Source organism: Bos mutus, chromosome 15, assembly GCF_027580195.1.
Source record: "Bos mutus isolate GX-2022 chromosome 15, NWIPB_WYAK_1.1, whole genome shotgun sequence".
Lineage (NCBI taxonomy): Eukaryota > Metazoa > Chordata > Mammalia > Artiodactyla > Bovidae > Bos > Bos mutus.
Genome location: NC_091631.1, coordinates 15,918,047 through 16,200,192, shown reverse-complemented (window position 1 = coordinate 16,200,192; position 282,146 = coordinate 15,918,047). Strand labels below are relative to the sequence as shown.

At 43.3% G+C, this 282,146-nt stretch overlaps 2 protein-coding genes, 1 long non-coding RNA gene and 1 other non-coding gene across 7 annotated transcripts; 3 read left to right on the top strand and 1 right to left on the bottom strand.

Moving 5' to 3' along the window:
• The first annotated feature begins 12,875 nt into the window (after nt 1-12,875).
• On the top strand, nt 12,876-13,001 carry LOC138991027 (U6atac minor spliceosomal RNA). The gene has a single exon (XR_011467075.1). It is a non-coding gene; the product is annotated as a U6atac minor spliceosomal RNA (small nuclear RNA).
• Nucleotides 13,002-34,534: 21,533 nt separating this feature from the next.
• LOC138990987 (uncharacterized) lies at nt 34,535-46,812 on the bottom strand. Its single transcript, XR_011467010.1, has 3 exons — nt 46,701-46,812; nt 35,874-36,609; nt 34,535-35,519 (listed from the first exon to the last, which is right to left on the bottom strand). It is a non-coding gene; the product is annotated as an uncharacterized lncRNA (long non-coding RNA).
• Nucleotides 46,813-95,659: 48,847 nt separating this feature from the next.
• Nucleotides 95,660-98,091, top strand: FJX1 (four-jointed box kinase 1). The gene has a single exon (XM_005890922.3). The coding sequence runs from the start codon at nt 95,856-95,858 to the stop codon at nt 97,167-97,169; it is 1,314 nt and encodes a 437-aa protein (XP_005890984.2). The 5' UTR covers nt 95,660-95,855; the 3' UTR covers nt 97,170-98,091.
• A 55,204-nt stretch (nt 98,092-153,295) lies between these two features.
• TRIM44 (tripartite motif containing 44) lies at nt 153,296-267,273 on the top strand. 4 transcript variants are annotated; one of them, XM_070383546.1, is made up of 7 exons: nt 153,296-154,302; nt 172,830-172,907; nt 197,939-198,178; nt 209,247-209,266; nt 219,651-219,735; nt 234,791-234,857; nt 262,331-267,273. In XM_070383546.1, the coding sequence occupies exons 1-7, from the start codon at nt 153,643-153,645 to the stop codon at nt 262,642-262,644; spliced, it is 1,464 nt and encodes a 487-aa protein (XP_070239647.1). In that variant the 5' UTR covers nt 153,296-153,642; the 3' UTR covers nt 262,645-267,273. The 4 variants fall into 4 exon arrangements, with proteins under 4 accessions (XP_070239647.1, XP_070239648.1, XP_070239650.1 ...); XM_070383547.1 differs by lacking the exon at nt 197,939-198,178; XM_070383549.1 differs by lacking the exon at nt 219,651-219,735 and having other exon boundaries at nt 153,297-154,302; nt 262,331-262,469.
• The last annotated feature ends 14,873 nt before the right edge of the window (nt 267,274-282,146 follow it).

The window sequence follows — 282,146 nt, the reverse complement described above, 5'->3', positions numbered from 1 at the left end:
AAGCTCATTCTAAATGCTCAATAAATATACATCATTGTCTGTATTATCGGTCTGAGACTGACCCCATGGAAATCCCATGGTATGGGCCTTCTTCCTCACCCTCAATTTCTCTATTAAAGTGAAATTTGTTAAAACAGGCACCAAAAACAACCTTAAAGGGGAGGGTGGGGGAAGTGCCAAAGGGCAGCTGGGTAGGAGGTTAGAAGAGGAGAGTTTTACTTTCTTGCTGGTCACTCAGCCCTAGTCCTTTGGTGATGGAAATAGGGAGGAGTTGACATGGTTCCCAAGTAACCATAGGATACGATCTCGGGTGGCCTCAGCCTGCAATGGTTTGGAGCAGGGCATGGGTTCCCAGCCAGAGATTGAGGCCAGGGTGTGGCGGTGAAAGTACCAGATCCTAGCTCCTAGATCAGCGGTCAGTGACAAGGGCCCTGGCCCTTTGGCTTTGCAGAAAATAATTTCCTCAAAGATAGAAAGTGGTGAGATAAGTAAAGTGTTTATTAAGAGGGAAAAAGAGTACAGTAGGTGTGGATAGACACACGAGGGGACTCTGAGAGTCACTGAGTCGTGCCCTTGTGGCAGTTTGAATGACTTTTATGGGGTATTTCTTCCAGGGTTTTCTTTAGCCAATCATTTTGATTTGTCTGGTTCACAGTCCATATTTGGTATATCTCAGGATCCTCCCACGTGTGTGCATGCCTGCATCTCTTAGCCTAGATGGATTTTACCAAAAAGGCATACGGGTAGCTTGGCATTAGTTAGCATCACTCCCCTCTGACCTCCAAGGAGCTATCCTGCACATGTGTGATCGGGGAGGTCTTCGGACTTTGAGAGCAAGAAATACGTGGACTGGGCAGGGCCCAGCCTCCTCCCTTATTTGTTCTGCTCATCTCTTCTTGGAGTTCCAGTGCTTAGGGATGAATCTCCAATCACGTTACCCTGGGGGGGTGGGGGGTGTGAGGGAGGCTTCTACCTCCTGCCTCAGTATTACAGCCTCTTAGGAATCTGTTTCTCCCATTAGCTGACAATGCCACTTCCTTCTTCCCTTGTCTCCCCTCACCTACACACACACACACACACCTTCCGAGTCTACCCAGCAGCTTCACCCCTACAGCAATTTAGCCCACGAGGGCGGGGCCCCAGGTAATGCATGTGACTCTCTAAAGAAGTCTCTACTGAAAGGTCTTTGCTGCTCCAGGCTTAGGGGACTGGAAACAGGCCTTCACATCTATTAATGGAATGCCCACAGGAATAATGTCACTAATTTGGGTTTGCAAATTTCCTAGGACTAGGGAACCTGGAAAGGAATTCTCAAAAAGGAGTGGGGCACATTCCTCTGGGGAACTGAAAGCAGCGATCAGATATTACCTTGTTGAACTTGACAATTAGCTTGAACTGGGAGAGGAAGAGGGAAGCAATAACTATGATACAAAAAAGGTGGGTAGTTTGTCTGAGGTCATACAACCCTACATAAATTTCAGTTTTCCTACGAAAGTTTAGCTTCCTCTCTTTCCATTAACTCAGTTTTTCATATCGATAGAGTTTAGTGTTGTTCTAAATCAGGATTCTTGACCCAGGTTCCATGGGGTCTACCTGGAGGACTTTTCGCAGGGCCTTTGAACCTCTGGAATTGATATGCAAGTTTTTCTGGCAGTTTTTGGAGCAAGAGGAAGTCACTGCCTTCTTCAAAATTTCATCAGTCAGTTTAGTTCAGTTCAGTCACTCAGTTGTGTCCGACTCTTTGCGACCCCCATGAATTGCAGCATGCCAGGCCTCCCTGTCCATCACCAACTCCCGGAGTTCACTCAAACAATAGGGATCTGCAAACATCCAGGTTTTTTAGAATCACTGATCTTCACAAGTTAACATCGAAAAATTCACCACATATTTGTTGGGTTTGGGGAAAGTGGTTTGGTACATACAGTGATTGAGTCTAGGCTATAAACTGCACGACGGATATTTTTAGGACCCTCCCTCCCACTCCCTTTTTTTTTCCTATTTTTGTCTAAGAGCACTTGCTCTGGCTCACACTGCCTAGTGCTGAATCCAGGTGGACCACTACTACTTGTGTACACTTGGGTAGGTTATTTCACCTGTGATGGCTGTAGTTTTCTCATCTGCTAAGTGAGGAGAATAATGGTACCTGCCCCTATGGGGTTGGAGTAAAGAGCTCAGAACAGTGTCTAAAATACACTAAGGGAACGGGAAGTCGCTCAGTCGTGTCCGACCCTTAGCGACCCCATGGACTATAGCCTACCTAAGTACTCAGAAAACACTATTTTTATTATGATTCCCTCCCCCTCCTGCCCTCACTTTCTACACCCACTTCTGGGAGGAATAAATCACTGGAAAGGCTGAATGTAAAAGAGGCAAAGTGCCATGCTGGGGAACACGGAACGATACCTGGAATTAAAAATTATCTTCTTATAATGAGCACTCAGAAATCAACAGTTGGCTGTAGTAGATGGAGTCGGGCCACCCATTTAATTACAAGTCACAATCCCCACTAATTTTCACATGAAAGGATGAGGCACTCTAAAAAACCTGGACCTTTTTCACTGCCATGGGAGGCTGATTGCATGTGAATACACGGAAAGAAACCGCAGTGGAGGCTGTCTTGTGAATGACAACAGCTCCCCAGTCTCCAAGCTGTAACTTTTTTAGATCAGCAGCTTAAGCAGAGACCATTGAGGGCAAGCCAGAGGGAATAGCTAGGGTGAGACCCATCTGTAAGCCTACGAGAGGCATCCCAGACTGCTTGCTGGTCATTATGTTTGGTTTTTATCAGCTGTACGAAACACAAAGTTCAAGTCACCCAGGGCCAGAGATGGAGAAGGGTAGGTCTGGGGGAAAGACAAAGGGCCCTTCCACCAGAGCCTGCTCTAACTGGCCCCGCCATGGAAGTCTCCAGCCCTAATGAATCCCGGCTGTTCACCTACACAACAAGCAATGATGTTGTGCCTCCAGGGCTGGCTCAGCTCCACTCCCTTTCCACCGGGAGCTGGGCAAGCGGGTAGGTGAGTCTGTGGTTCTTTCTTTGGCCACATTCTTCTTGCTCTATGTCATTCTTTATGGAACTTGCTGAAAGAGGGCGTGCTTCCTTCCTTCATGGTCATTGCACTCTTGAATCTCTTGGGGAAACCAGTTCTTGATTTTCATATGTGTTTTTGTAAACTTCAATTTAAATAAAAATTTCTGCTATGCCATGAGCTGCAAAGCTTTATAAAGAACTCTGGCAAAAACCGGGACCCCAATCCAAGTGACTAACTCAAGAGTTACATGTAGTTGTGCCGTTTTGACATATAGTTGAGCCATTTTGGGTGGGGAAAGGACCAAAACATGGAAAAATTCCGAGGGAAGGCAGTAGGGTATGGTGGCATGAAAAAGACACCAGGTCCCAGGGGGAACCAAGGCTCTACTACCTACCGGCTGGGTGAACTTGGACAAATCCATCGGCTCCTCTGAGTCTCACTTTGAAAGAAAGTGAAAAGTGTCAGTCACTCAGTCGTGTCTGACTCTTTGCAACCCCATGAACTGTAGCCCACTAGGCTCCTCTGTCTATGGGATTCTCCAACCAAGAATACTGGAGTGGGTTGCCATTTCCTCCTCCAGGGGATCTTCTGGACCAAGGATTGAAACTGCGTCTCCTGTGGCTCCTGCATTGCAGGCAGATTCTTTATCATATGAGCCACCAGGAAAGCAGCAGTCTCACTTTCCTCATCAGTAAAAGGGAGGTGAGAGCTGCCTTATCATTCTGATGAGATTAAAATGAGGCCAGCCTGCATAATAGTAGTTCAATCAAGGCTGATTGTTATGAACATCTAATCTTAGAGTTTCATTTTGAAATAGGTACCATTTCCCACAGCTCTGGTGATGGAAGTCAGGTTATGTTCCTATATTGATTTGAAGCCAATGTGTGTCTGAAAAATATATTGCCTTGTACAGTTATGCTCCCAGTTGGAGGTCTAGGGGCAGAGTGTGCACTTTTTCAAAGACAAATTGAGAGGTCTGACCTGAGTGGACCCAGTCCAGGTGCTAAAGAAAAAAGTATTCTGACATTTGTTAAAGACTGTAGGGAAGGGGACTTCCTTGGTAGTCCAGTGGTTAAGAATCCACCTTGCAATGCAGGGGACATGGGTTCAATCCCTGGTCAGGGGAACTAAGATCCCACATGCCACAGGCAGTGAAGTCTGCATTGCAACTACTGAGCCCATGCGACACAGCTAGAGAGTCTGTGCACCACAGCAAAAGATCCCGCCAAAAGATGGAACGTCCCAGAGGCAGGTAACCAGGGGATCCAATCTGGTCTGAAGGTCAGAAAAGTTAACCTGAGAAGGTGACATTGAACTTTAGAGCTGAAGAAACGCAGAGGGAAGGGATAGTAGAGGACAAGAGATGAGAAAGACCGTGTACTGGGAGGCTACAGGTGCAGGCAGGCCTTGAGAACCATGAACTTGGTTCTGCGGGGGTCATGGGAAAACAGCCTGGGGGTCAGTGACTGGATGGTTGGTGCCCCAGGTTCCCCTCTCTGCAACAACATCCAGTATGCAACGGGACCGAGAGAAGCGGCTTGAGAGGCACTGAGGAGGTAAAAAGGATGGGATCAGTGATCATGGTATAGATTGAGGAGAAAAATACGGGAGCAAAGTTAGGGTTATCCCTGTTGCTAACCACATAGGAGTGGACAGATGCATGGTGGTGAGCTGTGCAGGACTGCTCTCCTCTCTCAGCCTCTCTTTCTGTCACTCTCTCTGTCAGATCACTCACTCTGGGAGAAGTCAACTATGCAAAGCTCACATGGAAAGGAGCCAACGCTTCCTGACAACAGTCCCCCAAAGGAGCTTGGGAGCACATCCTCCCTTCTGGGGCCCTTCTGGTGGCTGCAGCCCTCAGCAGCGACTTGCCTGCAACCTAGCAAGAGTCCCCTTAGCCAGAACCACCCAGATAAGCTGCTCCCAGATCCCCAACCTTCAGAAACTAGGCAAGATAACAAATCGTGTTGCTTGGCACTGCTAAATTTGTTCCACAGCAAGAAATGACTAATACAAAAGATCTGTGAATTGGATGATCTTTAGAAGAAACTAAAAGTGTCTATACAGTCGGTAAATCTGCAGCCAAATGAAAACTGCTAGAGTTTAAGGACCCAAAGGCGAGAAATTTAATAGAGTGAGACTCTCCCAGGAAAGAGGCTTTCAGCAGCGCATAACAGCAAACCCAACTTACCTGGCTTAAACAATAAGGAATCGTTTGTCCAGTATAGCAATAAGTCCACAGTTAGAATGACTCCAGAGCTCAGTCTGTGCCCCAACAATAGTGTTAAATATCTAAATAGCTCTAAATAACCAGCAGATATATATGGTATGCACATGTTTATATAGAATCTTGGGACATATAAATATAGCATATGTTGTATGGATGGCTAACAGGCGCATGGAAAGTGCTCATCATCGTTAGTTATTAGGGAAATGCAAATCAAAACCATAATAATGTATCACTCCACACCTCTCAGGATGGCCGTCATCAAAAAGTCTACAGATAATAAATGCTAGAGAGGGTGTGGAGAAAAGAGAAACTTCCTGCACTGCAGGTGGGAATGTAAATCGGTATAGTCACTGTGGAAAGCAGTGTGGAGGGTCCTCAAAAACCTAAAAATAGAGGCCATGTGACCCAGCTGAAAAGAGGAGTGTGGTGAGCTTCAGTAACCGTGGGGTCATGAAGAGTTGGACACAATGGAGCGACTAGCACATGCAGTCACTTTGGCATGTTCAACTCTTTGCAATCCCATGGACTGTAGCCAGCCAGGCTTCTCTGTCCATGGGGTTCTCCAGGCAAGAATACTGGAATGGGTTACAGTTTCCTCCTCCAGGGATCTTCCCAACCCAGAGACTGAACCAGCATTTCTTAATGTCTCCTGCATTGGCAGCCAGGTTCTTTAACACTGGCACCACCTGGGATGAGTAATATTCCATCATATATATATATATATATATATATATAAAAAAAACTCAGCCATAAAAAATAATGAAATAATGCCACTTGCAGCAACATAGATGGGCCTAGAGGTGATCAGACTAAGTGAAGTAAGTCAGAAAGAAAAAGACAAATATTTTATCACTTATATGTGGAATCTAAAAAATGGTAAAAATGAACTTATTTACAGAACAGAAACAGACTCATGGACATAGAAAACAAACTTATAGTCACCAAAGGGGAAGGCAGGGAGGGATAAATTAGGGGTATGGAATTAACAGATACGTACTACCATGCGTAAAATAGATAATAAAAATGTACTGTATAACATAGGGAACGATATTCACTATTTTGTAATAACCTATAATGGAAAATAATTTTTATAAAGTACATATATACACACAGATATGCAAATCACACTGCTGTACCTGAAACTAACACAGTTTTCTAAATCAACTACACTTCAGTTAAAAACAGCATATGTTACTTGTGAATACAAACTTATCATTAAACTATTAATAATAGGTAGAATTGACATGGTGGTGGTGGTTTAGTTGCTAAGTCGTGTCCGACTCTTGCGACCCCATGGAAATGACATACAGTACCTTAAAGGCAGTAGTTACCACTGAAAAGAAGGGGTATCAGGATTCCCTAGTGGTCCAGCGGTTAAGAATCCACCTTACAATGCAGGGTACAATGGTTCCATCCCTGGTCCGGGATCCCACGTGCCGTGGAGCAACTAGGGCCATGCGCCATGACTACTGAGCCCTCACGCTAGAGCCCATGGCTCGCAGGCTGCAACACTGAAGCCTGCGGACGTCAGAGCCTGTGCTCTGCCGCAAGAGAAGCTACCGCAGTGAGAAGCAAGCACACTGCAGCTGGAGAGTGGCCCCCACCCAAGCAACTAGAGAAAGTTCACACACAGCAGTGAAGAACCCAAAAACCCAGCACAGCCAAAAAAAGAGAAAAAAAAGGAAGGGTGTCACAAAACGTGATATATGAAAGTTTAGCTTCAATATTAAACAAGTAAAAGAGAAATTGAAGCATTGAAGCCAAATGTTAACATCTGTCTCTCTTTGAGGCTAGTACATAGGGTTCTGTTATAGTCTGGAATTTTTTTGGATGTCTGGATTATTAATAATTATACCTATATTTTATAAAGTTGCTACAAAAATGTAAGAAAAGGACGCATGGGAAAATATTTTAATGGATAGAGAAGACAAGCGTTTACTCTTTAAGAAAACATTTTGAAAGAATAAAATAATGCCATTTGCAGCAACATGGATGAACCTACAGATTATCATAAAAGTGAAAGAAACAGAAAGACAAATGCCATATGATATCACTTATATGTGGGATCTAAAATATGACACAAAAGAACTTTTCTACAGAACAGAAACAGACTCAGAGATACAGAGAACAGACTTATGATGCCAAGGGGCTGGGGGTGGGGGAGGGATGCACTGGGAGCTGGGGATTGGCAGCTGCAAACTGGTGCATATAGAATGAAGCAACAACAAAGTTCTACTGTATAGCACAGGGGACTATATTCAATATCCTGTGAAAAAGCATAATGGAAAAGAATATGAAAAAAAGTATGTACACAGATAACTGAGTTACTTTGCTAGGCAGGAGATATTCACACAACATTATAAATCAAGTATACTTCAACTTAAAAAAAAGAAAACATTTTGAGTGTCTCCTATGTGTCAGCCACATTCTAGGCTATGGGGACAGCATGACAGAGTGATTCCTGTCTTCATGGAGCTTACATCCTACTGGGCAAAGATATATAACAAACAAAGAAGAGCAGATCAGAGGGGAGAGTGCTATGCTACAAATAAAGCAGAGAAATATTCTAGAAGTGATGGAGGAAGGTACTTTACTTCGTGGAATCAGAGCAGACCTCTCTGAGAAGAGAGAAGGTGACACTGAAGTTGAAACCCAGAGTAAAACATCATGAGAGCCTCCGAGAAAAGGGCATCCCAGGCACAGGGAGGAGAAGGCAATGGCACCCCACTCCAGTACTCTTGCCTGGAAAATTCCATGGACAGGAGAGCCTGGTGGGCTGCCATCTGTGGGGTCACACAGAGTCGGACACGACTGAAGCGACTTAGCAGGCACAGGGAACAGCTAATGTAAAGGCTGCGAGCTAGGAATGAGCTTAGAGCACACAAGGAGCACAAAGAAGTCCAGTGTGGCCAGCACACAAGTACATGACCCACGCTCTAGAAAAGAGGGCATATGGCAGGCTCCAGGAGAACATGCTCGGATGATCAAGTGAATCCACACCAATGTCTCATTACCTTTGGGGCATCGGGGAATTCTTTGAAAATTTAGTGGAAAACTATGGATCCTAGAAAAATACACACATACTGATTTTTGCTTATAATTTCGGAATATGCATGGACCCTCTGAAGCCCACCCAGAAATGATCTAATTGCAGCATTCAAATTCAAGCCACATTATTCCAAGTTGGTGAGGATAGGGGGGCCTGACCATTTTTACTCAAATGCAGGCCATTTCTACTCTGTGTTCCCTACCACGTCGACCGATGCTGTACCAGTCTGAAGGTCTCCTACCCCACCCTCCTATGTTTCCCCTTGCTTTGCACCAGGTCAGACCTACATAGCAGTCGGAAGGCTCTCCCTGCCTAATCCTGCTTCTCTCCCTTTTATGTTTCATAGGCTTTACCACCAAGAATTCTTTTTCTTTTTCAACGTGCCTCTTTTCGGCTGTGCTGGGTCCTCATGCTGTGCATGGGCTTTGTCTAGTTGCGGCAAGCAGCAGTACTCTCCAGTCGCTGTGTGCAGGCTTCTCACTGCGGTGGCTCCTCTTACTGAGGTGAGGACTCCATGGCAGGGGTTTAGTAGTTGTGGCACATGGGCCCAGCTGCCCCAGGGCCTGTGGAATCCTCCTGGACCAGGAATTGAACCTGGGTCCCCTGCACTGGCAGGCAGATTCCCAACCACTGGACCACAAGGGAGGGGCTACCACCAAGAATTCTATCTGGCACTTCTAACTTTGCTTGGTGTCTGTTTCTTAGACACCAACACAACCAATATTGTATTGGGACCAACCAATACAATCAGTACCGGGAATAATAAAAAACAAGAGGTGGTAAGAGGGGGTTGTGGTTCTAGATCACAGAGCTGGCAAGGAAAGCCCCATTCCCCAGTGGTATTTGAGGTATAGATAATCCTGGCACAACGTGGCAACCCAACTGCTAAAGATTTCCCAGCTGGCTACTTAGAAGTACTTCCTAGTGGAGGAGAATGCTTGGGCTGGGATGAAGATTCAGGCTTTTATTCATTATGGAGGAACAGCACATTTAAGGACAATGGAATCAGCTGGTTACTAAGTTGATCTGATGCCCTGCAGAGGGATAATGAGAAACTAAGTATAATTAACAAATTTAAATACTAAGTGTGAAAGCCAGTGGTCCTCTTTGGTAGTTCCTGCAGTAGGAGAGTGGATTAAACTGAGAAACAAACCCAGGTTCTGATATTTATAGGCTTCAAAGAGAGTGGAATGCTTAGTCATGGCTGGTCTACTACGCTATATCAGCATCCTGCCCAGAGAACCTTGAACTCTTGAACCTGAGATTGACTCATCTGTACAGATACTCCCAAAGTATGTGGTTCCACTGAATTCCCTGAATCCCTGAGCCTTCAGAGATGGCTCATCTGTTCCTGTTAAGAACCGGAGCTCTGTCCTTGGGAAGAAATAGTATGGGTGTTTTCCCACTGCAAGAAGACAAGGGTCCTCCTCAGGACTTGCGCTCAGGCCTGTCCTGGCTACCAGGCCAGAAAACAGGGTTAAGTGCCATCCTAATCCCAGTTTAGAACATGATGAGGAAAGAAAGAGACAAATGCCAATGGAGCTGCAAGAATTAAGTAGCATGTACCAGCAGGAGCCAGGGGAGTACCCATGGGATTGGATTTGGAGGGTGCTTGATCAAGGAGTAGGGCTTCCCTGGTAGCTCAGATGGTAAAGTGTCTGCCTACAATGTGGGAGACCTGGGTTCAATCCCCGGATCGAGAAGATCCCCTGGAGAAGGAAATGGCAACCCACTCCAGTACTCTTGCCTGGAAAATTCCATGGATGGAGGAGCCTGGTAGGCTACAGTCCATGGGGTCGCAAAGAGTCAGACACAACTGAGCAACTTCACTGGCACTGACGGGATCAAGGAGTACAGAAGAGAAGAATAGATAAGCAACAGTTCATTTAATTGGGAGTACTCTTTAGGAACATGGATTTAATGCGTTGGCAACAACCCTAGGGTATGCGCAAATTTGCTAGTAGGTAACTCTAAAAAGGGCTTTCCAGGTGGCTCAGTGGTAAAGAATCCTCCTGCCAATGCAGCCGATATGGGTTTGATCCCAGGGTTGGGAAGATCCCCTGGAGAAGGAAATGGCAACCCACTCCAGTATTCTTGTCTGGGAAATCTCATGGACAGAGCAGCCTGGAGGGCTACAGTCCATGAGGTGGCAGAGCCAGACATAACTTAGTGACTAGAAACAAAAACAAAAGAAAACTCTTAAAAATATGGAGAAAACACTAGCCCATGCTGACCAAGTAGTAATGCCTGAGGTACTGTGGAAACCAGTGGGATTAAATGGCTCAAGGAAACAGGCAGTTTGAATTGGATATATTACATGAGGACAGAAGATGCATCAGAAATTTATTTCCATGGAAGGACCTAGAGAAGGTGCTATTCACAATGGCCATCAACAACATGCTGATGGGATAAATATTAGCATCACTAAGACATTCAGTGGTGAGTTTCTTCTATAGGCTAAGGTTGATTATAAGAAATATGTCACAAAACTTGGCTTACTAATAGCAGTGGGAATGATAAGGCCTCAAAGCAATAAAGCCCAGATAATAGTTATTAATCACCAGAAATGAGGGGACCCCACAATTACCACCACAATCAATAAGATTGGAGGGGCAACCAAGGGGGCTCGACCCTCAAGGAGTTGTGGATATAGTTAATAGGACATGGTATTCCTTAGAGACAAAAGAACAGGCAGAAATGTAGGGTACTGCTTAATATATACAATCAAAAGAGGCAAGAATAGATGAGCAAGAGGCTGAGGGTGACTACCTCAACAGAAGTTGTGAATCTAACTCAATGCTTGAACATGAGCCAGTTTTCATACTCAAAACCGGTTGGCTACAGAGGTGGATGGGTCCCCAAAAGGAAATAAAGAGCAACACTATGGCAAGCATATGTTATAATGATTCCTTTGATACTTTCCTAAGAATACCTATCACCTCTTACTCAGATGACTGTGGACTGGGGAAGGAAAACACTCATACATTTTGAGGGTTACTGGACACAGAGTCTAAGATCGGGAGGCCTGAAATAACATCAGAGCCACCTGTTTGAGGTATATATTAGTAGGTTAATAAGCTGACTCTTGGCCAAAGGCCAACTTTACTGTGGGTCTATGGATCACCCATCCAGTGATCATTTTTCTGGGCTCCAAATATTTGATTGGGATTGACATACTCAGCTATTGAATTCTTAACATGAAATCCTTGTTTTATCATAATATTGATAATCATGATAATAGAAAGACTGAGTAAAAGCCCCTAAAATTGTCCTCCTCTCTGAAACTTCAGTTCCCCAAGATAATGAATCAAAAACAAGATCACATTCATGGATAATGGTGATGTTTAATATACCTCTAAGGATCTTAATGATGCGGTCATGGTGGTCTGTCTCAATTTAATTCACCAGTCAGGCCCCTAAAGAAGTCAGACAGATACTCTAGCATGACTGTCATCTATCACATACTCAAACGAGTAGTTTCAATAGTGGTTGTCTTGGTACTTTTGCTAGAGCAGATTAACATGGACTTGGGTAAATGGTATGCAGCCAATGAGTTCTTTCCTATCTCCATCAGAGAAGAGAAATACAAACAATTTACTTTCACATGGAATGGTCAGCAATACACTTTCACAGTATTGTCCTAGGACTATGTTAATTCTCATGTTGTCATGATATAGTCAAAAGAAATCTGGACCATCTAGATATTGTGCAGAATATCACATTGATCCATTCCATCAATGACAGAGCAAGGATTATAAAAGCTGGCTAGCACGCTTGAGGCATTGGTGAAACAACTCACTGCAGATGATGAGAGATAAACCGTAGGAAGATGCAGGGGTATGGCACATTGGTAAAGTTTTCTGGGTCCAAAGATCAGGGACAGGCTGAGAAATACTGTGCAAGGTAAAAGACAAATTGCTGCATTCTTCATCCCTTAGAATGAAGAAGTATAATGTCTCTTGGGCTCTTTGGGATGGGTTTTGGAGGCAGCACACTCCACATCTAGCAATACTACTCCAGCCTGTATCCCAGGAAATCTGAAAGATAGCCTGCTTTGTGTGGGGCCTGGAGCAAGAAAGGAATCTATAGTCCATTAGGCTCTGGACTCAGAACCCAAGTAGCTCTGCCACGTGGAGGATATGATCTGGGAGACTATCTGGTGTCGGAAGTGTCAGTGGTGGGAAAAGATGCAGTAAGGGTCTTAGAGCAAACTCCAGTGGGGGAAACACAACACAAGCTTCTGTGGTCTGGACCAAGGCCATGTCAGTTGCAGCATTTGCTTTCTGAGGAACATATAGATTATTACTGAGCCCTGGGGGACAGGGACATTTGACCCTGGAATATCAAGTAATCTTGAGCTGAGTTCTATCACCAGGGGCTTCTCTGGTGGCTCAGATGGTAAAGAATCTGCCTGCAATGCAGGAGATCCAGTTTTGATCCCTGGGTTGGGAAGATCCCCTGGAGAAAAAAATGGCAACCCACTCCAGTATTCTAGCCTGGGAAATCCCATGGACAGAGGAGCCTGGTGGGTTATAGTCCATGGGGTCACAAAGAATCGGATACAGTGTTGTATGAAAGGAGAGAAGGTTAGCACTCCCCTTGACAAGGATGGAAGAGGCTCTCGGGCCTGACAACACGCATACGGTTAAGGCATTGCCACCTACTTCGTGGCATCTAACCACTGTTTTTTAGAAAACCCGAAAGACTCCACCAGAAAATTACTAGAACTAATCAATGATTATAGTAAAGTTGCAGGATATAAAATCAACACACAGAAATCCCTTGCATTCCTATACACTAATAATGAGAAAACAGAAAGAGAAATTAAGGAAACAATTCCATTCACCATTGCAACGAAAAGAATAAAATACTTAGGAATATATCTACCTAAAGAAACTAAAGACCTATATATAGAAAACTATAAAACACTGGTGAAAGAAATCAAAGAGGACACTAATAGATGGAGAAATATACCATGTTCATGGATTGGAAGAATCAATATAGTGAAAATGAGTATACTACCCAAAGCAATTTATAGATTCAATGCAATCCCTATCAAGCTACCAACAGTATTCTTCACAGAGCTAGAACAAATAATTTCACAATTTGTATGGAAATACAAAAAAACTTGAATAGCCAAAGCGATCTTGAGAAAGAAAAATGGAACTGGAGGAATCAACCTACCTGACTTCAGGCTCTACTACAAAGCCACAGTTATCAAGACAGTATGGTACTGGCACAAAGACAGAAATATAGATCAATGGAACAAAATAGAAAGCCCAGAGATAAATCCACGCACATATGGACACCTTATCTTTGACAAAGGAGGCAAGAATATACAATGGATTAAAGACAATCTCTTTAACAAGAGGTGCTGGGAAATCTGGTCAACCACTTGTAAAAGAATGAAACTAGAACACTTTCTAACCCCATATACAAAAATAAACTCAAAATGGATTAAAGATCTCAACGTAAGACCAGAAACTATAAAACTCCTAGAGGAGAACATAGGCAAAACACTCTCTGACATACATCACAGCAGGATCCTCTATGACCCACCTCCCAGAATATTGGAAATAAAAGCAAAAATAAACAAATGGGACCTAATTAAACTTAAAAGCTTCTGCACATCAAAGGAAACTATTAGCAAGGTGAAAAGACAGCCTTCAGAATGGGAGAAAATAATAGCAAATGAAGCAAACGACAAACAACTAATCTCAAAATATACAAGCAACTCCTACAGCTCAACTCCAGAAAAATAAATGACCCAATCAAAAAATGGGCCAAAGAACTAAATAGACATTTCTCCAAAGAAGACATACAGATGGCTAACAAACACATGAAAAGATGCTCAACATCACTCATTATCAGAGAAATGCAAATCAAAACCACTATGAGGTACCATTTCACACCAGTCAGAATGGCTGCGATCCAAAAGTCTACAAATAATAAATGCTGGAGAGGGTGTGGAGAAAAGGGAACCCTCTTACACTGTTGGTGGGAATGCAAACTAGTACAGCCACTATGGAGAACAGTGTGGAGATTCCTTAAAAACTGGAAATAGAACTGCCTTATGATCCAGCAATCCCACTGCTGGGCATACACACTGAGGAAACCAGAAGGGAAAGAGACACGTGTACCCCAATGTTCATCGCAGCACTGTTTATAATAGCCAGGACATGGAAACAACCTAGATGTCCATCAGCAGATGAATGGATAAGAAAGCTGTGGTACATATACACAATGGAGTATTATTCAGCCATTAAAAAGAATACATTTGAATCAGTTCTAATGAGGTGGATGAAACTGGAGCCTATTATACAGAGTGAAGTAAGCCAGAAGGAAAAACACCAATACAGTATACTAACGCATATATATGGAATTTAGAAAGATGGTAATGATAACCCTGTATACGAGACAGCAAAAGAGACACTGATGTATAGAACAGTCTTATGGACTCTGTGGGAGAGGGAGAGGGTGGGAAGATTTGGGAGAATGGCATTGAATCATGTGAAATGTCATGTATGAAACGAGATGCCAGTCCAGGTTCAATGCACGATGCTGGATGCTTGGGGCTGGTGCACTGGGACGACCCAGCGGGATGGTATGGGGAGGGAGGAGGGAGGAGGGTTCAGGATGGGGAACACATGTATACTAATTAAATAAAAATTTAAAAAAAAGAAAAAGCCTTTAACATGAAAGAAAAACACTAAAACAAGGAATAAAAAGGACTTGACCCAAGTGACTTTTTAGCTGTGACAAATGTACTGTACAAGTGTAAGCTGTTTAATAATAGGGGAACTGGTTGTGAGTTATGTATGCCTTTTACTACCTTCACATTTTTTTCCTGTAAATCTAAAACTATTGTAAAAAAAAATAAAATAAAATAAAATGAAGCTCTGATAAAAAAAAAAAGAATCGGATACAACTGAGCGACTAACACTTTCACTTCACTTTTTTCTCCAAGTCACAAAATTACACAGGGCCATAGCAGGTCATTCTAAGATGGAAAGGGCACATCCCAAATGGATCTCAAGCAGGCCCAGAGGGCACAATCAAGCTTCATGGACATAAACTCCAGATTCCCATGCCATCTTCCATGACTGCCCAGTACCTGTTTCTCAGCATGCACCTATGACAGACATTCAGGGAGAATTCCCAATACAACTACCTGAAGGAGAAAAGTCCCATGCTTGGGTTACAAATGGGATGTTTAGGAATATGCGTTCGAGCTGAAAAATGGATGGTGGGCATCTTGTAGGCATCATGGAATGGAGCTGAATGACAGAGCTGAGGGAAAATGTTTGCAATGGGTGGAGCTTTGGGTGGTGCACCTAATCCTCTGCTCTGTGAGGAAGAAGTGACCTGGGGTGAGAATATATCAAGATTATGGACCATGGCAAGTGACCTCACTGGCTGATCAGGAGCCTGAAATGAAAAGGACTGAATGACTGGAGGCATGTGAGTGGGCATATAGGAGTGGGCACCAAGGATTACTAGAAAATGTGATCATGCTGGATAAGAAAGCATCTACCATTGGATAGGCATCAAATATCCAAGAAGACAGAAATGACTCAGCCAGTTTACATTAGCTGGTATTTGCGTGATGGGCACATGAACAGAAAGGTCAAAGTAGTAGAGACAAAAGTTAGAAGTTACGCACTGCAACAGCCTGGACTGCTGCATACCAAAGCCAGTCTAACTACTGCCACCTCTGCATATCCGACCTGCAGGCAACCAGACCCAGTGCTGAGCCCCAGCATGCTCTATTTTGATCCAGGAGGAATGGGACAGGGACCTAAGATTTAGCATTTCCAATAAGGACCCAAATGATGCCACTTATCCCAGTGATGACAGTGGTGCTGGTCTATGTACAACAAATTAGAGGAGTAAGAGCAGAAGTTACTTCCTCTAAGATCATAGGCAAGACTACTGTTAGGGGAAAAGTTCTCCCAACAGGCTCTAACAGAGATTCATGAAGGGTAACCTCAAATATGCAGATGACACCCCCCTATGGCAGAAAGCGAAGAGGAACTAAAGAGCCTCTTGATGAATGTGAAAGAGGAGAGTGAAAAAGCTGGCTTAAAAATCAACATTCAAAAAACTAAGATCATGGCATTCGGTCCCATCACTTCATTGCAAATAGATGGGGAAACAATGGAAACAGTGACAGACTTTCTTTTCTTTGGCTCCAAAATCATTGCAAATGGTGACTGCAGCCATGAAATTAAAAGACGCTTGCTCCTTGAAAGAAAAGCTATGACCAACCTAGACAGCATATTAAAAAGCAGAGACATTACTCTGCCGACACAGGTCCATCTAGTCAAAGCTATGGTTTTTCCAGTAGTCATGTATGGATGTGAGAGTTGGACCATAAAGAAAGCTAAGTGCTGAAGAATTGATGCTTTTGAATTGTGGTGTTGGAGAAGACTCTTGAGAGTCCCTTGGACTGCAAGAAGATCAAACCAATCAATCCTAAAGAAAATCAATTCTGAATATTCATTGGAAGGACTGATGCTGAAGCTTTAATACTTTGGCCACTTGATGCAAAGAACTGACTCATTGGAAAAGACCGTGATGCTGGGAAAGATTGTCGGCAGGAGGAGAAGGGGACGACAGAGAATCAGATGGTTGGATGGCATCACCAACTCAATGGACATGAGTTTGAGCAAGCTCCAGGAGTTGGTATGGACAGGGAAGCCTGGCGTGCTGCAATCTATGGGGTTGCAATGAATCAGATACGACTGAGCAACTGACCTGAACTTCCACTAAAGCAGCAATAACAGCAGGGAGCTGCTGACCCATGAAAACTGGCACCAGGGACTTAGCCTGACTGGACTGAGAGAGTTTTCAAACGAAGCTTCCTAGGAATGAAGGGGTTACTCTCTGCTAAGCAGCTTGGTGATGAGCAGCATGAATTGTGGTGCATTTGGAGGAGTTTGGGCCTTGTAACAAAGTCTTCCATTCCTTCTGCACTGCTGACTTGACCGTGGGCCTTTAACTTTCAGTCTTAAGTTTCCATGAGCTGCAACAGAACTGTCATCAGGGAAAGTATGCTACTCTCCAAAGGACTTAGAGGTTGGGAGGAATCTCCACCCCCCCACCCATAAATCCAAATCTGTGCATGCCTCTCTTAGGCTCTGCAAACCTACTTTACCCCGTCTCCTTCACAGCGGGGCTCCCAGAGCCTCAGGACAGCCGTAAGTCAGGCTGGACCAGAGCTGCACAGACATCAGGATCCTCCTGAATGTCCCTCTGGTGGACTGGGCCCACTTACCTGTGATTTCGCTCTGGACCCTTTCCTTCTTATCATATTTCATTGGAAAATCTGATCTTATTTAAGGTTTGTGTTTCCAATAATGTTTCTGGGCAGGTGACCAGCGGAATGCAGCCAGGGAAATGTAAACAGTTAATGAAACCTAACAAGGTGCACACTTTCAGCTCTATTTCATGCCTCCAACGACTCTGTCTCTCATATTTCCTCGGCTGTGTTCTTCCTCTTGGGTACAGTCTGGGTCTGTTCTCCATCACCATGGCAAGAGCCTCAGGGAAACGCAGGTGTCTGCAGTCATTAGAAATTCAAATCCACCTGCTGGACCATGCGCAAGAAGAAGGGCAACTCGCGGTCAGCAGAGATGAGATGGGTGAGGGGTGGCTGTCTGGCCGCAAGCCCAGAGGGGCCCATACATCATGCCGGTTTCCAGAGGCAAGGAGCTCTAATGGGAGTCAGGTGAGAGGCCCTCCTGTGGCCAGACGGCTGGATGCTATTAAACAGTGGCCACAGAAGGTCTTGAAAGTGGGTGTCTGTGGTTCCTTACACCCTGGAAGCAATTTATGGCCCATGCCTGCTCTTTCTCTGGGTCTCAGGACATCTCCCCTCCTCTGCTCTCCTCCTCTATTCCTTCTTTTTTTCATGTTGTTTTCCTCTCTCCTATTCTCTTCCCTGTCTCTCTTTACAGCAAAGCAAGGCTTAAGAATCTAAGCACGAGGTCAGACTAGGACACCACTTAACTGGGGCAAGGGGATTTTCTGGCACATGGCTGATGCTCAGTGGGCCACTTGAAACCCTCCTGGAGGGAGCCTGGGAAATGGGCTTGGGGCCCGGTGAAAATGGGAAGCGATCCATTTTGTCATTGTCCTTCGTTTCCACCTCTTCCCCGTTTTAGCATCTCTTGCCTCTCTATGGACCTCCCCTCCAAGGCCTCATCCAGGCTTGCCATCTCTGCTAATCCCTTCTTCAACCCCTCCCATGCTTACTCATGGGGTCTAACTCTTCCAATAAAGCATCTTTGCTAAGCACAAGCTTATAAGCCAAAGGAATGACCTTGAAGGAAGGCATCTGTGAATTCAGGGTGTGCCACTAGGGGAGACATTTCAGGCATGCTGGCTCTCTTCTGTCCTTCCAGCCACATGATGTGGAGCCACCCAACCTAGAGGCCTGCTTGTCTCTTAGCATCAGTCCATCCTCCCCCCAAGTCTTAGGGAAGTATCTTAGGGAAGTAGCAGAGATCTGCCTAAGTACTCCAAACTCCTTTAGGTACCAGGAGACAGCAAGGCCAGAACTCAGATCTCTGTCCTAGCTGTCTGCCCTTGGAAAACTTGCCTTCCTCTCTGGGTTCTCCTTCCCCCGCACTATAGTGAAAGGTTGATCTATATGACCTAAGCTCTCTCTTAACCTCCAACTTCAGTGGATTATTGTATACAAATCAGAGCTTCTCAGCCTCTCTGGTGTGTAACTAGATGAAGCTCACTATTACTGCCCTTCCCACACATCCCTGGCTCTTTCTTCCGTAGGATCTTAGCCCCCATGAGATCTCAGCCTCTTGTCCCAGTGACCCCGGGGGTGTCTCCCAGGTGGTCATAAATCAATCGACTACCACAGATACAATGCATCCAGTTGCAGCCACTGGGTTTCCCTTTTCCCCACCCACCCACACACCCATGCCACCTGCCTCTAGAGCTCCTTAGAACTCACCACGTGGCCTCTGAGCTGCTGCTGACACTAGTTTGATGCCAATGTCCACACATGTGGGCTACCTGCCACTACTCCCAAGCTGCTGGCTTCCAAGTTCAGTCCACTCCAAAGTGAGACGATGGCCTCCCTCCCCCATTCAGAGTAACACAGAGTCACCCTGACCTCCAAAAGGACCTGCTTGTGCCCTCAAGGGTCATGGAGTCTGTTGTACAAACAGTTCTCATCCTTCCCCTTAGGAGCCTCATTTCCACAGAACTAAGGCACAGCCTGTGTCTGACTTCATGGGGTCCTCTTATCCCCCTTCCCTCCCAGTGAGGAGTGGGAGAGCCTTCTACAGACATATTTAAATTCCATTTTAGGCTCCGCTCAGACATCCCTACTGGCCTTAAGCATACGCACGCACACACACAGACACGCACACACACGTGCTCATATGATTCTGTAATTTCCATTTACATCATCCTAGCAAATAAATCAAAGGAGTGTGTGTGTGTGTGTGTGTGTACGCATGTGTGTGAGTGAAAAAAAGAGCAGGGGACTAAGAGTTCTGCTCCAAGTAGCCCATCCAGTATGCCAAACCTCAATGCCCGGGAAAAGTAGACAATTCTCTTTTCTAACTCTTCCCCTCAATGGATTCCAGCAGCAGGGCTTGATCTCCAAAGAAAACGTGTGACAAATAGTGTTGCTGGTAACTTTTAAAACTCTGTACTTGCTGGCTAATAAGAATCAAATGGTAAAGGAATAAAATAGCGAACTCTAATGAAAGTGCTTTCTTGTGGTTAATGCAGGGGGCCTGGAAGCAAAAATATAGGCTAGATGCTCAGTCTGGAAAATCAGCATGATTCTATTTTTAACTAATGAAAAGAGCCTTGTATAAGGACAAGGTACAATAACAGCCATTTTTCTCCCCCTAGGAATAGGGATTTAAAAGCAATTATGAAGAGTATGAACCCAGGATTCTGCGTGAAGAAACCTGGAATCTGGGTCTGACTTTGTGAAATGAGCTCCCCCGCTGGTGACCCAGAGAGCACAAGTCAGACCATAAACTCCTGTAAGTTTAATGAACGATGGATTAATTAATTGACAGCTCAATCATTACTAATGAGGTACATGGGACCAGAAGACCAGACCTTGTCTAGGGGATTTGGGGAGCCTTCCTGGGGGAGGTGTTGTCGGAGCTGAGCTTAAAAGGATGAAGAGGAAGTGATGAAGCAAAGGGATACATTGGCGTTCCAGGCCAGGGAGCAACATCGTGCGAAGGCAGACTGGGACAGAAGGCAGACGCGGTGCATGCGAGGAACTAAAAAAAGACCAGTGTAAAAAGGAGCCCAGAGAGCAAAAAGCAGTGGAAGCTGGGGAGGCAAGCTGGTCCCTGTGGATCGTGTTAAGGGCTTCTGTCCTTAAGGCTTACATAGCAGCCAGTCTTAAGTGGTATCCAGTTTCCCAGACGGTGTTCAATGACCCACATCTGCTGGCAGGGGCGCCTTTGTGCAGTCCAATGATAATATCATCCTTCCATTCTTCTGAACATTATGAAAAAGTTGGCATGGTTTAGAAATAACTGCTACAAAAGGAAAGAAGAAATTACTTGTTCTTCTGTCACCACCTTGATTAGATTTCTCCCCCACTCCCATCAGCATCCTCTAGAAAGTCATCCCAGACAGATACTGCTCTCAAAAAGGCCCTATCCACCTCCTGGGGACAGGCTTCCCAGGTGGCGCTAGTGGTAAAGAACCTGCCTCCCAATACAGGAGACCTAAGAGACATGCGTTCGGTCCCTGGGTGGGGAAGATCCCCTGGAGGAGGGCATGGCAACCTCCTCCAGTATTCTTGCTGGAGGATCTCATGTACAGAGGAGCCTGGTAGGCTACAGGCCATAGGGTCACAGAGTCGGACACGACTGGAGCAAGTTACACGCACGCACCTTCTGGGCACAAATTTCAAATTTGCAACCCGTAGACCTAGAAGCTTGGGGGTGACGGCCATAAATGCTGGTGGGATTTTGGGATTTGGTGGTGGTGGTGGAGGCTAAACAGCAGCCACGTGAGTGCCTTCTACATCATTCATTTTATGACAGCCCTGAAAATACAGCCACTCAAGTTTCTCCAGGCTCAGTGGAATTTGGTGGCCTTTGTTCCTATGTGTGGAAACACATCAACCTGCCATGTCTGGTAATAGGGTCCATGATGATGTTCTTGGCTTTCACCACTGGTTTTGGCACAAGCACCATGGAAGGCTTCTTTATTTTTTTAGTTTTTAAATATCATTTTTCAGAAAAGATAAATCAACTGTAAAAGTATGTTATGAAAATCAACTTGGCAAGCAAGGTCTCCTGGAGAGGGCAGGGATTGCTTTATTTTCCATTATCTCAGTAAAATAAATAGATTTATCCTTTTAAGATGTTCATGTAGGGTCATCAGGATCACAGTGATTTAAACCATGGCCCTTGGCCGACTCAAGTCCAGAGCATGACCTAATCAGGCCTGGAATTTCAAAGAAGGAAAAAAAAAAAAAAAAAAACTGGTCTAGAAATGAGAATTTCAAAGTTATCTAAGTATAAGGAAGTTTTCCCTTTTTGCTGAAGCCTCCTGGGAATCCTCCAAATGCAGCCTGGTCCTCGGCATCTTTTAAAGGTTCTTTTGTTCTGTTAAGAGTGAGTGAGGTTAAGTCTGGACAGACTTTCCACTTTCTTTTCCTCATCCCTCTGCCAACAGGCTCGGACCTTTCTTGCTGGATGGTTTTGCCCTGGAATATTAGTAGCTGAGTGACCTTGAACGAAGCACTGAACTCATCTGAGCCCCTGTTTCTTGATCTGTACAGCTGCAAGCAGAACCCATACTGAGACAGGATTCTGAAAACTAAGAGTTAATTGATACAAAGTGATTAGCACATTTCCGGACACATCCCATCTGAGTCATGTAACAGAAAAGGAGTATAGTGATTGAGGTTGTCAGTGCCATGGTTGAAGATGCTGCATTGGCTATAGGCTTGCTGGTTAAGGGTGAATTATTTGATCTTTCTGACCTGTAGTTTTCTCATCTGCAAATGGGGATGAGAACAGTGTATATTCACTCCCTCATAGAATTGATGAGGGTGCAGTAAGACAATGCTTTTTTTTTTTTTTTGGAAAGAAAATGCTTTATTTATTCAGATAAAGTCTTAGAGTGATGTTTTTTCATTTCTTTTTTTTTTTTAGTATAGACTTTAAAGTATTTATTAAGCCACTTTCTCAAATGTTTTATTCTTCCTTGCCTATTTTCTTTAGAACACCAACTCTGTGTTAAAGTCCCATTATTTGAGGTGCTGGTACTCTGTATGATTGATGAGCTGAATAGAAGGTGATTATAGTTGTATAAGTCTACAAAATTTAGAACAATAAGGCTGCTGTTCATACTTTTTTAATTTTAAAATAATTTTATTTTTTAAATTTTTATTTATTTTTATTTATTTTTACTTTACAAAATTGTATTGGTTTTGCCATACATCAACATGCATCCGCCACGGGTGTACACGTGTTCCCCATCAAAATAGTGCCCAGAACATAATGCATAGCAGGTAAACAGTAGCTATTGCTACTATGACTTTGAAAAAAATAATAATGACAATCAAAACTTCTATTACTAGTATTATCTTATTATCAGGGCTTCCCTGGTGGCTCAGAGTGTAAAGCATCTGCCTGCAATGTGGGAGACCTGGGTTCAATCCCTGGGTCAGGAAGGTCCCCTGGAGAAGGAAATGGCAACCCACTTGTGGCAATCCACAAGTACTCTTGCCTGGAAAATTCTTATTATTTAGGGATTTTTGATTACCAAGCAAAGCAAATCACTTTGCTAACTTATGAAAAAGAAAATATATTGAGTAGCTCTGAGATAGACAGTTGACAAAAATCAAAGGATAAGGCTGAATGCCCAGGCTTTGGATGGAAGCAGGAGATAGGAGAGTCCCCAGTTAAGTCACAGGTATCATTGCATGGTATCTTCAGGGTGTTGCTGTAAGGATGAATCAGTCCCACTATCTTTGGGTCACCTTCCAAAAGAGGGTGTACAATTTGACATCTGAACCAAGACCAAAGCCAATTGAGAGGGATATTTATCCAAAGGATAATCTAGATATTTCCAATACCAGGGGGCTAGGACACTGAGGAAGCAGAAATAAATGATGCCAACTACAATTATGACCACCATTACTACTTGGAGTTTCAATCTATTATTTAGAATAGTAATAGTTGCAGTTATCGTTGATGTGCTCAAGTCACTCAGTCGTGTCTGACTCTTTGTGGCTTCATGGACTGTACCCTGCCAGGCTCCTCTGTCCATGTGATTCTCCAGGCAAGAATACTGGAGCAGGTTGCCATTTCCTACTCGAGGAAATATTCCCGAACCAGGGATCAAAACTGCGTCTCTTTCATCTCCTGCACTGGCAGGCCGATTCTTGACTACCAGTGCCACTTGGGAAGCCGATAACTGCAGTAGTTGCTGTTAATACTATTAGTCATTTGAGAAAGGGCAAACCAATCAAAATGTCAGTGTCAGTGAACATCTAGACCTGAGCTTCATGGATACTGAGATTTCTAAATCATCAGCCCAGTCATTTCCAAAATGTCTTTATCTTTTGAAAAAATTGAACTCTTCCCTTGATAAAATGAGAACCATCATTTCTTGACAGCTTATTTTAATGTCAGGCATAGCTAAGCACTTGACATATTTTACCTCATTAATTGTACTGCCAGGGTGACTCAGCAGAAGTGATTAACCATTGTTAAAATAAGTCTAATGAAAACAATAAAAATTAATGTTGGTGTCATAATATATGTATATAAATAAATATTATTGAATCAACATTAGTTTTTTTATAATCATTAATAATTAATACCAAGCTATGGGAATTAATAGCTTGGTATTAATCCAGTTTGTAATTTTGCAATAAAGTTTCTCTGTAGAGTGAATTGATCATTCAGTTTACAGGACACACAATTAAATTTGTGCAGCTGTTCACCCTGGATCACGCTATGTAGAGTTGCCTGTGTGAGAAGTAGCCTCATCACCAGTCAATGTCTGCAATTTGGAAGATCTGCCCCTATGATGTATTTGTGGTAAAGCAGAAGAAACAGATGCTCATTGGGACAGCAAATTCTTATTGAATTATGAAGTGAGTCAGTGTCTAGGACATCCAGGTGCTGTCATTGCATTGAAAAATTCTTTGGGATAATATACTGCTTCTTAAAATAGCTTGACTTTCAGAAACTGAACTGCCGTTAGACTTTTTAGATTAATCCATTTAGGGCTCAGATTTGAAAGCACTGTTTGTTTTCCATCTTAATGGAGAGCCAGTCCCTCTGGAAAGACAAGGCAACACTCTTTGAGTTACAGTTCTATCACGACCACTGCGAAGGCATGGGCTCCTCCCATCAGCTGTCACTTAGATTTCTGAGCATCTTTTTGGAACTCAGTTTCAGCTGTTCCAGAGCACCACTGCCAATCTCTGAGTCTCAAATCTTCGGAGAGAGACACATCTCTTCTTATTACGAAGAACCTGTTGTGAACTATTTTTCCTGGAGCGGTGATGCATTTGCACTGAACCTTCTCTCTTCCACCGACATTTCTGCTGTGTGCAGCAAAGCACGGCTGTGACAATGGCAGCCAGGCTCCAGGGTTCTTTGCTGAACTGTGCCTGGGAGGACTCACTCTTGCCCCAGCCACGCTATGTAGCATTACCCTCCTTCATCACAGCAAAAGGAAGATAGAATGGGTGGCGTCTCTGAGAGTCTACCCATAGGAAAAGACCACACAGGCTACATCTAGAGACCAACGGAACATACTTTGGCAGGAAAGCTATGGAAAGTCTTACTTTGTAATGGTGGTGAAACCACTTATGAAAGGAAAATTTTACAGAAGAATCCTTTCTCCATCCTCTTTGGGGATGGTGCTTGGGACTGAGGCCTCCAGGGGCCTCAAATCCTGTCCAAAAAGCCTTAGGGACCAGGGAGAAGAAATGGGGGTGGGCACCCTGGAGACAAACTTATTTTATGCAATCATTTTGCAAAAATGTTAACCCTATACCTTACTCCTTCATTAGTACATCTGCTGTCACAGTTGAATGTTAGAAATCTGGTCATCCAACTCACACTAAGATCCCTGGACACAAAAAAAGAGAAAGGACAGGGCAGCACCTAACTTGAAGACATCATAAAAAGAGAAATAACCCATCAGTGCTGCAGCCAGGCACTAACTATGTTACAGGTAATGCAAATGATTGACAAACTTATTTTAACCCCTGTCAGAGGAGGGAATTGAGGCTCAAAGGCTATGACTAACAGAGCTGACACTCCACCTAAGTGTCAGCTTATCTCTGAAATGGGATGCTAAGAGAGCTGTGATTTCCATCCTGCCTCCACGTTAGAATCAGCCCAGCAGCTTTTAAAACTAAAGATGCCTGGATTTATCCCATGACAATTAAATCAGAATCTCTGAGGAATCAGGCAGTTTTGTTTTTTTTTTAAGTCCCCAGAAAGCGATTCTAGACTGCAGTCTGGGTTGAGAACCATGAGACTGGGCATCACGCTACTGATGGAAGGGACCAGAATCTGTTCCTCTTTCTGTCTTGGAATCACAGAAAGACCTTCTGGCAATCCGAGCTCATTCCCTGCCCCTCTGCCCGGTCCCAGACTAGAGTGAAGGGGCTGCCTCTGCCCCGCTGAGCTAGGGAATGTGTCAGGCCAGAGCTGGGAAAGAGACTGAACTCTCCTGCCAAGAATCCAACAGGTTTATCTCTGTGTCTGCCCCAGGGAGGTCAAGAGAAGATCAGAGGAGAGTCAGAGGTGAAACTGAAGGGCATAGGAAGAAATACACGTGATCAGTCTGGAGGCTGCAGGAATGCTGGGAGGAAAGATTCTTGGAAGGGGAAGGAATGGGGGCACTTTGGAGCACTCCTGCTATACAGGGGGAGCCTGGAGGACTGAGGCTCTCACTGGCCTCCAAGATCCTAGAGATTCCAAAGATTCCAAAGGTAGCTCCTCTAGGGTGGAAGGAGAAAGGCTTTTTTTCTAATGGGCACAGTTAGACTTGGGCTTTTAGGTTTCCTTAAATAATCCCACATCTGAATAGCCTTCTAACAAATCTCCCCTTGTGCAGTCTCTGTCCCACTCTCCATGCCTTCTGCATCAGGCCAAAGCAATCTTTCTCAACTTCAGAGCGTGTTAATCCTTATTCAAATTCCTTCCTGCCCCCCGGTGCCCCACAGTAAAGTCCAAAAGCGTGAACGTAGCAAAACAGACAAGCCAACCCTGTGGGGTCTTTTGTTTCCCAATCTTTCTGTTCCTCAAACCACCTGGCTTTGCTGGTTTTGCTCTGGATCTTCGCACAGACTGTGCCGGGCACCTGGAACTTGCTTCCCATTCAACCTTTTACTCATCCTTTGAGACTCAGCTTAGATATTACTTCCTCCAGGAAGTCTTCTCTGTTTCCTCCAGTGTTCTAGTGCCTATTTTAGCTCTTATTAGGATTATAAACACTTGTTAGTCTGTCTCCCTTTAAATGTAAATAAACTCCCTTGAGGTAGGAATTATTGTGACATTTCCAGCACCCCGAACAGTGTGTGTGTGTGTGTGTGTGTGTGTGTGTGTGTGTGTGTGTGTGTGTGATAGGGGAGTCCCCAGTTTCAGAGGGAAGGAATACCTGCCGAGTATCTTGAGAACAGCCCATCCAAACACACATCTCCTTCACTGGCAGAAAAATCCTGGGTGCTTGAGAGCAACATTCTCCCCTGGCCCACCACCGAACTCCCCGCAGCTTTACCTAGATGGGCACGGGTGCTCAGTCGCTCAGTTGTGTCTGACTCTTTGTGACCCCGTGGACTACAGCCCATCAGGCTCCTCTGTCCATGGGATTTCCCAGGCAAGAATACAGGAGTGGATTGCCATTTCCTTCTCCAGGGGATCTTCCCGATCCAGGGATCAAATCCTGGTCTCCAGTATTAGCAGGTAGATTCTTTACCACTGAGCCACCAGGGAAGCCCATGTAATGGGCAAAATTGGAAGATATTTAAAGTGTGCCACCTGATGATTTGCTATACACATACATTGTCAAAGGATTCCCACCCTAGAGTTAATCAGTACACCCAGCACCTCACATATTTATCATTTGTGTGTGTGAGAGAGAATATCTAAGCACATTTCAATCATGCAGTGGTGTTATCAACTCTAGTCATTGTCTTATACATTAGATCCTCAGACCTTATTCATCCTATAGCTGAAAGCTGTACCCTTTAACCAACCCCTCCCTATTTCTCCAACCCCCAGCCCTTCTCTATTCTAAAGTTTGGAAAATTTTTTTTTAAAGATTCCACGTATCAGTGATACTGTGAGTTATTTGTCTTTCCTTGTCTGACTTACTTCACTTAGCTTAATGCCCTCCAGAGTCATTTATGCTGTTTCAAATGACAAAATTCCTCTTCTTCTAAAGGCTGAACAGTAAACATTCAGATATATATGTTATATATATATATTCATTGGAAGGACTGATGTTGAAGTTTTGGCTACCTGATGCGAAGAGCTGACTCATTTGAAAAGACCCTGATGCTGGGAAAGATTGAGGGCAGGAGGAGAAGGGGATGACAGAGGATGAGATGGTTGGATGGCATCACCGACTCAATGGACATGGGTTTGGGTGGACTCCGGGAGTTGGTGATGGACAGGGAGGCGTGGTGTGCTGCAATTTATGGGGCCACAAAGAGTCAGACACGACTGAGCGACTGAACTGAACTGAACTGAATATATATACACGAATATCATATTTATATACACTTTATTTGGCTTTTCTGGTAGCTCAGCTGGTAAAGAATCTGCCTGCAATGCAGGAGACTCTGGTTCAATTCCTGGGTTTGGGAAGATCCCCTGGAGAAGGGATAGGCTACCCTCTCCAGCATTCTTGGGCTTCCCTGGTGGCTTAGCTAGTAAAAAAATCCACCTGCAATGTGAGAGACCTGGGTTTGATCCCTTGATTCAGAAGATCCCCTGGAGAAGCGAACAGCTACCCATTCCAGTATTCTGGCCTGGAGAATTCCATGCACTGCATAGTCCATGGGGTCACAAAGAATCAGACACGACTGAGCAACTTTCACTTTCACTTCACTTTTCATACCCTTTACTTTCTTATTTTTATATATCTTACATTCTCTTTTTCCATTCAGCAGTCAACAGGTCCTGAAGTTGCTTCCATATCCTGGCTGTCGTGAATAATGCTACCATGAACATGGGAGGGTAGACTTCATTCTGAGATAATAATTTCATAAAACATTCAAAAATCAGAGGTCCTTTTTTGACCTTGGGACATAGGTGTATCTTCAGGGAGATCATAAGCTCAGTTTCCAAAGGACTAGAAAAAATCATAGAGGAATAAAGGAGGAGATGAGAACACCAAGGCTCTGAGAGGTTGGCTCATAAGTGCGAGAGGGCAAGCCCAGTGTGACTTTCTCTGGGGTCCTCATAGTAACCTCACTACCCAGAAGACTGTCCCTCTCCACTGAGCCACTGGCTAGATCTCTTGGTCCTTGGTTGAGCATGTGCTACTCTGTACCTACAGGTAAATATATTTCCTAATCCCTTGTGCAGTGGAAGCCGTATGGGCCCTGAAACCTGCAGCCTATTCCAAGAGCTCAGGACAGCTTCAAGCATTCACATTCCGCAGTGCTATGCTCACTGGTGATGTCTCCCCAGACTCCGGTTTCAGCCTGTCTGGAACTTCGTCTCCTCTGGAGTTCCGATGGGGGACCACATCCATCACTCACCGGGGAGGCAGCTACATCAAAGCAGGAGGATCGGCTCAGCAGTAGTTGTCAAACTTGGCAGATTCTGCCCAGTGATTCCTGAATCTCTTTTGCTTCCCTACATGGAAGGGACTCCATCACACTGCTTTATGCTTGCCAGACTGTGGATCTGATGCCAAAGGACTCCCATTTGAATGCTGGATCTTTGTACCTTAAGATCATGTTGCCTTGAAATGTTGCAACTCTGAACCTTGGTCTCTTCATCTGTCCAGCAGAAATGTGTATGCCCCATAGGACTGTTGTGGAGAAGAAGATTCAATGACATGGCTTTGAGGAAATACATGCCATATTCCCAGGGGTACGGCACACACTCGGGCAGTTTGTGTACTGCACACAGGCGCCAGGGTAGGGAACAAGCAGAGGCCAGAATCCAGCCCGGCTTCTACTCACCAAGCCATGTGCCCACTGCTGTAGCCACCCAGGGAGCATCTTTCAGTAATGTACACAAATGTCCTTTAAATATGTTCCTGGCAGGGCCTGGCACATGTGAGGTCTCAGTAAGCATTAACTGAATTTTAAATTCTTTGTTATCCACACACAGAGAAAATAAAAGCTACTGTTGCTGAAATAGTAATAATCTAAGCGTGCTTTCCCAAGGGTGGTGATGAAAGAGTGGTTAAAAGTAAAAACTTTGGAGTTCGCCCAGGGTTTCAGCCCCAGTTCTGCCACAAACGATGCTGAATGATCATAAGCAAGATGCAAAACCTCTCTGAGTTTCAGTTTTATCATCTGTAAAAGGGGAATAATTTGGGAGGATTAATGGTGACTCTTGTAATTACTGCCTCCTGAACACCTCATGTTTTAAGTGTTCTGGGACCAAGCTTTATGAAGAAGGAGACCCCAGATCACCAGAGGTGATTAAACATTCATTATTGTAATTGGTATTTATTAAAGTCCTAATGTGTTCTAGGCTCTGGAGGGCTTATACCATCTACTGAGAATTTTCTGCTTGCCAGATAATGTGCTAAGCACTTCATAACACATAATTTCATCTATACCCAAAAGCACCTAACAAGTAGAGACTGTGATTATCTGCTCAAAAGGAATTTACACACTAGTTAAGAAAGCAATGACTGTGATTGAAACCATTCAAGTAAACACTTAACAACTAAAGTCAGATGGCGTTTTGGAAGAAGACAAGTACGAAGACATACTGTGAGCCTGGGGGTGGCTGGGAGTTGATTAGTCGCCAGAGGCAACCTAAATATCCATCCCTAGAGAGTTTGGTATAAATATGTAATGAAATATTACACAGCAGTCAGAAACCATAATCTACATCTAGGACTCAGGCTAGATTTTAAACACCATGTTCAGTGCAAATAGTAAGAAATGGGGTAAGATTTAGAAAACAACAAAATAGGACAGTATGTGCCAAATTGTGGGGCAAGTGCTGTGGGGCTTTACTTACAAAGAGGGCATCTCAGCCCCAGGAGCATTCATCATGGACACTGGGGAGGCAGCCCTGGATTCACCTGTTCATTCCCTATGCTGCCACCCAGGGTGCGCCAGAAATGATGCTAAGACATGGACCCTGCTCTCATCAGATCAGTTCAGTTCAGTCGCTCAGTCGTGTCTGACTCTTTGTGACCCCATGGACTGCAGCACTGCCAGGCTTCCCTGTCTGTCACCAACTCCTGGAGCTTACTCAAACTCATGTCCATTGAGTTGGTGATGCCATCCAACCATCTCATCCTCTGTTGTCCCCTTCTCCTCCTGCCCTCAATCTTTCCCAGCATCAGGGTCTTTTCAAGTGAGTCAGCTCTTCACACAAGGTGGCCAAAGTATTGAAGTTTCAGCATCAACATCAGTCCTTCCAATGAATATTCAGGACTGATTTCCTCTAGGATGGACTGGCTGGATCTCCTTGCAGTCCAAGGGATTCTCAAGAGTCTTCTCCAACACCACAGTTCAAAAGCATCAATTCTTCAGCGCTCAGCTTTCTTTATAGTTCAACTCTCACATCCATACATGACCACTGGAAAAACCATAGACTTGACTAGACGGACATTTGTTGGCAAAGTAATGTCTCTGCCTTTTAATATGCTGTCTAGGTTGATAACTTTTCTTCCAAAGAGTAAGCATCTTTTCATTTCATGGCTGCAGTCACCATCTGCAGTGATTTTGGAGCCCATCTGCATATCTGAGGTTATTGATATTTCTCCTGGCAATCTTGATTCCAGCTTGTGCTTCATCCAGCCATAGCCCAGGATAGGTTTCCTAGACAAGAAAGTTCTAGAAAATTCTCTCTAGCCACATGGGAGCTTCTCTCCCACAGTTGTCTCTCTGGGTTGGTAGATTCATTTTTCTTTTCCAAATGTGCCCCTACAAAGTGGAGGAAATTAAGGTCTGGTCAGAGCAGAGACTAGTATCAGCATATGCCAGCCATGCTGCAGAAGTTAATTAACCAATACCACACTTCCCTCTACAAAAGTATCCTTTCCTGATTGTTGACTTAGAAGGGGCTGGGTGGCAGAAGGAAAAATAGGCTCAGTATTCTGTCAATCATCACGATTATTCCCAGCCCCATATAAGGCCCCAAATAGTGCATCTTGATTTTTTTTTTTTTTTGTAATGATAGGAATATCCTAGACCTGAAAATACTGATTATTTTTGAGACTTTCCTGTGGTCCCATGGTTAAGATACTGCACTTCCACTGCAGGGAGCATGGGTTCAATCCCTGGTCAAGGAACTAAGATTCCACATGCTGTGCACAGCACAGCCAAAAAATAATAAATAAATAAATTTAAAAACCAACTTCAAAGAATAGTAGATCAAGGCTGGACCAAAACATCAGCTAGGATCTCTTCCTGTCTGGTTTCAAGATCCTGTTGTCTACTACCCATGTATATCTGATTGTCAAGCTCCTCTCATCTTAGTAAAATATGTGGTAAATGAATTCTCCAAGGTAGCCTCAGGACCTACAATGTACATGTTCTACTTCTACTAAATCCCTAGCCAATGGAAAGGCCATTAACTCACATCACCTTCTCACAGACCTGATTCTTGGCCTCTCAGAGCTAAACTTTATTTGACCATCATCTGCCACCCTCTGAAGTTTGGTCAAACAGAAAAATCAGGACAAGTGCTGTGATATACAACAACTGTCTGATTTCTCTCTCCGTGGGGACACCTGGGATTCCAAGTCTTCGCAAGACTAGTGAGGACTTATCCATGACCTTCAGTGTATTGTTTCAGAGAGAATGGGAGACCCCGTGAGAAGAAGCCAAAATTTAAAGCCAGGGCACCATCAACATGGGTTTATTTGAAAGGATGACTCAAACAGGGAGAGGCCACAAGAAAGAAATCAGTGATGTGCTAGGATTGGGAGGTGGAGGGGTAGCAGGCAGTGAGGCCTCTTGAACAGAGCACAAAGCATCCCCCTGGGACAGCTTTGTCTTCCAGTGTGAGTGATGAGGAAGACTTTAAAGCCCTTGAGCAGTCCAGGGCATCACAGACTACGGGGTTATATGTGAACTCATCAATGGGAAGACCACGCTGATCACTTTGGGACAGAACCTCTTTTCCTGCAAACTCTGGTATTTACTTCCTGTATTTAGCTTCTAAGAAAGTCAGAGCTAGAAGAGAAATCACCCCCACAGACTCTACCCCATTTTTTCAGATGGTAAAACAGTCCCAGGGAGAGAATGCAACTTGCCCAAGGTCAGGAACATTATTGGAACCTGAGGAGTTTGGGGAAAAGTTGCTGTCTTCTTTTGATTGGTCCTGGAACTAACTACCCCTTATTAAAAAAAAAAAAAACAGGCTATGACTCTTGCTGGCCTCAACAGCACATCTAATGGAATGGGATCATTGGTCATGAAGCCAGAGGGCATTAACTCTCATTCTAGTTATGAATGTCCACATAGCACTTCTCCAACTAGCCAAGTGTCTTCAGAGCCAGAGCACCAAATAGCACCCCAGGATAACCCCTGAAGGTGGTCCAGGTGGTGAAGCACTGCTTCCTAATGACATAAAGGCTTGGGTTTAGAGAATATCACAACGGCCAAGGTGTGCAAGGGCTGTCCTGGGCTCAAGGCTGCTGAAGATGATAAAATGTTTTGTCTGGAATTCCTGCTGTCACTGTTGGGGAACAATTCTGAATACTGCTTCCATCACCAGTCTTAGCATTTGCCTCTCCTTCCTATTTCAAACCTGGATCAGAAATCCATGCTCCAGACTGTTCTTGCCTTCTCCTCCCCCTGCCCTAATCTGTTATTAAGGTCACCCCTTAGAAAAGTTGCATTCCCAAAGCTCACCACTCAGCAACCCTTACACTGATTCCCCCAACCTGGAAACGTATTTATTTCAATTCCACCCCAGCTCTAGCTTACCTTGTGAGCTCTCAGCCAACTGCCCCCCTGCGTCCACTGGACATGCCTGTTCCCAGCCCTTGCTCCAATCCCCCAGCTCAATGCCTCTGAGTCTGAGAAGGGAAATCTCCAGAAATGTTTTAGGATTGAGAGAGAGAGAATTGTTTTTCCTCATAAAAGAATTCATAAGACTCCATATCCCCTTTGAAGAAGACTTCAAATTGTATTTCATAAGGAAGAGATGTAAGATGTCACCGGACTCATGATGCTTGACATTCAGACAGCACTCTGTGTGTTGAAAACTGTTTGGTAAGGATCACCCTATGCTCTCCTTTCAAGAGTCACTAGACTTCTTTCAGTAACACAATGAGTTGTGAAGAAGTGTATTTGCTGAGATGTTGGTCTGCTCCATTTACTGCAGCAGAGACTTCCGCAGGCTCAGACCTAGACCTCATTTCTAGTCTTCTTCATAATATGATTATGCTCTGGCCAAAGGAATAAGGGAGGAAGTGATGCATAGGCCAGGCACTTCCAAGCCTGGCCTACAAAACATCCCGTGAAATTCTCTGCTCTTTCCTTCCCCGTCTGCCAGCTGAAATGGAGAAGACTTCAAGAATTTAGAGCAGAACCCAAAGTAGAAGGATCCTGGATCCATGAGTCACTTGGAAAAGAGCTGATCCGGAACACCCATGCTGGGGTGTTGCAAAACTGAAAAATAAACTTTCATTGAATGAAGCTACAGAAATTTGGGGATAATTTGTTATAGTAAATTTGTTGACTAATATATAATTCATTACTCTGTTTTTTTGGAGTTACTAACTCAAGTCAACAAAAAGGAATCCTTTGGCCTCAAGAATCTGTCTATTTATGATTAAAGCATCTTGAGAATAACAGAGAAAAAATATTTGCAACATGTGTTAAGGTCAAGCAGTTATGACTGAAACAGAGAATTCTAAACATTAAAAAAGTCATCTAGGGACTTCCCTAGTGGCTCAGTGGTTAAGACTTTGCCTTCCAATTCAAGGGGTATGGGTTCAATCCCTATTAAGGCAGCTAAGATGCCACATGCCTCAGGACGGAAAAACCAAAAATATAAAGCAGAAGCAATATCGTAACAAGTTCAATAAAGACTTTTAAAAAATTATTTTAAAAAGTAATCAGAAGATACAAACATAATTCACAGAAGTACAAATGGCTAGTAAGTATATACAAGGCATTCATCTTCATTAGTGATTTGGGAAAACCAAATTAAAATAGCAAAGAGATAGAATTTGTCACTGATTAGATTAGAGTGACACTATTCAGTGTAGGCAAGGGTTTAGGGAAAGATACTTTAGTAAGAGTATAAATTGCTGAAGCTTTTTGAAGGATAATTTGACTCCACCAATTAAACAAAATGTGCTTCCTATCAAAATGTAAAATCTGTGGACCCTGTAGATTAGCAATCACACTTCTAAGAATATTTATAAAAGGGTGCAGGATATATATTAAAGGATTATTCATTGCAGTTTTTCTTGCTATATAAAAAAACCTACCTAAATAACTGTCAATATGAGAATGGTTAAATAAATTATGGTACAGACACATGCACCACACGAAATGCTATGTAGCTGTTAAAAGAACGTATAAATGACCATCCAAGTGAAAAAGGCAAGTTTAGGGCTCAATAAATAATTAACAAATGAGTAGATGTGCATGTGTAAAAGATTACCAGGTGGGGCTTTTCCCATTGTCTCTGTATTCTGCTAAAGCCCAAGGTTTATGCTTGGGTAATGAAGACATACCCGTTCTAAGAGAAGCTCTAGACACACCCACACAGGTCTTCCCAGGAGGTGCCCTTCCCTATGGATCCTGTTCACCCACCTCCAGGTCATATAAGAAAAGGCTGAGGTTCAGTAGAGAATATCTTCGGAAGGGAATCCACGGGAGTAGAGAGCAGAGTCGTGTTTTTCCTCCTTTCCCCTTCAGCCTGAGGGAGACGCTCCCCGGGAGAACCATTCGGAGTCTGGGTGCGTCTGTCTGCCAGAAGAGGCTGCTACCTCTCATCCTTCAGCCTCAGGTACATTGGCTGTACACAAGCTCACCACCAGGTATTGCTACCTAAAACAGAGGGCGAAAGGGTTCTGGGACAATTTGAAAGGCAGCGCTCAGAGTTTGGGGGTATGGACAGGGAGAGAGACACTAGCCTGAAGAGGCAGAAAGATGGGAGGCTGGCTGAGGCTGGCTGTGAGGCTGGAGAAAGGAGGGAAGGCGTCAGCAGAACCCGTCTGTACTCCCAAGGTTGAGCATGTCATGGAGGCATGAGTTTCCTATGGGCTGATCCATGACCACCCCTAATATTTCCAGGTCCCAGACCAAGAGTACAAAGGGAGGCCCACATATCCTATGTCTAAATACTTTTAAAGCATGAATCAAGCTATTTAAAAATAAAGAAAACATGTTCTATCATCCTACCTTGAAAAATACACTTTCATAATGCCTGGGGAAGGAAGGCACACAAGCTAGGGTGTGAGTTGCTGTTGTTGTTGCTCAGTCATTCAGCCATGTCTGACTTTTTGGAACCCCATGGACTGCAGCACTGCCAGGCTTCCCTCTCCTTCACCATCTCCTGGAGCTTGCTCAAACTCATGTCCATTGAGTCAGTGATGCCATCCGATCATCTTGTCCTCTGTCGTCCCCTTCTTCTCCTGCTTTCAATCTTTCCCAGCATCAGGGTCTTTCTGATGAGTCAGCTCTTTGCATCAGGTGGCCAAAGTATTGGAGCTTCAGCTTCAGCATCAGTCCTTCCAATGAATATTCAGGGTTTATTTCCTTTAGGATTGAGTGGTTTGATCTTGCAGCCCAAGGGACTTTCAAGAGTCTTCTCCACACCACAGTTTGAAAGCATGAATTATTATGGTGCAAGTTTAGGGAGCTATAACTCATCAAATGGCATAAAAGAGATTGATTTCTCTATAGAGTAAAGGGCCTGGGGTCTCTGAAGAGCTGACATTTGGGCCTCAACCACACAGGTTACAACAGTGCCAGTCAAGTAAGACCCCTCTCTTTTTTTTTTCCAATCCCCTCTTCCCCATACTGGAGGAGACGAGGCCACAACGGACATGGTGATGCAGGAAGGCTCAAAGACCGGGTCACATCACAGCCGCTCCTCCCGCCTCATCGGGTCAGCACCGAGCTGGGGCCAGGCATCCTAGGGGGGTGGTGGGGAACGAAACTTTGAATTCGATGAGAGATGATAAAGTTTCAGTTTATACTGGCCTGGGCTGGTGAATACTTACCAGTCGTCAGAAATCTATGAAACCATCTGAGATGCTGACAAGGGAAATCATTTGAGTTTGTTCAAAGCAAGAAATGGGAGGGGGGAATTATACTAATTGCTGACCGTACCCTACCAAGTTTCACCCACTTAATTAACAAACAAACCAAAAAACCCAAACCAGTTAGTAATATACTTGTACATGTAGAGAAAATTTACAACAATCCCTAGTGCAGTGGTTACCCCAAAAGAGGAAGAATGAGAAGGGGGAGGGGAAATTTTGACTTTTCAATTCATACATTCTGAGTTTCTTTTGTTTAAAAAATTTTCTAGAAAGACATATGAGTTTTGAATGACGTATAACATCCTCCATTTGCCCAATAAAGCACTTTGCAAATATCTTCAACCCGGGGGAAAAAATCTGGCCAAACACAAGATGTAACTTGGGTATAACTTATTTCCCTTCCTAGAGTTGCCACAAGGCCAAACTCTATGATTTTCCTAGGGGAAAAAAATGTTGTTTATTATTCCAACTGTTGCCATAGCAGTCAGTGTTTCCGTGTTATCGTCTTTTTCTCCCCAGACATTACTCCACTAATACATGTTCCAGACCTGCAATCTGAGGCATTTCAGCCAGAAGGAAACATACTTGCAGTGATGTAAAATCAACTGAGAAGGCCGGCTCTGCCTTGGAGTCTGAGTCCTAGAGTTTTCAATCACTGCATCAGGAGAGGACAGTGGAGGTGGTCTCTGGATCAGAAGGATTGGATCCTGCAGAATTTTACTCAATCCCACAATGACCCATTTTCTTCCCCCTACACCTTTGGTCCCAGCTACCAGAACTGAGAATTTGCCTGCCAATGCAGGAGACACAAGAGATGCGGGTTTGATCCCTGGGTTGGGAAGATCCCCTGGAATAGGAAATGGCAACCCACTCCAGTATTCTTGCCTGGGAAATCCCACGGACAGAGGAGCCTGGAGCGCTACAGTCCATGGGGTTGCAAAGAGTCTGACGTGACTGAGCAACTAAGCACACCAGAACTGAGATCATCTCATAAAAGCAATAGAAAAAAGAAGAAAATTAAAGCCTGGAGAACAGTTATTAGAGAGCGTATCCCTGGTTATACTTACATCAGCCAAATAAAATGAAGAATCAGAGCAATTCTTCAACTTTTCATTAAGACAACTGCTGTCTAGATATCAGCAAGGCTTCCAGCCTTAGTGGGACGGGGGCCCTTTCAGTTTTCACTCAACTAGTGTAGTATATGAACAGGCAATAACAATATACACTATTATTCTAATGACTCCAAGGATTCTTTGGGACCAGATGTTTCTTCTGGTCATTCTTACTGAGTTGGCATTTCTGTGGAATTATTTCTCTTCATTCCCTGGCTGACATCGTTTTTCTCTCGTCTTCTCTCCATCCTACCTGCTATTCTCCGAACACCCCGTTACTTCAGTCCTTCCAAGTACTGTTAAAATTGTATGTAGCAGACTTTTACTGAAGTATATAAGCAACAGAATTACAGCATAGTAAAATACAAGAACTGCCTTAATTTATTGGGCTGGCCAAAATATTCATTTAGGTTTTCCATAAGATGTTATGCAAAAGCCCAGACAAATTTTTGGTCAACCCAATATAATTATTTGCATCTATATGCCTAGACCATCCCTGGAAGCATATACTGCAGAAGGACCTGGAGTCAGAGGCAGTAGGGAGACTCTCATTTATTCAACAGCTTCTGACTGAGCACCTAATATATGCCATGCACCATTCTAGGGAGGAGATACCCAGGTGGCTCAGTGGTAAAGAAACCACCTGCCAGTGCAGGAGATGTGGGTTTGATCCCTGGGTCGGGAAGATCCTCCAGTATTCTTGCCCGGAGAATCTCATGGACAGAGGAGCCAGTTCATGGGGTTGCAAAGAGTCAGACACAACTGAGCATATGAGTGCACACGGTTCTAGGGACTTGGGATCCAGCAGCAAACAGAACAGACAGACATTAACTGTCTTCATGGACCTCTTATGCTGTCAGTGGGTGACCAAATAAAAAACTGTCCACTGAAAAACAAATGCACAGCCTAAAAGTTGAGAATTATGTTTTAACCAGCAGACTTACTGAGGACTTAAGGAAGGGATGAGTGAGTGAGCACCAAGCTGCTCAGTCGTGTCCAACTCTGAGACCCTACGGACTGTAGCCCACCAGGCTCCTCTGTCCATGGGATTCTCCAGGCAAGAATACTAGAGTGGGTTGTTGTGCCCTCCTCCAGGGGATCTTCCTGACCCAGGGATAGAACTCACATCTCTTAACGTCTCCTACAATGGCAGGTGGGTTCTTTACCACTAGCACCACCTGAGATAACCTAAGCAAGGGTTACAGCTTCTCAGATGGCTCAGAGGGACTGTTCCAAAGAGTTGAGGAAGAAGCCAAGATATACTGAAGTTTCTGCAAACAAAACAAAGCAGGAAGTCAAACATCAAAGGATTACTGCTAATTAAAGAAAAAGTCAGACATCTCAAATGAATGAATTTACTGCTTTTCCATGTAGAGGAAAATGCAAGAGTCTGGGCTTACTGAAATTATTCCTTTGATATGCACCTTAGCTATCTAGGGCCAGTATCCTTTTTTTCTCCATCCTGAATCCCCTCAGGGTGCACACTCGGGAGGGGAGAGGGGCTACAGTGGCTGATGGCTTGATGGCCACAACATCTTTTGTTGAATGAAATGGCAGGTGACATTCTTCGCCCACACAGCAAATTAAAAAGTAAACAATACAGTATACTAAATAATGATGAGCTATGAAAAAAAAAAGAGCTGGTAAAAGAGCTCAGAATGCAGGGGGTGGAAGCACTACAGCTGTACATAAGCAGACAGTAAAGTCCCATTGAAAAGGCAACACTTGAGCAGAGGCTTGCAGAGTGAGGGAGGGAGTCCCGAGGATCCTGGAAGAAGAGGCCTTCAGGGGAACAGCTGGTACAAAGGCCACGAGGCAGGAGCCTGGTGTGTCTGAGGAACAGCGTGGAAGCCAGTATGACTGGAGCACAGTGAACAAGATAGGAGAAGGAAGGGGGTTAGAAAGGGAGGCCTAGAAAGCCACCATCAGGAGTTCGGGTTTTTCTCTGAGTCAGATGGCACCCATTGGAAGGTGTTGAGCAAAAGAGTAACATGATCTGACCTGTGTTCTAGCAAGAACCCTCAGGCCACTAGGCAAAGCATAGACTCTAGTGAGACAAGGCCTTCAGGGAGCCCAGTTGGAAGGTGATTATTGTCATTCAGGAGACAGACTAAAATGGTGGCTCTCACCAAACTGGTAGCAGATTCTGAATTTTTTAATATACTTTTCTAGAGCAGTTTTAGGTTCACAGCAAAATTAAGCAGAAAACACAGAGAATTCCCATTTATTCCCTGCTCCCTTCCCAACATAGATAGCCTCTCTCTCTCTGTCAATGTCCTGCACCCCATGGGTACAGTTTGTTATAACCATGAACTTGCACTGATGCCTCAGTTCAGTTCAGTTGCTCAGTCATGTCTGACTTTGCGACCCCATGGACTGCAGCACGCCAGGCCTCCCTGTCCATCACCAACTCCCAGAGTTTACTCAAACTCATATCCATTGAGTCGGTGATGCCATCCAACCATCTCATCCTCTGTCATCCCCTTCTCCTCCTGCCTTCAATCTTTCCCAGCATCAGGGTCTTTTCCAATGAGTCAGTTCTTCACATCAGGTGGCCAAAGTATTGGAGTTTCAGCTTCAACATCAGTCATTACCACCCAAAGTCCATAGTTTACATTAGAGTTTACTCTTGGTATTGTACGCTTCATGGGTTTTGACAAATATGTAATGACATACACCTACCATTGCAGTGTCATCCTTGACACTGCCCTAAAAATCCTCTGTGCTCTGCCAATCCATCCTTCTCTCTCCCGAACCCCTGGCAAGCAGTGATCTTTTCACTGTCTCCATAATTTTCCCTTTCCCTGAATATCATACAGTGGGAATCACTGTATTTAGATTGGCTTATCTCACTTAGTGTTAGGTAGTTAGAATAGGAAAAAGGGGTCCAGAATGGCGGTGGCTAAAAGACAAAGACGGGGAAAGCCCACAAAAACAGAACAAAGGACAGTGGGAACCACAGTCTGTAGCCTTTTCAGATGGGCTTCTCTCACATAAGTAATATCCTTTTATGCTTCCTCCATAACTTTTTATGGTTTAATAGCTCATTTACTTTTAGTGCTAAATAATGTTCCATTGTCTGGATGTACCACAGTTTACTTATCCATTCACCTCCTGAAGGACATCTTGGTTGCTTCCAGGTTTTGGCAGTTACAAATAAAGCTGCTGTAAGCACCCGCATGCTGGTTTTTGTGTGGATGTGGGTTTATTTCAGTTCATTTGGGTAAATACCAAGGAGCATTCTGGGTTTATTTTGGTATCAGAATTTTCTAATGGATTGGTGGAGTGTGAGAAAAATAGAGAAGATCTTGTATAGAGCAGTTTGAAGAAAGAATTTCAAAAGTTAAATCTTGGATATATTAGTAGGGGGAGGTCCATCAAACACCGGAGTAGAGGGATCAAGTAAGATGTTATTCTATGAGCCTAGAGTCCTGGAGAGACGTTTGGTGGAGACACAAAGTAAGAAATCATGAACTTAAAGCCAGGATGTTCGATGAGATCTCACGGGGAGTGAGTATAGTTAAGGAAAAGGACCAAGGACTAAGCCCTGGGGTCCTCCAGCATTAAGAGGGAGGCAAGAAGAGAGAAACTGGCAAGGAACTGAGAAGGAGCAACCATGACTAGGAGAAAAACCAAGAGAGTGGGGTGTGCCAGAAGCCAGTGAAGAAGAAAGTATATCAAGGAAGAGGGAGTGAGCAATCACGGCAAATGCTGGCAGGACGTCTAGTAAGACAAGGACTGAGAATTGACCACAGATTAGCAACATGGGGGCTTCCCTGGTGGCTCAGACAGTAAAGATTCTGTCTGCAATGCAGGAGACTGTTGCAGTGAAAAGGAAAAAAGAGGAATGAGTTTTTCTCTTTCCTTTTCCTGAGAACACAGACGATAAAGAGAACAGTGAGCAGGGCCTGAACATTCCTAGTTGTTTTACTTTAACTGCTCCTAACTCTACATGTCTCTAACCAAGTTTGTTTTTCTACCCACTAACTCTGCAGGAGCTACAATTCACATTGTTTTCCTTTGACTCTTTGCTAAATACATCCCCTATCTGGTGTTTATCCTTACAACACCCTTCCCCTTGTAGTTACACATCGGAAAGAAGGCCACAGAGCACAAAACTGCCGGACTCGATTACTGGGTTACTGATGCCCGTTTATGATTGTCTTTGAAACAATGCAAGAGGAGGCAATCAAGATCCTATCACCTTTAAGCCCTTGCCCTATAGAAGCCTCTAGACTCCTCATGGAGGGGGGCACAGTTCTTGAGGCAGGAGCCTACTGGGTTCCCCTCTCTGCCGGCTGAGAATAAAAGCCACATTTCTATTTTCTCCAAACTGTGTCTCTGTATTTTTCTTTCAGCTGTGGTGGGCAGAGAAGGTCAAGATTTTGGCCAGCAACAAGACCTGGGTTCGATCCCTGGGTCAGGAAGATCCCCTGGAGAAGGGCATGGCAACCCTCTCCAGTATTCTTGCCTGGAGAATCCCATGGACAGAGGAGCCTGGCGGGATACAGTCTATGGGGTCGCAAAGAGCTGGACACCACTGAGTGACTGACACACTTCAGCAACATGGAGCTCAGGAACCTGACCTTGTACAGGAACTATTGCGTAGTGGGGGAGAAGAAAGGCTGGGGCAGATTCAAGACATGTGTTTTCAGTGGCGATGACAGCTCTCTCAAGGGAGGGGAAACGAATTCTTGGTGTATGAAAAAATATTTTTGTTTAAAAAAATTCTATGTATAAAGTATAGATAAACATATAGGACATAAACAACTCTATAGAACATCTGCAGTATTAAATGTCATGGGTGCTTAGTAAGTAAGTTGTGTCTAACTCTTTGGGCTGTAACCCTGCAGGCTCCTCTGTCCATGGGATTTTTCAGATGTCATGGGTAGGAGAAAGCAATTAAAAAAAAAAAAAAAAGAAAGTTTCCTTAGGGGGACAAAAATGGAAAAAGAAAACTTGAGAAACATTGGTTCAAGAGACAGTGTGAGGAAAAGAATTAGAGACAGAAGATAAATAATGCTTAAAAAATGTTGCTGCAAAGGAATCAAAGAAATGGAGCAGTAGCTGGTAGAAAACGTGGCGTTAAGAGAAGTGCCTTTGACGTACTTAATAACTATAAGTGTGGTCTTCACAGGTGGTGCTAGTGGTAAAGAATCTGCTTGCAAATGCAGGAGATGCAAGAGACGTGGGTTCGATCCCTGGGTGGGGAAGATGCCCTGCAGTAGGAAGTGGCAACTCACTCCAGTGTTCTTGCCTAGAAAATCCCATGGACAGAGGAGTCTGGTGGGCTACTGTCCACGGGGTCACAAAGAGTTGGACACGACTGCATGTGCATGCACACACACACAGTTGGACACGACTGCATGTGCATGCACACACACACAGTTGGACACGACTGCATGTGCATGCACACACACACAGAATGTGTATATGTATATATTTCCAGTTGTGGCAGCACCACAGCATGTGGGATCTTAGTTCCCTAACCAGAGATTGAACCTGCGTCCTCTGTGTCCCCTGCACTGTAAGGTGGCTTCTTAACCACTGGACCATCAGGAAAGACCAATAGGATGCCTATAAAGTGTTTCAGTTCAGTTCAGTTCAGTCGCTCAGTCACGTCCGACTCTTTCTGACCCCACAGACTGCAGCACGCCAGGCCTCCCTGTCGATCACCAACTCCCAGAGCTTGCTCAGACTCATGTCCATTGAGTCAGTGATGCCATCCAACCATCTCATCCTCTGTCGTCCCCTTCTCCTCCTGCCCTCAATCTTTCCCAGCATCAGGGTCTTTTCCAATGAGTCAGTTCTTCACATCAGGTGGCCAAAGTATTGGAGTTTCAGGTTCAGCATCAGTCCTTCCAGTGAATATTCAGGAATGATCTCCTTCAGAATGGACTGGTTGGATCTCCTTGCAGTCCAAGGGACTCTCAAGAGTCTTCTCCAACACCACAGTTCAAAAGCATCAATTCTTTGGTGCTCAGCTTTCTTTATAATCCAACTCTCACATCCATACATGACTACTGGAGGAAAAAAAGTGCTTATTAAAGGTCAAATAAAGTTCTTAACCATTCGCAGATGTGACCTCAGTTTCTTTTCTCATCAACTCTGTCAAGTGAGCACCATCACTGGTCTACATCTGTAGTTAGGAAAATGGAAGCACAGAAAGGTTAAGCAACTCACCTGCCCAAGACCATGCTGCTAAGAAGTATTGGCCCCAAATCAACATTTTAAGATTTGTCCTAGATCCTTTCATATTGTTTGACTTTGTTCTCTTTCATAGATGAAAATATTATACATACAATCACACATTGTCAAAAGTTAACACTGGGCATTTCTCCCCTAAAAGTGGCCATTCTCTGTGGCAGGGAATTCCTCTAGGATGGATGCCTGTCTCCTCCACCCTTGGGTCCTCCTCTCCCAGGAGATCTTCTCCTCTCTGCTCCAGTTATCAGCGTCCCAAACCCTAACTCTGATGACTTTATCTCCAGAACAATTTTCAACTGCCCATCCAGATTCAGACACAGGCAGTTGTGGCGGGTGTTACCCCTCTCAATTCAAAAGATCCACCAATGCTTATCAAGCTGATTTCCTCCACAAAAGAATTGCCTGCTTCTACGGTGAAATTAATTATCAATATAGTGAAAATAAAAACAAAGGCAATCAGCTCGTGCCCTGGAATACAGACATGCAGCCAGTCATTATATTTGTTAAACTGTAATTTTTCCTGCTACACAGGAATCTTGATCACCCATTCCCACTTCTCCCCGCCCCCCAGCAGTACTTCCTCCTACAGACAGGAGTTTTATTAACATAACGCAAAAGCAATGTGAGGAAAATTCAAGTAAAAAAAACCTTCGCTCTAATTAGGTGAATTTTTCAGGGAAAAGTATATTTGAAGACTAAATTATTTGTATAGTTATCTTCATTCTTCACTTACTTGAACAGGTTTAAACCAGAGGCAAAATGGCTTATTCTGGTTGATAAGCCCTAACCAGCAGTTAAGACGTATCTATCCATGACAAATTATTTTAATTAAGGCCAGATTTGGGAGCCAGGGCATTTTTTTTCTGATCTACAAGGGCCAAATGTAACGGATTCAAGAGAAAACAAATCATTCCCTGAAATGGCCTGTCTCTAAGGCTTTCAGGGTGTGGCCCATGAGCACACCACTATTCCCAGGCTTGCTTTCTGGTGTTCAGGTTTATCAAGCACTTCCTGCTAGTCTCTCCCATAAATTTCTCCAACAACCTTTGGCATGACCCTACCCTCATCCAAAGAAACTGGTCTTGTTCCAGGATCCTTGTTCTGGAGCATCCATTGGCCAGCAGTCAATATCCCCAAGGTGAGCTCATTTAGGGTGGGTGGGAGCTTGGGGGAGCTCCAGTGAAACCCACCCCTGCCCTTTGCCACCCTACAGCCCACAGATTATTACAGAATGTCTCTGCCATCTTCTGACAGTTGTCTACAAACGTAAGTGAGAAATATACCTCATGATTCTCCTTACCATCTAGCTCTTAACTGTAGACATCAAACACAGCTACTCACATTGCCAAAAACAAACAGCAATTTCAGAGTCAGTGCAGTCATCTTACCAGGAGCAGGAGGAATATTTTATTTTCCCCATAATCCTCTATGTACAAGGGAATCTCAGAAAGAAGGTACTCTTTCTGCTATTATGCAGAGGTGTCCCTTCCTTTTCCCCAGCTCCTAACTCTCACTCTTCCACATTTTGTCCCTCAGGTAGCCTCTAAATTACTTCCTGTTGGCTCCAGTCTAAACGTAGAGGGGTGTGTTTGTGTGTGCATGTGTGTGTGTGCTCAGTAGCGAACGACTCTTTGTGAGCCCATGGACTATAGCCAACCAGGCTCCCCTGTTCATGGGATTCTCCAGGCAAGAATACTGGAGTGGGTTGCTATGCCCTCCTCCAGGGAATCTTCCCAACCCAGGGCCCAGGGATCAACCTGTGTCGCTTGTATCTCCTGCATTGGCGGGCAGATTCTTTACCACTAGGCCACCTGGGTAGGCCACCACAGGTAAACTGCTGCTGCTGCTAAGTCGCTTCAGTCGTGTCCGACTCTGTGAGACCCCAGAGACGGCAGACCACCAGGCTCCCCCATCCCTGGGATTCTCCAGGCAAGAACACTGGAGTGGGTTGCCATTTCCTTCTCCAATGCATGAAAGTGAAAAGTGGAAGTGAAGTTGCTCAGTCATGTCCAACTCCTAGGGACCCCATGGACTGCAGCCTACCTGGCTCCTTTGTCCATGGGATTTTCCAGGCAAGAGTACTGGAGTGGGTTGCCATTGCCTTCCCGACCACAGGTAAAGGGAGTGCTCAATTCTTGTCCAATGGTCACTTTCATCCCAGAAGATGCTATTTTCATCTGGATTATGGCATTTCTTTCTCTAACACTAGCTTTTCCCCTTTGTCCCTACTCAAGAATCATATATGAATAGAGATGCATTGGAGCAGTATTACTTTATAGATTACCCCCAATCCATTGTAGTGTCTCACTGTAAACTGAGTCACTAATATCAGCATTTGTTACGGATGATAAATTACTCATAATATATCTGGCAACTGATTGTAGGGACATGGAAATTCTTTGGTTGTAATCTACCAGAACAGAGACTAGAAAGAGGGGAAATATACAGGGAAGGTAAACTGGTTCAGTAAGTTAAAGTTATGAACACTGGGCATGAGGCAGAAAGCACCATGGTTAAGAACTCAAGACATGGAGCCAAACTGATGAGGCCTGAAACTTGTTCTGCCTTCAGTAACTTTAAGACTTTAGGCAAATTATTTAAGACGTTTCTTGATCCTGAATGTCATAATAATGCATACATACCTCAGAGCACTGTTGTGAGAATTACAAGGGACAATATTAGTAAAACAGCAAGCACCAGGTGAATCCACAAAGTGCTGGTTCCATTCAGTGGTGTGCAATCCACGGTCAGAACCCTCTGGGAAGGAAAGAGGGGGCAGGGCTGAAAGTTTTGCAAAAAACGTTTCCATACTATTGATAAAGAAAACATTTCAATCCATTTCTGCATGGCACAGATGTTTTAATTAAAAAAATATGCAGCTGATTTTGCAATACTGTGAAGTTACTGCTGGGGCTATTTATACGATGGGAAACCAATGTTTTGAGACAATAAAACGGTCCATATATTGTTGCATGTTATCTAGATGAGCCATTTTGAAAGTACACAGCTTCAAAGTCTGTCTCGGATCCAGACTATTTTGACTAAATGTTTTGACGTTAAACAGTGTGAAACTTATCCAGAAATCTTGGTACTCAGATAAATAGATTTCTAAAGAGTTTTAAATTGTTTGGATTAAAAATTCTTTAATTTTTAAATAGTATTAAAATGTTACAAAAATATTTTGCCTTAGTGATCTGGTTTCAAAAAATGGTTTGAAACCAAACAGGCTTACACTGTCTTAGAAAACCACTTACATGTTATGAAAACCACATGAAATAGAGTTCAAATCAAATAATTTTAAGAAAACCATTCCAAAACCAGTATTTTGAAAAATTTTCCAAATGTAACTGTTGGTGGCAAAGACTCTCTTGAAATTGCAAAGAAACCAGATGTAAATTTCATAGCTTCAAACCTTACAAAATGTCATTCTCTTTCATTCCTACTTTATTTTAGCTGTTAGCCCAGGAGATTCAAGCAGTGAATGCAAGTATAGTTTAACACCTGAAAACATTCAGAGATGGAGGAAAAAAGGACTTGCTTTTTATTTTTTATTTATTTATTTTTTTAAATTTTATTTTTAAACTTTACATAATTGTATTAGTTTTGCCAAATATCAAAATGAATCCGCCACAGGTATACATGTGTTCCCCATCCTGAACCCTCCTCCCTCCTCCCTCCCCATACCATCCCTCTGGGTCTTCCCAGTGCACTAGCCCCAAGCATCCAGTATCGTGTATCGAACCTGGACTGGCAACTCGTTTCTTACATGATATTTTACATGTTTCAATGTCATTCTCCCAAATCTTCCCACCCTCTCCCTCTCCCACAGAGTCCATAAAACTGTTCTATACATCAGTGTCTCTTTTGCTGTCTCGTACACTGGGTTATTGTTACCATCTTCCTAAATTCCATATGTATGCGTTAGTATACTGTATTTATGTTTTTCCTTCTGGCTTACTTCACTCTGTATAATAGGCTCCAGTTTCATCCACCTCATTAGAACTGATTCAAATGTATTCTTTTTAATGGCTGAGTAATACTCCATTGTGTATATGTACCCCAGCTTTCTTATCCATTCATCTGCTGATGGACATCTAGGTTGCTTCCATGTCCTGGCTATTATAAACAGTGCTGCGATGAACATTGGGGTACACGTGTCTCCTTCCCTTCTGGTTTCCTCAGTGTGTATGCCCAGCAGTGGGATTGCTGGATCATAAGGCAGTTCTATTTCCAGTTTTTTAAGGAATCTCCACACTGTTCTCCATAGTGGCTGTACTAGTTTGCATTCCCACCAACAGTGTAAGAGGCTTCCCTTTTCTCCACACCCTCTCCAGCATTTATTATTTGTAGACTTTTGGATCGCAGCCATTCTGACTGGCCGGACTTGCTTTTTAGTGAAGCCTAGGTTTGAATTCCTTTTCTACCACATATTATCTGTGACATCTTGGCAACATCACTACCCTTTTTGATCTGCACTTTCTATCTTAAATTGGGTTCCCCCAGAAAGCAGAGCCTGGCCAGGGGCTTTTATGCAAGGGTTTTTGAGAAACGACCTAAGAAAAAGATTGGGAAGTAACATTAGTACAACAGGAAAAGAAATAAAGCCATTCCAAGGGGGTCTTCTAGAGTTAGCCAGCACTGTGAGCAACCAGGCCCAGTGGTAGAGGGAACTTCTGAGGGCTGCGCGGAATGCCCAAGGGACAAAAGAGGAGCCAGTCCTCGACGGGCTCCATTCACACCCAGGTCATGCACTCGTGAGTGCCAGATGGTTTCTGACTTCCCATGCCACTGTCAGAGGGTCCTGAGACAGTGGAGGAGATTAGAATCTGCCACCCTAAAATAGGCCACTCTGGTGTAAGGATTATTTTGAGTTAAAGGCAACTGAGAATCAACAAATGCAGGAAGAAGCCTTCTCAAAGTTTCCCTCATGTGACTTCAGTCCACAATTCCCAAGTACTGAGGCTGCCATAAATTCCCTCTCTGGGGAGTTTCATGGCCATAAAAAAAGATGAAAAGACCACCCACACCTGCATAAACAAACATTGTCACAAACTTTCCTATGTCCCATTCATTTCTCTTAAAAACACATGTGTCTTTCCTAAAGCAGTCTATTTGTTCTTCCCTTTTCTCCTCCCGCCCTCTCCCTTACCAAGTTAGGTCTATAAGCCTTGAATTTTAAACATTTAACAAGCGACTACTTCTTTGGTTAGCTTCCACAGGCCAGTAAACTTGTCCTCTTATTAATCTGCCTTTGTTGCTTTAATTTGCAGGCCCCCAGACACCTTCATAAGGGTACAGTGGAATAGTTTTTCCTCCTCAGTAGTAGAAAGTGAGAGACGTGCAATGCACCCAGATGAGATGTGGTCAGGTAGGTGATACCTTATGTCAAGCTGGTTGCTGCGGCAATGGCTGGAATAAACAGTGGGCCCGAGAGCACAATAGATACCCGGAGGAGGTTCCCCACCCATACCATGGAGGCAAAAATACCAACATTATGGGGGCTTTATTGACAGAGCCTATGTTTTACCATATGGCATTCGTTCCTTGAACTAAAATCCCCTCTTTCCTATTTTCCTGGTGAACAATTTCTTATCAAATTCCTTATCCCTGTACTTTTTCCAGATCTAAAGTAAAAGAGGCACTCTTCCCTCCTTGCCTTCCTTCCTAAATCAGGAATATCTGATCTGTCCACCCCACACCCCCACCCCCAAGCCCTACACTCTCTCCTAGTGAGAAGGAGTAGCTCATCTGAATTCCGAGATGAGGAAAAATCCTCTCTTTCAGGCTAAGCTGATCTTCCTCCATCCCTGCAGAAAGCACATACGCTCAGGGCCATGGCCTCCTTTCTTAGGGCTGTAACCGAGGCTGTGCAGGATGACGCAGGTCTAGTCTCCCCTGAAGATGGTGGCAAGGAAGGGAACTTAGGCAGAAACAAGGAGCAACTGACCTCAGCCATAAGCCCAGAGCACAATTTCCCAGAGTGTTTTACCAGCTACTAAATCTGAAATGCCAGTGCCTATCTGATACACCAATCTATTCAATCCCTCTGTTACAACACAAGCTCGATAAAAACAGGAGTCTTTGTTTTGTTCACTGATGTTTCCCAAATCCTGAGAGCAGAGCTTGGTGCATAGAAGGAGCTCAGTATTTATTTGTTCAATGAATTGCTGAATCCACGGGGGAAGAAGCATGATTAGCACTCTAGGAAACCCTCAACCACCTCCTTCGAGACAGAAATGGACTTTCTTTTGTGCTCTCTTGGACCTCCCATTATGACCCTAACATAATATAATTACTGGGTATGAAGTCTAGCTGTCCTGTTTAACTCGAAGCGTCCCTTGGGCACAGTAGCATGGAGACCCACTCCTAGAAGATGCTCAAAAATAACAGCTGAATGAATGAAAAAGATAAGGAATTCGATGATATTACACTTTAATTGTCTTCTTTTATTTCTAATGCCAGAGATTTTTTTGTTTTAAAGTTAGAACACTTGACTAATGAATCACTCCCAAGCTTGTTCCAGAAGTCTGAAGAGAAGAAACAGAAAAAATATCAAGATAAACCCAAAGGGCAAATGTAGATAAGGACACTTGGCTCTTCAGCATCGGTTTTTGAAATCCAAGGAGCATAAGTGAATCAAGGGGAAGGATGTCAAGTTCTTTGAGGGTTTGCTAACATTGTTGTTAAGACTACAATGTCAGGAATGAAGAAAAGAGGACTCAAGGAAATAACAGATGCTGTTAAAGCTTTAAAGAATTAGAGGATGACAAATACATGGAGAGGAGGGCAACAGAGGATGAGATGGTTGGATGGCATCACCGATTCAATGGACATGGACTTGAGCAAATTCTCGGAGATGGTGAAGGACAGGGAGGCCTGGCATGCTACAGTCCATGGGGTTACAAAGAGTCGGACATGACTTAGTGACTGAAAAACAACAAAACAAAATGCATGGCATTTGTGGCAAAAAAACTTTCCCCAGCCCCCTCACTCCACACCACCACCTTGCCATCCTTGGTGACCATCACTATTAAATGAGACAGGGCTTACTTCCTTTGAGGGTTCAAAGTTCTTCCCAGCCAGCATGGCAGAAGAACCCTCCCTATTATCCCTGGTCTAGATCTGCAATCTTCATCACCTCAGGCCGCCACAACAAAATACCATAGACTGATGGGCTTAAACAACAGATATTTATTTCTTCACAATTCTGGAGGCTGGGAAGTCCAAGGTCAAGGTGCCAGCAAGATGGGTTTCATTCTGCAGCTTCTCCATTTAGGTCTTGGAGGGTCGTTATCTTGCAAGCTCTGTGGTGTCCCTTCTTATAAGGGCACTAATCCCATCATGAGGACCTCACCCTCATGCCCTCATCTAAACCTCATTCCCACCCAGTGGCCCATCTCCATATACTATCACACTGGGGAGCAGATGAAGGTTGGATTGTTGGGCGGATATAATTCACTCCATAAGGGCTCCCTGGTGACTTGGGGGTAAAGAATCTGCCTGCCAATGCAGAAGAAGTGGGTTTGATCCTCGGGTCAGGAAGATCTCCTGGAGAAGGAAATGGCAACCAACTCCAGTATTCTTGCCTGGGAAATCCCATGGACAGAGAAGACTGGCAGGCTGCAATCCACGAGGTGGCAAAAGAGTCAGACACAAGTTAGTGACTAAACAACAATAGCAATTCACTTCACAGCATCTGGGCAGCTCCTTAAACATTCAAAGGCTTGAGCCACCCACCTAGAGATCCTGATTTAGAGGACCAGATGGGGACATGGGAATCTGGGTACTTAAAAGCCTTCCAGTGAGGAATCTTTCATCACTGACATGGTTTAGAATTGCAGGCTCATGGTGATAATAAAGAAGACCATGGGGACTTCCCTGGAAGTCCAGGGCTTAAGACACTGTGTGTCCATGGCAGGAGTCACGAGTTCGATCCCTGGTCAGGGAACTAAGATTCCACATACTGTAGAGCCAAAAACAAAACAACAAAGAAAAACAGACCAACTTTCCATCTGTTTTATTACTGTTCTTAAATTCTCTACAGACAGCACACTCCTCATTGCCTGCGCCTGTCCCACCCTTAGCTCATGCCACCAAGCACTCAGCTCCCTTGTAATTAACCTGTCAATTGTGTAGACTGGAGCCACAGGCAACCCAGTTGGCTTTGACTGTCACCATTTGTTATGCATCTAGCAGGGCTTAGTATGTAGATTCTCAAGGATATCTGCTCAGCAAAGAGAAGAGTCAACACAGGTTGGAGCATGGCTGTCCCAGACACCACTGTGCAACTCAACCCACCTTAAATGTCTAATTGGGAAACAGCACCTATGAACTGGCAAGGTTTGCCAAGACATTCACAATGAAGGCAGAGGAAAACAAGGGCAGCTAATTCATTCTTTCTTCACTTAAATTTCATTAAAAAAATTCAGAGATAATGATTTTGTGTGTGTCGGTGCCCTTTCTTTTACTAAATGATATTAATAGTATAGAACTGCACATGTGGCTACTGAGCACTTGAAATTTGGCCTTTGCAAACTGAGATGTACTATGAGTACAAAATGCACACTGATTTCAGACTTAGTATATTAAAAAGTAAGGGATCACATTAATATTTTTCTATTGATTATATGTTGAAATTATAAGTTTGGATATGTGGAGTTAATTAAAATACATTTTAAAAAATTGTATGTTTTCCTATGGCACTGATGATCTGCTAAGTCCAGATACAACTCCCATTGAGTGCCAGTGTTAGTCACTCAGCTCTGTCCGACTCTTTACGACCCCATGGACTGTAGCTGCCAGGCTCCTCTGTCCATGGAATTTGCCAGGCAAGAATACTGGAGGGGGGTTGCCGGTCCCTTCTCCAGGGGATCTTCCCAACCCAGGTCTCTAGCATTGCAGGCAGATTCTTTACCATCTGAGCCACCAGGGACCCATGGAGTACTAGATAAAGACTGAATTCAGGAAAGAACCTCAGGCGCCATTTGACAATCTGAATCAAGAAGCCTGAGTTGCCAAAAAGCGTTTTATAGACACCATCTGCCCCGTTTGTTGAAACTGGAGCTTCTGGACCTCCAGGTATGTCACTAGTACGTTGTTTCTAAATAATTACAAGTAAGTTTGAATATACAAAAGTATACTTGCATATAGCCTGTACCCATCCTCCTGAATACTTGAGGTTGCCTCAGGAACACCTAAGAATACCTAAGGTCACTTATAATACCTAACACAATGTAAATGCTACATAAATAGTTGTCAGAGTGTGGCAACTAAAGATTTGCTTTGGAAATGTCTGGAATTTTTCTTGAATATTTTTGATCCATGGTTAATTGAATCTATGAATGTGAAATCTGTGGATATAGTAGGTCAATTATACACACAATGGAGTATTATCCAGCTTTTAAAAAGAAAGGAAATTTTGACATATGATACAATAAGGATGAACTTTGAGGACGTTATACTAAGTGAAATAAGCCAGAACAAAAAGACAAATATGAGCATGAATACGCTTAAATGAGGTACTGAGACGAGTCAAAATCAAGAGTCAGAAAGAACGGTGGTTGCCAGGAGCTCAAGGAGGAAGAAATGGAGGGTAACTCTTTAATGGGCATAGAGTTTCAGTTTTACAAGAGGAAACGAGTTCTGGAGATGGATGGTGGTGATGGTTGCACAACATTCTGAATGTATTTAATACCATTGAAATGTACACTTAAAAATGAATACGATGACAAATTTTGTTATGGATATTTTAACCACAATAAAAATTTACTTTGAGAATTAGTTCCCTTATAATAAAGTAAAGCATATTCAAGGACACCTCCTTGTTACTGCCATTGTTATTTTCTCATTTACCAATATCCTCTCTTTTTTCCTTTATTACATAAACTGTTTAAAATTCAGAATAGTTTCAGATTTGCAGGAAATTGCAAAGAGCATGTAAAGAGTTCCCATATGCCCCACACCCAATTTCTCATTATCAACAGCTTACATCAGTATGGTATCTTTGTTACAGTTAATGACTTAATATGGATATGTTATTATTAATTAAAGTCCATACTTTATTCAGACTTCCTGAATTTTCCCCTAATGTCCTTTTTTTTTTTTCCCTTTAAATTCTAGGATCCCATCCAGGGATGTTATTTTTAGCCATCATTTCTCCTTAGGCTCCTCTTGGCTGAGAAAGTTTCTCATAGTTTCCTTGTTTTTGGTGACCTTAAAATTAATCTGGTATTCTGTAGATCAATACTGAGATTTTTCTGGTACTTTTATCATGACTAAATTGGGGTTATGGGTTTGCAGAAAGAAACCACAGAGGTCAAAGGCCTTTCTCAAACAACATTGAAAGAGTTCCTTTCTCAACCTGGCTTATCTCTAATGATGGTGACCTTGATCACCTGGATGAGACAGTGTCAAGTGTCTACAAAATTCCTCTTTTTCCCATTTTCATACTGAAGCTTTGGATGCAAGTGACTATGCACAGCACACATTGAAACAGTGGGAAAAAAATACTTCAGTCCCATTCACAGGAAAAAAAAAAAAAGGTGAAAGGTTAAATCACTTCCCTAAAATGTCAAAATTAGTAGTCTGCAAAGAAAGGATTAAAAAACCCAGGCCTGATCAACAGATTTTTCTCATGGCCTTTGGAGAAGTCAACAGAAATTCACATATAACAGAACTCACTGTAGGAAGTCACCACATTCCTTCAAAATACAGAATCTCATTGTCTTAGAAAAGAGCACAGGCTGGGAATTCAACAGATACGGTCCCAAGTCTATGTCCGCCCCAAATGGTCATGTGGCCTTGGACACCAAATACTTCCAGCCTTGAGCTGAGACCTCTGGAAGAAAAAACAATCCATGTTTAGGAACCAGGACTCTGGTGTTTGAATCCCAGCCAAGTCACTCAGCTGTTAATCCTTGGGTGAATGTCTTGCTGTCTCAAAGTTTCAGCTTCCTTATCAATAAAATGGTGATAACAAAGACAAATATCTGTCCAGAAATTCATAAAATGGAGAAATATAATTATACTTTCTATCACCCAGGTTAATTTTTATCTTGAGCTCTGTTTAGATCTGAATGGCAGATACTTACCTCCATTGTCCCCATCTCTTCTGCCCTTTTCCCAGTGGTTGTGACCTAGCTCTGAGAAGGTTAAAAAGAGCTAAACTGTGGAGGGCTCATCCATCCCTATCATCTAACCATCACAAAGCCTACAAAAATATCCATCTTTGATCTTTTTCATAGACCAAGCCGGTAGTCACAGTTGTCAGCAACACAGATCCCCACTGAATAGGACCTTGCCCCTTGTCTGGGGCTCTTGCCACAACTTACTTGACACATTTGGGTGCCTGGAATCATCCTCCTGCTCCCAGGCCCACTGGAGCAAACAAAACTGGAAGGCTATCTAAGGTGCCATGTGCTGAAACACATCACACACAGCCTCCCTCTCCTTCTTTCTCTCTCAGTGAGTCTGGAGGACTCTCTCAATGGTCCCAGAGAATGAAGCTTGGTGCCTTTGGTGTGTACAACCACTCCTTCCCATCCCTGGGCTTAGCTCTTGTCTCAGTTCAGTTCAGTTCAGTTCAGTCGCTCAGTCGTGTCCGACTCTTTGCGACCCCATGAATCGCAGCACGCCAGGCCTCCTTGTCCATCACCAACTCCCGGAATTCACTCAGACTCATGTCCATTGAGTCAGTGATGCCATCCAGCCATCTCATCCTCTGTCGTCCCCTTCTCCTCTTGCCCCCAATCCCTCCCAGCATCAGAGTCTTTTCCAATGAGTCAACTCTTCGCATGAGGTGGCCAAAGTACTGGAGGCTCCACAAACACCAACAATCTTTCCATTTCCTAAGCTTAGGTCAACAGTTCCTGGAGAAGAACTTCTCCTGAAGGAGAAAAGATGCTTTGCACTCATGACATTTTCTCCCAAATCTTTTACCTCTGCTTTAAGATATTGAAGTTCCTCCAAAGATCCAGGCTTTTAAAATGTAAGATCCAGGAAAATTACATGCTATTTAGTTAACATGTAATAGGTCTGTGGCTATTTTTAAGTGAATTAATAAAATTTTTAGTAGATTTTATTATTTAGCTGGGCTTCCCCAGTGGCCCAGCATAAAGAATCCACCTGCAATGCAGGAGCTGCCAGGAGACGCAGGTTGGACCCCTGGGTTGGGAAGATCCCCTAGAGGAGGGCATGGCAACCCACTCCAGTAGCCTTGGCTGGAGAATCTCATGGACAAGGAGGGTGGCAGGCTGAAGTCCAAAGAGTCTCAAAGAGTCGAACACAACTGAAGCAACTTACAATTATTTAGTTATAGTTTCTAATTTGGTAAGTATCAAAAGATATAATCCATATAAACAAAAGCTCTTCAGAGATCTCAATAAATTTTAAGAGTATAAAAAGATGTTCATTGGAAGGACTAATGCTGAAGCTGAAACTCCAATACTTTGGCCACCTCATGCGAAGAGTTGACTCATTGGAAAAGACCCTGATGCTGGGGGGGATTGGGGGCAGGAGGAAAAGGGGACGACAGAGGATGAGATGGCTGGTTGGCATCACCGACTCGATGGACATGAGTTTGAGTGAACTCCGGGAGTTGGTGATGAACAGGGAGGCCTGGCGTGCTGCGATTCATGGGGTCACAAAGAGTCGGACATGACTGAGTGACTGAACTGAAAGAGATGTTAAAAGACTAAAAAGTTTGAGAACCATTGAGTTAGTCTACAGCCATTTTTTAAAAACATTTACTATATGTCAAACATTCTTAAAAAGATGGGAGTACCAGACCACTTTATCTGCTTCCTGAGAAAACTGTATGCGAGTCAAGAAGCAATGGTTAAAATCAGACATGGAAGAACTGACTGGTTCAAATTGGGAAAGGAATTTATCTCTGCTTTAAGATATTGAAGTTCCTCCAAAGATCCAGGCTTCTAAAATGTAAGATCCAGGAAAATTACATGCTATTTAGTTAACATGTAATAGATCTGTGGCTATTTTTAAGTGAATTAATAAAATTTTTAGGCTGTATTTTGTTATCTTGCTTATTTAACTGATATACAGAGTATATCATGTGAAATACCAAGCTGGATGAATCACAAGCTGGAATCAAGATTGCCAGGAGAAATATCAACAACTTCAGACATACAGATGATACCACTCTAATGGTAGAGTGAAGAGGAACTAAAGAGTCTCTTGATGAAGGTGAATGAGGAGAGTGAAAAAGCTGGTTTAAAACTCAACATTCAAAAAACTAAGATCCTGGCATCCACTCCCATCACTTCATGGCAAAGAGAAGGGAAAAAGTGGAAACAGTGGCAGATTTTATCTTCTTGGGCTCCAAAATCACTGCTGACAGCAATTGCAGCCATGAAATTAAAAGACACTTGCTCCTTGGAAGAAAAGCTATGACAAACCAAGACAGTGTATGAAAAAGTAGAGAAATCACTCTGCCAACAAAGGTCTGTATAGCCAAAGCTCTGGTTTTTCCAGTAGTCATGTACAGATGTGAGAGTTGGTCCATAAAGGAGGCTAGGCACCAAAGAATTGATTTGAATTGTGGTGCTGAAGAAGACTCTTGTGAGTCTCTTGGACTGCAGGAAGGTCAAACCTGTCAATCCTAAATAAAACAACCCTGAACATTCATTGGAAGGACTGTTGAAGAAGCTGAAGCTCCAGTACTTTGGCCACCTGATGTGAGGAGCCAATCCATTGGGAAAGACCCTGATGCTGGGAAAGATTGAAGGCAAAAGTAGCAGTAGGTGGCAGAGAATGAGATGGTCAGATAGCATTAGTGACTCAATGGGCATAAATTTGAGCAAACTCTGGAAGATATCGAAGGACAGAGGACCCTGACATGCCACAGTCCATGGGGTTGCAAAGAGCTGGACATGACTTAGTGACTGAACAACAACATATGTCAAACAATGGATACTTTATACCAACAGCTGAGATGTAAAGCAGAAAAGTCAGAGTCTGTCCTTAAGCAGCTCACACCAAGAAGAGGAAATGTCCAATATTATTAATAGATAGACACTGTAGATTTATTTGTCAGAATACTCAAATGAGGGAGCACAAAGACGGCTCCAGAAATGCAGGGTCGGTATAGCCTTTAACTCAGATGAAATGTCACTGTTTCTCCAAGACTAACCCTGACTCCTGAGGGGAATATAAAAGCATAAGGAGGAATCACAAAGGGAGACAAGGCAGGGAAAGAGTTCAGGCTGAGAGAATTGTAAGTCCGCATAACCCAAGGTGAGAAAGAGCTGCTATGCGCAAGGAAGAGCAAGTGGGTATTAACATGGCTGGTGTGTAGGCCACACAAGGGTTAGCAAGAAAAGGCTGGATGCCTAACAAAACAGAAAATAAACAGACATTGCAAAATCGCTCATGTTTTTCCTATCAGCAGATGATAGTCATTAATTTCTTCCTGTCACGGAGGACATGGACCTCTATGACTCAGCAGAGATGACCCATGGAAAAGGAATTGGTGCTATGAGCTCTTAATAAGGCTCTTCAAACTAAATCCGCATGGTGCCTCACCTTGGAAAATCAATTGTGCTCCATGTTACGTAGCTTTTATACTTTTATATTCAAACAAACCTCTATATTATAGTCTATATGTGAAAGTGGCTCAGTCATGTCCAACTCTTTGCAACCCCATGGACTATATACAGTCCATGGCATTCTCCAGGCCAGAATACTGGAGTGGGTAGCCATTCCCTTCTCCAGGGGTTCTTCCCAACCCAGGGATCAAACCCAGGTCTCCTGCATTTCAGGCAGATTCTTTACCAGCTGAGCCACCAGGGAAGCCCTATATTATAGCCTAGAACACACAATTCATGTGAACTTTTGCAACAAAGCATAAAAATTAAGAGGGCTTCCCAAGTGGTTCAGTGGTAAAGAATACACCTGCAATGCTCATACCCTTTCTCTGAACTTCTCACTTGCTCACTCTGATGGGCTTCAATGGCACACTTTGTGAGTGGGCCCATGGAGAGGCTCACCCATCAAGGAACTCAGGACAGGTGTCCTCCAGCCAACCGCCATTGAGAAACCAAGACTCTCAAAGCAGCAGCCCACAAGGAACTGAATCTTGGCAACAACCATACAGAAGTGGATCCTCCCCCAGTCAAGTTTCAAAATGGTAGCAGTCCAATTGTTGTTCAGTTGCTAAGTCATGTCCGAATCTTTGCGACCCCATGGATTGCAGCACACCAGGCTTCCTGTCCTTCACCAACTCTTGGAGCTTGTTCAGACTCAAGTCCATTGAGTCGGTGATGCCATCCAACCATCTCATCCTCTGTCATCTCCTTCTCCTCCTGCCTTCAATCTTTCCCAGCATCAGGGTCTTTTCTAATGAGTTGGCTCTTTGCATCAGTTGGCCAAAGTATTGGAGCTTCAGCTTCAGCATCAGTCCTTCAATGAATATTAGAGATTGATATCCTTTAGGATTGAGTGGTTTGATCTCCTTGCAGTCAAAGGGACCTCAAGAGTCTTCTCCAACACCACAGTTCAAAAGCATCAATTCTTTGGCACTCAGCCTTCTTAATGGTCCAGCTCTATATCCATACACGACTACTGGAAAAACATACCTTTGACTATACAGACCTTTGTTTACAAAGTAATGTCTCTGCTTTTTAACACACAGTCTAGGTTTGTCACAGCTTTTCTTCCAAGGAGCAAGTGTCTTTTAATTTCATGGTTGTAGTCACCATCAACAGTGATTTTGGAGCCCAAGAAAATAAAGTCTGTCACTGTTTCCATTGCTTCCCATTTATTTGCCATGAAGTGATGGCACCAGATGCCATGATCTTAGTTTTCTGAATGTTGAGTTTTAAGCCAGCTTTTACACTCTCCTCTTTCACTTTCATCAAGAGGCTCTTAAGTTCCTCTTCGGTTTCTGCCATAAAGGGTTGTGTCACCTGCGTATCTGAGGTTATTGATATCTCTCCCAGCAATCTTGATTCTAGATTGTGATTCATGCAGCCCAGCATTTCGCATGATGTACTCTGCATATAAGTTAAATAAGTAGGGTGACAATATACAGCCTTGATGTTCTCGTTTTACAATTTTGAACCAGCCTAGATGATACCTTGATTACAGACTATAATCAGCCTTGAGTCAAAGTACTGGCTAAGTTTTGCCAGATTCCTGACCACAGAAACTAGGAAATAAAAACCGTTGTTAAATTACTAGATTTGAGGATCATTTGTTATGCAGCCATAGATAATAATAAACGTACTGTCCTTTGTTATGTTACAAATTGATAAAAATTGTCTTCACCTTTAGCAAAAGAGAGAAAAATTCAGTGCCTTTCCAGGCCAAGAGTATTCCAGAGAATGTGGCAGGTCAGAACTGGAAAATCCATTCCTCAGGAACAAATGTTCACATTTACTGTCTTTCTCCAAGGCATGCTATGAAATTTAGTGTTTAACATGCCTGTCCAATTTCCTCCCACTTCTGCAATTACACAAAGTCAACAGGTATGTATGTTTAAGTGTCTTCATTCCAAGAGCTGCTACTCTCATTTAAACTGTCCAGTCTCTTCTTTTGCCTCCAGAAATTCAATAAACATGCTACTGCTTGTCAGAGTTGACATCGTCCCCATGGTAAAGAAGGATCTGAACTCAAGAGAGATTTTTACGTCTTTGGTTTTCCCTGTTAAACTTCTCAGCCTTTTTCTGATATTCACGCTTCATGTCGGTGCCTGTATCTAGAGTGTGGACTAATAAATAGTGTTTGCCTTATAGCTTTGCTTTTCCATTAGTGTTTCCAAATTTAAGCTGGGTCTGGCTGTGGCAGGCAAAATTGGACAGTGGCTGTACGAGAGTGGGCTTCGAATTTAAAATTGGATGGTGCCTGGTGGTTAGGCAGCCTTCCCACCACCTGAGGCCCCAGAACTGTTCTCAGAGCCTGTGTTAGCCCAAGGCCTGTAACAATCAGACTCAACATGAGATTACATACACAGGGGTTTTTTGGGGGAACACAGGGGTCAGAAAAGGCTGGGAGAGCCATCAGCTGCAATGTGAGTCTGGCCCTGAGTGAACACGAGAGAAGGAAAGTTGGGTTAGAACATCTTAGACCACCATGCAGTCCAAAGAAGATTCTTCAAAGCTGTCAGGGATGGGACTTCCCTGGTGGTCCAGTGGTTAAGACTGCACGCTTCCAAAGCAAGGGGTATGGATTCAATTTCTGGTCAGGGAGCTCCACATGCTTTGGGGTCTGAAAACTAAAACATAAAATAGAAGCAATATTGTAACAAATTCAATAAAGACTTTTAAAAAATATTTTTAAAATTAAAAATTTATATAAAAAAGAATGCAGATGGAGCTGCCTAAAAAAAAAAAAAAAAAAAGCTGTCAGGAGGTCTCTAAGCCAAAGCTGGTTGTCAGTGGAGTCCTGGGTCTCCTGGAAACGTGTCTACCTGAGTATCCCTGCCCTGCCAGTGGCTGGCTGGTGGTGGGAAGTGTGGCATTAGCCACTCTACCTCCCTGTAGCAGAAGACTGCAAGCAGCATTCTCATGATCACCACAGGGGCATTTAACAATGAAAATTCTGAGGTCAGTAAGGCAGGAAGGTTACTCTGGAATAATAGCACTTCTCTCAGAGGTAACACTCGATTGGTCTTTATTGAAAAACTGTGATCGCTATACTGTCACCAAAGAAACAGACCTGTGTGTGTTTCATGATTTACGTAGCTCATTTTCTGTGTTGCCATATTTCCTATTCATTCACTCATTTATTCATTCACTTCTTTCATTGACTCAGCTGTGCTTTTGAGAGCCCAACTGTCCTGGTTACTAGAGAATCAACGGTGAATAAGTCAGCCATGGAAATACAGTGTTTCAAAAAAGATGGACCATAAAAGTATGAACAAGGAAATGAAGATGAAAGTTTCTGATCATGGTCATACCTTAAGGAAAACAAAGCAGGATGTTGAAATAAACAAGGATTTTTAAGGGGAGGGAGAAGAGAAGCTGTTGTGTTTGAGCAAGTTTTCTGCTCCTTTTCTCATCACTCAGACTTTTCTGAAACACTCATAGAAACTGACTGCCATTTGTTTTCTTCCCCGGCATAAATAGCCACTAGGTCTATTCACTCCAGCTTTTGCCTTCCCGTAACAATATTATTGCTGGAAAGTTACATCCCTGGAATACTGTGAGCTTCCCTGTATATCCCTCTGTACACAGGGGACAGGGTTGGTCCTGCAGTGATGAATACACATTTCTTCTGGGTTAGTAACTCTGCTAATTTGTTTTGGACGATTCTTATTTTTCGCTTTAAAAAAATAAACCCCAAACAAACAAAAGTCAAACCAGCCACATGAGAATAAAGCCTACCAGGTCACACACAGTTCTGGGAACACTAAGCCCTCCCCTAATTAATCACAATGACTGGAGCATTAGCCACAGAACTGGACAAGGAGGAAGCATGAAATGGCAAGATTTCTGGGCTGAAAGGCAGAAGACCTGCATTTTGCCCCAGCTCTACCACTAACTAAATACACAATCTCAAATAAATCCCTTCCTCTCTAATTCCTGGCACATAATAATACATAACACACATTGCTGAATGAATGAAACAGGATCTTAAGCTATCACTTTCTGTATCAGCCAGAGTATAGATTCAGAGACTATAGCAGAGAGACTCCAAAATACAGTGGCATAAACAACAAAGATGTTTATGTCTCTCTGATATGGCAGAATAGTAGTAAGCAGGAAGGACTGTCAACTGTGCTCTAGGAGGTTATCCTGGGACCCAAGTTCCTTCTACTTTCTTCTTCTGGATCCTCTTAGGGTGATGCTGCATAGTTGGTGCTAATTCCGCAGCATCACATCCTGCCAGAGTGAAGAAGTAGAGTGGAAAGCAAGCAATTTCCTTGGAAAGGAGTGATGTGGAAGTTGCACCTCTCAGTTCCCATTTCTGTTAGCAAGAGTCTGATCGCATGACCACGAGGAACTTCAAGGAAGGCTGGGACATGTGGCCTCCAGCTGATTATCCAAGTTCCCTGAGATCACCTGAGGAATGGGGTCAAGGGAGAGCCTGTTACTAAAAGGGGAAAGGAGGGATTTCCCTGGTGGTCCAGTGGCTAAGACTCTGTGCTCCTGATGCAGGGAGCCTGGATTCAACCCCTGGTCAGGGAACTAGAGCCCACATACGGCAACTAAGAGTTCACATGCTGCAACTGAAGAGTTCTCACGCCACAACTAAGAGCGAAGACTCTGTGTGCTGCCACTGGGACCTGGTACAGTCAAATAAAAAAAAATTAATAAATAAAATAAAAGTAGCCTCTAAATAAATAAAGAGAAAAGAAGACAATAGACGCACACTTGGACATTGAGTAGTCTCCGTCATGACTATGACAAGATTCCTTACTCAAGTCCGTGATTCTGATTAGGGATGAATTTTATTGTCATGATGTCTTTTGATCACCTTTTGCTTTTTTCCCAGAATTTTTTTTGTTGATTCTAGCTTTAAACCCAATATTGGCCTAAACCTATTGACTTTGGACATACGCATTTTAACCCAGGATCCATGGCTCACACAAACCCCTAGGAGAGTCTTGAAAAAGTTGCATGAGGATTTTTAAACTGGGGGCTTTCCTTTTGATCATAGTATTAAAATTTAGTGTTACCATTTTCTGCATCATTCTAAAGACATGACATAGTCACTCATGCCATAGGGTCCTAAAGGGTTTGTTTGTTCCAGTGACACATACGTAGACTTAACACAGAAATGTTATGCTCACCCCAAATTAAGGCCAAATAAATTAATAGTGTGCTGCACAGAGGGAGTTTCCATTGCAGTTCAAATAGAGAGAAATGGTGGAAAACTGGGTCATCGCACAGCACCCTGTAGGACAATTATATGAAACTTGAAAGAACTAATGAGGCAGTAGTCAATATCATGTTCTCATTTGAGAGGTAATTTGGTTTCAGCAAAACAACATCATCCTTCCCATTAAATTAATGTCGTTAAATTGAATCACATTGGCTTTTTGGTTTTAGCTTGTATTGAATTGAATTGTACTGAACTGAATTTAACTCACTTGACTATAACTTGGTTTTTTGCTTTCCACATATATCAAAGCTATAACAATATGCTTGAAAGCATTATAATTGTAGAAAGCCCTGGGAGGAAAGTGGAAATTTTCTTCTTTCAAAGGGGCCCATACATTACTAAGTTTTAAAGAGCAGAGTTATCATGAATAGTTCTAAAGTCTTGTGAGTAAATAATCCTCCCTGAGAGTGATTCTCTCCTAGATTAAGATTCTGCTGCTGCTAAGTCGCTTCAGTCGTGTCCGCCTCTGTGTGACCCCATAGACGGCAGCCCACCAGGCTCTGCCATCCCTGGGATTCTCCAGGCAAGAACACTGGAGTGGGTTGCCATTTCCTTCTCCAATGCACGAAAGTGAAAAGTGAAAGGGAAGTCGCTCAGTCGTGTCTGACTTAGCGACCCCATGGACTGCAGCCTACCAGGCTCCTCCGTCCATGGGATTTTCCAGGCAAGAGCACTGGAGTGGGGTGCCATTGCCCTCTCCAAGATTAAAATTCTAGCAGATCCTAAAACATTTTTACCCTGGTAACACACACACACACATATATATATGTTTTTAAGTAATGGTTGGAAGGCATCACTGACTCAATGGACATGAGTCTGAGTAAACTCCAGGAGTTGGTGATAGACAGGGAGGCCTGGCGTGCTGCAGTCCATGGAGTCGCAAAGAGTTGGACACAACTGAATGAATCTTGTTTACAACAGATGAATCAGCTATATGTGTACATATAGCCTCCTTCTTGGACCTCCTTCCCACTGCACCCCAGGAGGTCATCACGGAATACAGAGCTGAGCTCCCCGTGCTATACAGCTTAGTTTAGCTCTTGTCCCAGTTCATCCCTCAATCTCAATGCCTGCTCTTCTAAAGTTGGCAACTTTAGAAATATTGGCAGCACTTCAGGAACCAAAAAAATGTTGCCCCAAAGGGAAGGTATATACATTACTCTCTGCTGCTGAGCTCCTGGTGAGTAGTTGGTTTCTACTCCCTGAAAGGACAAGGAAGTGAAAAGTTCCTTTCTTTACCTCCCATCTAAACCATGACTGCAGTTTTGAGAGTAACTGTATGACAAGGGCAATAAACCTCCCCTGCCCCCCTGAGGCATTGGAGCAGAAAATGACATATGTAGAGGCTGGGCAGTGGCGCATTCATCAGTCTATCTGGTGCTTGGAGATCCTCTGGGATGAGAGGTGCTCTATAACTGTAAGTTATGGAGACGCTTAATCAACTATTCTCCCACCAATTGGTGTTCTGTCCATGATTTACTGGTACCTCTGTTTACCTACAGGATAATGGTCCTGGTGGATGAGAGTATGAGGAAATAAATGACTCAGTGGGTGATTAATCGTCCTGGTGCAGCACAGGGTCCAGTACCAAGATCATTATTTCTATTGTATGACAAGAAAGAAAGAAGGAACAGTGAAGCATTGTGCATAAATAACAGGACATAGATTTCCTCTCTGCTCAGGAAAGTTCTGCTGTCCCTTCTTTTCAGACTACTCAAAGAGACCCAAACCAGAGTCTAAATTCTCATCTCTTTCCTGAGCCTTCAGAATTGATCCTGGCTAACCCATCTGGTGTGGAGCTAGGGACGTCTGAGAGACGGTTTCCATTCCATTCACTGCCAAGTACAAGGGGAGCGTGGCATCGCAACTTTGCCCTTTTTGGAGCTTGACATTACGTGCTGTCTCTGAGGAGGCAGCTCTGGGCTGTGAGGATAAGAGGCAGTGGGGAAGAAGATAAATTTGGATTGAATGAAAACTATGAGAAAGGCCAGTGCAATACTGCAGAAAGCTCAGGGCGCACAGAGCATCAGCTTTTGGCATTTTGACTAAGTTGACTATTTAACCCAGTTGTTCTAAATCCCATCGTATATTAGAAACATTTCACTTGGGAACCCTAAAGAAAATACCAGTGCCCAGGTCTCCTCCAGACCAATTAAATCAGAAGCTCTAAGAGAGAGGTCTGGGCATCAGCACCTTCCTCAAACACTAGTCAAATGGAAACAGGATTCCTGAGCTGTGGGGTAACCCTCTGGGAGCCTAGGGGCATTGATTTCATTAGGAATCCCTCAACAGCCTAAAGAGAACATCAGAGGAGAACAAAACACAGGAAGATTGTTCTAGCTCCAACATTATTGCTTCCGATGGGGAAATAAATCACCGAGAGAGGATGGTGCCTCATTTTAACTAGTCTGGGCTTTAATAACCCATCCGCTATGGCTTAAATGCTTTTTGATAGCCCTGAGCATTTGACCTTAAGCAAAGCGCTCGGATTTGACCTTGACATTTACCATAATTAAACAAAGAAGATTTTCCTCATTAAATATTATTTTTGTTTCTTGGACCATGAACTGAACTGTGAATGAGATTCCATTTCAGGCAACACAGTGGCATAACCCTCAGTACCTCACAGCTGTTGGCAGCTTCAAGCCCTCACATGCCCTCAAAGGCAGGAGGGAGGCTGGTGTTTGCCACAGGACCTCTTTGCTACCGTCAGCTACTGAGAAATGTCACAGAGGCCAGCATCCTTCACAGGGAGGGTGGGCAGTGTGCCAGAGAGAGGGAGCCCCACCCCTGTTCTCATGGATACAATATTCCACTCCCTGGAATCCTCACCCACTGAGAGAGGGGAAGTAGATTATTTGGGGCAATATCTACCATGTTCAGGTTGAAACTCTCAACTCTTTCCTCTTCCACCAGAGCACATAAAAACCTGGAACATTCTCCAGGGCCAGTGAGAGGAATGGTGAAGGGAGCTGAGAATTAAGAACTGAGAAGCCTGCCCACAAAAGCTCACCAAGACACAAGTGAGGAGCTCCTGTAACAGTGGCCACAGACGGATCTGGCCAGGTCTGGGGGCCTGATGGTGGATGCGACCCAGTCATAGCACCAGCAGATCCAGTGACATCCCAGGAGGGTTGGGGACAGCAGAGGGGAGATGGCTGAGCTTGCATCCTGAGGGCTAAGAGAACATTCCCCAGATACACCAGGCTTGGCTTTGGAGCTTAAGGTTGTGAGACCAGAGGCTCAGTGGACCACACACAGACAAAGGGCTCCTCCCCTCTCCCCTGAGGATGGATATGGCTTCTCTTCCCTCCATCTCACACGTCCTCTTGGGAAAGAGCAAAGAACAACTTCTCGAAAAGAGAAAAACAGACCTGAAAGGAAATAGAACATCAGAATATTTACCCACCAGGGATGATTTTGAACCGGAAGGGACTGAGATCTCTTTCACTGGCACATCTGTTTTTGTGTTTTTCTCCCGACTCTTACAGGGGCTTCAGAGTGGAAAGAGATCAGTTACTAAAATCAAGGAAGTTCCCTTCTGGTTCAGCACACCTGAGCTCTAGTGTGTAGTCTGATCTTGTAAAGTCTGATCTCACCACTGCTGCAACAGAGGAACAGGAGGAGAGAACCTCCATGCCTTGGAAGGAGAGGTGGTCTTCCCTTCCTGTTGGGAGAGAGAAATTCAGGGACGGTCCCAAAGACTGCAATTACTTTTAGCATACAAGTCACTAGACCCAAGGAGCCATCACTATGATATAACAAAGCAGTCAGAAATATGAAGGTTGATTTCTAGAAAGATCATTTGAATCTCTCCCTCCTTTTGCTTCTATAGCAGGTTGCTCAAAGAAGAGCTGGGAAAGGCCCCAGGAATCCAGTTTATGGGGGAACCAGCTAAGCCAGGAAGTGGTTTTTCCCAGCTGTTGAGAGATTAGCTGAGGGGCTCAACTGGGAGAGTGTTTGCCAGTTTCCTTTTACCTGTTACACTGGAACAGTCCAAGAGCTGTTAGAGCTGAGGTTTACAGAACAGGAACCAGCCTTGCCAAGTCAATGAGAAGAAAGATTGGGGGCATAGCCAGTGGGAACCAAAACTGTGCCTCTGCCATGGACAAAGCACAGCTCAAAACCAGCCTAGAGAACTGACTATCTGAGAGTGCTCGGCTCTGTTCAGTCTGCTGTTGTCTTACTCTACATCAGCCTTTTATCTGCTTAGCCCAGTCACTCTTGTCCATGCTTTTCAGGTCAGATCCATTAGTTGAGAATCCTCTGAAAGTGATATGTTAGTTCTAATATTGTCTCTTGCTATGTAGTTGCTATCGATGAAAATGCATTTCATAAAACCTGGAATCCTTTAAGTTTTCTTCAAGCACATCTCTACCACCTCAGCGATCCCTGTTCCCACTAGCTACTGCACAGATTCATGCCAGGGCTTGACTCATGACTCCTTCTACCAATCTTGCAAATTTGGTTCTCAAGTGGCCATCACTGTGGCACACCTACAATGCCCTACGCACAAGGACAGACATTATAAATGCATTTTATTTAATCCTTACCAGAGTCATGTGAATTTGAGTATCATGAGCCCCTTTTTATAGAAGAAATGGAGATGGAAGAAGGTGAAATTACCTCTCCAAAGTTTCAGAGTGAGTGATATGTAAATCCAAGAGTAAGAACACCCAGGCTCATCTTGAATCAAAACCCATGCTCATTTCAACACGATGCACTGCTTCTTTGTGTGCTAAGTCGCTTCAGTCATGCCCGACTCTGCGATCCCGTGGACGGTAGCCCACCAGGCTTCTCTGTCCATGGAATTTTCCAGGCAAGAATACTGGAGTGGGTTGCCATGCCCTCCTCGGAGGATCTTCCCGACCCAGGGATTGAACCCCACATCTCTTACGTCTCCTGCGTTGGCAGTTGGGTTCTTTACCACTAGTGCCACATGGTGGGCTGCCGTCTATGGGGTTGCACAGAGTCAGACATGACTGAAGTGACTTAGCAGCAGCAGCAGCTCCACACTTAATGGCTCCTTTGAGTACACTGGACCCACCTGGATAATTTGGGATACTCTCCCTGTTTTGAAATCAGCTGATTAGCAATCTTCTATCTGCAACTTTAACTTCCCTTTACCATGAAATGTAACATATTTACAAGTTCCAGGAATTAGGACACGAACATTTTTGTGCGCAGTGGGGCAGAGAGGGCATTATTCTGTCTACCACAGATAATGATGTCAGAAAGAGCAGCATCACACTCATCAGCAACAATCAACACTCAGCTCTTTGCCTGCATCTCTCCTAACAGTTTCAAAGTACCCTAAAAGGAGGGATAAGAAGAAGCCATATTTTTATGACATGTTGATCATGTAGGACAGAAAGGAAACTTTGTGGAAAACAAAATACATTTTATCTCCTGCTTCACTTTAATACTCCTGTGAAGGTCAAGTTGACAAGCCATCGCGCTTCCCTCTCAATCATGTTGCCAATAACAACACTGAAATGGTGCTTGGGGCCTTCAGGCTGGACCGTGTCAACAAAACAGGCCTCCCTGAGTAAGAGGCCATCTGTCTCAGTCTGTCAGATGCTACAGGATTTCTGGTGGCAATGACAAAAAGAGGACATGACTTCCCGTGTTTCTACCAGTCTGCTGAGTGGTGGGAAAGAAGTATTATAGCAGGCTCCCTTTCCAGAAGCCAGAGAAGGAGATGGATGGATTAAAGAATGCAGGGCTTTTCTGCCCACTTGGCCATATTCTGCTTGTAATTGATTGCCAAAAGGTTGATTAAAAAGAGAACAATTTGTGTCAAGTAGGTACATGGACTCCTCTCATCTGTTCAAAGGTGTGAGATGCAAAGGGTTGTCACTGCAAATGTGATGCGGTATTCATTCTCCCCAGGTCTCACGAACAAAGGAAGTGAAAGTGGGAAGTACAATGTAGTACCTTGAAGGGAATATACAAAGGGAGAACATGACACTTATACGGTGCTTTTGAGTGCACACATATGTTTGTATGTGTCGGGGTGTGTGTGTGTATTCTGGGAGGACCTTCAAGGGCAAACACACAAGAGACCAGCAGCAGACCTGAGACTAGACGACTTACCATCATGACAATCAGATAATCAGACAATGGACTATGCAAAAGAAGTCAATGTCAGGGTAGGGAACTGGAGACACTACAATGGTTAAGGTGTGGGCTTTGGAGTCAGAAAGAGTTTCTTGCCAGACATAAGAGAGGACCTTGGGGAAGTTATCTAGCTTGGTTTCTTCATCTATAAAATAAGGATAATAATAAATGTAAGCTTCAAAGCACTCTGATTGTTACACTGAATGTCCCCAACGAATCTCTTCTCCCAGAATCCATGCCCCTGCATATCTTCCTTCCATACTGACACTGTGCCTGGTCACTCAGTCGTGTCCAACTCTTTGAGACCACCAGGCTCCTCTGTCCATGGGGATTCTCCAGGCAAGAATACTGGAGTGGGTTGCCATGCCCCCATCCAGAGGAACTTCCCAACCCAGGGATCGAACCCAGGTCTCCCACATTGCAGGTGGATTCTTTACCATCTGAACCACTTTGCTGTATAATTTGCTTTGACCAACTGGACATCATCAAATGGGTCACCGCCGGAACCTCAGTATTTGCACATTGAGGCTCGCCCTTTTGTAGTTCTGGTACAACCATTGAAGAAACCTAAGATATCTTGCTGGAAGGTCACATGGAGGAGACTGGAGACACCCCAGTCAGCAGCCCCAGCTAATCACTCATATATGTTGTCACCACAAGGCAATCAGTATCTCAGACCATTCTATCCTGATTGAGGGCTTCCCTTGTGGCTCAGCTGGTAAAGAATGAGCCTGCAACGAGAGAGCCCTGGGTTCGATCCCTGGGTTGGGAAGATCCCCTGGAGAAGGGAAAGGCTACCCACTCCAGTATTCTGGCCCAGAGAATTCCATGGACTGCATAGTCCATGGGGTCACAAAGAGTCGGACATGACTGAACCATTTTCACTTCATTATCCTGGTTGAGCCACACAGGCAGATGATGGCAGTCACACAGATGACCCCAAGCAAAACCAAAGAATAAGTGCCCAGCTCAAAATGTAGAATGCCAATCACATTTGTAGAGATGACGCTTTGTATCTTGTACCACCGATAGATGAGTTTATGCACCTAGTTGGTGCAAATTGTCCTCTCTTATACCGTCCTTTTAGGATTCAGTTATAGGATGGAAAGGGCCAAGCAGGCAGAAAAGTTTTGTGTTCTTTAATCCTTCCATCTCTTTCTCTGGCTTCTGGCAAGGGAGCCTATGGCATTACTATTTATTGCAAAATAAACAGTATTGTTTTAAACCACTAAGTTTTGGGGTGGTTTGTTGTGTTAACAATAGTTAACTGAGAAAGGCTCTTGTCCGGATTTAATCAGGTAATGACATGTGCCAACACAGTTCCTGACATAGAAACTGGCTTTCTATGTGGTGACGATTACCTTGGCTCAAGTCTAGACCTACCTACTATCTCCTTTCAACTGTTACCCAGCCCAACTGCAGTGACCTAAGGCCTTTTCTCAAAGGCTGCTCACTCCAAAACAAAAACAAAAAATTACAAACAGAAACCCCACACCAGCATCAAGTCATGGAAAGTTACAGGTTTGAATTTTAGTTTGGGTTTTTTTAGTATTTAAAAAATTGATTTGCACATAATGTGCTTCTGTCCTGTGCTTAGTTGCTGGGTCATGTCCGACTCTTTGTGACCCCATGGACTGTACCCTGCCAGGCTCTTCCGTCCACAGGGATTCTCCAGGCAAGAGTATTGGAGTGGGTTGCCATGCCCCCCTCCAGGGGAACTTCCCAACCCAGGGATCGTACCCAAGTCTCCCACATTGGAGGCAGATTTTTTACTGTCTGACCCAGGGAAGCCCATGAACACTGGAGTGGGTAGAGAAGATTCCCCTCCTCCAGAAGAATCTTCCTAACCCAGGAACTGAACGAGGGTCTCTGGCATTGCAAGTGGATTCTTTATCAGCTGAGCTACCAGGGAAACCCTTTCATACACTGCTGCTGCTGCTGCTAAGTCGCTTCAGTCGTGTCCGACTCTGTGCGACCCCATAGACGGCAGCCCACCAGGCTCCTCTGTCCATGGGATTTTCCAGGCAAGAGTACTGGAGTGGGTTGCCATTGCCTTCTCTGTTTCATACACTAGGGGAAAATAATTAAAAATCAGATAGTGCTAAAAGTTTTATAATGAAAAATAGTAGTTCCTTGTTTTTTCACTTCCATTCTTAAGTCAATCTCTCCTCATTTTAGGAGACTATTTTATTTTATATATATATATATATATATATATTATAAATTGGAGAAGGAAATGGCAACCCACTCCAGTATTCTTGCCTGGAGAATCCCAGGATGGAGGAGCCTGGTGGGCTGCTATCTATGGGGTCACACAGAGTTGGACATGACTGAAGTGACTTAGCAGCAGCAGCATAATTATAAATATAATATATAATAATAAAAATACAAATACAATTTAACACATCATGAGCAAGCGGGTTTTACCTCAGGAATGCAAAGTTAGTTCAACACTAGAAGATTAATTTAATTCACCACATCAAAACACACAATAAAAACTCTTCAAAAAACTTCCTGTACACAAATCTTCACCTCAGAGTCTGCTTCTGGGAAAGTTTGCAACTTGAGCAAATATGCTGAGTACTATCATCTTAAGCAAGGTCATGGAATGCAGTGATTTATGTCATTCAGACAAACTGAATCACAGAGGTGGATGGGAAAGCAGGAACCAGACGACACTGAGGTTCTGAGCCCAGACAATCCTGTGAATGGTGATGTTCTTACCAAGATGGAAAACACCACACAGGCAGCAGGTTTGCGGGGGAAGCCAGGATGCCTAAACTCAGCCCTCTGGACTGTGTTTTCTAGCTCCACCGACTTCGCTGACATTTTGACTCCTCCTCTGAAAGTGATTCCCCCAGGGCACATACCTAATGCATAGCCCGTGGCCCTTTGTCACCTGGCACGGGCCTGCTCCCACCCTCCTCCTTCCCTCGCCCACCTCCCCTATACCCATCCACTCTGACATTCCTTCTGATCTTAAACCTGGCAGTATCTGTTCCCATCTTAGGGCCTTTGCCCCTCACGATCCTTCTATTTGGAAATCTTCCCCTCAAGGGCTGTGCACAGTGGCCTGTGTCTGTTCATTGTCACTGAGGCCATCTCTGACCTTCCAACCTAGAACAGCCCCCTCCCCCACCATATAGTCAACCTAGGTAGCAGTACCTGGCTTATCTCTTTAGACATGCCTTGCATGTGTGTGTGTGTGCAAAGTCACGTCAGTTGTATTCAACTCTGTGGGATACTATGGACTGTAGCCTGCCAGGCTCCTCATGGGGATTCTCCAGGCAAGAATACTGGGGCAGGTGGCCATGCCCTCCTCCAGGGGATCTTCTCAGCCCAGGGATTGCACCTGTATCCCCTGTGACTCCTGCACTGCAGGCAGAATCTTTACTGCTGAGCCACCAGGGAAGCCCATAGACATGCCTTATATTATCTTATCTGCTCTTGCTTGTATTATTTACTGGCACTGCAAGGGTGTACCTTGAGCACGAACTTGACTTTACTCACAGTTGTTCTCATAGCAATGGAATGCTGTCGGTCATGTAATGGGCCTTCAAAAATATACCCTAACGGACTAGGAGATGGCAGAACTGGCACTCTAACTAGGGCAAACAACCATATGCAGACACTGAAGGGTCTCTAGGATGCAGGACTTTCAGTGCTAAAACTATGAAAGTTCCAGGCAAACCAGGAGAGTTGGTCATCCTAACTCAAACCCAGATCTACCAATTCTCTGTCCAGTCAGTGCTCCTTCCTCTGTCCTACACTTGGGATTCCAGGACTATCTTACGTTAAGTCAAAGACCCCATGCTTTACATCAGTGCCTGATGCAAGGGAGACACACAACACGTATATGTGGAATGAATGCATGAATAAAGTGGCATGGCTCCCTTCAACTGAAGCTGAATAAAGTGTCCTTGTATTAGGTCCTTGGCTTGAACCATGTGGCTTGGTTGCTCAGCAACATCATGCCATGGGTCCTACCAGGCATCTCAGATCCTAAGCTGTGAGCTGCACTGAAGTCCCCAAGAAGTTGGCTGTTCATGTCTTACGTTCCCTCCACTAGGGCTGCTGGGTGTCAGCTATAAGCCAAAGACCCCCACTGAAGGAGCTCAGATAGGTTCACGATGTAGGGCAGGGGCAAACTCTAATAGAGAATCTAGAAAAGTGGCTCAGATGCACTTTTAAAAAAAACTTATTTTCTCCTAGAGAATTCTGTTCCTTCTCCTCCGAATGTGATGACAAACCCCGCAGTCCTGCACATAGGGATGGAAACAGGAGGGATGGAACCAAAGGCAGGTCAAGACGGCCTCCGATCACATCACTGCAAGTGCGGGGAAGGCCATTGTGCATGACCATGCAAAGGTGTGTAAGTCTGAGGGACTTAAATCGTCAAAGAGAGTAGGTGGGATGCAAAACTGACTGCTCCAGCAATCAGGGTCTGAGCCAAGAGGCAAGGGACTAAACCCTCTGCTGACACAAAAACACATGTTCAAGCCCCTCAGAGTCTCTGCAGCAAGAGAGGATGGGCATTAGAACCCAAAATATCTGAGTCTGAATCCCCAAACTCTGGAGCTAATTAACAAAAGTAACTCTGCTAATTAGCTCTTCCAGTTAACAACCGTGTGACCTTGGGCAGATTATTTAACCCCTCCAGGCATCAATATCCTCATGCGTAAATCGGGATTGCTGTGCGAACTGGAGATGATGGATCGAAAGCACTTGGCATACGACAGGCCCTGCTAAGTGGTAGCCGTCATTATCATTACATTACAGCTTTACATCCCAGGGAAAACTTCTTGGGCTAAGGGTGGTGGGTGGTTCTGTCCCTGGATAAGGAAGGATTATTATTCCAGCCGTGCTTTATGAGCTGGCTTTGGCAACCTCACAGCGAGATGCAAGTAACGAAGCGGGTGGTTTGGGATGCTCTCAACACAGGCTGACTGAACCGCTCCCCACCCTCCGGTACAAATCCCTGACTTTCATTTAGATTTAACAGACTTGAGTTTAACAAGATAGCTATTATGCTTTAAATAAATACTGACTGGCCAGAAATGCAACACTCACTGTGAATTAGGAAGGAGGGAGGCCACCGCGGTTCCATCTCTGGTCTATCTCAAGTACAGCTCTGAATAATTAATTTACCATTTTGATAATACACAATGACCAGCCTATTAAACCAAGAATCCTGCATTTATTAAATGCGAACTTAATGGCAGACAAACAAAACCTGAGTCAATAGTTGCCTCGCCAGTTATTAAAAGCTCCTCTCCCTGAGGATTTGTGTGGGAGGCAGACCACATGGTCCGGGTGGAGGAACCGAGGAGGAGCAAGCTGCGGAGAAGGTGAAGGAATAGGAGGCTATTGAAAGCCAGACCCTGCTCAGGTGGGAGGTATTACTCTGACGGTCTGAGGTCAGTGCCAAAGAAACCATGTGAATTCCCCACCAATGCTGTACCACCCCTGTAGCAGCTAACTGGAAAATCTGCTTTTTGTTTGGGCTTTCTGGAAGTTATTTACTGCCCAATGATGGGACTCAGAGACAGGAGAGATATGTAGAAAGTGGAGGATATCCTAACATTAAGACCTCTCACCCCAAGAATAATGGAGAATTGATGAATACAGCCCTGTGTTATAGGTGACTACATGACTACACAGTAGAGATGTTAACAGTATGGGTTTTGAAGAGGAAACAATTACGAAGCTATTGATTGCAACCCCCACTCCAAACAGTTTAGACTTTAAGGAAATTAATTCTCACCCAGCAGGAAATTTAGAAAGACACAGTCTGAGCAGCTGAGATTAGACTCAGCTGCATATAACAGAAAACACCAAAAACAGTGGCTTCTATAAAACAGAAGTTTTATGTATACATACAAGAAGCCTGGATATAAACAGTCAAAAGCTGGCATCCCAGCTCCACAGTCAGCAGGGACCCACACTTTTTTGCTGCCATCTTTAGCACATGGCTTCCATCCTCAAGTTAGCTTCATGATCACATAATGGCTACTATACGCTAGCCATTGTGTTCACATCCCAGAAAACAGGAAGATAAAAAGGGGCAGGGCAAAGGGGCACTTAACATCTTATCAGCTACTTGCATTGACAGGGGAGTCTGGAAAATGTGTTTTGTATCAGGTACACTGCTACATCCATCAATATAGATTTTTATGTGACTAAGGAAGAAGACCAGAACGGACACCAGGAAGTCAACTAGAAGTATCTGGAGGTTTCTGTGATGGGCTGTTTAGTGACTCACCCTACCATCAGGGACCCAGATTCTCTCCATCTTGACTCTGCCATCTTCAGTGCTGGCCTAGTTCTCAGACTGGTAGCACGCGGCTATGCAGCACTTCCAAATGTCTCATCCAGATGTACTAATATCTGGAGGCAGAAGAGGGATGCCATTCCTGTAGCTCTCCCCTAGAAGTGAGAAGCGTTGCTGTTGTTCAGTCGCTCAGTCGTGTCCAACTCTTTGCAACCTCACGGACTGCTGCTGCAAGCCAGGCTTCCCTGTCCTTCACCATCTCCCAGAGTTTGCTCAAACTCATGTCCACTGAGTCAATGGTGCCATCCAACCATCTCATCCTCCTGTCTTCAATCTTTCCCAGCATCATGGTCTTTTCCAGTGAGTCGGCTCATCACATCAGGTGGCCAAAGTATTGAAAGCCACCTCCAAGCTGGGCTTTCCTCCCCTCTCAGACAGTGACAAGAATGACTGCCTTGCAGGATGTTGTGAGCTTAAATGTGGTCATGTACATGAAGTGCGTGTGCATGTGCTTTTACAGTTCTGTCTGTATGAACAGCTTCACGCTCATGCTACACAAGTTATGTCATAAGTCTTTATTTCTCAGACATATCAGATCCTGCTTATGCTCCTGTACAGCAGATTGGAAGGAATCCCAGCCACCACACTCCCCAGCCCTAGGGTGAGAGAGTTCAACAAGGAGGTTCTCATAATTAGAACATGCTTGCTTAGTCACTCAGTCGTGTCCAACTCTTTGAGATCCCATGGGCCGTAATCTGCCTGGCTCCTCTGGCCATGGGATTCTCCAGGCAAGAATACTGGAGTGGGTTTCCATTTCCTACTCTAGGGAATTAGAACATAAAAAACCTAAATGACTCCATGAGGCATCCAGAAATGGTCCAGATCTCAGAGAAGCCTTCAGCCTCCCTGGTTTGGGGAAGGATAACTGAGGTCAGGGGAAGAGTATGAGAAATTACTACCTAACATCAGGATCTAAGTAGGCTTTTAAAGATGTTTGGTCTAAACCTGAAAGTGAGGAGTTCCTATGAAGGAACACATTCATTTGTCCAGCCATCTACCCATCCACCCAGGCACTCAGAATTCTAGCACCCTTAGGTCCCTCCATAGCTCAGCACCAATATCTAGGCTCCACCCTCATCCAAAAAGTACCACATTGTAAGCTTTTAGCCAATTCAGGTAGCACCCTTGTGTATTAGGGTTCTCCAGAGAAACACATAGATAGATATAACTAATACATATTAAATTTGTAAATTTTTATATAAATTTCTTAATTTTATATAAATACAAATTTTATATGTGTATATAAATGTATATATATATAATTATTGTAGGAATATATAATTAATATAGGAATTAGTTCACATAGTTATGCAGGTCAAGAGGCCTCGTGATCTGTCTTTTGCCAACTGGAGAAGCAGGAAATCCAGTGGTGTAACTCAATCTGACTCCAAAGGCCTGAGATTCAGGGTGGGTAATGATGTAAGTCCTCATCTGAGTCCAAAGGCCCAAGAACCAAGAGCACCAATGTCCCAGGGCAGGAGAAGAAAGATGCACCAGCTCAAGCAAGTAAGTTCCCCCACCTGCCTTGGTGGTGGTGATCTTGTTGACTCAGTCTACCGATTAAAATGCTAATCCCTTCCAGAAACAGCCTCATAGATACACCCGGGAATAATATTTCACCAGCCATCTGGGGCATGCTTTAGCCCAGTCTCATCAACACATAAAACCAACCATCACACCCTGCCTTCTGGCTTCTCAAGTCCTTCTCCCTTCCTTTCCATCTCTATGGCTACCATCCAATCCCAGCCCATTCCCGTATTAACTCCTGGCCCATTTGGACCAATTTCTTAATGGTCCCCTATCTGCCTTTTGATAACCTGGTGCCATGAAGCATGAATCATTCACTGTAAAGCAATTCTTTGATCATTCTAGTCTGTTCAAAATATTTGTGCTGAGTATCGGATGGTAAAAACTCTGCCTGCAATACAGGAGACCCAGGTTCAATCCCTGGGTTGGAAAGATCCCTTGGAGAAGGGAATGGCAACTTCCTCCAGTATTCTTGCCTGGGAATCCTATGGACAGAGGAGCCTGGCGGGCTACAGTCCATGGAGTCACAAAGACTTGGACACAACTGAGCGACTAATACTTCTCACTTTCACTTTCATAATGAATTTAAACACACCAGAAATATATAGACTTTTTTTTTAAAGAAAAAGAAGAAAGTCCTTTCTCTTCAAATTTCCTTTAACATATTGCTAACAGTTAGCTGTGATCTCCTGGATGCTTTCCTAGTTATAGATATATTTTATACTTTTTTCCCCCAACAAAACACGCTACTGTTTTATCAAAGTTACTACCCTACAAGAGATGGAATACCCGGAAACCACATGAAAAACCATCCCTACAAGATTCCTCAGGGCCACATTCATTCAAAACAATGGAAATTTAAATTCAGCTGCCTGCTAGGGGAGTACTCTGAAGCCCACAACTCCCATTTTTGTTGCTGATGTATTTCTGTTGTTTCATTCTCCACTGGCTTAATTAGTGCACAGTATTGTCTAAAGCAATGCCATTTTTATTTCTGTTATGGCCAGCTGCAGTTAGCCCAAAATTCACAATATTTTTAATTTCAATAAAACTATGAAGTCTAATGATTCTGTTCCCAGGAACTTTAGAGGTTAGGATACCCAGCGTCTGAAGCAGAAGAGAGAAGAAAAGCTTTCCCTGGGCATCTCAGAAAGAGCAGTCCTCAGAGGGTTCTCCAGCTGCGTATGAAGTCCTGGTAAGTCATGGGGCCTTGGTCTCCCAACCATGCCCCAAAGAGCAGACTCAGAGCCTCGGCTTAAAATTACATCATTACATTGCTGGCTTTGGGAGTTATATTATCTCATAATTCCCAAATTCGTTGTAGTTAAGACTGAGACTGCCGAACTTCCCTCGTGGTCCAGTAGTTAAGAGTCCTCACTCCCAGTGTAGGGGGTGTGGATTTGATCCCTGATCAGGAAACTAACATCCCACATGCCGTGCAGTGCAGCCAAAAAAATTAAATAAATAAATAAACAAGTGAAATACAATGGAATAAACTAATAAAAATTTTTTTTTTAAAAGCTGTGACTGCTCAAGAGTTCTGTGATTGGTCCCAGAGTTATCAGTGATGGCTGACAAAGCTACCGGGTCTTGGGCACTCCTGAGCTGGCTTTCCCATACAGAGGAGGCATCAGGACCAGGTGACCTTGAAGACACACTGGCCAGATTTGCATCTAGCTCTACTATTTAAGTTGTCGTTGTTGTTGTTCAGGTGCTAAGTAGTGTCTGACTCTTTGTGATCCCATGAAATGCAGCACACCAGGCTTCCTTGTCCTTCACTATCTCCTGGAGTTTGCTCAAACTCATGTCCATTGAGTTGGTGATGCTATCCAACCATCTCATCCTCTGCTGCCCACTTCTCCCTTTGCCTTCAATCTTTCCCAGCATCAGGGTCTTTTCCAATGAGTGGGCTCTTTGCATCAGGTGGCCAAAGTATTAGAGTTTCAGCTTCAGCAACTATCCTTCCAATGAATATTCAAGTTTGATTTCCTTTAGGATTGACTGGTTTGACCTTGTTGTCCAAGGGACTCTTAAGAGTCTTCTCCAGCACCACAATATGAAAGCATTAATTCTTTTAAGAGCTGTGCCAAACTGAGCAACATACTCAAACCCTCTGAACTGTGGTTTCGTCATCTGTAGAGGAGTCTATAAAAACCCACCCGAAAGGGTTAGTGAGGATATGTGAGCTGCCTGGCTTGTTAGCAAGACTTGGTAAATGGTATCCGTTATCAATCCATCCCCGTTAGAGATGAGGTTTCTGCCTTCAGTTAAGTAGTTTCTGCTGATCTCCCCCAGCAACACCCTGAGAAAAGAAAAAACTCAGAAAGAAGGGATGGATGGCCAAAGACAAGATTTACTGACACTGGGAAGGATGCTTATGGGGCTGCCAGGAGGGGAGAGAGCCAAACCAGCCACTGTGGTGCTGGTGTTGCCAGGAGGCACTGCAAGGACACAAAGCATTCCCCCAGATCCTTCCGGACTGGCCACACTCCCTGCTTCTCACTTTTTCCTCAGCCCCTTGGGACCCAGGACTGGGCTCCTCTTTCCTGGGAAACACAGAAGGTCAGCATTGAAAATGCAATCTGGATTGGAGCTTGCCTCATACAAGACAGAACAGGCTAAATCATTGTGCCCCAGAGCAATGAAATGCTGCCTCCCTCCTTCTCTCTCTCTTTCTCACATGCACACACACACGGAATACACCCTGCATACCTTTGTATCCACGCTGCATGCCTCCTAAACACCATAAAATAACAGCTAGTTATAGAAAATTCAGAAATCCCCTATTACTTTTCTTTACCCTAATAAAGGTCTCAAACTCGCTTCCTAATTCGAGAGGCAGTGCTAGACAAAGTTATGGAAATTTTGGATCTGCTAACAGTCGGAGTCAAAAAGACAGGCATTGTTTCTGTTGTGTGGGTGTGTTTGCCATCATGATCAGCATTTATGCAGACCCAGAGCTGATGTGTCGCTCTGTGATGTATCACTAGGCATGTAATGCTGCTTGGTTGTGATTTGTACTGGCTCCTTATAAGAGGTGCACAAAATACATTGTTAAGATCTTACAGCTTAATAAGATGTACATCTTGTAATAAGATCGTACAGCTCTACTTATTTTATGCATGGTTAAGAGTTTTCTCAATATTATTTTAAAAATAACACAAGATTATAATTTTTCAAAAATCAAACAGTACAGACTATTAGAGTAGGTATCTATAGCCTCATGGTCCAGCTCAGAACTGACCCTTTATTTATTTTTTTATTTTATTTATGTATTTATTTTTGGCTGTGCTGGGTCTTTGCTGCGGAGTGTGGACTCTCTCCAGTTGTGGCAAGCGGGGCCTGCTCTCTAGTTACGGTGCGTGGGCTTCTCATGGCAGTGGTTTCTCTGGTTGCTGAGCCCGGGCTCTAAGGCGCAGGCTTCGGTAGTTGCAGCTTGCTGGCCCTGGAGTATGACATTTCAGTAGTTGTGCGTATAGGCTTAGTTGCTCTGTGGCATGTGGCATCTTCCCCCACCAGGATCGAACCCATGTCCCCTATGCTGGCAGGCGCATTCTTATCCATTGCACCATCAGGGAAGTCCCAGCTGCTCCCTTTTATGCTTTCTTATATACTACCTTCCCTGTCACAGTGCAAAGGCCAGGTGAACCAAAATGGTGGAAACAGCTGTCCTCAAATGGACCAGTTAGATTTCCTCTCCCTGGAACATAAACACTTGAATGGGAGGTGACTGGAGCTGAGACATGGTATACCTGCACGTTTGAGGGAAGGGCCTCCTGCTTGCCTACCTGGCGCTGTGGAGTTCTGGTGCTTTCCAATACCCAATTTTCAGGTCCTTCACTGATGCTGGGAACTACTTCAGCATCCTTCTATCAAATCCCATTTTTGCTTCTTGACTTAGCCAGTCCATTCCTATCACTTGCCATCAAAGGCACCGCAACTGACTCAAGAGTAGTGAGTACAAATTTTGCAATCACACAAAGATGGGGGTATCAAAATATCACGTTCTTCATTACTCTATATCTGATTTTAACTTTTAACTTGAGCCTCCACACACACCCATTAATACATACAGAATGCTTTCTCAAATGCATCAGGAAGGATAAAGACAAAAAGGTATATGATAAAAAGTAAAAGTGTGGCCCACACACAGATTTTTTTCTTAAAGAGCAATGCTATTAATCACTCAGTATGTTCTCTCAGGTATGTTTCCATGCAGCTGAGTGTGTGGTTTTTAATACTTATTGAATACCTACTATATGCCAGAAACTGTATTGGAATATCTTGCCTGCTATATTTATTAAATCCCATACCCTTATTCAATTCTCATAATACTCCTGTGAGGCAAGCATTAACATCCCATCTTCAAAGAAAGAAAATCATGGCGGGAAGACTTCTATGAAGTCTAGCCACCCTCTCTGAGCCTAAACAGCCATACAGATCTGTCATCGTCCCCAACTAAGTGACCCTCTCCATGGAGAAAGGCAACAAGGTCAAGCACCCTACCTTGATCTCTTGGCTTGGTTTTGCCCTGTGTGAGCAAGGGTATCATGTATAGGAGCAGAGAAGTAAGAGAAAACTTCTTGTTTTTCACCATTTCTTCTCTGCCATCTCAGAGGTGTTTTATGATAACTATCCCCTCTCCCATAATCCAATGATCAGTAATGACCCCCTGTTTCTGTCTCTGACTTTCATTGATTAAATCCTCTATTTCTTAACAGAATCAGGCTGGCAAAGAAAATGATTTCGAGATAATCTCTGTCTTTTTTCCACAACCCTCTGGTTTTACTTTCCCTCCTCCTTTCTGTCACACTTGGTAATGAGAGAAACAGAAAGCACCATTTAAGGGAAGAGGGGCTTTTAACTATTACAGGTTTGGGGGAACTGTCCCTGGGCTCCTTTTCCTGCCATCCTTACTGGAGTTTTAGTGGTCACTGTAACATACATTCAACAGGGATTTGCAACCTTGTGGAAAACCAGACGTGGTGACAAAGTCTGCAGATGTGGACTAAACTGAACAAAGTATGAATGCCATGGGAATGAAATGCCATGGAAAAGCTCTGACGTGGAAGCCAGATAAAGCGTGTTCAAGTTCCAGGTCTGCCAGGAACTAGCTGTACATCCTTGGACTCATCACACAAACCTCCAAGGCTCAGTTTTCTCCATCATAAAATAGCAACAGTCACTAACACCTGCCCTACTACCCATCTCTGTGCTTAGTCCTCAGTCCTGTCTGACTCTTTGTGACTGCATGGACAGTAACCCACCCGGCTCCTCTGTGCATGTGGATTCTCCAGGCAAGAATACTGGAGTGGGTTGCCATGCCCTCCTCCAGGGGATCTTCCCAACCCAGGGATCGAACCCAGGTCTCCCGCATTGTAGGCGGATTCTTTATCAGCTGAGCTACAAGGGAAGCCCCAACCCCCTCCCTAGCAGATTATTGTAAAAATTCAACAAGACTGTCACAGGAAAGAACTCAGCAAAATTGCAAGGAGCTCTAGAAATATATCACCATCATTATTCCTCAGCCCTCCTCCTGCTATTCCTCAGGCCCACATTGTCCCTAAAAGGCTCTCGTTCTTTAAACTCAAGCAGGCAAAAACGGCCTCTGCCTTTTTTTTCCCTTCCTGTTTTCTTCTGGGGAAATGAAAAGGAACCAGACAGATTCAGGAGCCGGGAGTCTCAGTGCCCGGTGCATAACAAACATGCCCAGACCCATGGAGGCAATTTGCTGCTTCTGTGTGGCAGTCTCAGAGTCGGTTCTCAGGAGGGGTGAAATCAGAGGAGAAATTACAGCAGGTGATGGCCATCCCTGCACTGCTGACCTTAATCTTAATCTTGTCCTGAGATGGAGAGAGTGCTGTCCTCAGGACCATTGGGTCAGGCAGCCAGTCCAGCCCACTTCTTTTCCAATCCCCCTTATCCACCCCCATATGCTATTAACCACAGGGAGCCCTCTGTGCTACAACAGGCCTCTCAGGAGATGGGCTGGGCTCGATCACCTAGCAGAGAGAAAGAGAGATGTAAATACCCATTTCCAACATGCCTGGAGTAAGACAACATGCCAGGACCAAGGAAGAGACGAGTCCCTTGTAGGAGGCCCCTTGCTTAACTGGCCAGGGTGTTCCCCAGCTCCAGGAGGTCACACGGCACTGCAGTAAAGCTAACTTCTGTCTTTGAGATGACCAGATTTGAAATTCTTCTGTTACTTAGCAAAAGTGTCCCAGGCCAATTAGAAGTCTTACTTCTCATGATACTCTGGTTTTCCCATCAGTGAAATGGAGGAATACCTCCAAGGGGTGGAGAGGGGGAAAGTCGTAAAGACTGAGTTCATGAAAAGCTCTCACCCATCACACCACCTGTAGAAATGACCCCCAGAATCTTTCAGATTCTGTTCCCAACCTGATCACAAGGTAAACCTGGACCTGAGGTGGAAGAAGCTGAGATCCTGCTGAGGCCTGAATGGGAGCAGGCCATGAGAGAAGACGGAAATTTTGCCTGTTTCTCCACAAAGGGAAAGGGAAAGGAGAGCTGAAGGAAAGAAGGCTTTACATAATGAGGGGACCCCAGCCCCACCCCAGAAGCCCCCGTAGATCTTCAGCAAAGCTACTAAACTCATCTCTTGGCCCAAGTGGATTTGGGGTAGGGTCTGTGGATAAGGTAGTGAGCCTCACATCCACATTACTGTGTGTTGGAGTCAAAGCAACAAGCATAGAAGCAGGAGGCGGACACAGAGAGACAAGCTTGAGGGACAGAGGCCCAGGCGCTCTCAGAAAGGGAGGGAATGTTTCTGGACCCTCCCAGGCCATAGAATAGGAATTTGGGTCAAGATTAACTGGACCTCAAAAGAACAGGTTAAGTTCAACTAGCAAAGGGGTTAAATCATTGTCATCCTCATCAACATCACCATCATCAGATATTGTTGACTGTCTTCCATCGAAGGCCGAGAACTGATTTCAGAAAATGAAACCCCAGAGGCCAGGAAGCTCGCACATTCTTAACAAGGGCTGCATGACTGCAGAACTTCTACCTGTTCGCTCACCCACCTTCCTGTTGAAATACAATGCCACCTCTCCATTCACCATCCCCTACCAGGGAGTGTCCCTAAGTTACCCCTTGTTTTTGCATATTCCTCCAGCCCCTCTTCAGGCCAACAGCGATGACTCGGGCCAGGCCTGGAAAGCCCTCGGTCTCCCACTTAGGCTGCTCGCTATTCCAACGACACCCGCCACTCTGCAGTGAGCCCCCAGTTATAAATTACTTACCTACTGGCCATCACTTTAATGTAAATGGATTTTAAAAAGCAGCAAGGGAATATATTTTCATTTGGAGTTAAAGCATCATTTTTTACTTGAATTTGAGCCTGGTCTAGAAGAGATGGCAGAAGAATGGCTCTGAGGCTAATATAGCTAATGATTATGATGGAGATCCTAGGAGCTGCCGATATGTCACTCGCAGCCACCTCTGGTCCAGCTTCGCTGCCTCCAGTACTTTTTTTTTCAGTCACTTCCATTAACACCCACCACCTATGATGGAACCATTATGATAATATCTCTGCTCTCGGCAGCCTCAATTGGTCTTGACACATTATCACCCTAAGAGCTCAGCCACGTGGCACTCAGTCCTATTTATAATAACCTTTGGCAGGAGCCACCAAAATAAAACCTGGTACTTATGGGCCACCTTTCATCTAAGGAAATCAGAAAGCTTTACAAGCTTAATTAAGCTTCAGCATCTATCTGACTGATGAGATGCATGGGGCCTGGGGAAGCTGAAGAAGCACAGTATTGCTAATTGCACAGCAGATAAGGCTCTGGGCTGCAATGAACAAAGAAATCAACAAAGCCAGTGAGCGTCACCTTCTTCAGTGGCAAATGTTTGTTGAATTTCCCCAGGGTGGGTTGAAAAATGATAGGTGAGTGATAAAGGGGCCACGAAGAATCTCCCATCTGTAGCTTCTCAGTTTAGGGAAGGGACCTGAGATTTGTTTCTTTCATGAAAAGAGGATTAAGCTAATCCAATACACTCAAGTGCTTTTAAGGATGAGGACACTGAGCTCCTGAAATGTAGGAATGAACTCAAGCACAGCTCCTTCTGCTCACCCCCAACGTTCTTCCTCCCCAAACCCTGACCTGCAAATCCCCAGTTACCCTTCAAGACCTAGATTCACATCTGTCTCCTTGGTGAAGCCTTCCTCCTAATTCTTCTCTAGTAGAATTAGTTGCTCCCTCCTCTGGGCTCTTGTGTGGTTTCTATTAATATTTCCATAATAGCTAGAGCAATTGATCACAGTTATTGAGCACTTAGTAAGTCTTATTGTGCATTTCATCCACACAATAACATAACGAAGCAGGTGAGGTTTTCACCTCCCTTTATCAGATGAGTTAATAGGTTAAGTGACTTTCCCAAGACAACACAGCTAGTAAGTGCAAGACTCAGCCTGGCTGCAAGCACATGCATCACAAGACCACAGCACACTGCTTTCCCAGCAGCACAAGTGCGGTGGAAGAGTTCTGTTTATATGTCTGCCCTCTTTCTGGTTTGCAAATTCCCATGTGAGAGGTATATCATTTAGGAATCTTTTGGCTGCGAAGAACAAAACTCCCAACACAGAGTGGGTTAAACCTCCAGGGAACTCCAGAGGCAGGATGGCTCCAGAGTGGATTAATCCAGGAGCTTGGTGACATCACCAAGGACATGAGGACATCACCGGGGATTTCCTCCCCTCTTTCTGCTCTGCCCCCCTCAGTGTGTCCACTTAGTTCCCCTTGCAGTTACATGATGATGGCCACAATTCCAGGCCTCAAATCTAGACCTGGGCCATGGAGGAAAATGCCGTATCTTTTCTGTGTCTTTTTGTCATGGCACAGACACTTTTTCCAGAAACCTTGCTGTGGACTTCCCTTCTGGGGTCACTGGCCAGAATGGCTGCCATTTGTCTATGCCTAAATCCAACACTGGCAAGGCAATGGAAGGGACTTGATTGATTTAGCCCAATCAGGATTCAGCCTCCCCTCCAGCACCAGGCACAGAGAGGAGGATGGAGACCTGCCAAGAAGCAGGAAGGGAAGGGAGAAGGGTGAAGACAACCAGTGTTTCCTGAAGCAGGTGTTAAAGACAAGAGAAAACCCAATGCCATCACTTTTTGCTCAGTTCTTGGCCTTTAGCACATGAGCAAGAAATGTCAGTTGAACTAAGTTATAGTAGAGAAGGAAATTCATGTCCCCAAATGCCCAGTCCAGAATTTTTACCATCATACCCTATAACTAGGGTGTGATGATACATGACTGAGATATGCATCAGCAATTGCTTTGAAATTTACTAAATTAATTCACCAAGGCTCCAACTCTAGATTCTAGTCTCTAACACCAGTGGCTACAGGAACCTTTTCCAAAAGCAGGTCAAAAAGAGAGCTACATGAAATAAAGAGAATCCTATAACTATTAGTCTCAACATAAATTAAGGGTTCGTGTCAACCTTGACTTTCTTTCCAGAAACACAGTGTGTTCTTAAATCTGGGACTCAGACTTGCCTGGTGGTCCAGCAGTTAAGACTCAGCACTTCCATCACAGAGATCATGGGTTTGATCTCTGGTCAGAGAACTAAGATCCCAAATGCTCCAGGATACTACCAAAACAACAACTGGGACTCACTCATGTAGACAGGTTGATTGTAAAGACTATGTTCCCAGACCTCTTTCTAGCTATCCAGCAGGATTTACCTAGAGTCAGGTGTGTATAATACCTGTCCCTAACAGCCAGATATATAAAGATGAAATCAGTTAAGCATTTCTTGGGAGATCCAGATCAAGGTCAAATAGATACCAAGAAAAGGAAAATGATCCCCAAGCAGAAAAATAATGTACCCTAGGGGGAGACAGAGTAGAGAAGGAAACACAAATAATGAAACTGTGGCCCAGCGAGACTCGAAAGCTACCTGCAGTCACACAGCTCGTAACAGCTAAAACAGGAGTCATACCCAGTTTCAAGGAATATTGTACTTATCTCTGACATGGTCTTTCCCTCTCTTCTGTTTTGAAGAAACATCCAGAAGGGTGCATGTTGGCATCTTTCCCCCGGAAAGGCTTGCTACTCAGAACACCCAGAAAAGATCAGGACTGAATGAGGCAGAGCAGTGCGAGAAAGCCAGCTGTTCAAGGCTGGTTGGAGGCTCTGGGATGTCAACAAGAGTTACACTGGGAACTTTGGACCAAATGGACTGACTCTATAGGGAAGGAAGAGAGTAAATTTCTTCAGGGAAGATGCTCATCTGGGGCTTAAAGAGGGTGCATTGGGCAGGGTTGCCATCTGCATTATGTTTCTCAAGACCCAAGTGAGGCTTGGTGCAGGACAGCAACAAGAAAAGGAGAAGAGTAGAGAAACAGAAAGAAAAGGGAATAATAAAAACTAGGAGTTTGGGATTAACAGATACACACCACTATATATAAAACAGGTCAACAACAAGGACCTATTGTATAGCACAGAGAACTATATCAAATATCTTGTAATAACCTATAATGGAAAGAAATTTGAAAAAGAATAAATATATACATATATATATATGTATAACAGAATCACTTTGTTGTACACTTGAAACTAACACACTGCAAATTAACAATGAGTTGTGTGAAAGCCTTCTTCAGCGATCAATGCAAAGAAATAGAGGAAAACAACAGAATGGGAGAGACTAGGGATCTCTTCAAGAAAATCAGAGATACCAAAGGAACATTTCATGCAAAGATGGGCTCAATAAAGGACAGAAATGGTATGGACCTAACAGAAGCAGAAGATATTAAGAAGAGATGGCAAGAATACACAGAAGAACTGTACAAAAAAGATCTTCACGACCCAGATAATCACGACGGTGTGATCACTGACCTAGAGCCAGACATCCTGGAATGTGAAGTCAAGTGGGCCTTAGAAAGCATCACTACGAACAAAGCTAGTGGAGGTGATGGATTCCAGTTGAGCTATTCCAAATCCTGAAAGATGATGCTGTGAAAGTGCTGCACTCAACATGCCAGCAAATTTGGAAAACTCAGCAGGGGCCACAGGACTGGAAAAGGTCAGTTTTCATTCCAATCCCAAAGAAAGGCAATGCCAAAGAATGCTCAAACTACTGCACAATTGCACTCATCTCACACGCTAATAAAGTAATGCTCAAAATTCTCCAAGCCAGGCTTCAGCAATACGTGAACCGTGAACTTCCAGATGTTCAAGCTGGTTTTAGAAAAGGCAGAGGAACCAGAGACCAAATTGCCAACATCCGCTGGATCATGGAAAAAGCAAGAGAGTTCCAGAAAAACATCTATTTCTGCTTTATTGACTATGCCAAAGCCTTTGACTGTGTGGATCACAATAAACTGTGGAAAATTCTGAAAGAGATGGGCATACCAGACCACCTGATCTGCCTCTTGAGAAATTTGTATGCAGGTCAGGAAGCAACAGTTAGAACTGGACATGGAACAACATACTGGTTCCAAATAGGAAAAGGAGTTCGTCAAGGCTGTATATTATCACTGTTTATTTAACTTACACGCAGAGTACATCATGAGAAACGCTGGACTGGAAGAAACACAAGCTGGAATCAAGATTGCCAGGAGAAATATCAATAACCTCAGATATGCAGATGACACCACCCTTATGGCAGAAAGTGAAGAGGAACTCAAAAGCCTCTTGATGAAGGTGAAAGTGGAGAGTGAAAAAGTTGGCTTAAAGCTCAACATTCAGAAAATGAAGATCATGGCATCCGGTCCCACCACTTCACGGGAAATAGATGGGGAAACAGTGGAAACCGTGTCAGACTTAATTTTTCTGGGCTCCAAAATCACTGCAGATGGTGACTGCAGCCATGAAATTAAAAGATGCTTACTCCTTGGAAGGAAAGTTATGACCAACCTAGATAGCATATTCAAAAGCAGAGACATTACTTTGCCAACAAAGGTCCGTCTAGTCAAGGCTATGGTTTTTCCTGTGGTCATGTATGGATGTGAGAGTTGGACTGTGAAGAAGGCTGAGTGCCGAAGAATTGATGCTTTTGAACTGTGGTGTTGGAGAAGACTGTTGAGAGTCCCTTGGACTGCAAGGAGATCCAACCAGTCCATTCTGAAGGAGATCAGCCCTGGGATTTCTTTGGAAGGAATGATGCTAAAGCTGAAACTCCAGTACTTTGGCCACCTCATGCAAAGAGTTGACTCATTGGAAAAGACTCTGATGCTGGGAGGGATTGGGGGCAAGAGGAGAAGGGGACAACAGAGGGTGAGATGGCTGGATGGCATCACTGACTCGATGGACGTGAGTCTGAGTGAACTCCGGGAGTTGGTGATGGACAGGGAGGCCTGGTGTGCTGCGATTCATGGGGTCACAAAGAGTCGGACACGACTGAGCGACTGATTTGATCTGATCTGATCTGTGTGTATGCTCAGTCAATTCATTCGTGCTCCACTCTTTGCAACCCTCTGGACACCAGAAAGCCCGCCAGGCTCCTCTGTCCATGGGATTCTCCAGGCAAGAATACTGGAGTGGGTTGCCAAGCCCTCCTCCAGGGGATCTTCCCAACCCAGGGATGGAAACTGCATCTCCTATGTCTTCTGCATTGCAGGCAGATTCTTTACCTGCTAAGCCATCAAGGAAAAACTATATATGTGTGTATACACATGTATATTGGACTTTGTCTTCTAAGAGCTTTACACACAGGTGCTAATTTAAACTGTAAGGTTATCACTATTAATTAATTCCTATTACTCACCTGTGTAGAAGGTAATGGCAACCCACTCCAGAATTCTTACCTGGAGAATTCCATGGACAGAGGAGCCTGGTGGGCTGCAGTCCATGGGGTCGCACAGTCAGACACGACTGAGCGACTAATATACACACATATTACTCATCAGATAGTATACTGTTGTTGTAACTAGTAATACCAATAACACTTGTATTACTGTATTTTAAAGATGAGGACACAGAGGCACAGAGAGGTCAAGTAACTTACTCAAAATCACACTGTTGATAAGTTTTAAATCTGAACAGTTTGGTTTGAGGATTCATGCTTTTCAGCATTTTACTTAAGAGCCACCCCTGAGAACATTTCAGAGCAAAATCTGAGTTGAGTTTCAGTTCAGTTCAGTCACTCAGTCATGTCTGACTCTTTTTGACCCCATGGACTGCAGCACGCCAGGCCTCCCTGTCCATCACCAAGTCCCCGAGTTTACTCAAACTCACGTCCATTGAGTCGGTGATGCCATCCAACCATCTCATCCTCTGTTGTCCCCTTCTCCTCCCACCTTCAATCTTTCCCAGCATCAGGGTCTTTTCCAGTGAGTCAGTTCTTCACATTAGGTGGCAAAGTATTGGAGTTTCAGGTTCAGCATCAGTCTTTCCTATTCAGAACTGATTTCCTTTAGGATGGACTGATTGCATCTCCTTGCAGTCCAAGGGACTCTCAAGAGTCTTCTCCAACACCACAGTTCAAAAGCATCAATTCTTTGGCACTCAGCTTTCTTTATAGTCCAACTCTCACATCCATACATTACTACTAGAAAAACCGTAGCTTTGACTAGATGGACCTTTGTTGGCAAAGTAATGTCTCTGCTTTCCAATATGCTATTTAGGTTTTTCCAAGGAGCAAACATAGTTAATTTCATGGCTGCAGTCACCATCTGCAGTGATTTTGGAGCCCCAAAAAACGAAGTCTATCACTGTTTCCACTGTTTCCCCATCTAGTTGCCATGAAGTGATGGGACCAGATGCCATGATCTTCGTTTTCTGAATGTTGAGCTTTAAGTCAACTTCTTCACTCTCTTCTTTCACTTTCATCAAGAGGCTCTTTGGTTCTTCGCTTTCTGCCATAATGGTGGTATTATCTGCATATCTGAGGTTATTGATATGTCTCGTGGCAATCTTGATTCCAGCTTGTGCTTCATCCAGTCCAGCATTTCTCATGACGTACTCTGTATGTAAGTTAAATAAGCAGGGTGACAACATACAGCCTTGACGTACTCCTTTTCCTATTTGGAACCAGTCTGTTGTTCCATGTCCAGTTCTAACTGTTGCTTCTTGACCTGCATACAGTTGAGTTTACTTTAATTAAAAATTTTTTTTATATCTGTCATTTTCTTAGTAGTTTATAATTTCCCAAGAGTTTGGCCTCATCATTACTTGCTATGTGGACTTCCCTGGTGGCTCAGATGGTAAAGTGTCTGTCTACAATGTGGGAAACCCAGGTTCGATTCCTGGGTTGGGAGGATCCCCTGGAGAAGGAAATGGCAACCCATTCCAGTACTCTTGCCTGGAAAATCCCATGGACAGAGGATCCTGGTAGGCTACAGTCCATGGGGTCGCAAAGAGTTGGACACGACTGAGCGATTTAACTTCAACTTTACATGCTGTGTAACTTCAGGCCAGTTACTGGCTAAGCTTTGGTTTCCCCATCTGTACAGTGGGAACAAGACTAGTTGTCGGGATGGTGAAAGGAGAACACATGTGCAGAGCTCAGACCTGTGCCTAGCCCATAATAAGTGCTCGATAAGCATTTGCTGTTAATGTTGTTATGGTTATTAGTAACATCTCACATGAACTTCACAACAACCATATGAGGTAGGTAGGGTTTATCATCCTCATTTCTCAGATGTGGAAACTGGTACTCATGGACATAGGAAATAATTAGCCACTAAGAGGAAATGCTGGACTTAGAAAACCTCCCAACCCCCAGCCTGCTGCCCTGCACCCACCCCTCAACTCCACCTCTTCTCTCTTCTCCAGCAGGCACTCTTTTATGAGACAAATCATTCTTCTAACAGGACTGTGGACAAGTGTGAAGCAGTTGGAAGCTGAGGCTCAGGGAGAAGCTCTGAGGATTGTTAGGAAAGTTCTCCAAGTGAAAATAGGTTTTTGTGTAGGAACAGATGAACAGCACCTCCCCTCATCCCTAAGAAACTGCCAGAAGGGCCAGCCTGCGGTCACACATTGTAGTGGACAGTGCCTTGTGCTGTCCCAGGGAGACCCAGGGGGACGGCAGTCAGGGGTGTCCTCATGCCAGAAAGTAGAGGAGAATGGGAGTGTCTTCCTCTTACAAGCAGAGAAGTGTTTTTAAACACTGTCTAAAACAATAACTTACAAAATGCACTTAAACTGCCTTCTACTTTGGGTTTGTTGTTTCTCTTTTATTCCTACAGCTTTCTGTAATTCTGCATTTCAATGCATTTGTTCAAGTTTCTATTAGTGCTTCCTGTTCGGGAACCCAGTGCATTCAGTCCGATGTCTCTGAGCCACTGGCTGTGATAGGGTCAGTCCGTGTTTTGAGGTGCAAGGTCTTAGCTGACTGCTTCAAGTCTTCAGTTTCTTTATCAATACCAGTAATGTGATCGGAAGATTCTGGGACTGGGTTGAAGTCAGCCCTCCTAGCCTGAAAATCATGTGCTTCTTCTTTTCATGAAGTGGATCCTTCACCAATTTTTTTCCCCTTTTATGAATGAAAACTCTTATTTTGTATCTTTTAATGGTAAGCAGTTTTTTTTTAATGACTTGTTACATGCTACTTGCAGAGCTTTATCTCATTAACATTCCAATGATTTATTAAGCGTTACTGAACACCAACTAAGTGCCAAGTATTGTGCCAGACAGCCATAAAAGATAAGACAGACTCCTCATAGAGTTTATAGTGAACTATCCCTTATAGTTATAGTTTCTGTTAACAGCTAAAAAGACAGTGACACTAACTGCTTTGGATATCCCCATAGCCCCCAGGACATGGCATGGGCCAGGGTAGTCAAGTAATATTCTCAGATTTAAGCCATTAACCGGCCTGTTGAAAATGTATGCTTTTCTAATTAGATGATATTCTACTTATGCCCACAAGGTGGAGATCTTGCTTATAGTTTACAACCAAGCTGAAAGCAAGGCATTCCAAAAAAAAATTCTCAGAAGTTAAACCAAAAGACAAAAAATTAAATGCTACTGAGCAACTTTTTAGTGCAATATACTATGCTACTTGGTAAGACAAATAGAAAGTTGTTAAGATATAGTCCTCTGCCTTCTAGGGAAAGATGAGGGTAAGGACCTTGCACAGAACAGGAAGATGGTACCTTTGAATGAAGTAAGATAGTACAGCAATAGTAATCTCATCATCAGATAAGATCTATATAAAGGCATGATATAGAGATTCAACCAAAACCCCGCATTTCAGTCAATATGGAAACACTTGAAGGTATACTGGGGCAACTCTGGAATTCTTAGATGTGGTCTTCAGATGCCTCTACTTAGTCACAAACCTTAGGGTGCCTGCCCTATAACTAGAACGTTCATTTTTTGGCAAATACAGTATAATCAGTACCAGGTGATGCACTGATTCAGTTGAAAACCCCCATGTGCATCTGATGCGGGGGATAAAGGCAAGAGAAACATGTGAAAGGAAACAGATATCAAACCCTTGCTTTCCGAGGTGGAATCCAGCCCCACCCCTCATCTTGTGTCTTACCTGAGAATCTTGGTTTGGATCTGGGACAGAGTCTAATGCACAGAGCTGAGAGGGAGAGCCAGTTCTTATCCAATAACTTTCCTAGTGGACTGAACCCAAAAAGTGTCTGGAAGGCAATGTGGTTTGCTGGTTTTGTTTTTCATTTTATTATTATTATTTTTTTGCTCCTCCACCCTCTTCCCTAAACACTTCTTCCCTTAAAACCATTAAACCAGTAAGTCAAATGCGGTATGGTTGTTGTTTTTTCATTTGTTGAATTGAAAATCACACGTGGGGCATAAAGTGACTAACTAAATGACAGTGAGCCTTTAAAAAGAATGCTGGCCACTTGACTAAAAATGGTGAACTTTCCTGATAGAGGGAAAATCAAGCGGCAGGCTACTTGGAGACCCCCGTTTGAATTTGTTTCTTCACTTACTACCTCTGTGGTCCTGTGCAAGCCCGATCCCTTCTGTGTCCCCAGGAGCCGAATCGTGTCATTCTTAAGAGAAACCGTCTCTAAGGCCCGGTCCCCTGGACTAGGTCGGATCTTGAGTTGTAAGCCTGTCATGGCAACCTAAACATCCCCCTAGACTGTGAGCTCGGTGAGCAGGGTACCGCATCTGTGGATTTTACTGCTCCGTGTCCAGAAGCGAGGACAGACGCTTTGTTGAATGAAACCTGCCTAGGTGTTCTTGCACAGTGAGGTCGAATTCCCAGAGAGTCCCTCGGGAAAGGGCGAGCGACCAATCTCAAATCACACAGGACCAGGGTAGTGAGCGCGCTCGGGAAAGGCGGTGTCGGTTCAAAGTTGTTTGCTACAGATGGTTCTTCTAACCCGGCTGGAGTCACATCCTCCGTGGCTCGGAGAGCTCCCGGGATTTACATAAGGCAGGGTGAATCACACCGTTGGAAACGGACAAGGCAAGAAGACCCGCCCCCGTTCACGCCGGGCGGCGCCCGGAGCTCGATTGGGGGTTACTCTGAACTTTGCAGGAGGGACTCCGCGCCCACTGCAACCCCGATGAGAGCCAGCGGCGCGTCGTTCCCACCCCGCGCGACTCCAGCTCCGTGCCGCCTGCTCCCACGCCCCCGCGCGGGCGCCTGCAGCCGGGCTTCCAGCTTCCGGCCCCTAAGTCCCCGACTGAGTGTGGGGCCGCTGCTCCCGCTTGGAAGGAGCCATCGCCGCTTTAAGGGGAAGAGGAGGGAAAGCGGGCGGAGGAGTGGGGGGCGGGGAGCGGCGGCGGAGGAGGGGGAGGGGGATTCCCCCCGCCCTCGCTCCCACGTGGTCCGGGCGCCTGTGAATCGCGCCCGCCGGAGGGTCTCACAGCGAAATACAAAAGCAGCTGGGAAGCGGCAGCCAGGCGAGTTCTCAGTGCCGGGCGGAGCGCTAGGCAGAGCCCCGCAGCCGCGATGGAGCTGAGGCGCCCGGAGCCCCGGAGCCAACGAGCTGACGGGCCCGCCTCGCCACCGGGACCCGGGTGCCGGGGCTCGGCTTGAAGCAGCGGCGGCACCGGCGCGGCCGCGGAGCATGGGCAGGAGGATGCGGGGCGCCGCCGCCACCGCCGGGCTCTGGCTGCTGGCGCTGGGCTCGCTGTTGACGCTGTGGGGCGGACTCCTGCCGCCGAGGACCGGGCTACCCACCTCCCGGCCGCCCGAAGACGGACTCCCGCGGCACCTGGCCCGGAGCGGCGTCCGGGAGCCCGCGCCTCGCTTTCCTCTGCCTCCGCCCCTGGCGCGGGACGCCCGCGGCGGCTCCCTGAAAACTTTCCGGGCGCTGCTCACCTTGGCGGCAGGCGCGGACGGCCCGCCCGGGCAGCCCCCGGGTGAGCGCAGGCGGCACGTGCCAACCGGGCGGCCCGGGCCGGAGGAACGCGCCGCGGTGCACGGGGGCGTCTTCTGGAGCCGCGGCCTGGAGGAGCAGGTGCCCCGGGGCTTCTCGGAGGCCCAGGCGGCGGCGTGGCTGGAGGCGGCGCGCCGCGCCCGGGTGGTGGCCCTGGAGCGCGGGGGCTGCGGGCGCAGCTCCAACCGGCTGGCCCGCTTCGCCGACGGCACCCGCGCCTGCGTGCGCTACGGCATCAACCCGGAGCAGATCCAGGGCGAGGCCCTGTCCTACTACCTGGCGCGCTTGCTGGGCCTCCAGCGCCACGTGCCGCCGCTGGCACTGGCCCGGGTGGAGGCTCGGGGCGCCCAGTGGGCTCAGGTGCGGGAGGAGCTTCGTGCCGCTCACTGGACCGAAGGCAGCGTGGTAAGCCTGACTCGCTGGCTGCCTAACCTCACCGACGTGGTGGTGCCCGCGCCCTGGCGCTCCGAGGACGGCCGTCTGCGGCCCCTGCGCGCCGCCGGGGGTGAGCTGGCCAACCGGAGCCGGGCGGAGCTGGTGGACCTGGTGCAATGGACCGACTTAATCCTCTTCGACTACCTGACGGCCAACTTCGACCGGCTAGTCAGCAACCTCTTCAGCCTGCAGTGGGACCCGCGGGTCATGCACCGAGCCACCAGCAACCTGCACCGCGGCCCGGGCGGGGCGTTGGTCTTTCTGGACAACGAGGCGGGCTTGGTGCACGGTTACCGGGTGGCGGGCATGTGGGACAAATATAACGAGCCGCTGCTGCAGTCTGTGTGCGTGTTCCGAGAGCGGACGGCGCGGCGCGTCCTGGAGCTACACCGAGGCCAGGACGCGGCCGCCCGGCTACTGCGCCTCTACCAGCACCACGAGCCTCGCTTCCCGGAGCTGGCCGCGCTCGCCGACCCCCACGCTCAGCTGCTGCAGCGCCGCCTCGACTTCCTTGCCAAGCACATTTTGCACTGTAAGGCTAAGTACGGCCGCCGACCCGGGACTTAGCATTACCCGGTGGAAGAGAGAGTGTGAGACCCCTGGCTGGGGGATGGATGATGGGGGGAAGGGCCGTCGTCTCTGCCACCTCCTGCGGACCAGCCGGCCAACGCCCAGCCGGAGACCCGAGCGCGAAGGCGACCAAAAACTTCCGCTTCACCCACCTGCCCTTTTCTCGCAGTCCCAAGCAGTTTCCTTTCAAAGTTCTGGGAGGATGAGCTCACCCAGCCTATAAAAGGATTCTTCCCTGTGCCAGCACGGAGTTTGCATCCAAAGAAACTGGCTGCTGCCGGAGTTTGGCCCCCGGGTGGCAGTCTCAGTAGAAGATACAGCCCCTTCCTTGGCAACCCCTCCACCCGCCCCTTCCCTTCCCGAAAAAGGAAAACTTCTATTGGAGCCATTGAGCTAATTCTGCAATTTCCTACCGATCGCCGCGCTGGTGGCCCGGCAGCAGGGCTCTGATACTGGCTGGTGGAGCCCCCTTCCCGTGTTCTCCCTTTGTTCCGGCTCCGTGATGGTGAGGTCACTGTTAAGAGCTGGGGAACCGCTCCGATAGGACAAAGGGAGCAGGACCTACAGAATGGGGGGAGTCCTGCAGTCCCTGGCAGTTTGTCTGACCTGTTCCTTAACAGCTTGTCGCCTTGGCCTGAAGGCTACAAATGCAGGACTGCCTGTGTGCACGGAGTCAAAGGATGAATTTCTAATCCCTCCCCCTTCCCAACCGGCCAACATTTTGACAATGAGGATGTTCACCGGAAGGAAAAGAAATCCGTTTTATGCACTTTACTTTGTTTTTATTTTAATTTTTTATTAAGAAAAACTTTTTTTTTATTTGACAGAATTTGCCTTCTATGTATATATGTGCATAAAGTGTGGTGTAAATATACTAAACAAACTTATATTTCAATAAAAGGGAGTTTAAAATTTAGAATTTAATTCCTGTGGTTTTAACTATTGGAGGTATCTGACATCCTACCTGGTTTTTGAATAAGCTTTAGGATTTCTCCCTTGTGGATGTGCTTTAACAACAAAGGACGCATGTATATCCCAGTTGTGACCACAGAACTTAAGAGAGCTGAACAAAGGCAAGAGCAGATTCCCTGTCCTGCTCACTCAAATGAATCCTAGTGCTAGAAATTTCAGAGTTCAGCAGAGAATGTGGGGGATGGTGGAAAAAGACATGGAAGGAAAGTATTCTATTTCCTGGCAAATAAAACTTTGATATAAAAGGATTTCACTGTAATAAAGTCCTATATTAATCATTTGGCAAATATGATAGAACCAGATGTGCAGACTAAAATATGACAAATGCCCGTCCCCCTTAAGCTTAACTACCGTGGTCCTGTGTTGCACCTGATTTTCAGCAGTGTAATTACTGTGCAACTCAATGTGTACCGATAATAAGTTGAGCACATGTTGCAAACAGGTAGAGAGAGTCATAAATTAATTCTTCTCGTTAATCTCCCAGCATAAATTCCATTGCATCCAGGAGATCATACTCTCCAACATCTGGACTCATCCAGCTCTCTTAAGAGATTGTACTGGTCAATACCCCCCACCAGCCCTCCTCCCTGTCCTGTCCCCCCAGGTACTAACTGCATGGTCCCCTCAGAGAAGCCATTGTCAGACCAGGAAAGGGTGTAGTACTTTGTATATGGCATGTGGACCCTTAACTTCTTGGAGATTTCAAACTTAGAAAACATCTTTGTATTTTCTTAAGCTTCGTTTTGACCCATAGGAGAGAGGGGAGGGAGGCAGTTTATTAATGTATTTTTGCAATGGCCCTTTGGTGTTTTATCTTGGCATTTTATTTGACATGTGGGTCCAAATAATCTTGCCTGTTATCTTCTTTTTATTTAACGACCTCTTAACTCAAAGCAACTTTTGGCTACTTTAATAGATTTTTATTTGACTTGCATTTGTAAACCTGGGGTTTTATAGACTCATGATGGTATTAAATCTCTGGGTTTCCCATCTCACTGTGCATTACAACACAGTGTGTAGTTTAACCATTTAATGCCATCCTTATGTTTCAGTGCCTCTGCTAAGACAACTCAAAAAAAAGAGTCCATAAACTTTGTGGTGTAAGCCAAATATTTTCATAATACAGCCGCAGACGGTAGTGATAATGGGAAATCTTTTTCAAGACATTAATGTGAAACCTCTGATAGTTACATCTTTCAAAAAGAAACATTTTCCATTTCTGATGATTAATAACTATGTGAGATTTGCTGCCCAAATCAATAGAGGCTGCTCCAAGAAAAGGATAAATATTCAGCAATCTACATGTTTACCCGACATGTTCAAGGAGAAAAACCATGGGCAGAGCGAAGTTAGAAGTTTCACAGATGTACAGGAAATACACCCTGACTCCCATTTAACTTCAGTACTGGTACACTCTGGGCCAGCAGCATTCTCTACATTCCTCCTGAACTCCAGTTCCAAGCCCAGACTTGACCATGGTTAACTCAGGGCAAGAAACTAAGCGTAATTTAAACAGTTCTTCTCAGATTCTTTAGTGAACCATTTCTGCCTGTTTGAGAAATAAGTTTAATTACATGGTGGAGTTGTTAAGGGAACCAAAAAATTACAGAGAAGAGGTTTTAACTGTTGCTATTCCTTGTGGATAATCCGTAGGCTGTGACATGAAAAGATCAATTAACATTTTGGCATGGTCAGTGAATGCTGCTAGGACCAAATCATTTTTCAGATGAAGAAAAAAAAAAAGAAAAACTTTCAGGCTGTAGCATGATGTAAAAGAGTAATGAGTTCTGCAGGCAGACTATATTCTGAATTCTCTCCCTCACCTATTTACTTTCAGCAAGTCATTTAATTTAGTTCTCTCATCTATGAAATGGAGATTCAATCAGAGTATTGTGGGATTTAAATGTTAACATAGAAAACATAAGGATACATAGAGGTACTTTTAAAAAAAACAACTCACTTCCTATTGCTCTTTAAAAAAACAAAAACTCTTGCCTTTCTTACAGTTCAGTAAATTTCTACTAATTTTCATTATCAAAGTCAAATTTAGAAGTTTCTGAATACAGGTCCAGTTTTTGAAATTAATGATAAGCTAATTTTTAAATGATTGAGAACCCTCTTCTAGCATACGATCCTGAACAAAGCACTGGATCCTATGGCCAGGGGCACAGGTTAGATTTCTGTATGAGCTTGAGTGGGTGGTTTCAGGACCCAAGCAGACCCTCTGCACCAAAGGCAGCCGCACTGCAAATATATGAGGGTGCTTTTTTTCAAGAGTAGATGGCTCATTGAAAATCCATCACCACTTCTGGAAAGCATCAAAAAGTGATGAATCTTTGCAAGAAGAACAATCCTCCTCCCAATTCCTTCTGCCAAGAGAAAGTAGGCAATTGACCTTTACTCTCTGGATTTGACTGTTGATTAATGCACTTTGTCAATGACATAGTTCTAAACTCTATTAAGAGTGCTTGCCCTCCTGTCTTCGGATCCTGAAGAAAAACAAATTATTTTAACACCTCTCAACACTTCTCCACCTTCTGCCTAGGACTGCAGCTAGGAGAGTCCTCTTAAGGCCTAGATGTTGATTATTTGGATTAAATGAGTAAATATTTGTAATATTCTCAGAACAGTGCCTGGCACAGAGTAAATGTAATATAAATGTTTGCTCATTCATGGGGTAGATCGTTTTCTTCTCTAAGTCAAAACCATAGGCATTTTGAGTCCCAGACAGGATCCTCTTTCATAATCCCGCTGTATCTCTGCAGTCACAGAACACTTTCTACAGGCTTCTATTTTGGCTCAGGAAGACCAGCCAGAGTGCAAGAGTCTGGCAGGAGTTACCTAAAGCCCACAGTTGTCAGCTGGTTGCCTTCTTTCTGAGAATGCCCTTGTATGAGTTGTCCCAAGCAACCCCCTCTTTTTCACAGGGAGGCTGTGCTTCTATTTCTCAAATGGCTCATCAGCCCCAGGGAACAGTAAGCTGTGGAACTGTGCACCTTCTGAGCTACCCTATTGCCATGGATCATCCAAGCCTGGGCACAGATTATTTATCCCTCCACACACCTGCCCCATCCTACAGAACCACTGATCCTGGGTGGTGCAAGCTTGGCAGGAGTATGAAAGGAGAGGCGAGTCCAGCTGATCCAAAAGCACAGGAATTGCTCCAGGAAGGAATAGAATGTCAGCTGCCAAAGTGGCATGGAAACCACAGGGCAAGAATTGACACCCACCTCCAAGCATGCTTTGATCATTAAAGTCAAATGGAAAGGATACTGTAAGCCCAGAGAGGAGGGCTGTTTATGAGTCATGGACTTGGGAAAGTCATTTCCCCTCTCTGACTCCAGGTATCTTACCTGGAACAAGGGGTGTTAGATTAGATTGGCAACTTCACAATGTTTTTCACCAGAACCAAGTGGCAACCCACTCCAGTATTCTTGCCTGGAAAATCCCATGGACAGAGGAGCATGGCGGGCTACAGTCCAGGGGTCACAAAGAGTCGGACACAACTGAGCGACTAACAGCGTAACATGTCCTTGTATGTGTTGTCACATGCAACCCCCTCTTTTTCACAGGGAGGCTGTGATTCTGTTTCTCAAATGGCTCGTCAGCCCCAGGGAGCAGTAAGCTGTGGAACTGTGCACCTTCTGAGCTACCCAATTGCCATGGATCATGCCAAGTAAGACACAATTTATGTTGTAACCCAGGATGCACGCACATGCACACCAACACACAATTGAAACAGAACTTTCACAAAACAGGCTATAAACGCACTTTTATATTCCACTCCATTTTATTCTATTCCTCCTCTTCCTTTACTCCCAATGCTAGTCCTGACCCTCTAAACTGATTTAATAACTCATCAGTGCAGCATAGTCTACCCTAGGCAAAACACTGGATTAGGTGGTTGGTAAGCTCCTTTCCAGCTTCCCTGGTAGCTCAGACAGTAAAGAGTCTTCCTGCAATGCAGGAGACCTGGGTTCAATCCCTGGGTCAGGAAGATCCCCTGGATAAGGGAATGGCAACCCACTCCAGTATTCTTGCCTGGAGAATCCCTTGGACAGAGGAGCCTATCGGGCTACAGTCCATTGGGTCACAAAGAGTCAGACACAACTGAGCAACTAATACTTTTCACTTTTCAAGCTCCTTTCCACCTCCAAGGTTCTAGGGAAGTTCCATTTATAACCACTTCACCACCTACTATAATTTTTCCCCAAAGGGAATCCAGGCAGATTTCAATTTTGTATATTTTCTAAAAACAAAAGACTGAAGTATATTGCAAAACATAACTGGAAGAACTGCTCAAAATCTCACCTAGGGTCTTTTCATAAACACCTTTAAAATCCCCTAAATGTGGATGGAATATAGCTTTCAGTTTGTTCCTACCATGTGTGCAAATGTTGTGAGGCTTTGGAAGGGAAAAAAATTCTTTGCATCTCTGCCTCAACATGGCCCAAGGACGACTCAAGAGGACGGTTTCTTTTCTGTGTATTCATAAAGATCGGATGTAAGAGTCATAATTTTTTAATGTGACTGTTTTACCAATTTCTCTTTCTGTGTCCTGCTGTGGGGGAAACTGCATTAATAAACTGTGTCTCAATGCTGCCTAGCTGGAATTTTTTTCTCTGCAGGACTCCTCCAAATATAGCTAAAGGAATGCTCATTTTATTTATCTTTTCAACTTTCTTTCCATTCTGGCTATGTCTTCTTGATATTTTTGATTTTTTTCTCTTAATGGCACCTTAATTTGGGGGGAGAATAGAGAACTAATTGTTCATTGAATAACAGCGACAACAAAAAAGTTTTTTTTTTTCTCCCTTCCTTGATGCCATATGGTATCCTTTATGGCTTTAACAGTTATTTTACACTGTATCCAGAAAAAATTAAATAGCTTATGAAACTGGTCTTTTTCCAGTATCAGTTCACAGATTTTACTTTGCTGAAAAATTGTGGGTTAATAATAGAGAAGTGTCACTTTTAATTTGATGGCCCTACATCATACATTTATCTCTGCCTGTTTACACCTTCCCCTTAATAATTGTTTTCAATGCTTGTTAAAGTCTTTGTCGCCATCCTATAACTGGCCTAGAGAAGCAGGGAGAGTGGGGGCTGACTGTAGCCATGATCCTCTTTCTCTTTTTCTTTTTAGTTTTGATAAATTACACACATCATAAAATTTTCCATTTTTAAGTGTGTACAGTCAGTGATATACCATCAACGTGGTACAACCATACCACTATCTATTTCAAAAACTTTTTTATCGGCACAAACAAAAGCTCTGTCATCATTAAGCCATATATCCTCATTCCTCCTTTTTACCAGCCTCTGGTAACTTCTAATCTACTTTCTATCTCTGCAAACTTGCTTATTCTTGGTATTTCATGTAACTGGAATCCTACATGTTTGTTCTTTTTGTCTGGCCTCTTTCACTTACCTGGCCATGGTCCTCAAGGCAGCATGACAGAAGGTAAGCAGTATCAGCTGGGAACTGGCAGAACGGCACTGGGGTCTGATTTCCGTAATTTTCACACCAATTGATGAACTCATTTTCCTCATCTTGAAAAACAATGGGAAGGCTAGATGTTCTCTAGCATCCCTTTCAATTCTAGAAAATGCTGTTTTTATGTACTAATGAATTTGACCCCTAACTTCCAGTTTCTTCTCTCTACCTGAAGACTCCTTAAAAGTCTCAGGTCATGTGCTAAGTTCTGTGGCATCAATGATGAGCAAGATAGGTAAGGTACCTGCCTCTAAGGAGCTTAGAGTTTAGTGGGGAGGATGGAAAACAATCCAGCAGAAACAATGTGATCAATGGTTTTGCTCAGTTGCGTCCAACCCTTTGCGACCCCATGGACTGCAGCACACCAGGTTTCCCTGTCCTTCACCATCTCCTGGAGCTTGCTCAGACTCATGTCCATTGAGTCAGTGATGCCATCCAACCATTTCATCCTCTGTTGTCCCCTTCTCCTCCTGCCTTCAGTCTTTCCAGAGAGAAGTCCTGTGGGACCAGGTAAACTAGTCTGGGGTAGGGGAGCCAAAGAAGTCTTACAAGTTGCCCTTGTGTTTGTCTTTGATTTTAAGGAAGTCTTGAAGAAAAGGAAGCTACAAAAAGAGGGATTTTCATTGTATTTCTAAAGATGTCTTGCTGACCAGACTTCAGGGAGGCTTGATCTTTATAGTTTGTCTTGGAGGGTTGAGGGAGTCCCATGATAGTGGTTTAAGCTTTTGTTACAGCAGAGATGCCCTCTTTTTTCTGCAGTATGACATATGCTTAAATATTAGTCATCCTGAGATTGGATCCATGGGAAGGTAGAAATTCATATTTTGTATTGTAAAAATTCATATCATAGAGAAATTATTAATACTTGTGTCAGTAGTATTAATAACTCCTTTTTGCTGAACAAGTGCTAACAGGCAAGACTTTCTGTTATGCATTTTGCCAGGTTGTTATGGAATTAGCAATGACAACCATGGATTAAATATTTACAGATGTGGAAGCGAAGACTCAAAAAAGTAAATTTCCCACTTGACTTGAAGGGGTGGAACTGTGGCTTGAAGTTAGATCTGTCAACTTCCAAAGAGCAGGTTAAACTTTTTCCTTTTGTCTTCTTTCCTTTTTTTCCCCCTCTTTTTAAAATATTAGTTTTTTCTAACTGGTTTCTTTTAAGATCTTCTCTTTGTCCTTGATATCCTGTAATTTGATTATGATGTACTTGGATATAGAGCTTTTGTTCCTGATAGGAGCATGCTGTGTTTTTTTAAGTCTAATGAATCCTTTTTATCAATCTTAAAAAATTTTCAGTCATTATCTCTCAATATTTACTCTGAAATATTTTATCTTTTTTATTTTTTCTGTTCCTTCCTTCTAGAAATATTATTGGGCATGTGTAGGACCCTTTTCCATGGCCCAAGTTCTCTTACATATGTTTTATCTCTTAATCTTTCTATGCTGCCCTCTAAGTAATTCCCTCAGATCTCTCTTCCAGTTCACTAGTTCTCTCTCCAATAGTGTCTAAGCAACTATTTTATTCATCCCTGGAGTTTTGTTGTATTTGTCTTGAGTTTATTTTTATTTCCAAAAGTTCTATTTGTTTTTTTTTTTTTAAAAAAAAACAAACCAAAACTTTCTTCTTTAGAGGAATTTTAAGTTTGTAGCAAAATTGAGGAAATGGTACAGACATTTCCCATATACCCCCTGCCCTACCTATACATAGCCTCCTCCATCATCAACATTTCCAAGTGAGAGTTTCCAACCAGAGTGATTCATTTGTTATAATTGATGAACTTACATTAACACATCATCATCACACAAAATCCATATTTACATTAAGGTTCACTCTTGGTGTTATACATTCTATAGATTTGGACAAATGTATAATGAAATATATCCACTATTATGGTATCATACAGAGTAGTACCAATATCATCATTAGTATCATTTAGGGCAGTATCCTAAAACTTCTCTGTATTTTTCCTATTCATTCCGTCTTCCTCCTAATCCCTGGCAACTACTGACCACTTTATTGTTGCTATAGTTTTGCCCATTCCAGAATATCTTACAGTTGGAATCACATAGTATGTAGTCTTTTCATTTTGACATCCAGTTAACTTTAAATTTTAGATAAACAATGATTAATATTATAGTTTTAGTATGTTGCATGCAATATTTGAGGTACGTTTATATTAAAATTATTTGTGGGGCTCCCATAGTAGTCCAATGGTAAAGAATTGGCAGGAAATCTGCCTGCAAATGCAGGGGACATGGGTTCAAACCCTGGTCCTGGAAGGCCCCACATGCCGCAGGGCAGCTATGCCCATTAGCCGCAGCTACTGAAGCCCGCCTGCCTGGAGTCCATGCTCTGCAACAAGAGAATCCACTGCAATGAGAAGCCCGGGCACCACAACGAAGAATAGCCCCCTCTCCCCACGACTAGGGAAAGCCCGTGCACAACAGTTAAGTTATATCTGTTTAAGCACAGGCATAAACAAAGAAATAAAAATTTTTCTTTGTTTTTCTCAAATTCAAAGTTACTTAGATTTCTTGTTTTCTTTTCTTTTCCTAAATCCGCAATCTGAGTCACAGAAGCTTTGTATTTCGTCATTCTGGATTTGAAGCTTATGTTTGTGTGTGCATGCTAAGTCATGTCTGACTCTGCGACAGTAGGGAATACAGTCCGCCAGGCTGTATTCCTCTATTCATGGGATTCTCCAGACAAAAGTACTGGAGTGGGTTACCATGCCCGCCTCCAGGGGATCTTCCCAAACCTGGGGATCAAACCCTCATCTCATATGTCTCTTGCACTGGCAGGCAGCTTCTTTACCACTAGTGCCACCTGGGAATCCCAGGAAGGTTATGTTCATCCAGGCTTTTATCTGTTCCCATTTTGTTCAGGTTGAAGATGTGTCCTCCCCAAGATGTTTTTATTCCCTAGTGTCAGGCATTCCAGGGTTAAAGGCAAAACTGGCTCACTTTTATATTAATTATTCTGCCTGGAAGTTGAAGTCCTAAAAGATAGTGTAAATTTAAGTACTAAACATATATGATGACAGGAAGAGTCTTCCCAGAGAGTTTTATTTTTCCCAACCAGAGTTCAGGCTAAAACAAGCAGTCCGGTCTCACATCTCCCTTTGCTGGAAGGATATACTTACCCTTTAAGGGACTTAGCTTTGTTAAGGCCTTGGAAAGATCCAAATCCACCCCCATCATCCCCAAGACAGGGCACATTAAACCCAGATCATCTGATTACAAAGATCACACACACATACACTCCTACACATCCGAGCAGCCCCAATTTCATTTCACACCTATCACTCTGATTTTTATTCTCTCTTTGTTTTCGAACCCGCTGGGAATTTTCCTTACATTTTTATGAGTTCAGCTATGCATTTAAAAAGATGTTTGTTATATTTTATAAAACATTTATAGGTGTTTTACCAAGGGGAGGTTTTTAGGTCATGTAGTTTGCCTTATTGCTGGAATCAAAGTCCACCTGAGCTCTTTGTAAACCCTGCTATCAAATCCTGCTTGCAATAAGCTGGCCCTTCCTTGAGGATTAGATGCCCTATTTGGTTATTCAGAGAGATTTCCCCACAGTGGAGACATTTACTTTAATAGGATTTGACCTGAAATAATCCATGAAACAAGTGACCCAGGAGTCAGTAGCAAATTCTGTTCTGTTTGCCACTAGCAAGTTTGAGACGTAAGGCAGGAAAATTATTACAAGGGGAGAAGAAAGGAAAAGATGGGGAGTAAAAGAAAAGATGAGTCAGCAGGGGTTGTTTAAAAGAATCGCATGTGGTACAGTGTCAAAGGGGCAGCCCTTGCCTCTGGAACATCTAGCCCTCAGACTAACCTTCTATCTGCATCAGAGCCAGCAAAAGTGATGCCACAATGCAGGCAAAAGAGCTTGTACCTCCGCAGGTTACACTTAGGGTTAAAGAAAGCTCAAGGATCTTCAGATAAAATTACTTTCCATCTGCAGGCAGCTTCCTGCCTCCACCACACCTCTCAAATATGCAAAATTCAGCCATGCCATTTGGTCTCAGACCCCTTGACACTGAAGATTAGACTCTACCAGCCTTGTGAAGAAAACAAAGCCTTTGCCATCACACATGACTCTCAACCTTGCATTTCCAGGCTCAGCGCATTTGGCTTCACCATTTAGTAAGCCCATTTCTAGTGATCGATTTGCAACACCACAAATGCTAATGAAGGGACTCCCTGGTAGTCCAGTGGTTAAGACTCCACGCTCCCAGTGCCAGGGGGCATGGGTTCCGGTCAGGGAACCTACTGCAGGCCACAGGGCACAGTCAAAAAAACGCTGATGAAGGAAGAAGTTAAGCATCTTTGACTTCTTAAGGCATCAAGCTAGTAAAATAAGATGTTCAAAAAAAGTTGCTGTGCAGCTCGTTTCTCATCCATCTCTTTACAGTTGAGCCCCACCCAGAGTCTCCTTATAAAACAACAGTCATGACCCAACTCCACATTAAATGTGTATCTTTTCCAATGCTGTGATCCTGGGTGCATGACTCATACCATACAAATTATTGTCATGCCTCTAGATATAGCAACTCAGAAGTTGGTGCTTCATATGCAATCCCTGTTGGGTTATTTTCAAGTGATTACTCATGGCCCAGATATGTGAAGTTATATCAGTACAGTTACGTTGGTTGTTAGACTACTGAAATACTTCTAGCAAGGTTGATAAATGCTTATTACTGCCAGGAGTTCCCAGACTGCCTCTCCCACTTTCCCAAGCACCCCAGGCCTTCTCTGAGTAATCCCCACACTACATTATGAACCAGTCACTAATAGGTTAACACCCAGAACAGCAGGAGGTCTCTTGGACCAGTGTTCCAGCACTAAGACCAACAGTAAGTTCTGATCGCTCCGTGTGTGATATGAATATCATCCCCTGCATATAAGGTATAATAGTATAAACTCCTGAAACAGTGGAGTTGTCATCCTAAGCCTTATCCATGGTTCCCCTGCTTTCTTCAAAGCTTTCATCTATTTGGCAAACAGACAATGGGCATCTACTTAGTCCACAAATATTTCCTGGCTGCTTACTTTGGGTCAGGCAGTATTAGATGGTGGGGACAGGTCAGTAACTAGAGAGACATGGTTTCTAATCTTTTGGAGTGTAGAGACTGGTAGAAGAGACAGACATTTAGGAAATCATTACTGTAATAAATGGGCTGACAGGAAAGTACATGACCCTATGAGAGTGTTAATTGAAGACAACCTCATATTGGAGGTTGAGGGATGTAGCACTCCCTGAGCAATGAGTGGAAGTCAGCCAGTGTTAGAGAGGAAAAGAAGGAATGGAGAGCATTTCAATCAGGAGGAAGTGCATGTTTGAGGCCCTGAGAAAAGGAGCTTGAAATATAAGAAGATCATGATTGAAGAGAGTGGCCCCAGAAAGAGAATTGCAGGATTTGAGGCTGCAGAAGTATCTGCTAAGTGCCAGATACTAAGGGCAGGAGATGCATAACATGACCCTTGTTCCTTAGCCATATATTCTAGTATGGTGGTAAAAGACTGGATTCTAGAGGGAGATGCTCTCATTTCAATCCAGGGCCCCCCTTTGTTTTTGCTCTATCACCTTGGGCAGAGTTACTGATACTCTCTTATCTTCAGTTTCCTCATCTGAAAACTGGGATAATAAGGCCTAACTTTTGTTACTGACAAAATAATAATGGACAAAATAATAGTGGACTCAAACTTCAGTCCACTTTCCCGCATGCAGTAAAGCCAATCTGTTGACAGGCGGTCACAGGAAAGGCTAGTACAGCGTTTATTGCAGGGCACCAAGCAAGGAGTCCCGGTAGTTAGTGTTTAAAAGGTACTCCCTGGAGGCTTTCAGAGAAAGGTTTTTAAAGACAAGGTGAGAGAGGAGGGTAGGGAAGTATGTGGTCAGCTCGTGGACATTTTTCTGCTTGGTTGGTAGTGAGGTAATTGGAAGTCAATATCATCAACCTTCTGGTTCCCACCAGTCTGGGGTCTACATGCCCATGGGCATCATATAGTTAATTTCTTCTACCTGGTGGGGGTTTCAGTATCTGCAAAACAGCTCAAAGGATAAAGCTCAGAATATTACCTGTAGCATTTGAGGAGGAAATAAATGTCCTTGATTTCATTTAATGGCTACACTATTATTATTTTGTCTTGTTTGAATGTTTTCCTTTCTTTTTTCATTTCCTCACACCTCTGGTTAAATGTATTCTTTGGAACTCAAGGAAAGTCTAGGAGGCTAACGTTTTCCACCGATAGGAGGCAGATGAAGGACGTGATGGGTTCTGTTGCCAGAAGGCCCCATAAAGTCCTGCTTAGTTACACTTCCATGAGCTAACATACGTAAAGCACTTGTAAAAATACCTAGCACATAGTAAGGAAACAGGAACTATTAGGACTGACCAGTAGGGCACAAGAAAGAAGTAAAGCACAGACAGATTAAGCGGCTCCTTTTCTATCCATTTCTATGCAATTCAAAGGTTGTTACATGGTTAACTCCTCTGTGTTTAATAATCCCTCTAAAGATATCCAGTGCTGTCTGTGTTATTATCACATCGATCATTACAAGAAGCTTGCTTGTTGACCCCATTCCCATGACCCAGTCTATCAAAAGCAGGTTCCATATGTCTTTAGAGATTCATTTCCATTCTTTCTGAAACAAATCTCTCCGCATATTCCTCAAAAGAAAAGCCACAGAAACTTAGTGATAGAAGATCATCCAAACAGAGTCAAAGAAATGAGGTCATCATCTAGTGTTGTTGCTGCTGCTGTTGTTTTTAAAGAAAGAACCAAAGAGGATAAAAGCCACCTGGAATCGATCACCATGAGAAATTCAAACTCGAATAGGCCCAGCAAGGCCCAGCAGTACTTCTGACAGATTTACCGAAAGCTTTCCTGGGTGCTTAGTTGGTGCCTGTAGAAATGCACGGGGGCCTGGGAGAAAACAAATCATCCCAGGATGCCATCACAAGATTACAGATCCCTGGGGATTCTGTGGGGCTGTCATCAAAGCCATCATCACATTTGTCACCCTGGGCAGGAACAGGAGAAATTGGAGGTGAAAAGGACCCATTAAATTCTTAAGTCTTTCCCCAGAGAATGCCACATGGAGCTCACCCTGTGAATTGCACTCCTATGAACTCAATAAACTTTGGGATTATCCAAGCTAAAGGCAGGGAGTGCTTCCCTTGAAGTTATTATTTTCTGCAGTCTAGTTGGCCTGGGTTTTTTTTTCACTCATCTCTGCTGCCCCCATATCCTGTGAAAGAGCTTGCACATGAAGTTCAGTGGGCCTGACCCTCCCCTTTGCAAAAAGGGACTGCAAAACATATCCCACCAGGAGGACTAAAAAGACAGAGTGAACATTGGTCAAGGTTGTGGCCACACAGCATGCATTTCTTCAAGAGCATCTGGTTTATTCTGGGAAATTACCCAGTTGTGGATAATTTTGCTGAGTCCTAAAGTTAGATGCCCCCATTCAGCCAACAAGTGGATATGTGATCTAAGCTCAGTCCACTGAATTCTCCCTCTTAAAACTTTGCTCTTTAAGCAAGAAAAAAATAAAAAGCTTAAAGCCTATTTATTCAAGCTTGTAGGAAAGTTGAGGGATTCCTGCTACCAGAGTTTTCTGCAGCTGCCTAAGTCACATCTGTTCCAAGCCAATGACTTCTTCATTCTTCCTTTCAAGCCTGTCAGTGCACCATTTCCTACCATGAAAGTCCTCTTTATCTTAGGTTTAGCAGAGCTTGTTTCTGTTGCTTACTATGAATGATCCCAAGAATATTCAAAAAGGAGGAGAAGTAGAAATGATTCCTGGAAAGATTCTCTGACAATAGATATTGCATCTAAAGCATTGTCACAGAGGTAGATGGGTGTGAAGACTGCAGGGTCAGGGGAGGAAAAATATCTGCTTCTTCCCACCAGCTTAATGGGTAGTAACCTTTGACCTGCTTGGTCTCCTTGTTCTCACCTGGCCCTGGAGCTGTGGAAAGGCAGACTTAGTGGCATCTTGGGTTCCCTGTTAACCAGCAGCATATTGGTAAATGTTTAACATTTGAGTTGGTGTAGAGCAAGGGGAGAGAGGTTGATTTGTAATGTTTGTTAATTTCCGTGCTGTAAATAATCCCACTGCTGCCAAATTCAAGCTACCAGTGTACTGTCGTTGAAAACAGAGTTGGGAAGAGATGTATGTGTACCACGAATTCTCGTAAGCCAGTGTGGGCCAGCTCCACCTCCACCCACCTTCTAACTACGGCAGCTGCATAGGAAGGCTTCTGGGTAATAATAATGGCTGCTGCTGCTGCTGCTAAGTCGCTTCAGTCGTGTCCGACTCTGTGCGACCCCATAGACAGCAGCCCATCAGGCTCCCCGTCCCTGGGATTCTCCAGGCAAAAACACTGGAGTGGGTTGCCATTTCCTTCTCCAATGCATGAAAGTGAAAAGTGAAAGTGAAGTCGCTCAGTCGTGTCTGACTCTTAGCGACTCCATGGACTGTAGCCCACCAGGCTCCTCCATCCATGGGATTTTCTTGGCAAGAGTACTGGAGTGGGGTGCCATTGCCTTCTCCGAATAATAATGGCTAAAATTTATTAAACACTTACCTTGTACAGGGTACCACTCCAGGCATTTCACAGGTATTATCTCATTTACTCTAATCATGACCTCTAAGGTAGGCAAGTCTCATGCCCACTATACAGATTAGGAATGGAAATACAAAGAGAATAAGAAATTATTCAAAATCATAAGGCTTAGAAGTTGATGTGCCATGGCTTGATCCTTGATAATTTAGCCAGAAGTGTCCCACTTAAGCCGGACTGTCTGCTGACAGAGGGAATCAGATTATGAAAAGCTTCTGTCTTCTAGAGTATGGGAGGTTGCATCAGACTCAATATCCCAGCAGAGATAGCAGTAACAAACTCAACAGAGTTTTTTTCTCCTTGAATCCAGATTTTACTTTCTGTATGTACATTCTGATTATTTATCCCCATTTCCCTAGACAGCATATTAAAAAGCAGAGACATCACTTTGCCAACAAATGTCCATCTAGTCAAAGCTATAGTTTTTCCAGTAGTATGGCATGAATGTGAGAGTTGGACCATGAAGGCTGAGCACCAAAGAATTAAAATTTTCAAACTGTGGTGCTGGAGAAGACTCTTGAGAATCCTTGGATGGCAAAGAGATCAAATCAGTCAATCTTAAAGGAAATCAACCCTAAATATTCCTTGAGAGGACTGATGCTGAAGCTGAATCTCCAATGCTTTGGCCATCTGATGTGACGAGCTGACTTATTGGAAAAGATCCTGATGCTGGGAAAGACTGAAGGCAGGAGGAGAAGCAGGCAACAGAGAATGAGATGGTTGAATGTCATCACTGACTTGGTGGACATGAGATTGAGTAAGCTCCAGAAGGTGGTAAAGAAAAGGGGAGCCTGGAGTGCTACAGTCCATGGTGTTGCAAAGAGACAGACATGACTTAGCAACTGAACAAAAACAACCCATCAAAAAGATGGATGGCATCTTGAAATATTAATAGTTACGCTGTTCTGTGCTTAGTCATTCAGTCGTGTCTGACACTTTGCGACCCCATGGACTGAGGCTGCCAGGTTCCTCAGGGGATTCTCCAGGCAAGAATACTGGAGTGGGTTGCCATGCCCTCCTCCAGGGAATCTTTCCAACCCAGGGATCCAACCCAGGTTTCCCAGCCCAGGGATCAAACCCAGGTCTCCTGCATTGCAAGCAGATTCTTTACAGACTGAGTCACCAGGGAAACCCAAGAATACTAGACTGAATAGCCTATCCCTTGTCTAGGGGATCTTTCTGACCCAGGAATCAAACTGGGGCCTCCTGCATTGCAGGTGGATTCTTTACCTGCTGAGGTATCAGGAAAGCCCATTAACAGTTATAGCTAACAGTTATGAGGACCTACCACAGACCGTTTACTTATGCTATATTCTATCTCATCTTCACAATACTCTTTTGGAGACAGGAGTTATTCTACCCAGTTTGCATATAAGGAAACTTAAAGGTCAATTAAAGCTGATCTACCAAAGCCCATATCACTAATAAGGGGCCAAAGCAAAGAGGATTTAAAAAAAAATCCTCTTCATTTCATTGATGAGAACATAGGCACAGGGAGGTGAGGTAACTTTCTCCATGTGACATGATTCATCCAAATGCAACCCCCAGTCCACAGCTGCCAAAGCCTATGATTGTCACACCATTCCAGTGACTTCTTCCATTGAGCAGGTCCCCTGACAATGCAGCAAGAAGTGATTTTTCCTAGAAAGCCCTGTCCGGGTGACTTAGGAAGGCAGCTCTGCCAGGGCTGCCCCCCAGCCTCCTGCCATTTACACTAAGTTTTTCCCTCTGAAAAGCTCATCTCTCTGCTAAGATCAGTAACAGGTTAAAAAGCCACATCAAAAGAATAATGAGTTTGGTTTCTGGCAACTTCTGATCTTCTCTTGGAACCTGCCTTTGGGCACTGGACTGGACTGGAGGGGGTGGGGCATGGCCAGAGGGCAGGATTCTCCTTGTGTGTGATGCCAGAGCTGGCTTTTCAGGACACGTGGAGGGCCCCTGACTGCCGTGACAGGTGGGGTGTGGATGAGGTGCTCCCGTTATGGGTGATAATGAGACTTTTCAGTGTCTGTCAGTTATGGAACAATTGAAGTCATCGAGTGACTGGCAGCTCCACAGCTAGCTCACTGCTCCGAGGCAGGGCTGCTGAAATGTGCACTGCTTTGAGGAAGTCATTGATGCTGGCACGGGAAGGGTTAACATACCCCAGTGTGCTTGCCTGAGCTCTTCCAGCAGAGGGAGGAGGGGGCGGTGTGGGGGCGGGATCTGTGTCACATGCACCCATAGCAAAACAGTAGGGAAACAGTTCTAAACCATATTGTTCCCCGTTCTGGTTTGCATACTAATGTCTTTCGTATTACTCTCTCTCCTGCTCTGGTAACCTGTCACCTGTAAGTGGGGGCCCGGGGAAGAGAGGGAATGGTGGGGGCAGGCAGGCAGCAGAGAGCCTAAATGACCCAGCAGCCTGCCCTTGGTTTTATGGAGTTGCTTTGTGGGTCCTTGAACTAATTTAGGGACTGATGGTGGGACAGTCATGCTGGAGCACCTGAGAACTCCCCCGAGGGTACCTCTCAACACCTCTTCTGCTCCAAATAATAAATACAAAGGACACCCAACCTCAAAAAATTAAACATGAAATTACCATGTGACCCAGCAATCGCACTTCTGGGTACATGTGCTAAGTCCCTTCAGTCGTGTCCAACTCTGTGAGACACTACAGACAGGCTCCTCTGTTCATGGAATTCTCCAGGCAAGAATACTGGAGTGGGTGGCCATGCCTTCCTCCCGGGGATCTCCCCGACCCAGGGATCAAACCTGTGTCTCTTAGGTCTCCTGCATAGGCAGGCAAGTTTTTTACCACTAGCACCACCGGGGAAGCCCAACCCCCCAAATTAGAAGCAGGGTCTTAGATATTTGTACACCTATTGACGGATGACTGGATAAACTAAATGTGACATATACATACAACAGAATATGTTTTAGCCTTAAAAAGGCAGGAAGTTCTGACACATGCTGCAACATGGATGAAGCTTGAAGACATTATGCTAAGTCTGTGAGAGAAGCCAGACACAAAAATGCAATTATTTGTGATTCTTCTTCTATGAGGTACCTAAAATAATCAAATTCATGGAGGCAGAAAGTCGAACGGTGGTTTCCGAGGGCTGGAAGAATAGAGAAATGGGGAGTTTTTGTTTCATGGGTAAAGGAGTTTCAGTTGGGAAAGATGAAAACATCTATGTATTTATTGTACAACAATGTAAATGTACTTAATGCCTCTGTAGTATACATTTAATATGGTTAACATGGTAAATTTTATGTTGTGTCTATTTTACCACATAGTTTTAAAGAAACACACTCATAATTAAAGCACGTACAGAGCTTGGAATTCATTTCCATAATCCATAAAGTGTCATACAAATATCAGCTAAATGTGCACACTTGCCTTACTGTCTTCTTCAAGGAAGCATCATTAACTTCTTTTGACAGAGAAAGAAATTGAAGTTCAGAGGGGTAAACTCAGTTGCCCTGGTTCCACTACAGTGATGGAGGGTTTAAACCTTGATCTCCCTGTCATCAAATGCAGCACAATTTACATACTCCAAAATGCCTGAAAAAAATCCTGCTCTTTCAGGGTGCTCATATGCCAGCCAGATGAAGCTGAACTCACCTGCTCTCTGAAACATGGGCGACTCAAACTAAGAAATACTTTAGAAATCATCAGTAGGACAAGTCTAACTTATAATTCATAGAACCGAAATATACGGGTACTCTGATAATAGCTAGGTGGAGAGGAACCTGAAGAATGTCCCTAATAAAGATGCAACCATCTGTCACGTGTGGCTTTGGTTGGCTTGAGGAAATAGTTTCACAGGATTCAAAGCATTCCCCTGTAATCAAAAGAGTCATGCCTGAACTGCATTGGTAATAACTACAAACCACTGGTTATTTTTCTAAGCCCAGTTGGAATAACTTGCTTATGCCTGACCAGTTCTCTATCTTGGTTTGAAATGGTTATGACGTGTCATTCTCAGTATGTTTTGTCATTCTCAGTATCTCATTCTCTTATAGTTTTGAAAATACTTTTTCCAGGTCTTTATGCCCCCAAAATATTTATATTAGAAACATATAGTCTAAACCAGACAGCATAGCACAGTGATTAAGACAATAGGCTCTGGGGTCCCGCTGTCAGTGTGCAAATCCTGGCTTTCCCACTTACTGGTTGTAAGACCTTGACCTTGGGAAAATTATTTTGCTTCTCTGTGCAAAAGTTTCTTCCTCCTCAGTTTCTTCATCTGCAATATGGGGATAATAACAGCACATACTGCATTTGATTCTTTTGAGGTTTAATTTCTTTGAATACATTGATGCCTCTCCTTTCCCAAATCCCAATGATACAGGAAAAGGAATAAGACCATTTATCTTCAGAAGTGCCCCATGACTATTTCAGGAGAGGGAGAGGCAGGGACTGGGAGGTGAGGAAAGGTGGCTTTGAACCAAGTATAAGCATCATACAGTCTCCTCTGGTACCAATTACTGTGATAAATTGAAGGTGACAAGTTATTTTATGACATAAATGCAAATCAGCATTCAGTTCACTGTTATTTTCCAATGCCCTGGCACTTTAATGGTCCCCATAAGTTTGCTTCACTTGCAGCAAGTATCGGTATGTTCACAGTCAGCCAGAGAATTTATTTTTAGGTGGGGTGTGCAATGAACTGAACCCACCGGCTGACTTAGAAAAATGATCACATTCCCATCCACAAATTATTCACAAAGCTAGTTAGCATTTGAGCCTCTGACGGTGAAATAACACAATAAATAGAGAGTTGTCAAAAAGGCTCATTTCCACCTGCCAGGCTTGACTTTCTAAATATTAGGCATTCACACACTTGTGGGTGTGTGTATGTTTAGAAAAACAAAAACCTGCGCCCATATGCAACATTGCCTTTGAGACCTCCTACTCCTGATTCACATGGTGCGGAGGGAGGAGAAAGGCTTCCTGTCTGTTGAGCCAGTAAAGCTTATGCACCTGAAGCTCTCTTTCAACATGATGTTCACCGTCAAAAGTGATTTCTTGTCCAGTCAGTTCCACCCTTCTCTTATGATGTTGTTGGGGGTAGGGGGAACAAAGAGTCAAAAGAAAGAAAGAAAACAAAACCAAAGAGATAAGCCTCCTCCTCACTGTAAACAGGACTGCCCCTCCCCACCTGTCACTCTCCTGTGTTGGCATTAACAGACAGTGGAAGCTGTTAAATACACTGCCTAATTAATTTAAAATACAACTTCAGAGCAACAATCCCTAATTGTTCAAAAGCGCTTTTATTAGGGCATAAAGATAATCACAGACTTAAGTCATTAAGAGTCATAATAGAGAAACTAGTATACAAAGTGAAATGTGACTACCAATGTCACCCTTCATTTGAAGAGCTCCTGGCTGCATTCATTCATTTATTTATTAGCCAAATATTTAGTGAGTACCCATTGTACTGCTCTGCCAGTAAGCCACCAAAAGGTCCTACGTTCTGAAGATCAGTGACTTTTCTTTTTCTAATTTTTCTGTTTCATCCAAGAATTGATGTTTGACAGTGTGTGTGTGTTTGTGTGTGTGTGTGTGTGTGTGTGTACAGTTTACATTCTGTAATGCAATCAGCATGCAAGGGCAGGGAAGGCTGAGGGAACTGGGCAGTGAGAGGCATTTCGTATGCCTGACACAAAGCAAGGAGTCTTTCTATGCACACCTTTCTTTAAGTGCATTGTATTAGGCATTCTGTCTGACAAGTTGCCACTTGGAGACACAGTCTTCCCCCCTCCCCCACACTCCAACCTGCCACATGACATTGCTTCACATCAAGTGTTTAATTTCCCGTTGTCTGAAATAAAATGGTATGTAAAGCATGCGTTGCCATGGATGCAAAATCCAACAAGGCATATAGAGGTTCCCTGAAGCTGGTAACTTGGATCTGCCCAGGTAACAAGGTGCTGAATTAAGGCAAAGGAAGAACTGACCCTCCTCAAAGACACTTCCTGTAGAAAGTTCTCCAGGTGCAGCCGCACACTCGTATATTCACCAGCACCAAACTCTTTCTTTTGCCTGCAGAGAATGTGCCTATTCCATCCTTTTCTCATCTGCTGTCAAGAAAGTCACTTTCTTCTCCATAGAATGCTTCCAAGGTTCAAGTCCTTGGCTGGAAGCTTCTCTGAAAAAGTTCTCAAGCAGGGCTGTTGTGAGCTTTGAGGGATGAAATCAAAGAAGCTTCAGTTGCATGCAACACTTAAAGCCGGGCCCACTCTACTGAAGCCGGATTCTCCTTCAATTCCACACCTAAGTACATACCCAAGAGAAATGCACACACAGCTTCACAAAAGGCTCTCACTAGCATGTTGACAGTAATGCTATATTTTTAAAATTGGAGTACAGTTGCTCCCCCAGTGACTCAGCGGTAAGGAATCTGCCTGCAATGCAGGAGTTGCAGAAGGCACAGGTTTGATCCCTGGGTTGGGAAGATTCCTTGAGGAGGGCACAGTAACCCATGCCAGTATTCATGCCTAGAGAATCCCATGGGCAGAGGAACCTGGTGGGCTACAGTTCATAGGGTTGCACAGAGTTGGACACAACTGAAGCGACTTAGCACGCACGCAAGGTTGTTTTACAATTTTGTGAAAGTTTCTACTGTACAGCAAAGTGAATCAACTGTACATATACATACATCCCCTCTTTTATGGGTTCCCCACTGAGGGCACCACAGAGCACTGAGTAGAGTTCCCTGTGCCTTACAGTAAGTTCTCATTAATTATCTATTTTATGCATAGTATCAGTAGCGTATATATGTCAATCCCAATCTTCCAGTTCGCCTCACCACTCCTTTCCTGCATGGTATCCATACATTCGTTCTCTACATCTGTGTTTCTATTTCTGCTTTGCAAACATGATCATCTAAACCATTTTTTTCAGATTCCACATACATGCGTTAATATATGATATCTGTTTTTCTCTTTCCGCCTTACTTTACTTTATGTGGCAGTCTCTAGGTCCATCCACATCTCTACAAATGACCCAATTTTGTTCCTTTTTCTGGCTGAGTAACATTCCATTGTATGCATGCACCACATCTTCTTTACCCATTCCTCTGCTGATGAACATTTAGGTTGTTTCCATGTCCTGACTGTTGGAAATAGGACAGCAGCATGAGTCACAATAGTCCCCAAATGGAAATCGCCCAGTGCTCAACGTTACATTCTAACGCCCAAATACCAGAAAACGGAACACTAAAAAGCAATGAGGACAACTGGACCATAGCTACACACAACAGATGAATCTCACAAGTGACGTTGGGGGAGAGGAGCGAGACCCAAAAGAGGATGTACTGTGTGTGACTCTGTTTATATACAACTTCATAATAGATGAATATAGGTAGATGAATAATAGCTACTAGTCAGAATAGGGCTGTCTTTTAGGCAGGAAAGGACTTCCCTGGTAACTCAGCTGGTAAAGAATCTGCCTGCAATGTAGGAGACCCCAGTTTGATTCCTTGGGTTGGAAGATCCACTGGAGAAAGGAGAGGCTACCTACTCCAGTATTCTTGGGCTTCCCTGGTGGTTCAGCTGGTAAAGAATCTGCCTGCAAGGCAGGAGACCTGAGTTTGATCCCTGGGTTGGGAAGATCCCCTGGAGAAGGGAACAGCTACCCACCCCAATATTCTGGCCTAGAGAAGTCCATGGACTGTTTAGTCCATTGGGTCGCAAAGAATCTGAGCAACTTTCACTTTCAACTTTCTTTTAGGGAGAAAAGGCTTCCCTGGTGGCTTAGATGGTAATCTGCCTGCAATGCAGGAGATGGGGGTTCAGTCCCTGGATTGGGAAGATGCTCTGGAGAAGGGCATGGCAACCCACTTTGGTATTCTTGCCTGGAGAATTACATGGACAGAGGAGCCTGGTGGGCTGCAGTCCCTGGGTCTGGAAAGAGTGGGACACAACTAAATGACTAACAACTTAGGGAAAAAGGAAAGTCTAGACTGGCATGGAAAGCAAGGGGATTCTGGGGATGCTAGCAGCTATCCATTTTATGACTAGGTAGTGGTTTTGCCTACTTTTGTTTGTGTGATGTATTTCACAAAAAGTAAAAAGTTTTTTTAAAAAACTCTTCAGTTTGGCCTTGAAGCAAGAAAGGGCAGTTAGCTGTCTGGGTCCGTTGGCATCTATGGTTTCCTCACAGTCACTCTGAGGGGGACTGAGAGGCAGATCCAGGAGATCAGCACATGGCAGGAACCAGGCGACCCTTTCTGCTGCCACCCAGACAGCATCTTCAGTCCTGTTGGTGAGACGGCTGTAGTACTGCCTCAGTGTCCCTAAGGCTCACAGTAGGAAATTGAGTCCACAACAGTCAGTGATTATTACCTTTTCCTTAAATCATTAAAAAAAATCAATTGTAAAAGATACTTCCCAGCCCCAAACACACAAGCACATTTTTACCTCTTTGAAATGGGCTGTGCCAAACTGTTGATGACAAGACAGCACTGGGTCCTTGTAATTGGCAGCTATTTTCCTTTTTCAGTGGTGCGTAAATCTTAGATTTGCTCAAGCGCAGTACATCTCTCTTACAATGAGATGTTTTGCTGATGCTCTCTGCACCTCAGAGAGGAGAAACCAGACCCCCTTTCCTGCTTGGTTTCAGGTTCAGGATGGCCAGGGAAAAGCCCTTAAGGAGGTATTAGGAATGCAGAAGAGAAGTCATTTTTTTCCCCCGAGATCGTGGATAGACTGGTATCTGCGGGCAGACCTTTGAACATCCCCTGCTCTGAGGCAGCAGGACCAGATGGTCAGAGACTGTGTAGAGGAGGAAAAGGTTTTTCTAAACCCTCTTAGGGTCCCTGGCTGGGTCTGAAAATTAAACTGACAAAGACAGATCCTCAGGAGAAAAGCACACAAAGCGTATTGAATTTTTACATGAACGTGGAGCCTTCACGAGAGAATGAGCCTTGAAGGAGTGACAAGAGCAGAAAGTTTTTATATCTTTTAGACAAAGAAATAATACACTGGTGAAGAATTGATAAGGCAGAGGGGTTTGGGATAGGGCTGGTAAATGGTGACGAAGTAACTAGGAAGATAAGGTGAGTTTATTAGGGTTTGCTTGTAAGGATTTCTTGGCCCCTCAACTCCCCATCCTTGCAGATAAGACCTCCTAGTACAGGGAAGGTAGCTTCCACCTGGAGTTTTAGGATCTGTTTCCAGGAAGAAGAGTGGGGGAAGTCAGATGCCTCTCCTGCTTTGCTGTGTTCCCAAATTCCTTCAGTTTAGATTTTCAATACGCCAAGCTGCCATATTTTGGCAGTGATGTATCTGGAATCTCATCAGTTGTTTCTCTGACCTTCGCTCCCCTCTCCCTTCTCCCTTCACCTCAGTTTTGTGAAACTCTGATTCCTTATAACTCTTGAATCTTGGAATATATTGAGTAGCCTTTGTTTTCCCTGACCAAACCCTGACAGGGTAGAATTATACAAACAGGCACACACATATGCACACATGGAGAAGTCTACCACTGGGGTCTACTGTCTAGACTTTTAACAGTGCGATGAAAGTGAAAGTGAAAGCTGCTCAGTCGTGTCCAACTCTTTGTGACCCCATAGACTGTTCAGTCCATGGAATTCTCCAGGCCAGGATACTGGAGTGGGTAGCCTTTCCCATCTCCAGGGGATCTTCCCAACCCAGGGATCGAATCCAGGTCTCCCGCATTGCAGGTGGATTCTTTACCAGCTGAGCCTCAGTGAAAGCCCAAGAATACTGGAGTGGGTAGTCTATCCCTTCTCCAAGGGATCTTCCCAACCCAGAAATCAAACCGGGATCTCCTGCATTGCAGGCAGATTCTTTACCAACTGAGCTATCAGGGAAGGCTGCTGCCTATCTCTGGGCCTCACCTGAGCTGGCTTCCACAACAGGACTATATAAACTCTGTAATCCCCTCTCTGGCTCTGACCTCACCTAACATCTACCATTCTATGCTCTCTGAGTTCCAACCAAACTGGACCCTGCTGGCTGTCAACTCTTGGAATCCCTCCTTCTAACTGGCTCTGAGATGTCACCCCAGCTCTTCCGCTTGCCTGGGGACCTCTAATTCCCTCCCCCTAATCAACTAACATTCCTCCTTAAGGCATGAATTGTCCCTTTCTCAGGGAGGCTTGACAGAATGGTGGGAAGTAGGATTGCACATAAAATAAGCAAAAACGGAGGCAGTAGAGGATGTTCTGGGAATGTGGCAGGAGCCCTAATGTATTCTGGGAATCAAATACTTCTCTGGGACTTCCCTGACCGTCCAGTGGTTAAGACTCTGTGCTTCCACCGCTGGGGGAATGAGTTCAGTCCCTGGTTAGGGAACTAAGATCCCACATGATGTGCAGCACAACCAAAAAAAAAAAAAAGGAAGAAAATGCTTACTGAGTTTTTGCAAAAACCAAGCCCAAAGGGAGCACTATGGTATCTCTAGCACCAGCACCCACTCTGGGACCAGAAGGACACTCAACACATATTTGTCGGTATTCAAATTCCCCTCTTCATGGGTAAATGATGCACCTCCCTCAAGACAGATGGGCCTCAGTTTTACAGCAGGTGGAATTGACAGAAGAGCACAAGGGAGAATTCACATGTTTTCGGCACTTTCCGTGCGCTGTGCGTGGTGCCAAGTGATTTGCCTATATTATCATCTCTTAACTCTTGCAAGAATGCTAAGAGGTACAGGTTATTAATATCTCCCTTTTACAAACGAGTGGACTGGAGCTCAGAGAGGTTAAGTAACCTGGCCAAGGTCATACAATCGCCCCCAAGTCTCAATTCCTCATCCTTTTATCAGTAACTGTTCATGATGTCATATGTCCCTCACATGGCTGGCAAAAATGTCTCAGAAATAGCAACAGTTGATTTCCATAATAATTACAGGAGGTTGTTTTGAATGTGCCCTGATATTCTATTTTGTCACTTTGGCAATGACAGGCTTGTATTTCTCCATTGCTTAGCTACGGTGGCTTAGTCTTGACCTTTAACCTCCGCCAACTCTTTGAAATTGCTCTATTTCTCTCCCTTTAAAGGGACTTATGGGGGCATCGGTTAGGAGGCCCCATCACAATTTCCTTCCAAATCCCTCTTTTCTCAGTCTGTGTTGAGGTTATTGGTTCTATGAGAGGCTCCCCCACCCCTATGCCTAACTAGCCTCCAGGGTGCATCAGATCAGATCAGATCAGTCGCTCACTCGTGTCCGACTCTTTGTGACCCCATGAATCCCAGCACGCCAGGCCTCCCTGTCCATCACCAACTCCCGGAGTTCACTCAGACTCATGTCCATTGAGTCAGTGATGCCATCCAGCCATCTCATCCTCTGTCATCCCCTTCTCCTCTTGCCCCCAATCCCTCCCAGCATCAGAGTCTTTTCCAATGAGTCAACTCTTTGCATGAGGTGGCCAAAGTACTGGAGTTTCAGCTTTAGCATCATTCCTTCCAAAGAAATCCCAGGACTGATCTCCTTTAGAATGGACTGGTTGGATCTCCTTGCAGACCAAGGGACTCTCAAGAGTCTTCTCCAACACCACAGTTCAAAAGCATCAATTCTTTGGCACTCAGCCTTCTTCACAGTCCAACTCTCACATCCATACATGACCACAGGAAAAACCATAGCCTTGACTAGAAGAACCTTTGTTGGCAAAGTAATGTCTCTACTTTTGAATATGCTATCTAGGTTGGTCATAACTTCCCTTCCAAGGAGTAAGCGTCTTTTAATTTCATGGCTGCAGTCACCATCTGTAGTGATTTTGGAGCCCAGAAAAATTAAGTCTGACTCTGTTTCCACTGTTTCCCCATCTATTTCCCATGAAGTGACGGGACCAGATGCCATGATCTTCGTTGTCTGAATGTTGAGCTTTAAGCCAACTTTTTCACTCTCCACTTTCACCTTCATCAAGAGGCTTTTGAGTTCCTCTTCACTTTCTGCCATAAGGGTGGTGTCATCTGCATATCTGAGGTTATTGATATTTCTCCTGGCAATCTTGATTCCAGCTTGTGTTTCTTCCAGTCCAGCGTTTCTCATGATGTACTCTGCATATAAGTTAAATAAACAGGGTGACAATATACAGCCTTGACGTACGCCTTTTCCTATTTGGAACCAGTCTGTTGTTCCATGTCCAGTTCTAACTGTTACTTCCTAACCTGCATACAAATTTCTCAAGAGGCAGATCAGGTGGTCTGGTATTCCCATCTCTTGAAGAATTTTCCACAGTTTATTGTGATCCACACAGTCAAAGGCTTTGGCATAGTCAATAAAGCAGAAATAGATGTTTTTCTGGAACTCTCTTGCTTTTTCATGATCCAGTGGATGTTGGCAATTTGGTCTCTGGTTCCTCTGCCTTTTCTAAAGCAGCTTGAACATCAGGAAGTTCACGGTTCATATATTGCTGAAGCCTGGCTTGGAGAATTTTGAGCATTACTTTACTAGCATGTGAGATGAGTGCAATTGTGCAGTAGTTTGAGCATTCTTTGGCATTGCCTTTCTTTGGGATTGGAATGAAAACTGACCTTTTCCAGTCCTGTGGCCACTGCTGAGTTTTCCAAATTTGCTGCCATATTGAGTGCAGCCCTTTCACAGCATCATCTTTCAGGATTTGGAATAGCTCAACTGGAATTCTATCACCTCCACTAGCTTTGTTCATAGTGATGCTTTCTAAGGCCCACTTGACTTCACATTCCAGGATGTCTGGCTCTAGGTCAGTGATCACACCATCGTGATTATCTGGGTTGTGAAGATCTTTTTTGTACAGTTCTTCTGTGTATTCTTGCCATCTCCTCTTAATATCTTCTGCTTCTGTTAGGTCCATACCATTTCTGTCCTTTATCGAGCCCATCTTTGCATGAAATGTTCCTTTGGTATCTCTGATTTTCTTGAAGAGATCTCTAGTCTTTCCCATTCTGTTGTTTTCCTCTATTTCTTTGCATTGATCGCTGAAGAAGGCTTTCTTATCTCGTCTTGCTAGTCTTTGGAACTCTGCATTCAGATGTTTATATCTTTCTCCTTTGCTTTTCACTTCTCTTCTTTTCACAGCTATTTGTAAGGCCTCCTCAGACAGCCATTTTGCTTTTTTGCATTTCTTTTCCATGGAGATGGTCTTGAACCCTGTCTCCTGTACAATGTCACGAACCTCATTCCATAGCTCATCAGGCACTCTATCTATCAGATCTAGGCCCTTAAATCTATTTCTCACTTCCACTGTATAATCATAAGGGATTTGATTTAGGTCATACCCGAATGGTCTAGTGGTTTTCCCTACTTTCTTCAATTTCAGTCTGAATTTGGCAATAAGCAGTTCATGGTCTGAGCCACAGTCAGCTCCTGGTCTTGTTTTTGCTGCCTGTATAGAGCTTCTCCATCTTTGGCTGCAAAGAATATAATCAATCTGATTTCAGTGTTGACATCTGGTGATGTCCATGTATAGTCTTCTCTTGTGTTGTTGGAAGAGAGTGTTTGCTATGACCAGTGCATTTCTTGGCAAAACTCTATTAGTCTTTGCCCTGCTTCATTCCATATTCCAAGGCCAAATTTGCCTGTTACTCCAGGTGTTTCTTGACTTCCTACTTTTGCATTCCAGTCCCCTAGAATGAAAAGGACATCTTTTTTGGGTGTTAGTTCTAAAAGGTCTTGTAGGTCTTCATAGAACCGTTCAACTTCAGCTTCTTCAGCGTTACTGGTTGGGGCATAGACTTGGATTACTGTGATATTGAATGGTTTGCCTTGGAAACGAACAGAGATCATTCTGTCATTTTTGAGATTGCATCTAAGTACTGTATTTCGGACTGTTTTGTTGACCATAATGGCTACTCCATTTTTTCTGAGGAATTCCTGCCCGCAGTAGTAGATATAATGGTCATCTGAGTTAAATTCACCCATTCCAGTCCATTTCAGTTCACTGATTCCTAGAATGTCGACATTCACTCTTGCCATCTCTTGTTTGACCACTTCCAATTTGCCTTGATTCATGGACCTGACATTCCAGGTTCCTATGCAATATTGCTCTTTACAGCATCAGACCTTCTATCACCAGTCACATCCACAGCTGGGTATTGTTTTTGCTTTGGCTCCATCCCTTCATTCTTTCTAGAGTTATTTCTCCACTGATCTCCAGTAGCATATTTGGCACCTACTGACCTGGGGAGTTTCTCTTTCAGTGTCCTATCATTTTGCCTTTTCATACTGTTCATGGGGTTCTCAGGGCAAGAATACTGAAGTGGTTTGCCATTCCCTTCTCCAGTGGACCACATTCTGTCAGATCTCTCCACCATGACCTGCCCATCTTGGGTTGCCCGACAGGCATGGCTTAGTTTCATTGAGTTAGACAAGGCTGTGGTCCTAGTGTGATTAGATTGACTAGTTTTCTGTGGGTATGGTTTCAGTGTGTCTGCCTTCTGATGCCTTCTTGCAACACCTACCGTCTTACTTGGGTTTCTCTTACCTTGGGCGTGGAGTATCTCTTCACTGCTGCTCCAGCAAAGTGCAGCCAATGCTCCTTACCTTGGACGAGGGGTATCTCCTCACCGCTGCCCCTCCTGACCTTCAACGTGGGATAGCTCCTCTAGGCCCTCCTGTGCCCGCGCAGCCACGGCGTGGGGTTGGTCCTCCCAGCCACCGCCCCTGGCATCGGGCATGGGGTATCTCCTCCCGGCTGCCGCCCCTGACCTCGGACGCGGGGTAACTCCTCTCGTCGCCGCCCCTGACCTCGGACGCTGGGTATCTCCTCTAGGCCGCCCCCCCTGACCTCGGACGTGGGTTAGCTCCTCTCAGCTGTTCCTGCGCCGTCGCAGTCTGGCACTCTCGGCCGCTGCCTCTGACCGCTGCCTCTGACCTCGGACGTGTGGTAACTACTCTTGGCCACCGCCCTTCGGGTCCTCCTGGCTTCTGCCCCTGACCTCGGACGTGGGGTAGCTCCTCTCGGCTGCGCTTAGCCAGGGTGCATGGCTTCTGGCAAAAGCGGGTGGGTATTTAACACTGTCCTGTTATATCATAGCCTAATACATGTCTGGACTTGAGTTAAAATATCTGATCAGGTCCTGGCTACACCCCTTATCATGTGAACTTAGGTACGTTACTCTCTTGGCCTCTTTTCTCCCTTATAAAATGCAAATGATAATAGTATCCACCTTATGAGGCTGTTGAGGAGATTAGTTGTTGTTTAGTCCCTAAGTCGTGTCCAGCTCTTTGCGACCCCATGGACTGCAACACTCCAGGTTTCACTGTCTTTCACTATCTCCCAGAGTTTGCTCAAACTCATGTCCATTGAGTCCATGATGCCGTCCAACCACCTCATCCTCTGTCACCCTCTTCTTCTCCTGCCCTCAGTCTTTCTCAGTATCAGGGTCTTTTCCAAAGGTCGACTCTTCGTATCATGTGGCCAAAGTATTGGAGTTTCAGCATCAGCATCAGTCCTTCCAATGAATATTCTGGACCGATTTCCTTTAGGATTGACTTGTTTGATCTCCTTGCTTTCCAAGGGACTCTCAAGAGTCTTCTCCATCATCCCAATCAAAAGCATCAATTTTTCAGCACTCAGTCTTCTTTATGGTCCAACTCTCACATCCATACATGACTACTGGAAAAACCATAGCTTTAACTACACGGACCTTGTCGGTAAAGTGATAGCTCTGATTTTTAATATACTGCCTAGGTTTGAAGGGATTAGATGATTTAACAAAGACACGAACATAGTGGAGTGCCTGGACCATAGTGAATGTTAAATATGAGAGTGTTGATCACAGGCCATGAAGCATTGGTCAGAACTTTACACAGAACACAAGCAGCCTTATCTCCTGTCCAAACAGTAACTCCAGCCTCCTTTCTGTTTTGTTTTGTTTCCCTTCCTCTAATGGACTAGAAGCTAAGTACCCCCAGGCTGCTAAGCTGTGCATTCAGGAAGGCTGTCTCCTAGAGGGAAGAATAGACTGGTGGGGTAAGCAGTTTCCTTGTGAAGTTTTCTTTCCCCCAACGGCCCTAACCTATTCTCTCATCTTTCACCAGTGCTCCTGTGGCAGAAAAATTCATTCCCCTTTCTAACTGAATCACAGCTTTAATAAAGCTATTGTATTTGACCACAGGCTTAGGAAACAGTAATAAAACATAATAAGAGAAGATCATTAAAGTTCTATAAAGCAAGCTTCCAGCTTCTTCATTTCCAGTGTCCCCGAGCCTTAGATAAAGGATAAACATTTTTTAATCAAAATTTAAATAACAGTAAACCTCACTTTTCATTTCATTTCAAGTATTTTTCCAGTTAAGTATGTGGTGTTTTCTAATTTCCTGTGTAGATCAGATACACTGTAAAAGTTTGTGTGTGTGTGTGTGTGTTTAAGTTTTCAGGGCCCTTTTCTGACTGCCAGTTCCAGCACATGTCTTTGGTAAGGTTGTCAGAGAAGTGAGCCAAGAATGATTAAAATTCTGGAGACTGATTTCTGAGAGAACAAGAACAAATGAGTATTGGGAGGTAAAAGCACTTCTTGGAGGTCTAACTGGGTAAGCTCAGAAAGACTGAGGAAAAGCAGGCATTAATTATATGATGCAACAGGTTATGGTTCAAGAATTTTTTATAAAGGAAAAGAGAGGCTCCCTCCAACCTTTTTGCTTACATGAAAAACAGCCCTTAAAAAAGCAAGCACTGAAGTCAGAGACTCGAGTCTCATCTCTGGCATTTGCTAGCTGGGTGTCCTTGGACAAGGTACTAAACTTCTATGAGCCTCGACTGTCTTGTCTGAAAATGGCAATAATAAAAATCTAATTGTTTGTAAGAAGATTATGTGAAATTAAAAAGGGTAGTGCATGTAAATGCACTTTGCACAATGTCTAGCACATAAATCGTGTGCCATGCTAAGCCGCTTCACTCGTGTCTTACCCTTTGCGACCCCATGGACTGTAGCCCACCAGGCTCCTCCATCCATGGGATTCTCCAGGCAAGAGTACTAGAGTAGGTTGCCATTTCCTTCTCTAGGGGATCTTCCCAACCCAGGGATAGAACTACATCTCCTGCATTGCAGGCAGATTCTTTACCCACTGAGCCACCTGGGAAGCCCAAGTTCATTATTAATGTTTATGGAGCTACTACTTAATAGTACCACATTTTGAACAATGAAAGTCTTGCAAAAGAATTATCCAAAGGGAATTTACTAAAGACATTTTAAAACAAGCTGAGCTAAAACATAAGAAACCTAAATCATGGGTAAGACTGGAGGTGGATTAGCAAACTGGAATTTGACACTTCATCAACATCATCATAAAAAATTTTTTCTTTCATTCTACGGGGACTCCCAAGATACACATTTTCCCATATTTTGACATCTCTCCATCAGGGAATCTGAACAACTCCCAGCATGTTTTCTTTCTTCACGCTTTATGAAATGATGATGCATATTCCAATAGATGGTATCTAAGATTTGATAAAATAGAGTCCTAAGCATTAAGCTTTCTGGTGCTCTGTTCTGAGTAAATAAGCCCAGACAGTTCTGGCTACCGACTAATTTACAATGAGAAGTACACAGTGTGCAGAGAACACTGAAACAGCTAAGCGAACACTGTGCAGAAACAGAGAGGCTGTGTGGTTCTTTATTGGCAACAAAAATAAAGCTAATTAATTTTTAAAAATTCCTTTTCACCATTTACTTATTGGTAAAATTTCTTAATTACACTTTAACTTACTGTAATTAAATTTCTTAATTTAATTAATACTTAATTTCTATAAGCCTTGATTTTCTCCTCTATGAAAGGGGTCTAATAACATCTCTTAGAAGGTTGAGGTGAGGTTTGATGTCATCGGTGCTTGGCGCATAGAAAGCATGGGTTACCTGTCTCCCGTCCCCTCTCATAGCTCCCTCCTACCAAAACTGATGTTTCTCTCTTCCCTGAGCACCCACACAGAGGAGCCAGACCAGTCTCACCTTAAGACTTACATCCTAGATGGACTTCCAAACATCTACTGTCTCAGTCCTTATTCTAATTAACAATCCCTGCTCCACTGCTACTTTCCCTCTCTAGAAGTCTCTGTTCCAGGTAATTGCCTTGACTCACATCTCCTAATTCTTAGTGGTAAATCCCATGCTTGTTACCAAACAGGATCTCAATAAAACCCTGGATACCACAGAATATGGGCATCCCTGGTGGTTCAGATGGTAGAGAATCTGTCTGCAATGCAAGAGACTCAGGTTCAATCCCTTGGTGAGGAGGATCCGTGGAGAAGGGAATGGCTATCCACTCCAGTATTCTTGCCTAAAGAATCCCATGGACATAGGAGTCTGTGGGTTGGCATACAGTCCATGGGTTGGCAAAGAGCTGGACAGAACTGAGCAACAAACACTTCCATTTACCCCACAGAATATGCACCACCCCCCATAAGCTCCATAAGGGTAGAGCCATGACTTTCTCATTAATTGCTGAGTCCCTGGTAGCAATTACAAGACAATATAGAGGAAAAGCTTTGTAGAAGGTCTCCTGGCTAAAGTCAAGGTGTCAACGAAGCTACATTTCTTTCTGAAGATTCCAGGAGAAGGCTTGCTTCCTTGCCTTTTCCAGCTTTTACAGCCTGCCCACATCCCTTGGCTCATAGCCTTTTTTCTCCATCTTCAAAGCCAGAAATGGCAGATTGAGTCCTTCTCACATCACATCACTTTGACTAATTCCTCTGCCTCCCTCTTCTATTTTTAAGAAGCTTTGTGGTACAGATTTTGTTCAAATTTCACAAAATTTTATGCCAGTGTCCATTATTTGTTTTCATACCTTATTCAAGGTTCCATATTGTATTTAGTTGCATTGAGCAGCTTCATCTGCATGCAACAAATTCTGGTAAATTCTCTTTTCATTTTTACAAATATTTTCTAGTTTTCCTTGTTATGACTTCTTAGACACACCCATCATTTAAAAGTGGTCATTTGATTTCCAAATATATGGGGCTTTTAGAGTATCTTTGATCTTAATTTCTCATTTTGACATTAATTTCTCACTTATTATCTTCTCTGTAATTGCCTCTGTGTTTCTCCAGTCTTCTAACTTTATTGAGGCTTTCAATGGCTAAGTCAAAGATCTCTCTTGGTAAATGTCACATTGCACCTGAAAATATATGGATTATTTTCAAATATCTTTTGATATTGATTTCTAGCAGAATTCAATAAGAGATAAGGGATAATAGAACAGACTCTGTATGATTTCAATGCATTTAGACCATGAAAGGTTTGCACCTTGTTTTATGTCCCTGGATATTTTTCAATGTCTTCAAGATTACAGTCTATGGGAACTTGAATAGAATTTATGTCCTAATGTTGTATGAAAATTGTATAAATCTTAATTTGTTTAACTTTGTTCGTGGTGCTTTTCAGGTCTACTGTATCATTCTATATTTCTGTATATTCATTCTATTAATTTTTGAGAGTTTGATATTGAAACTCCTGTCTAAAATCTTATCTACTTAAAAGATAATTATAATATATAGTGGAACTTCATGTAACTTTGTTCTGTATTTTCCAAATCTCTTATGAATATGTTATATTTTCATAATTAAAAAAATAAAAAAAAGTGAAAAACTAAAAAAAAAAAAAAAAAAGAACACTTGGACATTGGACCCACCTGGATAATCTAGGTTAATCTTTCTATTGTAAAGACAGCTGATTAGCAACCTCAGTTCCTTATGCAATCTTAATTCCCCTTTACCATGAAACATAGTATATTCACAGGTTCTAACGTTTGCTTATTTAACTTATATGCAGAGTACATCATGAGAAACGCTGGGCTGGAAGAAACACAAGCTGGAATCAAGATTGCTGGGAGAAATATCAGTAACCTCAGATATGCAGATGACACCACCCTTATGGCAGAAAGTGAAGAGGAACTCAAAAGCCTCTTGATGAAAGTGAAAGAGGAGAGTGAAAAAGTTGTCTTAAAGCTCAACATTCAGAAAACGAAGATCATGGCGTGTGGTCCCATCACTCCATGGCAAATAGATGGGGAAACAGTGAAATAGTGTCAGACTTTATCTTTTTGGGCTCCAAAATCACTGCAGATGGTGACTGCAGCCATGAAGTTAAAAGACGCTTACTCCTTGGGAGAAAAGTTATGACCAACCTAGATAGCATATTGAAAAGCAGAGACATTACTTTGCCAACAGAGGGTCATCTAGTCAAGGCTGTGGTTTTTCCTGTGGTCATGTATGGATGTGAGAGTTGGAGTGTGAAGAAAGCTGAGCGCCAAAGAATTGATGCTTTTGAACTGTGGTGTTGGAGAAGACTCTCGAGAGTCCCTTGGACTGCAAGGAGATCCAACCAGTCCATCCTGAAGGAGATCAGTCCTGGGTGTTCTTTGGAAGGAATGATGCTAAAGCTGAAACTCCAGTACTTTGGCCACCTTGTGCAAAGGGTTGACTCATTGGAAAAGACTCTGATGCTGGGAGGGATTGTGGGCAGGAGGAGAAGGGGACGACAGAGGATGAGATGGCTGGATGGCATCACTGACTCAATGGACATGAGTTTGAGTGAATTCTGGGAGTTGGTGATGGACAGGGAGGCCTGGCGTGCTGCAATTCATGGGGTCGCAAAGAGTTGGACACGACTGAGTGACTGAAGTAAACTGAAGGTTTGGGAGATTTTTATCTTCATGGAGTCATTACTCTGCCCTACCCTACTAGGTTAGGTTTTTCATTAAAAAAGTTGCACTGAAGTGACTTAGCAGCAGCAGCAGCAGCATGGGCCAGGCATTATGCTGACTAAGCATTTTGCATACATTTTTTCTGCTTTTGTCCTCACGATAACCCTAGGAGGCAGGAACCATTATAGTTCTAATTTTAAACATGCCAAAGCTAAAGAATACAGAAGTTCGAAAGATCTGCCCAAAGTCAAGATCTAATCCATAGCACAGTTGGGTTTGAATCCAGGGCCAAGCATAGTCCCAAGGTCTTACTCTTAATGGCTAGACAATATAAGTGCAGGTGCTGAAAATATATCTATAGCAGTGGATAAGCTTGGATAAAGAACAGAAGTTGAAGACTAAATAGTGCCCTCCAGTCAAAGTGGTAGCTTGATGGGTAGTTTCATAATGATTAGCTGCACGTCCGCAGGTGGGAGTCTTCTTCTTGCAAATGACAAAAGTCTCATCAGGACAGCTTATTCCAAAAAGAGTGGATCAAATAAACTGAAAAATGCAGGATTGGGGCTTCTGGATCCTGGAGTCGAATGATCTTACCAAGAATCAATTTTCCCTTTTTTCTCTTGAATCTACCTCCTTGAGTTGACGCTTCAAGTCGGTGAGATGGTAACAAAACAGCTACGGTAACTCTAGCTGCTATTTCCTGTCTGCATTTAAGTCCAACAAGAAAAGAGTGAATTCCTCTTTCCTAAAGTCCCAGGGAAAACTGCAAGGGTTATGCCAGAGTCCCTGGCCCATCTCTGAAGGAACTGCTGTGGTCAGATGAATGCACATTCTGATTGCTTAGTTATGGGTTATGTGTTCCTTTCTGGACTCAGCGGTGGTGTGGGCATCACTAGACCATATAGATTCACAAGAGTCGGGGAGGGATAATTTTGACTGTAGCGAACAGACTCTTATTTATAGGGTCTTTACAAGAAATACTGGGTAGGGAGTTCCAGCTTGGATAAATCTGAAGTTTAATAATGTCAAGGGTCTGAGTGCTTCTCTATGATCCTTGGCGTTTGCCCTTCATGATCACAAGGTGGCTTCCACAGCTGGTTCCACATAATAAAATCCTAAAGTAGGAAGGAATGGACAGGGCTTTCTTCTTATGAGCCTCTTTCTTTTGTTTAAGAAAGAAAATCTTTTCCGGAAGGCCCCTCAGGAGACGCCTTGATGTCTCATCAGCCAGCACTGAGTCACGTGTTTATCTCTAAGAAAGCTCATCTTCTTGGACTAAGGACACTAACATCTAAATAACTAGAAAAAGGGTTCTAGTGGTAGGGAAGAATGGGGAGTGGCCACTGGGTTGTAACCAACTGTGTCTGCACCAGTTTCCTGGAGGGAAATTGGGGCATTCGATTATCAGAAGGAAGCTGAGAAGATATTGGATAGCAAAAACACTGGATTTGTGCTGGGGCTAAACTGAGAGCAGGGTAGGTTTTAAATTCTGGCGCATACTAGGAACTCACTGGGAAATTCAGAGAGTCCATAAACCAAACCAAGAAACTGGATTGCCTCTGAGCTTTAGGTTTCAATGTGGACAGTCAAAATTAGCATGGAACATGGGGATTGAAGTGATTGCTTTGAAAAATAGTCACCATAATCCCTTTCATCCTGCTCCTTCTTTTATAATGTGACTTTGAAAATTTTCCCTGGTAACTCAGTTGGTAAAGAACCTGCCTGCAATGCAGGAGACCCCAGTTCAATTCCCGGGTTGGGAAGATCTTCTGGAGAAGGGATAGGCAACTCATTCCAGTATTCTTGGGCTTCTCTGGTGGCTCAGACAGTAAAGAATCTGCCTGCAATGTGGGAGACCTGACTTCAATCCCTGGATTGGGAAGATCCTCTAGAGAAGGGAACGGCTACCCACTCCAGTATTCTGGCCTGGAGAATTCCGTGAACTGTATAGTTCATGGGGTTGCAAAGAGTTGGACGTGACTGAGTGACTTTCACTTGAAAATCTTCAGGAGGTAAAGTCTCTTCCCCTATCCTTAATTTTGGCTGGCCTGTTTCTCTGACAAACATTCTATAATGGCACTAACACTGACCTCTGACCTAAGAAAGTTTGAAGCTTTATTTTTTTCCCTCTTAGAAGCCAGTTGCCCAGTAAATAGGACATAGGGATCCTGCTGGAAGGGCCCTGTAGAGAGAGAACAGCACCGGAGAATGAGTTGACTTGAGAACTGAAGCTGACAAATACAGCTGCCAACCACATGAGAATATTCGGGAATATTTTGGCCCCAGCTGAGCACCCGGCTGAAAGCAACTGGATGGGCAACTCCAGCTAACATTGCACAGAGCAGAAGAACCACCCAGCTGAGCCCAGAGAATTCCCAAGATCCTGAGCAATTTGTGTGCTTAGTTGCTCAGTCATGTCTGACTCTTTGTGACTCTACGGACTGTAGCTCGCCAAGCTCCTCGGTCCATGGGATTCTCCAGGCAAGAACAGTAGAGTGGGCTGTCAAGCCCTCCTCCAGGGATCTTCCCAATCCAGGGATTGAACCCAGGTCTCCCACATTGCAGGAAGATTCTTTACCATCGATGCCACCAGGAAAGGCATGAATCATTATTGGTTTAAGCCATTATGTTTTGGGATGGTGTGAGACAGAGCAAGGACTTCCCAGGTGACTCTAGTGGTAAAGAACCTGCCTTCCAATGCAGGAGAGGTAAGAGATATGGGTTCCATCCCGGGGTTGGGAAGATCTCCTGCACAAGGGCATGACAACCCACTTCAGTATTCTTGCCTGGAGAATCCCATGGACACATAAGCCTGGAGGACTAGAGTCCATAGTGTGGCAAAAAATTGGACATGACTGAAGTTGTGCGTGCACTTTGCATGCACGCACGCACTTGACAGAGTAATAGGTAATTAAAACAGAAATCATCTTCAGTTCACTCATTTCACAGAGAAGTCTGAAAAACTAAAGTTAAATGATTTACTCAGAGCCACATAGCTCAACAGGCACAGAGGTATGGTAAGAACTCAGATTTCTGCATTCTCAACCTACTGCTCTGATCATCAAATCTGACATAACTGTTTATATACAGACATAATGAGTGCTTTTGCAACTTTAGTTGATGTGTATACAATGTAATAGCTTGCACTGAGTATTTATTATGTGCATGGCATAGTGCTAAATGCATTATCTCATCTAATTCTCACAGTGAGCCTCTAAAGTAGGTCTGGTGCAACCCCTTATTTTACAAATAAGATAAATGAGGTTAAAGAGGTTAAGTAATGTGCTCACAGTCACCCAGCTAAGTAAGTGATGGAGTCAGAATTCAAATCTAGATATGTCTGATTCTAAAATTCTTGCTCTTTTAATCATCATGGTACACAGCTGCCACTGACTCACAAGGGCATTTTCCCAACAAATCAAGTTTTTCTATCTTGCAGGATGCAGTGATTCCATTCAGCCCAAATCTGCCTTTCATATTTTAAAGGTGCCTTCAGTTCATTGGGGATTTCAGGACGAAGGCAGAGAAGACAGGTTTGGCTCATTTAAGACCTTAACCTTGTTGAGCGCATACTCGGAGTCACTAGGACTTAAGGAAAGAAAGAAAAAAATCTTGAGGGTTAACTTCACAAGACCTATATTTAAGGCACTTCCCACCCTACCCCAACACACTGTACACTCCTCTCAGGATTCATGGGCTCTTATCCTTAAATAACCTTGTGAAGTGAAGGATGAGAGTGCAGCATGTTGGTTCAGCAAGTTTGTATGCGTCTTGCTGAGCAGAAGAAAGAAAATAAGGAAGAGGAATGGGAAAGAAGGCATAAGCAGAAAGGAAGTTGGACAAATGAAGGGTCAAATACTGATCTACTATTTTCAAACTAGAAACCCAAAGTCACCTCCCCGGTCATCTTATTAGGATGACTATCTCTCGGTTTACCAAGAACAGTTCTGGTCCACGCCTAGTGTCCTGGCATAATTGTCAATAGTGCTTCACTTCACATCCAAACAAGGTGTTCCGGTTGGGATGATAAATCGTATGATGACCTCCTCAACCATTCACTCCCAGTCAACCACTTCAGGTTTGTTTCATGGAAGAGAACAAGGCACTGGATGCTACAAAATGTGCTAAGGACCCCAGGGTCCTCAGACACAGCGCCTGACCTCAAAGAGTCCACTACATGGTGGCAGAAATAGGTAACAGCTTTCTGATGCTGAAACACAGTCACAGAGGCACTGTTGGGTACAGGGGCAGGCAGAAGCTGAAGTGAGAGACGGGGCAGTGCATTACAGAGGGAAAGCAAGGGCAAAGGCATGGCAGTATGGAAAGCATGGCAGGGTTTGGGAACCATAGTAACCAATCCTTCCTACGGGCAAGTGTAAGGCAAAAATCTCCCCCAAACTTATTTTTCAGAAAAGTGTCATATTTTATTTATTCCAAAGTCTATTGTTTTATGAAGTGATCGCCTGTTTACTTTATTTTACCATTTTATTTTATTGAAGTATAATTGACTGGTAATATTACATTAGTTTCAAGTACACAACATGGTGATTCAATATTTTTACACAGTATGAAATGATCACCACTATAAGTCTAGTTACCATCTGTCACCATACAAAGGTCTTACAATATTATTGACTATATTCCTTATGCTGTACATTACATCCCTGATGGTTACTTTATTTTAAATAAAATAAATTACCATTTGGGGAAGATGACATTGGGGGAGAGAGAGAAGGAGGGAAGATTTAAAGTATATTTAGTACTATTTTTTTGCCCGGGATGTTGTTGTTGTTCCATCGGTCAGTCACGTTTGACTCTTTGTGACCCCATGGACGATAGCACACCAACCTTCCTTGTCCTTCACCATCTCCTGGAGCTTGCTCAAACTCATGTCCATTGAGTCAACAATGCCCTCCAACCATCTCGTCCTCTGTCGTCCCCTTCTCCTCCTGCCCTCAATCTTTCCCAGCATCAGGGTCTTCTCCAATGAGTCGGCTCTTAGCATCAGGTGGCCAAAGTATTGGGGCTTCAGCTTCAGCACCAGTCCTTCCAATGAATATTCAGAGTTAATTTCTTTTACGATTGACTGGTTTCATCAGTCTTCTCCAGCATCACAGTTTGAATATGTCTTCAAAATTGTCTGGGTATGTCATCATGAATTGGCCTTTTAAAGACCATTTTAAAAACAGCACATAGCTGCATAATGAAGAATACATATATACACCCATTGGAGACTTTTTGAAATGTCTATTGGAGACTTATTGAAATGTCACCCATTGGAGACAAAGGAGTATGAATGTGTGTGGCTTGTGATAAAGATTCCAGTGGCACATCACTTGGCTTCAAAAAGTTCTGTGTACAAACAACATACAGAGCTAAAAAGATGATATATTCTGAAAATCTGCATTCTGTGACTCAAAATTGGCTGTAGTGATGGTGAAACAGACACTGTTGTCAGAGCTGTCAATGTAGAGTTAGAATTAAATATTTCACAAAATTTGAGAGACAAAGGAATCAATATTTCTATTTTATTGACATTTCAGTAATATTTAATTTGACACATTTACGTTAATGTTAAACATAGTAAGTAGACATTACAAATTTTTCAGCTGTATCCCCAAACATTTGTGCATTCAAGTTGGCCATCAGAGCTTTTTTGAGTGGTCCTCTCATGAGAAAACAGTGGGATTGCTGTAATGTCTGGGATTACCTGAGGTTTAGCACATGTAATGGTTTGTTTTATTGGGGATCAGCCTATAGAGGTAGGGGAGTAGCTAAGGGATGAAGTTGTAAATGTAGGTATGTGGTCTAATCAGGGAAGACCTGGGGTATCGCATGCCAGGACTGCAGTGGCCAGTAGAAATCTACTGATGGATGTTCATGAGATCAGTATATCTTATTTAATTTGCTTTATATCTTATTCAATTTATTTATATCTTAAATAGTTGGAAGAATTATTTGGTGGCGGTGTAGAGGGGAAAGCAGAAATGTAGGAATGTCAACCCATGCTAGAAATATAAGTGCACTGGCAGCAGCAATCCCATCAGTCTTGCTTGTGGTTACATCTACAGAGTCTAGAAGAGTGCCTGGCCATGGAAAGCGATCAAAACGTACTGAATGAGTGAACGGCCCAGTCTGAAACTGCCTGGTTTCACCCCTCCTTTCACCCTTATCAGAAGAAGCTTCCTGAAGACTTTTCAGGATAGCCCTCCCACTTTTGACGTCAGTTGCCCTGTGGTTTATCTGTTTTTTTCCACTAAACTCAAACCTCTTCTTCCAACCAATTCTACTCCTCTAGTGTCTCATCATCACAGTCTGAATAAAGACTATGGCAATGTGCTACCTTAAAACTTTTCTTTGAAAAGGTACCATTTTAGGAAGCCTACTTAAGGAAAGGAAGTCACTTCACCAGTCATTTCATCATGGTATCTTCCATAATATAAATTTCTTCATTCATGAGTAGGATTATAATTGACTTAGGATATTGAGAAAACTGTCTTATGCTACAGAAAAAAAAATAAATTTGGATCTATACCTCAAACTGCACACAAAAGTGATCTTCAGTTGGAGCTTTTTGTGAAAAGTAAAATCATAAAGATAAAAGAAGATGTTGGAGTTAAGATAGTATCATCTTGAAGTGGAGCAGGACTTAAGAAGGATGGATTTGACTACATCAAAACATAAGATTTCCATTCAAAACAACATTACTATATACAATGTTCTTGAACATGTAATAGACTGGGAGAAGATATTTACTTTAAAACTGACCAGGGTTAATAACTAGAAAGCACAAGAAAAGATTTCAAAATGGTAGGAAAATGGCAAAGAACTCAAAAATAGGCAAACGGTAAAATTGGGGTATTCACTATTGAAATACGTTTCTAGGCTCAAGATAGAGCTGCTCCTGTTTGAGTTGTCATATTCCCTGGTGGCTCAGATAGTTAAGAATCTGTCTGCAATGCAGGAGACCAGGGTTTGATCCCTGGGTCGGGAAGATCCCCTGGAGAAGGGAATGGCAACCCACTCCAGTATTCTTGCCTGGAGAATCCCATGGACAGAAGAACTTGGTTGGCTACAGTCCATAGGATTGCAGAGTTGGACATGACTGAGTGACTAACACTCACTCATCAGCAAACCTAAATTTCCTGTTCCCGAAAATGTTCCACTTGACCAGAAACAGAATGTATCCAGTCAGCCAACTCCAGACGCCAAGCCAATTCTGGACTGTAGGGTTATTTCCTTGTTCCTTGATCTTTTGAAATATAAGATCAGATATGCAACACCAGTCAGTCATGCTGTTTCCACATTGCCACTTCTAATGCTCTGTAAAACTCACTCTTGCCCAAAATCTCTCAGAAGAGTGGTCCACTGTTTATGGACTGTTTTCCCTTGAATAAAGGATATCAAACTTGTTACTGAATTGTTTTATTTTGACATTACATAACAAGCTTATGAAGAGCTATTTATCTTTATTAGTAACCCAAGAAATGTAAATATAATGCTGCAATGAGTTATCACTTTATATCCATAAGATTGACAAAAATTAGAAATTAAGAGAATAACCAAATATCAAGGAGTAGATATCCAAGATTTTACCAATCACAACATTCAGTGAGAAAATGAAAGAAACAGAAAACTTTCTTGAGCATCATACATGTAAAGTTTAACATACAAATAAACAAAACAATAAAATACTTTAAAAATGTGTATTCATGAACTTTTATTAAATATGTTAGAGATTCTGTGGAAAAAAAGTTGAAGTAATGGGAATGGGGTATGGAGATAAAGGAAAAATAAAATTAAATCAAATGCAATAAAATAACAAAGATGTATTAGAAGAACTAAAGACAGGTTATGATCTCAGTAGCATGATTAACTAGCCTATCTACACTCCAAAATAAACAAGTAAATGGAGAGAGCAAGCCTCAGGGCAATTCTCTCTTATAATTCCTGATTTACAAGGGCAGTGCTCTACCTGCTAATACACACAGTATTTAATTAGTTCCTGTCCACAGGTGACGCTTTTCCAACTGGATAATGGAAGGCAAATTTAGGGATTTTTCTTACTCCCAAAGAGTACTGATTTTTATACATGATTAAGTCTCTGCCCTCATTCCCTACAGCCCACTCAGATTAACGCCAAGACCACCCCTAAGAAAGCATTTCCAAAAAGTTTGGAAAACATAATTTTGCCAAAAAGAATTAGTATTACTCAGGGATCTGGGAGATGGCCTGGAGACTATGAAGGAAGTCAGAAATTAACACACAATTGACTGGATTTTTTTTTTTAATAACTCTTTTGGGATTAGTTTCCATACTGTTCACCCCGAGGCAAGGGCTCCACTAGCGAGGGCTTTGTTGAAGGTTTCTGAAGAAAACTGAAAGAAGTATCAGTGGGATTTTGTTTTTTTTGTATTCTTGGGGTGAATGAAATAATGGTTATGAAAATGAGATATTTCTATTATCTGTTGTGGTTATAGGAATTACTTAACACTATTTAGTAAGTAACATACTCAGTTCAGTTCAGTTCAGTCGCTCAGTCGTGTCCGACTCTTTGCGACCCCATGAATCCCAGCACGCCAGGCCTCCCTGTCCATCACCAACTCCCGGAGTTCACTCAGACTCACGTCCATCGAGTCAGTGATGCCATCCAGCCATCTCATCCTCTGTCGTCCCCTTCTCCTCCTGCCCCCAATCCCTCCCAGTATCAGAGTCTTTTCCAATGAGTTAACTCTTCGCATGAGTTGGCCAAAGTACTGGAGTTTCAGCTTTAGCATCATTCCTTCCAAAGAAATCCCAGGGCTGATCTCCTTCAGAATGGACTGGTTGGATCTCCTTGCAGTCCAAGGGACTCTCGAGAGTCTTCTCCAACACCACAGTTCAAAAGCATCAATTCTTTGGCGCTCAGCTTTCCTCACACTCCAACTCTCACATCCATACATGACCACAGGAAAAACCACAGCCTTGACTAGATGGACCTTTGTTGGCAAAGTAATGTCTCTGCTTTTCAATATGCTATCTAGGTTGGTCATAACTTTCCTTCCAAGGAGTAAGCATCTGTTAATTTCATGGCTGTAATCACCATCTGCAGTGATTTTGGAGCCCCCAAAAATAAAGTCTGACACTGTTTCCACTGTTTCCCCATCTACTTCCCATGAAGTGATGGGACTGGATACCATGATCTTCGTTTTCTGAATGTTGAGCTTTAAGCCAACTTTTTCACTCTCCACTTTCACTTTCATCAAGAAGCTTTTGAGTTCCTCTTCACTTTCTGCCATAAGGGTGGTGTCATCTGCATATCTGAGGTTACTGAAATTTCTCCTGGCAATCTTGATTCCAGCTTGTGTTTCTTCCGGTCCAGCGTTTCTCATGATGTACTCTGCATATAAGTTAAATAAACAGGGTGACGATATACAGCCTTGACGTACTCCTTTTCCTATTTGGAGCCAGTCTGTTGTTCCATGTCCAGTTCTAACTGTTGCTTCCTGACCTGCATATAGGTTTCTCAAGAGGCAGGTCAAGTGGTCTGATATTCCCATCTCTTGAAGAATTTTCCACAGTTGATTGTGACCCACACAGTCAAAGGCTTTGGCATAGTCAATAAAGCAGAAATAGATGTTTTTCTGGAACTCTCTTGCTTTTTCCATGATCCACTGGATGTTAGCAATTTGATCTCTGGTTCCTCTGCCTTTTCTAAAACCAGCTTGAACATCTGGAAGTTCACGGTTCACATATTGCTGAAGCCTGGCTTGGAGAATTTTGAGCATTACTTTACTAGCATGTGAGATGAGTGCAATTGTGCAGTAGTTTGAGCATTCTTTGGCATTGCCTTTCTTTGGGATTGGAATGAAAACTGACCTTTTCCAGTCCTGTGGCCACTGCTGAGTTTTCCAAATTTGCTGCCATATTGCATGCAGCACTTTCACAGCATCATCTTTCAGGATTCGAAAGAGCTCAACTGGAATTCCATCACCCCCACTAGCTTTGTTCGTAGTAATGCGTCCTAAGGCCCACTTGACTTCACATTCCAGGATGTCTGGCTCTAGATCAGTGATCACACCATCGTGATTATCGGGGTTGTGAAGATCTTTTTTGTACAGTTCTTCTGTGTATTCTTGCCATCTCTTCTTAATATCTTCTGCTTCTGTTAGGTCCATACCATTTCTGTCCTTTATCAAGCCCATCTTTGCCTGAAATGTTCCCTCGGTGTCTCTAATTTTCTTGAAGAGCTCTTTCCCATTCTGTTGTTTTCCTCTATTTCTTTGCATTGATCGCTGAAGAAGGCTTTCTTATCTCGTCTTGCTATTCTTTGGAACTCTGCATTCAGATGCTTATATTTACCTTTTCTCCTTTACTTTTCACTTCTCTTCTTTTCACAGCTATTTGTAAGGCCTGCCCAGACAACCATTTTGCTTTTTTTGCATTTCTTTTCCATGGGGATGGTCTTGATCCCTGTGTCCTGTACAATGTCACGAACCTCATTCCATAGTTCATCAGGAACTCTAACAGATCTTGGCCCTTAAATCTATTCTCATGTCCACTGTATAATCATAAGGGATTTGATTTAGGTCATACCTGAATGGTCTAGTGGTTTTCCCTACTTTCTTCAATTTAAGTCTGAATTTGATAATAAGGAGTTCATGATCTGAGCCACAGTCAGCTCCCGGTCTTGTTTTTGTTGACTGTATAGAACTTCTCCATCTTTGGCTGCAAAAAAATATAATCAATCTGATTTCGGTGTTGACCATCTGGTGATGTCCATGTGTAAAGTCTTCTCTTGTGTTTTTGGAAGAGGGTGTTTGCTACGACCAGTGCATTTTCTTGACAAAACTCTATTAGTCTTTGCCCTGCTTCATTCTGTATTCCAAGGCCAAATTTGCCTGTTCCTCCAGGTGTTTCTTGACTTCCTACTTTTGCATTCCAGTCCCCTAGAATGAAAAGGACATCTTTTTGGGTGTTAGTTCTAAAAGGTCTTGTAGGTCTTCATAGAACCGTTCAACTTCAGCTTCTTCAGCATTACTGGTTGGGGCATAGACTTGGATTACTGTGATATTGAATGGTTTGCCTTGGAAACGAACAGAGATCATTCTGTCGTTTTTGAGATTGCATGCAAGTACTGCATTTCAGACTCTTTTGTTGACCATGATGGCTACTCCATTTCTTCTGAGGGATTCCTGTCTGCAGTAGTAGATATAATGGTCATCTGAGATAAATTCACCCATTTCAGTCCATTTTAGTTTGCTGATTCCTAGAATGTCGACGTTCACTCTTGCCATCTCTTGTTTGACCACTTCCAATTTGCCTTGATTCATGGACCTGACATTCCAGGTTCCTATGCAATACTGCTCTTTACAGCATCGGACCTTGCTTCTATCATCAGTCACATCCACAGCTGGGTATTGTTTTTGCTTTGGCTCCATCCCTTCGTTCTTTCTGGAGTTATTTCTCCACTGATCTCCAGTAGCATATTTGGCATCTAATGACCTGGGGAGTTTCTCTTTCAGTATCCTATCATTTTGCCTTTTCATACTGTTCATGGGGTTCTCAAGGCAAGAATACTGAAGTGGTTTGCCATTCCCTTCTCCAGTGGACCACATGGGAGTATAATTAAAATATCTTAATCAGAGCTTACCTGGGGCTATCTTTGCAAATACTTATTTTTGAAGGGATGGAGGTATTTGGAGAATTACAATATTAAGAAGCAGGGAACCACTTGGGTATACATATGAGAATTGGGTAAAATGAACTTGTTCAGGAAAATTTTGGGCCAAGGAATCATTCTGGTATCCATCTCCATAGGCTTCTGAGGCCTATGAGAGTCAGGCCCAGCAGTACAGACTTCATTCTTGCTCTTTTGGCAGGATTGGTATATCATATTTCACTGCACTCACTTTAATAAGATGTTGGCTAAATAGAAAAAGGAGTATGTCAAGGCTGTATATTGTCACCCTGCTTATTTAACTTATATACCGAGTACATCATGAAAAATGCTGGGCTGGAGGAAGCACAAGCTGAAATCAAGTTGCTGGGAGAAATATCAATAACCTCAGGTACGCAAATGATACCACCCTTATGGCAGAAAGTGAAGAAGAACTAAAGGGCCTCTTGATGAAAGTGAAAGAGGAGAGTGAAAAAGTTGGCTTAAAGCTCAATATTCAGAAAACTAAGATTATGGCATCTGGTGCCATCACTTCATGGCAAATAGATGGGGAAATAGTGAAAACAGTGTCAGAATTTATTTTTCTGGGCTCCAAAATCACTGCAGATGGTGATTGTAGCCATGAAATAAAAGACACTTACTCCTTGGAAGGAAAGTTATGACCAACCTAGACAGCATATTAAAAAGCAGAGGCATCACTTTGTCAGCAAAGGTCCTTCTAGTCAAGGCTATGGTTTTTCCAGTGGTCATGCATGGATGTGAGAGTTGGACTATAAAGAAGGCTGAGCGCTGAAGAATTGATGCTTTTGAACTGTGGTGTTGGAGAAGACTCTTGAGAGTCCCTTGGCTTGCAAGGAGATCCAACCAGTCTATCCAAAAGGAGATCAGTCATGGGTGTTCATTGGAAGAACTGATGTTGAAGCTGAAACTCCAATACTTTGGCCACCTGATGCAAAGAACTGACTCATTTGAAAAGACCCTGATGTTGGGAAAGATTGAGGGCAGGAGGAGTAGGGGACGACAGAAGATGAGATGGTTGGATGGCATCATTGACTCAATGCACATGTGTTTGGGTGGACTCCAGGAGTTGGTGATGGACAGGGAGGCCTGGCGTGCTGCGATTCATGGGATCGCAAAGAGTCGGACAGGACTGAGCAACTGAACTGAACTGAACTGAATATGATAACAGCATGAGATGAGATTTAGGTCCTCTCAGGAGCTTGGGGAAGGGGAATGAAATCAGTCACTAAAGTGACAATGTAATTACATGAGAATGGGATAGGCTGAGGGGTGCAAATACCTTTCCTAAAGCAGTGGACTTAGAAATTCCACCCTGTTCTCTTTTCAACTTCTAGAGGCTTTTCTGAAATTAAATGTACTATGCTATGAATCTTACTAAACCCAGATTGTCTCTTTGGAAGACATGAAAGAGAGAGAAATTGATTTCAGAGTTGAAAGGTAAAGACAGGTAAGTTTACTAGGAAGCGGTTAGGCAATTGGGGGTGGAGGTATCACCTATTCATAACACCAGTGAATGTTGTAAGATGGAGTCAGGTAGATCTGAGTTTGAATCCCAATTTAGCTACCTTATGGCTGGGTAACATGTAACAAGCCTCTTCACCTCTCTGAACCTAGGCTTCCTTATGTGTTTAGGTTCAAATGTCTAATAAGTTAAGAGCTATCACCTACATAATTAGGAGATTCTTGTGTATTTTAGGAACACATCATATATTTTTAAAAGTCCCACATGAATGGTCTCAAATGCAAACTGTTCTGTTCTTTTCTCCACTCTCCACATGTACTGCCTGCTGAGGATCTTGGAGGTACCTTATCGGTGTTGCTAATTGAAACAAGAAGACAATGCCAGTGCCAAGTGTGGTACCCCCAGGACGACCCAAAGTTTTGGAAGAGTATATTATGTAGTGAAAGTGTTAGTCAGTCAGTTTTGTCCAGCTCTTTGCGATTCCATGGACTGTAGCCCACCAGATTCCTCTGTCCATGGGATTCTCCAGGCAAGAATACTGGAATGGGTTACCATTTCTTTCTCCAGGGGGTCTTTATGGTCTGAGCCAATAGACAACTAATATATATTTTATTATTATATAAGTAATAATAAAGAATCCACCTGCCATGCAGGAGACCCCAGTTTGATTCCTGGGTCTGCAAGATTGGCTGGAGAAGGGATAGGCTACCCACTCCAGTATTCTTGGACTTCCCTGGTGGCTTTGTTAGGGGAAGCACACTGATTGAAACCGCTCACCCTGGCCGGGTACCATAGTAACTATTTGCATGAGTTGTTTTATGACAGGAGATCCTGATAAGGAATACAGAACTAATAAGCCATCACCAACCAGAAGAGTTCGGGAAAGGTCGAAAGGAGACATCGCGTGTCCGTCCACTTCCCAGAATCCCTCTTGCTAGCATCCATCTTGGCTGAGCGATGCGTGCACCACCAGGAAAGACTCTGAATTAGAATGACTGGCCAAAGACCACCCGGAAACTAATCCTATCACCATAAAACCCGAGACTGTGAGCCACGTGGCAGAGCTGTTCTCCTGGATTCCCTTACCCTACTGCTCTCCACCCGGGTGCCCTTTCCCAATAAAATCTCTTGCTTTGTCAGCACATGTGTCTCCTCGGACAATTCATTCCCAAATGTTAGACAAGAGCCCAATTTCAGGCCTTGGAAGGGGTCCCTCTTCCTGCAACAGCTTTGACAGTAAAGAATCTGCCTGCAATGCGGGAGACGGGGTTTGATCCCTGGTTAGAAAGATCCCCTGGAGAAAGGAATGGCTTCCCACTCCAGTATTTCAGTCTGGAGAATTCCATGGACAGAGGAGCCTGGCGGGCTACAGTCTGTGGAGTCGAAAAGAGTTGGACATGACTGAGGGACTCACTCACATGCTCACTCCATAACAAAACCATAAACTAAAATGTTGGACTGCGTTTGGAATTAGATAGAGGGAAAGCTGGAATTATAACCAAGAAGGGTTAGTTTTGAATTTATGCTGGATCTGCTTCTGTGATTTTAACCCTCATCTTGCTGCTTTTGTGACTGTAGGCATACACAATGGCTTGCCCCAGGGAGATAACCTGAGCCACCTACCTGTGAAGGACTGTAAGGAAGTAAGACTAACCCGTTCCCCTGGTTGAAGCTCGCCATGCCAGGGGAGGTTTGCCAAGATTGAATAGTCTTTTCACTTTGTTTCCTCACCTCCCCCTATCTCTAATCCATAAAAGAACCTGGCAATCAGGCCCCAACAAGATGGTTATTTTGAGGTGTTACCCTGCCATCTTCTCTGTCAGCCAGCTCCCAAATAAAGTCGCTTGGTAGTCCCAAAACCTTGTCTCAGATTCACTGGTTATCTTGTGAGCAAAGTGAGCTAGGATTTTGTAACAGAAGGACTTGGAGGAGAGTATGGTAAAAGCCTGAAGAAACTTGAAGAAACTGTTATGAGAATCCTGCTTTTTTTTTTTTTTTGGCCGCACCACAGGCATGCAAAATCTTAGTTCTTCCATCAGGGATCAATCCCAACCTCCCTACAATGAAAGCACAGAGTCTTAACCACTGGACCACCAGGGAATTCCCCTGATGGGTTTTGAAAAAGTTGTAGATAAAGGCTTAAGGGGAAATGAGGAAAATGTTACTGGAAACTGGAGAAAGAGGGTCTTTGTTATGTAGTGGCAAGAACTTAGCAACACTGTCACCTGCAATAATGTGGAAAGTGGAAAATTTGCCTAATTAATGGGGTATTCTAGTTAAGTACATTTCCAGGTAAAGTGTTGAAGGTGTTGACTGAAGTCTTCTCCCGATTATAGAAAAATGTGGGAAGAAAAAGATAATATAAAAAACTAATTTAAAAAAAGGACCCAGGGCTTGCTAGATTTGAAAATTCCTGTCTTCTTTGGATGGCAAATAATACTAAAATGAAGAAATGACTTCCAGTTAAAAATAAACTCTAGGGTGTTGCAAGGAAAACATCATCAGATGATGAAGGTGAGAGTGTGGCTGTAAAACCGTTTGTTCAGACCTCAAAAAGATCTACAGCAGTGATTCAGAGAATTATTCAGACAAACAATAGGGCTTTAAAGAAACTTATGAGTGTTGTACCTCAGCAGTTTCAGCAGAATGAGCCTCCAGAGTAGAGAACAGCTTACCTCAGAGATCTGCAGTATGACTTTTGTCCAATGGAATGGACCCCGAGTTAGATTCACAGGAAACTCACAAACTTTTTAAATGAATGATACTGGCCAAAACACTGCCCACATGGAGTAAATGGGACAGAGATACTACAAAATGAAAAGGAGACTTTGGACCCTGAAGTTCTAACGACAGGAAGCAGACTGACAAACTACACAGCTGCAAACATGAGTATCTCTTCATAGAAGAGAAAGGGTAACTCAGAGAGTAGAATCAAGAGCCCGAGGGGTAAAGTCAAAGCCATGGAGAATCATTCCCAGGCAGAAGTAGGATTGAGCCCTAATCAGGGCACTTCTAACACGTGTCTAGAAGGATTTTTAGGACCGTTCTGGAACTCCAACTCTTCTGCGCCTCCTATCTTTTCTTCTTTTTGAACAGGAGTGTCTGTACCAACTATCTGAAGCTTGTCCGCCATTGTATGTTGGGAGGCATTCAGGTGAGAAGGAGGAGTTGTATACAGGACCCTACCCCTGGGGCTTCCTGGGTTCAACCAGAAAAGAATCTGCCTGAAATGTGGGAGACCCTAGGTTGGGAAGATCTCTGGAGAAGGGCATGGCAACCCACTCCAGTAGTCTTGCCTGGAGAATTTCACGGACAGAGGAGCCTGCCAGGGGTAGTCCATGGGGTCTCAGAGAACTGGACATGACTGAAGCAACTTAGAACGCACGCACGGGGGCTCAGAGAAAAGAGAAGTTAATTTCAGCTGGAGACTGACTCACAGCCTAAAAGTGGAGAATTATATTTTAACCAGCAGACTTACTGAGGACTTAAGCACAGGATGAGTGAGTGAGTGCTAAGTCACTCAGTTGGGTTCGACTCTCTGCAACCCCATGGACTACACCCTGGCAGACTCCTCTGTCCATGGAATCTCCAGGCAAGACTACTGGGGTGGGTTGCCATGCCCTTCTCCAGGGATCTTCCCAACCTAGGGTATCCCACATTTCAGGCAGTTTCTTTTCTGTTTGAACCCAGGAAGCCCCATGCCTCCCAACATACAATGGCGGACAAGCTTCAGATAATTGGTACAGACACTCCTGTTCAAAAAGAAGAAAAGATAGGAGGCGCAGAAGAGTTGGAGTTCCAGAACAGTCCTAAAAATCCTTCTGGACACGTGTTAGAAGTGCCCTGATTAGGGCTCAATCCTACTTCTGCCTGGGAATGATTCTCCATGGCTTTTCACTTTATACCCCTTGGGCTTTTGATTCTACTCTCTGAGTTACCCTTTCTTTGAAAAGAAACTCATATTTGCATCTGTGTGTTTGTCAGTCTGCTTCCTGTTGTTAGAACTTCAGGGTCCATAGTCCAGAATCTTATCATTTAAAACAGGTCCAGGAGTGGATGAGGTTCCTACAGGGTGTGTGTGTGTGTGTGTGTGTGTGTGTGTGTGTGTGTATTTGTGTGTATTAGTCGCTCAGAGCACACACACACACACACACCTAGGAACCTCTTCCACTTCTGGGCCTGTTTCAGATGGTAAGATTCTGGACTTTGAGCTGATGATATAATGAGTTAAGAGTTTGGGGCAACTTGGGAGGAAGTGAACATATTTTGTATTTAGTTCAGTTCAGTTCATATTTAAGAGAGACATAAATCAGTAGGCGACAAAGGACAGAATATGATATCCCGCCTTAAAGATGCCCCTGATTGCCACCTCTTGATATTCATGACCTGCACAAATAGTCCTCTCCATAACTAATAGGCTATGTTGGAAATGATTTTAGACATTAAATTCATGTCTGAATTTAGACAATATAAGACATTGCAGGCACTTCCCTGGAGTTCCAGTGGTTAAGACTATGCTCCCAATGCAGCGGGCATGGTTCCATCCCTGGCTGGGGAACTAATATCCTGCAAGCATGTAGTGGAGCCAAAAAAAGAAAAGAAAAAAAAAAAAGACACTGTATCTTTCACTTTGTCCCCTCTTGGATTGTTTGCTTTGGGAGAATTTACCTGCCATATCATGAAGGCATTCAAGCAACCCAACAGAAAATGGCAAGGGTTCCTGACAACAGCCATGTGAAGGAGCCAACTCGGAAGCAAATCCTACACTTCTAGTCAAGTCTTCAAATGACTACAGCCCCAGCCAACATTTCGCTGAAATCTCTTGAGATACCCTGAGTTGAACCACTCAGTTAAGCCACTCCTATGATCCTGGCTCAGGAATAAGTGAAGTAATAATTGTTCATTATTTTAAGCTGCTACATTTTGAGGTATTTTTATGCAGTAATGGATTATAGTTTGTGGATTATTATACGTTTCTGTCTCTACATACTCCCAAAGTTTCCAGTTCCTGTGGAATCAGACCATTCTGATTTCTGTGCAGAGGGATACAGATGGTCCATCTTGTGAGTCTGCCATATTCCATCTCCAGAATTTTATAAAGTCCCTTTTTAACATTTCCATTAACTTCTGTCTCTAAGACCCTCTCACCACAGAGGACTCCAAAAAGGCTTGTCAAGTGTCAGATACTGAATTATATGATTCTTTAACTTTCTGTCAAACAAAATTAAGAACAAACAATAATGACAATAATAACAGTGAGCATGCGTGCACAGTCCTGTCCAGCTCTTTGTGACCCCATGGTCTGTAGCCTGCCAGGCTCCTCTGTCCATGGAATTCTGCAGGCAAGAATACTGGAGTGGGTTGCCATGCACTTCTCCAGGAGATCTTCCCAACCCAGGGATCAAACCCACCTCTCCTGCATTGGCAGGCGAATTCTTTACCATTGTGCCACCTGGGAAGGCAAATAATGACAACAAAAGGCATAATTTCTAGAGAAATGAACTGCAAAAAAAATAGAAATGTGTATGGAATTGGAACAAAACGAACCTTTGGATTCCTCAAAGCAATTCCCTAGAATTGCTTTGAGGTTAATAAAACAAAAGATTTTTTTCAAAATAAAATCTCTGACAAAAGCTGCACAGAAATAAAGCATACATCATAGATACAGGTGGAGAAGGCAATGGCAACCCCCTCCAGTACTCTTGCCTAGAAAATCCCATGGGTGGAGGAGCCTGGTAGGCTGCAGTCCATGAGGTCACAAAGAGTTGGACAGGACTGAGCGACTTCACTTTCACTTTTCACTTTCACGCATTAGAGAAGGAAATGGTAACCCACTCTAGTGTTCTTGCCTGGAGAATCCCAGGGACTGGGGAGCCTGGTGGGCTGCAGTCTATGGGGTCGCACAGAGTCAGACATGACTGAAGCGACTTAGCAGCAGTAGCAGCAGCATAGGTACAGGTATTAAAAATTATTTTAAATGATTTTTATATCCCCCCCAATCCCCTGGCATTTTTGTGAAGATCATCTAGAAATCCTAGCTCAAATGTATCTAAGTGAATCAATAAAAAACAGACACGATCCCAGTTCCCTTCCTTCTTCTCAACTATATCTCAGTTTCTCCCTGGACTAGATCAAAGTGTCCATTTCCATTCCCAAATAAACAAACCAAAAGCTCTTCTATGAATGGAGAGACATATATATGAGGTAGAGGTGGGGAGTTGCTTAAAACAGCAGCCAGCCAAAATGTGTTAAGGGTCATTATGTGCACTAATTATAATTTGTGCCAATAACAGTTAAAATATAGTGAATACTTCTACAAGGCAGGTACCTTTACATTTCATCCACGAAATAGGCCTAAGAGTAGGTATTATTATTATTTCCACTTTGCATATATATATATATATTTATTTATTTTAAGTGGAAAAGAGAATGATCAATTAACTTCTCCATAGTTGCAAAGCTAGTGAGTTGTAGTACCAGGATTTGTGGGTCCTTGGGCAGTGGCTTTTCCCAACTTGGCTTTTAAAGAGCCAAAAAAGATCCAGTTCAATTCCTGGCTCTTTAGTATTGGTTAATAAATAACAATCCTCGTTCTTTCTCCAGGAACCAGTCTGAATCCAGATGGCCTCCTTACATAAAGGATAATGACTGCATACTAGAACTCTCACTCGACTAATACTGTCTCTCCCTACCTATTTTCACTGACATCTCAGCCAAACCCAAGGCAAGCTCTCAAAAAAAGGCACAGAGGCTACCATTCTAGAGTTTCGGAGCCCCTAAGAGAGCAAGAATGCAAATAGACTTTGCAAATAGACAAAGCATAGTATTGCTTTAGATCGAAAATGTCTGTTTGCTCATTCTGACTCTGATTCCCTGAGCCTAGAGGAACAAACACAACCTTTCCCCCTGGAAATCCCAAGGGGTCAGGTTCAGTCTGGTAAACAACACTGTTCTGGCACGTTGCAGAACAGGCAGCAGCGGGGGCTGAGACGGTCAGCAACAAATTCGAAGGAAGGAGGTTGAAATGCACCTGTACACCTGCCTAGTGACCTGGAAAAGTCAGATTGACAACTCCAGAGAGCGAGTGGAGGAGGCCGGGGTGGATGGGGGGGCGCAATTCCCGCCTCCAGAGTGAGCAGAGTGAACTGGACACCTCTTCCATCTTTCCCCTCCTTGCGGGGATGCTGAGCCCCCGCGGGAAACGCAGAAAAGGACCATCGCCACTTTAAGTGACTCAGGAAGTGAAAGGAGGCCGCCTGATTGGGGGGAGGGGGGAGGCAAAGTGGAACCGGGGCGGCGCGGAGGTCCCGCGGCTCCGCGATCTCGTCTGGGGCAGCGGGAGGCCGAGCGGGCGGCGCGGCGCGGGGGCCGACGGGGGCGCGGGGAGGCCGCGCCGGAAGTGCCCCAACCGCGGGAGGAAGCGCAGCGGACGCCGAGCTGCCGAGCCGGCGGGGAGGCCCTTCGCTCCTCCGCCGGACGCGGGCTACCGGGAGCAGGCAGCAGCCGCCCCGAGGCTGCGGGACACAGCGCGGCCAGTCCCCGGGACGGGCCCGGCCTGGGGTGGAGGCCGCTCCGAGGCTAGACGGCGAGATCGGTAGCCCAGAAGCCCGGGCCGAGGCAGAGCCTCCACATGGCCTCCGGAGGGGGTGCGGCCTTCGAGGAGCTGCCGCACGACGGCACGTGTGATGAGTGCGAGCCCGACGAGGCTCCGGGGGCCGAGGAAGTGTGCCGAGAATGCGGCTTCTGCTACTGCCGCCACCACGCGGAGGCGCACGGGCAGAAGTTCCCCAGACACCATCTGGCCGAGTACGTTCACTGCGCTGCCCAGGCCTGGACCCCGGGAGCCCGCGGGGATGGGGCCGGGGAGGAAGCAGTCGAGGCCCCGGTGGAGAATGAGAAAGCCCTAGAAAACGAGGCGGGGGAAGGGATCGAGTCCGAGGAAGACAGTGAGCCCGAGGAAGAGAGCGAGACAGAGGAAGAGAGCGAGGACGAGAGCGAGGAAGACAGTGAGGAAGAAATGGAGGACGAGCAAGAGAGCGAAGCCGAGGAGGACAACCAGGAAGAAGGGGAATCTGAGGCCGAGGGAGAAACGGAGGCAGAAAGCGAATTTGACCCCGAAATAGAAATGGAAGCAGAGAGAGTGGCCAAGAGGAAGTGTCCGGACCATGGGCTTGATTTGAGTACCTATTGCCAGGAAGACAAGCAGCTCATCTGTGTGCTCTGCCCAGTCATTGGGGCTCACCATGGCCACCACCTCTCCACCCTCGATGAAGCCTTCGAGGAACTAAGAGTAAGTATTAGTCATTCGGAGCATAGCCTCAGAGGTCAGGACACGTGGGTTTCAACTCACGTGGCCTTCCTGTAGCCATATTCACATTCACCATGTTCCTAGAAAGCTGGCCTGTTCAACTTGTTGGGAGCAGTGCTTAATGGCCCCTTTGTGATTGAACTTTTTTGAGAATCAGATGGAAGTTCTGGACTCTGACCTGAGAAAAATAAATGTATACGCAAAGTCTAGGGTACAGTGTCTGGAAAATGACAAGCCTCTGGTCTTTGGATGCCGTTCCTTGGGATTTTGACTCCATTTAAGCCAGTTCCCACAGCATCTCCATTGTTGAGACTAGTGCCTTGACTTACGGTTCTTCATAAGGCAGTCATTTTGCCTACTTGAAAACGTAGCAAACCATAGTTTAGCCAGAGAACCGACGTATGTGGTTCCTCCGTAGTGAAGAGACTCCCTAAGGTTAGGTTTTGATGATAACTTTATGTGTGTTCCTGAGGTCCGGTTTAATTCTTCATCTTTGATGCTTGTTTGGAAAAGAGAATGAGAGAGTGAAGGCAAAATTCGTCTGGGAGTGGGGTTTCCCTGTCCTGTATCTTTTGCAGGAGGGCAGGGCCTTTATTTATCTTGAACCGTGCTGGTGTCCTGGAACAGTGTATGGAAATATTATAAATATTAATAAATATTTGTTGAATGAATGAATTTGAAGATGATTTGCCTTTTATTTATACTGTGGATGCTTACAATCAGTGAGAGAGACATCTGGAGTTAACCAGGCAGGAAAGTGAGTGATCAGTTCATTAGGTGATTAGTTCATTAGCTTATTGTCATTGTAACATCTTTTGTTTCTCTAAGCAACCTTGCAGTTGCTGCCACTGGGATAGCAAATACTTTGGTAAGGATATCTGCTATATTAGGATTTTCCCTCTATTTTAAAATTGTAAAATGCACCAAGTGTATAAAAACATGCACAGTCTCACAACTGTAAAGCAAATACTGTTGGAACTTCCACCTAGATGAAGAAATAGATTATTAGTAGCACTATTGAAGCCCAATGCCCTTTTTATAATTTTCCAGTTACAGCCATCTCCCTTTCCCTTAGGTAGCCATTATCCTGACTTTTGTGGTGGTAATTTCCTTGCTTATCTTTATACTTTTACCACATTTATGCATTTCTAAACTTATTTGAACTTGACACAGTTGATACTGCTCTTGTATTGTTATCATGCATTCTTTTGGAATTTGCTTCATTCTTTCAACATTGCGTTTGTGAGATTCATCCAGTGGGTGACTGTTCATATTCATTGTTGTGTAGAATTCCATTTTATAAATAATGCACAAGTTACCTGTTCTGTCAAGGATGAATATCTGGTTTCCAAATTCTGGAGCTTCTGATTATTGTAAATAGTGTTGATACAAGCATTCTTGTATATATCTCCTGCTGCACATCTACATACATTTAAATGGAATATCAACCTAGGAGTGTGATTGTTGGGTCACACACTATGCATATCTTCAATAATATTAGATGTTGCCAACTGTTTTCCAAAATTGTACCAATTTGCATTCCCATGAAGAGTGTAAGAGAGTTCCTTTTTCTCAGTATCTTCACCAATACTTGCTATTACAGAATTTTTAACTTTCGTCCGTCATATGGATATGTCATGGTTTCTTCTTGTTTAAAATTTAAAGCTATTTTGAATGTCCTTTGTGTTTTTCTTTTTTTTGCAAACTACTCATTCAGGTCTTTTGCTCATTTTTCATATGGGTTGTCTTTTTCTCATTAATTTACAGGAATTTATATACACACCCACACACCCACACACATATATATAACTGACTTCTTTGTTTTATGGATTACAAATATCTTCTACTCTCTTTTTCTTTTCATTTTTTAAAAAATTGTGCCTTGAACAGAGAAGTTCTTCATTTTAAGTTAATAAACTTTATCAGTAACTTCCTTTATCATTAGTTCTTTTTGTGTCTTGTCCCACTTAGTATTGATTCTTTGGGTAGTGGAGGTGGCGGCTCAACTTCACTTTTCACCCTGGACAGATAGCCAGTTGCTCTAGCAGCGTTTATCGAAAAGCCTTTCCTTTCTGTACTGATCTGCTGTGCCACCAGTCATCTATCAAATGCCTGTATGTGTGCGGTGTGTTTCTTGGCACTTCTGTTTTGTACCATTGATCTGTTAGTATATTCCTGCATGAGCAACATGTTTTCTTAGTTAGCATAAGTTAGTAACATGTCTTAATATCTGGTAGAGCAAGTCTGTCCACTTGGTTCTTCTCAAAGAGTGTCTTAACCAGTCTTGACCTTTTGCATTTCTTAGAATCATACCACAAAGTTCTATATTAAAAATAAAAAGAGTCGGCAAGACTTTTTTTTTTGTATTGTATTGAAATTATAAACCGATACAAGGAGAATTAATGCCATTACAAAATGAAGTCATCTGATCCATTTTTTTAGGTCTTTTACATTGCCTCACAATAAAGTTTTATAATTTTTTTTTTCTTGGAGATCTTATACATTACTGGGAAGTTTATTCATGGGTACTTACAGTTTTATAGTATTGTAAAAAATGTTTTTAATTTTCCCCCTAATTGTATATAGGAATATGATTAACTTTTATATACTGATTTTCATTTAAAGTGTCTTATGATTTTAATAGTAAACCTGTAAATGTATTCTACACACATTATCATATTATTTTCAAGAGGGACAGTTTTTGTTTCTTTTCAGTCCTTATGCTTGTTTTTTTTTTCCTCCTTGCCCTGATGCTGTGGATAGGCCCGCCAAATATAATGTTGAATAAAACTGATGGTAGGTATTTTTGCCTTGTTCTTAATTGAGGGATAATTCATAACATTTCACAAGTGTAGTATAACTTTTTTCCCACAGATATATTGCATCAGATTAAGAAAATTTCCCTTCTAGTCCAAGTTTAAGGGCTTTTCCTTAGTACTGAATGGATATTGAATTTTATCAAATGCTTTTTCTGCATCTGTCGCATGTTCATGTGATTTTACTCTTCTGCTGTGCTGATGTGATGAATTGCATTAATTGATATACTAAGTGATTTGAAAATCAGTATTATGTTCATATGTCTCAAAAACCTCTTTTTCACCTTTGGTAACTGCTTTTATTAGTTTTTTCACTTATTGTTCAAGTGTTTCTTTTTGCAAATACAGGTGTGTACATATATATAGTCTTATTTTCATCCTTTTTATTATAATATTTTTCAGTTAAAACAGTCTACCGTTTCTGAGGTAAACTCAACTTGGTTTTGATGAAGTGTCCTTATGTTTTTGAATTTAACTTATTAATAATTTATGTAGGAGTTTTCATTTATATTTATGAGAGAAATTGGCTTGTAAATTTCCTTTCTTGTAATGTCCTCTTGAGATTTTGCTATCAAGGTTATGTTGGCTTCGTAGTATGAGTCAGGATGTATTGCTTCTCATATATTTTCTTCCTGTTTTAATCCTCTGGAAGTGTTTGTATAAGATTGGAATATTTCTTCCTAGAATGATTGATAAAACTGACCAGGAAAGCCATTTGCATCTGAAATGAGAGAGAGAAAGAATTTATTTTGTTATTCTTTTATGGTATTTTTGACTATGGATTCAATTTATTTGATGGTTATATGCCTATGTAGGTTGTCTATTTTCCTTTGAGTCAATTTCGATAAGTTACATTTTCCTAGAAGTTGGTCCATTTTGTTTACATTTTCAAATATGCTAGTATAGATTTATGAATCATATCCTCTTGTTATCTTTTTTTCATACTGTTGCTATCCGCTTTATTCCTTTAAGAACAATAAGCATGTTGATTTATAGTCTGTCACTGATATTTCCAGTATGTGAAGACTTTGTAGATCTCTCTCTGCTAGCTATTGTTTTTGGTGGTGGTTTTCAGGTGTCATAATTTCCTTTTGTGCTTGTTATATTTGAGTAACTTTTCATTACCTTTAAAAAATTATTTTGGGGTATTTCCCAAGCGTTGGCATGAAGCTGGATTCTTCAAAAGAGGCTTTGAGTTTGCCTCTGCTAAGACCTAAGTGTACACTTGTTTAGGACCCCTTTGTTGTTTTCCTTCCGTCACTCAGTTCTGTCTGACTCTGACCCCATGGACTGCAGTACGCAAGGCTTCACTGCAGTCACTATCTGCAGTGATTTTGGTGCCCAAGAAAATAAAATCTATCACTGTTTCCCCATCTATCTCTCATGAAGTGATGGGACCAGATGCCATGATCTTCATGTTTTGAATGTTGAGTTTTAAACCAGCTTTTTAACTCTCCTCTTTTGCCTTCATCAAGAGGCTCTTTAGTTACTTTTCCCTTTCTGCCATAAGGGTGGTGTCTCCTGCATATCTGAGGTTACTGATATTTCTCCCGGCAGTCTTGCTTCCAACTTGTGCTTCATTCAGCTTGGCATTTTGCATGATGTACTCTGCATGTAAGTTAAGCGTGGTGACAATATACAGCCTTGACGTACTCCTTTCCCAATTTGGAACCAGTCTATTGTCCCATGTCTGGTTCTAACTGTTGCTTCTTGACCTGCATACAGGTTTCACAGGAGGCAGGTCAGGTGGTCTGGTATTCCCATCTCTCAGAATTTTCCATAGTTTGTTGTGATCCACATAGTCAAAGGCTTTAGCGTAGTCAGTGAAACAGAAGTAGATGTTTTTCTGGAACTCTTTTGCTTTATCTATGATCCAACGGATGTTTGCAATTTGATCTCTGGTTCCTCTGCCTTTCCTAAACCAGCTTGAACCTCTGAAAGTTCTCGGTTCATGTGCTCTTGAAGTGGCATCCCCCTCCCCCAACATCACTTTCTGCCTATAATCAAGTGCACATCCCAGTTTCTTGTGATCAGTAAATGTACTCAGATCAATAGAACTGTTTCTTATACTCTGCTTGTGTTAACATTGGAACAGTACTACTAAACCTTATTAGAATTTCACCAGTTTTTTCTCTGATGACCTCAGTGCCAGGGTCCTCTGGCCACATTGTAGTTTTTTGTTTTTGATCATGATAGTTTTGAGGAGTGCCAGTCAGGTATTTGGTAGACTGTCCCTCAGTTTGGATTTGTCTGATGTTTTTCTCATGGTGAAACTTGAATTGTGGGTTCTGGAGCAATAGAAATTCTCTTTTATGTTTTGCTTTCTTTAACTTAGTAGTATGTCTTGGAAATCACTCCATAGACCTCCCTATTTATTTATTTACTTAACTATTTCAGCTGAAAGTATTCCAATGAGTGTCAGTCATTAATTTTTTTTAGCTTTTTTAAAAAAATCATTTTTAATTGGAGGATAATCACTTTATAATATTGTGATGGTTTTTGCCATACGTCAACATGAATCAGCCATAGGTATACATATGTTCCTTCCCTTTTAAACCTCCTGGAATCTATAAAGATGGTATGATGGTTCTATATCCAGGGCAGGAAAGGAGATGCAGACATTAAATTCTTAATTTATGGTATTGTTTTTCAACTCTAGGGCACCTATTTGGCTTTTTTTTTTTTTTTTTTTTAAAGATCCATTTCTCTTTATCTTTTGGGGTCTGATTCTTGATTATTTGCCATATTTTCATGATTCTTCATCTCTCATCATTTTTCATTCAATGTTAGACACTCTTTAAAAGAACTCTAGATACTAGAGTCATATTTTCCCCCCTCACAAAGGGCATACCATTTGCTCTGAAAGGCAGCTAGGAAGAGGGGCTGATCATTTCTACCTAGTAAAAATTTGAACTTGGTCAGAGCTTGATTGCAGCATTAATTAGTTTCATTTCACGTCTGGTTTCATATCTTTTGAAGACAGTGTACATTTACCTATTGACAAGAGAGTAGGTCTCTTAGAATATTAAAAGTGTTTTGGCGTGATAATGTCTAGAGAAGAGAATCTTTGTTATACTGCACTTATTCTTTCACCAAATATTTACTGAGCATCAGCCAAGGGCGAGTACTTTCTAAGCGTTGGAAACAGCAAGATGGAAAAAGTCTACTTCTGCTGGAGCATACATTGTATTGGAAGGAAATAGAACAAATGGGCACATAAGCATGTAGTAAGTGATACAAAGAAAAAATGAAACAACATTGTGGGTTTAGAGAGGGACAGAAGTATCCTAGTTCTGCCATTGGCTTGTAGACCCTGGACAAGTTACTTAACAGTTGGCTGTGTTTTTATATCTCTAAAATGGGTATAAAGTTAAGAAATAGTGTTTTGTGAGAGTAAAATAATCTAGTTTGTGATAAAACTTTAACAATGCTTAACAACTTTAACAATGCTTAACACATTGTTGCTGCCAAGTCGCTTCAGTCGTGTCCGACTCTGTGCGACCCCAGAGACAGCAGCCCACCAGGCTCCCCCGTCCCTGGGATTCTCCAGGCAAGAACACTGGAGTGGGTTGCCATTTCCTTCTCCAATGCATGAAAGGGAAAAGTGTAAGTTAAGATGCTCAGTCGTGTCCGACCCTCAGCAACCCCATGGACCGCAGCCTTCCAGGCTCCTCCGTCCATGGCATTTTCCAGGCAAGAGTACTGGAGTGCGTTGCCTTCTCCAAACACATTGTAAGTGCTCTTTAAATGTTAGCTGTTGTCTTTGTTACTATTATAGGAGGAGTCTTGCTAAATGTATAAGTTTAGAGTTAAGAGGAATTTAAACAATATATGTTTTGAGATCTCAATGCCAGACTGGACCGTGAGTGGCTTATGTTGGCAGTAGAAGATCAAATTGTTGCCAAGGGCTAGAGTAAAGCAAACTTAAGAGTTGGCAGGCCAGAATGGTCAGAAAACCAGGGAGATGGTAGAGCAAGAGGGGATCTAGGCAGAGGCAACCTGAAGGCTAAGCCAGAAGGACTAAGGCAAACACCTCGAAGGGATGAGTTTAACCCTTAATCTCTGAAATGACCTTTAAAGTCCTGCCTTTCCTCCTGTACTGTATTTCAGTTTGGCTCCAGAGGATTTGGTCTCCAAAGGATTCTATGGGTCCAAACTTGTATTGAGCCTGTGCTCCAGCTTTATCATAGAAATACAGTTACACAGCCCATATTATGACCTCTCATCTGGCTCAGAACATCTCATCTCAGATACGCAGGTTTCTCTTACTGTGACCATAGTTTCTTATTGTGAAAATAGGTCATGGAGTCTTAACAAAGGAGCTTGATCTGGTTCATGGATATTTTCATATGAAAATTATGTTGCCATGGGAATTTGCTTTCATAGCTATAGTTAATGAATTGTTTTGGTTGAACAATGTAAGTGCAATTACATATATTCAGAACTCTAGACCAGCAAGTTAAAAAATTATTTTTAACATAACTTACAGTAGGGGAAATATAGTTTACATTGTGGTCTAGTTTACACACACACACACACACATACACATTTAACTGACACAAATGGAACACTGTTAACCTTACTGCATATGATATATTCTGCTCTGTTTCTCTTCTTTTCTGTCCAAAAAAAAAACCTGAAGATTCTCCCAATAAATTGATTTCATTGCACACTAGTGGGTTAAGTTCTGTGGTTTGAAATGCACTTGTCTAGTTCATTCTAAGATCACCCGAAGAAAAGGTGGAGTCTTATAAAATGGCAAAGGGAGAAGTGATTGACAGACTCCAGCAAGTACTTATAAGCATCTGTGGGGTTTTTAACATTGCTTTGCTATGGACAGATCCAAAGGTTTTGAAGCCACTCCCTTTGTCCTTAGATGTGTCTTTAACTTGGATGGATATTAGGAGGGCAGAATATTTGGTTAAGTGGGAACAACTGCAGGGGGTAGCTCAGGGAGGGCACACTGGTAGCAGGTGGCTGGGAGGATTGGGGTGCATGCTCAGAACAGCTGGGGCTGGAGGGGCTGGAGGCGGGGTGTGCCACTGCTGCGTCTCCTGACAGCCGGTGGCTCTGCCCGTGCGGTCAGCTCCTAAGAAGCAGCTCTGGTAGGGAGGCAAAGGGTTGAATTTCTGCTGTAATGTCCCTATTTATAGTTTTATTCCTGACTGAATGGATTTGGGGTATCTTCTAATAAAACCATAAAGCACTGGCTACACAGTCCTTCACTCAGTGTCATTTATTTGTATGTGTGTGCTCAAGTTGTGTCTGACTCTTTGCAACCCCATGAACTGTAGCCTGCCAGGCTCCTCTGTCCATGGCATTTCCAGGCAAGAATACTGGAGTGGGTTGCCATTTTCTCCTCCAGGGATCTTCCTGACCCAGGGATCGAACCAACGTTTCTTGCATCTTCTGCATTGGCAGGTGGATTCTTTACCACTGCACCACCTGGGAAACCATTTATTTGTATAGAATAAGACACAAGAAGACAAAAGCTAAGACTAAGGTGAAAGGGGATTCAGCACTCACGGTGGGTGGAACTTCATTAGAGGGAGCCTAGAGGGCTTCTGCAGGGTTAAGTGCAGGGGAAAAGCCATCAAATTTTGTTAAGGGTATGACTCTTCCCCCAATCTTTATTATTAAAATTACACTTATAATCTAAGAAGAAAAAAGGTAGAGGTGACCTTGGGGTATTGGAAGGACAGCGAAAAGGCCATTATGGAATGAAAGAGGAGTAGGAAGTAGGTTAACAAGACAGTGTGTTTCTCACCTTGTTGCCACATTTTGGAATCAGCTGTGGAGTGGGATTCTTTAGAAAATAGCTATGATTGGCCTCACCCCAGCCTAAAATAAAAATCTTTGGGAATGGTTAGGTATTTTGTAGAATGTCTTTCTCTTGGGATTTGTCACCTCTTCATCTCATGGTTAGACTGGAGTTACTGGTTTGTAGAAGGAAGACCATGGAATTAAGGGTACATAGTGTCAAGGGGACTCTTGTGAGAAACAGTCCAGACTTTGTTTGCACTCTCTCCCAGGAAGTGCCCTCTTTTTCTCTGCCCCAATCTTTCAATCAGAATAGAATGGATTTGGAGAAGGCAATGGCACCCCACTCCAGTACTCTGGCCTGGAAAATCCCATGGACGGAGGAGCCTGGTGGGCTGCAGTCCATGGAGTCGCAAAGAGTCAGACACGACTGAGCGACTTCACTTTCACTTTTCACTTTCATGCATTGAAGAAGGAAGTGGCAACCCATTCCAGTGTTCTTGCCTGGAAAATCCTATGGACGGGGGAGCCTGGTGGGCTGCTGTCTATGGGGTCACACAGAGTTAGACACGACTGAAGCAACTTAGCAGCAGCAGCAGCAGAATGGATTAATAGACATATTGTGCTATCAGGTGATTACTTTTCAGGGTAAGTTTGCTGATGTAGTAGGTATGTAATTCTTAAGCCACGCTGGGGATAAAGGACTATGTGCCTGTGGTGTCACCTTTCTTGACACAGCCCACAAATGGAGGTTGCCCTGTCTGTCCACTGATAACATCCACCTTTTCTCTTCCCATGCATCTGACCCACAATTGAGAAGCTAGAGATCTGTTGGTGTTGGTGTGTCTTCCGCTTGAAGTTACAGTTCAGTCTGGGATAATTGGCTCAGCTTCACACTCTTGTTTCTGTTGTGTGTTTGAATATCCAGAGCCAGAGGCTAAACCTGTCATGTGGCAGGAAGGAGCACAGATGCTCATGACCTCTCGGAAGAGGAGGCAGCACAAAGAAGGGGTGAAGCAAATACTTTAGTCCAGATATGTGGGGTAGAGATGAGAATCTTGCCTGTGTGTGTGTGTGTGTGAGTGACTATGCTAGGGATCAAGCCAACATGATACCAGGATAAAAAAAAATCAATATTGATGCCCTTTACAGATGTCAGAAATTAATCAAGAATGAAAAAAATAAAACCAAGCAAGCAAAAGCTTCCAAATACACTGTGGTAAATCCATAATTTATGGCAAATAACTATATGGACAATGACCCTGATGTGCATTGTGTTATGCTAAATTGTTCCTGTTGAACATGTATTTATAAATTAAGCTCAGTTCAGATGTATTTAGCTAGTTTTTGATCAGATAGAGTAATCTGCTTTTAACTTCAATAGAATATTAGAGAAAATACATCCAGACTAGAGCATATAGTTAGCTTTATTGTCAAAACCTGGTGTTTTTAAGCTGATTTTATTTGTGTGAGTTTTGGAGCACTTAGGGTGAACCACGTGACAGATACCGAGAAAAAGAAAGATTCCTGACATCGGAAAGCTCATATTCTTTTTCACACGCCTATTTGTGTGTAAATATTAGAAAAGAAGTACAAATAGTATGTCACGGGGGCTCAGTATTCTCGCCTGGAGAATGCCGTGGACAGAGGAGCCCGACAGACCACAGTCCACATGGTCGCAAAGGTCGGACACAACTGAAACAACTTAGAATGCACGCACTGGGGCTCAGAGAAAAGAGAAGTTAATTTCAGCTGGAGACGTAATCAGGAAGGCTTTCTTAGAGGATGCGGTATTTGAGCTGGGTATTTGATGTGCTTGTACTGGGTAGGTACCACTCAAGTGCTGGGCGGTTGGCCTCGGTGTTCCCATAGCAACAGCCTGTTATTTCACTATTATTTCTTCCCAACACGTCTGTGTCCTATGTTATGAATTCTTCTAGGATTAGGACTGTATGTCATCTTTCTGTTCCCTGCACCTAGCACAGTGCCTGCTGGAGAGTAGATATACATGATATGTTCTGTAAATGTATGATATGAAGTATAATAATCTCTAATAATCACAGGGCATCAAGGAAAGAGATTATTGCATAGGGATTTACCACATCAATGTTTATATTAAGTTCAACTGCATCTAAAATAGTGAAGTAATGTGGAAAACTCCAAAATAATGACAGCTCAAACAAGATGGATGTTTTCTCTCTTGTATGTAAGGAAATAGGCTGTCTAACGGAGAAAGCGATGGCATCCCACTCCAGTACTCTTGCCTGGAAAATCCTATGGACAGAGGAGCCTGGTAGGCTGCAGTCCATGGGGTCGCGAAGAGTCGGACACGACTGAGTGACTTCACTTTCACTTTTCACTTTCATGCATTGGAGAAGAAAATGGCAACCCACTCCAGTGTTCTTGCCTGGAGAATCCCAGGGACGGGGGAGCCTGATGGGCTGCCGTCTATGGGGTCACACACAGTTAGACACAACTGAAGCGACTTAGCAGCAGCAGCAGGCTGTCTAAAGCTGGTATGGAGGAATCATGAACTTACTAGGAATCTAGGCTGTCTCTACCTCTGTTATGGCATCCCCAGGGTATAGTCCTTGTCACAGACCGAGATGACTACTGGAGGTCCAGCCAATATATCTGAATTCCAGGATGGCAGGCACAGGAACGTGAAGAAGGGAAGAGAACCTTTAAGAGAACCTTCCAGAAGTTGCACACATTGCTGTTTATATTTCAGTGGTCAGAGTTCAGCCCCATGGCATTATCTAGTTGCAAGAGGGGGTGCTAGGAAGCAGTCTTTTTTTCAGGCCATGGTGTGTCCAGCTAAAACTGGAGTGTCTTACTAAGGAGAAATGGGAGAATGAATATGAAAGACCAGGCTGTCTTGCCTTAATTGGCTTTGCCCTCCATGGATTTGAATCCTGGCTCTGCTACTTGTTACCTGTGTCATGCTGGAGAATTCATCCTCTCTTTCTGAATCTTGGTTTCATCATTTGTAACATGGCCACAATAATTATTTCTCCTTTTAGGGCTGTAGTGAAAACCAAATAATACACGTAAAGATCTTAGCACAGTGCCTGGAATATAATAATCCCTCAGCCATTAGTGACTCTTGCTACACCTACAGAGCCATCTATGGTTCTATTCTGAGTTCAATTCCAGACCAGTTAGTCTGACAGAAGTTCGGACACCAAGTTTCTTTGGGTGGAAACTGGTCAGCCCCCTCTCCTTCTGCTCCTTCTGCCTGCTGTATTCTGGTGGGTAGAAAGGCTGGTGAAAAACCTGTCTTCAGAGGAGAGGCTCCTGTATATTGCAGTGTCCTGCTGGTGCCTTATGCACTAGCTAACCAAAACACAGCTGGTATGTCTAATTTTAGGTTCACAAGTCTTGCTGGTTGTCCTCTTTAAATTCTGTTTTACATTCTGAACTGTGGGAAATTTTTATAGAAGCAGAGAGGAGGCAGGGGCAATACACCCTTTTCTTTCTGCTTAGAAAATAGCCTCCGTTTTCTTTCCAGTAAGAAATGGGGACAAGTTGGGGAAAGCCATTATAGGCACCCCCACTGTCCTCCTGTCCATCCTTTGGGCCTGCGTGAACCTGGTGGGGTATAACTTGTGGTGAATGATAGACTCTGACTTCATGTGTATGAGGAATGGAAGTCATATATATCCTTTTATATTTTAAATTTCACTCTGTTGCCTGTGCGGAGAAGGGACTGTAGGGTAGGTGAGGGGAGCGGTATTGCTTCTTGGACCTCAGACAAGCAGGGAGTAGTAGAGATGGTAAAGAGTAATTGAACTTGGCCTAGGTTTTAGAGTTAGGTCTGAAAAGACTTGGTGATAGGTTTTCTCAGACCCAAAAAATGATTTTGCATCTGAGCAACTGTGTAAAGGTGGTTACCTAACATAGGAGTGGATTTGGAGTTGGAAAATCAAGTCATGTGAAGAAATTGGAAAAGAATTTTTGGACATGGTGTGATGATACTAAAACCGGTTTAATTTCATTTTGTCAGGACTTTGCTTTATGGTTGGATTCCTTAGGAGGACTTCTTATACATTCTATCTCCCAATCCTTTTCCATTGTTTCTCCCCCAAAACCTTTTTGTGAAAATGATAGAAAGTTGGATTGATTTTTTTTTTTTTTTTGAAAGCATGGTACCAATGCAAGGCCACTGGGATAGAAAAGAAAAAAACAACAACAACAAACAGGCAGCCAATATTCTTTTGCAACCCAGCATCTTCTGCTTCTTTGTAATACAGAATTCAGTATTTAGGAGCCAGTTTAAGATACTGAGAAGGAAGTGGCAGGAAATGGCAACCCACTCCAGTATTCATGCCTGGAAAATCCCATGGACCAAGGAGCCTGGTGGGCTTCAGTCCATGGGATCGCAAAGAGTCGGACATGACTGAGCGACTTGATTTCGTTTCATTTTCATTTAAGATACTAAGTTGTTTTTACATTTCTGCTGACACGTGACTGTTCTTTTGGTCCCAGGTGGTAATAGGCATTAGACTAGACTGACTCCTCTGAAAGTATAGAGACTGGTTGTCAAGAAACACTTCCTGTTCTGATGCCCCCTTTACCTGCCATATTCCACCTTTGTTTCTACCTCTTGCCCATTTTTCAAAGAATGTTTACATTAGAATGAACTATATTATTTCTCTGTTTTGGATGTACATGTATTTATGAGGTATTCTGAATCCCTTGGAGGAAAGACATGCCACCATTCTTGGTGTTCAAATACAAAAACCATTAGAGGTAAAAAAACTCTGAGTTGCTGCTAAGGGTGGCAACTTGAGATGTCTACAGGGAACAGCAAGGTAATATAAATGAGAAGCCATCCAGAGTAACTGTGGCCTACTGAAGGGAGCTTGCCTTGCCCGAAGTGGGGAGTTGCTACTCAGCTTCCGCCAGTTGCTGCTGGGTGGAAGGGGAGCCCAGTACAGTCAGACCTTTCAGATTTTCCGAAGAAGCTAGCATATGGCATATCTCCTGGTTTTTAAGTGTTGGCGATTAATTTAAAATTCCTAGCATGCTGGTGTGGGACAACACTCTAAAAACAAAACAAAGGCTGTGACCTGTGAATTTGTAGGTTCTGATTTGGCCCCTTTTCCTCATTTACAAGTTGAGAAACAGAAACTCTGAGATATAAAATGACTTTTCCAAGCTCACATAGCAATTAGTAGGAATGAAGCCTGGTTCTCCCTTCTCTTTATGCAGTGCCCTTTACACTAGGAAAATTAAACTTTGGGGGAACTTTGAGGAATGTGCCAGTCCCTTTTCACAGAATAGTGCATGTACTTTCCAAATCTTGTGTATAGTTTGGGGGTTTCAAACTCCCTGAAATCGATACATGAGTCCTAGGTGGAGAATCTTATACCTTTGGTTCATGTTTGCTGCAAAGGGAACAGTGCCCTGGTGTTTATACGTAGGCAAATTTAAGGAGAGAGACACTAGAAGCAGAAACTCTGGGTCGGTCTTCCGTTCCCCCCCGCCTTTTGTGTATTAAATCCTAATTAGACAATAGGAATACATTTAAGTAAGTCTAAGACTCTTCCTACCACTATTCCCACTACCAGTTGCCCCAAGTCATTGCTTTTCTAATCTTTTACATACATATGTAACCCATAGAATAGGTTTATATTTCTTTAAATAAGCGATATAGTATGCCTTGTTTGGCAAGCTTTTTAAAATTCAGCATTGTGCATTGCCATGTACATACCGGTCTACTTCATTCTTTTTATTTGCCATATCAGACCTCATTTGTAATTCCATAGTTTATTTAGCCACCCACAATTGATGGATGCTTAGGCTATTTCCAGGTTTTTACTATTAAAAACAGTGCTGCAATAATTATTTTTGGGCATACCTCCTTGACACATGTTAGTGTTTCTCAAGGGAAGAAGGTGAAAAATGGACTTGCTTGGCATGTGATTTCAAAGTAGCTTTGTTATGTCAGCGACATATGAAAATTCCCAACCTCCCCAAAGTCTCTCATCACATGGTGTTATCAAATCAAAACTTTTTTTGATTTGGATAAGTATGATGGATAAGAAATGATATCAAAATTACAAGTAAGTTTGAGCATCTTTTAACATCTTTTCATATGTGTATTAGCCATTTCACATTTCTATTATGTTCATATCCTGTGTTGGGATTTCTTTTGTGCTTATTTGGCTTTTTCTTATTTATAGGAATCCCTCATGTATTTTTCCATGTGTTCCAGCCTCTTCTCTTGTATATGTTATAAATCTTTGTCATTTGGATCTTTTTGATCCTGATTTTGCTACTGACCAGCTCTGTAATTTGAGGGGTGGGTGTCACAACAGAGCACTTGTCTTGTTTTAATCTACACTCTTCTTGGGGGAGGAAAGAGGTTCATAGACAAGGATAGGCTTACGTGTGGGAAGGAGGTGAGGAAGAACACCATCAGGAGACACTCACTTCATCACCATCACAGTGCTTGCCCCAAGGACTGACGTAGTAGAACCTGGCCATTTATGGATCCACATGTGTCCACAGTTAGAATTCTTCTGACTTCTCAGTTAGAACACAAGTTTCAGAGGTACTTCTTTCATTCCACCACAGTAGGAAAGTATGTTTAAGTATGACCTATTCCAGTTATCTTTTGACTGATGAGTGCCCTCAGCAAACTATTAAAACACAATACCACCCAATCAATGCTTTGGAGACACTCATACTCAATACCACCTTAGGCATAGACAACCTGTGCCCCTGCCCTGTGCTTTAGAGGGCCCTTCCTTTGCCCATGCCTGCCCCCTTCTAGAGGAGAAGTAAATGGCACCCCAGTCCAGTATTCTCGCCTGGAGAATCTCATGGACAAAGGAGCCTGGCAGGCCACAGTCCATGGGGTCGCAAGAGTCGGACACGACTTAGCGACTACACCACCACCACCACCCCCCTGCCCCATTCTAGACCACTCTCCCAAGTATCCAGAATCCAAGAATTATCTAATGAAATGTCCTGACCCTGCTCTCAGGGCCTGCAGAGGCTTTTTCTGAGCCCATCTTCCAAAAGATGAATCAAACCATTAGACCCCACCCCTGATATGTGCATTCTTATGTTCCAGGTGTGGCCCAGGGTGACTGAAAGAGATGTTCCCAGAACTTGGGTGTACTAGCCTGAACGTCTGTGTACAAGGCTTGTTGAGGTGCAGGAAGGGACCAGGGTGTGTGAAAAAAGAAAGGCAGTGGCTTTGGGGCCAGGGTAGTCCATTTTCACTCTGACAGCCCTGCAGCTGTCAGAGGAGAGTCTCCCAACTGCTTATTTGGGGGGGAGGGTAGTTTTTTTTTTTTTTTTAAGCCATTAGGGACGGTTTTTTTTTTCCACCACTCATTTAGAGGCTGGCTCCATATACACCCCAATTATCTTTGAGAATATTCTCAAAGAAAGCGGGGTGGGGAGTGGTCTGGGTGAATTTCCTGAAGGAAGGGTCTCTGCCTCTCCTCTGTCACTCGCCTGGTAGGCAGTGCTGCTGTTGCTAGGAAGAAGGATTCTGCTGACCCACTGGATTTTTATGAAAGAAGGCTAAGGGTTCCCTTATCTCCCCTCACAAGGCACATCTGCCGGCAAGCAGGCTGTCTGCTTCTTAGGGATTCCGTCGTCATCCTGTTTCTCTTCTGAATGTTTTAAGACACAGTTTAGTGCATTCCTTTCTGTTCTCTAGAGCTGTGGGGGGAGGCAGGGCGGTGGGGAAGTCATAATATATCAGGGCTCTTGCTGAAGAGCTTAAAATGGGTGCTGGCAGCTGGGATGTGGGGGAAGAGAGCTTTCCAGGGACAAGTGACCTGCTTGTTCAGCCAATGAGAAGCAGGTTAGAGGAATGATATCACCAGACAGGCGTTATTGTCTGATGTCTCATAAAAGCAGGATTGTGTCTGGCAATTTAACCCTTCTTTAGGTACTTTGGGTCTCACGCACTTCCTGGTATGTGACCTCCAGATTCCTTTTCCCACCTGTCTGCTGTGAGACCAGAGATTAAAGATTTAAATTGGCGATGAAACTTGGGAAGTGATGTCATCATCTTGAAAATACAAACTAAAACTTAGAACCACAGTTAGGGTGGGAATGTCAGCTGTGTCTGGAGAGCACATCTAAAGCAGATATCCATCTTAGGTTACATCAGATTTTTACTGTAGACTTGGGAGAGAATGGAGGGTAGAGGGAGTGAAAGGATTTAGGCTTTAGTCTATTTTAATCTATATGATGGAGACTTACTAAGTATGCCCTGTTTTGGAGAAACTGGAATTTTCCTCCCAAATTGGGAAAATATCACTGAGTCTGAGGCCAATTTTGAAGAACAGATGTTTGTCATGTTTGATTATATTACACTTGTTTTTGTCCCTTACCCATAAAAATGACTTGATTTTCTCATACCTCCTTTCCATCACTGGTGAAATTAGTGTAAAGATCCTGTCCTATCCCCGAGAAGCTGAAATAAGAAAACAAACTAATTCATGTGACTTTTCATCTAGTGCTGCACACACGTATTATTATTAAGGCATTTGTATCTTAAGATTGCATATTCATTCATTCATTTGTTCAGCATACTTTTTAAAACGCCTTGATGCTGGACGCAGATACAGAGAAAAGATGTAGTTATTACCTTTAAGGAGTTTTAAATATTGTGAGGGAGACAGATAATAATAGTAAACATGTCTCATACATCTATTGTCTTTGCCACATGTCAGGCCCTGTTCCAAGTACCTTGATGTATGTGAGCTTGTTATACCTTACTATAGCCCTCTGAAGTGGGTACTGTTATTAGCTTCATATTATAGATAAAGAAATTGAGGCCCTGGGAGGCTGTGTGATTTGCCTGAGGTCACGCAGATCTAGTGGTAGATTTGGGACTTGAATCCAGGCAGTGTAGCTTTAGTCTGTGCTTTTGGTCTGTGCTAACCAGTGCAGTGATCACTAGCTGTATGTGGCTTCAGAGGACTTGAAACTTGGTAAGTCCAAATTGAATTGGGCTGTATGAAATACACACTAGATTCCAAAGCTCTGGTACGAAAAAAAAACATATAAAATACCTCATGTTGAAACTGCATGTTGCAGTGACAATATTGTGGGTATACTGAGTTAAGTAAAATGTATTCAAAGTAATTTCCTTTTGTTTTTTTGACTACTTGGAAACTTATATATGTGCCTTGCATTTTTGCCTTATATTTCTATTGGACTGTGCTAGTCTAAATCATTATAATGCAGTAACAACAATAGTAATAATAGGGGACATTGATTGAGCCCTCAATGTGCCACATATTATGCTCATGCCTTTACAAACACCATTTCAATTAAGCTTCAAAATAACCCTTGTTATAATCTTCATTTTGTTGAAAAGGGAGGAGGTTTTGACAGTCAGTAACCTGCCTGAGGTTAGTTAACTAGTTAACGTAGACCCCAGATTTGAAACGTTTTATGTCTGACTCAAATACCTGTGTTCAACCAGCGCCCTGAAATGCCATTTCCAGTTAAATCTTGGGGCATTTTTTTTGTTTGTTTTCATTTTTGTAAGAATAATTAGTATTGCATACATCTATATTTGTGATCTAGAAGTTTAAAATCAAAATCACTTGGTCATAAAATAGACATCTTGGATAGAAATCTCTTGCAAAGCTTTGGCCCTCAGTGAATAATGGCACAGTTGAGCCCTGAGATGAAGCAGTGAGTCACCCTATACAAATTGTGTTTAATTTTCATTCCAATTGTTCTCTCAGGTCACTGGGCAATTTATGTCCCAACCGTCTTTGTCCATAGAGAAGAGGAAAAGGGGCAACACAGCTTTCCTTAGTTGTTTAGTCTTCTTGCTGATAGGAAGGGAGAAAAATGCCTTCCGTTTCATTGTCCCGGGAAATACTGTTTGTGTTCTAGAGAGTAACGAAGTGCTGTCTAATGACCCCTGACTTTCCTTTCTTCTAGAGCAAAGACTCAGGCGGACTGAAGGCGGCTATGATAGAGTTGGTGGAAAGGTTAAAGTTCAAGAGCTCAGACCCTAAAGTAAGTATTGTTTTGGATTTAATTGGATATTGGTACCCCAAGTATTTCATTCTCCTTGGGCTAAATTCGAGGGATGTTAATGACAGTCTGTCTGAACATTGCATCAAGATTAATTAAGCCTGCCCATCAAAAGCAGTGTTCTAATGTGCCTAGAGATAAGTCATCTATTTTTCCCCTTCTCTATTTTATGACTTACAACACATAATCATTAATTGTTTTCTCTGAACTGCAGACAAGTGCATTTTTAATCTTCCTTTACTGGGCCTTTGAGACTACTGGTCCCTGTGTCCATTAAATCCAGCCACAGGCATCAGAGATACAATCAGCTTAATGCTGGGGACTGGAATAAGCTCAGGCCTATGCAGTTGGTGTTCAGTACTAGTGTCTTGTCACCCTCCCGCTTACAGGAGCCAGCTGCCACAGTGAATGCCTTTGTCCTCATGACCTGGAGTCTGGTCTGGGAAATGGTTTAAGCTTCCCAGCTTTCTTTGCGAGATGTTGGGGGTGCTCTAGGATTGGTGTTCTGGGAGGTGCCATACCAGGGTTTGGGGGTGGACGGGGAACTGAACATGCCTGAGGGATTATGATTCATGCAGCCTCCCTTCTCCTACCCAGACGCTCGCTGTGGTGCTCCCGGTACTGGTGCCAGCTGGCTTTGCCTGAGAGTCAGAGCCTCTCACAATTTAAGAGAGAAAGGAGCATGATTTTATTTGACTTTGTGTATTGTCATTTTTTTAATTAAAAAATTTTATAAGAGGAATTAGACTAGCATTTCCTGAGTACCTGCTAAGAGCCAGGCACTGTGCTAGGATCTTTACATACCTTTTTTAAAAATTGTGGTAAAATATACAAAATGAAATTGACCACTTTAACCATTTTGGAGTGTTCAGTTCCATGACCTTAAGTACATTCACTTTGCCATGCAGCATCACCACTCTCCATCTCTAGAGCTTTATCCGTCATCCCAAACTGAAACTGTGCCATGAAGCACCAATGCTTCATTCTCGTTCTCCTCTTACACACTTGTGATCATTGCAGTAACCTTGTACATTAGCTTTTATTCCCATTTTATTGATAAGAACACTGAGGTTCAGAGAGAGAGGGCCATTAGCTCCAAGTAGAGTGTAATTTAGAGCTGAGATTCAAAATCTGATTCCAGTGTTTGTTTTCTTTTTTATTATGCTGCAAACACTGGGTTTCATCTCTGTTCTCCTATATAATCACATTATGCTTCCATTTTCTATTGGGAAACACTGTATGAGCCAGAGCCACAGACAACGACAGGCTCTTCAAAAGGTGGCTGCAGTTACCCGTCTACAAAATAATTTTCGTTTTATACAGCATTGAAAGTTCTTGGGACATCAGTAACACCTCTTGCCTTCTGGTGTAGCTAGGGTTCCAGAGCATCTTGATACCAAAAAAAAAAAAGGAGTAACTTTTGTCAATTTTGGTAGCTCAAAGTAGAAAGACCCCCTCAAAACTACTTACATTAAAGTAGTTTTCCTTTAGTGAAAGTGAACCAATTAATTATTAAAGATAGCAGAAAGCTTTTTTTTTTTTTTTACCAAGTTTCTCTGATTTCTGGGACAACAGCTATCCTGAAGGAAACATGTATTTCCTCTTTCTGCCACACCCACATGCTTAGAGGCAGTGAAGAGCAGGAGGATGTGTACCGATTGCACTGAGTGGCTCCTGTGCCTGAGGACAATACAGGTGAAGTGCTTTGGGATCCTTTATGAATGCATATAGTGCATCTGACGGGAAACTTGCCAGACGTGGAAGGACTGAGTAGTCCCCTGCGAGCAACCCATGCAAGCCTCAGGATTTTCCCACAGTGCATCATAAGCTAAAGGATATTTGTTAGGACCTCGCTTGATCGTGAGGATATTTATACACACGCACCTTTCTTTCATCTTCTCTTTGTCTCATCCTGGGTGATTTTCCACCAGTCTGTTTTATTGTCAAGCCCCTTTCTTGTCCAGCATATGTGTGTGCCATTTTTTACCTGGAGCCAGCTCGAAGAAGGACCAATGTCATTGCAGAATGACTGTCAGATTACAAAGAGGGGATGAAAAATGGGACACTTAAATACATAATTTCTGCAACAAAGAAAATTTTCCCAGAAATAAACTGGTGTCTTCCAAAAGAATTCGTGCATTTTTAGTCTGTTCTGTCTTCCTTCCTAACCCTACCACCCCTTTCTTATGTTGGCCTATTTAAGAAGGGCAGAATCTCTCAGGCTTTGGGACCTGTCATTTCCGGGTGTAGCAGCTTTACGTAGAAGCACTGATTGAGTCATGGAGCACTGAGCACTCTCTCTGCCTCCCTTCCTCAGGAATTCCCTAAAGCCTCACAAAACTTGATTAGTCCAGACACTGAAGTCTGCTGGGGACTGAGTTAATTTTTACATCTCAGTTTTTCCAGAGAGAAGTGGAAGATGCCTAGATTAACCTTTTTTTAAAAAAAAATTATAAAATAATATATGCTTATAGATTAAAAATATAAATATTCATAAAGGAAATTAAAATGAATTTCCCTCAAGTTAACCACTGTTAACATTTTGCTATGTAACCTTCTAGACCTTTTTTCATATGGAAATAAACGTTTCTAGGATATTTTACAAAAATTATACCATAGCTGTAGCTTAAGACACAGAATGTCTAAAACATTCTTCAGTGTCAGTAATATAGACTTCTAAATGAGATGCCTCATTTTGTCCAAAATATTCGTCATATACCCTCTTTTCTTCAGAGCAATGGTTCTTAAACTTTAGTGTGCATGAAAATCACTTGGAGGACTTATTAAAATATAGCATACTGGACCCATCCCAGAGATTCTGATTCAGTGAGTCTGGGGGGACTAGAAACTGTGTTGGATCTTTGTTATTTTCCTGCCCTCTTGTGTTTTGGTTTTTCTCATTCTTTTCTGCAAATAGCCAGAAGAGCCCTTGTAAATAAGTCCAAATGATTTCAACCTTTAAAAAAATGAAATACGTAAAAGTCCAGGCTTAGAAAACAAACTGAGCTGAGGCAGCAGAGGAGTAAGAGAGGGGAAGGGAGGTGAGCTGAGTCATCAGCCCAGGCTCCCTGAGAGGACAGGGTTCCTTTAAACAGTTATGTCCAACAGGGAAGCAACAAAGCCAAATAAAGGGAAAGGAGTTCTGGTCAGGAATGAGGAGGATGATCAAAGCGTCATGGTCTAGGAGTGGGCTGAGTTCCAAGACCAGAGGAACAGCAAGAGATATCAAATTCCAGCTACTAGGATTGAGCCTGAGGATGGGAAAGAGCACCGGCGACGGCTGGTAAATAAGGCACAGGTCCACATGAGGTTGTGTGTCTGCGTGTTGCTGGGGTGAGCCTAGTTTTAAAGGGGACAGACCTCCAGGGATCCAGAACTTGTGTACAGTGGAAAGAAATTATTTTTAATAGCAATCTTTATTATGTTTAATTGAAAGTGGTCTATTAAGTAATCCTCATGTATTTGACATGATCCAGTTTGCAAACATTTTTTTGCAGCCAAACTTTTCAGAAACATCTGTTGCACAAAGCAGGATTTTGGTCTCTAGATTTCTTATATTTATTCTAGACTTTAGGGAAACTAAAAGATGTAGTTAATTAGGGGTTTGTATGTGTGTGTGTGTCCAGGCTGGATTTTTAGGAAATTTAAAGCACATGAGTTCTTCACAGCTTTCCTTTGTAGTGACTGTGTAATCATCTTTCATAGTTTACCCAGGGGAAACCTGAGACTTAAAAAACACATCGATTCCCTTCCTTTCCTTCCCTCTGCTCAGTCTCCCAGAAAGCATTGAATCAAAAGTATAACATGCTAAGATCAGTGTAACCAACCTCTCATCATGCAGTTAATGATAGCCATTTTCTCCATTATACATTGATTACTTTTCTTTCCATAGAAGATGCACCACTGACTGCTTCTTAGAGCTGGTGTGCTTGAAACAAACAGTTAAACCATGTTTGTGTATCTAGAATTTATACTAATTTGTTAAGAAGTTATCCTCAAAAAAGCATCTTAAACTCGAGCCAAGTGGCTCACATTGTTCTCTCTGACTGGAGTGGGATTAAACATGGGATCTAATCATACTAAAACTGTTTAGAATACAATCAGGTTCTTTTCCTTTTTTCTCTGATCTCTAAAGGTATTCTTACTGAAGTGTGAAACCAAAGAATTATCTAGCAACGTGAAATTAAATAGAACTGAGGATTGTTTTCTTGTTTTATTTAGCATTTACAGAGCATTTTATAATTGAAAGAGGACTTTATGGTACTTTTTAATAGCTGATGTCATTGACATAGAACATACCCCAGACCTTCACACCAGTGCTAATCAGACTATTGTTAAAATGATAGGTTTTGCATGTACAAATGGTAGTGGATAGAAGTCAAACCGAACTTGAATTCTTAGTGTCTTGTTATCACCTGGGTCAAGCCAGGCCTTGTGCCAGTCCTTGTCCTGCCACAAGATAGAAGTATTCAATGAGGCAGTATTTAATCAACCATCTGAAGCAAATAATTAAGATGCCCCAGTTATTAAATTGGTTCATTCAAAAGTGTTTCTTTGGTTGGAGGGTTATTAGAATTATTGACCTAGTTCTTCACTTTAAATAAAAAAATTGTAAATAGTAATCTTGGAAGACATGAATTGTGTTTATCTCTGTATCCTCAAGCCCTACGAGCATGGTACCTGGCACATAGTAATAGATTTTCTTCTTCTTGTGCATGCTCAGTCATGTCCAGCTCTTTATGACCCCATGAACTATAGCCTACCAGGCTCCACAACCATGGGATTTTCCAGGCAAGAATACTGGTCTGGGTTGCCATTCCCTTCTCCAGAAGAGCTTCCAGACCCAGGAATTGAACCCATGTCTCCTGCATTGGTAGGTGGATTCTTTTACCACTGAGCCACCTGGGAAACCCTATAATAATAGATATGCATTATCTATTACAACAACCATATGAAAAGAAATATTATTATCTGCCCTGTTTCATGGATATGCAATCTAAGACTCAGAGGCGTTAAGTAGCTTGCTAGTAAGTGATGGGAATAGAGCTTAAAATTAACTTCAGATTCATCCTGTTTCATGTTACATACCTCATACTATTGTTGACCCCATGGATGAGTTGATATTTATACACGTAGCCTGTCTAGCAATATGACTCTTCACTATTTTTCCCTCACACCCTTCTTTTACCTTCTTTCCCTCTCACCCTTCTTTTAGGAAACATACCAGTGCTTTCTCAGGTCCAGTCTGGGCTCTGAGGCATAGAAATGACCCAGAAGCAAATGTGACCTCTTTTCATCACATGTAGACACTGGGGCAGTGAAAAAAAGAGAAGCAAGCTCTTTGCCATCTTTCACCAACTCCCTGCCTTTATAAAAACAAAACAGTTTCCCCTTTTCTCATCCGCCGGTTATAAAAGTAATACATGTTCTTCGTAGAAAAATATGGAAAGTACAGACAACTATAATGAAAAAGGGGAAAAGCCTGCCAATCTGCTGCTGCCTGCAGTGGTTTGTAAGCTTTCAGTACTTTTTTCTAAAATTGAGGATTCTTGAGCCTCACTCAGAACATCTAATTTGGTAGTTCACAGTTCTGCTTTTCTAGTATGCAGCCTGATGCATACCGTCAACTTTGAAACATACCAGTGAAAAAGCTGGTTAATATTGTGGTGCTTGGCCTTTTAGACAGAATAGTCCTATTATTCTATATACAATTGACCTCTGAACAACATGATTCGAACTGCGAGGTTCCACTTATTTAAGGATTTTTTTTTCAGTAGTAAATACTATAGTTCTACACAGTCTGCAGTTGGTTGGATTTGTGCACACAGAACCCAGAACGGTGGGTATGGAGGGCTCCCGTATGTGGAGGGCTGACTCCGAACCAGGCAGGGACCTTCAGCCCAACTTCAGCAGAGGGTTGCCCACAGCACCGTTTAAGAGACAATGGTATATATACCTGTTAGAATTCTTTGTGTGTGTGTGTTTATATATATGTAAAACTATATCACTGTATACACACACACATACATACATAGTTTGTATCCTGCTTTTATCTCCTGACATTATTCCTTATAAATACATATATTTTATCGTTTGAATTCACTTCTGTCTTTGAACCCCAGTTTCAAAAGCTCAAGTCCTGAATGCCAGTCTGCCTTTATTGCCAAATGGAAACTTTACCTAATAAGGCATTTCTGTTTTCTCCCTAATAGTGTAAGCAGATTCTGTGAGTTTATTTGTTTTTTTGACGCAAGCATGATAGTCACAGTCTAAGATTATTCAGGCACAATGGAAACTGAGTTAGTGCAAAGTCAGATACACAGTTGTGTAGTCAGCTCCAAGCTACCTGTTTCGCATTATCTGTCTCACTACTGTCAGGGTGTCTCCCATCATGGGACTGAATGAATAAATGCAGAGCACAGTGGGATGTCCAAGGCCATTGGCTCCAGTCCCTCCACTCTGTAGATGAGAACACTGAGGTGCCAGGGGAATAAAGGTTCTTGTCCAAGGTCACCCAGGCAGTTACAGCAGAGTGAGAGAAAGTTGACAGCTTTTAGGACTACAGCTCTGTAGTTTTCCAATAAAGAGAAGTTTTGTCCATTTGACAAGGATGTGGAAAAATTAGAATCCTCATAACTTTCTTGAAAGTGAAAGTCGCTCAGTTGTGTCCGACTCTTTGCGACCCCATGGACTATACAGTCCATGGAATTCTCCAGGCCAGAATACTGGAGTGGGTAGCCTTTCCCTTCTCCAGGGGCTCTTCCCAACCCAGGGATGGAACCCAGGTCCTTCCGCATTGCAGGCAGATTCTTTACCAGCTGAGCCACAAAGGAAGCCCAAGAATACTGGAGTGGGTAGCCTATCCCTTCTCCAGTGGATCTTCCCGACCCAGAAGTCGAACGAGAGTCTCCTGCATTGCAGGTGGATTCTTCACCAACTGAGCTTTCTAGGGGGATATAAAATGGTATAGTCACTTTGGAAAATGATCTGGCAATTACTCAAAAGTTTAAACTTAAGAGTTGCTGTGTTATCCAGCAATTCCATTCTAGGATATAAACCCAAGAGAGATGAAAACATACATCCACACCAAAACTGCACACCAGTGTTCATAGCAACATTATTCACACTGTCCAGAATGTGAAAACAACCCAACCAATGCATGGGTGAGTGAAATGTGGTATATCCATACAGTGGAGTACTATTTGGCAGTAAAAAGAAATCAAGTCCTGACATATGCTGCAACAAGGATAATCCTTGGAAACATGTGAGTGAAAGTCATTCACAAAAGGCCAAATATTGCACGATTGCATGATTCCATTTATATGAAATGTCCAGAATAGGCACATTTTTAGAGAAGAAAAATAGACTTGTTGCTTGGGGCTGAGGGAGATGGAGGAATGGGGAGACAGTGATTGCTAATGTTCTAAAATTGATTGTGGTAATGATCACACAATTCTGTGAATGTACTAAAAAGCACTGAATTATATGACATGTGAATTCTATCTCAGTAAAGCTCTTGAGAGATTATTGTCTGAGTCACTTTTTTTTCAGCCCTTCCCTTGAAATGTCATCGGTGAATAGTCTTTTTCTTTCCCCTTTCCTCTTCCAGCAGGAGTGAAGGTCAGAGGTCTAACGTTAGCCTCTGTTAGGGGAGGCAGCACTTTATAGTTACTAAAAGCTCCCTGGGACAGATGCCCTGATAACTGCAGTCTTGAGCAGATCCTGTGTTTAACCTCCCCATTTCTCAGGGGGTTTTTTTGTTTTGTTTTTTTCAACTGCAAAATAGAGGATAATAGTACATACTTCATAGGGTTGTTAGGAAAATTAAATGAGGTAATACATTTAAAACGCACAGGACAATATCCTGTAAATGGTGGCTGCTGTTAGCTGTCTCCTAGTCTGAGAACCATGACTGTTTCCAGCAGAAAGGCAAGGGTTCATGGTGGGTGTAGATTCCTCCCTCAACCCCTCCAAGAGTTTAGGAGACCTTCTGATACTGGTGGAGAAAAATAAGCCACCTGTTCTATAACTAACTGGATTCTGCACTTATAGCAATTAACACTTCCCGGGATTAGTGACACTTACAGATTGTGGGTTTCAAAGGGCCATTGCTACCTCTTGGAGTGATAATGACATGCAAATAAATTGAGTTAAATAAATTGAGTTGAGACCCCTAGGTGTTGTTGCCTGGCTGGCTGACTCTGGGCTTTGCAGGGCGACCTTGCTGGTTGTTGACTCCGTGTCTATTGCCCATTCAAGTCGAGGCAAACATATCTGCCTGGAGAGTATGCGACTGTTTGTCCATAGATTCCCAGTAGAAATAAGAAATCAATGCACAGAAGCAATTATGTTTATTGTTATGAAGCAAACTCTAGTTAGCATAACTATCTGGTGCCAAATTAAAATAAAAATAAGGAAATTAAGAGCCACAAAAGAAATCAAGTGTGGCATTTGAGACATACTAGGAAATATACCCCACTTTAAAGTAAATACCACTGACATACGGGTTCCCTTCCTACTTCCCCTTCCCCTTCTGCTTTACCTTTTGACTGTTCTCTTTCTCACGGAGCACCCGAGCTCCTAACTGAAGCACCGTACAAATCGACTCCAGGTATTTTAAAACTAGGTGGACGTGGTCTCTGAGCCGCCTGGTGGGCTGGAGCATTGTTGGAAATCAAAGGGATTGAGCTTTAAATGGCTTAATAAAATTAACACTTCGTGATGTCCTTCTCCCCACTGCTCCAGCTCCTCTGCACTGACAGGACCCTTGATAATATACTCTCTGCCAGAGCTTAAAAGGCACGTGGCCAACGAGAAGCAGGCAATGGAGCTGTCATGACTCCCCCACAGCAGCCACACTTCACGTTTCCAGTGCAGGATTGTATTTGACATTTAATTTAGGAGCCTGGGTATCTAGATATAAAACTTTACTGTGATAATAGTGATAAAAAACCACCCAGAGTTTTATTTAAGGGCCTCTTCCTTTCCTGTCCCCCTCCCTCCCCTTTTCCTTTTAGTTCACCCAGGGATCGAACCTGCATCTCCGGCATTGCAGGCAGATTCTTTACTGCTGAGCCAGTGAGGAAGCCCCATAGATGCTTGTATGTATACTTGAATGTAAAATTTGAAAACTGGCCTCTCCCCTGGTTGAGACTTGCATTTAGGCAAAGGGCAAAATCCATCAAGTCTCTGAGTCTCTGTAGTTATGTGGAGAACTGCCATTCAACCCCACGATCTAGCTGATGACCATCCCATGGTTGAATGGCTTTTGTTTTACTTCTTTAGTAGGTGAAACAGATTCTATGATATCACCTTAATTCCCAAGTCAATCTGATTAAATACACATTATAATCTCCATTTTACAATTGAAGAAGCAAATATGTAAGAGGTTTAATGACTTGTCCAAGGGCTCGGGATGGCAATCAATTGCCTTTGTGTGATTGCTATACAGAATTAGTATTAATTATAGGAGGTTTTCACTTTCATGCATTGGAGAAGGAAATGGCAACCCACTCCAGTGTTCTTGCCTGGAGAATCCCAGGAACGGCAGAGCCTGGTGGGCTGCTGACTTTGGGGTCAAACAGAGTCGGACACGACTGAAGAGACTTAGCAGCAGCGGCGGCGGCAGCATTAACTTTTTACTTATAGAAGATGGGTTGGGAATAGTATACAAATACAGTCTGAGTTTGTTCAGACTTTTAGGGGAAAAGTTAAATCAACTATGCCATGCTTTCCTTTACTTTTATGGCAAAAGAGCACAGACATTGGAACAGGATGATTTTATTCAAGCACTGGAACTTAATTACCTCCCTCATTTGATTTGACTGACCTTCAGTTTAATTATAAAGTGAAACTAATCATAGTTCATCAGGAACTCTGTCTATCAGATCTAATCCCTTAAATCTATTTCTCACTTCTACTCTATAATCATTAAGGATTCGATTTAGGTCATATCTGAATGGTCTAGTGGTTTTCCCTACTTTCTTCAATTTAACTCTGAATTTGGCAATAAGGAGTTCAGGATCTGAGCCACAGTTAGCTGCCGGTCTTGTTTTTGCACTGTATAGAGCTTTTCCATCTTTGGCTGCAAGGAATATAATCATTCTGATTTCGGTGTTGACCATCTTGTGATGTCCATGTGTAGAGTCTTCTCTTGTGTTTTTGGAAGAGGGTGTTTGTGACATTGTACAGGAGACAGGGAGCAAGACCATCCCCAAGAAAAAGAAATGCAACAAAGCAAAATGGCTGTCTGAGGAGGCCTTACAAATAGCTGTGAAAAGAAGAGAAACAAAAAGCAAAGGAGAAAAGGAAAGATATACCCATTTGAATGCAGAGTTCCAAAGAATAGCAAGGAGAGATAAGAAAGCCTTCCTCAGTGATCAGTGCAAAGAAATAGAGGAAAACAATAGAATGGGAAAGACTAGAGATCTCTTCAAGAAAATTAGAGATACCAAGGGAATATTTCATGCAAAGATGGGCTCAATAAAGGACAGAAATGGTATGGACCTAACAGAAGCAGAGGATATTAAGAAGAGATGGCAAGCATACACAGAAGAACTGTACAAAAAAGATCTTCATGACCCAGATAATCACAATGGTGTGATCACTGACCTAGAGCCAGACATCCTGGAATGTGAAGTCAAGTGGGCCTTAAAAAGCATCACTACGAACAAAGCTAGTGGAGGTGATGGAATTCCAGTTGAGCTCTTTCAAATCCTAAAATATGATGCTGTGAAAGTGCTGCACTCAATATGCCAGCAAATTTGGAAAACTCGGCAGTGCCCAAAGGACTGGAAAAGGTCAGTTTTCATTCCAATCCCAAAGAAAGGCAATGCCAAAGAATGCTCAAACTACTGCACAATTGCACTCATCTCACATGCTAGTAAAGTAATGCTCAAAATTCTCCAAGCCAGGCTTCAGCAATACATGAACCATGAACTTCCAGATGTTCAAGCTGGTTTTAGAAAAGGCAGAGCAACCAGAAATCAAATTGCCAGCATTTACTGGAACATCGAAAAACCAAGTTCCAGGAAAACATTTATTTCTGCTTTATTGACTATGCCAAAGCCCTTGACTGTGTGGATCACAATAAACTGTGGAAAATTCTGAAAGAGAAGGGAATACCAGACCACCTGACCTGCTTCTTGAGAAATCTGTATGCAGGTCAAGAAGCAGCAGTTAGAATGGGACATGGGACAACAGACTGGTTCCAAATAGGAAAAGGAGTACATCAAGGCTGTATATTGTCACCATGTTTATTTAACTTACATGCAGAGTACATCATGAGAAACACTGGGCTGGAAGAAGCACAAGCTGGAATCAAGATTGCTGGGAGAAATATCAATAACCTCAGATATGCAGATGACACCACCCTTATGGCAGAAAGCAAAGAAGAACTAAAGAGCCTCTTGATCAAAGTGAAAGAGGAGAGGGAAAAAGTTGGCTTAAAGCTCAACATTCAGAAAACAAAGATCATGGCATGCGGTCCCATCGCTTTTTGGCAAAATGTTGGAGAAATAGTGGAAACAGTGGCAGACTTTATTTTGGGGGGCTCCAAAATCACTGCAGATGGTGACTGCAGCCATGAAATAAAAAGATGCTTACTCCTTGGAAGGAAAGTTATGACCAACCTAGATAGCATATTCAAAAGCAGAGACATTGCTTTGCCAACAAAGGTCCGTCTAGTCAAGGCTATGGTTTTTCCTGTGGTCATGTATGGATGTGAGAGTTGGACTGTGAAGAAAGCTGAGTGCCAAACAGTTGATGCTTTTGAACTGTGGTGTTGGAGAAGACTCTTGAGAGTCCCTTGGACTGCAAAGAGATCCAACCAGTCCATCCTAAAGGAAATTAATCCTGAATGTTCATTGGAAGGACTGATGTTGAAGCTGAAACTCTAATACTTTGGCCACCTGATGCAAAGAGCTGACTCATTTGAAAAGACCCTGATGTTGGGAAAGATTGAGGGCAAGAGGAGAAGGGGACGACAGAGGATGAGATGGTTGGATGACATCACCGACTCAATGGACATGAGTTTGAGTAAACTCCATTGGTGATGTTTGAGTAAACTCAGTTGGTGATGAACAGGGAGGCCTGGCATGCTACAGTCCATAGGGTCCAAAGAGCTGGACACGACTGACTGACTGAACTGAACTGAGACTAATCATAACTATCTTTTTATTAATGAGTACCCTGAAAACAGAAACTTTTGAGAGGCAGATAAGAAATAATGGAGGAAGATTTGTTTCATGGCTTTTGGCGGCCCGAAAAGAATTTTCGAAACTGTAGTTATTTAACAGGGCCTGTGGTTCTTAGGTTAGCAGATTGTTAGCTCCTTGAGGAGGTGTAGTAGGGTTTCAGTCAGCCAAAGAGAGCAAATATGATAGAGGCAAGCTGTGACGTTGAGGAGCTGACTCTTCCTTCAGACTCTGTGTAGGTGCTGAGGAGCGGAGTATGACCTGTCCTTCATGTGCTTTCTGTGCTTTGCGTCTATGTCATGGAAGTAGATTGTATCTAATCTTATCAAACTAGAAAAGGCTCCGTGACAATTTGACCATCTCCTGAAACTGAGGCAAGGAACCTCTGGCTTGACTCCGTCCTCTTCAGTGCTTAGGGTCTGTGAGGAAGTCCTTCCTGGGTTCCTTTGGGAAATTAGAATCTACTCCCAAGGGTGTGGGCTCTCTTTCTCTGGGAGAACTGACTGGAGCTGTGTATCTGTGAGAGCTCAGTGGGTACCAAAGGAAAAACCCACGATAAATGTTGCCACCAGGCTCCTCTGTCCATAGGATTCTCCAGGCAAGAATACAGGAGTGGGTTCCATGCCCTTTTCCAGGGGATCTTCCCAACCCAGGGATTGAATGCAGGTCTCTGACATTGCAAGGGGATTCTTTACCATTTGAGCTATGCAGGAAGCCCCTAAATGATCACAGTTACTGTTACCTGGGCCAGCAGAACAGTTCTACTGATACGTCTGGGTTCCCAGAAAGTACTAAGTTCTTCCCATGTATTATTTTGTATAAACGTCACAGAAATGTCTATGAGAGCCATATTACTAGCCCTATTTTACAAATGAAAAAACTTACCCCTTTCTGAGCTTCAGAAGCACAGAGTTAGCAGGGTCAACACTAAAAGCTGTCTCTATCCCCACAGACTCCACCAGCTTTACCATTCTGACCCTCTGTAGCAAAGAAGGCCCAGAAAACATGATCCCTGCATCTCAGTGTCCTTTCCTGAGGATTCCTGGTAGCTCGGGTTGTGTTGGTTTGGTGGTCTCTATGGTATGCAGATAGCCATGCATGTCTTTGCAGGAAAGATGTTTGGGTAGAGAACCAGAATGGAGGTGATGGGTGGGTCTTGTTTTGAAATTGCTTTCATCTTCAACAGATAAAATAGACTTTCTTTGTATATTTAAGTCTAAGAGGTTTAAAAATAGTATAATTTCTGTTTAGTTGCTCCTGAAACTTTCAGGGTCAGTTCCTACCTCCCACTTCCTAAACAATGACTCCTGAGGCAGAAGCCATCTGTCTGGTTTCTGTATATGTTAAGGTAGAAATAAGGCTAAAAACAAGGCGGAGTAGATGCTCTCACTCGTATTCATGTTTGTTACAGGTCTCTGGGGACCCATTCTTCTACTTTCACATTTCTACAGGGGGCACCCAGAATTTTTTTCTGTCCACTCAAGCCAAGCATTGCTCAGAAGCTCATGATTGCTTTCTCTGTTGCCACCCTGGAGTCAGGCAGAGAGAAGCATCTTAAGAGCAAGGAGCAGTATCATTGAGAGAGAGCCCAGCATCCCTCTTGAATTGTTCTCTGGTGCATCCAGTTCAGTGCCATGACACCAGGTTCCATGTCAAGTTCTCGTGGCACGAAATTCACAGCAGCCGACAGCATGAGCAAGCAGTCCTGGGAGGAGAGAGTACTTGCACTGACGCTGTAACTGCAGTGGTTAGCTCTCTGTCTCTCATGTCAGGCTGCTTGTCGGGCTGCGGTAACTGTCTCACAGGTGACTAGAGCTCACAGTTGCTGTCCCCGTCACAGCTGATTAGCAGATTCGGGTGTTTATTAGGATCTTTCCAGCACCAAGCCTCTAGAAAACATAGTCCTGAGTCTCTAACATTCTGTGTATGTGTGCGCTCATGTACATGTGTGTTTATGTATGTTCAGGAAAAACCACGAAAGGGAGAATATTCAGAAGAAGCCTATTGCCGGGTCTTATACGTGAAGCTGATAAAGAACAATAGAGTACTTAGGCTCAAGTACCCAAATTTATAATCTCAGGAAGAAGCACTCTAGCAGAAATAGAGGAAGGCTGGAGTATTCTAGCTGAAATATGGGGCTCCTATCCATGAGAATGTGATTCTGCAAGTCAAAGACACAAGCCTAGCTGAAGACTATGTAAGGCAAATCTAAGGTCTAGACACCCAAGAAGGAGAGCTTGAAGGACATATGTAGTTACCAAGTCTGAAAGGGTTAAGGTGGGATTTGAGGTCAAGATTGGGCTTCCCTGGAGGCTCAGAGGTTAAAGTGTCTGCCTGGAATGCAGGAGACCAGGGTTCGATCCCTGGGTCAGGAAGATCCCCTGGAGAAGGAAATGGCACCCTACTCCAGTACTCTTGCCTGGAGAATCCCATGGAGGGAGGAGCCTGGTAGGCTACAGTCCATGGGGTCGCAAAGAGTCAGACACGACTGAGCGACTTCACTTTCACTTTCTTTCACTTAGAAAGCCAAGGATTCTGGGCCAAGTGGAAATGAGAAAGGAGAAAAAGCTGGCTGAAAACAGGTTGGAGGTAGGATTGGAATCCTAAAGCGTTTCTTCAAATCACTCAGAAGCCCTTTGTGACTTAGAATTTTGTTTCAGAAAATCAGTGGTGCAAGTGAGAGTGGGGCTAGTTTAACGTAGGTGAGTCTAGGTGGGGATGGGGGTAGGTGGAGCTTAAATGGAGTGTTTGAGTCTAGAGAGTGGGTATAGTTATTTAGTGGGGAGTAATGGGAGAGGGTGCAAGAAAGGGGATTCCTTTGTGTAGTGGCAGGCTTCTTCAGCCAGCCTGTGGTGGAGAAACAGGTGTGGGATGGCTTCTGACACTTGGTCAGAAGGTATTGACTGCCAGTATGTGCCAGACCCTAAGCAAAGATGTCATAATTTTTTTCTCCAGATATTAAGTCCACCTGTTATCTAGTGGAAAAAATAAAACCTGACTCCAGAGTTGAAAGCCTGGGTGACTGCCTAAACTTTGATATTGTTAATGGGGAGAAGGGAACAGACAGGGTTTGAATGGAAGATATGAAAGAATAATGCTGTGTTTAGAAGACAGACGCAATCAAACTATGTGAGTTCAAGCTCCAGATTTGCCACCTGCTCCGTGTGTGAATTTGGGCAGTTTCTTACCCCCACTCAACCTCAGTTTCTTCATCTATAAAACTGAATAATAAGAATTGCTACCTCATGATATCACTGTGATGATTAATTGAAACAGCATGTAAAGTGCTTAGATTAGTGCCTAATATGTAAGTGCGCAAAAGGGTAGCAGTGACGATGAGGAGGACGAGGATTCCGTTTGATGCTTGATGCTTTAAGTAATAGGAAAGTATCCAGGTAGAGATACACATCAAAAGGAATTGTGAGACTGAAGACGTAGAGAGAAAACCCAGGCTTTGGAGCCATCTCCATTGAGGTGGTAGTTAAACTGCAAAGATGAGATGAAACTGATAAGGAGGAAGTGATGGAGAGAAAGCAGTTTTGCCTCCAGAGCACATTTCACAACGTCTGAAGACTCTTGTTTGCATTAATTGGGGATAGGGAGCAATGTATCATCTACTGCACAGAGCCAAGGGTGCTGCTTCATATTTTACAATGCACAGTTCATTTCCCCCCACAGCGAATACCAACAAGAGATGTAAGTTGTGCCAAGGCTGAAGAACCCTTGTAGTTTCCTCAGTCACAGTCGTCTGGAGAGTATGTGTAGTTTGTGGGGATGAAGCTGATAAACATAAAGCTAGGGAAGTCCAGGTCGCAGAAACCATGGGAGAAGAGAAATTAAAGACTGAGGGCTATCAGCAGTGGCATATGGTACAGAGAGGTCAGTCGTGAGAGCAGAGGGAGTCAGCAACCAGTAGAGTCGTCACTGCTGGAGGAGACCCGGAAGCAAGTTTTATGTGACTTTCTAAATAAGCTTGGTGGTTAAAGGTAGGAGAGAGGATGATCTCTTGAGAGGGCAGCTTTGCCATAGGAAAAGGGTTATTCTGCATTCCTCTTTACTTCTCAATTTGACTGTATCAGGCTAACAACGTCTAGGTCAGATTCCTACTCCTCTGATGCCCCCTCTTGTTTTAGCAACAAATATGATTAGAGGCAAATCTGGATTAGTGAATTAGTTCCAAGAGTGTAACATTTGTGCAGCTCTATCATTTTAGAGATAAAAGGGAGACTGAGTTTAGCTTTTCACTTTTAATAGCTCAGGAGCCTGAGGCCCTGAGAGATTCCCTGACTTATCCAAAGTCACGCAGCTGGTTAGTTCTTAAAGACAGACCTGAATGCCGTCCCGGCCGCTGATTTCCCATCGCAAGTGCTGTCTTCTGTGTCACGTTGCTTTCCAGTAGTCTCATCCTAGTTCTCAGAGGAAGGAGGTTACTAGATAGAGTGGTTTTCAGTGTGATGACCTAGATCAGGCTGACCTGCGGGGAATCTTTGCTCCATAGCTTACCTGCTGTGTAACACCAGACCAGTGACTTCGTCAGTGGGGCTTCAATTTCCCCTGCCCGTAAAATGAAAGTATTATCGCCTCCCTGAGGATTAAATCAGAAACACATCTGAGATGGCACTTGGAACACTGCTTGCACGTGGTCCCTCTTAACATCTTCATTATTATGATTCATAAGACCCTGTCTTTGTCACAGATTAAGGGGCAAGAGAATGTCCAGTGACAGAAAGCAGGCCAACATTAGACATGCCGTCTGAGTCACCCGGCCTTGCTCCTAACTCCGTCTCCTACTCTGCCATAAGAGCAGTGTAGTGAGGGTTTGTGTTGCTGTAGTTACACAAGGTCTTAAAGCAGATATCTTTCCACTGTATTGTGGTGATGTCTATATGTCATTGATGTGCCTGGTATTTCTCAAAAGTCAGTGACTTCACACTTCAGATCACTCACTGAATCAGCTAATTGCTGCTGCTGCTGCTAAGTCGTGTCAGTCGTGTCCGACTCTGTGCAACCCCTTAGACGGCAGCCCAACAGGCTCCTCTGTCCCTGGGATTCTCCAGGCAAGAACACTGGAGTGGGTTGCCATTTCCTTCTCCAATGCATGAAAGTAAAAAGTGAAAGTGAAGTCGCTCAGTCGTGTCCGACTCTTAGCGACCCCATGGACGGCAGCCCACCAGGCTCCTCTTTCCATGGGATTTTCCAGGCGAGAGTACTGGAGTGGGGTGCCATTGCCTTCTCTGAATAGATTTCCTTATACAGATTTTGTACATGTTTTGTTAGATTTATACCTAAGTCTTTCATTTTTGGGGTGCTAATTTAAATGGTATTGTGTTTTTAAATTCAAATTCCACGTTCATTGGTGGTATAGATAGGAAATTAATTGACTTTTATATATTAGCTTTATGTCTGGCAGCGTTGTTATAACTGCCTATTAGTTGGGGAACTTTTTTTTGATGATTCTTTCAGATTTTCTGCATAAATAATCATGTCAGTTGTGAACAGAGGCTGCTTTATTTCTGCCTTCTCAACCTGTAAACCTTTTATTTCCTTTTGTCTTTTGAAAAGGAGAAGTAAGATAAAACGTCCTTGTCTTGTTCTTGATCTTAGCTGGAAAAATCCATTTCTCACCACACAGTATGACATTAACTGTAGATTTTTTTGGTACACTTTTTTATGAAGTTGAGAAAGTTCTTCCCTATTTCTAGTCTGCTGAGAGTTTTTATCATACATGGATATTAGATCTTTTCAAGTGCTTTTTTTGTATCTATTGATATGGTCATGTGATTTTTCTTCTTTAGCCTGTTGACTATAGATTAGATGAACTGATTTTCAAATGTTGAACCAGCCTTGCATACCTGGGTAAATCCCTCTAAGTCATGGTATATAATTCCTTTTATACATTTTTGGGTTTGATTTGTTAATGTCTTATTGAAGACTTAACTTTCTTTGAGCCTTATTTCTTTTTAAAAATTACTCTTAAAGAAAAATTATTACACATTATTGTAGAAAATTTGAACTTAAAAGTAAAAAAAAAAAAAAAAGAACTCTTTATTCCAGCACTCAGACATAACCTGGTGGCTCAGATGGTAAAGCGTCTGTCTATGATGCGGGAGACCCGGGTTCGATCCCTGGGTTGGGAAGATCCCTTGGAGAAGGAAATGGCAATCCACTCCAGTACTATTGCCTGGAAAATCCCATGGACAGAGGAGCCTGGTAGGCTACAGTCCATGGGGTCGCAAAGAGTTGGACACGACTGAGTGACTTCATGTTAACGTTCACGTTCAGACGTAACCACTCTCCGACATTTTGATGTGTTTTTTTGCTGTTGTTGGTTAGTTGCCAAGTTGCATCTGACTGTGACCTCATGCCCGCCAAGCTCTTCTGTGCATGGAATTTCCCAAGCAAGAATCCTGGTGTGTGTTAGTCACTCAGTTATATCCGACTCTGCAACCCTGCAAACTGTAGCCTGCCAGTCTCCTCTATCCACAGAATTTTCAAGGATTGCAACCCACCCAATCCTGGAGTGGGCTGCAATTTCCTTCTCCAGGAGATGGTCTCAACCCAGGAATCAAACCTGCATCTCCTACATTGGCAGGCAGATTCTTTACCGCTGAGCCACCAGGGAAGCCATGTTTATTCTAGTCTTTATAATACAAATAATAACTGGAACAGTAAATATCATTATTACTTCATTGAGTGGATACTTGAAATAACTAAGTGCTAGCTGAGGTAGCGATCCCATGGTACTCTTAACAAAGTGAGGAAAGAAGGTAAAGAAGACACTAACGACTACTTTTGTCTAGAGGCTTCCAATGATGAGAAAAATGGTTTGGGAGGAGATTAAATGTTCATTTTAATAACCTTTTCACTATTCTTCTCAATAACCCATTGTGAAATCCAAGCAATCCAGGCTTCTAACCATTGTCAGGAAAATTTCTGTCATCTCTCAGAACGTTGGTAGTAGAATGTGGTTCATAGTTTTGAGTTGTTTTTTTTTTTTTTCATAGTTCTTATCTGCTATGCTTCTAAAAGTGTAGTGAAAGTGTTAGTCACTCAGTCGTGTCCAGCTCTTTGCCACATCATGGACTGTAGCCTGCCAGGCCCCTCTGTCCATGAAATTCTCCAGGCATGAGTACTAGAGTGGGTAGCCATTCCCTTCTGCAGGGAATCTTCCCAACCCAGAGATTGAACACGGGTCTCCTACATTGCAGGCAGATTCTTTACTGTCTGAGCCACAAGGGAAGCTTCTGTTAGATAACTTTCCAAGCCTTAGGAATGGACAGTTGTTTTTCATAAATATTGGTTATTCCCCTCATACACAAAAGACACAGGAGATGGGAGATCCAGGCATCCACTGAAAAGGACTCTGTCCTGCCTGCTGATGAAGCTCTTCCCTTGTCTGCCCTCACTGGAGCTTGGCAGAGGTTTGCAAGGAGCTCTCTTGAGGCAAAAATGCCAGAATAATCCACAGGCTATACTGGCAGCCTTAATTTTGAGATTCCCTACCTGGTACTTTCCGTGGACACTGGCATACTGAGAGGGTACTGTGTTTTGGGAGTGAGGACAGATTACAGCATTGAAAAAGTTCCACTGAAACCTTTTTTTCTTTTTGGAATGGGCTGCTTTAAAGTTATTTGCAGGAGATTTGACTAATAGAGCAAGTATTTCTGGAAGCTTCAATCAGGATAGACTCAGATGTGTTGCTTTTGTGTAGCTTCCTGTTCCTGACCCTGTTCCATCTTTCTCAGTTCATCTCAGCAACACTTTTCTGGAACAAATCTTTCTTAAGCCATCATGCTTTCTAGCTAGTATGCTTGTTGTTTTTATAATCTCCTATAATAAAAAGTAAATAAAACCTTGGTTTTATAGCTAATGAGGAGTTAATGACTTCCAGTTCATGTCAAACCCATTGAATAGTAGTGTTTCCAAGTACAAGCTCTTAATTCAGGGTTTTATGTGTTTAATTATGTATATATAAAATGCCAGTCTGCATACCTCTTGGGTCTGGTCTGGCTTAGAAATGTTAACTATAAGAGCATATAGAAAGTACCATGGGATGAGACTTAACTCTTCAAATGTACATCTTTCATCCCAAGATTCACTTTGGGGAAATAATGTCCTAGTGGGGATAATAACAGAAGCAACCTGTTAACAGCAGAAATATCTCAATTAAGAGGAAATAAATATGAAGAACTTGAAGCAGGCAGAAAGGGATCCTTGGAGGCAACATGTTACAGCAGAAGGTACCCCAGAGCTAGACCAGAGGAAAGTTGGTTTCTAAACCATACTTTGTGACTGTACCTCTCTGGGGCTTTTTTTTTCCCTCACCAGAAAGTTGGACTCAGCTCTAGTAAGAGCAATCAGATGTTTACTAGTTAGTTCTGACCATTCACAAATAAGCCACTTATTCTTTGATATTACAATGCTGTGTTCAAGTAATTTTAGAAAATGCTATTTTTTTTTTTCGAATACACCTATAAGAAAGATATATCAACTTGCGTATAACCTAGAGCTTTAAAGTTTTAACAACTTAGGGACCAATCAGTTGACCAAAGAGAGCAAACTCTTCTTATGGTTTCATTTGTGCAGGGGACCCAAGTTACTCAGGTGCGATTTTCCTGGAGAGCACCTCCAGTGCCCCCGGAAGCACTTCAGGGAGGAGGGGAGGTTTTTCTTTTAACCAGAGTGGTTTTACTTTGGGCTGTATTACACTTTGGGGTTCTGCATTAAGACTTTGTTTGGGGCAAGGGAAGTTCTGTGGCTTTAAAAAGGTGTGACCATTACTAGTAGATTCTATAAAAAGGAAACTTCTGCATCACCAGTCTTATCATTCTGTGATACATCCGGCCTTCTCTCTTCTTTGCTTATGAAGAACTTTCTCTTTTGACATAACTTGCGTGTAGTATAGTCAAGAGTATGAGACCATCACTGTCATCTTTGGGAAGCTGTAGGATAGAGGCTACCTAAATTCTAGGAAACCTACTAGAAATGATGTCAGTGGCTCCCAGCTATCAGTGCTGATGTGAAGGGCAGGTTGCTCCTGGAGAATTGTGAAGTTTATAGCAGGATGGTTTTGATGATGGGGTGATGAAACCTGAAAGGAAGTTTTGAAAGCTGTTTCATTTCTGCCATTGATAGGGGTCCTTTCTCCAGAGTACTCAACCTGTTAACCTACCAGTGGCCTAATCCCCCAGGGAGTCTCTCCTTTGGGCTCTAGATTTAAACGCATGCCATGACCCAGAAGTTTGTTCTTGCCATTTTCAACTAGGCTGGAGAATACCTATTGTTGATTAGTAGAGAATCAGAGTGAGAAGAAGGCATAAAGGTTTGATAAAGTATTCTGCCTTCAAATATTTGGCCTAATCTCTATAAAAATTAATTGCATAAAATAAAGGTTGAAAAACCTATGTAAAGTAAAGGAAAAGAGATAATTTAAATTTTAAAAACCATGATTTATTCACCTACTGCAATGTAGTCCCCACCTTTCCTGACTGTGATGTCAGCTTCTTAACTTCATATCACATGTGTATGTGATGTCTAGTGAGGTAGGTTCAGTTCAGTTCAGTTCAGTCGAGTCGCTCAGTTCATTTCGGTTCAGTCGCTCAGTCGTGTCCGACTCTTTGCGACCTCATGAATCACAGCACGCCAGGCCTCCCTGTCCATCACCAACTCCTGGAGTTCACCCAAACTCATGTGCATCGAGTCAGTGATGCCATCCAGCCATCTCACCCTCTGTCGTCCCCTTCTCCTCCTGCCCCCAATCCCTCCCAGCATCAGGGTCTTTTCCAATGAGTCAACTCTTCGCATGAGGTAGCCAAAGTATTGGAGTTTCAGCCTCAACATCAGTCCCTCCAATGAACACCCAGGACTGGTCTCCTTTAGGATGGACTGGTTGGATCTCTTTGCAGTCCAAGGGACTCTCAAGAGCCTTCTCTGTAGGTTACAAGTCAGTTTTTATTATGCTCTCCATTTTTAGTCACTTGGAAGAGCTTTTCTTAGGAATTTAAAAAGTTTATGCCTTAGTTAAAGATTTAGTCTCTAAAGAGAGGTCTTATAAGACTAAATTTATTTCAAGGGTAGGGATCCAGATTCACTGATAAATGATTACCATAAAGCATAACACCCTTGAAATATATACACTAAAAATAAAAAGGAATTATATAAATAAACACATCACAGTTCTCAATCTGATAAAGAACTTGGAGGGACATTAATAACATTTAACACTCCCTCTCCCCTTTTCTTTAGCACTGGGAGAGTACCTGCAAAGAGTATGTGAATTCATGAGGGCTTACGTCACCTGCCGTGGATATGGATATGTGTCCTGCAGGCCTTATTTTGCATTGACGTTTTTATGGCAGTGTTACAAAAGCTGCTTAAAATATCAAGCCTATTTCAGTTTTTAAGAGGCTAATAGAAAATGGCCTCATCTTCCTCTCCTTTAGTCTTTTTCTCTCCTAGTCTCCTTTTTAGGTTTTCCCAGTTTGACTTCCCTTCTGACAGACTGTTATAGTGAACAGAGCACCAGACTGGGAGCTAGAAGATTGGAGAACTCAGTGGCTCCTACAAGATTACAGCTGGGTCTGTTTCCTTATCTGTGAAAGACAGGGGTTCACTTAGATGACACTACTTTCTCTTTCAGCTTTAAAATTCTCTATTGGTTTTTGTACTTTTGTCTACTGTTCTGCCTCTTCCCTGTTTCCTACCTCAGCTACTCAATATGCATAGTTGTTTAAAAATACTCATAAAATAAACATGGTTATGAAGAAACATCAATAGGTGTAGTTGCTGGCAAGATATGGTATTTAGAAGTTCAGATTTGGTAGTTTCTCATTTTCTTTGCCTTATGCCCTAGCCAAATGCAGCGGAGTTATATTTTATTTATTCTACACAGTTGTTGCAAACTAAAACAATAATATATTTCACTCATCAGAGAGTAAAAATTTAGAGACTTGATATTATCCACTCTTGGGGGAAGTGTAGGAAAATGCATACTTCACACACTGTGGGAATGTAATTGGTGCATATTTTTGGAGGACATTTTGGTAGTATCAGTCAATAGTTTTAGAATATATATATATAAATTGATTCAGTGTTTCCAAAGGTTTCTAAAGAAATTCATATGCAAATATTAAGAGGTATAGCCATTGATGTTCATTGCTGTCCTGTTCATAAAAGCAAAAGTTTGGAAATATCTTGTATTTCTATTAAGAAGGGAAATATTTAATGGATATATTTATTCTTTTATCTCTCTATATATAGATGTCCATATCTATATATACCCATATCATACAGACATTAAAAATAATACAATGAATGAAGTTGTTCTGTATATACTAACTTTTTAAGTAGGAAATCAAGACACAGAACCATATGTTCACCATGATCCATTTACATAAAAGCAACGTAATTGTCTGTATGTGTACAGTATACTTTGTTTTACTGCGGTTCACTTCATTGTGCTTTGCAGACACCGTGTCTTACAAGTTGAAGGCTTGTAGCAGCCCTGCGTTGAGCAGTACTCTTTTCCCAACAGCGTATGCTCATTTTCTGTCCCTGTGTTCACGTTGTGGTAATTCTTGTAGCATATCAAACTTTTTCATTATTATTGTGTCTATTATGTTGTGATCTTTGATCAGTGATCTTGATGTTACCATTATAAAAAGTTTATGACTTGCTGAAGGCTCAAATGATGGTTAGCATTTTTTAGCAATGAAGTATTTTTAAATTAAAGTATATATATATTATTTTTGTAAACATAATGCTCTTGCATACTTAATAGACTACAGTGTAGTATAAATATAACTTTTATATGTACTGGGAAACCAAAAAATATGTGTGACTTTTTATTGTAATATTCACTTTACTGTGGTGGTCTAGAGCAGAACCTGTGTGTCTCCAAGGTATGCCTGTATATGTGTGTGTATGTATATATACACACACACACACATAATGACCAGAAAGGCATGTATAGACTGTTAACTGGAGAAGGAAATGGCACCCCACTCCAGTACTCTTGCCTGGAAGATCCCATGGACGGAGGAGCCTGGTGAGCTGCAGTCCATGGGGTCGCTGAGAGTTGGACACAACTCAGTGACTTCACTTTCACTTTTCACTTTCATGCATTGGAGAAGGAAATGGCAACCCACTCCAGTGTTCTTGCCTGGAGAATCCCAGAGATGGGAGAGCCTGGTGGGCCGCTGTCTATGGGGTTGCACCGAGTTGGACACGACTGAAGTGACTTAGCAGTAGCAGCAGACTGTTAACAGTAATTACCCACTGAGGAGGAAAATGGTATTGGGAAAGAGAGAGAAGAATTTCTCTCTCTCTCTTTTAATATACACAAAGAATCTGTCTGCAATATAGGAGACATGGATTCAGGCCTGGGGTGGGGAAGATGCCCTAGAGAAGGAAATGGCACCCCACTCCAGTATTCCTGCTGGAAAATCCCATGGACAGAGGAGCTGGAATGGCTGCAGTCCACGGAGTCACAAAGAGTCAGACACAACTGAGCAACTAAACAACAAGAACAGTACCTATTAAATTTTTAAGAAGTAATTATGTATTAATGATATGAAAACAAAAAAGTAAAAAGGAAGGACAAGGAGTCACTTCCTAAAGAATGAAAAAAGCAGAAAGAGTAGCAGGAAATTCATCAACAATATCTGAGAAACATAGTTCAGAGGATATTCCCAAAACTTCGGGATCGGATAGGACCCACGGTTTGTGTTTTGGCCAGGGCTACCTAGCATTTAGAATAATAGCCCTACTCTCCCATTTCTTTGCATGTCCAACGCATTCTGACTTGTCTTTGTTCTGTAGGTAACCCGGGACCAGATGAAGATGTTTATACAGCAAGAATTTAAGAAAGTTCAAAAAGTGATTGCGGATGAGGAGCAGAAGGCCCTTCATTTAGTGGACATCCAGGAAGCAATGGCCACAGCTCATGTGACTGAGATACTGGCTGACATCCAGTCCCATATGGATAGATTGATGACTCAGATGGCCCAAGCCAAGGAACAACTTGATACCTCTAATGAATCAGCTGAGCCAAAGGCGGAGGTAAAGGAGAATGCCTATAATAAACCAGTAGCATGAAAAATAGGCAGAAACTGACTGCCCTATTTGTTAATTATGGAAATTCCCCCATTTTAGTCCCTAAACATGAATGGATTGAAAGCTTCAATAGGACATAAGTGTTTAGACTGGTGTATAAACCAGTTTGGAGATGTTGGCTGCTCGGGCCTGCACTCAAAAACTACTGCTGCTGCTAAGTCGCTTCAGTCGTGTCCGACTCTGTGCGACCCCATGGACGGCAGCACACCAGGCTCCCCTGTCCCTGGGATTCTCCAGGCAAGAACACTGGAGTGGGTTGCCATTTCCTTCTCCAATGCATGGAAGTGAAAAGTGAAAGTGAAGTCGCTCCGTCGTGTCCGACTCTTAGCGACCCAATGGACTGCAGCCCACCAGGCTCCTCCATCCATGGGATTCTCCAGGCAAGAGTACCGGAGTGGGGTGCCATTGCCTTCTCCAGCGCACTCCAAAACTAGGCCTAGCAAAATATGTGTACACTGTGCCTTAAAGGAGTGTAGTCAATGGGGCAGATACTGTTCCCAGGTAATGAGGGAAGCCAGAAATCAGAGCCAGAGAAGAGGACAATTGACAGATATCCAGTGATTAAATGAGCCTATAGATATAGTCACCGTGGGGATGAGAACTGGGCTGAATGAGAATGTCAGGAAGTGAGCATAAAGCAGGCCAAAATAAAAGACTGGACTCATTTTGTGAATAGTGAAAGGTGTCTCCAGCTGGTCTTTTTATGAAGCTAATTGCATAAATTGGGGGCGTGACTGTTGGATTGAGGGGCATGTGGGCTCAGGCATTGTGAGGATCAAAGACAGCAATGAAAGACTCAAGGTAAATGTTAAGTGACAGTTTTAGTCACTACATTCATTGTTATTTTGTAACAATAATAAAAGAATCTTAAGACATTTTGCCAAACAACATATTCAGGCATTTAGAATCTATTGTTAAAAAAAAAAAAAAATAAGGTGGCCACTCTTTTAAATGCATGTGCTCAGTTGCATCTGACTCTTTGCGACCTTGTGGACTATATCCTGCCAGGCTCCTCTGTCCATGGAACTTTCCAGGCAAGAATACTAGAGTGGGCTGCCATTTCCTACTCCAGGGGATCTTCCAGACCCAGGGACTGAACCCACATCTCTTGCAACCCCTGCATTGGCATGTGGATTCTTTACCACTAGCACCAGCTGGGGAAGCCCACGTGTAAAACTTATATTTCAGCCACTGGAGAGAGGCCACTGTTGATGAGGTTTCATACCATTATGTTGAAAATTCTGGTTAAGCTTATGCCAAGTAGGTTTAGGGCAGGCCTTTCTAGAAGAACACCTAGGAGAATCCCGTGAACTTTCTAGTATACCTGCTAACTCAGTGAGCTCAGCCTTAACGTATAATTTTGCCTTGGCCCAGGAGAGCCCAGCCACAGAATAATGCAGCCATTAAAGCAGCCAGGGTACATCTAGGAGGCGGGTACTGCTGGTGTCGTCCTGACGGGAAACGTAAGAGACCATTGTTTGACTCATCTAGAGTTCTTGATTAATTTTCATCAGTGTGTGAACGGAAGAGAAGAGCGCTTGTTCTTTTCATTTCATCCTCCCCAGAATTAACAAAGTGTGTACCTAAATACAATTCTAGATAGATGAGAGAGCATGTTATATTTATCATTTCATTTAATCCTTATTTCAGTGTTCATTGTATCCATTTTACAGATGGGCTGTTGAGATGCCAAGAACTGTAGACACTGACCGGGTGTCATTTAGTTAGCAGAAAAGAGCCAGGATTCAGTCCATCCTGTTCCCATGCCTGTGCTTTTCCCTACCATCTGCCAAATGTCCTGTTTATATCTGTGGGAAGAATAAGGAGAATCAGTGTCCTGGACCGCTTTGCATTCCTAAGACCCTTTACTCTGTGGAAATGCTCACTGTGTGTCTTTTTTAAAATTAATTATAAATAATAATAAATTTATTTTTAAGTAAATTTATTTAAAATTTTTCTTTAATAATGGAGTGGACTTTGTGTCCAAAGTCCAAACAAACAAAAGGTTCAGCCTTAAGAGATCGTTGACATAACTCTGTCCCCAGTTCAGCTCAGATTGGACCCTTCACATTCTGTGTGTAGATTTTTTTTTTTTCAGAAATAAAGATTCAATTTTGAAGAAATCGCCCTCTCTTTTATTTTCATTTCAAATAAAGAATTTAGCCCTTCGCCAACATTAATTGTCCTTTAACTACTTGAGTAGCTCAGTTTCACTATGCTTGTTAACTCTGATGGAATGGCTCTTAGGGGTGCAAAGATGACAAGCCCTAAGGACCAGGCAATGGACATAGTAAGCTATTAAAAATGAGAAGTAGCATACATCTGGCTAAAGCATTTACACAAAGCTGTTATTCTCTAATAGCCGCTCATTCCAGCTAATGTGGTAACTTACTGATCAGAGCAAATTTCCAGTACCTCTCTTTCACTCAACAGAGGAATTATTTCTTCTCTTTGCATTGTATAGGTTTTTAAAATTTTCCTGAATTTTTATTTTGATCAGAAAATCTTACCCAACCCTTTATTATGAAAAATTTCATAACATTTGCTATATATAGCAAAGTTGAAGGAATTTTATAGATAACACCCATATACTTGCACCAGGATTCTGCCATTAACAGTTTACTTCACTCGATTCATTTTATGTATATAGCCATCTTTCCAACCTTCTATCCTCAGTTCTTGTTCGCATTTAAAAACAAATTGCACGTCTGGTTCCGAACAAGATGGAGTAAATGCATTTTCATTGCACTCATTCCCACCGATCACAGCAGAAATTCCTAGACAAAATTCTGAGTCACCTACCAGAAGATTCTCAAAAGTGGAGAAAAGATGGCAGACTGACCAGGGATCTTGGGATATGAGGAGCCACACCACAATGATTTCCTTGAGGGGAACGGAGGCAGGGTTCTTGCTTCCTATATATCCTGGCCTGGGTGTTCTGCAAGCTAGAAATACTAGTGAGCACAGACAAAAAGAACATCTCCAAGAGAAAACCTGCTCTCTAGCCAAAGGACTTGGTAAAGGGCAGTTCAACTGAAGAGAAATCCTTTAATCATTTCTGCCTATTCTGGATGAATGGGCATGGTGTTTATAATAGTGACTTTAAAATTCTGATCTGATAATCCCTAATACTGTGTCTTCCTGTTGTGGAAGGCACCATGAAAAAAGCTGCATCCTTTCCCAGCCCCAACTGATACCACAGTAGTGGAGCCAGTGAGGGAAACCCTATTTTACACCCTCACCCAAAGTAATGGGGTGTCATTTTTTCTCCATGGAGTCTTTAGGTAAAAGTTTGTATCTATCCCTCACAGTAATTAAGTAATGCCTACCTCCTATGGAGCCTGAAGGTAGAACTCTGACTTCTACCACTCCTTTGCAATAATAGGAAGGAAATAGCAAACTATCCCCTGTGGGGTTCTCTGGTGGCTCAAATGGTAAAGAATCCACCTGCAATGCAGGAGACCTGGGTTCAATCCCTAGGTCGGGAACATCCTCTGGAGAAAGGAATGGCTACCCACGCCAGTGTTCTTGCCTGGAGAATTCCATGGACAGAGAAGCCTGGCAGGCTATACTCCATGGGGTCTCAATTGAGTGACTAACACTTTCATTTTCATATCGTCCCTTCCATGTGGGGACTGTAGTTGGAGATTTAACGTCTCCCTCTCACCCTGCATTAACTAGGCAATGCCCCTCCCCAGCTGACTCAGAGGGTGGAATCATACCTTCCCCTTTTACTTGGTAGTGATGAGCTGGTTCCCCTCCTCCTCCTGAGCTAGCACTGATGGAGACTAGACTGGAGCTCTGTCATCTGAAGGAAGCGACCAGAATGGCACTGCAGAAGTTTAATAAACTCAAATGACATGTGAACTATAAGCCATACAAGTGATCTAGGAAATGTGTTCTGAACCTAAATAGGTTGACAGTCTGCTAGAATAGAAGATATAATTAGTAACCGGATCTTATAATGTTTAGGATATAGTCCATAGTACTCATTATACCAAGAACCAAAGAAATCTCAATTCTAATGAGAAAAAAATCAGGAGATGGCCACACCAGGAAGACACAGTACTAGGGATTATCAGACTAGAATTTTAAAGTCACTATTATAAAAATGTCTCAATAAGCAGTAACAAATGCTGGAAACAAATGAAAAATATTTTAAAATCTCAGGAAAGAAATATTAATACAAGATATAAAGAAGGACCAAATGAAAGTTTAAAGCTGAAAAATACAATGACAGACATGAAAAATTCACTAGACTGGCTCAATGGCAAATAGGAAATGACAGAGGAAAGAATCAGTGAATTTAAGACACATCAATGGGCACTCAATCTGAACAAACAAGAAAAAAGATTGAAAAATAATTGAATTGAATCTCAGAGATCTGTGGGACAATAAAGAAAGCTCTGACATGTATGTCACTTGTCCAGCAAGAGGAGGAAAAGGAATTTCTAAAATTTGGTTGAAAAAATATAAACCCAGATATTTAAGAAACCAGATGAACCCAAGTGAGATAAACCTAAGAAATCCATACCTAGACTCATCAAAATCAAACTTCCAAAAACTTAGGACAAAGAAAACATCTTGAAATCAAAGAGAAATGACATTAGACATGGAAACAATAATTCAGATGAACATGGTTAGAAGTAAGATTTTTTTTTTATATCCACTGAAATTATTAAGTGAATCTCTTCCATTCTGGTGTGATGGCTGATTACTTTGGTTAATTTTACAATGTTGAATCTTGCATTGCAATACTAAACCTTGCATTCCTGAGATAAACTCCCACCTGGTCATTATGTATTATCTGAGTTCAATTCATTAATATTTTGTTAAAGAGTTTTATGTCTGTGTTCAGAGAGAGATGTGAGGTGAAAGTGTTAGTCTCTCAGTCATGTCCAACTCTTTGTAAACCCATGGACTGTAGCCCACCAGGCTCCTCTGCCCATGGAATTCTCTAGGCAAGAATACTGGAGTGGGTAGCCATTCCTTTCTCCATGGGATCTTCCTGACCCAAGGATTGGACCTGGATCTCCTGCATTGCAGGCAGATTCTTTACTGTCTGAGCCACCAGGGAAGCCCCCTTCAGAGAGGGATATTCATTTGTAAGTTTATATTTTTATAATGTCATTGTCAGGCTTTGGTATTAGGATAGTGCTGGCCTCAGAAAACAACCTGAGAAGTTATTTCCTCCTCATCTATTTTCTGGAAGAGTTTTTGTAAGATTGGTGTTATTTCTTCCTTAAATATTTGGTAGAATTTATAAGCAAGACCATCTGTCGTAGAGTTTCTTTATGTGAAGGTTTCTGATAGCCAATTCAATTTCTTTGATGTAGACCTAGTCAAAATTTTTCATCTCACATTGATTTGAAATGTTAAAATTGGTTGTAATTTTCAAGAAACTTGTCATTTTCACCTAAGTTGTTTTAGTTTTTAGTATAAAGTTGTTCACATATTTTCTTATATTTTTTAATTGTCTATAGTCTCTAGGGACAGAGGAGCCTAGTGGGCTGCCGTCTATGGGGTCGCACAGAGTCCGACACAACTGAATCGACTTAGCAGCAGCAGCAGTCTCTAGAATAGTAATCCATCTTTCATTTCTGATACTGATAATTTGTGATTTTCCCTCTTTTATCCTTAATCAGTCTAACTTATATTTTATTAATTTTATTAGTCTTTTTAAAGAACTGACTTTTGGATTTGCTAATTTTACTCTTTGTTTTCTATTTTACTTGCATCTGCTTTTTTCCTACTTATTTTGAGTTTACCTTATTCTTTTTTCTGTCTAAGTAGATTGTGGATTTTACTACTTTCTTCTTTTATGTAAATTTTTAGAGCAATACATTTTCCTCTAATCACTGTTGAATCATACAACTTGGTTATGTTGTGGTTTCTTTATCATTCAGTTTGAAATATTTTTTCATTTACCATGTGCTTTCTTCTTTTTGTTCATTGATTATTTGGGAGGATATTGTTTAGTTTCTAAATATAGGGTATTTTCCTACATACCTTGTTATTTCTAGTTTAGTTTCATTGTCAACAGAGAACCTATTCTGAATGATTTCAATCATCTAACACTTATTGAGGCTTGTTTTATGACCAGTCATATGGTCTTTCTTGTTGAATGCATATGCACACCTAAAAAGAGTATATATTCTGTAGTTTGAAGTGTGGTGTTCTTTAAATAGCAATTAGGAGTTCAGAAAATTTATGTTTTTACTGATTTTTATGTCAAATTCAATCTATTGCTGAGAGAGGGATGTTACATTTCAAGTATGATGAGGGATTATCTATTTCTTTAATTCTGTCAACTGTTCTTCAGATATTTTGAAGCTCTGTCACTAAGCAAACACGTATTTATGATCGTTGTATCTTCCTGATGAACCAGTCCTTTAATCGTTATGAACATTCCCTTTTTCTCTGTTAATGCTCTGTCTTGATATCTATTTTATCTAATGTTAGTAAAACCAGTTTAGTGTTATGCTTACTGTTTTTGTGGTTTATCTCTTTCCATTCATTTGCTTTCAATCTGTCTATATTGTTAACTTAATGTCTCTCATAGACAACATGTAGCTGGGTCTTAGTCATTTATCCATTCTGGTAATCTCTATGTTTTAGCTGAAGTGTAATGTCCATTAACATTTGATGTTATTATTAATATGGTTAAATTTAGGTCTGCATTGTATGATTTGTTTTCTGTTTTTGTTCTTCTCATTGTCTTTTCTTGCTTTCTTTTGGATTTTGAAACATTTCCTTGAATCCCATTATAATATATCCATTGGCCTTCTAGCTCTATTATTTTGCATTATTTTTTAGTGTATCCTTAAATTTTCAGTTTACTTAAAATTAATTTTAAACCGCTTCACATAAAGTGTAGAGAGCTTGAAACTATATAGGTCAACTGACCCTCTTTCCATATCCTTTATGTTATAGTTGTCATATGTATATAATTTATGTATGTAATAAACACTGCAAGACCTGTAATTTTAGCTTAAAACTGTGCTTTTAAGGAAGTTAAGAAGGAAAAAGATAATTTCATGTCGTGTGTGCTTGTGTGTATGTATGTAGAGTTTTTAAGCAATTTTGTAGTAATAGTTGCTTAACTCTAAATTTAAAGTTATTAATATAAACTTAAAGCAGTTAATTTTATAGTATTAAAAATTATACCTCAATAAAGCTGATAAAAACAATGTCTAGGTGTCCTACCTGCCCAAGTGCTATTTGCTTTTTTTCATAAAGATTATTCTAAAGCCAGAAAATTATTTGCCAGTATAATATATAGCCAGCAAAATATATAGCCAGTATATTTTATTTGATTCCAACTTAAGGCCTTTTCTTTGAGAGTTTGAGTTTGCTCTTTGGAGTGGAATGTGCTATTTCCAAACCATACTCATACTGTTTCACTTACAAGGTTCAGTTTCAGTCTCTTTTTAAGTGAGGAGGATAACATTTGAAGAAAGTTGAATGTAGAATCCTTTTTTTATACCATTTTTAAACTGAAGTGTAGTTTACAATGTTATGTTTCAGGTGTATGTCAAAGTGATTCAGTTATATAAATATATCAAATTTATATATATAAGTATGATATATTTATATAACTGAATCACTTTGATATATATACACACATATATGTTTATATATATATATTCTTTTCCAGATTCTTTTCCATTATACATTATTATAAGATATTCAATACAGTTTCCTGTGCTATACAGTCAATCCTTATTTTTTATCTATTTTATATATAATAGTATATATCTGTTCCTAGAGTAGGAAATGACAACCCACTCCGGTATTCTTGCCTGGCAAATCCCTTGGAAAGGGAAGCCTGGGCAGGCTGTGGTCCATAGGTCGCAAAGACTCAGACACTACTGAAGCCACTTAGCATGTATGCAAGTATGCATCTGTTTATTCCAAACTTCTAATTTAGGCCTCCCCAGCCCTTTACCATTTGGCAACCATAAGTTTGTTTTCTATGTCTGTGAGTCTTTTTCTGTTCTGTAAATAAGTTCATTTGTACCACTATTGAAGAAAACTTTCCTAGTGAGGCTTGACCTTTAAGGATGGGAACTAACTCTCAGAACACTGCTGCTGCTGCTAAGTCCCTTCAGTCATGTCCGACTCTGTGCGACCCCATAGATGGCAGCCCACCAGGCTCCCCCATCCCTGGGATTCTCCAGGCAAGAACACTGGAGTGGGTTGCCATTTCCTTCTCCAATGCATGAAAGTGAAAAGTGAAAGTGAAGTCGCTCAGTCGTGTCCAACTCTTAGCTACCCCATGGACTGCAGCCCACCAGGCTCCCCCGTCCCTGGGATTCTCCAGGCAAGAACACTAGAGTGGGCATTTCAGGTAGTGGGAAGAGAGTGGGCTCACCTTTTACTAGCAAGATTACTAATCCTCTGAACGTCTGCTGACCTGTTCAGAATTGCCTTATATGTGTGTGCATTTGTTCTTGCGTTCATCTATTCATTTCTTCAAAAGTGAGACTCTCACCCTGTTTTTCCTGTGCTTTGTGATAGTGATTTTTGTTTTGTTAAAAATAATCACCTAGCTATAGGCAGCAGAAATGGATGAATGAAAGCAAAGCCCATCTTCTCTGTTCTTTCCCACTATCCCTAGAAATGTTATCCAATAACATTTCGGAGAAGTACAATAATGACCACCATTTGTTGAGCACTTACACTAGACACTTGCTTAATGTTTTATACACATTTTCTCATTTAATGAATCCATGTAGCCACCCCTTGAGGTAAGAATTAGGATTTCCATGTGCAGATGAGGAAACTGAACCTTGGAAAAGTTAAGTAAACTGTCAAAAGCCTCACTGTTGGAGTTGACGAACCAGAATTCAAAGCCACATTTCTCTAACTTAGAAAGCCTGTCTCTTGACCATTATACCAAGATGGGTGATTGTGAAGACTTCCTCTGAATCATGGAAGGAAGTCTGGATACTTTTTTCCTTACAGTTCTCCTAGATAATTATGTTTTAACACCCGAAGATAGTTGGAAAATTGTGTTGAGGTTTAAGTATGTCATTGATAGTTATGTAGCTCATATTAAATTTAAATTATATGGATTTTTTTCACTAGATTACAGTTCCCATAAGACATGCCAGTCAAACAAACCACAAGTGAAGGTTTCCACCACCCCTGTACCCTCCTTCCACCACTTGCCCCAGTTCTCATTAGATGATTAGCACCCTCAGCAAGAGTGCAGATTCTTAACAGTCTTCTAAAAATGCCTTTTTGTATCCAGCCTCCATGCACAATCTGTTCAGAATCCCTTTCTGACCGCAGGTGTCCTTGAGAGGCTTGCGCGCTGGCAGTGTCCCGTCACCTCTGATGCATTCCCAGCCCCCCAGCCCACCCACACCACTGCCACCCCCGCGTCTCCTGCCCAAGACTCGCACATACACAGCCCCGTTCTCTAGTTTCACAGAACTCAAAGTTCCTTAAACCTGCATTTTATAAACCGCGGTGGCTTTGCTCTTGCTATTCCAGTGCCCTCCCTGTTTATCTTCTGTTCTCAACCTGGGAAAGTCCTTCTTATTCCCCAAGGGGCGGTATAAATGCCACGTTCTCCGTGGGAGCCTTCTCCCCCTTCTCCGGGAGAGGCTGTGTTTATCACTTCTCTTCTGACTCTCCGAGCATTCCGTGTATGTCTTTGGTAGCACCCGTAAGACATTTAGGCGTAGTTCACTTTCTATCTAGTTCCCCTGCTCCGGAATGGGAGCTCCTAGAAGGATCGATCAGGATGGGTTTTTTGTCTGTTTTCTTCAGTGCCCTGAGGTACGAGCTTCCTAATGAATCACACTGAATCCTTAGTGATGTTGATAATAACCTTTATTACATGCATTCTGTGTGTTAGGCACTGTGTTTGACATTTGTACACATTATTTCATTTAATTTCATGCTTACCCTATATTATAAAGACAATTTTTACCCCTATGTTACTAATTAGAAAATTGAAGTTAAGAAAGGCAAAATAATTTGACCAGGGTAGGACAGCAAGCAAGTAATGGAGTGAAGATTTGGACCAAGTGTCTGACTCCAGAGCTCATTCTCCTTTATACCTATAAGATCAATCAGTCAATCTATCCATTAATCAAAAAAGTTCCTGGGGAGTTATCTCCAACCAAGAGATACAGTCTCTATTGACTGTATGACTAAAGAGGAGGACATCAAAGATACTCTGTCACCAGAAGGATAAATGAGGTCCCTTGGAGAAGGCTTGAGTGTCATTTGAAAAATCTTGTTTGGTCACAAAAAGAGGCTCAAAGAAATCTGCTGTGATCACTAATAAAGTTAGGCTCACAGAATACAGTACCTGGAAAAATCACCATCACACATTGCTTTTGTAAAGAGTGGATGAGAAGTAGAGAAATGTCATTGTTTGGCTGGAGAATGGTGTGGCTCATCAAATGCCAGAACTGTCCTTTTACAAAGAAGATCAAGGTCCTGAGTAATTAGCTGGCTTGCCCAAGGGCTCACAGCTAATAAATAACGGAGCTTGGACTAGAATTCCAGTTTCCCGAGCCCCGGTTTAGAGCCTTGAGCACATAGTGTGCTCCCTATTAGAGCTTCTGTGTTCATGTTTGGAGGGAAAGGATGCCAGGCTGAGGCTGAAGTGTGCCTTTGAGGGGAACAGCTTGATTCTTTTGGAGCTGGTCAGCTTTTGCCTGAGACCTGCTGCTATTTTGGGCTCTCAGTTTGCTCAAAACTAAATACTGCCAGCCATACAAATAAAAGGCAAGGCTATTAGTTAGGCCTCCTAGGTCTGTGCATTCACTTCTCTGCTTGCAAGGGCAAATTATTAGTTCATCTCTGCTGGGCAGTTTGAACATAGGATTATATTAGCCCATGTCTTAGCACTTAGATGTCGACTAGCTTGTCTCTGTTGCAATAAATGTATAAGCTTTGCTTTCAGATTGGGAGAGAAGAGGGAAAACAAAAAAATCTCCATCAGTCTCTACTGATCCTGATTTCTTATGTTGTTTCTTTCTGTTTCTTTCAGGGCGACGAGGAAGAACCCGGGTAAGATCACATTACTGTGGTTTGTGTGTTCTCAGAATTGAAGTAGAGTGACATTTGTGGCCTTTGAAGGCCCGTGAAATATGACCAGCCAAGGAACAGCACAGATAAGGGATCTCCATCTTAAGCCAGGGGCTTTGAAGATCTTATTTTGTAAGATTCCCATCTCCCTCCCCATCTATGCTATTTCCTGTCTGTAACCTTCAGATAAAGATAAGCTTTAAAGTATACAATGATAGTAACTCTGCTTTATTCTGTAGCACATTCCGAATACCTTGTTAAGACCAGTAGGTACTATATTTAAATGGTAATTAGGTATCAGGTGGACTGAATAGATAAACTTTTGCATTGTTCTTTCTTGATTGGAATTGGATTGCCTTTTTTTTTTTTTTAATGGACTCTGGATCCAATATTCTTTATTTCTGACCCATAACAGCCTTGTGTCTGACTCAAGACACCAATACAGTGAACCCAAGGTCATAGGTGTACAACACTTTGTTTAGGAAGAAAAAAATGCTTCTTTGTGCTGTTGTTTCACCACATGAGATTTAAAAGTGCATTTTTTCATTGCCTCTGCCTCTCAGTGAACCTGGACTTTAGTTTACTTACCTTTGCTTCTTTCTGCTCAGCAGTGAGCAGAGGCTCTAGGCAATGCTCTACCTCTGCTGTGAACACAATCAAGGGGCATTTGTACAAAGTAAAATGCAATGTCCAGATGGCCCCCTCAGTCACATAGGATCCAGGACGGTTAAGGCTGGGAGTTGTCAGAAAGATCATCCAGGCCACTGCTATTCAAACTTTAGTTTTAGTAGAAACAGCTTTTTTTTCAGATGGGCCTTGGGTAGAGTGTATACAAAGCATTTTTTGTCTGGTTAAAGTTGGGGCCACATCTACTCGTGAAACTTCTCTATTCCTTACAGTAGACCCTGAGGGGCTGGTGCACAAACCTAGGGTTCCTGAGAATTCAGTTTGAAAGTCACTCATCTAATGCAAGCCTCTCATTGAAGGAAGCTAAATGAGCTTCTGAGCCAGGATTTGGTCCTTCTTTGTTCTTATTTACAAATACAATTCCTTCTTTTTCCTTTCTCCCTCCACCCATCCTGAGCCCCTGTCTTAGTGCCAAATGTTATCCCACATCTGTATTCCCTGCTGCTTCCTTCCTTGGGATTGTAGTTCTCAGCCTCAATCTCGTTCCTTGTCCTCTGTGGCCAGTGGAGCCCCCACTCTAAGCCCAGAGAGCTTCAGGGGGTCCCTTCAGGCCAATCCTCCAGCCATCCTCAGGAACAGGCTCCCTTTATATTGCGGTTCATTTCTTTCCTTCCTTCCTCTCGCCCTCTCTCCCACTCTCTTTTTCTCATGACCCTACTGTGTGTCAGGCACTGTGCTATACACTGAGCATATGTGAAAACTAAGACAGACATGGTCCCTGGCCTTGTGCGTCCTGAGTCTAGTAGGAGAGACAAGCACATGACTGGGCACTTATAGTCTGGAGGAAGTGCTATGATTAAGTGAAGTTTAGGCTGCTTTAGGAAGGGCTCCTGAGACAGTCTTGGAGAATAAAGGGCGGCTCACTATACAAAAAAGATCTTCACGACCAAGATAATCACGATGGTGTGATCACTCACCTAGAGTCAGACATCCTGGAATGTGAAGTCAGGTGGGCCTTAGAAAGCATCACTACGAACAAAGCTAGTGGAAGTGATGGAATTCCAGTTGAGCTATTTCAAATCCTGAAAGACGACGCTGTGGAAGTGCTGCACTCAATATGCCAGCAAATTTGGAAAACTCAGCAGTGGCCACAGGACTGGAAAAGGTCAGTATTCATTCCAATCCCAAAGAAAGGCAATGCCAAAGAATGCTCAAACTGGCCACAATTGCACTCGTCTCACACGCTAGTAAAGTAATGCTCAAAATTTTCCAAGCCAGGCTTCAGCAATATGTGAACCGTGAACTTCCAGATGTTCAAGCTGGTTTTAGAAAAGGCAGAGGAACCAGAGATCAAATTGCCAACATCCACTGGATCATCGAAAAAGCAAGAGAGTTCCAGAAAAACATCTATTTCTGCTTTATTGACAATGCCAAAGCCTATGACTGTGTGTATCACAATAAACTGTGGAAAATTCTGGAAGAGATGGGAATAGCAGACCACCTGACCTGCCTCTTGAGAAATCTGTATGCAGATCAGGAAGCAACAGTTAGAACTGGACATGGAACAATAGACTGGTTCCAAATAGGAAAAGGAGTACATCAAGGCTGTATATTGTCACCCTGCTTATTTAACTTATATGCAGAGTACCTCATGAGAAATGCTGGGCTGGAAGAAGCACAAGCTGGAATCAAGATTGCCGGGAGAAATATCAATCACCTCAGATATGCAGATGACACCACCCTTATGGCAGAAAGTGAAGAGGAACTCAAAAGCCTCTTGATGAAAGTGAAAGAGGAGAGGGAAAAAGTTGGCTTAAAGCTCAACATTCAGAAAATGAAGATCATGGCATCTGGTCCCATCACTTCATGGGAAATAGATGGGGAAACAGTGGAAACAGTGTCAGACTTTATTTGGGGGGCTCCAAAATCACTGCAGATGCTGATTGTAGCCCATGAAATTAAAAGACGCTTACTCCCTGGAAGGAAAGTTATGACTAACCTAGATAGCATATTCAAAAGCAGAGACATTACTTTGCCAACAAAGGTCCGTCTAGTCAAGGCTATGGTTTTTCCAGTGGTCAGGTATGGATGTGAGAGTTGGACTGTGAAGAAAGGTGAGCGCCAAAGAATTGATGCTTTTGAACTGTGGTGTTAGAGAAGACTCTTGAGAGTCCCTTGGACTGCAAGGAGATCCAACCAGTCCATCCTAAAGGAGACCAGTCCTGGGTGTTCATTGGAGGGACTGATGTTGAGGCCGAAACTCCCGTACTTTGGCCACCTCATGCGAAGAGTTGACTCATTGGAAAAGACTCTGATGCTGGGAGGGATTGGGGGCAGGAGGAGAAGGGGACGACAGAGGATGAGATGGCTGGATGGCATCACCAACTCGATGGACATGAGTTTGGGTGAACTCAGGGAGTTGGTGATGGACAGGGAGGCCTGGTGTGCTGCAATTCATGGGATGGCAGAGAGTCAGACATGACTGAGCGACTTAACTGAACTGAACTGAGCCAGAAAAGATTTTGTGTAAATGGAGGTCTGAAGGATGAGGAGGCAGTCAGAGGAGAGGCAGAGACAGGGCTGTTCCAGGGACGGGAGCAACTCGGGGAATAGCTCTAGACAAGAGAAGAGTGGAGGAAAGAAAGCAGAGTCCAGCTCACGAGGGCCCTCACAGGCCTCTTGAAATGGGAGGGCATTAAATAATTTAAAACATGAATTAAACCTGAGTAGATTTGCATTTTGGAAGTCTCGTCTGCATGCTCGTCTGCATGCAGAAAGGGAAATGAATGGGAGGTGTTTCAGAGCCTGGGAGACTAGTTAGACCAGGCTCATGATGATGGGAGCCTATATCAACATCTTCTCTAGTTATTGACCAATTTTTCACCATTTTACACAGACCTTTGGTTTAGACAAACTCATCAGATTATCTGTAAACCTTTGGTTTAGAAAAACTCCGCCTCTTCTCTCAAAACTAGCTCTAGCTCCTTAAAATCCAGACAAAGCAGAGTCCTAGACATTTTCTTCCCCAGAGAGAGGATTCAAGCAAGACCAATATAAAGAAAACCCTTCAGCCGATGTAGTGTACATGTTCTGCATATAGAAATGGCATTTCTGTGAGTGTCTGGTTAGGATGGACACGTTCATCTTGTCTTTATGACCACTTGCCAGAGTCATGTTGACCTTATGAAGGGACCTTATGAAGAGATTAACTGCCTTCAGAGATACTGTTCAGTATGAGATACTGGCTTCAGAATTTAATTGCAGATTCCTTCCTGTCATTTTGACAAGATAGTGGTGAAGTGTTTAGAGTTTCTTTGGGCTTCCCTGGTGGCTCAGTGGTAAAGAATCCACCTGCCAATGCAGGAGATGTGAGTGTGATCCCTGGGTCTGGAAGATCCTTGAAGGAGGAAATGGCAACCCATTCCAGAATTCTTGCCTGGAGAATTCCAGGACAGAGGAGCCTGGCAGGCAGCAGTCCATGGGGGGTCGCAAAGAGTCAGACACCAACTAAATAACAACAACAAATAGTTTCTTTACTAGCAACCGAGATATCAAGCTTTCTCCCTCAAGCCAAGCTGCCATGGATGTCAGTAGGGATCTGTTGGACTGGAACTTATTTGGTAAAATGAGCACTTGAAAAAAGCGTGTTCCAGTACGGCAGAAAGAGTCAAATTTTCCTTTTACCTTTTAAATTCCTACCTGGTTCCATTCAGTTTGCGTTGAACTACCATTTGGCTCAGTTTGTTCCAATTAACACCTCAGGGCAGATTGCCTTTGATCTGAAATTTCTCACCTTTATGATATACACTTTACCATCTCAGTAAGCCAGAGTTTTGTTCCAAAGGTTTCTGTATTGCTGACGGTGTTAAATGAGAGTTTGATGTGTAAGGAAGACAGACGGAAGTGTGGGTCTCCCCGCATGGGGGACGGAAGAGACATGAATCTGGAGACGCTGTGTTCCAGGTCTGCTCGGAGTTTCACACCTGTCTCCTTTGCTAGTATTCTTACCACACAGCCCCTTCCCCTTTCTGCACAAAAGTCCAGGGAGAAATGGATTCCAACCACTCTCTATGGTGGTCAGAACAAAGGAAATATCCTGTCCTTTTGAAGCATATTTGTCTGAAATAGATCTATATTTTCCTCCATTCCTTCCCGCTAGAGTCTCCCTGCCTTCTTCTCTCTTTTCACTTTTCCAGCCAGTGAGATTTGAGGTGGCCAAGTATTTGTGCTTTTGGCCATGTCTGTTCCTTGTTCTGAATTCTGCTGTGTACTTTTCCTACTAGTTAACAACAATGATAATCAAAGATACCATTTTTTAAAGTTTTACTGTGCACAAGTGTTTTTTATATATTCCCTTTTAATCCTCATGTAAAGCTTATGATGGAGCTACTATCCTACTTGTAAAAGAGAAGAAATGAACACTCAGAAAGATTAACTTGCCCTGGATCACACAGCTAGTAGAAGCAGAGCTAGGATTTAAATCTAGTCTGGTTTCAGAGCTCATGCCCTCAGCCATGATGCGTACTATCTCCCAGGGGCCAACCCATTTCTCTCTGTGACCCTGAATGAAAGGCATGAGGATTCACACTCACTTGTCAGAGCATCACTTTGATCACATTCCTCTAACCTGGGAGTTCTTACTTGCGTTGATGTTCAAATGTTACGGCCTCTGTGTTCTGCAGGCTACTTTTCCTCTCCTTAGCCTCTGTGACCGTAAGGGGCTATTTCTTCATCTCATCCTCACACAATGCCCCCTGAGGGTCAGCAGTAAAAGGAGTGCTTTTAGACTCCCTTGGGAGCAAGCAACCAAGCCTTCCTTTGACCTTGCAGAATCAGCTGCCTCTAACTTCTCAGTAGTCCCTCTTCAAATTCATGATACAGTTATACAGATGACAAGGATTCTTGGAGGGAGTGGAGGAACAGAAGTCCTGATATGTAGAACATGGATATTAACCACTGTGGAATCACCTTTTAAGAGGGTATCTTTAAAGCCCATAGTGATTTTTTTTTTTTTCCAAGCCAAAGGGAAAAAAAAAGCAATTTACACTTTTGGCAGCAATTTTCTGTCTTCTCTATGCTATTATGGGAGATCTTGTGTTTGCTCCCTCACAGATTGGCTCCTTCTCTACTCCTGCTGGAGCCTGCTGAGAAGTAATATATATTCAAGGAGAGGAGGCGGCAATAGGTTCTGCTGCCTTGAAAGCTGTTGTGTAGTGGGAGGAAGTCAGAGAGGGAAGGACCCTTAAACCCGTGTGTTCTGAGGATAAAGTAGCAAGATCAATATTAAATTTTCATTTGCTATCGAGATTTTCTCTGATTTTTTTTTTCTTTTAACTAAAAGGAAAATGGCGTTTTAAATGGTAACAGCCATACTGAGGATTTCTGTAGAATTTTTCATCTCCAGAGCTGGCTCTTATTCAGGCAAAGAGCTCCCGCTGAGATCAGTGTGAATCTGACCATGCTGATTCTGTGATCCGACAAACAGTAGTTCTGAGGAAGCAGGAGCTCAGGGAGAGTCAGCAGACCCACCTTCTGTTCTTGGTAGGGGACAGACTGAGTGACCGTGGGCAAGTCATCTAACCTCTTTGTCTCTGTGTAGCTGGGTTTTATTTTCCTGTAAATACTAGCCCTTCTTTGCCCTACTCTGCCCCCAGTTTTTGGGAATATAGTGTGTGTAGGAATACAGTCATATATCAAATATGAAATGAAAATAATTGCTTATAGCAGATTATAGATTCTATAATTTGGTACAGTTTTTTCCTCTACATTTCTCAATTTTGTTTCTTTAAAAATTTTCTTGGTTCTATATACTAGGTACTCTTTCCCCCCACGCCCTAAAATAACAACTATATGCATGTCCTCAGATCTGGCATTTCTCTTCCTAATTACTTAGTTTGTAGAGATAAGAGGGCACTAAGTCAGTGATAGACTTAGGTATCTTTTATCCTCTGATGGTAAATTTGTGGTTTGGTATTTACATTGTCTTCATTTAAGAAGACCTAGGTGGAAGCCAAAGAAAATGGCTCTGATACTTGGGACATTGAGTGGAACTGTCAGGATTGCCTCTTATCCTCACGTGGGGCTCTAACATCTAAGTTGGTCTTCAGCACAGAGAGTGTCTTTGCTGTCACATTTCCCTCTTATGGAGCCTGAGCTGACTTAGTTTTCCTCTGCTGATGTGACTTGTTCATCCTCTCCTCACCCGGATGAAGGATGAAGCCATGCAAGGCATTGTACTGTCTATCTTTAATAAAAGCAGGCCTTCTTCCTAAAGTAATTGATTTTCATATATTTGCCTGTGAGAGCCACAGCTCTATTTTATTTTGTGCGTATTCGCCAATAACCAGAGAATCCATTCACAGCTGGAAAATTCAGCCAAGGTGACTCTAGCTTATTCTACCTACTTTACAGTGGGAATGCTAGCTAGGAGCAGCCTGCCTTTTTTTGGCTTCATAATGCTAAGAAAAAAAGGCCCAGGAGGAAGAGACCTGGATGTCACTTTTCATAGTGTGGTTTTGTGCTAAATCAACTTTGGTTTCCCATCCAGTGCGTACTTATGATGCTTGGCAGGCTTACCTTGTTTATATGCTTGACCTCAGAGCTCATCAGAATAACAGTCACTTTTAGGAGCTCTGTTCCCTTATCTCTTTAGCAAGTAAAATTGCAGAGGAGTTTTTTCATTCGTTTGTTCAGAAACATTTTCAATTGTCTACTCTGTTGCCAGGCCCCATGCTAGGCCTCAGAAATATGAAGATGAAGACAGACTTTGGCTCTGTATTTGAAGATCTCAAAGTCTGGTTCAAAAGAGAGAACTAAGTAAACAATTTTAATTTCACATGTAAGGGCAATATAGTAATTATAATATTATATTATATTAATTATATTATAAAAAAGCATTTATTGAATGCCAACCACATTGTTGATGCTGGGAAAGACTGAGGACTGGAGGAGAAAGGGGACGACGGAGGATGAGATGGTTGAATGGCATCACTAACTAAATGAACGTGAATTTGAGCCAACTCTGGGACGTAGTGGGGGACAGAGGACTCTGACTGCAGCGCTGCATCCAAGGGGTTGCAGAGAGTCAGACACGACTTAGCAGCTGAGCAACAGTAACATCAGTGACGCCATCCAACCGTCTCATCCTCTGCTGCCCCTCTCCTTTTGCCTGCGATCTTTCCCAGCATCAGGGTCTTTTTCCAATGTATCAGAAAGTACTTTAAACATTTTTTTTTAATTTCTCACAACAGTCCTAATAAGTGGTTAATACATTATCTTCACTTCTCATCTGAATGAGAAAACCGAGTTGCAGAAAGGTTGTATGTACACTAACAAGGTCACTCAGCTGAAAAGTGGTAGAGCCAGTATTCAAATTCAAGTACTCTGATTTAAGACTGCGGGCTCTTGACCACTACAGTACAATGATTCTCTACAATAAAGATGTTGGATGTAGAATCAGGTACAACTAACTCAAAATAGAGAATCAGAAAAAATAGCGTTTGTGCTGGCTTTGAAGGATGGGTGTAGGGATTAGCTTTTCTAGACAGACAGGGTGGGAAGACCATGCAAGCACAGAGATCAGCCTTTCTGAAGGCTCAGAGGGATGTAAACTCTTGTGCTGTGTGGTAAAGGGTGAGTAACTGCATGACTGGCCTGAGGCAGGAGGTGGGACTAACGGGTGGCTGAGTCTCCCTTGTTCAGGGTCTTGTGTGCCATTTGAGGCACCAGATGATTTATACCACTTCCTGTTGGCTTTGCCTCTTGAGTACAGCAATGCCCTCCCTATTCATAGAAGAAATGGATGGACTTTTGAATCGTAGGGGTCTCTTCCTCTAGTCATAGCTCATGAGTTGTTATGTGTAAATTGTTTGCTTTTTTTGTGCCTCAGTTTTTCCATCAAATTGCACATCTTAAGCTATACTGAAAGGACATGTAGTTTATGAAGCATTAAAAGTATTCTCCTTTTGGGTTTCTTCTTTATATAGAAAAGCAACTGAGATATAGTTGTAAAAGGAAATTGTTTGTTTTTATCTTATTTATACCTGTTTTGACAGCTCCCACCTTCCTCTAACTTAAAGCCAAATTTGGAGACTAGATACCTGGTTCCTTCTAAATTAATGGAGATAAGGAATACTAAAGCACCAGCATTTTCCGAACAGATTTAAGGCTCTAGATGTTTCTTAGAAGCTAGTCAAAGACCTAAATTGATGTCACAGGTATCCCTGAGTTAGATCCAGTGCTGAATAGTCTGGTTGGAGCCTAATTCTCTTCTTCCTTGTTTAATCTTCATAAACATTTTGGACTGGCACTAAGCCAGTGATAGGTGTTACGGAGTCACAAAACTCCAGTCTGTATTTTAAGAATAAGTAAATTTGATGTCCTTGGTTCTGCCCCCTCCTCACCCCTGGCAGCCGCAGCCAGATGTCGTTGGTGGTGTCTTTTTCATTTTAGGAGAAACCTGCTGGTCTCTAGCATCTTCTTACTACCTCTCAGTGAGAGGCAGGCAAGAGGTGAATAATTCTCTTTCCCCAATAACTTCCAAGGAGCCTTCCTTTTTCTGTAAGCTCTGCATGGCTGAACTGCATTCACCTCTTTACCCAGAAACCCACAGCAGGTGTCTGTACCAGATGCTGGGAGCAGAAGCTGGTGTGTTTTTTGTTTGGGGCTTTTTCTTTTCAAGATGGTATGAAGTTTTGGAGTCACTGCGTGCAGGTTTCTTTAAAACTAGAACTACAAGGAGGGAGCTTCCGAACATGAAGAAGGTGGCCAAAGGCTGAGCCAAGACTGGGACACCCTAAATGGTGACGTCTTTGCCAAGGAACAGTACTCTTGTGCCTGTCCTATTTGGGCCTGGGACCTAACTGTGAGTGGTGGTAGGTTCATTAAAAAAAAATAAAAATAAAAAGACTTCTTTAGCCAGAAGCAGGGGTATTAGGAAAGAAAAAGACTTCCTTACATAAATGCCTCATTCCCGCACTTCTTAGTACCACTACCAATTGTTCCCTGTAGGTTGTAATGTGGTTGTAAAACAGGAAAGTGTTTTGTTTCCTTGGCGAGTACATGCCTCCTTCCCCCCCTGGTTCTATCAATTCTATTTAAAGGAAAGTGAGACTGAGCGTGAGAAAAACAGTGCAGAGAGGGAGGAGCTGACAGAATTACAGAGAAGGTAGGCAAAGAAGCATTTCTCAGCTGTCCGTGGCTGCTAGATGCATCGGTTCAGATGCTGTGGGGCAGTGTACCGTATTATCCTACTTCGCAGATACTGCCACTCAGACAAGGACCGGTTAAAACCGACCTAGCTGCCAACTTTGCCCTGACTTTCAGGCCTATTCAGGATTAGCACCTAAGCAGCTGTCATAGTGATACCTGCTTATGTGTTGTACCTAAAATAGGAGTCAGACCTACATATATTATTTCAAAGCTTTAAAAAAAAAAACCTCTGTTAAGTTTAGTTATTCCCATCCCCTTTTTACAGATGAAGAAATTGATATTACAAGAAGTTCTTAGGCAGTGGTCACACAGTTAGAAAGGATTAGAACCCAAATCTGTCAGGCTTAAAATTCTGTGCTTTTAACCTGCACACTACATACTCTCATTCTCAGGAGATGGAAGATCCGTATCTTCCAACATCTTGGCTGGCAATAAGTAAAGTTAATGGATGGAATGGTGACAAGCCAACAGGGATTTGGCATTTTTATCAGAAAATGTTGTTTTCATTTTCTTTATTGAATGCCAACAGCAGTTTGTATGAGGCCGAAGTCGAGGTGGAACTTGCCAGGAAACTGCCTAAGGTGGAATGGACAGAAACTTCTCTCCCCAGACAGGTAAACATTAGTTTACTCCCTGGCTTTTGTGGAGCCAGCAACTGCCATCGCCTCTTCTGAAAGAGCCACTGTTCACCCGGTGGCAGGTGCAGGCCAACTGTTGCCATGACAACGGCAGGAGAGGCAAGCAGTTTAATTCCAGAACTGATAATTAACTGGGGGGTGGGGTGGAGGTGGGGAGAGAAATGGGGGGATAATTGTTTCAGGAGGGAAAACTTAGCAATTACCAGCAAGCTGCACAGATAAAAAGGCCAGGCACAGACGTCCCAGCCCAGCATGCCCCTGGAACTCAGCACTCATCCCTTCTGGTTAGGAATTTTTGATAAATGAAAATGAAGGGTCGAGTCCCCAGCCAATCAAGACTCTTTAAGTACCAAATAAGGAAAAAGGAAGTGATATAGGCTGTAAGAAAGAAATGCAGGGGGCCAGATAAATGACTACCCTAAATGACATCACCCAACCAGCAGCAATCCAGAAATGTTATCTAAACTCTGCAGGAGGAATTCATGCCTGGAGATAAAACAAGACCCACAAGGTGTACCCACTGTGAGCGTCTACTTCCGTGGATGGAATCCAGGAGAGTAGCTTATTTTTACAGAGGTGATGGACTTGTTAAGGTCATTGATCATCCTGGCTATTCATCTGTCAACTCCCCAGAGACCGCAATAATGAACGTGAGCTAAGCATTCCACATGGATCATCTGTCTCATGTAATCCTTACAGCAGCCTGGGACAATGGTGCTGTTCTTATTCTCGTATCAGACTTACACATGTTCAGTGCTTTACCCAAGGTCACAGAGCTAGTAAAGCAATGTACTGAATCCTATTATCCTATTGATTTGTGTTTTTAAAGTAAAACCTATAGTACTCTGTGGGGATGTCATGGTCCCAATCTAGAGTAAAATCAGGCTTAAGTAGATACAAACAGTTTACAATAAAAAGGACAATATTTTTTTTTCTAGTAGAATAAAGATAAGCTACAAAATAAAAATTACTAGATAAGCAGTGCTGAAGAATGTCCTGTCGTGGGTTTGAGATCTGTCAGACTCATGGTTCACAGATTAGCCCTGTGTCACAGATCAGCTCTGATCAGATGACCTAAGTGTGAGTCAGGATTTCTTCCAGACTTGTTCTGTGGCTCAGGGCAGGTTAAGGCTTGGATGAGGAGCTGACATTGCCCAATGCAAAGTAACTGTCCAAAACTCCTCTAAAGATAGATTTTCACCAAACTTCCATGCTTTATGTATTTTTCACGGGAAAAACGCCGTAGCGCATATAGCGAGACCTCCCTGTATCCCAGAGTTCGTGTGTATAATGCACATACATGACATGAGAGAGAGATAAGTAAAGAGTTGGCAGGGGGGAGGGGAGAGGGAGAAAATGTGGGGAAGGGAGAGAGAAAGATTTTACTTTAAAACAGTGAGTCTCTGAAAGGAGAAACATGACGTTCATGCAGTACCTACAGCGCATTGTTCCAGGCGTTGTTCTTTGGTGTGCAAATATAGTTTTCAGCAAAGCATTCATGGTCCACATAGCCCTCAAAGAGCTTATAGTCTGAAATCTCAAGTAAAGACTGAAGAATGTAAATGGTATGTAATCTAAAAACACATCTTAAAGAAAGCCGTTAATTCTTCTCTTAAATCCTATTACAAGAACTAAAACTTGCCCAGTCCTTCTGGCTAGTAGGCAAATGTGTAAAAGATAGAATACAAGAGAGACTTAGATTGATAATCACTACTTAAAACAATGAGCTTCCCTTCAGTTTGTCAGAGGTTTGACAAACTAGTAAGTTGATGTTGCCTTTGCAAATGAAACAATATCAAAATTTGGGAGCTCGACTGACACAATAATTTTGCTGGAAAATGTAATTTTGTCTGCATAATGGAAGCAGGATTACTTCAAGGAGATCTCATTAATGTGCGTTCACCTACAAAAAGCAGTGTAACCTTTCTTATTAGATTATTGCAGGGTCATGATGCAAAAGGCAGTTGGAATAATTCTCAGTCTTTTGTTCTAAGAAAATAAATTAAGCACTGTCTAGGAGTCTAGATATAGAAATGGAAATCATTGAAGACAGAAAAACAACATAGTCACTCATTCTGAAATTTATATAACCTTTTTTTTTTCTGTAGGTTTCATTCCACTTACCATTTATTAAAATAAATTATATCCAATGTCTGTTATGTGCCAGGCAGTGCTAGATGTTGAAACTGTCATGGAAATCAAAAGCCAAAACAGTCCCTTTTTGCTTGGTGCTTACCTTATAGCAGTTGGTCTCTCCTCCCCATTTCAGAGCCATACATCTGTTCTCTGTTCAACTCTCCCCAGTCTTAAAGAATCAGCACCTTACTAAAAAGATGCTTGTCACGTGCAGTTATAAATGGAAATCCCCCAATCCTGGGCTTCCAAGTATATTAGACTGAACATTGATTGTCTGAGTTGTTGACTTAGTCTTTTAAACTAGGGTTCTAGGGTCCAGTAAGTCTGGCAAATGCCACTTATTTACCCAGCTCTTGAAGTTCCCCAAGTACCATGGCATAGTAAAGGCTTTGAGCACTCCTATAAATAGTAAGACTGACTGACTTTGTTTCACCCAGCATTCCCAAACTTCTTGACCATAAGGATCTTTTATCCCCTATCACATAAATACCCTTTAGCACCAGTGTTCCTCAGCTGGAGGAATGTGGCTCATCGTCCACTAGATATTAAGAACTGTTGCTGATGAATCGCCATCTCGAAAGAGTACAAGAGACGAAAGACAGTTGTAGTAGGAATCCACATCTCTTAGGTTGAAATCTTGTTGTATTTTTAAAAAACTAGGTCTTCTGAACCATTTCTCTACTATTATTAATTTATGTCCAATACAAATGGGAGGGTAGCTATCAGAGGTTCAAATAATGGAAACAGATACACCTTCCTGGAAAAAGAAAGTCTGAAGCGGGCCACTGGGAATTTTTTAATTGACATGAAAATGAGACTTGGATGTCCGTGATTCCTTTCAAAAATAGCTTATCTATCATAAATCAGTTTTTTGTTCTTCTGGTCTTAATAACATAATTCATTTCACTCTTAGCAATAAAAAAGTTGTAATTCCTACATATCCCAAGCACCCAGCATATTATGTAGTACAGAGCAGACTCTCAGATACTGGTTGAGCGAATGACTGAAACAGACAGTGACACGGAACATTACTAAATACAGTGCAATACGGAAAAGTGCCATTGTTCCAGTTTTAGGTCAGTGTATAAAGTGAGTGTATCCCTTTGTCATATGATAGTGCCAGGCTTAATCACAAGTTGAGGGAACCAAGAAAATTTATATGTATAGAAGTATCTTTCAAGCTGTTACATGCTAGGTCTAAGGAGTTGTCCTGTTTGGTGTTTTTTTGTTTTTTTTTTTAACCAGTGATCATGGAGGTGCTCAGTATTCTGTGTGTCAGAAATTGCCCCAGTATGACCCGGCCCTAATGCCAAGTGGAATATATACCAGGATTGCAGTATCCTGACTTAAAGAGAGGAAGGCCGTGAGACTAGGATGTCAGGTCTTTGATAGAACTTCTCTGTCCTTCATTTTGTCATCAGTCGTTTAGGGGCCATAGAGCACCCATTCTGTCTGTATAATGATTGAGACAACATATGTGAATAATAGTATATAATAAATGCAAATAAGAAATGTCAATGAAGCTCCATGCCCTTCGAAGTATAAGCATGAAACAAGCAAAATGACATAAGGATAAGCCTTTTCATAATACTATTTAAGACATAACCTGAGGTTCATATCTGAATTATTTAAACAGACATTTATCAGAAGTAACAAAAGAAACAGGTAGGTTACCTTTGATTCAGCACCTTTACAATTTACATGATATACACAGGTGGCTCAGCAATAAAGAATCTGCCTGCTGAACAGGAGACGTGGGTTTGCTTCCTGGCTTGGGAAGATCCCCTGCAGAAGGAAATGGCAACCCACTCCAGTACTCTTGCCCCAGAAAACTCCATAGACAAGGAGCCTTGTGGGCTACAGTCCACAGGGTCACAAAAGAGTTGGACTCGACTTGGTGACTAAACAACAACATAGACATCTTATTTCCTTATTCAAACAAACCTGAGATGTAGTTTTGCTTACCCCCATGTTACACAGATGAGAAAGTTCAGTGACAGTAAGTGATCTGCTCAGGGTCGCCCAGCTAGAACTAGAGGCGCCTGGAGTCAGAACTTGCAGTGAGGTCTTCTTGTTCTCTGTCCCGTGCCTTTGCCCTCACAGCTGCTTTTGTTCAAAACATCGCTCTTGCTTTTCTCCTCCCTCTGCAGCGTGTTCTACCCTTGACTTCTCCTTCTCAGTAAATGGCATCATCATGTCTCAAGCCAGTAACCTAAGAGTAATACTCAATATCTCTCTTTTCTTCACATTCCACATCCAAGTAATCAGTAAATTTTGTCAGATTTACCCTCATCTATACATCACATCCAAGAACTTCTCTCCGCCACCCACTCTCCATACTGGTCCAGGCCACATAATTTCTCTGCAGGCTTCTACTGGCATTCCCTTATGGCTACTCTTACTCATCTTTCCCCTCACTGTAACCACCCCCACCCGCTCCCGCCCAATCCATTCTGCACATAGATACTGAAATGTTCTCTTAGGATACAAAGGAGGTCATCTAATTATTTAGAATGCCCCAAGATGAAATATATCATGTCTGGAGTTTGCTTCAGAATCCCCTGGAGGAAGAGGACCTATAAAGTCACACAGGAGGGGGTTCTACCATCCTCACGCCTGCTGTTCCCCCCCGTGCTCACTGCAGCCACACAGCTCTCTCACTGTCCTTCAGACGGAGGGGACGGTCCTTCACTTCAGGGCCTTCGTGCTTGGGTTCCCTTCTGCCTGGGTGTTCCTCCTCAGATCTTCACACGGCTCATTCCCTCTCGTTCTCTAAGCCTCTGATGAAATGTCGTCTCTTCGGACCTTCCTTCCCTGCTTTGGCTTTCTGCTATCCTTGTCACTATGTTAAAATGGATTATATATATGTAACTTATTTTTCCCCCCACTGGAAGTAAATGTCATGAGGGCAAAAGCTTTGTCTTTTTCACCACTGTTCTCTCAGTGTCTGGAAAGTGATAGGCACACAATTAATCTGAATAAATAGCTATGCAAAACCTGTTTCCGAAGTTGTGGAGAGAACTCTGGTTTGGAATAGGAAAACCTTAGATGCACTGGCTTATACTGTCTGTCACCTCGTGCAGGTCATTTACCTTCAGCCGTGATTTGCAAATCTGCTTTTGTTATCCTCCAACAGCCTTTGAGTTTGTGAACGGTGGCAGCTGTACTTGGTTTTTCTTCATCTCAGGAGGAGCCATAGCAGGTCTGTTATACTAATCGCTAACTGTATACACGAGCAATACTTAGCCATGTTCCAGGCTTGGAAAATGACTGACTTGGACTCGTGAACCCTTGGCTATTCCTTAGATGATAATGATCATGGCCATAATAGCAAACAGTGATATAAGGCCTTACCACGGGCCAGGCGCTGTTCTAAGAGTGTTACGTGTCATGATTTCATTTAATCCTTTTGATAGCCCCATAGGGGTAGAGGCTGCTCCTGGCCCCATTTTCCAGATGAGGACAGTTAAGCACAGAAAGAGTACATAGTTTGCCCGAGGTCAGATAGCCAGTGAATGATTCAGAGCCAGGGTTTGAACCAAAGCCATCTGGCTGTGGAGTCTATATTCTTAACCAGCTCTTTCTTCTGCCTTTGCAAATCCTCAGTGTAGGCTTACAGCAAGATAGATAGATAGATAAATAGATGATTTAGTAAATAAATATTTAAAAAAATAAAAGTTCAGCTGGGTGCATCTGCGCTAAAGAAGGCTTCTTTTTTTTTTTAATTTTATTTTATTTTTAAACTTTACATAATTGTATTAGTTTTGCCAAATATCAAAATGAATCCGCCACAGGTATACATGTGTTCCCCATCCTGAACCCTCCTCCCTCCTCCCTCCCCATACCATCCCTCTGGGTCGTCCCAGTGCACTAGCCCCAAGGCTTCTAATCTAAGTATTCAAGGCTAGTTTCTTGGCTCTTTTCATTTAAAGCTGCACACGTGCCCCGTGTGCTCTGTGTGAGCCTTCTGAGAAGGGTAGGGATGCAGCAGTGAGAGCTTTGCATGGAGTGAACTGTGCTGTCAGGACCGTGGAGAGACGGTGGTGCTCTTTGCCTGTCCTTGGCGAGTGGTGGGCTGCAGAGGCGCCTTCACGTCCGTGGCTGCCCTTTTAGCTGCAGACTTGTGTGCCTTGTGATGATGAAGTTGGAGAACGGTGGCCTGTCTGAGCCAGCAGTAGCACAGGCTGCTGTCTGGAAAAGCAGGGTGTGAACTCACATGTATCATTGTGAGATAGTTCCCTAAATAGGGGGTTTTTGTGCTGACTCTTGCTTTTCCAGCTGAAGCCTGGCTGTTTCCTCTTTCTTCTCTTAAAACAATCTTTCTAGAAGGCGTTTCCCTTCCTACCTGCCTTTGAGTGACAGGGCTAACATCTGGGAAAAAGGAGAAGTGATCTACTTCTTTACAAGTTACATCTCCATCAGACCTGAAAGTTGTTTAAAATTCAGTCTTTGCCTGTGGAGCTCTTGAATCAAGGTGAGGAGTACTCAAGTCAGCCTTCTGACTCCATGAGAACTGGAAGTAAAGAGTGAACTCTTGTCCTGAATCAACCAGCATCAGTCAGTAAAGACATCTTTAGGACGGACTCTGCCTGCAACTAAGCGGAAATGGCAGAGGAGGATATATGTGTGTACTCCACTATTATATATAAATAAGGGACTTGCACATCGTGGACTTTGGTATCTGAGGGAGATCCTGGAATCAATTCCCCTGTGGATACGGAGGAATGATGTAATATATGAAATAATCAGACAGCTTTAAGATAAAACATTCATTAAAAACTGAGTGCATGTTTTATACTCTATCACTTTAAGAGCTCAAAGAATCAATGTGATGCACTGGGTAAAGAATACAGGCTTTGGGGTCAGAGGTTCTGGTCAGAATTCCAACCTCATCACTACTAGCTATATAACCTTAGCCCCACTATTTCATTCCTTAGGCCTTGGTTTTCTCATCTGCCAAATAGAGATGATAATAGTATCTAAAGTTAAGATTAATGAGAGGATCAGTGAGATCATTCAGTTAAAAAAAAAAATCTTTTGAGTGCCAAATCTGAGCTAGGCACTGTTCTGAGTGCAAGGGATATGGAAAAGGCCCCTGAAGTCTCAGTGGCAACAACAAGCCTTTACTTCTCTGACATATTGCATGTCCCCTGTGGATCAACTTTAGCTCTCTGCCCACTTCTCCTTCATTCCAAGACCAAGGCTAAAGAGCAAACCCCGTGTAGGACAGGCTGGCTGGCAAAGGGGAAAAAGCGGTGGCAAAATGGTGCAGCTCACCCCAGGAAAGCAGGGGCTCACTTTTGAGTCAAGCGACAGAGGGAGAGAAGAGTCCGGAAGGCTTGCAAGATGAGAACGTTTTTGCGGTGATTCAGATGAAAGAGCTTGAAGTTCTAGGCTTGGATTAGAAGAGTGGCCATGCAGAGAAACGAATAGGTGGGGGAAACATGGGATGGGGACTCGCGAGAACTTAGTGAGTGGCCGCATTTGAGAATAAAGGAGGAAGATGGAGCTCAGTCGGGAGCACTGGCTTCCAAGATTTGCTCTGCCGCTACCCAGTTATGTAAACTCAGGCAGGTCATTGAACCATTCTGGGCTTTGAGTTCAACATTTATAAAATGAAAGGCCTGAGTTTGATGTGGCCCCTGAGGTTCCCTCTAGCTCTGTCCCTTTCTGGCTCTAAGACTCTGAAGTGTCTGTCTTAGGAGATCACAGACCACTGGGAGTGGTGCTCATGGGAAGGAAGGTTGGCTTAGAGAGAAGGTGTTATAGTGACTCCAGTTTGCATCTGTCTCAGCCCACTGGGTTGTGTGCCTTTCCTCTTTGATTTTGCTTAGAGCCCTCTTTCTTCTTGGCTTCATTTTGAATCCAAAAAGGAAATAGAATTTCTTTTTCATCTCCAAAGCGGGGTCCTTGGAAACACATAGCACCTTGAGGCCATGGGACTAATGTAGCCTTATGGACAGTGTTGCTCCAGCATCTTTTGGTATCCTGGCTTCTTTCTGTCCTTCAGCATATTTCATGTTATGATAGCACCTTCACAGGGTCAGCCTGGGAGTCTGTTTGAGAGGATCCTTATCCCCCCTGCCCCAGCCTGTCACATACCACACAGCCACAGAATCAGGCATTTCTGCCACTTTTCTCCTTCTCAAGGGCATGCTTCAGCCTCTCTTATCCTGTACTCACTCTCTCCCTTGGGAAGAGGAGTAACTTGTCTGATTGGTGAGAGTCTGGCAGTTATTTGACCTCTCCTCTCAGTTGCACAGGGTTAATGTGTTAACAATCACTGCCCTGAGAAGACAGCATGGCCATGTCTTTCTCTCTTCTCTTTTGCTTTCTTGAATCACTGGGTTCAGGCAGGATGGACCTTTCTTGCTCTTTGCTCTCCATTGAAATAAACAGACTAGGAGGAAATTGTCTCTTCTGGATGCAGATAGGTCTTTGTTCCAACTTCCACATCAATGACTAATTAACTAAATTAAGTCACTCCTTCCCTGGAATTCAGATGTCTTTAATAATTTGGGGGCGGGGGATGGGGGTGTCTTCCCTGGTAGCTCAGTTGGTAAAGAATCTGCCTGTAAAGTGGGAGACCTGGGTTCGATCCCTGAATTGGGAAGATCCCCTGGAGAAGGGATAGGCTACCCACTCCAGTATTCTGGCCTAGAGAATTCCATGGACTGTATAGTCCATGGGGTTGCAAAGAGTTGGACATGACTGAGCGACTTTCACTTTCACTTTCACTAATTTAGTGGGAGAGGTGGCAGGAGGCACCTACTGTAGCTTTAGAAATCTCGGCACTGTATTAATTGGGTCTCCACTAACAAAACTAATACCTTGATTATAGTTTAGTTCCTGAAGTCTCTGCTTTCCTTGTTTGAAAATATAATATAGACCCACTATATTAATTGGGTCTCCACTAACAAAAGTAATACCTTGATCACAGTTTAGCTCCTGAAGCCTCTGCTCTCCTTGTTTGAAAATATAATATAGACCCACTATATTAATTGGGTCTCCACTAACAAAAGTAATACCTTGATCACAGTTTAGCTCCTGAAGCCTCTGCTCTCCTTGTTTGAAAGTGGAGAATACCGTGAACACGTGACAGCGTGGTCTTCAGCAGAACCCTTTCAGCATCACCTCACACTTGGTAGCGGCTTCTTGTCCCCTCCCTCAGCTTTGCACATAGGAAAATGCAGCTGTGAAAGAGGGTGCTGGCTTACTGTGCATCGTAAGAATTGCATCAAAGCTGACTTGCCATCAACCAGTGTCTGCCTGCCCTATAAACTTTGTTTCCAGGAAACTGGGTTCCCTCTTATATCCTGATATTTTTAGCCACTTCACCCAAAATGCTGGATTCAGTGCTCTTTTCATATGGTCATTTTAGTTAAATGACTACTTTGAAATGTCAGTATTAAATTAATGGTGCAGTCTAAGTTCCCAAAGATGAGAGTTGTACTTAATTGTTTGAGGTTTTTAACCTCCTTCCTATCTTCCACTACAGCCAGTGTTTTGAAATACAACTTTTTAACAAGCAGGTGTTTAAATTCTGACATGATTTTGGTACCTTTTTAAAAACTAAAATTACAGGCCAATTAAGTTGAAATGGTTAAACGCAATTTGCGTGCATAGTTGTAACCCCACTTGATTCTTTACAAAATTTTTAAAATCTTAATTATTGTTTCTAGGAAGTCTCCCAGGAGGCAAAGCTAATGAGCCTTGAATTACTCCATCAGTGTGTATGTCAGACACTTGTGAGGCGCAACAGGGTTAGAGAATGAGCCACGGGCACTACTCTTAAAGCACGTGTAGTTCGACTGAGAAATGAAGCTCATGGGCGAAGAATTATAATACGCTGGTACAAGAACCCACATAGCGAGATGTGCTAAGTGCTGTGGGAAGCGGAATAAAAGGTGGCTAATTCTTCCTGGGGAATCAGGGAAGATTTCCCAGGTGTTGACCCATTTGAACCAGTGGCCTGAACTGAGCTATTCAATAGTAGGTTGATTGACAGAGACTAGAGAACGGGCATCGTAATTGTGCGTTCACGTGCTGGTAGTGACAAGGAATTTTGAACTGTGGCGCACGAGGGGAAAGTATGTACTATATCACTATTTAAGTCCTTTGTCAGCACTGTGCTCTATTTCATAAGAAGAGAGCTTTGCCAACATTTATCCTTCTGGTTTTAGAAAGAGCATAGGCATATGGAAATAAACGTGGCATATTTTGAGGAGCCATGATTTAGAGTTTTGAAGTTTCAATAGTTCATTCTCTTCTTCTCTTTCTCTGCCATCTAAAAGAAAGAGATTTAATTTCTTTTTAACTGTTTCCAATTTTTAAAATTGTTCTCTGTTATAACTATGGCTCCTGTTTCTCCTTGTATTAACCAGAGACTCTTTGATTGTAAGGAACAGAAATCTACCCCAACTAGTTCAGATAACACAGTGGGATATGGAAAAGATATGGTACATTTCTCACAGGACCCAATCAAAGGAAGTGTTTCTGTAGTACCTGGTGGGCGTAAGCATGGAAAACGGTTAAGACCAAAAGTTGCTCTCGCAGTCTCTGCTCTTTCTTTCTCTCTTTCTTCTTCCTTCCTGCTTCACCCTCCACCCCACAGAGCAGACTTTCTGTCTGCTTTGTCTCTCCTCTTTCCCTATAATCTCAGCTTGTCCTGGCAGCACTCTGGTCCCTGCTATATAGCAGCTTTCTGATGCAGAATTCAACATTGCTTCACCACAGTCTTGAGAGAAAATCTAGCCAGTTCATGTCTATTAATTAGCTACCCTTGAGTTAGGTGGTCCTGCCTGTCTCGTCAGTTACTGTAGAAGGCGGGTGAGGGTGGGGGGTGAGGAGTCATGTGGCTTGTAGGGCTTTTCTTCCCCCAGGTAGGGACAGGACAGAAGGCTGAATTGAAAAAGGTAAGCAAAAATTGAACAATATTCTGCTATGCACCCCTAGAGAAGCAAACTGGTGTGTAATCAAAGATGACAATTTAATTTTTCTTAACAGTTTTTTTATAGTTAGACAGCAGAGTGCCCTTAAGTGCCTGTACCTAGTATCTATTGCAGAACAATTTCATTTCTTATACACTTAGCATTTCACAGATAGACAGAAGATGCACACTCAACCAACATGTGACTCCTAACAGCACCCCTGTTTCTCATTTGCTGTTGCCTCTTAAAGGTCAGGGTGTATGAGAAAAACCATGAATTTTAAGTCACATGGAGTTCCTTCCATTTCTTGCTAATTTAGTGGCCATAAAGTAGTTCCAACCTCTTAGAATCTGTTTTCTGATTCACAAAATGAGGCTGACTTGAACCTCCCCAGCCACTCTAGACACTTGTGAGAAACATATGATAAACGCGTGTTGAATGATTTTGTGAATAGTAAAGCACTATACTGATGAGTTCAGTTATTAATCGATTATGTTTGTGGTGGCAACAAAGATAGTTTTTTTGGTTGATATTCAGCATGAGTTACTGAGGGATTAGACCCTCTGGCATCTGCTCATCTAAGGCAGGGCATGCGTGGTTTTCGGCAGGACTTGTAAACACACCAGGTTTCTGCTTTTCCACCTCTCTGGGCTGTTGTCGCACACTTGGAGTTCCTCGGATGAAAGGGATAATGGAAGCTCACAGGTGCGCTGCTCCTCCATCAGCGTGCACGTCATCGTGACTCCTGTTCACGACTGGGAGCCTTCTGCTTTGCTCATTTGTGAGCTGGAACTATTTTAATCATCGTAATGGTATTAAGTGGGCTGTTATCTGGGTGCTTCTTTTAATTAGATGATGGTAAGAGAAAAACAAGGATCACAAATTATTCCCTTTTGCAAATAAGTAAAAGATGCTGAATTATTTATTGAAGTTCACTCAGCTAGTAAGTTGAAGATCTAGGATTCAGCCCAGTTCTGTTTGACTCTAGTTCCCACATTTTCCCCATTATGCCTTACTGCCGCCAGATCTTAAGAGTCTACATGTTTAATTTCTACCTGGGCTCTTCAGACACCAAAAGGATCTATGAAGATAGAAATAAAAGTCTATGAACTATTTTCAGTATTTCAAAAATTGTAGTGGGAAATCTTACATTTAACTGCAACAGAGCAGAATTATGTTAACTTTTTTCACCCCATGGTGACCTAATTTGTTAGTTATTCACACAAGAAACTAATTAAATATTCAAAAATGTTGTATGTTAGACAAAGAGTTTCAAATTCTGAAGCCTTTGGAAGGTATATGGGGGCCCTTGATGGTGAAAAGATTATGAAATGCAGCCTAATCCCCAAACTGCAAACTCATGGGTCATCAGCCAGCCAAATCTAGCCCAAAGGCATTCTCTTTGCCTCATAAAGTATTTTTTCCAACTGACCAGCATTTAAAAGTTGAAAGATTTCACATCAAAAAGCAGATTTTTTTTCAGCTTCTTTTGAAAATTCAGAATTTTTAGCAGTACTGAGTCTGTATTTACCCATGACATTGACCAGCTGGCTCCTTAGAAGGGGTATGTACTTTGCAGTTTACCAGACTCCACCTGGCCCGGTTTGTTTGCCTCATTCTATCATGTTACCTATGGGGAGTTGACTCATTGGAAAAGACCCTGATTCTGGGAGCGATCAGGGGCAGGAGGAGAAGGGGACGACAGAGCATGAGATGGCTGGATGGCATCACTGACTCGATGGACATGAGTCTGAATGAACTCCAGGAGTTGGTGATGGACAGGGAGGCCTGGCGTGCTGCGATTCATGGGGTCGCAAAGAGTCGGACACGACTGAGCAACTGAACTGAACTGATGGGGCCCCTATAAGCATTGGAATCTCTGATGCCCAGGCTCTTCCAGTCTCCTTATTTTGTTGCTTAGTTATAAAGTTAAACCCATCCCCTAGTGGTAGTCACACACACATTTTGTACCCTATAGAGTTTGTGTCTTGGGCTGCTTCTTAAGGTCTTTCATGCACACTTGTCTATTTGGCTCTACTGTATCTTTGAGAACAGGAGTCACATTCACATTATTGTTTAAGGGGTTGGGAATGCAAAGAAGAGTAAGACAGAGTTCCTGAGAAAGGTCAAGTAGTCTAGCATTGTTTCTTTTTAATTCATGAAAGTATCTAGGACCCTGATAAGTACCAAGTGCCTTTTCAAGACCTACTTGCTAGAGTATTGTGAAACAGAATGGGGTTGGTGTTGGTGTCAGAAAGACCTAGGTTAAAGTTCTGGTCACCATTAATTGTCCATGTAAGCAATTTACGTAAACTCCTGGGTTTCAACTCTCTTGTCTGTAAAATGGGTATAATTTTAATGCCTGTGGGGTGAAATGAAGATCAAATGATCTGATGCTCATAAAGGTTAGGCATAGTGCTTACCATTTAATAACTGTGAGAATATGGTAACTCTTAGGGTTAAACATGCAATTGGCACTAAGTTAATGCTTGTTGAATTAACAAATGAACAGGTAGAAAAAATTGAGTGTAAGGATTTAAATGTGTTTAAACCAGTAAATATCTATCAAAGAAGAGGTCACCAGAAGTGTGTCTAGCAGGCCTGGAGACCACAAATTTTTCATGGCTTTGAATGTCTGATTTTGATGAGACTACAGTAAGCACATGCTGTGGCAGAGTCAGCACCCATAGCTCTTTAAGCAGATGGATAAGCTTACCTCTGTGGAATAACATCGGCCTCTGTTTAACGCAGGTTGATGTAAGGCTGAGAAGAGAGGAATGCATTTCTAATAAACTTGTGAAGTAGACTCATGCTCAGTGTTTTCAGAACATCCTCAGGACTTCACAGCTGGCCCGTGGGCTGGCCTCCGTGATGCAGCAAGGTGACATTATCTCCTTGAAGGATTGTTGCGGTTGCTAAGGTGACTGCTAGAAGGGGGAATGCATTAGCCGACTTTCCCAATTTTCCCAGGGCTCCTGGACTGCTTCCTCCTTTTTCAGCCTCAAAGGCCAGGCAGAGGGGAACAGACTTATTCACTGCCTGCCACTGCTGTCTCATTTAATTGTTACACTGATCCACTGAAACGGTTTACCATTCAGATGACAAAACTGAAGCTCAGCGAGATCAAGGGACATGTTCCAATTAGGGCAGTAGCAGAACCAGAACTCTGGCTCTTTCCATATCTCCACGGAGCGTCCCACAGCCGACGTCTCCCTCCTAAGGATTCCTCTTGGCCCTCAACCCCATCCTCATCCTCACTCCCAAAGGGAAACTCAAGTAAAGGGCACCAAAGTGGATTTCCTGGGTAAATACACGCCCACTCTCTCCTTACTCATTTTCAATGCATGTTTATTAAACACCTCTATTATGCCAGGCACAGCTCTTATGACTAAAGATACATGATGAACAAGACAGGTGTGATCCCTTCCCTGTTGGAATATAATTCTGGTGAGAAGAGATAGACAAAAAAAAACTAGTAAACCATTAAATGAAGAAAATAATTTCAGATAGCAGTGTTAGAAAGGAAATGAAAAAGGGTGACTTGATAGAAGGGGGTTGGGGAGACGAAGCTGCTAAAGATAAGGTGTTCAAAGAGGGGCTAAGGAGGTCACTTTTGAGCTGAAACCTGACTGAACAGAGGGGCCAGCCAAGCAAAAATGGGCATGTGAGCATTAGAGGCAAAGGGATCGGGAGTTCAGACTCGAGGCTGGCCGCTGGTGACCATCACAGCAGGCCACTTCACCTTTTAGACTTTTTGAAAATATAACATGCCTCATAATGGAACACGTTTCTGATTTATAATCTGAATCATAATATTACGTTATTCGGCATTACTCTTTTTCTTGGTATTCTGCAATGGGTTAGTAATGTGGCTTCAAGAAGGCTATGATCTCTACAAGTCATGGAGACAAGCTGGCTTTATCCACAAAGAGAGGACATGTGAGTTTACATGTATTTCCTTCTAGAGAACCACATACCGCAGACTGAGCCTGAGGACCTCACGTTGTATGTTCGAGGATGGCAAGGACCCAGGTATGGCAGAGTCAGACAGGTGTTCCCAGAAACCCAGTCACACACAGGGAGAACTCAGATACCTAGGAAGCGAGCTGCTGGGCGGCGGGGGTGGGGTGGGGGGGTGGGGGGTGGGGTGGTGGTAAACATTTATTTTGGTGCTATATAGCATTATTCCCAGGATACCTTTGGTTATCACAAGATAACCAGGATAGCCTGGTTACCACAAGGAAGGAAATAAAATTCTTTTTGTAGGTAAGTATGGACTCAGTCAATACACAGCAAAAAATAGTTTAGAGATAGGAATAGGGGACTGTCATGAACTCAAACTAGGATCAAGTGGAGTGACTTAAAGCAATAAATCACTGCCTAGACCTAACATAGGCTGTCCCAACCCAGATACCCCAAAAGTAATAACAGGAATTAGAAAGCTATTTGCAGTATCTCAAAAATCTGGATGGACAGTGAGACTACACAGGCTCTCATTTACTTCTCATGTCCTTTCAGGTCATTCTTTCGTTGGTTTGTTCAGTATTTCAGTAAATCCTTAATGAGTTATTTCTGTGTGCCAAGTATTAATGACAAATGCTACGAAATTTTTTAAGTGGGTAAAATAGGGATCCTTGTTGTTGAGACATTTAAAGCATCTGGTGGAGCAAAGAGACGAGGAGATGGCTCATTACAAAGCAGCGGAACGTGTGCTGGTCCGGGTGCTATGGAGTGCTTTGAGAAGCCCAGAGGGCAGGAGAAAGGCAAGCCATAAGGCCTTGGAGAGCTTCCTAGAGGAGACATTACTAAACCTAAGTTTAAAGGACATAGATAAATTAGCCAGATGGGTCCAAGGGAATGAAGTTCTTGGCAGAGGAAGGATCATGTACTTATATATAGGGCTTTTAATTCTCCAGAGTACTTAATGCATTGTATCAGAATTGTGTTCAGCTTTGAGTAAGAGAAAACTCTGGTATCAGTAGCTTAAGCAAACAGAGGTTTATTTGTTTCACATAATAAGTCTGGAGGGAGGTGAGTGCTGGCTTTGGTTCAGTGGCTAATGATGACCGTTCTGCCATGTTCCTCTGAAACTCCCTGGGCTTTTCCTTCATGCTCATTGCCTTAAGATTGAAAAAGGGCAGCAGCTCTGGGTGTCATATCCATGTTCAAGCATGAAGAAGGGCCATGTCTGCATTAATCAGAAAAGTGAACGCTTTTTTCCAGCAAACAGCACCACCCCCGACTTATCCTTCTATGTCAGAGGCTTGAACTGGGCTCTGTGTCCCCATCCCCCACTGCAGTACAGGCTTGGTATGCAGATATTTAACCCTTCCTCACCCCAGAGTAGAAAGCATCAGGGAGAGCGAGTTGAGAATGACTAAATTCAGCCAATCAATAATATCTTGCCAAACTTTCCATTTCACTTGCTCTTTGTAATAAGCTCACACAGTAGGAAGAGCCAGTGTTATTAGCTCCACTTTGCAGAAGAAACTGAGATTTGGAGAGCTAGATGGTGCCTGAAATCACAGAGTTGAACATTTATTTAGTGATAACAAAAAAGAAAACGGAGAGCTAATGTTGACATATGCTTATTACACACCAGACTCTAGCTGAGCACTTAACATATGGTCTCTCCTTTCCTCCTCATGCAGTCCTTGAGGTCTGTCTCCTCTTGTTAGAAATGAGTAGTCCAGGTATGGACATAACGAAGGGCATATTGACGTGACTTGCCCAGGATCACAAAGCTAGCATACAACAGAGCCAGGATTCAGACCTCAGTTCTACAGAGTGTCAGCCTGATGCCCTTCTTGCCTCTGCTACCTTGAAACTCTCATAACTTTCTCCCTATGAACCCAGTGAATGTGCCAGCTCACTGACATTGCCCAGAGCCCTTGAAGCCACCTCATCCCAAGCCCCTCTTACTCCTAATTTATTTGACCCACTCCTGTTTCTTCATTATTGCTTTATGGACATGGAATCCAGCAACACATTATGTCAAATGTCCTGCCGTTATGAATGCATTTCCTTTCATTGTAATAGCACCAACCATAATGAATACATTCTGGATCCGTGCAGATGTCACTGGTGTTTTCAATGCTCTGTTCTAATTTATGTTGGGAAATGAATACTTAAAGTATTGCCCAGGCTCCCATTACTCCAGAGCAAATGAGGGCTGCCCTGTGTGTGTGCATATGTTTTTGCATTCATGCAGCAGATAGGATGTTTGGGTCAGAATGAATTGTGTACCTGAAGTAGGAGTCTGGCTCTTTCCTGGAAGGGCACATTGGAAGTAATGTGCTGTGAACATCAGCAAACCTATGCAGGCAGGTTTCCTAAGGGATAGAAGGGCCTACCCAGGGAGCATAAATTATAGTCAGACATTGTTAGAAAGGCAGAGAGAGAGCCTCGCTGATTGAGGGGTCCAAGTTTGGGGGTACCCCCAAGATCTTCTTGACCTTGTGTGTATAGCCAGCAAGGTTGATGTGCTTGGTACCAGCCAATCTCATCAGTCAGCACACACCATCACAGACTTTTGACATTGAGGGTAAATAGTGAGACAGGCCCACCAAGGACCAGAATGTGCTCAGTTTGGAGTTAATTATGTGACCTGATCTTTATGGTGAGAGTCTGTCTATGAAATAGAGGGATGATAATAGTCACAGAGTCTGAAATGCCCAATAGTAGTAGAACGTTGCCTTTATGGAGAGAGGCTGGGGCAGGCCTCCCCTATATTTGAAACAATTTGTGAACCAAGAAGTGCTAGACATTTAGCCTGCTGTCTGCAGGGGGTTCTTAGGGTGATGTTTTTAGGTATATCTGAATGATGCTAAAGCTGAAACTCCAATACTTTGGACACCTCATGCGAAGAGTTGACTCATTGGAAAAGACTCTGATGCTGAGAGGGAGTGGGGGCAGGAGGAGAAAGGGATGACAGAGGATGAGATGGCTGGATGGCATCACTGACTCGATGGACGTGAGTCTGAGTGAACTCCGGGAGTTGGTGATGAACAGGGAGGCCTGGCGTGCTGCGATTCACGGGTTGCAAAGAGTCGGACACAACTGAGTGACTGAACTGAACTGAACTGATACCAAACATATCCTTTCCAAGGCTTGGGATCTCAGCAGTTAAAGGGTACCTGGAAGATAACCTGTCAGGCCCAATATTGTGAATCCCCATTCAAAGGTTCTAGGAATTTTAAAGGAGGTGATGTGGTGGTTTACAGAATGTATGAGTATCCTACATTTCTATAAAATCCTATGTTTTTATACCGCACCTATTTCAGCGAAATCTTTTAGATATTCGGGACTTGCCTGTTAATAAAAATTGGCCACTCAGTGATTGCAAGGCAAATTAAAGAAGAAATAGAGGTTGCAAACTGAATTTAGAATGGGTAATGTGTTTGGGCGTGCGTGTTTGTATACACATATGCAAAATGCAAATATTGGGAGGGGTCTGGAAATGTTTGGTTTTGCCTTTAATAAAAAAGAGGCAAGCATGACTCTAAAATTTGGCTTGGGGGGCAAAATTTCTTTCTAGTCTTTAAGTAATCTGAAATCTCACTAGATTTTTATTGCTGAAAAATCTATCAAAAAATGAGGCTGTGGAATTTCAATATCTATCCTTTTCTGTTTCATAGGGTGTACTTTTCCCTCTGAGTCTCTGGAGCCTTAATTTTTATACAATTAGTCACCTGACTCTTCTGTCAATACCTGAAAGACAAACTTGAGAGAACTGGTTTCTCCAAATCTACCTACAAGTATAAACCCAGTTAAGACAAGTGCAGTACTCAAAGAAGTTATTGCTCTTCCCTTCATGCCACAAAGCTACTTGAACTTGTCCTACACTGAAAAGTCTATTTTACAGGAAGTTCTGTAGAACCAAATATACTGTTTGGGGGTTTAGTTAAAACACAAATGAAATCTAGCTCTGAGCTGAATCTCTTGCGTCTCAAAGTCTCCATTCTTGCAAATTCAAATACTGGAAAGGCTTGCTGTATCCTCGAAAAGAAAAGGAGTCGAACAGTAAGAGAAAGATTGTTCACCATTTCCTCAGGGGCAGTGATATAAAGCACAGTTTACTTTTGCCCTGCGGCAGGGTTTAGTCTTGCGTCAACCTAGAAAGCCTTTCTGAAAGGGGTGCAGGAATGAGGATGCAGATAGAAGCTGCGTCCTGCACCAGTGGCTTCAGGTTTCCATGGACTTCGAGCAAGATGCAGTTTACCACCAGCTTGAGTCAGAAGTACCAGAGAGTAAAACCCACAGAGAAATCTAGGTCTTTGTGCCCCTGTTGGGGTCAGAGTGAGGAGCAGGAGCTAGGACACAGTATCAGCCTGAATCTCCTTCAGTTCACTGCTCCCTGCTCGACTAAGCTGGCTGGCAAGCCAGGGAAGCAGCCTAAACTGCCCTCCCGAGGAGCTGCCCATCTTACGAGAGTTCCTCAGGTAAATGTGCCTTCAGGGGACTGTATAACTAAAAGCAGAGCCATTTGCATTAATTCATTCTTTTGCCTCCTAAAGTGCTCAAGGCTCCTGCCATATATATATATATATGTATACGTATATATATACGCATACATATATATATGTATGTATACGTATATATAGCATAAGTTTCTAGTCTCTAAGTACCTGTACTTACAGTCTGCTCTAAGATGATTGATGGGCTTCCCTGGTGGCTTAGTGGTAAAGAACCCACCTGCCAGTGCAGGAGGTGCAGGTTGGAACCCTGGGTCTGGAAGATCCCCTGGAGAAGGAAATGACAACCCACTCCAGTATTCTTGCCTGAAAAATCCCACAGATAAAGGAGACTGGCAGACTACTGTCCATGGGGTCGCAGAAGAGTCGGACAGGACTTAGCGACTGAACAACAAAGATAACTGAACAGATAGGGAGAAGACCAGCACCCAGGAGAATATGACTCTGTTTCCTGAACTCAAATTGTCTGTGCTTCCACTGCCATTCTTTTGTAATAGTTCTTGGGTATGAAACAAACTCAAGATTTAAAAAAATTTTTTCAATAATAAATAGTATCTACTGAATGGGAACTAGTTGAAGCTAAACCTATGTATTTTTCCCAAACTATCTAAAATAAAAACAAATTGCAATAATAGCTGTCATTAAATATTTACCTTGTGCCAGATATTATATTAAGGATTCTAATAAGGTGTCTTATTTAGATTTCACAGCTACTCAATTATAAAGGTTTTATTGAACCTGTTTTACAGATGAGGATACTAAACTCAAAGAGGAAAGTGACCTGGGTTACATTGTCTGCTTGTCTCAGAACCCAGTCCTTCTCTTCTAGGTGGTTATTGACACCTAGAAGATGGAAGAAAGCTTCTATCAGAGACTCAGTTAGCCCACTTATGATAGATAGGTTTGCTTTTCTTTTAAATGGATCCCAGGAAGGGCCACTGTGCTCTACAGACCCCACACCACACGCTGATACCTGATTAACCCAGGAGTAACTCAGAGCAGGTAGGTCAGAATGAGGCAGCCCTGGCAAGGAGTCACAGCTCACATTTCTTTTTTTTTTTTTTTTTGGTAGGAAGAACATTGGCTTTGCAGTCAGACAAACTTGAACTCCAAACATGATCGAGTCACTGACTTTTCTGAACGTCAGTTTACACATCTGTAAAATGGGGAATCAAAATGTCTTCTTCACAAAGATGCAGTCTAAATTGGATGAGAGACTATATAAATACCTATTATAATATATGCAGTTGAGTAATTTTTAAGAAATACAAAGTTGCTTAAAATTTCATTTTATTCTATCAGCAAAAGGTTTCCCAGACACCCTGAAATGTTTTGGCCTTAGCAGTTAAATGGTTGAAAAATGCAGTGTTCTGCGTTTCCCAAAGGAGGGCCCCTTCTTTAGAACCAGTTTTGTTTTTTCTGGCCTGTTTTTCCCTCCAAGGCAGGAGGTGGGCTGCTGCTTTCCTTTCTGCCCTCCTTATCCCATCCCTCCCCAAAGAATTCTCTCATCTCCCACTTGTGATTTCCTTAAGTGCTTTTAACAGTTGCTTGACACTGGAAGGATATTCTCAGCAGGCATGCAACCTGTAATCACTGCTTGTTGCTGACGTGACCTTGTGGTTGACCTCTGAGAAAGCAGTGGGGACTGGAGGAGGCAGCCAGGCTCTGCTCCGCCAAAGCAAGACGAAGAGTCCCAGAGCACCTGGGAGGCAGCGGGAGGCACGGCTCCACATGCCTTCCCACCTTGGCTCCCCCTGTCCAGTGTGTCTGGAGGTATAATCAGGAGAGAATTGTGGGATGGGTGAGGTCCCATTGTTCTTAAACAACACCAACCCCAAACAAAATGAAATCAGAGATACGGAGCACAGTGCGGCTGGAAGCACGTTTCCGCAGTGTGTGTGTTACCCCTGTGAGAGGCGTGCAGCGCCCTTAGGAGCCTCCTGCCATCACTAGAGCCCACCAGCCATCATCCCATGGTCTTCCCCCCACGCCTGGCTGGGGGTCTAGACTGCCTCCTACTTTTCTTAATCTTCTAATTCCCATTCTCTTCACCAAGGGAAAGGTGATTGAGGTATAGGAAATGGGGGGAAAATGCAAAGCCCTTACCTCCATTTCACAACTCTTAGACACAAAACTGCTCATCAGATTTCTGATAAGTCACAATATATGCCTTTGAGAGGCTGCAAGCTGTCCAGAGGAGGAACAGGCTAGCATCCTACCAGGTTAATAGCACCACAAGAGATACCTGTAGTGGAGGGGGTCAATGCCAGGGAAGTGGATTTCACATTAAGTACTTCATCCCCATCTTTGTGACTCTTGAACTTTTCAGGCACTTTGCCCCAAATCACACAGCCTAGATGGCCTAAAGAGGCTTCCAGTGCCCGCCGTGTTCACAGCCCCCTCCTGAACACTTCACCTTGTACTCTACTTCCTAGCCCTCGTGGGCCTTCTGAAGTTTGGGCTTTATAATGAATGATCCTGTTTATAGACATGGTTCACTGCTCCAGCTGCCACTCTGCCCCTTCAGTGCCTTGCCTCCATGGCAATTTTCATGCGTATTCTCTTAACTAGGCTGCTTCTAGCTTGCCTGGTCTTATCCACCCACCCTCAGGATCCTGTATTTCTACCACTCCACCATGAGCTGTGGAACTGCTAAGGTCCCCAGGGCCCTACAGACAGGACCCAGACCCTGAGAGTCTGAGGGGGAATGATGAGTAGTCTCTGTAGACTGGAGTCTCTGTAGGGCTTCCCAGGTAGCGCTGTGGTAAAGAATCCACCTGCAGTGTGGGAGCCGCTCAAGATGTGTGTTTGATGCCTGGGTCAGGAAGATCCCCCAGAGGGGGAAATGGCAACCTGCTCCAGTATACTTGCCTGGACAATCCCATGGACACAGGAGTCTGGCAGGCTGCAGTCCATGGGGTCGCAAAAAGCTGGATATGATGAGCACACACACATGTAGGCTGGAGGGTCAGCACAGCCTCGTGAAACACGTGGACTTGAAAGCTGGTATGATTTGAGTAGGGCAAGAGAAAGGATATTGATACTCCAGGCTGGAGCAAGAGAAGGCCTTGTTTTGACTTGTTAACAGCTGTTAAAACCGTCAGTGTGAAGGAGGAGTTTAGAACTGGAGCTGCCACAGAGATTTAAGGATTATCTGTGGATTTCAATGCTATTACTGTTCTTTACCAGAGGGGAGGGAAGGGAGAGTTGGAATGAAAGCGAGAAAATAAAGCCTCTAGTATGGAGTTATGTCAGATTCGTGGAGTCATTCTACTCTCCTCCTCTAGACGTGTTTCACATTCCTGTGCTAGAGGCTCATCAGAGAGTCTCATTTTGACTCCTAGCAAGAGTGCCCTTTACAGTTACCCTGCGACTATTCATGCCATTTAAAATAAATCAGAGCTAAGTGGGTGATCATGTTGTCCTCCTTGTAGACCAGTGGTTCCGGCCTTTGTTGCTGGGTTCCTGCAGTTAATCTAGTGCCATTTCCAGAGACTGGTCTTCGCATCCTCCTCCATGGGCCAGAGGAGGCATCTGAGTAGCCACCAGAGTCCTTTGTCCTACCGGGCTCCGAGCACTGTCAGAAATCAGACTTAGATCATAACAACAATAGCAAAGTCTAATTATGCGAGGCAAAGGATGTGTTACCTAACCTTACTATGGGAAACATTCCACAAGATACACATGTATCAAATCGTCACATTGTATACCTTAAATGACACAATAGCTTGTGTCCGTGATGTCTGTAATAGAGATCAGGAAAGCTGGTGAAATGAAATCAGACTTCAGAGAGGTGGGAGAAGCCATGTGAGAAGGAATAGAGCTTTCTCTTTTCATAGATCAAGTAGTTCCATAGACTTTTCTTAAACTCTTATATACAGAATTCTCATCTTTTTATTCTTTTCTTTCTTTTTTGTATATATTTTAGCCCAGAGCCATAAAAATAGTTTTTAGGGAAGAGTGGCCTTATTGTCTCACAGCAAAATTTATTTTTAATTTAGAAACCACCCCTAAAGGGATTCTCTCATCTTTTCCCCAAAGTGATGAGCTGAAATATTTATTTTGTTGGCCCTCCGACCCGTCTGGGCAGGGCTGGGTGAGGACTGTGTGGCATGTTCTAAGTAGTGAGCGGGTGAGCAGGTAGGGAAAGCAGGAGATCTGTGTACTTTTGTTAGTTTCTCATGCTTACCGATATGCTTACTGTCCTGTGTAAACTTTAATTCCGACTGGGACTCCGAATGTGGAGTCTGAGAGAGCATCTGATCCAGGCAGGAGGAAGGGAGCAGAGCTGAGTGGGGAAAGTTGCAGGTACTGTCTTGCACACCATTTCCTGACAAGAACAGCTGCTTAATGAGCATTTGCCATGTGCCATATGCTCCTTAGATTCATGAAGAACATGTGAGCCTGTTGTACAGACTTGTTGTACAGGTGAGGAAACTGAGCCCGGGGAACCAGGTGGTAAGTGGAGACCCCGTGGACTGGGCTTCCTGGTACCTCAGTTGGTAAAGAATCCACCTACAATGCAGGAGACCCCGGTTCAATTTCTGGGTTGGGAAGATCCGCTGGAGAAGGGATAGGCCACCCACTCCAGTATTCATGGACTTCCCTTGTGACTCGGTAAAGAATCCACCCACAATGCAGGAGAAAGGCTATCTACTCCAGTATTCTGGCCTGGAGAATTGCATGAACTGTATAGTCCATGGGGTCGCAAAGAGTTGGACCTGACTGAGTGGCTTTCACTTCATGGACTGCAGCACACCAGGCTTCATTGCCCTTCACCATCTCTTGGAGTTTGCTCAAACTCATGTTCATTGTATTGGTGATGCCGTCCAACCATCTCATCTTCTCTCGCCCCCTTCTCCTCATGCCCTCAGTCTTTCCCAGCATCACGGTCTTTTCCAGTGAGTTGGCTTTCTGCATCAGGTGGTCAGAGTGTTGTCTGCTCTGGCTAGCTGAGTGCTGTGACTGGGCCAGTGGAGGACAGTTGCCTTCTAGGTATCAGCAATCAGTCTCAAAATACCTGATATATGTTGAGACTGAGCCATAGACAGGTTCTTCTGAAAATGGATGAACCAGGTCTGAAGTGGTAGGGTTATGTCATTTGAGTGTCACAGCAGAGCTGGCTTCAGGAAAACCTGGGAGGAAGACAGAACATGTATTTGAAAATCTTTATCTGCTTCCTTCAGCATCCTGTACTTATACCCTAGTCCTGGCCCTTTAAGGAGTATTACTTCTTTTTCCCCAGTGAAACTTAACCATCCATCTCAACCCATCAGCTTCTGGCTGACTCACCCAAAAACTTATCCATGCTCAAGTGCTTATGGTAATCCTGTGGCCTACTCTTGTCTTGTAATATCTACTGATTTTTAACTCTGGGAGCTCAGCTCGAGTGAGTACCTTAGATTTAAGGTAAATGACTTTGATAAGGTCTTTAGATTTAATGGCTTATGTAGAGATCTTTTGCATGTAACAAAGGCAATGGCTGCTTTCTGCATAATGTCATGTTGGGTATCTATTCATTTCTCCAATGCCTAGGGCAGCCCTTTGAGTCAGAGCAGTGGTCTTTGTTCAGTCTTATGACTGGGCTGCTGCTGCTAAGTCGCTTCAGTCGTGTCCAACTCTGTGCAACCCCATAGACGGCAACACACCAGGCTCCTCCGTCCCTGGGATTTTCCAGGCAAGAAGACTGGAGTGGGGTGCCATCACCTTCTGGGCAGTGGCAGGCAAAAGGATGATAGGCGTGTAGTGTTCAGTTCCTCTTTTCTCACTGTGCTTCGGCTCTCCTGCTTGGTGTGTTCACGTGTGTGGGGTCACCTCCCTCTCTTCTGGCCAGACTAATGCTCTGTCTCTGACAGCACTGACCTGGAGTCCGGGGAGAGCCTCAGGTAAGATGCTGAATGCATATTGGACGTGATGTTCATCTCCTTCCTTGGCTGTCAGCTTCGAGCAGCCTTCCTCCCAGTAAGGGCAGATTCCTACAGGCCAGACCTGTTGACTGTATCATAAGCTTTTGGAATATTGGGAATGGAGATGAGATGTTCTTAATTTCTTCTCCATTTCCTGGGGAGACTCCTGACTAAAGAGTGTGTATTGCAGGGGCAGGGATAGGACGCAGTAATAAACAGGCAGGGAACCAGGCCTCTGTCTGAATGGTGCCCTTACACAAACATCTCCTCTGCGCTCATCTCAGAGAAGACGTGCTGGCAGAGGTGCCTGAGTTACTAACTTGGCACAAACAACCTCCTTGTAGTTTCCTGTTTCCCTGTTACACAGCCCTCTTAAAGACAGTACCCCCCCACCGCCCCCACCATGGGCCTTAGACCCTTGGACAAGTGAATCTGGCTTTGGCAAAGAGGGAGTCCTTGGTTCTTCTTGGGAACAAGAGTCCATTCACTCCAGACCCCCAGCATCATGCACTGGCACCTGCATTCCTCATCTAGGCTGAGTCTCAGGCTTGCACTGATGATACAGTCCTATTTGAGCAGCCCGATGCCTGCCTTCCACCGACACGGGATTTATATTGAGTTACCACTGGGTGTTTGGTTTTCCCTTCCTCGAAACATCTGTTTGTGCTGCCAGAGGGAGCGTCACACAGAACCCAGGCTGCACATTTTCAACATAGCCCTTATTCACGTTTTGGAGTGGAGTGCCAGCAGTGTGGTAGACGCCATATGGAGCTCTGCCACACTTCTCATCCCCTGTTCTTTCCTGTCCACAGCCCCCGCCACATCTCCTTAGGAGAGACTTCAGACTCATGAAGATAAGCATTAGGAGCTGTTGATGAGATGCTTCTCCTCTCGGCGTGCCCTTGTGCACTTGATCTCTAGCCATTCTGAGTTTCTCACAGCTCCCTGAACATGCCAAGCTGTGTTGCATCTTCAAGAGTTTTTTCCAGCTGTTCTCTCCACCTGGCATGCCCTTCTTCTGGCCCCATAGTCTTCCTGGATCATACCAGTCCATCTGTCAACATTACATGATAGCCTTTGCTGACTCTATAGGTGGAATTTACCACTTTTTCCTTCTCTCATAACACACAGGCTACATTCTTTTCCCGACTCTGAGCTCATATCTGATTCCACCCTGCCTTCCCATCACCTGCCTATATCAGGGGCTCAGCCTCTGTGAGCTGAGAGAAAAGCAGCTGACCTCAGGATAAAGTAACATAAAACAGTTGACTTTCAGTTGAGTGCTCATTTCTTGTTAGTGAGGATGCTAGATCGTTTACATCTGTTATCTCACTTAATACTCATCGACTCCGAGCAGTAGATAACTGCAGTAGATAACTCCCTTATTACTTGCCTTTCTTTACTAGAAGTTAAGCTTCATGAAAACCAGACTTTGTCAGTCTCGCTCACTACTATCATGATATCATGTGTTACAGAACCTAATATATTGTGAATACTCAGTAAACATTTGTTCCCTGAGAGAGTGAATGGATGAATGGCTCCCTATTTTGCAGATAAGGAGATGAAGACTTAGAGGTTGTTTTGCCAGAGTTGCACAGCTCAGAAGGGCTTGGGTGGAAATTCTGGTCTTCCTCCAGAGTGGGCGATCCTAACATGTCACACCACCTCCTGTAGGCATTCTCCTAGCAGGTGGATCTTAGCAATCCTAGGAGGAAAATCTGCTTTCCTGCTGCACCTAGCTTCTGCTTGAAGGTCAACCTTCCCCACCGCTCCCTTCACCAGCTGACTCCCTTCTCCTCGGCCGAGGCAGGTTGTGAGAGAGACTATGTACCCATCACCAGATTCGTCGTAAGTGCCAGGCAGGTTGGTGAACACTCAGGGTAAACAGTGAATGAGAAACAGATCCGGCCTCCAAGGAATCCAAGTAACAAAGACTGACATTTACAATACAGCCACATAAAGGCATGCTGGATCCCTGAACCCCTGCAGGCTGCACAGGCCGAGCAGACATCCCTCAGACTACCTTTATCACCAGTTCCCTGAAGGCAGACAGTGGGGCATTATCTCGACTTAACACTGATTTTCTTCTCTAGTGGGGTGGAGTGAAAATCAGCTGAAGCCTTGAAGGATATTTTCTATGCAGCCTAATTAAATAAGACCTGGGTGCCTGTCACCTCAAGACAAGTGGAATTGAAATTGAAACTGATGTCTGACCCAGAGAGACTCTGTCCAGGAGATGGTATCTTAGGGGCGGGCCCTTTTGTATGACTGTTTGCTGAAGCTCACAAGAACCAAGGTGAGAATCAGAGGGAAATGGCTGACTTGCAGCTGGCTTGCTACAAGGAAGTCACAGACTGGCAGTGGTTGAAAAAACTGAAAACGTCTAGCTGTTTCTTTTTTAAAAAAGAGACTCTTGGGATCCTCTAGGCAGGGGGGTGGTTTTCTAGTACCTGGTTTGGATTTGAGTCTGCCAAAACCTTGGCAAAATCTTTAGCAGTCAGCAAAGGTTACCACCTATGCTACTGGTATTGAGGCATTACCAGTAACCTGGCTGAATAAATGTGGCCAAGCTGACTTCACATGCCCACTCATAGCTGCCTTCACTCAGCACTGAGTCCCCTGTCCATGGTTGAAAGCAAGGGCCAGACCCTGGTTATATTCCAGCTCTGCCCTTGGGATGTCATTCATTTCTCTACTTCTCACTTTTTTCATCTGTAAAATGGAGTGGTGGTGTTGTTATAGAGGGTTACAGTTAGGGTTAGGGTATTAGTAAATAATGTGAAAAGTGAAAGTGTTAGTCACTCAGTCATATCCCACTCTTTGTGACCCCATAGACTGTAGCCCTCCGGTCTCCTCTGTCCATGGAATTCCCCAGGCAAGAATACTGAAGTGGATAGCCATTCTCTTCTCCAAGGCATCTTCCTAACCCAGGGATTGAACCCAGGTCTCCTGCACTGCAGGTGGATTCTTTACTATCTGAGCCACCAGAGAAGCCCATTAGTAAATAATGGTAGCATCCATTTAGTGAGTACTTACAGGTATCATTATCCTCATTTTACAAACAAAGAAACTTTAAAGAGGCCTTTCACTCGGGGTCATACTGCTTTTCTTTTTTTTTCACAATTCAAAAGACTTTTCCTTCAGAAATGATATTTTAATAAAATAATTTGTTTCAAGCATCAAGAACATTTTTAATATATAATAAAAGTTTAAAACAAAAAATTTTCAAATGTTGATATCAGAGTTTATAAAAGTCTTTAAAATGTTCTATGTAAATTTTGAAATGTAGATAGGAAGAAAACTATTAAAAGTAGCAAAACATGTAATAATTCTGATAATTTTAGTATAATTGAATTAGTAAATGATTTCAATATGAAGTTTGCATCTGATTTCATGGCATATCACAGGGCTTAATTGAATTTTTTTATTAAACTTTTTATTTTGTGTTGGGATATGGCCAGTTAACAATATTGTGATAGTTTCAGGTGGACAGCAAAGGGACTGAGCCATACATATACATGTATGCATTCTCCCCCACTGCTCAAGGTCATACTTTTGATGCGTACTGGAATGAGGTTTGAAGCCGTGTCTCTGATTCTTAGTTGTGTGCTTTTATACTGTTACTACGACCACAGTAACCATCCAGCTTTCCCACTCCTGGATCTACACCTCAGCTGGCATTTCATCCACAGGAAGGAGAAGGGCAGTGAATAAACTCGCCTTTACTTCCATCTCGGCCTGCACGACTCTCCCTCCATAGACCATTAGGGTGAGGGGCAAACAGTTGAAGTCTTAGAATCTTGACCTGCCTTGAGTCAGCTCACAGCTGGATTGTAGAGGGCTGGAAGTTGCCAAACATGCAGCTATTTTATAAGGAAGATGAGAAATATCAATAACCTCAGATATGCAGATGACACCACCCTTATGGCAGAAAGTGAAGAAGAACTAAAGAACCTCTTGATGAAAGTGAAAAAGGAGAGTGAAAAAGTTGGCTTAAAGCTCAACATTCAGAAAACTAAAATCATGGTATCCGGCCCCATCACTTCATGGGAAATAGATGGGGAAACAGTGGAAACAGTGTCAGACTTTATTTTTCTGGGCTCCAAAATCACTGCAGATGGTGACTGCAGCCATGAAATTAAAAGACGCTTACTCCTTGGAAGGAAAGTTATGACCAACCTAGACAGCCTATTAAAAAGCAGAGACATCACTTCGCCAACAAAGGTTCGTCTAGTCAAGGCTATGGTTTTTCCAGTGGTCATGTATGGATGTGAGAGTTGGACTATAAAGAAAGCTGAGAGCCGAAGAATTGATGCTTTTGAACTGTGGTGCTGGAGAAGACTCTTGAGAGTCCCTTGGACTGCAAGGGGATCCAACCAGTCCATCCTAAAGGAGATCAGTCCTGGGTGTTCATTGGAAGGACTGATGCTGAAGCTGAAACTCCAATACTTTGGCCACCTGATGCGAAGAGCTGACTCATTTGAAAAGACTCTGATGCTGGGAAAGATTGAGGGCAGGAGGAGAAGGGGACAACAGAGGATGAGATGGTTGGATGGTATCACTGACTCAATGGACATGGGTTTGGGTGGACTCCAGGAGTTGGTGATGGACAGGGAGGCCTGGCGTGCTGCAGTTCATGGGGTCACAAAGAGTCGGACACGACTGAGCAACTGAACTGAACTGAACAGAAACCTTTGCTTGGGAAGGACTGAACATGAACTTGCTTCTGCTTTATCCTCAGTGACACAGCATTCCTTGTCCATCAGACATGCCCATTTTTTACCAGTAAGACTTAGCCATTTGTAAACGTAATCATCACTTATGACACAGCATTTTAGTCCACACCTGGTGCCCCGGTGGTTATCTGTGCCTGGTGATCGCAGTGACAGTTAGGAAAGAAATGGATCCCGGGCTCACCTGTGAGTAAGCTGTCCATGAGATTCCTGGGCTGTATCTCTAGGACCAGCAAGTTGCCCACACCTTGCCTGGGGAGACTTGGAATGTTTCTAGAACAGTAATTCTTTATGGGGTTGTTTTGATCATTCGCTCAGAATAACTGTGTTGAAGTTCCACTGGTGCCAGGCACATTATCAGGTACCAGTGACATAGCAGGGAACAAAAATAGTTAAGGACCTTTACATCTCAAAACAATTTTAGGTAGTGATCAGTGCTGTGAAGACAACACAGAATCTAATGTAATAGCACAGGGGTGGGGTTGCTACTCTAGATTGCTTGATCAGGGAAAGTCTCAGAACAGGTGACATTGGAGCTGAGGCCTAAGTGTTAAGGATCCAGTCATTCCAAGCTGTGAGAGGAAAAGCTTTTGAGATCTAACAGCAAATGCACAGCCTTAGATAGGACCAAGCTCTGCTTATCTGAGGAGGCAAAGAGAGAGCTAGTGTGGCTGGAAAGTGGCATGAAATAGGTCAGAGAGGTAGTCAGGGGCCAAACCATGTAGACCAGGGCCTTTATTCTCAGGCTCTAGGAAGCCGCTGATGGATTTTAGTGGGCACTGACATGACCTGTTGTGCATTTACAAACTATTACTCTGAGTGCAGTTTGAAAACCAAACAGTAGTGAAGTAAGAATAGAAATAGGAAAACCAGTCCAAAGTCAACTGCAGCAGTTCAAGCAGGAGATGGTGGTGGCGTCGGAGAAGAGGAATGGACAGCCACAGGATAGAAGTGCAGTGGGAGAGGACAGAACTCGCTGGTGGACTCAGTGGGATAGGGAGATTTTGAGCACAGTGGCTGGTACACATAAAGCGCTCAATAAATTATAGTTGTTGACTGTTGTTATTAGCCAACAGCCTGTTATCAAACACCAAGAGAACAAGCTTGGGAAGCAATCTTGAACCCATTCAAGTGGCAGAATGATGCCTGTCATGCATGTGTGAGAGCGGCATTGGCTCTTCTCTCTTGTTAATAAATGGCATTCTTAGAGAAAATGAGGCTTGCAAATATGATGATATGTTCAGGAACCAGAAACTCATGTTCAATTCATCTCATATTCAATAGAGGCCTTATTTAACTTGTGGCCTCTCTTAGCTTTGATTTCTTCATCTATAACTATACAATGTCCTGGGCACTTTCCAGGTGCCAGGTTCCATGCCCAGCTCTCTCTACATAGGTCCAGCAGTCTCTCTCTACATTAATCAGCTGATCCTTCCAGTAACTCTTCTAGGTAGGTACTAAGTTGTCTTCCATTTCCAGGTAGGAACACTAAACTCAAAATCCAACAACTAGTAAATGGCAAAGCTGTGACTCAAACCTAGGTGTTCCTAACTCTTAAATCCACATTCATAACCCTCTGTGACATGAGAAGTAGATTCTGAGAGTTGGTGTGCTTCCAATTTCCAACTTTCTACAACTTCCGGACCTCAATTTAAGGTCATCTTGGGACTCAAAACTACTGAGAACTAATATGGGACATTTGGGGGAAAAAGCCTACTATTCATACAGAGATTAGAGATTTATGTCAAGAGTGTATTTATTTACTGATCCTTTCTCCTCTCCCTTTGGTAACTTGTAAGATACAGCAGCTGAGGCAACAGGAAATTTGAAGTCCAGCATTTTATTAAATCTTATGTTTAAGATTTCTGTGGAAGGAAACTGCTTGAGAGAGATTTGGTTTCTGTTATGCACTTGCCAAGAAAAGATGAGGAAACTGGGTCAGGTGGATTTCCTGAAGGTGCAGGAAGCAGGGAAGGTAAACCCTTGAGCTATTTTCTGCTTCTAAACCCCACCCCCTGGAGTTGCCCAGGGCCTAATGGAGGCTCTGGGAAGAGTTCCTTTCAGCCCTCACGACAGGAGGTCATCGGTTATGTGAAATCCAGCAGTACTGGAAGGGAGGGGAGGTTGGGGAAGACCAACAGATTGGCAGAGAAAAAGGAGAGCTTGCAGCCCGCGTGGCATTTCCCTCTTGAAGTTCAACAGAAAACCAAATAGTAGCCTAGAAGTTATTGCAGAGAGAAGAAACACACACCATCTCATTCCCACAGACACTGGAACTGCCCCACGTTGGCAAGGGTGGGGGGAAGATGGGCATTCTCATTCCTATTTGAGTAATGATTGTAAATCAGTACAGAATGATTTCTGGAGTGCATTTTGACAATAGTAGATCAATACTTTTACAAACACATATCCTTTGCTTGTTGAGTAATACCTGATTCTTGGACTGGGACAGGAAATCTAGAGAATGAGGCTGTAGTGTTTGTAGTGTCGGAAAGTAAGGAAGTGTTTCCACAAAACCTCAAAGCAAACCTCACATTCATGAGGGTGTGTCAGAGGTGACCAGATTGGACTATTACTAATACAAGAGCTCCCAAAGGCCAAAGCTGAACAATTTGAGTAACAAAATAAAGTAGCATTGGATTATAACCCAAATGTACAAATAAGTATCTGTGAGTCCATACTGATGTAAACAAATAATCCATAAATAAATAAATGAAGAATAGACAGATCTCATGTTCAGAAAACTTCAAATGATTTTCAGTACTCTGCCTTCATCCAAAGGGATCATAAGTCCTCACTTCTTAGGTGTAGTTGCTCATCATGACTTCTTTCCAAAGAGTACAGTAGATGAAGGGGGAAAAAGAGTAACTTTCCAGTGGAAAACCTTTAACAAGTACTAGCTCAGCCAGGTGATCAAGGTCAACATCAACAGCATGTGGTATCAATAGCACGTGCCCTTGATACAATGGGATCAGAACAGCACTGCACTTCTGTGATTTTCCTTCTTAAGACCCATAACCATGAGAAGAACTTGAGACAAATCCCAAATGAGAGACATTCTCCCAAATATCTGACCAGCACTTCTCAACACTGTCAAGGTCATCAAAAACAAGAAAGTCTAAGAAACTGTCAAAGCCAAAACAAGACTTAGGAGACCTGATGACTAAATATAATGTAGTATCTCGAGTGGAATTCGGAACAGGAAAAAGGACATTAGGGAAAAAGCTAAGGGGATCTGAATCAACTATAGACATGATATATGTTTATATAAGTATTAATACTTATATCAATACTTTAATATTATATTAAATATTATATAAGTATATATATTTATATAATAAGTATTATATAATACTTATAGAAGTATTAATACTAGTTTATATAATTATTAATACTAGTATACCAAATTTGTTGATTCATTCTAACAAATGCACTAATGTAAGATAATAATATTAAAGGAAACTAGATTTTGGAACCCTCTGTACTATCCTTGTAATTTTCCCTTTGACCCAGGAGTTTCCCTTCAGGCAGTTTTTCCTTTGGAAATAATTAAGGGTGAACCTAAAGATTCACCAATATGAATATGGATCACAGAGTATGTAGGTAATAGTGAAAAGGTAGAAATAATTGGTGTCCAATATTAGGTATGATAAATCTGTACAACTTAATCATGAATCATAACCTTATAGAACTATATTTCTTGATAAGGAACAGTATTCGTGATTGATAGTTGAAACAGAAAAGTAGACTATGAAAGAACCTATTGAAATATATAATTTTACATATGCATAGGAGGTGTATAGGGGCTTCCCAGATGGTGCTAGTGGTAAAGAACCCACCTGCCAATGCAGGAGACAGAAGAGATATGGGTTGGATCCCTGGGTCGGGAAGATGCCCTGGAGGAGGGCATGGCAACCCATTCCCATATTCTTGCCTGGAGAACCCCATGCACAGAGGAGCCTGGCGGGCTAAAGTCCAGGGGGTCCGCAAAGAGTAGGACATGACTGAAGCAATTTAACATGCACAGGAAGGGTATAAATGAATATATTTCTATGTGTTAATCATCAGTGAATAACACCATGGGTTTTTTTTTTTTTTCCTTTTTACAAAAGCAGTACTTGTTTGCTCCAGAAAGTACAGATCAACAAAAAACAAAAAGTTACTTTTTAATTAAAAGAAAAATGGTTGGAGTTAATTCCATTATAAATCCAGCAGCAGCAGTAGCAGAAGTCTCAGTCATACAGAAGGGAGTTCTGGGAACAGATGGAACACTGGCAGGCTAAGAAGCCTGCCCGGTACTTCTGTTCAGGGATTTCCTTATCAAAGGGCACTGCCTGAACAGGCCTGCTGGTGCCTGTCCATCCTCCATAGAAAAGGGCCGCCACCCACACAGCCTCTGTGGAGTGTGAGAAAGGCAGCCACCTGTCAAACAATAAACAGGTTGCACGGTACATAGAGATCAAACTTAGCACTGTGGTCAGTGTGTGAATCTGTGGCCACTGGAACCCCAAGCCTCTCTCAGAGGTGCCTACCCCAGTCTATAGGGGCAGAGGCAGCTGGGAGGGCTGAGAGACAAACCCAGTGTCTATTTCCTTCTCCTTCCATAGTCATCCTACCCTTAACTAGAAATTTTTCATCTTAAAAAAGAACTTGCATGTACCTTCCAATTCATTACAGCAACCCTTGCTGCTGCTGCTGCTAAGTCGCTTCAGTCGTGTCCGACTCTGTGCGACCCCATAGACAGCAGCCCACCAGGCTCCCTGTCCCTGGGATTCTCCAGGCAAGAATACTGGAGTGGGTTGCCATTTCCTTCTCCAATGCATGAAGGTGAAAAGTGAAAGTGAAGTAGCTCAGTCCTGTCTGACTCTGAGCAACCCAATGGACTGCAGCCTACTGGGCTCCTCCGTCCACGGGATTTTCCAGGCAAGAGTACTGGAGTGGGGTGCCATCGCCTTCTCCAACAACAACCCTTAGAGGTAGATAATTACTATCTCATTTTTCAGGTAAAAATGGAACCTAGAGCTCTTAAATGGCTATCTCTTACCATCTGGGTTACCAAGGGTCAGAGGATCAGGTTTATGTCTCTCCTTTTACACTAGTGCAGTTTCATATCTGAGGGTCCTAGAATCTTCATAGGCTAGATCTACCATTTGACAAGCTGTGTACTTCAAGCAAGTCACGTAGCTGCTCTTAGCCTCAGTGTTTTCATCTGTAGGATGGAAAAAGTCACTATCAGGGTTTAGTGAGATTGTATATATAGATTGCTTAGCTCAGTGCCTAGAACATGAAGTCACCCATCTGCCAACAGTGGTTATTATTGAAGGAGAGAAGATTAATGGGATAAAGTGTAAAGGGATCTAGAGAGAAAAGTGCCCTTCTCCCTGTTTCCTGTAATTTGCGAAGAAAGATGCAACAAGGCTGGTGCCACTTTAGACTTCAAGAACCACGATGAATTAGATTACCAGAGTTTACTGAACTAGGGTCTGCCCTAGGTCTTGAGCAAGCGCTACTGTTCATCAACCTGGCATTTGGGCCCAGCCAGAAAAAGAGGTGAAAGAACTTGAACACTTGAGGTCAGCCTTCAGCTTGAGTTGGAGAAGCATGGAGCAAGAGGGTAGTGCACAGGAAGGAAGAGAAAAAACGTACAAATGAGAGCTAATCAGCCCAGCGAGTGTGTAAGTCAGGAAGGAGCTTCACTTTTGTCTGGTTTGAAATTTTGTAAATTTCATTAAGGTGAAATTCACCAGATGAGGAAATGAGGTGACACAGCAAAGCCAGGACTAGAACTATGGGGTCCTCTCATGTATTTCAGTCATCCCAGGATAAACTGAGGACATTTTGCTTTATATTTGTATCTCTTTTAAATTTATATTTATATCTCTTAAAACTAATTTGTATTAGTCCTACAGTCAGTCAGTTCAGTCACTTAGTCATGTCTGGCTCTTTGCAACCCCATGGACTGCAGGACACCAGGCCTCCCTGTCCATCACCAACTCCCAGAGCTTACTCAAACTCATGTCCATTGAATCGGTGATGCCATCCAACCATCTGATCCCCTGTCGTCCCCTTCTCCTCCTGCCTTCAATCTTTCCCAGCATCAGGGTCTTTTCCAATGAGTCAGCTCTTTGCATCAGGTGGCCAAAGTATTGGGAGTTTCAGCTTCAGCATCAGTCCTTCCAGTGAATATTCAGGACTGATTTCCTTTAGGATGGACTGGTTGGATCTCCCTGCAGTCCAAGAGACTCTGAAGAGTCTTCTCCAACACAACAGTTCAAAAGCATCAGTTCTTCAGCACTCAGCTTTCTTTATAGTCCAACTCTCACATCCATACATGACTACTGGAAAAACCACAGCTGCAGCTAATTATGAGTTCTGATTCCTTCTAGCACAGTAACCCCCTCACCTGCATCCCAGGCTGTTGGGACTGGTGTGTTGGGAGACAGGCGTGGCATCTCTCCTCTGGCTGGTGGAGGAGTGTTTCTGATCTGGGTGTTTGGCCCATCCCCCAGCTGGGCTGAACAGGCACTCACTGGAAGTGAGCCACTGCAGCCTTAGATGGTGAATGGAGACTTCCCATTAGTTCCTCATACAGTACCTGGGTGGCTTCATTTGTGAAGAACCCCACATCTATCGTTTGGAATCCCAGCTGAGTCTAGCTTTCCTCTCTTGTTGATACCTCTTAATTTCTCCATCTTCATGAGTGAAAAATCCTTTCACAGCAATAATAATAAATACCCAAGGACTCAGCAGTGTAAGTGATGCCAAATCGAATTAAGTTGTATTATATTCTCAGGAAAAGAAAGTAACTTGCGAGATCAGAGTACTTACCCACCTCATTTATTAACTTCCTCGTATAAGCGTCCATGGGGACGGAAGCTGAAAACCTGAGCTGCCTTTCTATATGGACTATCTAAAAGCTTGTCAGGCAGGGAAACACTCTTCCATCATAATCACTTTATCAGTGGGTGTTGAGGGGCTCAGTAGGACAGGCGCTTGTGGCCTGCTTCTAACAATGCCTTCAGCTTCACAGGCACAACAAGAACGAAGGGACTGTTCTCGGGAGGTGCACCCCGCTGGCAGAGCAGACACAACGGTCTGCTGGCGGGGCTGCTTAGTCGCCCTCTGTCACCTGGACCCCTACCCCCAGCAGGTGTTCAGTGTCAAATCACTCACCCAGTCATGATGTAGAAATTCTCCGTTCCTTTAGCTATTCTTTTTGTTCTTACACCCCCAAAAATAATTTAGAAAAAAATCACGTGTCTTCTTGCTCATTTTAACTCCTAAAATTATACATCAAGTTTAGATGGTTGAAAAGGATGTGATTTCTGACAGTGTGTTGCTTTATATACATTTTTGTCAAAACTTTGACACTACAGATACAGCTTTTTAAATTTATAGGCAAGATCCACTGTATAATCTCATGGGCAAAGATGATTTATATGGTCAAACCATCCAGCCAAATCAGTTTTGCTTTCTGTCAGATCCAAGTCTGGTTTCTTTTTTTTTTTTTCAATTAAAATGAACATATTAGTACACATTTCATGACAAGCGTCTGACTTCTGAATATGAATTCTTAGATCCGTGGATAGACAGATAAAGGTACACAGCTTTGCCAGGAGTTTACTACCCAGATAAAATAAGGGATTATATCCTTCACTATTTCTTACCCTGCTCTCATAGAAGCAAGGCTTTCTAAAATTGTCCTATGGTGAGATTCAGTAGGATGAGGGATATGCATTTCTTTTCTGAGGTGGAGGTACGGTGATTGTAAAAAGTGAGAGTGACTGAAGACAGAACCTGTAGATCACAAGCATGTTCTGGGAGAGGTCGGTTTTAAGAAAGAGTATATATGGAAGGTACAGATCTGGACATTGATTTCCTTTGAATTAGCCATGAGCAGATAACCTCCTGGGAGATCACTGGGTACCACAGAGGCGTGTGTGCCCTAGTCTCAGAACCTCCGCTTTTGGATACACCAGCACACTCTAACTGGGTCAGTCTGCGACTGAGGCCAGTGAACTGGATTCACAGTGTCTGTCCTCACCAGTGTTTTTCAGGGACTGACTTTTCTAGAGATCTGTCAAATAGAACCTAGAGGAGGGCCTGGCAACCCACTCCCGTCTTGCCTGGAGACGGACTCTGCCCCGTGGACAGAGGAGCCTGGCGGACTACAGTCCATGGGGTCACAAAGAGTCAGACATGACCGAGTCAAGCAGAGGGTCGGAAGCAGGGAGCTCAGCCCTTCTTTCTATTCAGTATCCATAGGTCTGTCTCTGGTTAGACTGTCGCACTCCAGAACTTTAAGGATTTTTTAAGGACGTTTGGGGACAGGAGCACACATGCTCTGCAGCGTAGCATCTCAGACACTAGAAGAGCAGTGTGGAAGGAAAGTTAGGCAGGTGCTGCTTCCGGAGCAGAAAGGCAGGGTGAAGAAGGAAGCCGGCATTGTGTTTATACTGCATAAAATACAGAACTCTCACAGTAACCCCAAAAGATACACAGCATTACCTCGAGGAAACTGAGACCCAGAGAGGTTGATCGGCTCACCCCAAGTCCCACAGCCCGTTAGTGCCAGAGTGAGTGGGATTTTGAATCTAGTTTAGTTTGGTGACTTCAAAGCCATTATATAGCACTGCTTCTCTCGTGGTTAGTATCTACTACAGAACGGGCTATCTAATACCCTTAGTTTATTCTCAAAACAGCAGTAACTAAACAAACACTTTAAAGATTTCTGAGTATCCCTCCAATTATAAATGCAGTGTGAGGGGTAGAGGATGATAAGTGGGTAAGATGGAAGACAATGTTTCTTCCCTTGGAGAAGTAAAGGCTCCTACAGACTAAGATAAAATCCTGTGAACACAGATCAGCTCATATGCAGAGTAAAGAAGGAGCATTCAAATGATATCTCACGCCAGTTATACTGTGTGACCCTCCAGGAGAGATCACACACAAGGTGAACAGAGCTCTGTGCTATAGATTCAGTTATATTTTTTTCTTCTTTGTTGTCGTATAAAAGCCAGGATATTAATTGTGAAAATTATGTGAAGCTTTATGTGAAGATGCTATTCTGGACAAAAATATTTCTCTCCTTCTACCCCCATCTCTCTCTCTTTTTTCTCTCTTTCCCCTCATCCCGCCCCACCCCATACCCTCCCTCACCTACTGGACTGTAAAGTCCATGAGGGCCACCCTGTGATTTCATCTTACTCACTCTTGTGCCTAGTGCCATGACTAATACAGAGTGTACAGTGAAATTAACCAGTCACGTGGACTTCCCTGGTGGCTCAGTGGTAAAAAATCTGCCCGCCAATTCAGGAGACATGGGTTCAATCCCTGGATCAGGAAAATCCTCTGGAAAAGGGCATGGCAACCCATTCCAGAATTCTTGCCTGGGAGATCCCATGGAAAGAGGAGGCTGAAAGGCTACAGTCCATGGGGTCACAAAAGAGTTGGTGCCAGAATCCCAAGGTCTTATGCTTTTAAACTGTGATGTGAGTGTGACCATTCAGGCCCCATAACAGATCTCTTTCAGGATAATGAGAAAAGATTTTATCTGTAAGGGCTTCTGATCTTTTCCCCAAGTCAACTCCGCATGTCTTATAGTAAGGGACCTGGCCACTTGAAAGGAACTTAAACTTATTTATAATTTCATTATACTTTAGCTTTGGGAGGTTGTTGACCCCTTTTTGAGTATAATGAAGATTATGGCCTCTGTCCGACAAGGAACACACAGACAAAATCTTGTATACAATTTCAGTAGGTTCATGAACCCTCTAAACTATGTATCTCAAGTTAAGAATGCTAAAAAGTGAGCCGCAGTTTAAGAGAAGGGCACATGCTGATGCTAGACCTCTCAGATTTGAAGGAAAATGGACAAAAGAACATTGAGCTTGCTTTGGATATAATACCAGAGGGGAGACTATGGCGCCAGTTCCAACTGTGCCTTGATTCTGCCAAGGCAGTCTCATGAAAGACCTTTTGTTCCCTTTGGGACGGATGCCACCAAACACTGCTCCTTAATGACAGTTCACTGACCAGCCCCTCCAAGCGTGCACCCTTCCTCCCAAGACTGGACAACAGGCAGAAAGAGGGAATACAATAGGCCAGTGGAATAGGGCAGAGTTTGGATAGTGAAGGCTGCTGGGTTGGCTCTTTCGGCTCCTAGAGTACACTTGCCTTAATTTCAGGTTCCGTGTCTTAAAATGCTTTCACCCTTAGCAGCAGTTCTACAGGTCTGTTGTCAAGAGTATTTTTCCCTTACAGTCTTTGCCAAGTGGATGCAAAACAGCCCTAATTTTATATAGACATAGATAATCCGTCGTGAGGTTAAAAAAACAAATTTCTAGATCATAGCTGGGAGCTAAGGCACCCCAGGCCTTTCCTCTTCCTAACTCCTGTCTTGACCAGAGGAAGGAGATTTTCCCTCCCTTCCAAGTATCCTAGCCTGACTCTGTGAGACTTTCTCCAGCCAAAACTAATCCCTAAGTTTCAAGGACACAGATCTTATCTGTGGCTAAGGATTTTACATCTCTCAGAGCTTTGCTTTCCTCATTTGCCAAATGGGGAACATAATGATATTAATAGTAGTCCCTGCATCCTACGATTGTTGTGAGGAGTAATAGTAAGAATGGGCGAGGAGCGCTTAGCTTGGTGTCCCAGCACACTTGATCAAGCTGACTCTTATTATTTTCAGGATGTTGCTGTTGTCAGTCACTGAGTCGTGTCTGACTCTCATGACCCCATGAACTGCTGCACACCAGGCTTCCCTGTCTTTCACTATTTCCCGGAGTTTGCTCAGAGTCATGTCCATTGAGACGACGATGCCATCCAACCCTTTCATACTCTGTCGCCCCCTTCTCCTCTTGCCCTCAATCTTTCCCAGCATCAGGATCTTTTCCAGTGGGTCAGCTCTTCACATCCAGTGGCCACAGTATTAAAGCTTCAGCTTCAGCATCAGTTCTCCCACTTCTCCCAGTATTCAGGGTTGCTTTCCTTTAGGATTGACTAGTTTGATCTCCTGCTGTCCAAGGGACTCTCAAGAGTCTTCTCCAGCACCCCAGTTCAAACACATCAATTCGTCGGTGCTCAGCCTTCTTTATTTTCAGGATAGTGACCCCTAGAAGTGGTGGAGGAGGATAAACCAGGCAAGTTTGCTACTTTTTACTGACCCTGCCTTTTTCTTGTGCTAGTATCTGTATCAACAGTGTTCTCTCCAAGGACCAAGCCAGCAAGGCTCTAACCCTGAGCAGCTAAGCTTCTAGCTGTGCTTCTAAGACTCACAACTCATTTTTTGGCCCCTGACATACCACCAACACCCAAGATGCCCTGATCAAGGCAGCTTTGAATGACTGTTCCTTTCAGCACCTTCCTTCCCTCCCTTCCCATTTTTATTTCTCACTCCCTTTTAGAAACAGCTATTTATTGAACACTTCTGTATGCGTAGCACAGTACTAGTGCCAGATAAACAGTCATCGATAAAATAGACAGCACTGCTCCTCTTTTTATGCTCTAGCGGGGGTAGAGGGAAGCGTAAATAGCAAACAAATGATTTATAGGACGTGATAAGGGCTATGAAAGAAATAAGATGGAGATGGACAGTGACCAAGGAGCTGACTGAGATAGAGGACCTTCTCTGAGGTGGTGACACCTGAATCCAGTGACTGTGCCTGTGGCATGAATTGAAACCTTGGTTTTATTCCAAGTGAGAAGTGCCACTGGGTGTACAGAGTGATAGCTTCTCTTTGCTTTTCTCTTCTAACAATAGGTGGCTTTAAGGTTTGTGTGTGTGCTCAGTCGCGTCCGACTCTTTGTGATCCTATGACTGTAGCCGGCCAGGCTCCTCTGTCCATGGGATTATCCAACCAAGAACACAGGAGTGGGTTCCCATTTCCTCCTCCAGGGGATCTTCCCAGCCAAGGGATTGAACCTGCGTCTCCTGGGTTGCCTATATTGGCAGGCAGATTCTTTATCACTGAGCCACCTAGGAAGCCCTGGCTTTAAGGCTTAGGGGAAGTCAGACTCCCAATTTTTACCAGCTATTTATTTTGTCAAGCTAAAAACAATACTATGACAAATCACTTGTTCCTTTAAATAGCTATTCACCTATTGTGTACTAGGCACAGGGATTTTACCTGTATTATTTATTTATTCCTCCAGTAACCTGAGAAAGTAGATTTCATTATCATCATTATCTCTGCAGTCAAATAAAGAAATCAGAACAGGGAGAGGTGCAAAAGCATGCCGCTGGCCACAGTGCCCGAAGTGGTAGCGCTGGAATCCAGGGGGCTCTGACAGCAGAGCCTGTGCCTGCAGAGCCTGTGCCTGCTGTCAGTAGCCAGGAGGGTCTCCCGTCTTGTGACGTCTCAACTCACTGGTTCTCCTTTCCTTTGTAGTGGCACCGATGAAGACTAGGGCACATGAAGGCCCGCCCTCCCCGGTGGAACACCCCCCTTCCCCTTGCGTGTATGTGACGGCGTGTGAGCAGCGGCTTCTGACCCCGGTGGAGGCTGCCCGGCAAGCAACATGCTTCCGCCAGATGCGTTCCCAGACCTGCAGCAGGCACAGAGCTCTCCAAGGAATGGCCAGCTTTACTGTTACTGACCGTGCTTCCCATTCTCTTGTCGTGGTAGGAAAAGGAAAAGTGCCCCCGTGCTCTACCAGGAGCAATTACAGGGTCCTCAGGTCATTCCCTCAACAGCTGCTTTGAACTTCCTCAGGAAAGCCAGTCCCTGTAACGGTGTATACCCAAACAGTATCACTTCATTAAGAAGGAGCTGAAATCATCTTGAAGGGCAGTCAGGATTTGTTACCCTCTGTGCTAATGCCCCCCCACTTTATTCATATCGAAGCATGGAATAAATGAGGGGGAAAGTAGGGCTGAATCAACCCATGTAATTAGTCTCTACAAGTCTAATTATACATCTGTGAAAATGTGGTTTCATGAAATAAGACGAATGGCTTGAAAACCGACAGAGTTAAAAGTTAGAAATATATAAAGATATTTTTAGTACGTGAGGTTATCCTGGACTTCAGATTCATAATTCAATCCTGTGGAAATGAAAAAAAAAAAAAGATTGAAGAGGTAGAAAGGAAATGACTTTTTCTAAAAAAAAAAAAAAAAAAAAGAGGGGAGACCAAAAAGATCTGATTAAAAGTTGAAATCAAAATAAATATTTCTGAACTCAAATTGCCTAGGTTTCCAAAATAGTCAGTAAAGGATCTGATGGAACCTGAATTATTTGAGTGGATTCTGAGGTTTTAGGGGTCTCGCCACATCATGAAAGTCTGGAATGTGTGTCACAAATGGGAATTTGCACTGTAGGTTTTGCTCCTCTTCCCCTAGCTTAGCCTGATTTGGCTTCAGTGCAGAGTGGGGAGGATACTTGGCCCTCTGTGGTGTGTGAATTGAGCTCCACCCGCTGGCAGACAGACCTTCCTTTCAGTCCAGGGGAGGACCCCTCCGGCCCGGCACTCCCCACCTCTAGATCATCTCCCACCCCCTGCCTCTCCCCTCTTAGACGCTGTGAGCGGAGACTCACCGTGGTTGGACTCTGGCCTCTCCCCACTCCTGAATCACATTTCCTTACAGCCAAGCTTTTTACTCCCAAGTAAGCAGTGATGTACTAGGGAACACAGAACTGTAAACTGAAGAGCATGCATCTTCTGCAGCAGCAGTTTTGACTTAACAAATGTTTTGGAGTCAGGGAATGATGTTATTTTCGGATAAAACAAACACAGTTACATTATGAAATAGAATGTTCATATACATAAACTGTAAAGATAAAACGGGAGACTTCGCAGAGGACTTTTATTTGCAAGTGGGCCGTGTGTTCCCCCTCCTCTGCCGTTAGTGGTATTTGGGTGTTCACTTCTGAGAAGTACAATTGGAACTGCATACATCCAAGAGCCTTGGGGCTTCTGCTGACTCAGGACCCAGACTCCTAGTGCTTCTGAGGCAGAACCAAAGGAGCCTGCATCGGGGGATCTTCCTCTTTTCCTGCCTGCCTGCCTGTGACCTGTACACCTGTCAACAAAGCTTTAGGGCCAACTGATGTGTGTGTGCAGAGTGGTTATGAGGTAGAAATAGTGCTTACTGTCGGAATCCTGTTTATATCACTGTTCAATCCTGTGCATGCTATGAAATGACTGTTTCTTTGACTCCAGGAAGCTACCAGGCGTATACGCTTCTCAGTTAAGAGTACCCCAGCTCACTAAATCATGAGGGACACTGGGGGCTGAGAGTGGTTTGGGCTGTTTTTTTTTTTTTTATTTTTTCTCTTAAACTGGTGGCCAACAAATGGCTGAGACATGTTCGGTGCTTTACCTTTCTGCCCACAAAAAACTGGAGGTTTTGGCATACCACTAATTACATCCCCCAGCCACATCCAATGCAACTACCTTTAAAGGAAGACCAGTGGCCATTCTCAAAAAGAGTTTAAAAAATCAGAAGATTAAGAAGACTCTAGGATTTGGAAGCTTGTGTTGTCTTTCCCAGTAATCATTGTTTAATCTCCAAGAGGCAGCCTTATCTTAGCAATGGACAGCTTATTGGCTCCTCCATAACTGATCATAAGCTGTTACTTTAAATCAGTATTTGGGAAACCCAGGCATTTATGCAATGGATATGAATGGAAATATAAAAATACATACCAGCCTGTCTCAATAAATTATTATATCTCTATAATCCTCGAGGAAAGCACTTTGGCTTTTACCTAGAAAGGATTTCAGATCTGCTTTATGGGCTCCCGCTGTCTTCAGTACCTGATAAAACTTTAACCAGGGACGCATTAAACATGGCACAGCAGCTTCTGCCCAGGCTCCTGAGTTCCTGCTGGCAGCATCTATCAACACAAGAGCTAGGATGCTTCCTGCAGTGGTACCAGCTTCCCCAAAGCTGGAGCAGGCTGCTTGGCCTTAAGCCCCAGCACGAGGAGGCCTCCCTCCTACCAGGTCAGTAGAGTTGCTCCAAATTGTGTCCTGCCTGGCTGCAGGGTTTGCAGACATCCCTACGGATAAGTCAGCAAGGGAGACAGGTAATGACTGTCTTCAGAATGAATTGGGTCCTCACAGCAATCCCTGGATGCCTTCCAAAAAGGTTGGGTATCCGAGGCTAAGAGGAGGTCTGATCTTTGATTTGGTGTCATTAAATCCAGGGCAATTCCAAAAAGTGCCTGGAGTCTCTGCTCTGACACCCCAAAAAGGGAAATGATTTTAAATATTGAGGACCCTGCACCAAGGCCCCTTTTCTCAGATGATAATACAGATTTGTAGGTAAGAGTTATTTGTCTTGAGTTACACAGCTAGGAAGTACGGGAGCCAGATTTTTGTACCCGGCTCTTCCTAACTCTGCTGCTGCTGCTAAGTCGCTTCAGCCATGTCCGACTCTGGGTGACCCCATAGACGGCAGCCCACCAGGCTCCGCTGTCCCTGGGATTCTCCAGGCAAGAACACTGGAGTGGGTTGCCATTTCCTTCTCCCTTCTTAACTTATATGTATCCCTAAAACACAGAAAACGCTGTGGGTTCCCCTGCTACAGTCTGACCGTTCCACTCTAAGGATTCTTTTCCACAGTGACATTTCATGGCAGTAGTTTGGGCCCAGAAATGGCATCAGGGTAGCCTTATTCTTCCAGTTTAGCAGATACATTAAGTACATGTGGCTAACTTGAGCCTGCCCCCAGGAATGGGAGGAGGCCTTTCCTTTTTGGTGCCATCCCTCATAAATAAGGGGGAGTTGAAACCATCTAGGCCAGTCACTGGGCTTCCCCAATGGCTCAACTGGTAAAACACCTGCCTGCCAATGCAGTAGATACAAGAGACGCAGCTTCGATCCCTGGGAGGAAAAGATCTGGAGAAGGAAATGGCAACCCACTCTAGTATTCTTGCCTGGAGAATCCCATGGACAGAAGAGTCTGGCAGGCTACAGACCAGGCTCAAAGAGTCAGACACTACTGAGCATGCACGCAGCCCATCAATAAAGTGTTTCTAGGCCTTTAGGAGTGTGGAACTTCTCAGAAATAGTGAAAGTGAGCAGTGTTCTGCTCTCTATTTGAAAATGCCTGCTGCTGCAAAGGAAATCTTCATATTCTAGTAAGCCTAGCTAGTCTGTGCCCTGTGAGGATGTGGCAATTCAAAGTCCAGTGAATATAGACGTCCCTGCAAATACCTGATGTGTATATGTCCACATACACGCACTCTCAGTTTAACAACCAAGGGAACTGCAGAGCAGTCCCCTCATTATCTTACATACCACGCAGAGGTTGCTGCCGGCTCTGATCACAAGCGCCACCAGGTAATGGAGCTGTGGTGCTTGCTCAAGAGATGCTTATGGGAAGGGCAGTGCCTCAGCAAAGGTTGTCAGCTCCTAAAGCTGAGCCAAGGTGACAGCCCTGAAGGAATTTACACTCCAGCCCTACTCCAGGATGTCTAATGATATGGGAAGTTTGGATACCCAGCCATTTCGGTGACCTGAGAGTCTGAACACTCCAGTCAGGCCTGAGGGCATGGCTGAAGAATTCATAACTGGTGAGAGTGGTAGGGCTTAGGGAGCTCTTTCCTCCACCTAGACAATATTCTCTTGCCCATACCTGAAATTGGCACACTCACATAATAGCTGTTCGACACATGCTTTTCCATAAGAAAATCAGTTGCATGTTTACTATGTGCCTAGCACATCTAAAATCTCTTGTTTAAAAAACAAATCAATCTCATTATGAGTGGACTCAGCCTAGCCCTGAGAAAAACAAACCAAAAAAGGGCCTACAGAGGAGACTTTAGATCTCATTAATACTGCCTTTCCCAACAGTGTGTTGGAAGTCCCACTCCAGCTCATTCCAAGTCCCACTCCATCTCATGCCAAGAGCTATAAGGCCCGAGAACACACCAGAAACAGCAGAACAGGTGCCGGAGCAGGAAAATAAAAATAAATTAATTACAACACTTGTGGTATACTGGTACAGAAATGCCACAGGGCCAGGTCATATCATGCTGGGCTTGGTATGACCTTGAGGGGACAGTGGATTTATACTCCATGGGAGTATTAACAACCAGTCTTTCTACAGTGACTACATGGATGGGGAGAACCAACGAATCCATCGTCCTCTGCCTGTTTACCTGCACACTGTCACATTCCCTCCTCCGTCATCTTCCCCTTTCACCCTTTACATTAAACAAGGGAACACTCAATCTTTCAAGGGAATTATACGTTTGAGTTAATGTTGCAGTATGTCATTTTCTTGCTGTAAATTATTTTGTAAGAGAGATTTACCACTATCCCAGGATGTTTGGACTCGGTGCCCCTGTGCATTTGGAAATCAATAAACTATTCCTGGAAATACCATTTGTCTCTCAGAGTTTTGCACAAAGGACCATGCTAGGTGTAAATATTCATGGGGATCTGCACTCTTAACCATGATTACGCCACACATGATGGTGGTTTGGTTATGAGAGATGGGATGCTTCTTCGCCCTGACTTCTCTGGAGTGACTTAGGAGGTCTCTGGGAGTTGCAGAAGGACAGATTGAAAATTCATAGTTATTTAAAGAGACGTTTTCTCCTCAAAGTGAAACGATCCATGCCTACATTAAATTTTCTGAGCAAAGTAGTTTATAAAGTAAAGAATGCTTGGTCCTGAATGATGTTTTCAAATAATGTTAAAGCTTTACAATTTGGATTAGCCCAAGGGGGTGATCAAACTTTAATCTTTACCATATTTTCTAGGGAAAAAGAAAATGTTTTCATAGAGCAAATTACAGTTAGGCCAGCAAAATCATCTTTGGCGAATCTTAGAAGTACACATTTGATACAACTGATGAAGAGATAGAATTAAATTATAAATGAAGCAGTTCGCATCCGGTTTGTAATACTAGGAGCCAAGGATGCATTAAAACCAAGAGGCGAAATGTGAAAACTCAAGATAGTAGATACTGTATGAATTAGAAAGTACAAGTCCTACCTAAAGGTATTAAAATTCAATTTTTAAAAACCTACCAGCAAGAGTGTCTGGAGGAGCTGCAGTTTATGAGCCCTGCTCTAAAACAATTTTTTTAACAAATTTGTCTCCATCAGACCCCTTTAGTTAGCTGGGGGCTGTATGAACTTTGGAGAAGTTGTTCCAGTAAGGATTCTAGAGCAAGTCAGTCACCCAGGGTCACCCAGTGAGCCAGGCCAGCAGACTCCCTGTCTCCTGGAGTAACCATTAGGCCCACTTCCTCCCGTCTCATAACCTCCCCAGCTGCTGAGGACACTTCTGCCCGGTGAGATGGGGCTGCCAAGCACTGTGGTACTTGGGAGTCTCGGTGTTTTAACAAACCACAGTGTGTTTGGAGGTTTTCTTCCCTGCTTCCTGGTGCCAGCAACTCAATACCACATCCCACTGCCCCAGCCTTTTCTCATTTTATCGTCTTTCCCTCTGAAAGCTACAACTCTTTATTTTGTCTCATTGATCTTTGCTTGGTCCAACTTACAGGTGGCCCCATTTCCTTCACACTCATAAAAGAGTGAAATTGCAGCTGGTTTGAACTATCTCCTGGCCTTAACAAGACACCAGAGGTGGGTACACCCGGCTGAAAGTCAGGCTGCCGGTATTAGCAAGAAAAGAAGACGTCACAGAAAAGGAAACAAGGTCAATAACTGGCTGAGCAGAGTGTCTGTGCTAATTCCTTGTTCAATGTGACAGTCTTCAGGCTAAATCATTCATTTTGTTAAATAACAGCTACCATTTAGTGAGCTCTTTTTCCGGACCAGGCACTGTCCTCATTGCTTTTTACATTATCTTATTTAATTCTCATCGCACTGATATTATTCTCTATTTTATTGCTCAAGCATCAGAGAGTTAAAAGCTATGTCCAAGGTCACACCCCGATAAATGAAAAGGTGGGGTTTAAACCCAGATCTAGCTGACTTGGGCTTCCCTGGTGGCTCAGATGGTAACGAATCCGCCTGCAGTATGGGAGACCTGGGTTCAATCCCTGGCTTGGGAAGATCCCCTGGAGGACGGCATGGCAACCCACTCCAGCATTTTTGCCTGGAGAATCCCATGGACAGAGGAGCCTGGTGGGCTACAGTCCGTGGAGTCGCAAAGAATCAGACATGACTGAGCCACTAAGCAGAGCATAGCAGGAATTGACATAAAACCCCAGCTCTCAATCGCTCCTCTCCTAGCTGCACTGATTCTACCTTATGCTAGTGAACAACATCACCCACGCACATCCTCCCCACAAACACATGCAGTGTGGCCTTGGGGCGAAGGGATTTGTCCTTTTAGGCCTTGTTTCATACAGTTTGTGAAATACAGAGGTACAGTGAGAGAAGGAAGGCTAAGGAGAAGAGTGAAATCCTCTCTGGCCTGAAACTGCACTTCAGGAAGGAAGGAATTACTAAACTTGCTTTATCTCCTTTCTTCCAAGGCCATAAATCATTAAATCACCAGCGGAGGCAAAGCCTTGGCTTCTTGGGCTTTAGCCTTAGAATCCCCAAAGTCAGCCATCTCTGACACCGAGTCTGTCATTTAATTAAACATCTTGAAGGCGTCTCCAACAGCTTGACATCAGGCCAGCTTCATATTCTTAGAAAGGGACCGTAAAGGGAGCTTGTCTGTTTTATAGTTCATTTACTGAGTTGAGCCATCTTGGCCATAGCATACGATTTGCCTTACCAAAATGGTCCACAATCTTCACACCAGTTTAGGGAGTCAGTCACAACTCATTTTCCTAGGGCTCAGCTAGCTTCACCTATCCCTACTTCTTGAACAAAACCCACACAACACAAGTGGTTTGACAATGAGTAATTGAGGCAGAACTGGAAAGATCTGAAACCTTGGCTGGACCCATTTAAAAATGACTGAGAACTAAGAAGCGAGTAAAGAAGGCTTCTGATGAGTTGAAATAAATAGTATGAAGCAAACATGTAAGAGAAGGGCCATCTGTCTCCCCATAAAGCACCTACTCAGAACCTATTTATTCCTGTTTCACACATAATTGTAAATGTTTGCTGTCTGGTTTCCAAGACTACCACAGATTAAGGGCGAGAAACAGATATCTAGCAGAGACTTAAATCAAGAAGGAAACTTAAATCAAGAAGGAAAAAGAGCTGACAGCAACACAGAAGACCAAAAAAAAAAAAGTTTAAATAGACTGAAGAGCTCAAAAACCACTGTTTTAGGGTGGTATTTAGTGCCCAAAATAGCTCTTTACATCTCAATTTCTAAACGCTCATATCATAGAACCATATGCTGCTGCTAAGTCGCTTCAGTTGTGTCCGACTCTGTGCGACCCATAGACATCAGCCCACCAGGCTTCCCGTCCCTGGGATTCTCCAGGCAAGAACACTGGAGTGGGTTGCCATTTCCTTCTCCAATGCATGAAAGTGAAAAATGAAAGTGAAGTCACTCAGTCGTGTCCGACTCTGTGTGACCCCATAGACAGCAGCCCACCAGGCTCCCCTGTCCCTGGGATTCTCCAGGCAAGAACACTGGAGTGGGTTGCCATTTAATAGGACCATATAATTATACTCAAAATGATGACCCTGAAATTAATTATGCTCAGAAGAAAGCAAGAATTTCCATATCAAATTTTAGAAATATGTCTATCACAAATGGTACAAAAGAATGAAACAAATTTCCTTTTTAGGGGTTAAAGGAATAAACCTGGGACTATCCAGAACCTTTAGCTTAACAAAACAGAACATCCCCCTGCCCGAGGTTTTCCTGTTCCAGGAGCCTTTTGTGAATAGAGTTTCTTTTCACAGCTTTGTAAGTGACTTTCATGCTCCAGCGCTTTGCATATAACGGCATGAACAATGGAAGTGCCACGTTTCCAATGTGATGAGTAAAACTAATAACCAGAATACAGGTCAAATTCTGTTACAACAAATACTACTACCGTAAAAATCACTTACGCATCGCTGTTACCTCTAACCCCCTGTCAATTGCTCATTTATTTCAAGCAACAGTCATTACAGCAAAATTGGGGTATAATAAAAGGAAACTGGACCCTCTCCACAAGTTGAGTATAACACAATTTAACCTGTAGTAACAGAGTCTCCCTTGTATTTCTCCAGTTCTTTGCTGCAAGAAGAATAAACCTCATAAAACCAGCCTGGGAAGCTGGTATTTAGTAGTTGTTGCTAGGAAAAGAAAGAATTCAGAAGCAAAGAACACATGGAACTGTGCGGCAAACTCTCATCAGGGAATTTGGTCTCCAGGGCCACTTTTGACCTTAATCCACGTCAGAGCCACCCACCACAGAGTCGCTTGCTTCTAATAGTGATGTAATGCATATATTAAGCCCTGGAATGGAAACATGATTCATTTCCCATGGGTCATTGAGCACTTTGTGGCAACTCAGCCCTCATCTGATGACCCTAAGATAAAAGAAATTTATAAGCATGGGACTGGAACTATCCCTTCTTCCAAGATGCACTGCTTTGAACACTGCGTGATTGTAAAAGCACATGCCATGTTGATTATAGATAGAAATGATCTAAGTTAACCAACTGCATTCCACCTGGTTATAAGGGCAAGGATTTTCCCCTGCCTATCTAATTTTTGCTTGTAGTAATGAGTTTTGTCATTTGCTACTATTTTTTTTCCTACTTTCTTTTCTTTCATGCATTCTTTCTTTTACTTAAGTACTTTTTATGACTACATGACAACTAGTATTCTGTAACACCCTTAGCAGCTGCTGCTGCTGCTGCTGCTAAGTCGCTTCAGTCGTGTCCGACTCTGTGTGACCCCATAGACGGCAGCCCAACCAGGCTCCCCCGTCCCTGGGATTCTCCAGGCAAGAACACTGGAGTGGGTTGCCATTTCCTTCTCCAATGCATGAAAGTGAAAAGTGAAAGTGAAGTCACTCAGTCATGTCCGACTCTTAGCAACCCCATGGACTACAGGGTACCAGGCTCCTCCGTCCATGGGATTTTCCAGGCAAGAGTACTGGAGTGGGGTGCCATTGCCTTCTCCAACACCCTTAGCAGCTGAAGGGATTAAATCGCAGCTCGTGTCTGAACAATACAGTCAGCAATAGGAAAAGGAGAGGGGAGGGAGAGGGAAATTGTCCACCTTTTCCTGATGATAATGCCTGGCTCAGACCCAGACTCACATCATACTCTGAAGAAGTTCATAAATTCTGGGCACTGCTCAGTGTGAGGAGGCAGGCAGTTTCCCTGCATGCCTCAGGGTGAGATGAATGGTCTGCTGAAGTCATGCCATTACAGGGTACGTTCACCCCTGCCTGCTCTCTCTCCCCAAGCCAGAGAGTAGTTCAACACGTACATGTCCCAGGCCAGGAGTTCAGGTTACGAGGAGCCTGAGTGCTTGGCTCTTGAAAACACGGGGTCCAGGTGTAGTCCTCTGGCTTAAGGGTGGCTGTTTGCTGCCTCGCCATTTGTATGAGGACATCTGGAAACTGCAGGTGTTAATTGGAAGGACCTTTTCTGTATTTGGTTTCTCTCCACAAGTCCAGGCTTCTAGGACCGTTTGACCCAGTTGTATGACTATCCCAGTGTCACACTGAGGCTGTTCCAAGTGGGAAGAACCATGACAGACAAGTAAGATTGCTCCTTGGTTTGGTGGGGGGGCAGGGGTGATGGTGGTGGTGGTGAGAGTTAGCGTGGTGACTGTGGGTAGAGATGATGGTAAAGAAATCACTGATAACAATAAAAATGGGTATTTTTCCTCAGCACTTAACCCACTTTCCCATTTGCTAACAGGTGGGTGTGATCTATTTTCCCCAAACTCCTTTTTTCCCTCTGGCCTGTGTGGCCTGAGATACTGGCCTGTCTGATCAAAAAAGGGTATTCCTTCTGAGGCCGTACCTAGCCCACTTATGGCCAAACTATACTTGCCTGTTGATTTACTCAAAGCTAGGTTGCCTTTTAAACCTCTCTCCCCGCCTCTGGCATGAGGACAAGACATGTGGAGGAAGAATTAGGTCACCTGGGGGTCCACTCTTGCATCTGGTTAAGTGGTGTAGAGAAGCCAAGATTTCTAGAAGTGTCTGGTCTTTTGCCGTTTCTGAGATGGTGAGAAAATCCATCTGGAGTGTTTATGCCCTTCTTGATAGCCAGGAAATGGGCTTTCTTTCATATTGTGCTCCAGAAGCCAGTCTCCGCCCTCAGAAGAGACAATTTTATGATGACTTACTTCCCAGTAATCACTGGAATGGTCTCACGAGGTCGTGCACGACTGTGGCGTTTCTTCGGGCCTGGCACGCCATCAGATGGCAGACCTGCGGAACACATGAGAGGCTGGCCTGGCTCACGGGGCAGGCAGAGTGAGCCAGAGTTCAGGCTCCCCCTGCCTTTCATCCTCCCGGCCTTCTTCCTCTGCCCCTCCGCCTCCTCTTCCGGCCTCCCCATCTGGAAACTATGAGCCTCATGGATTCCAGGCACCAATTCTCAGATTTCAGATGTTTGGGAAATTTCTTTGCTTGGGTCATTCTTCAAGAGTAAGAGAATTCAATTTGGGAGGAAAAACAGCTGAGACCCTTCCACAGAAGAGAAAATGAATAAGGTGGGGTACGTATCCATCCCCTCGCCACTCCAAACCCCCATACAATGTCTGATTTCAGAAGAAATATTGAAATTCCCTCCTGGGAGGGGACAGAATGGAAAAAATAAAGTCTGCACTCATAAAAGCATATTTTTCTCCCTCCTGGGGTATAAACAACACTGGCATTAGATAATAGGATGTAATTGATTTTGTGTGTGGCATCTGTTGAGGAAGAGGAGGGTCTGTGTAGGGTGGACCTAAGAGTGATGGAATGAAGTGAAAAGTAAAACATAGCCTAAACTGTTAGGGAGAAACTATAACATTAAGAGCCACTTAACCCCAGTGTTACAGCTCCAGGACAAAGAACAGTGTGTGGTCCTCTGTCCTCAGGAAATGGAATGAGCTTCCTCCTGATACTTACTTTTAGAAGCGGACAGACTGGGTTCTAGTACTGGCTCTGTTCTTAAGTAAGTCTGAGGAATTAAATCAGCAGCTGATCCACCTGTGGGGCTTAGTCCCCGACACACAGGAGGGGCTTCATAAGTGGCAGCTCACCACTGTGTAGTGATGACCACCCCTCATCAAAATGGAGCCCGCCCGGGGCTGTGGATGGAGCCTGTCCTCATCTTGCCCCACACTGGCTTGTCTCTTCAGCCTCTAGCTCCCCTGAGGGCTACTTTCGCAGCCCTCTCTACACACCTGCCCAACTACACTTTCATATCTGTACTTCTTTAAAGTTTGTATTGTTTGTTCACCACTGTACTACTGATTGCCTGACACAAAATAGACGTTCAGAAATATTTGTGGACTGACATCTTGATAGCATTCGTATCCATAGTTACTCCAGATATTACATCTTGATGCAGAAAACTGGGCAACACCTTTAGCGACATCTACCCCAGCATGCGGAGAAGGCAATGGCACCCCACTCCAGTACTCTTGCCTGGAAAATCCCGTGGACCGAGGAGCCTGGTGGGCTGCAGTCCATGGGGTCGCTAAGAGTTGGACACGACTGAAAGACTTCACTTTCACTTTTCACTTTCATGCATTGGAGAAGGAAATGGCAACCCACTCCAGTGTTCTTGCCTGGAGAATCCCAGGGACGGGGGAGCCTGGTGAGCTGCCGTCTATGGGGTCGCACAGGGTCGGACACGACTGAAGCGACTTAGCAGCAGCAGCAGCAGCACCCCAGCATGAGTGCCCAACTCGCGTGGTGGCATCAAAAGGTACCTTCCTTCAGAAGAGGGAAGAGAGTTATGAAACCTGAGGGTCATCCCTGCTCTGCCACTAACAAGCTGTGCAGCACGTGGCAGGTCAGCTTCTGTCTCTCAATACTCGTAAAATGAGGGCTAGAGTCAGCTGGACTGGAGGATCTCTCTGTCTCCCTGGCTCTAACATTGTAAGGTCTTAACAAAGCTGCAAGTGACAGCGGGAATGGAAAGATGCTTCCTCTGAGAATCCCAGCCCTTCTTCCTGTGTGTGTGTATGTGTGGACGTGTCCATGCAGATGTGTGAGCATGGGGTGGGGAGGAGCACCCGAACTGGGGCTGCCCAGGAGAATTAGACTCATGTGGACTTCATGAGAGTGACATTTGCCCAAATATACTTTGGGCATAATATCCCAGTTACCCCCAGGTTCCTGTGTTGAAATCTTAACTCCCAGTGTAATGGTGTTACTCCTTTATGGAGTAATTAGGTCATGAGTGTGAGCTCTCACGTGAGTGTTCAAGAAGTCAGCATTCTGCAGCCCACTAGAGGGCCCTCACCAGGACCTGGCTGGGACCTCAGACTTCAGCCTGCTGGGCTGTGAGAAATGAAGGAATTCCTCTTGAAGAGCCATCCGGTTCATGGTGCGGTGTTACTGCAGGCCGAGCAGACTGACACCAGAAGTGCATAAGCCGTGGCAAACTGCAGTAGTTGAGTAGACGGGCGAGCGGAAGAGTGGGCTAGACGACGCTGAGCGGGTTTCTTTCTTGTGGGACCTCCCAAACCTTTTCATACATTCAGTTGCACTGTGGAACCTCAAGAAAGAGTAGGCCATTCTTTTAAGGCATTCCCTCTAACAGTTTTAGGAAGCACTGATTTAGGGCTGAGCCCAGCTGACCTCATTTAACTGGGGAAAAAACTGAGGCCTAAAGAGATGAAATGATTGCCTAAGGTCATATGGCTGTTGGGAAACCTAAGCTTCTGCCTTGCTTTAGCTACTCTCTCCCAGAACAGAAAGTCTGTTTATTGGCCCAAGAGTCCACATTAGAACATTCTAGGGGACACCCCAAGAGTCCTTCTTTGATACCGAAGAGAAGCACTGCATAGGCTGGGGTTCTTACTCTCGGTCCAGAGCAGACATTAGCATTGAGCCTTCTGCAAGCTTTCTTGTCAGAGTGGCACCAGCTGGAACCAAGCTATGGTTCTCTCTCGCTCTCCCTACATATTTATAGTTCTCTCTCTCTCTGGTTCTCTCTCCCCCCCAACATGTGGGCTCTCTTTTCCAGGCTGCGTTCTGGGGTTACTGTTGGGACAAGTAAAAGCTGCACTGGCCACTATGGAGACCCCTACCGTAACAGCACAGCATGCATCGGGGTGAAGGTGCTCAGTAAGCCTTGTAGATAGGTCAGCCCTTTTGTTCCCAGCTTAACAGTTACATCCATTTCCAGCACTGGGAAATTAAGGTCACTAAAGAAAGGCATTTGTGTTTGGCCTCTAACAGAGTTGACTATGGACCATTCTCAAACGCCTTCCTTGGTGCTTTAGCCTTGAACCTTCAGATGCACTTGTGGGGGCATCAGTGTGGCAGGCAGCAGAACAGGAATGGGAGATGTCAGTGAATGTGTGTGTGTGTTGTGTGTGTGTGTGTGCGCACATGCGTGTGCATGCATGAAACACTGGAGGAAAATGTGAGCACGCTGGGAAGAACGCACACTTGGCACCCGTCCAAACTGCCGTTCTTCAAGGATGAGGTCAACATTTACTTGAGGAAAGGGTGGCAGGCACCTTTCTCTGAGTGTGGTGCACAGGCAGTCGAGGCAGTTCCCACTTGCATTCCACACACTCACAGAGACAAAAGCCCTGACTCCCCTTTTTAGAAAAGACCATCTGTTGTTATTCCAAATTATTCTTTTGGGGTCTCGTCCCACCCACTTCCAAATGGCTGTTAGAGCATCCCTTGCAGTTCCACACAAGTATCTCCCTGAACGGACTTCTTGAAAGTATGGTTCTCTACCTCATTACAATTTTAGTGACACTTTGACACCAGCACTCACCCCTAACCGACTGGACATGAGTACACGTGTGTGTGTCATCAGGCTGATGGTTTAGTGATGACGCTGTTCCTTAGATAGAAAGCATGTGGGATACTCCCCATGTGGTCACAGGCTGTCTCCTAGTAGGGTTCATGCCCTTCCAAGTAAGGAAGAGACACAGGGTGATGTTTTCTTAGGCAATTATTAGATCCAGTGGAATGTAACGAGAGCACTGCTCAACAATAAGGAATAAATATCTCCACTTGCTGGAGCAGCTGTCTTTCCTCTGCCTCCTCCTTCTCACCCCTTTCCTTAGCTGCTTCTGACCCTTTCTCTCCCGGGGACAAAGGTACATCACCAGAGGAGCTCATGGACACAAACATGCCTGGAAAACGCAATTGCCTGAGTGGTCCCCAATTCTAATTATGATGTTGCACGTCTTTCAAGGATTTCGTTCCTAGGAATGCACATCACCTATGGCCTTGAACCAGATTTACCACCATCTCATTTCAGGGACTGTTAGCCTGATAGAACAGAACAACAAGACAGCCAGGTACAGAGGGGGGAAAAATCACTTCAATTGTTTTGCAGAGATTAATGAAACAACTACTCAGGTCAATTGGATTATGCATTTTAAAAAAGAGGTTTTGTAGGCACAGCTGGAATGAAATCCTCGTGTGACCTTGAGCTTAGGGTCCTTGTACTAACACCAAATCCAAAGATTTGCTAATGAAGACTCAAGATGCTGACACATCCAATAATATGCTTCCAGTTGGATTCCTTTCCGTGCAGTGGTGGCCAAGTTCACTCTACCTTTTACCCAAACTCTCTCTTTCTAAAATAAAGACAGGTTCTTTTTTGAGTGAAATAATAGATCGGAATGCCTGGGCTGGGTCTCACATTTATAAGTCACTTTAAACAAGTAACTTACAGACCTTGTGCCTCTATTTCCTCACCTCTAAAATGGGGGTAATAATAGAACCTACCTTTCTGGGTTGACGAGATGACCAATAAGAATACGCATGGCAAGTGCTTACTATAGTGCCTGGCACATAGTAACTCCTCAAGAAATAAGGTAGTTGTGATTAATATTAGCATTATTATAATAAATTGATTGATGAAGGATAACAAAGACTTGGGGAGGAAAAGGGCTTGGAAAGGAAATTTGGCTATATTCAATCTTATGTCTAGAAATCTAACTGAAAGAAATACGACACATGTTAAGTTTTTTTGTTTTTTGTTTTTTGCATGAGAGTGTCCAAGTAGCATTGTATTTAATGGCAAATGTCTGGCAATGACCTAAGTATCCATCAACAGAAGACTAGCTAACTATCTTAGAATTCTTCCATGTAGAACAGGGGTCCCCAACCTCCAGGATCTAATGCCTGATGATCTGAGGTGGAGCTGATGTAGAGTGCCAAAAAAATATAATGCACTGGAATCGTCCCCAAGCTATCCTCCCACCCCTGGTTTGTGGAAAAACTGTCTTCCACAAAACCAGTCCCTAGTGGGGGCCACTGACGTAGAGGACTACTCTACAGAAAATCGAGGTGGGTTTCTCACCGCCTGCTCAGCTCAGCCAACAATTCTTTTGAAAATCACCGAGACCTCTGTATTTAGACTGGCAATCATAGATTTCCTTCCTGCAATCACAGGATATTCTCTGAGATGCTAATGAGATGAATTTGTTTTACTGGGAAGAATGGATTTGCATCACTCAAGCCAAACTGAAGAGGCACAAACCCTGAAGAGGAAGGGATTAATGGGCTTGGCTGAAGGATGCCCAGGTTCCTAGTGCAATCCCATCTTCTTCCTGTGACCTTCAAGTCACTGGGGTCGCTAGGGCGAAGGAAATGAGTTAAGGACCTGACTTCTGGTCACTGGAAATGCTCCTCAGAGCTCCCTACCATGAGAGGAAGAAAAATTCATCTCTTTGGCCATTAAAACAGAGGAAGTGAAATGACGTTCCCCATCCCCTGTGGCTCTGCAATTCCAACCCCTTGGTCTTCTCCCTGGGGTTTACCTACTCCCTGTAGCCAGAAACACTAGCCTGTGACTTGAGCCCGACACGATTCAGCCACCTGGCCACTTTCCAGCCTTTGCTCCTCCAAAGTAAATCCTCATTCCTGCTGTGTCTCGTTTCTACCAGCCAGGAGCACTAATCAGCAGCCTCTTCCTCAAAACAAGGGCCATCACTCTTCATCTGAGGTTTTTGTTTGTATTTTTTCTCTATCCCTGGGTTACTCTGTACATCTTCTCCCTGGACCCCATTTTCCTTGCAGGCAGGCTCCATTTAATCTCAATTTCATGAAGAAGAGGAGAGAGCAGAGAAGCCCCTTTGGGGCAATCTATACCTGTAAACTCTACCTCCTATTATAATGCCCCCATTAAATATATCCTTGAGCACTCCATTTTGACCTTGACCCTTCAGAGTTCTTCCTCCTTCCCTTTTAGAGGCAAAGTGAAAAAGCTGGAGAGAAGACCTCTGCCCCCTTTAGAAGTTAAGAGTATGCAACAAACAATGAGCTTGAAAGCATATTGAAAAAACAACCGCGATACTGAGTGCCGTTAGCGAAGACGCGCACAAGCTGGAGGGACAGGCAGATTCCAGCCTCAAACTGCCCTGAATGCAGATTATCTCCGGCTGCCTCTTAAGAGCTATTGTAAGTCAAGTCTGACCTTTCCTCTAGCTCCCATTTTGACACAGTTTTTGATGAATGTCGACACCTACACGTGAAGTGAGACAAGACTGAATCCTTGGCATCTCGAGTCTCTTGCCCCCTGTAGCCAATTTCCTCATTAATGTGAACTGGAGGTTGTGTTTCCCCATGCAGTGCCAGACTAGGCCAGCAGGGGTCGTCTGACATTGGTTGCTTTTAACCCACAATGACCGACTCTATATCACTATGGCTATGTGAACGTGAAGTGAGGAGCTAAGGAGCCATGGTTTGAGATAGCAGAACTCATAGGTATAAATAGTGCATCCATTTCTGGAGTAAGACTATAAACACTTCAGCCCACATGGCATCGGTTTTCCTTATCTACAATGAAGTCCTTGGCTTAATCCTGTTTTCATGTTTACGCAGAAAATACATTCTATAAGGGAGTTACCTTAATCCAGGAGCTTGGATCTTCCAGATTTCTGTCTGAAACAGTCTGTAAATTACCCTTCTGTCCCTAAAGAAGATGCCAGGAGATCCAAAAGCAATGTTAATTTAAAAAAAAGTCGGTGTCTAAAAAAGCAAAATAAATGTCTTATAGGTGCTATGGTAAAGAAGAGCATGAGTTTAGCACTTACGGATCTTTTTTAAGATTGGAGTTTCAAACAGTGGGTCTTTACATTTTCCTTGAATGCATTTTTTTTTTTTTCTAAATTCTCCAGGAAAGTGATTCTGTTTTTTTAAATTGAGGTATAGTCGATCTACAATATTATATAAGTTTCAGGTATATAGGAGTGATTCACAATTTTTAAGGTTATACTCCATTTACAGTTATTATAAAATATTGGCAAAAAAAAAGAAAAAAAGAATATTGGCTGTATTGGCTTTGAATGCATTTTTATTGTGGATGATTATTAGGTACAATAATTATTAATTACCTAAGGAAAGTATTGTGCCTTCCAGTTTTCAAAGCCCTTTCACACATTATCTCATCTGGTCCTTTATTGAAAGAAAGAAATTGTTAGTCTCATTTCATAGCCAATGAAATTGAGGCTCAGAAAGATAAAGAGAGTTGCCTGAAATCACACAGCTCGTAGTGTCAGAGTGGACAATTTTCCATGCCAATACAGCAATGAAAGTCCATGTATAGTAACAGACTTTACCAGGTGCAAACAATTCTATAATGCAACCCTATTATGAACTATATCAATGCTTTTTTGCATCACTTAACCTATTTTTACTTATTAGTATCTATTTATATCTTGTTGCTATGCTGGAGAGTAATAATACTCTAATTTCCTTAAATTATGGAATGCATGCTTTTCATTAAGTTGCACATTCCTTGCCTTCCCATGGCCCTATTCTACGTTCTGTTCTTGGATGAGATGGCAGGAAGTGGGAAGAATCCAGCCTCCCAGGATTCACAAATTCTATCTTCAACAGGCTGCCTCTGCCAGCGAGAGAAGACCAAATCAGTTTTTAACCCTCAAAACAATATGAAGAGTTAGGTACTGTTATTTTTCCAGATGAGGAAAAAGGCAGAGAGAGACCTTTATGTGCTGGAGCTAAGATTTGTACTCAGGGAGCTGGACCCTGTGGGCCCAACGCAGAAACCTCCAGGTGGCACAAGGGGGTAACAGGAAGGACTCTAGAATGTCCCATGAGACACCGGGAGCTTCTCAGTGCAAAATGAAAAGGGGTATACGGCTATGCCTTGGATGAGAGATATGTTAACAGATTTTTTTTTTAAATCAGGAAATACAGATTTAAAGGAAGTTTACATGATTTTGATGCTAAACATTCTGAGCTGTTCAGGTTCTCTTAGCATCTCACTTCACTTTCTCCCTCCCTTTTAATTAGAGGATTAATGACCCCACGCACAGTTCAGGAAAGACTCCTGAAGCTCAGTTATCTGTGACCTCCACAACCTGAGAACCTAGTGTGTGGAGGATTTTGCAGTGTCTCTGAAATGGGTGTTTCAGATAGTCTATCTAACAAAGAGTGCCGTAGCAGCCACCTGCCCCTTCCCGGGGTTGGGAATATGCCCCGCCTCCTAGCTCCAGGAATAGGGCCTGATTGGTCTAAAGGAAGTCCCTTTGTCAGTGAGTGGTTCAGAATGAGATGTGACCTGCTGGGGCTTCTGGGAGATTTCCTCAGAGTTGGGAGGGGGCCATTAGAAGGTTCCAAGGCATTACCTCTCCTCTTTCCCCATTTGGTGTGTGAATTGACTTATTAATATTTTTACTTGTAATTGTCATTATTAATTAATATCATTAAATTAACATTAATTAATAAACAGGAACTTCCTTTAAAATGGAGTCAGGGGACATCTCTAGCAGTCCCTGGTTAAGACTCCACTTTTTCGCTGCAGAGGGTGTGGGTTCGATCTCTGGTTGGGGAACTAAGATCCCACGTGCAGCAAAGCAGCACAGCCAAAGTTTTAAAAATTGAGTCAGGAGCCCAGAGAGGGTGCTCTCATGCTCTGCTACTCAAGGTCAACTGCATGACCCATAGGAAGAAGCATAACCTTGCACTCCCAAACAGGAAGTGCAACTACTGGACTTTGCTCAGCCAACAACCCAGCCAATGAGAAATGCAACATTGAACTTCTACTTTTCCTGAACTTCTACTTTTTTCCAATGAACTTTCCCTTTGCAACAGCCCCTCCTAGTCCCCTGCTTTTTCCTATAAGAGCAGGCTCCCTCCCTTTGTTCTCCAGAAACGCCTATGTTTCACCATAGATTGCATGTCCTGAATTGCAATTCTTTGCAAAATTTTGATGGTAAAATAACTTGCTATTTTAATAGTTTTAGGGAAAGAGG

Bases quoted from the DNA above. Each gene is read 5' to 3' on its own strand.
- FJX1 (XM_005890922.3), top strand. From the start codon at position 95,856: ATGGGCAGGAGGATGCGGGGCGCCGCCGCCACCGCCGGGCTCTGGCTG.
- TRIM44 (XM_070383546.1), top strand. From the start codon at position 153,643: ATGGCCTCCGGAGGGGGTGCGGCCTTCGAGGAGCTGCCGCACGACGGC. The intron at 219,736-234,790 runs GTAAACATTAGT...ATTTCCTTCTAG, and splicing joins AAACTTCTCTCCCCAGACAG to AGAACCACATACCGCAGACT. The intron at 234,858-262,330 runs GTATGGCAGAGT...TTTCCTTTGTAG, and splicing joins CGAGGATGGCAAGGACCCAG to TGGCACCGATGAAGACTAGG.